This window comes from Vulpes vulpes, chromosome 2, assembly GCF_048418805.1.
Source record: "Vulpes vulpes isolate BD-2025 chromosome 2, VulVul3, whole genome shotgun sequence".
Taxonomy (NCBI): Eukaryota; Metazoa; Chordata; class Mammalia; order Carnivora; family Canidae; genus Vulpes; species Vulpes vulpes.
The window spans coordinates 6,272,623-6,529,218 of NC_132781.1; the positions used below are offsets into that span (position 1 = coordinate 6,272,623).

Here is a 256,596-nt window from a genome sequence, read left to right on the forward strand (position 1 = left end):
GGGCTGTGGGTGTCCCGCCTTGCCAGGGGCCCCCCGGGAGCCTGACAGCTCACTGGTGGAAATGCAGAGGGAGGTCTGCTGGGGCGGGGGGGGGGGGAGCCCCCGGGGCTCTCCTGGGCCCTGGCATATTCTCTCTGTGGGGACTGCGTGGGGCTCCAGACGCCTGGCACAGGCAGCTTCTGAGACCAGACGCCGCTCAGCCTTGCTGGTGCCCGGACTCATGAGGGTCAGAGCCCCAGGTCAGAGAATCTGCCGGTGAGCTCAGGCCTTCACCCTCCCTTGGGGCTCCCCCCCCCCCAGCTCCTTTCTCTGTCACATGTCCAGGACCATCTAGAAGGATGGCCCTTGCTTAGGATTTTCAGTGCTGTCACATCCGTGGTTGCATGCAGCAAGCACTCGTGCTCCCACCCACTCCACAAGCGGTACGATTGGTGCCGTCAGACCTCGTCTAGGTGTCCTTGACAAGTTGGGTGAGGCAGGGCAGAAGCGACCTCCACGTAACAGGGAGGAGCCGGGGAGGCCAGTGCTGAAGGTCAGCACCCCAGCCCTTGCCCACACAGCTCCGGCTGGGCCTGCCTTGGGGCACTCTGCTACTGGGGTGGAGCCATGAAAACTGGAAGTTTTTTTGTTTTGTTTTAGGGGTGAGAGCAGCTGCAATGGTGGAGAGGGAGGAAATCCTTTTTTTTTTTTTTTAAAGATTTTATTTATTCATTTGAGAGAGAGAGAGAGAGAGAGATAACCCGAGCAGGAAAGAGAGGGAGGAAACAGACTCCCTGCTGAGCCAGGAGCCCAACACAGGTTTTGATTCCGGGACATGGAGATCATGACCTGAGTTGAAGGCAGACACTTAGCCATCTGAGCAAGGCAGGTGCCCCAGAACTTTTTTTTTTTTTTTTTTTTTTTTAAGATTTATTAGTTAGAGAGAGAGATCAGAGAGAGGCAGAGAGAGAGAAACTTTAGCAGACTCTTCCCTGAGTGCAGAGCCTGATGCGGGGCTCGATCCCCCGACCCTGAGATGACCTGAGCTGAAACCAAGACTGAGAGGCTTAACCAACTGTGCCACCCAGGCGCCCCTGGAGTGGGGGGAACTTCTAACACTGCTCTGTGCCTGACTGGAGAGCTGGACTATGCCAGGAATGCGTGGCCCCAGCCCATTACAGTCAATGTCATGTCCTCTGCCCTATGGATTTTCACGGAGCCAGGTCTCAGCCACAGGTGGTTAACGTGGGTCTAGGTGAGTGCACGAGGCCAGTGCCCTGGGAGGGAGTTGACCTTGACAACAACCACAGGTGGTGAGAGAGTTAACTGTTGGCCGCCAGCCCCTGCACCTGACCCCTCCTGCTCCCCGAATCTGAGCTTAGCTCTGCAGCAGGTAAGCTGGGAGGAGTCTTGAGGTCCAGGCTGCTCTCCGCTCTCTGCCCAAGATCATTAATAACCAAGAACTGGAAAGATAATTAAAAGCCAAATGTGGAGCTGAGCCTGCTGCTGACTGGCTCCGAGGAGGGGCCAATCCTGCTCCTGGAGCCAGGCTCTTGGCTGCCTCGTCCCTGCTCTAGGAATGTGTTCTGGGGAGAGGTGAGCCCCGTGGGAAGTGGAGGCAGGGAGGACGCCTCTTGCAGGTTCAGAGCTTGCTTGGCCTGGCTCCCCAGCCTCCTGCTCAGAGCCCTGGCGCCCCCTGCGCCATCCAGGAGGAGGGCAGAAAGCCTGGCAGGGGGGGAGGAGGGAGCCTTGTCGCAGGGCCGCAGATCAGTCATGAACAGGGCCCGACTGCGGAGCAGAGAGCCAGCTGAATCCACCCAGACACCAGACACCCAGACGTGGCTGCTGCTTTTGGTGAGATGCCTTCAGGAAAAGGGAGGCTCTCGGTCACCTGTCTCAGCAGCAGGAACTTTGTCTTACCCTGCTGCTGCGTGGCTGTTTCCTCGACTGGCTTCACTGAGCGGCTCATCGTCCACACCACCTCTTTCCAGGGGCTGCTAGCGGGCAAGGGGCACGGAGCTGAGCCACGGGCGGGCATGATAGCCTCGGTCAGCATACCTGGGCTTCCGTCCCGGCTCCAGGACTCTCCAGCCACGCCTCAGTTTGGCTCTTTGAAAGGGTCCTTAAGTTCCCTGGAGCAGGGACAGACCACTTTCGCCCTCTAGACCCTGAAGAATTCAGCCCAGTTTCCCGTCTCTGAATTGTAGCAGGCAGTTGACCCAAGACAATGCATCGGGAGGCTAGGAAGCCAGCAGGTGCCTGGGGACCCATCCCGGGGTCTTCGGTGAATCCGGGGTCTGTGGCTATGAGCGCAGCTATATGGCCGGCAAGTGACGAGACAGCCGAGCATCCGTACGTATTAGCTTTATTGAGCACTTCTGTGCCAGGCACTAAGCTCAGCACTGAAGGTCCCACAACCGGTCAGCGGTGCAGGCACTATCACCTCCACGTTACGAATGACGGGGAGGAGCGTGGAGGCTCACCGCCCGCAAGGGGCAGGTCCGACGTCTCGGTCCACGTTCCCAATCCCCAAATGATGCCGAGGTTCATGCGGACAGCAGCCAGCACCGTGTCCAGCACAGACCAGGCACTCGGGGGGCTGCTATTCTTTTCTTTCTCCCACCAACACTGTGAACCCCAGCCCCGTGGGAGAAGGTGTGCAAAGCTCTCTCCTGCAGTCCCGGATCTCGCTTTCAGAAGAACAGCTTTGCAGCGGCTGTGAGCATGGCCAGGCTGGGGTCAGCCCTTCCCCGGGGAATCTGTGGGCACACGGCCCGAGGGCCTGGCCCTGCCGGGCTCATCCCCACTGTGACTTCAGCCTGCTTGAGGCCCAGGCTGCTCCCGGCCCCCAGGTGGTGAGAACAGCTGTGTAGCTAAGGGCCTGGCGAGGTGCCCGCTGCCCACCTTCCACCACTCAGCAGTGCCTCGCAGCCCTGTCACCCGCCATCTGCCCCATCCATAAGCCCGCAGCCGTCTCTCTGGCCATAGGGGCAGGAGCCGGTGGCACCACGGCCGGAGGGAACGCGACTCCCACCGTGGCCTAGCCTGCCCTTGGGGCCAGGCTGGGTGAAAGGCATGGGTGGAGGCTGTTGAGTTTATGTGCTCCTCCACAGTGACACCTGTATGAGGGCCAGGTCGGGCTGGCGGTCTCCTCTGCCCTCCCTGCCATTGACCCTGGGAGGCCCAGATATAAAACAGGAATCAAGATCCAACTCGCCCACCTCACCACACTGGTGTAAGCACTTGCAGCCAAGCCTGGTCGATGCACTTGGTGAACAAGCATCATTGGGGGTCTGTCTAGCTGTCGGCAGCCCCCCCCCCTTGCCCTGAGCCCCCCTGGCTATCAGCAGGAGAGCGGAACATGACCCATCCGACCTCCAGCAGGTCAGACAGCAGGTGAACACTGAGGAGCAAAGGAGCCCAGACAGTGGCAGTGGGGAGTGGCCTGGCTCACCGTCGCCATCAGCGAAGCGGCCACCTGGGGCCAATTCCCTCCCTCCAGGCCCTGGGCTGCCTGGCTCGACCGGAGGAGAGGAACGGAGCCACCCGACTGCACTGCCATGTGGCTCCAGATTGTCACATAAATCAACCTGGGCTTTATGATGCTAATAAATTCGCGGCCAATATTTGGTTTGGAGCTTGGGGCAGCAAGATGATTTAATTTGCTTTGTCCTTAAGCAAGAGGGGATGTAACTAGAGGAGGGTAAGTACAGATGTTTTGAGTTTTCAGCAAACAGCTGGGCAGCTCCAGGTAGGGCTGGAGCCACGGAGTGTCTGCTATCGAGGAGCTCTCCCTGCTCTGCCCACCGGGGTGGGGTCTCCTGGGAAGAAGCCGTGGTGGCAGATGAGGAGGGGTGGTCTATTTTTCACATGGATGGAAAAATCACAATATTTGGGGACGGATAAAGAGATGTGTGACAGCAGTGAGAAAGCAGACCACGGCCAATCACGTACGACCTGGGGTTCTCACAGGCCGGGGCAGCAAGGGCCAGGGGTGGCACCGCCTGTGGACTGCCCAGTTCCTACAAATCCCAGGCCTTCCTCCCACTCCCTCCGAGACCATCAGGGGCCCCAGGAGAGCCAGCGTGGTTGCTCTGTCCAAGGTACGAATACCAGGCCATGCAGGGGAGGCTGGAAGTTTCCCAAACGTGGGCTGAGCAAGGCACTGAAATCAAAGTGGGGGGGGGGGTTGGGGACCTGAGACCCCACCCCAGACAGGCAGCTCTGGGTCAAGCTGCTCTGGGCTCCAGGACAGGTGGGCCAGGCCCAGGGCTGTGGGCACGCCAGGAAGGGTCAGGAAGGACCCCCAGGTCCTGAAGCAGAAGGCACATTGAAAATGCAGAGTTCCCCAGTCACCTGTGTTTCCAAAGAAGGTTGGCCCAGCAGACGCATGCATGATTGTGACAGGGATGGGACGACGGAATTGCTGGTGAGGGCCCCAGAAACCCTCGCCTCCTTCCATGAGAATGGTGGCTGGTGCCCCATCTCGCTCCACAGCACCCAAGGGTCATGGAAAGTATGAACAGAGCACCCACAGCCTGGCTCAAATGGAGCCACCCTTAGTACTGGAGCGGGAGCAGGGTCAGCCAAGCCTGCTGCCGCCCCACAGGCCTGACCTCTTATAGGGTTGGAAGCAGAGCCTGCCCACCACTACATGTCTGTGGTGCTCTCAGGCCACCGCGATGGTGGCTCGGGGTGGCTCCCTTTAGTGGTCCTTATACACCACCCCCCATCACGCAGGAGCCCCTGTGCGCCCCAGTGGGGCAGTCAGGAGAGCAGAGGATCCCTCTGACGGGTCACAGGCTCTAGGCTTTAAATGATCTCCCGGGCTGCTGTACGCCAAGGAAGGAGTGCTCCTGCCTGTGGCTCCCAGTCATCACGGGCTCAGGAGCTCAGGACGGGCGCTGGCAGCCACAGCCAAGGGCCCCATTCAGCTATAGTCCGGGGAACCTGGTGCCGATTAGCACTTCCTGTTCTTGTTGTGGGGGCTGGAAACACACCCGTCCCCCTGGGCGTGGCACCTGGCCACTCCAGGCCTTAGGGGAAGGTGGGACCTGCCTGTCACTGGCAAGCCCCAGGGGAGGAGGGTTAGGGCCTGGGACTCGCCCTGAGGCAGCAGCTACTAGTGGAGCAGATTCCCCAGACACAGATGCAGGAGGGACTGGGACAAAGGAGGAGGGGACATGGTGTCTGGTATAAATAGTGGCAGTGCCAGCACTGCGTCCCCACCGTGCGGGGGAGGAGCCTGCCCCCATGGTTGTCATGGTGGGGCCTGCGCGTCAAGCAGAAGCCGAGCCTGGAATCCAGGCAGCTGTGTGCCCGGGTCGTGCAGCCTGGCTGGCCAGGGGCAGCCCCACGCAGGAGGGCTTGGGAGGAGGGCCACCCGGCGAGGGAGGTGCAGTGCGGAATCCTGGCCGGGGAGAAGACCTCCAGCTGGAGGTGTGGAGGGCCTCCTCCCAGAGTCCGGTCTCGCCTGCCCCCAGGAACCCTGGGAAGGAACTAGATCTTGGCTCTGCAGGCGGGAAGGTGAATCGGGGGGCCAGAGTGCAGCCGCCACCTCTCTTAACACCAGACATGTTCCGCCATCAGACCTTGGTCTCGCTGAGGACAATGTTGGCGGTGACGAAGAAGAAGCAGGAGAAAGCCCAGAGCAGCACGAAGCCCACCCAGAAGGTGTGGCGGAAAGGGGACCTGTGCTTGTTGACGGTCCCGTAGCCCAAGGTCAACTGGGTGTCCTTGCGGCAGTGGTACACCAGGAAGGCGGGGATGACGTACTGGATGCCCGTGCCTGCGTAGGCCCCCGTGATGCCCACCAGGGACTCCAGGTCATGGGTGCAGAAGGCCACCAGCACGGGGGGCAGCAGGGTGATGGTGGGGAACACCACGCGGTCCACCACCCAGGGGTACGTGCCCCCCTCGCGGTGGAAGAGCGTCTTCCAGTTGTTGCGCAGGGTCACGGCGATGATGGGGAAGTTGGTGCTGATGGTGAAGACGGGGAAGAGGCCCAGGAAGAAGCGCACGGCGGCCACGCTCACGACGTCACAGCGCGCGAAGTTGAGGGTGTACATGTCCATGAGGCTGTCGCCGCGGAAGCAGAAGATGGCGGTGAAGCACAGGAGGCCGTAGAAGGAGAGGATCAGCACGTAGTCCAGGAAGACCAGGCGCGTGAGGTGGCGCTTGGAGGAGACAGGGGTGATGAGGGACGGCAGGGAGTGCTGGCACATGAAGGAGTAGACGCACACGCCGAACAGGTTCCGGACCCCGGAGAGGTCGGCCAGGGGCGGGTGGCCCTCCCTGTGCCCGTGCCCGATGCGGACCAGGGCCAGCACGATCATGATGGCGAAAGCTGGAAGACAAGAGGGCGTCGGCCAGCTGAGCGGGAACCGGCCCTTGGCTGGTGGGTTGTTGGGTGGCGCCCGTCCAGGGGCCCCTGAGGCCCTCGTGGTGGGGCAGGTCGGCAGTGGCTGCTGCCGGGGCTCCCTCTCCCCCGGGGGTGAGGGTACATGTCTCGGGGGCGCCCGGGCATGGGAAGGGGCTGCGCTGGGGCGGTGGGCAGGGCAGCCCCACGCTGTCTTCTCCGAGGAGTGCGTGCTCCCGGCCAGGCGCTGCCCGGCTCCCTCATGGGGCTTCTCGGGGCCTCTGCCTCTCCCTGGCAGGTCTGGGTCGGAACCCACGTTCGCCCTCCCTCCCTCGGCTTAAAGAACCTATGTGTGGGGAGCTGGGGGCAGTGGAGGGGTCAGGGGTGCCGAGCATCCGGGAGGATTTGTCCTCTGGGGCCACGGGCACCTGCTTAGAGGCATCTGAGGGGGGTGGGAAAGAGAGTCGGTGGCTCTGAACAGAGGTGGGCGCCCAGGGGCCTACAGCAGGCAGGAGGGTCCCCGTGGCTGCTCAAGAGAAGAAATGGCATCAAGACCAACACTGGGAAGAGCGGAGCCCTCTGAGCTGCTGGCTTCAAGGCTGGAGGCAAATGGCACATGGCCCTGTTCTCCTGGACCTGGTGGCAGAGGCAGGGGACGAGGGAGTGACCGTGACCTGGGTTTGCTATAGGGCAGAAGGGGACCTAGGGCTGTTCGGAGCGAACAGATTCCAGCAGGTTTTACAAGAGACCCTCGTAAGGGTCTCACACCCGGAGCCGCACTCATCAGCTGGGGCTCCCGGAGGCAGACACACTGCGAGGTCCAGCTGACGCCCCCGTGTCTCTGGCTTCTCACATCTGCTACCCAGACTGCCCAGGACAGCCTTCGCCGTCAGCCACTTGATACACACAGGACCCCTGGTGTCCCTGTCCTGTTTTGGAGTTCATAAACCCGTCTGTTCAGGCCAGACCTGACAGCCCCCCCTAGCCTGTGCTCCGGGACACCTGACATCTGTTGCTGGGCCACACAGGTGAGCATGAAGGGGCAGCGGGGCTGAAGGAGGCCAGCCTGTCTGAGGCACAGGGCCCCACCTTGTGTGGGAGGCTGGGGGTGTCCCCGCTGTCCCCTCAGGCCATGTCACAGCCCCTGGTACCCTGGAAAGCAGTGGCCTTTTTCCTGGGACTCACAAAAAGCCAGACCAGTGTGTTCCCACAATGACACTCGGGAGTGGGATCGACAGAAATGTCATCTATTCCTTTTAATCAGAGCTGTCTGACACGGGGGACAGGAGCAGGGAGGGAGCACGGGAACAGGCCTGTGCAAACTGCCAATATAGAAGATGATCTGTTCCTTCCTCAGCCTGCCCCAGTCCCTGCCGCTCCCGACTCTGGACAACTCTGAGGGCGCCATGACCCTTGCTGCTCCAGAGACGCTGCTTGTCTTCCTTCCGCGCTCCCGCAGGTCAAGAGGAAAGTGGGGAGCCAGCTCCTCCATGGGGTCTTAGCCTAGGGGGCTGTCTCTGGATTAGCCCCTGGAGGATGGTCAGGGGCCGACAGGACAGCCCGGGACCCTGGCAGCCTGGCTCATTGGATCTCTGGGGGTGAGTGCAGAGCAGAGATCCTGGGGTGGAAGTGCACTGGGCCAGGGTGGAGGTGGAGTCCCCTGTGTGCCAGGCAGTCTGTCTTGGGGCCAGAAAGGGTCACAGCACAGAACTGAGCAGTCAGGTGGCTACAGCTGGCAGACAGGGTGCATTGGCGGGGGGTGGGGTGGGGTGGGGGGCGGGGTGCCTGGAGCTTAGCTACAAGAGGCCGCTGCTGACCGTCCTGCGGAAGGCAGCCGCTCTAAGGCAAGATTCCAACCCGACTCTGCCACCACCATCTCAGGTGTCACCTCGTGACCTGGTGCCACTCGCAGCCTGGAAAGAGGCGCGTGGAGAAAGCTGTCCCTGTGGCTCGGCCTCAGGGTGCCGTGGGAGAAGACAGAAAGCCAGCAACTCCGAGTCACTGAGTCACGGCTGCCTCTAGCCCTGGATGCTGGCCAGTGCCTCTCCGCCCACCTTCCTCCTCAACGCTACATCTCCAGGAAGCTGTGGGACACCAGGCTTGCTGACTTCCAGGTGAGCTGTCTGGGCGGCCCTGGGCTTTCCTTACTGCAAAAACGCCGATTTACAGAGGCTTCCAAAGACAGGAGACTGAGTTTTTATGCTTTTTTATGCATTAAAGCATACAGAGATATGGGCAACCTCTATCCCGAACCTATGGCTACTGACCAGTGTCTCCTGGAGTCACCGTCTCGGGAACTGTGTCTTTATGTCAATGATGACATGCGACATTTTCTAGAACTTTCAGGGTGGCTGATAAAAAGCATGGCTATGGGAGATAAGAAAGCTTATCTCACAATCTTCTAGCTATAATTAGGCTTACCTCACAATGCTATGACCTCGATTCGTCACCCATCTTGTTCTCTTACTCAAGTCTATTTCCAAAAACCAGATCTACCCCCAAGGGCTAGATGTTGGATCCTATCCAGGAATGAAGATGCCAGAGACTCTTGGGAGGTGATTCTAACATCAAAAAAAGTAGCAGCTCCTGGAGAAGGGCCTGGAGGGAGACAGTCTCATCTGGGGGCCATCCCCGGCGAGCCCCGCTCTCGTCACCCACATGCTGTACTGCTTTGTCACATGACCTTGCAGCACAGGGAAGCAGAGGTGCTTCATTTGCCCCCTGGATCCTGACCCAGTACCCACTGGGTGCCAGGCCCCACCCTGCTCCTGGGACACTTAATGCTCCAGTCAGGGGGAAGAGGGACATTCGCTGGAGCAGCGTGTGATGTTCATCACATGAGCACACGGCTCCAAGCTGAGAAGCTCTTCCGAGGAAGGGCACACGATGCCCCCGGAGCAGACGCCTGAGGAGCACTGCCTGGGCTTGGAAAGCGCTGAGGACTGGCTCTGTGCCCATGAGCCCCAGCAAGCCTTGGGAAGGGGCAGTGGAAGTCTGAGGCACCGGAGCCCTTCGGGTCCCCCCAACCCGCCCCACCCCCGTCACTGCGAGGTCACAGGGTGGGTGCTGGCCTATGTTCTCAGGAGTGGGAGGCAAGGCCAAATGTTCCAGCCTGGTCTCCAAGTGGGTAAGTTCAAAAGAAAGCAGGGATACCCCCAACTTCATGTTGTAATGGAGGGACAGAGAAGGAGAGGACAGGAAGGAGGCAGGAGGGCCAGGTCCTGGACTAGATGCACCAGGACTCACCCCTGAGCGGCTCTCCGTCCCCTGTCCTTGTGGCCACACCCCCTAGTCCATGGCTCCTACCCCCGTGGCTGCGCGAGGAGCAGAGTTCAACAGCCTTCTCCTAGATGGATGGTCCCATCCCTGGGAGACAGCTGCTCCCCAAACTCATTAGACCTGCTAATAAATCAAGATGAAAGAGGGTGACAGGCTGTGAGTGACAGACTGTCAGGAAGCATGACAGACAGCAGGGCTCTAGGTGTCCACACCGACGCCGAAGACTCAGCCGGCTACCGCCAGAGACGCTTGGCCCTGGCCGGGGCTGTGGGGCGGACACTAAGGGCAGAGTGGTGAGTGCTCCTTGACACCTTGCTGCCCAGGCCCTGACTTCTCTCTGACCCTCACAGGCCACGCTCAGAGACCCCAGGCAATAGGATGAGGGTCCTGGCCCACATCCACCCGCATCGGCGCTGGAACTCACACTCCAAGGGGTAACGAGATGTAGTGAGTTGCCGGGGAGGATTCTGTGGTGGGGAAGGAGGTGAGGGCCTGGCACATGTCACGTGAGGAGTGGCTGTCGGCCTTGGGAGGCACAGCTGCCAGGTGATGAGGCAGGACAAGAGACTTCTCTTTAAATAGCTGAAATAACAGCCCATGTGAAAAATTTGCACTTGTTTTGTGTAACTCATGGCTCTGCTGGGACTGACCACCCACCTGGTGAAGCCGCGAGGACTGCTTACGTGTTCTGGGCACCTGAGGACAGTGCACTGAGCAAATATAATCCCTGTCCTTCGGGAGCCCACTGTCCAGGGGAACTGACAGACGTTGCAGAGACAAATTACAAGAAAGAACTGGTAACAGCCACATTAGCTGCAGGGTAGGTGATGAGATCCCCGCTGTGGGAGGTATCCAAGTCCTATCCAAGCCCACAGGCAAAAGACAAGTTGGGGGTCGCAGAGAAGCAGGGGTCCTGGTTCTGGCAGCCAGAGGAGGAGGGGCTGGAGGTAGAGCCCTCCACGAGCATCGCAGTTTCCAGGCTCCCACCCTAGTGACTTGGCCTGGAGAGGTGTGCTACCCTCACACGCTTACTCTGGCAGCTGCTCTGAGGCCAGCGTCCTCCGGCCTCACCACATCCACTGGCCTTGGGCCACAGCCTGCGCCCGGCTCCCACACATTCAGTCCTCTGGAGGCCTGGGCAGATGGCCTAGTAAAGACACTTCCCTTCTCTATCTGAGGAAGCATAGTTCAAAGTAAATTTTACACCAGGAACATCCTGCACGACAACACCAGGGTCCCATCACGGGGATGGCGGCGACTTCGACCATGGCGGGCGGTCAGGGTGGTACTGCGTATCAGGTGCCCTCTCATCTACCCAGGCACTAACTGGGCTCTCAAAGTCGTCGGAAGAGAAATACGGCTTTCCAGAGGCAGTCTCCTGCTCTCCCTCTCTTGCCAGCAAGAGCCAGAGAAGCAGCCTGGCCAGGAGCTGCGGGGCCTCCTGCTGTCTTTCTGTCCTCACAGCCACACTCCTTTCAGAGAGTAGGACAGGTGGGCCAACACCCTTCTGAACTCCTGCCAAGGGGCAAAGATGGTCCCAGTTTGCAGGGGGAGGAGTGAGAGACAAAGGCAGCAGCACTCGGCCTCCCCGGCTCCTCCCTCCTGAGTCCCTCTCTCCCAGGCCCTCCGCCCACAGATGGGTCAAGGCTTCCCCGGAGGGACAGACTTGCTCTTGGGACAGAATGAGAGCTGAGCAGGGGTCTGAGGGCCCAGGGCTCGGGTGTGTGCTTCTGGAGAGCGCAACCAGCAACTGCAGTTTACTTCTATCCTCCACGCGCCAAAACCCATGCCTGGGTGAGTAAGGGCCAGCCTGTGCGGCAGGGGTGGGGAGGGAGGAGCTCCTTCCGGGGCCTCCAGCAGCCGTGGCTGGCACTGATCTGGCCTCTGGGCCGTGGGGAGGCTCTGCCCACTACTCCTGCAGCGTGGGCGAGGCCTGGGCAGGGCTCCACTTTCCTTACAGAATTCCAGGGTTTGCGTGGTGCTGGCATGAGCTGGACCACTTGCCCTGGCACCACTGGAGTTGAGGAGCCTGGGGCAGAGCTCTCCTTGCCCCCACTACCCTCAGGACTTCCCCTAGGGGTGCTGCAGGCACCCAGGCCATTCCGGCAACTGGCTGTGGTACCCTGCCTGGTCTCTGCAGGGCTGCTTCCTGGAAAGCTGCTCTCAAGTCTCCGACCTCTGAACCTGGCCCCAGAAGCCCCGGGGCTGTGGTAGGCCCCAGCCTGGGCTGCCCCAGATACCTCGCTGTTCTCTGAGCCCCGTAAGCAGCTTTAGCTCTGACACATAGGAGGCAGAGGCCATCCGTCAAGGCGGCTGTCACGAGGATGGCACCCTCTTCTCCAAGCAGAGAATCAACATGCCAGGGCTAATGATAATGAATGGCCGTGCTGTGCCCATCATCAGAGCTGGATCCGGGGAGGATGTGGCACCAGCTTCCTCCTCCACAGTGCTGCCCTTGGAGAAGGCTGGGGCACAGATGTGCCTCCCTTAGGCTGGTCAGAGGTTGGCCTGGGCTTCCTGAGATTCAGGAGGGCTGGGGGGAGCAGATGGGGTAACACCCGGCTGAGCTGAGAGAAGCTGAAGACCAGGTTTCAGAGCCCTTAAGCAGGAGCAGGTGACTGGGCATTTGTTCCTTAGGTAACAGGACCGGCTGTGAACAGAGAGCCCACAGGGCCCGGGGTGTGCGTGGGGGCTCACTTCTGGAAGCTCTAAGGCCTCAGAAACCACCAGGGGGAGGGTGGGAGCCCACTGCTCTTCCTCTCAGCAAGTTCAGCTTCTCAAGTTACTCTGGATTCAATCAGATCCTGCCACCGAACTGTGTCATCTTGGGTGGTCCTGTCACTCGACACTGCCTCCATTTTACCACCTTTAAAAATGGAGGTGATCACGGCACCTCGTGGAGGATGGGACAAGACGGTGCAGCGAAGCACCTGGGCGGAGCCTGGCCCAAGCCATCCCTTAGGAATGAGTCATTGTGGAAACCTTATCTCCCATCCCGAAAACCCTGGTCCTGCACAGGTAGGAACCTGCCAACCCTCAGTTTTCACCTGACTCCTTTTGCTCCAAGGAGGGGAACTGGGATCATACTAGGGGCCCCAGCTGCCCTGGCTAGGTCAGGTGCAGTCATCACCCTTCCAGGAATGCCCCTTGTCCTGGTCCTGGCATCAGACCTGGGCTGCTCACACCTGCTGTGAACGAAGCAGCTCCCTCTTGCTCCACCTAGGGCCACACAAGGACAATGTGTTCCCACCACTCTGTCATTTGGGGGGGACCCTGGATGTGGGCTCTCTCCAAATGGGGCTGAGTGAAAAGGAGTTATGCTTGGATTTTGGGGGCTCACATTGGCCCACCCTTCTTTGATCATCACCCTCCCACCTGAGCACAGGCTATGGATTGGGTGGGGGCTCCTTTCACACCCCGAGAAGACAGGACATACTGGCCTGTCATGCTGGAAGGAGTCCCCTTGGGGAAAAATGAGAAGTTCCCTCACAGATGTGCTTGTCTGCAAATGCATCTCGGGCCTGGGTTAGGTTTCATCTCAGGCCATAAGACATTCTGTGATTGCCGGCCTTGCCTGGACAAATTCACGAGAAGTCACCTGTGTTTCTACTGAAGGGAGGGGATTCAAAGCCAATCTAACTACGTTGCCACGCTGACTCAGCCCCTGTGGTTTCTGGAGGACTCCAGCCCCGTTGTCCTCATGGTCACTGTCATCGTCATCACGGGACCAGAAGAGAAGGACGCCTGGATAATTAACTTATGGGGTCACACTCTGTGGCTAAATATTTACCTCCAAAGGCATACAGGCTCCTCAACTCCAGTGGTGCCAGGGCAGGTGGCTGGCTCAGTCAGTAGAGCATGTGACTCTTGATCTCAGGGTTGTGAGTTTGATCCCATGTTAGGCGTAGAGATTACTTAAGAAATATTTCTGAGAACTCAGAGCAAAGCTCCTTTTTCCAAGTGTGCTGGAAAGAGGGGGCCGTGGGCAAAGAGCAGGTATTTGAGTCTCTAAAGCTATCAAATCTCAAGTAGGAAGTCAAGAGTTCTGGCTTTTCCATCGCTCCCCTTTCTACTCCCTCCAAGCACGGCAAGTGGCGCCTGGGAGGCAAGTGTCTCAATTTTTCATTCTTACGCTGTCAGAGCAAGCTCAGTTTGTAATGGCCGGAACCGTGAAGCCGTGGGGCCTCTGGCTAGTAGCCGACTAATCTCCTTCCAAAATTGCAAACATAAAACTTCGGCTCTGTCACCCTTCCTGAATGCTGCTCAGTCCTCTCCTCTTGTTGCGGACTGAATTATCTCTCTCTCTAATTCCTACGCGGAAGCCCTGACGCCCCTTGAGACTGCTTGGAGATGGAGCCTCTAAGGAAGTGACAAAGGTTCAGTGAGGTCATGAGAGCCCTAATCTGACGGGATCCGCGTTCTCCTAAGAGGAGTGAGAGGTGCCAGAGCTCTTGCCCCCCACACACAGAGAAGAGCCTCTGTGAGGAAGAGCAAGAAGGTGGCCGTCTACAAGACAGGAAGAGAGGCCTCTCCAGAAACCAACCCTGACCTTGGGTTTCTAATCTCCGGAACCGAGAAGATAAATCTCTACTGTTTAACCACCCAGCCCGCAGTATTCCGTAATGCGGCCTGAGCCCACTGAGGCACCTCTTCTGCGTAGCTAGACGCACAGAAAAACCAGGATGGAGAAAATGAGGAGAAGTAGTACTACGGCACCGGCGCTCGGCTTCCCCTGGTCAGCTGGGGCCCCACCAGCTCTGAGACATCTAGGGGGTGCTTCTGACGCACGGCTGAGGTCACCCCAGCCCATACGAGGCCCAGTCTGCGCAGGAACACACCTGCAGCCACTGCCACTGGTCCAAGACCTCATCTTGCTGATCACAAGCTGAGCCTTACCTCCCTCCCCTTGCCAGTGTCCAGGCGGCTGGCCCACGACCCCCTGGGGTTGTCTGATGGACCGGCCAGCACGCATCTCAGCCACATGCAGAGCAGAGCTGCTGACCACAAAGGCTGTTCACAGAAGCAGGGTGGCCGTGGGGTGGCCTTTACTTGGGGCCCAGCACGGCTCCTGGGTCAGTCCCGTGAATGAGATGGGTAATCTGGCGGCACGGGGCTGGCTTTCCAGCAAACTTTACCTGGGTGCCCACTCTGCCCTGAGAGCAGTAAGAGAGAAACTACATCCTCCCTTCCATTAAACTGTGTTAGCAGAAAGAACTTTTAGGAAACCAAGGATAAAGTCCAAAATGAAATATACACAGAAAGGTTTTCTTGGATTCCCTCCACTGGCTGAGGAATGAGGGGAAGCCACACACTCGATGGCCCAGGAGAGCCCTGGACAGGGGCCCAGAGGGAGGGTGGGTGGGGAGCGGGTGCTGACAGCGGGGTGGGGTAATGCTGAAGGTCGATGCTGGCTGGCTGGCTGCTCAGAGGGGGCCACAGGACCCACTTCCCAGCCCTCCAAGAAGCACCAGTGGAGAGGACAGCAGTGAGTGGTTGTGCAGGAATTCATGCACCAAAGCTGGCATGTGGAGCCGACAGGATGTGGGGAACAGATGGCCCAGACAGAGACGACCCCTGGCTGCTGGTGGTGACAGATAGAGCAGTCCCACCAAGAGACACTCAGCTGAAACAGTCATGGATCTGCAGGGGAGTCAGCCAAGCGGCCGCAGATAATCCTGGGGACAGGTATAAGCAGAGCCCTTATGTTCCCAGGTGACGGTCTCCTCCTGGGGACCTTCTGCTTCTCGGGCCACCACCGCCGAGTCCCACCTCTCCCTGCTGGGTAGGTCTGGAAGACAAATCTGGGGCACTTGCTGGGGGGAGGAAGGGAAGGCTGGGCCGAGGAGCTTCATGAGGTTCAAGTTTGCCCACGGACGCTCGGAGAGGCTGGCGCCTGACCCACTTTGAGGGGAGCACAGAGAACGGGCGTGATGTGCGCCGCGCTGCTCTGAATACACAATCAGAGGAAGGAGCCCTGTGGGTCCTCGCCAGCCCAGACCGAGGAAGGCTGCCGTGCTCCAGAGCAGTCTTTATTAGAAAGAATCGGGTTTTTAATAACACCAAATGGGGCACCCCGAGCCGAGCCAGCTGTGTGTGTCCCCAACTGGGAGGTGTGTGCGGCGGAAGCTGGTAACGGGGGTGAAGTAATGACGCGGTTTCAGCCCCTCCTGTCGAAGGGCTCCCTGTGAGGCAGCCCAGGTGGGGGCAGTCTACAGTTGTTTGCTTAGTGGTCTGAGGCTCAGGCTCTGTGGCCACAGCTACGGGGCCTGTGTCTCTCCTGAGTGTCCCCGGCCTATTGACCACTTACGGAATGAGAACCAGGAACTAAAGAGGAAGCCCCAGGCCGTTCTGCGAGATGCACCTGCTTCTCATTTCTCTTTGGCTCAAGCTTCCTGGAAGGTGGTGAGGGTGGAGGCTGCTGGGGGCGCCGGGTGCCCTGGGGACCAGCCCTGGGAGGTGGGGCAGAGAGAAGGCTGACAGAGCCAACTGGCGATGCTTCAAGATCTCACTGCCAGAGCCATAGCTCCTTCTGGAGGTGGCCTGGGCCACCTCCCTCGCAAACGTCCCTGATCTCACGGCCAGCCCCAAGGGGGGCTCCTGCTGAGGCCACCCCCAGGACGTACCGGCCAACAGAGATGATGATGGCGGGGCTGCACATTGTGGCTACTACCTGAATGCTGACCCAGGGCCAGGTACAGTGCTAACAGCCCTTGCCACACGGTCTCGGATCCCATTTTAACTTCAGGGTTGCTCTGTGGTGAGGAGTCTTGCCTTGGCTGCTGCCGGATAAGGAACCTGGTTGAGGCAGGCTCAGGCCGCTGGTGAACCCAGTGAGACCGCGTGGAAGGGAACACTGGGAGGAGGGGCCAGAACCAAAAGCCCTGGGCTCAGGAGCCTGCCACTAGCCCAGGGGTGAGTGATGGGACAGAAAGGACGGCTGCTCAGGAAGTCTGCTAAAGTCTCAACAATGGTCTCACCTGCTGACGGCACCTGGAACCCACCGTGTACTTGTCAACTCAGAGGCACCTGGTGTCCGGGTCTCCCAAGCTGACCAGCCTGGTCTGCCCAGAATTTATTTGGGGACCAAGAGAGATACATTAACACCGGCACTTGTCATACACGTTTCGACATTTTCCTGGACAGGTGGCTATTTGCAAAGGCCCATTCTGGCAGCATGAGGCGCTAGTAACCGAAGGAGCGCACCGAGGTGGCCACGAGCACCGGCCTAAAGGCTGCTTGGTGAGTCCCGAGCTCCGGGGCCCTGCTCGGGGAGGGGCTCCCGCAGCCTTCCCCAGCCTCATTTCAACAGATGGCAGAACAAATTCCTAATTAAGCACAAGAAAGTTTCCGGCTCAGCACATTTATTTATGATTTTCCGGTCCCTTTGGTGCTCATTCTTCCCTTTTGTCTTCCTAGAACCCAAGTCGGCTTATTGCCACCCTGCGCTCCCGCTCGGCTCTCTTGGACAGTCTGGGCCCTAATCTGGGGAGAAGGAAGGGGTAGGGTGTGCGGGAGTGTGGGAAAGGAGGGAGGGTCAGGGGGGGACACGGCCACACAGCTGCTTCTCAGAAGCAAGATGAAAAGGAGTTTGTTGCAAATTGACAACTTGGCGCAGACTTGAGAGGACAAACGGGCTTTGGTGTTCGCTGCTTTGGAAGGTTCTAGAAGAACCTCTCTGGGGAGAGACCTCCCTTGCAAATGTACTGTGGGCAGACCCTGGTCCTTCCTGCAGCAGGGCTGCCTGTTGGCTGGTGCTTGGCAGCTCCCTGGGACTCCTCCATCCCTGTCCCCTGGCCCCATCCTTGGCTCCCAGTGCTGTGTAGCTGCTCAGGCTACGTGGGGCCAGGATGAGGGAAATCCCTCCCACCAGACCCAAGGAGGAAACGGCCCAGGTGGCTCTGATGCCCCTGGCTGGGAACTGAACCCTAGGCTTACCTACAGTCCAGAGTTTATTTAATTGGGCATTTTTTCTTTTGCTTCAGAGGGCTTTGTGTCACAGAGAGGTTAGCTTTCCAAGGGCAGGGTCTGAACCTGTCTGGGGGAAGAATGACTACAGCTGCATGGTCACCCAGAACACTCTGGAGAACAGGTGTGTGGAGAGGCCAGTGTCATTTGATTCTCTCTCAGACCGAAGGGAGAAATGAGGCAGACGACTTGCAGTGACAACAGTGTCACCATGTGAAAACATGCGCGTGGGTGACCTTCACGTGCTGTTCTCTCCTCAGGCCCTTGCTGCTGTCAAGCACCCCTCTCAAGGCCACTGCCACCTCGCTCTGCTGCACTGCAAGGGGCTACCTCACAGGTCCTAAGCGCCTCAGGGAGGTAGACATAGTCCACACTGCAGTCCCCGGGGCTAACTAGCCTTGCTGGCCTGCACAAGGGGACTCTGGTTGGGAAAAGGGGAGGCAATATGGGGTCACAAGGGAGCAGGATGGTACTACTCTGAGAGGGGGCAAGGGGTGCTCTGAGATGCTCTTGAGGCCCCCGGGGGCCTGCCCGCTGGAAGCTCAGTGCCTTCTCTGCAGGTGGGAGCTGAGTCTGGGGGCATCTCCAGATGCCCTGTCCTGAGACAATCACTCTTTATTTACCACCAGCCTCCTCCCCCCCCTTAACAATCGCCCCCTTTTAATGAATATACTGCTCACCCAACGCGAGGACTCGGTCACGCTCCACCTCAACAAGCTCAGAGATTCACAGAAACTATTAACCGTCATGATCTGGGCAGCCCTCTCGTGGGCTGACGAGGGGATCCATCATGCTGGCTAACGCACAGGAGCCCTCCACCTCTCCCCACCCTGCTCCTGCCCTCCCCGTGAGGACTTCTGATGTGGCAGGTCAAGGACAGCTGTCCCAAGTGGGGGAGGGGCAAGGGGACTGGCTGTTGGGAGCAGAGGAATAGTGACAAGAGGGGGGCCAGGAGGAGACGAGGGAGTGTATTTTTCTCTGAGTGCTGCTTTACTGAAAAAACTTTTACTTCTGAAGGTCACAAGGGCTTTCACCTACTTCTTATAAGCAGACTTATAAGGAGAAGGATGGACAGCAGGGATTGTGAGCCCTGCTGATCCCAACCTGGGGATGTAAGTCATCCTGGCACCCAAAGGGGCTCCACTGCACCTTTTCTGTTGATGCCAGTGTGATCTTCGTGTTCTAAGTAATGAGTTCTCATTTTTTCCCAGGTGGTCGTATTACTTTAACCTGGGGCTTTGATACATGTGAATAAAATTTCCAAACAGCACCACGTAGGTGCATATAGGATTGGACCAGCTGAGTGGGGTAGACCAGGAATCCTGCTCCATCCGGGCATTGGACAAGTGACCTCCTGCTCCCTCGACTTGGCTGGGTGAGGAAGGACAGGTTTATCATGTTACAGAGGCCCCAAAAGCTAACTAAGCAGATGACTCAGTTTTGCTCTTAATTCCTTGCAAGGAAGGACCAAGGTGGAAAGAAGTCACAGGCTGCCAAGTCGGGCTCAAGACAAGACAGGACTTCCAGTGCCGACAACATCCCTTCAGAGCGGAGCAGGGGCCACCCCGTGGGCGTGCCCGTGGAGCCTGCCCTTGTGGGGTGAGGACTACACTGGATGGCCGCCATGATCCCTCCCGACTGAAGATGCCAGGAACCCCATGATGCAGCGGCTCCTTATACTGGGCTTCTGTAATCCTGAGCAGGATGTGCCAGAAAAGCCGGAAATCATTTTTATCAGAAGCTGTGCTCGTCATGATCTAGTGCTGAGTGCTGGCGTGGAGGAGCAAGGTGCGCGCTGAATCCTGATGAGGGGCGATGATGGGGCAGATGCAAAGGCAAAGGGAGGTAGAGAAGAGGGCCAGGAGGGAGGCGTCCCAACCCCGGGCTCCTCAGGAACCTCTGTGCTGGGGCCGGCGAGGGGCTGGAAACTGGGCAGACTCCCTCTGCCAGCCTCTCAACCAGAACAGCAATGGTATTCTTTGCTTTTAGACCCAAACACGGAATACAAATGATCCCAGAGCATGTGCTGGCCAATAGAGACCCTGCACCCTCCTGCCCTGGGCCTAGGGGTCTCAGCAGCCAGAACCTTCTGGGACAGTGCGGCAGAATGAATGGGCTCCCTACCACAAACCTGCTTTAGGTGGAGACACCACCCCAAAGACCCCTGAGGATGACGGTGCTCTGGCTCAGTAGGGCATCAGGCAGTCAGAAGGCATTGCGGAGAGTGTGTCTCTTCATGCCCCACCGGCCAGGAACGCGGAGGCGGTTGCCACAGCCCGCTGGGTTTTATGGCTGTGCCACACAGGGCACCCACAAGAAGGCAGAGCAGAGCCCGACCCGGGCCTTCAGGGGTCAGCTGGCCCAGCGGGGGCGGGTAGGGGCGTGTGAAGACAGTTGGGCCTAGCTCTGGCTCCATGCACACTACGTGATCTTCACTGCAGTAAAAAAGCAGACAGAGCCCCTGCCCCTCTTGGCTTTCGGGAATCCACGGAACCCCTGCCACATTCTAGCTACGCCGTGAGCGCACACAGCCGTCTTGGAAAAGGTGAGGAAGGGACCAGGGGACAAAGGGCAGACTCGAGACATCTCTCACTCACCAACCCATCTCATCAGGGAGGTCAGGATCTGCAGGTACTTGGTCTTCTGGACGTCAAAGAAGGTGAAGGGTCCAAGGAGAAGAGTGAAGACAGCCTGGGTGACAGAAACAAGGGTGAGGGGGTGCCGGGGCTGGGCGTACACAGCACACACCGCGTGTGTGGGGAGAACACGCCATTCACGCAGCCTTTGCCGCGGCAGCCGGTCCTAACTGTGCTGTGCACCTTGACTGGCAGAGGCTCCCCAGGGGCAAACAACATCATGTGGGGAGCTCCCTGGGGTGCAGGAGAAATCCAAAGCCGTGCTTCGTAGCTGCTCCTCATGCCCCTGGTCCTGAGACAACTTTCTGGGCCAGCCCCAGTCAACACCCCAGGGACATCGCCTGCTACTTCTCTTCACCAAATGCTGAGGGTTCCCGGGCCCGGCACAGAGCTGGTCATGAGCCCCAATTAGGAGGTAATCAGCAGGAAGATGAGGATCTAAGAGGAACCCAGGTGCGCCCAGCGCCCCGACGACACAGAGCAGTGGAGAGATCACTGCTGTGCTCCAGCGTTCAGAGAGGATCGGTCGGGATGTCATTAATCAGCAATGTTTAGGACTTGAGGAGGGTAGGCCTGGAGAGCCAGTGGCTCTAGGCTTCCAGGGCAAACCTCTCAGAGGACTATCCTGAACCAAGAAGAGAAGGGGCTGCAGCCAGGAAAAGTGGGAGCTGAGTTTGGGGCTCAGTGCTCTTCCCTTTGGAGAACAGGAAAAACTAAGTGTTTATTTAGGGAAAATAAAGATTCAAACCCTATCTTAGAAAACCCGTCCGTGGGGAGTCTGAACCCTCTCTGCAAAGGAATATGGGGGTGAACCTGGCACAGCAGAGCTGGGCTGGGGGCTAAGGGGAGGTTAGGATTTCCATGCCAAATTGGCTGCTCAGGGAGCAGAGGAATTAAAAGCTGCTGGTTGGCGTTACGATGATGGTACCATTTCCAATCTGCCACTCGGAAGCAGCAGAGGCAACAGACCTTATTAACATTTACACTGCGCCATTTTATCACGTTAATGCTGATGACACTCGCCAGAGGTGCAGCAGGCGGCGGAGGCCTGAATGTGGGGAGCAGGGCCCACTATGGGGAGTCGGGCTCTGGCCCTGTGATCTGGGGAGGAGGCATCACAGCTGCTCAGCTTGGCGGCCAGTCCCCCGCTCTCTGGCTCCCCCGTGATAGGGTGACAGGCAGGCTGTGCCCATCCCTCCCCTGCCCCCATCCGCAAGGAGAGTGGGAAGTGGGAGAAGCTGTGATCTCTTATCCAAGTCCATTATCACTGTGAGGATGACACCAAAGACTAAAGCACCGCTTAAGGAGAAGGCTCTAATTAGCTGGGGGCCAAGGCCTCCAGGCAGGCTCCAGGGCTGGGAGGCTTCTGGAAACGGCTTTCTGCTGGGGGCCTGGAACCAGCAATCCTTTAATCAGGAGGGGAAGCGCCATTAAGCTAGGGGTGCTGGGGGCAGTGTGTGTGTGTGTAGAGAAGAGGGGCAGGGGAGACCGTATCCCCTGCAGGCCAGACTCAGTGAGGCAGAGTCAGCAGCTCCATACAGCAAGCCAGCACGTAGCACCATCAGCCTGTCCTTTAGGAAAAGAACCACTTTAGGGAAACTTCGACAGATTTCTTTCTTGAACGGTTAGAGAGGAAGAGGTCTTAAGGGAAGAATACATACACAGCCACTTGCCACAGATGTTTCCAAATTACCGTGGCTTGCTCGAAACTGGACTTTTTTTTTTTTTTAATTTTTATTTATTTATGATAGGAACACAGTGAGAGAGAGAGAGAGGCAGAGACACAGGCAGAGGGAGAAGCAGGCTCCATGCACCGGGAGCCCGATGTGGGATTCGATCCCGGATCTCCAGGATCGCGCCCTGGGCCAAAGGCAGGCGCCAAACCGCTGCGCCACCCAGGGATCCCTCGAAACTGGACTCCTGATGTGTGGGCAAGTGTGGGTGCTTCCCCTCCAATCTGCATGCCCACCGCGCACGCTGGATGGTTTCTTAGGGGCAGCGTATGTGGGAGGCTGGAGCTCATCTTTAAAGCCTAAAGACGGTTTTCAGAAGGTTCTACTATGTAAAACCAAGGCTGGGGGTTGGGGGGGTGGGTGGTGATACAGCAGAATCAGCCCTGAAGGGAGGCAGGGAATTCTGCTACTCTAGTAGCCTGCCAGGTCCTTTTCCAGATGCCAGATCCATCTTCATCCTCCTCCCCAGCAGCTGTTTACCAAGATCTTTCACACAAGAGGACACATTTTATAAAACCCTGTAGCGGTGGGATCCCAACCCCCCAAGAACTTCCCTCTTTTTAAAGACACTAACCATACAAGCACATCTGAGAAAGGTCAAGTAAGAAGTGTATGTGAGATGCCCTCGGAGTGGTGGGGAACAGGAGTGGAGAGGGGCTTAGGAGTCTCCACACCTGCTTGGCCCAACCATGTCCTGTTCTAGGGACGGCAGTGGGGACTGGCAGCGGAGGGCTCTTTTGGAATATTCAGGCAACAGCTATGACACCCACAGCGGGACGGTGGCCGGAATATAGTTTTAATGCTCAGGAGTGCAGACTGACCACATCACTCCAGAAGCGGGGAGTGCAGGGCCTGCCTGGTCAGAGCAAACGCGCACACACTGCCAAACAGCAGCCCTTGCACGGCTGCTAGCTCACACGCTGGAGGGAGCCCAGACCAAGACACACAGCACAGGCTGGGGCTAATTAAGGAACAGGTGTCCTCTGCAAATTAGTTAGAGCCAGACTCGGCGCCCGCAGGGGCCAGCATCCAGAGCCGGAAAGGACGCTGTGGTGCGGCTGCCAGGTCTCTGGGAAGAAAGGGGGCATGGGAGGAGAAACAGCCCCCATGTTCCCATGGTCTAACGGGGATGGAGTTCATCTTTGAATGCTGAACAGCCAAGCGTGGCACCTTCTGTTTTCCCTTTCCTTTTTCAAAAAGAAGAGATAAAAAGCCAAGAGACAGCCTATCCTCTTGGGTCTTCTCGTCTAGCCTATATGACATTATAAATTAGCTGGCTCCTGAGCAATGGTCTAACCCCCAAATGCCATTGATCAGTTCAGACTCAGCCTCTGTTCAAGGACTCTTGGAGCCCAACTCATTACAGGAGACAGGGACAGCAACTGTGCAGCCAAACGGGTTCCGGAAAAAAAAAAAGAGAAAGAAGTAAGGAACGATTCTTTGGTTTCTAATGCAATCTTCAAATTGGTCACTGGGAATGAATGATGTCTGAGACAGACCCGGGAGGGTGCAAATGGGGCCGCTCAGGTCTCTTCTCGGGTCAGTGAGTTTAAATGTGCACCAAAGGCCCCATGGCAACCTTGCCATGGTGGACACAAGGCAGCTCACATTGCTAAGGCACTGCCAGCAAGGCCTGGGCACAGCTTTTACGGCGTCCTGGTGGCACTCCGAACTTAACGTGGCGTCTACAGTGCCATCCAGCTGCTTCTCTCCTGTATCCCAGGCAGGTTAGGCACACTGCTCACCTCCAGCTGCTCTGGCTCTGAGCTCCCAACCACCTCGGACTCCTTTCTCACTCTCTGTACTAGTATCTGTGACTGCAGTAACCTGGTGGCTTAAAACCACAGAAATATATTTCTCACGGTGCTGGAGGGGAAATGGAGCACACAGCATGGGCTCCTGACCTTGCCTGGCTGGGGCTGTGCTGGGGTCACTCAGGGGAACATCACAGAGAAAGAGATACCTCAGGTGAGAGCCATCAGGTAGGCCAAGAGCTGGGGAGGGCTCAGGACTGCCCCATGGGGGCTCTGTCCTGCTCTCTTTGCCTCTGTCCTCTCTTTCCTGGGCCCAGAGCCAGCTGGTCCCAGTGTTGTTTCCCACACACCGCCCCAGCCTCCAACCTGTGTCTTTCTTGTTCAATTCTCAAAGGCTTGTCACTTCAGAAATGACAAAGTCCACTGGCCCATGACCTGGTTCCAGCCACCTTTTTCAACCCTGCCCTTGAAGACAGCACCCCCCAGAACCTACTCTCCAGCAGCCCTGGCCTGTGAGTTCCTGACATTGCCCAAAGCCTTCTTACCACTGGGCCTTTGCTTGGCAAGCTCTATTTCTGTTGGCTGAAGTTCTGCTACCAATCCCACTCCCAATCTCCTGTACCCAATTGTTCTCTTCCACTTCTCCCTGGAATCATTCGTGCTTCTTCTAGGAGCCCTCACTGGCTCCGCATGGGCAGCGGCTGCAGCTCCCGCCCATCCGTGTACCCACAGTGCCGGGCACAGTGCCCCCCCCCGACTGTAGGGCTGTCCCAACCCCACACGCCCCGGAGGATAGGAGGAGGCACATTTCTGCCAGAAATGAGACCCAAGGACAAGGGAATAGGGTCCCAGCCCTCTGCCTGCCTGAGGCAGGAAGGGAATCCCCTCCTCAAAATCAGTCTGAGATATGTGGGAAACGGGGGTGAGGGCTGTATGTGGGCATTCCCGGGATAGAATGGTGGCTTTGCTGAGATCCCCAAGGGCAGAGGTGCGTGTCCACACCGTGGCTGGCATTGGGAAGCCGAAGGCTTACCCCCTAACTCAAGCTGCCACTTGACTCTTGGGTGCTGTGTGAGCAGCCAGTCACCAACTGCGGAATGGGAGAAACACCTGCTACTTAAGAGAATGGAACTTTCCCCCAGAAAGTCTTGAGTCTGGGCTGCTGAGGGGGAGCCACACTCACTACCTGCCTCCATCTTCTCGAGCTTTAAGCCCATAGCCCACCACGCTCACAGAGCAAAGGTTCCCTCCAATGCCACTCCACCTTGCTTCAGCCACAAAACGAGCCCAGGCTTGGCTGCAGGCTACGCCCTGCGTCGAGGGTACAGAATGGGGAAGCAGGAGCCCGTGGGTCGACATGGGAGCACAAAAACGCTCAACGCCCATCTTCCCATTTCCCAAATTTCTCTGCAAGGTTAGCTGGTCAGAGAAACAACATGGAAACTTAAAGCTGCTGCTTAGCTAAACTAAACTCCAGCGGGACAACAGGTCACAGAGTCTCTGGGTCCCACCCCTTGCCCTCCTTGGCTCAGCGAGCTTGTCACTCCCCTTCCTGCTGTCGATCCCTCCTGCACGTGGCTGTCTTCTGTTCCGTCACATCCACCCCAACCCTGTCTTCCTGCTGCTGGTCCTGTCAACCACGGCCTCATGTCCTCGCTGTCCTGGGGGAACATCACCGACCAATGCTGCAGGACCCCATGTTCACAAGTGCAGTTTTGTGTCATGTTCTTGGCCATCTGTGAGGCCACCAGGCAGGTGACGATGCCTCATTTTAGTGATGCGGGGCTCAGGGACCAGGGAGGTGTGTAAGAAAGTGGCGGAGGGGGAGTAGGAGTCTCCTGACCCCATCCTTCTGACCACAGCGATCTCTGCACGCTGCATCCTGTTAGCTGTCTCCCCAACACCTCCTCTCTCCACATCACACTGCTGCTCAGCCTCATGCCTTTACCCTTGTGATTCCACCTGCTGGCACAGAGTTTCGCTCTCTACCTCCCTTACTCCGGTCCCCTTCGAAGCTCTGCTCCGGTAAAGTCTCTGCACAGTGCTCCTTCCTGGGGCTCTTGATTGGATCACCAAATACAGCTGGTACCATGTTACCTAATCCTGGTAGGTTCTGAGTTGCTCCTTTCTCATGGGTTGATTTTGTACATGCCCCCTCACCCCGTGAAGTATGAGCTGCATGATGGCAGGGATTGCATTCTTGTTCGCCACAACACCCAGGAAGGCTTGGCGCATGTGAGATGCTCAATGAGCACCTGCAGAATACAGTGAATTTGGTGGAGGAAGGGTGGGGCGACCCCAGTCTTGCTGACTTGCCTTGTACCCTCTACCTGTCCCTCCTGCCGTGGGCAGCGTCTGAGCTGGCAAAGCGCACAGGTAGGCAAGTCACCCGCTCTGCCCGAGAGCGGTTCACTGTGTCAGGAAAAAGCCTTTCTTCCTCAAACTGTTGTGAAATCAACATGCTTTGGTTTAGAAAGAGCAAATTGAAATAGCATTTGCTCTGAGCGGACCCCCTGGTTTCAGGAGACAATGATATTCGGCTCTAATAAGGAGAAAAGGCCCCTCTGTGAAGAGCCCAGGGCTCTTGGCTGCCTTCCATCAGCCTCGTCTCCCGGGACCCCCAGCAAGGAAGGGGCCTGGACCACTGTGAAGGGGCTGTGACCACTCCGTGTACCTGCCTGGCCCCCAGGAGGGGTGATGTCTTAGAAGAAACCTAATATCAAGTACATAAAGGTCAAAGAAAAAAAAAAAACCTAAAGGTCTTCAAAGAAGTGACTCTTCCCATGTCTCCCTCTGGGAGACCGTGGGTCCACAGTTCCCAGTCATAAACTAGCCACTCCACCAGTTCTTCTCTCACAAAACAAAATTAAAGCCCCAAATCCTGTTTGCTGTCATCTCTTCTGCTGGGAAGAGGTGCAGTGGACTGCAGCTTCTAATTAGAACTTAAACTTGGGGGAAATGCAACAAGACCCCTAGTCCATCTCACCCTCCTCAAAAAGGAGCAAGAGCAGGGTAGGGTGGAGGGGGAGGGAGGGAAGGGGGAGAGAGAGAGAGAGAGAGAACACATGCCTGCTGTTCATGGAGGAAAGGGACAGCCACCTTACAGAACAAATGTCCTAAGAACCTCTGAGCCAGTCCACGGGACAAAGACTGATACACCAATTACCTCCTGCAACCAGGCACAGTGAGGAAAACTAGCAGAGAAGCAGAGAGCCAGGTGACTGTCCACCCAGCCAGGAAGGCTCTCTCGAGGCTCTGTCCCCCAACCTAGACAGAAGCCAAGGGGCAGCATCCCGGGGGGGAAGAAGGCCAAACAGTCCAGGAAGCCAGCAGTGGCCAGCGAAAGCACAAAGGTGATGCTTCTGTGGTGTTCTCTGGCTCCTGAGGCTGGAGAAAGAAGGAAGTGACACTCTGCTTGGCTGGCGCTACTATGAATATGGACGAGGTGGGGGGCCAGGGGACCTGCTAGATGGCTAGTTCCTAGAATGCCTGATTTATTTAGTTCCTCTAAAAATGAGGGCTTTGGGCTCATCTGTTTGTGGTTCCCACAGCGCAGCAAGATGGAGCTTCCAAGAGACCAGGATCCAGCCATTAGCAGCTGCCTCTGCATGCCACCCATCAGCTGCCAGTGTCAACACAAAAGGCAAGCGGATCCACTCAGAGCCTTCCTGTTCTAGGGTTTGGGGTAGGGTAGGGGGCTTGATTTCCCTATTAACTTAGCAGGAATGACGAAGTAACAAGTCTCAGGAAGTGGAATGGTGACATACTATCTGATCTATCGTAAACACGCAGGGGTCCCCAGGGGCCGACTATGGAATATGAGGTCCTGGCCATTGCAGGGCTCAGGGCTGCTGGTTCAGGCAAAGGTGGGGATGTGCGGATGGTGTAGCTGAGCTCTGGACAGATCTGGAGGCTATCTCAAGTGACAAAGACAATGAGCGCCTAGATTACAGGGCTGTCCTCATTCCAGGGTGCCAGGGGTTAAGAGTTAATTGGGGTTAATGACAACCCAGCATGAACCCATCCCTAAACGGGAACTGAACTTTCAAGGCGTCCTTGAAGTGCAGCGAAGAAGTGTTCAAGGATTCTATTTTTATTTCTCAAGTGTCTGTGTACATTTCGGTTTGGGAGTTTTTATTTTCCCAACTTGAATGACAATGTCTGGGATTCATCCACAAAAAAGGAGAGGAGCTCGGAGTTTGTGAGGGACCGTGGAGGGACCACAGGCTTTAGGGCCACGTGTGCAGGGCCGGGGTTTGTCTCTTGGTGCCGCTAACCATGAGACCCTCAGGCTGGAATGAATCTCTCAGAGCACATCATGTGTGCACAGGTGGCCAACAAACATCAGCCCCCAACAGTATCAGCACGCACCCACATTCTCACACCTCATCAGTCCTCCAGACACCCCAAGTCAGGGAATGCAAATACTGGAGGCCCAGTGAGGACTTCCAGCCAAACAACATCAGGTTGCTCCTATTCTCAATGGACTTCCACCACCTGCATCCAAGCTCAATAATGGCCCAAATGCTCTTGGGCAGGGGTAGGGGGTGGAGTTTAAGTTCTTCCCAACTAGACAGACAGGAACAGCTGTCACGCAGAGGATGGTGAGATCCCAACAGCATGAATAGGTCTGAACCTGGGGCAGCAGCCTCTGTACACCAAGCCTAGTGAACCATTATCACAGCTCATTTGCCAAAATCCTACAATAGGGTGCATCATGCTATTTAGAGGTGGAGATTCCGTAGAATCTAGATCCACAGAGACTGGTGCTTTCATATGAAACTTCATGAGAATGGGGTTTTCCCACAGGGCAGAGCCGAGCAGCCTCCTTCTGAAGGCCCAGCCCAGTGTGAGGCTGGCCTGGAGAAGGTGCAGAGCCTGCCGTGGGAGGGAGCTCTGCGAGGACAGGCTGCTGGGCCTCAGACACCAGCCCAACCATGATGGAGCTGCGGCTGGCCCTTCACCCATCCATCCTTTGAGTTTCCTTTCCCTGGTGGAGGAAGAGTAATGGAGACAGAGAAGGCCGGGGTGCCTCTTTCAGCACACCTACCCATCCGCAGCACAGATGAGCATCACCCCTCAGCTCTCTACCCCTACCCAAGAATGTGCTGCTGAGGGCAAGTTACTGCATCTTATTGTCTCTGTGCACCACCACCACCCTCACCTAGAAGGGATTGGGAAATGCTTACTGAATGGATGGAGAGATGGAAGATTCAGGGAATGCCTGAAACTAAAAACAGAGAGTTTATGCCCAGATATTCTGAAGAAGCATGTGTTCCTGGAGCACATACCCTTCTTGAGCTATGGGCTCACGATGACCTATAGCCAAAAACCAAGTCTGTTCACAGCAAACGATTCAGCCCCACTTGGAATGCAGGAGTGTGGACACATGTCCTATTTGCAAAAAGCAAGTGTGTACTTGCTGGAAGAGGCTGAGCCAGAGATGAGAGGGTGCTGGGCTCCAACAAAGGCAACAGTGAGCCCCAAAGGCAGACTCCGAAGGACACTCTTAGTGGCCCCTGAGCTACAGAACAGAGAGGCAGGAAACCAAACCCGCACAGCAGCCAGTTAGACCAGGATCAAGAGGCTGGCCAGGAGGAGAGACTAGTCCCAGCACTTGATTAACTGGGAAGAGGATGAAGCTCTGGGGTGCGTTCCCTGTGGAGCTGAACGCTGGCCAGTGAGGTCATGCCCAAACAAGTTCTGCTGAACTATGAGTGCAAACATTGTTTGTCTTGATTTCAGGGAGAGGCCATGGCTGGGGTGGCTGCTCCCAACCTTGTACATGCAGATAGCTCCAGCTGTCACAAGCCCAGAATGCCCCCTCCTGGAGGCTGGGAAGGGGTTAGATGTAAGAGTACAGTTAAGAATCTCCTGGACAGAGCTGAGGGAACTGCTCCCGGGAGGCTGGAAGATGAGTGGCAACCATGACATAGGCCGTGTGGGGTGAGCACTCCCAGACCATCCGCACCAGCTGAGGGGGAGGAGGGCCGGACACAGGGCCGTCCCGGCTCCTGGAGCGCCACTGGCCAATACTGGAGGAGCCTGGGTGACACTGATCCCAGCCCTGTCAGTCTGGAGACAGCCAGGGCTCTCACAAGGCACTTCCTGGGCTCAGTTATTCCCCAAATACACCAACTGGAACACCGCCTGTGACTATCTGACAGCTGAAAGCATCCCTAGGTCCCTTCCTCCAAATTTTCTGCCTCTTTTTTCTCAAGGCAATTGGAAACAAAGCAGACCTACGAAAAGACCCAAATAACCTCCTCCTCTGAATCTACTGCTCTAAACATCCCCTGCTCTACTTAGATGAAATAGAAATCTTCTGTAGGGACCTGAGGTTTATAACCTATCTTTATGGTTTTTCCTCTAAGAGGGAAGAAAAAAAAAAAAAAAAAAGCATGTCTCCTAAACCTACAGATGGCAAAAAAGAAAGATCAGGAAATTCATCCCAAATTTCTATCATCAAGGAGCATGATGTCTTACTGGGGGGCCTGGCTGCTAAACTCGGTGTTAAAGATGTGTGGAACAAGGAGCTACCTATGAGGGAGTGACAGGTTATGACCCACGGCAGGGCACCCTCAGTACCCGGAGGCCTGGCTGTGTACTGCCAGGAAACAGCTCAGGTGTCGTGACCGCCACCGGATGCAGCCTGTGTCCTTCCAGAATGCATGCCGTGGCTCCCAGTCAACTGTTTCCACTATCAAGTCACAATCCCTGGCCCCAGCCTGTGGGATAGGAACAAGTCCCACACACCTGGTCCAGGTATCCCCCTACCCAATCATCTCCAAGCTCCCAACCGGGAAATGGTTGGGGTTACATTTGGAGGGATGCTGTCGGCAGAGGGAAGAACTATGCCCACTGTCTCGCCCCAGAACCTCCCCTTGCCTCTGATCCATCACCCAGAGAAGGCTTGGCCTTCGAGACAAGGGAACCCACACCAGTAACATGACCTGAGCACCCACACACAGTACCTTCCATTGAAGACCCCGACACCCTGGGAATTGGTTACTAGCTCCACTTTAGAAAGTTGAGGTAAAGTGGATAAAATAACTTGTCAAGACCGTAATGACGGAGACAGCTGAGATCAGAAATTAGGCTGTGTGTATTCAAGGCTGGCCCCCTTCTTAGGGCATTTACTGCTTCCCTTGATTATGCCCTAGAGAACGTCTCACCACCACCTCTAACCTCAGCAAAGCTGCCTCCCTTGGGGCAGGGGTGGAGGGGTGGGCCGGCTGGGTGGCATTAGCCTGGCATGGCTGCTGTCCCCCTCACCTCCTACTGGAGGACAGGCCTGCGTGCCTGTGTTGTCTCTTTCTCAGCTGAAAAGCCAGATGGTGCCCGGTGGTGGGCAGAGTTCCAAGGATTTGGTGCCAGAGCCGCAACCCTTGTGGTTTGGAGGGGGGGGGGGGAGATAAATATTGTGGAAAACCCACATAGTCACTCACTTAATGATTATATGCCATCTAGGCTAATTATTAAGGGCAGCCTGGCTCCTCACAATCATGAGAGAGAGAGAGAGAGATGGAGATGGGTCTGCATCTACCTGCCCAGGTGAGAACACAGGCTTGATCTTGAGCAAGGAGGGCTTTAAGGGGCAGTGATGACAGGGGGCTGGTGGGACAGAGAGGGTGTGTGCCTGAGGAAGGCTGGGGGCCCCGCCTGGAAAAACAGATCTGCCTTTAGACCTGGCACCTGTCTTAGCACTTCACTGCTTGCATTTTAGGCGCCAAAGAGGAGGTGGCAGAGAGATGGGTGAGCCACCCTAGACTTCCTGGCATGTGGTCAGCGCCTGACTGCTCCTCTCTGCCCTCAGCCTACAAAGACAGGGTGCTCCTAAGGCCATGCTGAGGGGTTGCTTTTCCAGCCAGCGCAGTACAGAAGATGGCTCGTGCCTTTGGGAAAAGTAAAGCCAGCTGGATGTGGATTTTTTCTGGCTGGCGGGAGCAGCAGTTGCTAGCCATGATGAGCCATGGGCATCGACAACCCTGAGACCTTATAGACGGACTGGACCAGTGCTGGCCACGGACCCAGCAGTGACAGCACACCTGAGTGCTCTCGGTTATTTAAATGTTCATGGAGCAACTGCCCTCTGTGAGGCCCATGCTAATTCCAGATGTGTAGGTCAGGCACAGCCCTGACTTCAAGATGCTCATGGGGAGTCCACGTAATTAGACACCAAAGTGCAATTATTGGTGGGGGGAGGGTAATGGCTGCAGGTGTCTTTAAAGGAGGCACCTGAATTCAGTTCTGGATGAGTGCTCGTCAGACTCTGAAGCAATGGAAAGGTATTGAATGGGCACAGAGTCCTGAAAGCACCCAGAGTCTTTGGAGGACAGTGGCCAGTGAGTGGGGGGGCAGTGGTGAGAGAGAAGGATCCAGAAGGATATTGGAGCAGACCATACCACGTGAAGGAATGTAAATGTTCCTTTATGGAGAACTTCTAAAGGGGTTTTAAGGCAGGGAAATGACAGTCACATTTGCCTAAAACCAATGTTGAAAGGATAAAGTAAGAAAAGCTCTGTAGCCTTGGGGCAATCCTCGTGCCTGGACTACAGGGATGGGGGCTGGGCAGGTGGATGAGCACACCAGTCGCCCTGGCCTCAGGCTCTCCTGAGTCCTCTGTGCTAATGGGACAAGGCTTAAAAACGACTGTACTAGTTTGAACTGTAAGTTCTGGGGGGCAAAAGAGAAAAGGCACACCAGGGGTGTCCTGGCTAGTGGGCCACAGCAATAAATGGGTGAAAAGTGCCACCTTGGTGCTTGCAGTGAGCCCCACGGGAGCCAGAGTGAGTAAGCACACGCCAAGATGTTAACTTCTCCTGCACTGCACGCTTGGTTTACTGGTTCCCACTTTTTTCACTGGTTCCTGAAATCTCTTCACGGAGAACCAAAACCAGCTCTGTATCTTGGTCTATTTATGCTGGATGTCAAGGAAGGGGAGACGGAGGGTAGACAGCACTACTTCCCCCAGGGCTGTGCTTTGCCCCACACACGGAAAAGCTGGAGGTACTCTTCTGGCTTGGCCACATGACCCAGGGCCTGGGGAGAGTTGTGGGGCCAGGCTATGGGTCAACTTGTCCTCAGAGGTCCTAAGAACAAGGGGCCTTGAGGGGAACCGGTGGACTCTGCTGTGAGTGATGGGGGGTGGGGAGCCTCTGAACCATCCATCCAGCCCCTCAGCTGCTCCCTTGGAGAAAAGCAACTCCCCTCACCCCCACCACCTGATTCTGTTAGGAGGTAAGCTGAGATACTTTCAGTGGCTGGTGCATGGGCCTCCTGGACCTTAGAACGTGCAAAGATATTAGCATCTCCAGTAATCAGCTGGAATCTGATTGCGTTTAGTGTCCCTGTCCCGGGGATGTGAGGAGGGTGAGCCATCGCTCTCCATCACCTCAACTACTTGGTGTTTGTGCAGCACTTGACGAGAGGTGCCAGGTGATGGCTGCAGGTGTTCTGGAGCCTTCCCTTCCTCATTCTACTCTTCCCGCTCTCGCTTCTGCGCAGGAAGAGTGGATGGTGGTGGGAGTGCTCTGCGCTGGAGCTGGAGGGGAGGGAGGGAAGGAAGTCAGGTGCCCAGAACACGGGAGCCCTGCAGAGAGGAGCACAGGCCAGACTGGCTCCACCCCTTCCCTGCTGACGTCAGACCTCGAAATAGACAGATTGGGGAGCAGGATTCTTTGCCGACACTGAGTAACCTTGGAGGTGGGGAAGGAGGGAAGACAGGGCATCAAGCTGGCTGATTAACAAGCTCTGTCCAACTGGGTATAAGAAATTGCACTACCATCCCCACGCTTCCTCCCTAGTTGATGGTCAGAGTAAAAGGCCTCTCCATGGGGCTGGCATACTGTGGGCTCTAAGAGGAAGCCAAGAGCACCACCCGTGGAGACCCAGTAGGGACCTGTTGGTCCTGGCTTAACAAAGAAGGCACTAGCAGAAGGATGTCACTGGAGCCCCTTTCCTCCCAGGGACACACAGAGTCTGAAAACAGTCTGATCAGAGGAGCGATGCTCTTCTTCAATCTGCACTGAAGGGCATGAGGCATTAACTCCAGTAGGTTACTTGTGACACCAGACTGGACACCAGTGGATGTGTGGCCATCGTCCTCCCCTGGAAGAGGCAAGGCACAGAAGTCCCCGACTGCGGCCTCCACGGCTGCAGCCCGGAGATCAGAGCAGGCCTCTGCCTAAGAGATGGGGTGCCAGCAAAGCCGTCTACCACTGTGACAGGTCCTCAGTCAGCAGGATTTCTCAAAGGGGAAAGTACACAGATTTCTCCTCAGAACTGGTTGAAAGTGCAGATTCCTAGGCCTCACAGCCTTGGAGCTGCTACACGGGGCTGAGGCTGGGACCCAGGAATGTGTATTTTTAACGAGTACCTCAAGTTGGTTCCTGGAACCAAACCCTGAGATATAGTTGAGGCTCGTACTCTGGACCTGGGGGAAGGAAGAGAGCTGGACAGTGTTCCCAGGGCCATGTGCCTGTCTTGTGGGTAGAGCACAGCCTCCCTACAGTGGTGAGGGGTACGCATCACAGACCGGTTGGCACCCAGCACCTGGCCCGGCCGTCTCTTCCCTCCTGTCAAGGTGTTCAGGGAACGTCTCAATCTGAGGCTAGAGAAGTTCTTCCCGGAGCCAAACTCACTGGGCCCTGCTGTGCTCTGTGACCCTTCCTTCCAGATTCACGCTCACCACGAAGCATCTGCTCAGCAATGCGCTCTGCAGCACCTCCCTTTGCACTTGAAGGCTTATTAAAATGTACCTTGGTCTGCTCTCAGCTAATCCACGAGACAGCCCGAGCTCATGCTAATTAATCAGATGTCATCATTAATATGCACCCTAATTGTTCAGCTCCCCTGATGCCCATCACGCTCGGGTCGGCATCTCTGCTGGCTGCAAACCCTTTGGACTTCCTCGGCTCCTGCTTTTTCCTCTGGGCTGGCCTGCAGTCCGGAGGACGTGCCCAAAGACACTTTTATTCTCAGCACAGTTTGCACAGCCAGCGCCGCTGGCTAGGATGCCAGCAACACAGAGGAGCGCAGTTATTACTTTAGAATGAGTGCTTTATTTAATTAAACAATTATTGCCGAGGCCCTGGGGCGCTATTTAGAAAGACACTGGATTCGGCTCACAATAGACACCTTGTAACAGAGAGTGAGCATCGCTCAGGGGGCAAGCACAGCCCCACAAACTCAGCAGGGCCCTCACAAGTACCATGGGTCCTCTGTGCAATGAAAGCATCAGACGGACACAGGGCAGGAGGGAAAAAATGGGCTGGCGTGCACGGTTTCCATCCTAGTTAACACAAAATATTTAAGAACATTCCACCTTCTTCTAAAACCACTAGCAGGCTGCTGGGTTCTAGATGATTTTTTTTTTCCCCTGCACTTTTGGGGGAAATGAAACCAAGTGGGGAGGAGGGGAGCGAAATGTGAAATCAATCAGGACACTTCCTTAAAGGAAACAAAGTCACTTTTAGCTCCTTACCCAGAAAAGGAAGGCTGGAAGCAGAGGGGATGTGGAGCATGGAGATGGCCTGGGTTGAACCGTTTGGGGTCAGCCCAGAGCAGCTTGAGGGGAATGCTGAAAACACACACAGGTCAGTGGCAGGGTCGGCCTAGGACGCTTGTGAAGCGAGGAGCGTCAGGCATTTATCCCTACTCGTGCCACTCACAGAGAAGGCGTGCTTAAGCCTCAAGCTCAGGCTGCCTGGGATGAGTGTGGATAAAACGGTCCTGAAAAAGCACAGTGCAGAAGGTCCCCAGCAGGGATGAGCACTCCCCATGGAGACCTATTTGGAAGTTTCCCAACCAGATTGGCCCGTGCAGGAGTGTGGGCCGTGGGCATGCACTTAACAAGCTCCATGAAGCTTCCCAGCCTGTGTGTGCGTACAAGGGTGTGTGCATCCCTGGCTCTCTTGTAGGTGGGCTGCTCACCGCTGTTCATCCCTGTTTCCACACGAACCAGGCTTTGGATTGCTGCCCCAATGCACGTATATAGGTGGATACTTCCTTTCTGCCCCAGTGCACGTGAATAGGTGGTACTTCCTTTACAAGAAACAGGCGTCTAAAAGTTCTATTTATAAATCCTCAGTTTTCACGGAATAACATTTTACACCCATTAGGAAAACCAAGTACTCAAGAGAAACCTGCAGCCAGTCCTTTTATGAACTAATGAAGTACTCTGTAACTATCAATTACCTCCCCTGTTTGTTTTATGTATTTAGGCTTCCATACAGTGAGGTTTCTTAAGAGCTAAGCATGCTGGGTGGGTGATGGCACACAAGATAATTCCCCCCATCTCAAGGCACCTACCTGGCTGAATTGAGGATGGGGGCAGGGCGGAAGGATGAGAATCCAGGTCAGTTTACCTGACATCTGCCCATGGGCCCAGGAGTCCAAACAGTTTGCCCTGGGCAAATGGCGTTTGTAAGCAGGTACTCATGACTTGCCAGACAATGGATATAGGGGTAGAGACCTGGGACGTTCTAAGAGGGCAGAGAGATGCTCAAACTGCCAGCGCTTGACAAGGGGGTCTGGGCAGTTCACCTGGCTCAGGAGCTAGGATATAAGTTCCCTCCATCCACCAGGACAGAGTAGAGCATGCAGGACCCCAACCAATGGCAACGAACAGCTTCTGAGATTTGGGGAAGGGACAGTGGGGACTGTTCAGGAGAAGCGAGGACCACCAGCTTGAGATCCAAATTCCCATCACCTGGTATCTTGACTGGGAGCAGAGAGGCGGCGGCACTGGGGATTAAGTGTCACCTTCTAAGCCAGTGTGTCAGGTGTCTGCCATGGCAGGGACAGGATGTGAGGGTGATGGATGGCGGGCTTAACGCCAGCCGACAGAACCCATGTCCCTGAGAGGCACATTAAAAATAAAAACAGCAATCCTCTCACGGAGCTGAAGAAGGAAGCTCAGCCCCAACACCCAAAGGTGCTGGGGGGTGGGGCAGGGGGCAGCGGTCCCCATGGCCCAGGGAGGTGCTACCCAGTTTTGCATGGAAAGGTGAGGGCTGGTCTGGAGCATGCTGGGCAGCAGCCGGACAGACTCTCGGGATGTGTGGGAGGCTGTGCCCAGGCAGCGGTAGCCATGGGTGATGGGCAGGGTGCTGGAGGCTCATGAGGTCCTTCGCAGGAGTTCGAGAGACAAACCACAGTGTTGGAATGAGTGACAGAGCAATCTGAATTTCATTTAGAAAGGGCTGGGCGGGGGCGGGGGGTGGTGGAAAGCACACCAAAAACAAGAGGCCATTCCCAGGATGAAATATATAGACAGCTCCCTTGAAAAAAGAGAGAGAGAAAGAAAAACAAAGACCTGTCCCTGTATTATTGATTTCCTTGAGAAAGAGAGACAAGCTAATCCTTTAAAGTCAGTCACTTCAAGGTAAGCACGAGCATTCCCCCCACATTAAAGATCCAGCTCTTGTTTGGGTTGCGGGCCCACGCATTTTTGGGGCATAGGGCAGAAATTTCATTCATGGAGACCTGGCATTGTGGGTTGAAAGTGGAGGTTTGGCACATGGGGGAGAGGCTCACGAGGACATGCTGCTGCACAGCTGGCTGAAGACGCCGCAGGCCACCATCAAGCCGAAGCCCCCGGTGTCTGCCAGGCACAGGGCATTAGGGCTGCCCCGCTCATCCCACCTGCGGTGACCAGCCGGTATGACAGCTATCTTCCCATGAGTGAGTGGGGAGAAAGAGAGACGAAGCGAAATGGACATTATTGAACATCCAGATGGAGTGAAAGGGAGTTGACAAGTAGCACATCGTGGGGAGAAAGGAAAAAAAGAAAGATGGGCTTCCCTGGTAGTCCTGGTAGGTGGCCATCCTACAAAGGACGCACTTTGATATTCTAGACCCCATAAGCAACCCATGTGCACCAGACAGGAGAGCAGTGTGTCCTGGAGAAGGGAAGCTGCCATCAGGCCACTTGTGGGCTTAGGGCACTGCTCTCTGCACCCAGACAGAGCCACCCCATGAGCCCTCCACAAAGACAGCTCATTTGCCCTGTCAGTTCCCACCAGCCCTCTGGGGCCTCCCTTCCCAGCTTACTGTCACCTTCCACTCTAAGTTCCCAATTTCCCCCTGGCAAATCCAGGGGCAGCGTCCATGCCATGACCTACTGGGGCACACGGAGGTGCCTCTAGAGGTATGCAGCAGTGTTCCCGAGAGCCCCCACATCCTGTCATGTCACTGTGGCTGCTAAACCTTGTTGTGCCGTGCTTTCCCCCCTCACTGGTCCTGAAGGCCTCTAGGCCACCTCTTGCCCCAGAATTGGTAAGAATAAATATTCAAGTGATGGCAGCGGTGACCCACTTATTAGCAGATGCCACAGCCCCAGGGCACCGTGGCTGATGCTGAAAGAACACAGAAAGGGACCGTGGCAGGGACAAGAAACGTCCTTGGGAAGATGTGTCCAATGCTGGTGCTCCTTGAGCGAATGTGAGAAGTCTGCTCCACTATCTAGGAGTGAGGGGCAGCAAGAAAGACAGCAAATCCATCAAGCAGATGAGCAGGGTGAGCAGACACGGATCACTGAACAGATCCCATCCTGGGCAGCGCCACCCCACCCCTCTGCAAACATTAAGCTCCAAGGGCTGATGACCGGGTGAGACCTGCCCCTTCTCTCGGGCCTCGCCAGCAGGGCAGCCCGCAAGTCCAGCAAGGCTGTGACCAGGGCCAGAGGATGGGAGTGGGAACCCCAGGAGCTGGGCTTCTGTCTCTGCCTTGGCCCTGGGGAAGACAGTCCCAAAGTCTCAGTTTTCTCTGCTGTAAAGTGGGATGATGCCATGAGCCTTACTGTGCAGCTGGAAGGGCCAAATGAGAAATGAGAAAGTGAGTGGCAAGAGGCTACACCCACGCAAAGCTGCAGTAGGAAGGGCCAGTCAAGGCTTGGCATGGCCATGCAGGCACATGTGGCCCCTCTCCATCTCCATCTCCTTACAAAAAGGACGTTCACTCCTTGAGTGGTACTGTCTTAGGAAAAGACTCCTGGGTTTTAAAAAGGGGACTACATGGTATTCTAAATGTTGCAGATGACAGACAAGTACTGCTGCATCATGCTGAGGCAAGATGGAATCAGAAAACACGACTTCCTGGCAGACGGAGAAACCGGGACTCTCGTGAAAGCCTAGGAAGCCCCTTCCCATGTTAACCTGAGCCCGAATCGGATTGCCCTACACCCCTTGGAAGAGCCCAGCAGATAGAACTTCCTAAACTCCCCCACAGCTCCCAATACACACCCCGCTTCTTCAAGGGGGTGACCAGGCACCTGCAGGCTGTCATCTCTCTCCCGGGCCACCTCCTGTATCAAGGTAGGATGGCAAGCCAGGGTGACCTTGTCCTGTCCCAAGGCAGCCGCGAGGGCCCCCACTCCATACCATTGGTTTGTAGCTGAGCCTCCAGCCAGGATGAGCTCCGTTGTGCCATCTGCGCTCCCGGCTCTGCTTGGCCGGTGCCTGCTGGGCTGCCGGTGACCCAGCAGCATCTGTCCACCTGTAAGAGGCAGAGGCCACTCCTGCGAACCGGCAGGAGTGCTCGGTGCCCAGGAAGTCCCACTGTGGCCTCAGGGCTTCCCTCTGACACTCTAGAGGCAGGGGCAACATCAGGGCTAGGCCCTGGGCTGGGGGTGTGGGGGACGGGCTGGGAAGCGCTGCAGGGACAAGAAAGTGAAATGAGCAACTCGTAGTGCCCTCGACTCCATGGAACAGCGGCACGCATCCTGCTTCCCAGACACTCGGGAAGGTTGGGTTCCTGGAGAGAACTGATTTATGCACAACCACACCACTTCACCACTGGTCCTTGGTTCCTCCTCACCGCACAGGGGAGAGGGAAGCGCTCACTTCTCACTATTTCCTAGCAAAGCCAGAGAAGCTCCGCACAAAGAATCCCAAGATATTCCCCAGCCTGGAGGCGAGGTTACTAGTTTGAAAGAGGTGGGGCACCTGACACTTTCTCACTGATCCTTCAAAGGAGCAGAAGGGGCATGTGTGGGGTTCTGAGAATCCAAGGCCAGCTGACAGCAGGTCCCGATGGTTAATTCTCATGGGCTCTTGCCAGGGCCCAGGTCACTGCTGGCTCCAGCTGCAGCAGCCTGTGGGGACGGCCCTGGCAAGCACGTGTGACTCATGGGACCCCCGCCTCCCAGTGCCCTGTTCTGTGGCTACTCCAAGGAAGGAGAGGGAGAGACTGACTCATATCAGCTGCACTGGCAATCACAGAATGTGGACGGAGGTCGCAGGGTGGAGGGGAGGAGAAATTTTCCATTCGTATGGTCAAGGGCTTTGGGAGGCGACTGGTAGCTGCTGATGGAGAAAGCTCCCTTCTTATCATGATGCTACGCACAGGCTGGCCTCTGGGTAGAGTTAATACCCCAAATATTCTCATTCTATGTGTGCATTTCAATAGCATTCCTGGGAAGACACGGAAAAGATTGTTTCCAAAGGACCTTCTGGAAATTAAACTACAAAATAAAAGCCTGTATCTTTATTCCCCAGAATGTACTGTCCCAAAATAGCAATGAAGAGATGGTTATTACAAGGCCCTTACAAAACACGCAGGCTGGGCAGGTGCATCACCTACCTAATACCTGAGACAAGGAGAGGATTGTGCATGGGGTGGGGGTGCTTTAAAGCTGCCTGCCGTCTCACCCCACATCGTGGTGAAGTCTGGCTGCCGGCAAAAATCAGAAACCATGGGTAGAGAGAGGTACTGGGAGTCTCCAGAAGGGACAATTTCCTGAATGTGAATAACTAAAGCAGTATGGGGAGAAGTACGAGCCTCCTCCTTTACATCTGCAGAGGCCACCTGATGGAATGAAGACACCCGGAGGAGCCCCATGGGTCAGGTTTGGGAAGGGAAGGTACCCCTGCCACCCCCAACAGAGAGCTCAGGACCAAGGAAGGAAACCTCTGTGTTTGCTGATCCCTTCCAGGTCACTGACGGGGTGAGGTTTGTGGGCGCACGCCCAGTGTGGCGAGGCAGGAACCACTGTTCTTCAGAAGCCACAGACCCCGGGAGCTGGACACAAAGTTCTAACTCCTGAGACGATGTGGAGATCTGGCTGCCTTGAACTTCTCCAAACCAGGGAGGAAGCACATTTGGACACACATCTGAGCAAAGCAAGGCCCCCAGCAGTGGACGGGGAGGAGGAGGAATGGAACAACAACCCGGCGGGATAGGCTCTATTCCCTTGGGCCCTTCCCACCCCTGCAGCTTTTGCGGGTTGGGTGGCAATCAGCCCTGGGAGTTATAAGCACAATATCTGAAAGATGAAGGTCGTAATTAATGCCTGTCTGCTTTCCTGAATGGCTCCTTCTTCCCCATCAGGGGGTTATTGAGATTCAGGGAGGGAGGCTCCCATGACATGGAAGGTTTACGGGAATAAGTGAGGGAACATTTTAATAAAGCAATAATAACGCTTCTAAATAATTTACCAGGCAAATGGCAGCAGCCAATATTCCCAGTACTTGTATCTATTTTGCTGGGGAGGGGATGTGCCAGGCAGATTCAGCACAGATTCTTTTTTTTTTTCTTTAATATTTTATTTGAGAGAGCAAGCGAGCACATGCACGAGCAGAGGGAAGAAGAGGGAGAAGCAGATTCCCTGTTAAGCAGGGAGCCTGATGCGGAACTCGATCTCAGGACCGTAGGATCACGACATGAGCCGAAGGCAGACGCTTAACTGACTGAGCCACCCAGGAGCCCGATTTAGCACAGATTCTATCAGCTTCTCCTAGAAAGACACACCTGAGATCGGGTCCCTCTGCAGGTCCCTCTGCCCTGATGTGCTCCAGTGTCTGTGTTGAGCCTCTTGGACCCCTTCCTCCACCTTCTCCTGCTTCCTCCTTCCTCTAGTTAGAGATCTAGGCAGGTCGTTTTACTCACTGATACCTTTGCTAATATCATCAATGATGGCTTGTTGAAATGCTAAGAGGCTAACGGGTCTGAGCTGTGCTGCCCTCCTGACAGTGACCCCTGTCCCTCAACAAGGCTGGGCAAGTAGGAAACGGTGCCAGGGAATTAACTTGCTTCCAAATTCCCACCACATGTAGGGGGATTTGAAATATGATTCTATTAAAAGACAAATTTCTAGTCCTAGGTGACCGTGCAAGCCAAAAACCAGACCATCCGATCGCTCCAGCAATGCAGAAGAGGAAAACCAACCTCTCCCTATGCGTGGGCCACAGGTTGCCTTCAGTAGGTCCACAGGGTGGGACTGGGAAGGCAAAACCGGCACTCAGTGGTCCAGTAACTCAGAACCAGGTAACCGCTGGAAGCACCTGCAGGAACCTCTGCCAGGACACGGACAGGTAAGTCAAGAGGCCAACTCCCCGAAAGGCTTGCCTCTTTCCTGAACCCTACCTCCTTCCCTGAATCAGTGAAGTGGCCACGTGTCAAACTCTGTGTCACCTCACACACCTAAATCTGTGTCAGGGTTGAGGAGGACCAAGAGGAGGCAGAGAATATTAATAGATCCTGCAAAAGGGGGAGGGAATCATTTCTGAGTCCTGCCCACAAAGTAGGCAGAGATAAATAATGGCCTCTGGTTTCATGTCTGGCATGGCATCCAGTTCCAGCCCACGTCCCCCCTGCCCATGGCACAGAAGAGTCGAGAGCAACCTGGAGATTCATCTTCCTCCCTCACCTGCAGGGAGGAGGGGAGAAAGGGAGAGAGCTGGGCTGATCCTTCCCTATTTGGAGAGCTTGTTTGTGGTCAGGGCCAACCGCTAAGATGGTTCAGTCCTGCCTGCCCAGTTGGGAAGCCCGGCACCTACCATATGCTCTTGGGCTGGCCAGGAGTTAAGTCAAAATGTGGCAAGTCTCCAGGAAATTAGCCCTGACACACTTAAAGAGCTATGCTGAGGGTGCCCCTCAAACCCTGAGCTCAGTTTATGAGTTCACAGCCAGGAGCTGGCAATGACCCGAATGCCAACTCCGAGGCACGTGTGACAGGACACGCAGGCTAGGTTCTTAGTAACCTGGTGTGTTTTCTGCCCAGGACCATTGCCCCAGTAACTAGCCAGTGTGGAGCTGTGTAGACCCTCCTCTCTGGGAAAAGAGCTTGATCAAAGAGTAAAGTTCAAATGCCCCCAGCCACCCAGGCTGGGAGGAGGTGAGGCCACTCACCAGGTAGATGCGGTAGGCGTCCACACGGCGCAGGGGCCCCCAGCAGGGGTCGGTGTCGTTGTGCTTGGTGTCGGCCTCCACACCGCAGGACTCGTTGCCAGTGGCGCTGCTGATAAAGAGAAGAGTGGCTCAGTGTGGCCTCCACTTGGCTGGGAGCAGACAGGATGTAACGTTACTAATTATTAGCCACCACTGCGCCTCTACTCCCGCTGCAGCTGCTTCTAGACCAACCTCACTCAACATGAATCACAATCCTCAATCTCTTTGGGCAGGTGCTACTTGTCCCTTTGGTGCCATTCCCCAGTGACCCAGGAGCCCCTGGTGGGAATCCTAGTCATCTTCCAGGGAGGGGGCAGTAGAGTGTGTTTCCCAGGGACAGAGTGAATAGCCAGCTGTGGTGCCCATAGAATGAGGCCTTGACCTCTCCAATCTTTAGATGCTGACAAATTTGCTGGGTGTTGTGCTTCTACCAAATACTCTGCCCTGACTGGATGAGGAAGCCTGTTTGGCTATAGCCCAGGTGGCGAGGGGGGGAGAGGGGAGAGACACTCACCAGGTCACCTGCATGAGGGAGAAGGGGACAGCGGCAGCGTAGATGGCCAAATCCCCGTACAGGTAAATGATGATGCAGAAATAGAACAAGTTGACCCCCACTGGAAGGAACAGAGTCACTGTCAGGGAGCCACGCAGGCGCCTGTGTTCTTTCCTGACCATGAGGTCTCCACTCTCCCACAGCTTTCCTTTCTCCAGAAAGAAAGCAACTAAGTCCCGTGGCTTGTTTTGGCTGGCTGCACTGTGTGGCGGCAGGAGCCACGGCCGCCCGTGACCTCCACCTCAGCGAGGCTAGGCGAGGCTGGGGGCCCAAGACACTCCACATCCAGGCAGGTGCAGGGCAGTGTGAGGTGGGGGCTGCCCAGGGAGGATCAGAGGGGTCTCCTTGCTTGGGACAGACTGTCTGGGCAGGAGGAGTAGAGAGGCCCTGGGTCAGGAGCCTGAGTGTGCCTGGATTGGGGCCCCTCACAGCCTAACACAGGACTCTATGACAAAGGCTGGTACTAAGGACTGGAAAGCAAAGAGAACTGAAAATGGCCCAGGTTCTGAAGCTGCAAGAAGGTGAAACGCCCTGATGTCCAAAGCCTCATTCTGGTGACGGATCACCAAGGCTCAGATGGGAAGGGGGGGCGCTGGGCTGCTGCCGACACAGGGGGCCATGGGAGGGGCAGCTCAAGACGCGCTTGAGGTCAGAACATTTGCCAGGGAGAATGCTGCCTTCTGAAGGTGCCCGTGGAAGCTCCCTCCACAGAGGCAAACCTTGCCCCCTTCCCCCTCCAGCGCGGCATGAACCAGGAGGGAACGTGGGCTCTAGACCCAGCGCCACGGATCTCACTTCCTGACCCGTGACGGAGGTAAGTCCCTGACCACCTCCCATCCTGCACAGCGAGAATTATTCCACCTGTGCTAAATTCCCTATGTGATTCCAGCTTTACAGACCAGGTGTAAAAGCTCTGAAAAAAGTATCCGGGCCCTACAACCTCGAGGTCACAGCCCCAGACAGCCAGTCTCAAACTGCCTTTCAGACCGACTGCTCATTTTTGATGTCATGGGTCTCAGGCTGCCAGCTTCTCCAAGAACAGAAAGAAAAATGAAGTGACAGTTCCCTTCTAATCCTGGTGGCTCAGAAGAGCCTCTAGGGTCCCCAAGGGGAAAACCAGGGACATGTTCCTCCTGGCCTATTTGAGGTTAGCTCTGCTCCTAGGAGTCTGGGGGAGAAAGACCAGGAACACAGTTCTTGCGAGGACCCCGGAGGCCTCAGGTAGTGTCCGTGTCCAAGCTCAGTCAGTGGCCCCTGGGGTCTGGCAGCTACTCGCACCCCAGGCCCCAGATTGTCTTTCTGCTCTGACACAAATGCTCTCTGCAGAGAGGTACTGTCCCCTCCCCACTCAACCTCTCCTCTTGCCTGTGAACTGCGGTGTCAGCTCTGTTTATAAACTGCCATTGGCCCTCCCTGATCAATAAATCTCATTACTAGACACAAAATGGGAGGACCGACGAGCTTCCTGAGAAGACGGCAATGACGAGGCCTGGCACTGCCAGTCACAGGAGTGAGCCTGGAGCCCGAAGGGTCTTGTCGTGGAGGGTGGCAGGTCCTTCCCAGGGGAAGAAAACTACCCCTGGATGAAGGACAGAGCAGTGGGTTTCGCCTGGGGGTGATTTTGCCTCACAACCCCCACGAGGGACCTTTGACAACGTCTGAAGACGTTTTGGTTGTCACGACTGGGAGGTGCTACTGGCATCTAGTGGGTGGGGGCCAAGGATGCTGCTTAATATCCCACAATGCACAGGTCAGGCCCCACGACAAAGAATGACCCAGCTCAAATGTCATCACTGCTGAGTGTGGCAAACTCGTAGCAGAGAAGGCGTCCCCTGAGTGGGAGGCTGCTCTTGTATGAGTGAGCTCCTTTTCTATTAGAGTGGGGGGGAACCAGAAGTCTGGTCTGTAAGGGAAGAAAAAAAATAAAACCATTGGTTCCCAGAATTGTTAAAGAAACTGGGGCGGACTGTAAAACATGCTGATCAGAAAGGAGGTTTCAAAGGTATATGTCCTCCCTCCAACATGCGGCTGCCAGGAGGAAATGTTCACACTCTTATCTTCATCTAACGAGATGGGGAGAGATAGAAACGGAACAGAGGAACAGAGTGGGTTGGACATGACCAGTCTGGTTTTCATGAATTCTGGAACCCTCTGTGAGGCTGGTAGGGAGGGCGGGACCCAAACCCTCCGGCAACCTTTGGCTGATGATCATCATGCTCTGGACTGTCAAATTGCAGCACCAGTGATAAACCGAATGCTTAATGTCCTGAAAAGCAGTCAAGAAGACTCTGGCTTCTCTGATCCCGCAGGCTCTGAGTTACTGCAGTCACATTTAAGACTAGAAAGAACCAGTAGAGAGGACGCCCCTGGAAACGGGCGGCTGTGACAAAGGGGCAGGAAATCTCCCAAAGAGAAAATTTTCACAAAGACAAGGGTTTATTGAGATGCGTCTGACTGTCCATGGAGGGGAAACCAGCAGGTCTGGGCACTAAAAAACTAAGCTCTTAAGCAGATCATCTTTCAAAAGAACAACATTTGCTGTGGAGATACATGGTGTTGTCACTGAACACCCGGCAACCTAGCCTCTGAGCTGGGTCAGGGGATCCTCTGAGCTGCAGGCAATCCCACCAAGGAGCAGGTCATGAATAGACACTGAGATTCCCAGACAGCAACCCTGTGCATGGACTCCTTGCGCCCTCTGCTGGCCACCAGGGTGGGGGGGGGCACACAGAAAATGAGGTAGACGCGTACACACACACACACACACACACACACACACACACACACACACAGAGGTATGTGCACAGTGTATCCATCACAGGTCTCTGCCCTGCGTTGTCCTAGACTGAGCAGTCCAGAAGAAAAGGAGACACGTCAGGAGCAATCAGGCAAGAGGCACAAAACTACCAGCTGGCTCCAGCTTCCTTCCTTGGAAAGCTGCTTAGGATTCCTGACCTCTACAAACAGTAAGAACCAAGTAGCTGCTTCTTTCTTCCTAGTGCTGATGATGAACGGGGAGGGATCAAGGAAGACAACACGAGCGGTTCAGTCCTCTCGGCAAGGTGGCTGCTCAAGTGCACTCGCAGGCCTGCTGACAGTCTGCTCATCTGTGTCTGCATTGCCGGCCCCATCCCTAGCGGTCAAGGTCTGTTGGAAAGCACCACCTCTCTTTGCCCTCACCCCACCTTGGGAAAGAGCTTATACCTTTATTGAAGAACATACAGGCCATCTGTCCCATTTCCACCCGGTCTGTGATTTCAAAAAGGTTCAGAGATCCACGTCTCTCTGTGGAGGTAATGGACAAGGAAGAGGAAGCGGTTTTCATTTTGGAAAAGCTCTCAGAGGGGGTGCTGAGCTCACAGAATTCTCCAGAATAAGGAAATCCTAGAGCACTTCAAATTCTTCTGAAAACTTCTACTGTTTCCTACCTGTAATACGTTTTAAAACAGTACAGGAAAGGATCCTAGGGTGCTCACTATGGATGGGCAGGGGGCGAGGGGTGGGTAGCTAGGACACCTGGCCCTGGCTCGCTCTGCTGGACCGGGGATGGGACCTGTCAGGCATCGTGCATGGTGGGACAGGAGGACATCCCACATTTATTGGAGCGTCCAGTGTGCCCTGGGCACTGAGGTGGGTAACCTGCCCAAGTTACAAACATTAGCAAGCGGGGGAGCCAGCAGGGTGAAGCCTGGGCCTGGGGCTTGTGCTCTGGCCAGAGGGTCTGTGCAGAGACTCCTGGTCCTCTTTACAAGGAAAGGGAACCCTATGGACCAGAAGGAGATGCTGGCCAGCTCAGAACCCCAAGACTTACGCACTGACAGGATGGGCCGTTTCTCTGCCCGCTCATAGTTGTCCTGGACAAGGACATCACTGTCAGAGGCTGTGGAGGAGTCGTCATCTTCTTCCTCCTAGGAGGGGTGGGGTGGGGGAAGGGGAGCAAACAAGAAAGAACAAATGCTACAGAAAACCCACGGAAAACTGAAGAACCCCATTTCTTCTGTTACTTCTTTCCAGAATGTGTCTGATCAGGGGCACCTCTCAGCACCACTGTGGTCCCACATTAGGTGCAGACACTGGGATGTCAGATCTGAAGCTGTACTACAGGTCCTGGGAACGGAGGCTCAGAATGACAGGTGAGCTCAAAGTAGGGGGTTCAAGGGACCCATCATGACATGATGTTAAGACAGCAGAGGCCTGGGGCACCTGAGTGGCTCAGGTGGTTAAACGTCTGCCTTCAGCTCAGGTCATGTGGGATCGAGTTCCACATCAGGCTCCTTGTTCAGTGGGGAGTCTGCTTCTCCCTCTCCCTCTGTCCTTCCCCTCACTCGTGAGGGCATGCTCTCTCTCTTAAATAAATAAATTTTAAAAATCTTTTTTTTTTTTTTAAAGAGAGCAGAGGCAAAAAAAAAAAAAAAAAAAAGAGCAGAGGCTGCACCTGTTCGCTAAGCTTATGTGGCCGTCAAACCCGAGCTCTAGGACAAAGGCACAGAGTAGTGCTATGGACACAAGCCTACCATACATGGGGAAGGAAAGAACCAGCCCCTGAGGGCTGCCTCACGGCATAGGACTGGACACAGGCACTGCCCGGAGACAAGGGCGACACACACACCTGGTGGTTTTCCATCCTCTTCCAGTGGAGCTGAGCATTGGCTGCTGCCATGGCCTCTACCACGAAGGTAGTTGTCACAAAGCTGCAGGAAGGCCACAAGGTAATTGCCAAAGGCAGTAGGAGGTTAGAAGTGGTACAATGAAAAAGGAAAACCCACTTTAGGACCTGACCGAACCAGCAAGCCCAAAGCATTCTTTTTTTTTTTTTTTTTTTTTGCATTCTCTCTTCTGAGAACTGTTCCCTAGGAACTTTCGAGTTGCATCTGACTTGATAAAATGTATGTGTGTAGGTGCATGCTTGCCTTGATTGCCCTGTCTATGTTTAGGATGCGATTTGATGCACAGGAGAGGGGTGTGCAATAAGCTGCCGGTAGCATGGGGTAGAGCATAAGCCCTGGGGAAGAGGGGATGTGGGGCGATATGACAGCGAACACTGAGAAGGGTCCGCTGGGGGCAGGGTGCAGAGGAGGTGAATTCACAAGGGACCTTCTGAAAGCTTCAGGGAAGAGCAGTGGCAGCTCTCACCTCTCCTTGACGGGACACAGTAAGTGGTCAGCTCCCAATTACACACGCTAATGGACAGAGTGCCAGCGTGGATAATTGTAAAGGGTGTTTGGCTCCAGAATGTGTTTGCATGTTTCCTTCCTTCCTTTTTCGGAAGGACCTTCACTTTCCCAATAATCTAGGTGATGTAAAAATAAGCTTGCGTTTTTATGCCTCAAATCAAAAGGGACACTGGGAGGTGGCAGCAGACGTCTGCTGAGGAGTCAGACTAGAGTGAAAAGCCATCTTGGCTCTTCCTCTTAGCAAAGCTGGAGAGGCCCAGACTTCAGCTGGAGCACAGGGGGAGCATCTGTCAGCAGAGCTGTGGGGAAGGCCACATCCCCCCTGCTGAGCGCTGGACAGCACAGTCACCTACCTCCTCCCCAAGGCTTCACCCCAGCCCTCCTCAAGGGCCCTCACCCACCACAGGCTGCTGTCTCAGCCCTTCGGGGAAGGTGTTCAACCCCCACCCACTCCCTCTTGGTGGGTGGAGGGCAGCTGGCTCCGAGGCTCCCATTCCGGTGCCTCAGCACCTCCTGGAAAGGTTTCTCGTTATCTTGCTTAAGTGACCATTTTAAGGACTTTAGATTTTCCCTTCTTTTTGCAAGTAAAACCAGAATCAATCTTAGTTAAGGCATGAAGAGGCTTCTCATGGCTGCACAAGGGCCAACGCATCGATCATGTTCAAATATAAATGGGCTGAGCAGGGAGGGGACATGGCAGTCCCTACCTGGGGGCCCCCAATAATCACTTCCCATTCAGACGGCTGCCCATGCTGAAGGTCCTTTAAAGGGGACAGCAGAGTCAGGGGAGGACAAGGACTTCTAGGGCTCTTGGCTGCCAGGACTCGCAGTATGCAATGAGCGAACGGTACCCCAAGGATGGCCACAAAACCCCCAAAAGAAAGTGGGTGAAGGAACAGAGAAATGTTTTCCTATTCCATTCAGCCTCTCTGAGGTCCTCACTGGCTTCAACTGTAGCCCATGTCATCCTTCCAAGGGCACCCACTCCTCCCTCCTTCCCATCTGCCAAACCGCCACCCTCCGTGACCACTGACTACCTGCCGAAAGCTGCCATCGCCCCCACCTTCCCTGTGCCTCACCCTGCGAGGCTTTGTCGGTTTTTTTCCACATTACTCATCACCTTCCAACCTACCCTACAATTCTCTTATCACCTTCACTCTTTATGTCTCCCCACTGAGAGAGAAGTCTTGAGGGCAGTGATCTTTGTTCTGTTCACCCAAAAAAAGTGCCCGGTGTCATCTCTCCCGTGGAAGGGACCCCTGGGAGGTGTTTCCAAGTGCTCCCTTACCTTTTTTGGGCAGCTGTGGATTCCTACCTGGAAATGCATAGTCCTAAATCCCTTATGAGCCTGGGGTACTGGCTGAATGACTCCCCACCTGCTCGCAGAATCCCTGAGAAGAGCCTCAGGTACGATCTCCCCTCTGTGAAGCACCAGCTTCACAGTGGTGAATCCCACCCCCATGGCTCAAGGACAGGAGCCCCTGAAAATGTGGGCAGTGGCCATCGTTTGCTGCCAGGCACCAGGTGAGGTGAACACTTTATTAGGTGCGTACCTGTGTGTTCGTCACTTTGTGAACTACCTTAAGCAAATTCTAAATTCCAAACTGACTTCTTATCACTGCAGATGTTTGTCCAGTTCTTTTTCTGTGACTAGGTGGTGTTTTCTCAGAGAAAAACAGTACCATGTATCAGTATATAAGAGAGTAAATCAAGCAGCCGGGGAAGCAATGTGAGTACCACATGAAACATTCCAAAGCCTGATCAGATGTCTTGATTCTTAACTGATCAGGCTGTATGACTGGTCTGTTAGCATGAGACCTGGAGACCTTTGTGCCTCCTTTCCTGTTGCTGGGCCACCCTGGCTAGGATTCACCGTGGACATCTTCCTGTCACCTCCACCCTCCGCCACTCCCCTGCCCTAGCACCATTCCTCATGTTAATGAAAAGAGGTCAGGGCTCCCCAGGCAGGCTCCTTCCGGCCACCCCCATGTGCCAGCCTCTTACCTCATGAAGCCCAGGAACACCAGCAGGACCAAGCTGACGAGCCACCCCGCGGTGGCAAAAGCCTTGGGCATGGTGAGCGCACCTGTGCCCACGATGAGGTTAAACATGTACACCAGCCCCACCTGGAAGTGACAGAAGTGACATTCAAGCCCCGAAATTAATTAACCTCTCCTTCCAGTGGCTCCCAAAGAGGACCCTGGGCAACAGCCACACTGGAGGCAGAGAGGCCAGCCTTGAGCTAGGGAAGCAGGTCAGAAGGGAGAATGTGGCAGAGGTTTGAAGGAGGCGCGCTCTGCAACCAGCTGCCAGGGAAGCAGATGCCAACACTTGGAAGGCTCAAGGCCCACGTTCTATGGGTCTTTCCAAGATGTCTCTACTGATCGGGTTCCTCCTCCGCTTCTGCGGTCACCATCCTACCACCTTGTCATTTCCTTATATTTAGAGCTGCACTTCAGATGTTAGCTCCCTGCTCAACCAGGCTGTAGGCTTCCCGAGGACAGAGCACCATGTCCGGGGACCAGGCACAAGGATGAACCTAGGGCTGACCTAAAAAAGACCTGGACTCTTCCAAGACTTCTGAGCATGTGATCCAACCCTGCTCCCCACCCATTCTTGCCATTGTCTTTGGGATGCTGCCATTCAGGCTGCTTCCTTCTCCCCTCTGTCCTCCCCACACTAACTTCAAGGATGTTTATGAAACTTGAGATGCAATTTACGTACCATAAAATTCACTCTTAAGATATTTACAAATGACATATCCAGTAAAAGTATCCAAGATATATAAAGAACTTACACAACTCAACAGCCAAAAAAAAAAAAAAGCAATCCACTAAGAAATGGACATAAGTCATGAATAGACATTTCTCCAAAGACATATAGATGACCACCAGACATGAGATGCTCAACATCACTCATCATTAGGGAAATGCAAATCAAAACCACAATGAGCTGTCAGCTCACACCTGTCATAATGGCTAAACTCAACAACACAGGAAATGACAGGTGTTGGCAAGAATGTGGAGAAAGGGGAGCCCTTGTGCACAGTTGGTGGAGATGCAAAGTGGTGCAGCCACTGCGAAAAACAGTACAGAGGTGCCTCAAAAAGTTAAAAAAAGAACTACCCTATGATCCAGTAATCACACTGCTGGGTATTTAACCCCCCAAATACAAAAACACTAATTCAAAGGCATACATGCACCCCTATGTTTATAGCACCATTATCTACAACACCAATTATGGAAGCAGCCCAAACATCCATTGCGTGATGAATGGATAAAGAAGAGGTGATATGTACGTACAACGAAATAGTACTCAGCCATAAAAAAAATGAAATCTTGCTATTTGCAACAATGTGGATGGAACTAGAGAGTATAATGCTAAGCAACAGAAGTCAGGGAAAGACAAATACCCTGTGATTTCACTCGTGTGGAATTTAAGAAACAAATGAGCAAAGGCAAAAAAAAGAGAGAGAGAAAGACCAAACGCAAGAGACTCTTGGCTATAGAGAACCCACTGCTGGTCACTAGAGGAGCAGTGGGTAGGAGGCTGGATGAGACAGGTGAAGGGGATGAAGAGCATGCTGGTCATGATGAGCGCCGAGTGACGTACAGAATCGCCAAGTCACTACGCTGTACACTGAAACTAATTCAGCACTGTATGTTAACTACGCCGGAATTAAAAACTTAATAAAAAAATTTACCCCTTTGAAGGACACAGTTTGGTGGCTTCAGGCACAGTCATAGGGCTGTGCAACCACCACCACCATCTGATTCCATTTCATCACCCCAGAGAGCAAGCAGGTACCCCCAGGAGCAGCACCGCTTGGCCCCTGACAACCAGCCTCTGAGTAGAATTGCTGGGTCACTGAGAATGAGGTTGCAAACTCACGTTCTCGCCAACCTGACTTTGGCTATTAACTATCATTTTCCTTTTTTGAGGTCTCAACCAGGAAAGTCCTTTCTTCTGCAGCCCTTCCCATTCCTGCTGACAGCTGCGGTCGCTCCACCCACCCGATCCAGGCCACTGTCTCCCCATCATTTACCACAGGCTAGCTTGCTGAGCACAGTCCACCCAGGCCTCACGCGGCCTCCCCTGTGCTGCCCCTCCCGACCCCAGCCTTGGATGGACTAAGCGCCTGCTTCCTCTGCTCCCTATACAACAAGCCTGCTAAAAGTTCCACGGTATTTTCTTTGTCTCCCTTCCTTCCTTCCAGTTATAATTATTGGTTCCACAGCAAAAAGCAGTTCCTTCACCTGTGCTCTGAGAGCATCACACCGGTTTTATTCCACCATGGACTTCTTGGCGTTTCCCACAGGAAACCATCGAACCTCACTCTTGGCGCCCCAGCCCCCACCCTTCTCAGCTGAAGGCTGCGTCCTCTGTTCTGGAGGTGCCCAAGGCCATGTGACATGCCCTCCCCAAGCCACACTCCCTCCAAGCTCAAAAATCAGTGTCTGCATCCTCCCAACCCCCTCCCTGCCTGTGGGGAATGTGTGTCTTTCCCCCTGGGGGACGCTAAGCCCTGCACCCAACCTTCTGGGCTCAGTCCTTTCAGGAATCTTCCTTCCACCAGCTCTTCCCCCCTGCCTACACAGGTCCTCGGCAACTTTGAAACACAATTCTCTTACTTCTCTTAACCAAACTCAGTGAAGCAGCTACCTATTTCCTCTGCCTTCGCTTCCAAGTTTCTGTACTTTGTGGTTTCCATCCCTAGAGCTTTTTTGAAACTACATTCTTCAAAATCACCAATTACCTCCTTCCTATTTGCCTAACCCAACGGCTTTCTTAGTCTCTATTCCTTCTTACGCTCTGATGTAAGTGGTCTCTTTTCCTACTTGCTTTTCCCTCAGCAACTTCACTCAGTCCTGCAGCTTTAACTACCACAGCCAGACAGGGAAGGATGGACCTTTCTCCGCATCAGCCTTCCTGCAGACCTCAACTCCACTGTCTGCCGGTCACCCCCCCTCCCTCCTCCCTTCTGTGTACCCCAGCTCCAGCCATTCTACTTCTGAAGTCTTTTGTGGCTACCTCTGGTCCTATTCCCCTTTACCACCTAATTGCTTCCAGCCTGGACTGTGACAGCCACTTCCTAACTGGGCTTCCTGTGACACAGGCTTAGTTTGCTTTACCACCTATTCCTGTTAAAAACAACAATGAAGGGAGCCTGAGTGGCTTGGTGGTTGAGCGCCTGCCTTTGGCTCAGGGCATGATCCCAGAGTCCCGGGATGGAGTTCCACACCGGGCTCCCTGCATGGAGCCTGCTTCTCCCTCTGCCTGTGTCTCTGCCTCTGTCTCTCTCATGAATAAATGAAATCTTTAAAAATAAATAAATAAATAAATAAATAAATAAATACAACACAAACAATTCATCTCTGGGAATACCTACCCATCTCTCATTTATACTTCCCTATTCTTACAAATATGTTCTCTTCTATATTTTAAAATTTTTCCTAAAATAACCATGTACTGAATTAAAATTTGTTTTATATAAATTCAATTTGCCAACATACAGTATAACACCCAGTGCTCATCTTATGTGCCATCCTTTATGTCCATCACCCCGTTACCCCATTCCCCCACTCTCCTCCCCTTCTGCAACCCTATGTTTGTTTCCCAGAGTTAGGAGTCTCTCATGGCTTGTCTTCCTAATTCATGTACTGAATTTTTTTTTTTTTTTTGAATTTTCTTTTTATCAGAAACCTACAAATTGGGGCCCATTTTCCTAACGTCACTCAGAAGTTTTTTTTTTTTTTTTTAACTGAAATGTGGGGAGAGGGAGCTGGGCAGTGGTTAGGGAGAGACAAGCTTCCAGGCAGGTGTTGACTGTACATCTGAGTGAAGGACAGGAAGGCACCCTGTGGACAGAAAAGAGCTCTACCCACAGTCCATTTACATTTGGCATAGGGCACCACCCCCCCATGCCTCCTGGCCAGCCCCTCAAATCCCACCCAGCACTCAAATGCATTCAAATGTTACTTCCACCACAAAGCCCTCCCAGTCGTGCACTTTTGAACCCCCAGGGCAAGAATACTTCTTATGTCCTAGTTTGGGTTTTCAATGTTGTCTTTTCCCCATTGTTAAATGTGAGGCTCACTGTGGCCTCTGTGTCACTTCTCAGGGTGCCTGCCACACAGTCTCCAGCTAGGAATCCTCAGCTGAGCTGACTGGACCTGGCTAGGTCCTCTGACGTAGGTCTCACAGTCTTTGTCCTGTTTTAAACATCACAGTCTCTGTTTGATCCCACAGACAGATCTCAGAAGGATTAAAACAAGTTTGAACCGTGTTCCTACAGCTCCCTGCAGCTCTGTTCTCTATATGCTGCTTTTCTGAGCAGTAACATTTAAGAAGGGTGGACCCTTTTTCTTTATGGAAAATGGCCCCGGTGAAGGTTCGATGGAAGTAGAGAAAGTGCTAGTTCTTAGCCAAAAGTTTTACAAGGAAATGAAACAGTACAAGAGGCATTTGTGAATTTGGTGATACCTAAAGGTCATGAGATATAAAGGTCAAGGGTCTGCTGTAGCGCAGGGACTTTCAGCCTGAGCACTGTTGACATTTGGGGCCGATTCTTCTTTATTGTGGGTTGTCCTGTGGACTGCAGGATGTTTAGCAACATCCTGGCCTCTACCGACGAGGCTCCAGTAGCCCCCAACCTTGCACCTGTGGACCTGTGTTGTGATGATCACAAATGTCCCCAGGCACTGGCAGGTGTCCTGGGATGGCGTGTGTGTGGGTAAGATGGGCAAGACTGCCACCGCTGAGAACCACTGCCGATAAACACAATAAAATAAACACACTCCCAATGGAAACTTCAAATAAATCTCGGTGAAAAAGATCCTTGAAGAACTTTACAAGAAGCTAACTAGGGACAGACTGTTAGCAGTTGGAAGCAGAAATGAGTAATCACATTTGTCTTATGCTGTCTCTATTTTTTAGCTTCAAAGCAAGAACTCTGGGCATCCTGTAGAATAATATGAAACTTCTTCACCTCCCTGGCGAGAGTTAAAGCCTCTCAACCTTCAGTAAAGGTGCCAGTGAGGCCCAATTACAAGGACTATGGAGCAGGAAGCAAATCTGAGCTGAGCCATGGGCCAGGTCAAAGGCAGTTGTGGGAGGAGGAGGAAGGAGACATTCTCTTCTGCTCCTGGCCTGACAGTTGTGGTGGGATAGCCTCCTGGAAGGTGTCGCCGAAAGCAGAAGCAAGCCCTGCTACAGGCTAAACAGTCTCTTCCCGTTCTCCATCATTCCTTGGGATGGAGTACTGGCTCCCTTACAACCTGGGAAGTTGAGCGCAGTGTTCCTGCTCTCTTATCTCCCACCCAGCAGCCTCACCCACAGATGTGCATGAGGCAGTAGTCATGGCGGTTTTTGTCCACTTCCCCAGGGACAGCTGTTAAAGGAAACAGAAGCCAGTAGAGATGCGGAAGCAATGACTAGAATTTAAGGCTGTGAAACGAGTAACCTTTCCTTCGAAAGCAACGCAGTGGTCTTTGGCAAAACTGGCTGGCAGGGCCCTCAGCGGCTGGGCCTTGTGTGGGTGGTGGTCTGCTTCATCCTCTATTTGGATCACATAGTCCCTGTAGCCCTGAGCCACTCGTGGTCCCCGTACACAGGAAACCAGACACGCCCGTTCCGAGATCACTTCTGGGCAAAAGTGCTGGCTGGAACCAGGTTCTGAATCCAGCATTATCCTTGAGAGGGCCTGTCACATGAGTCCCCTGTGAGGCTAGTCTGTCCACTACACATATTTTATGCAGAATAATGCAAGCTAAGGCAAACACCCCTGACACCCACAAAGGGGAAAAGAACTGGCAACAGAGCAAACACAGAGGCAGGGAGAGGCTCTGTGTTGGGAATACCCCAGGTTATGGGCTGATGCACCTTCATGAACCAAACAGGTTTCCCAAGACATAGAGAGCAGGTCTTGCCTGTACTGGGCCGGGCAGGGGATTCAAAGCAGCGTCTACGGTGAAGCAGTTCCACTGCTTTTCTGGGCTCGGCGGATGGTGAACCTATGCCCTTTGCCAGGTCTCACAAGGGATCAAGAACCACTCTCTCTGGATGGCAGAGTTAGCGAAAACTCAGGAAGAAAGCACGGTGTCTTCTCAAACCCTAACTGGTAACTTCCCACTAATGCCAGCTCACCTTCAACATCACCCATCTCTTCTCTCCACCTCTCTCCACTGGTAAGATAAGAGAATACAAGTTGTTAATGGCAAATACCCAGAGTATGCCCTTAAACACAGGCCTCAAACAAAACCAAACACACAGGAAAGTTGGGGGGTGGGGAGCAGAACCCACTGAGGCTTTTCGGCCTCACTGCCTGAATTCCTGTGGGTACACGCTGACACGTGAAATGATGATGTGAATAACTGGAAACACAAGAAAAGTGAGCCTATCAAAGTTTTTTTCTTTCCTAAAACTCAGTTACAGAAATAACTCATTTTCTCATCTCTAAATGTATAGATGCTCTGAGAAGCAGCAGGAAGCTTGGCAACTTTTATGGACAGTGGGAACATTTCACTGCTGATACCAAGAAGAGACTGTGAGCCGTTACACAATTCCTCAGATGAGAACAACACTATTAGACTCGGTCCAAAGTTCAAGAAAGACTACCCCCCGATAAATTATGGAGAGAAAGGAGGCTCCTTTAGTGCTACACACAAAAGGCACAGACCCAGTAGGAAGACCCTGGTGTGAGAAAGGCTTTTTGCCAGCTATTTTCTGAGACACTTTCATATCTATCACACCACAGCCCTAGAGTCTGTGAAGCAAAGCCGGGATCCTCAGGCTAGGAAATAAGTGGAAAGCGGGGCAGCTGCTTAAAGTTAGGTAAGTTCTAGAAAGAGGACTTTTGTTACTTAAGGCAGTGCCGCTTTTCCTTGGAATACTTAGTAGCACCATGAGTCAATCATTTGATTATTCCAATCCTCCAGCTAGGTATCCAGGCAAGAGGACTCTGTGATGTAACCAGGACCAATCTTTCATGACTCAAAGATAAACTGAATGCACCTGTGGGAGGTGGGGGTGTGTGTGATGCAGACCCAATACAGTAAGAAATCAATCCTTCTAATTGTTCTAATTACAGACTCCTGCAAACTGCACTTGGAAGTCTCTGCATGCTTTCTCTGCCTCTTACACCATCCAAGACTATAAAAGTTGTGCAACTTACAATTCAGCGGGCAACCAAAGCGCTTTCAAACTGCTGAGATGAGCAAACCCAGAGTCAACAGCTGTCAATCATCATCCCCGGACAGCAGCTCGGTTTGCAAGTGCTAGTGGCCAGGACACTGAGATCGCAAGGAATTCTCAAGTCAGCTTTGTTTCCTTGCCCACTCTCTGACCAGCATCGAACACGTGCACAAACTCTCATCACATGCTCTGGGCCGGGGCGGCAGCAATATGCCTGCTGCTGAATGGAGTTCCCCAGCCTGGCTTTCGCCAGGGTCTACAAGCAGGTGTCCTCACTAGGCTCGTACAGTCCAGGAAGCATTGTGCTTCTCTAGGAGCCCGCAGCAACGATGTGGGTAAAACAGGTTCTAAAAAAGTAAAACTCACATAAGGAGAATAGAGCTCTCCGGTCTCTGTGATTTCACCCGCCATTTCCAAAAGTGAGGAAGGGTCAGTGGGCCGAGATTCCTTAGGTTTCTTCCTTGCTTGGGCGGCGGCTGCTGCGGCTCCCTAAAGGGGAAAGAGCAGACTTCACCTTTCTGATAGAGGTCGCTGGCATCTGGGGGACAGTTCTGGAGAACACCCCTCGGGGGCCCTGTACTTTGACTACAGACACAGCCTCAGTATCCACCAGGAGGATACTGAAAGAGTGACACCTGCGTGCTTTCCTCTAACTTTTTCCTACGAAGGTATTCAAGGCCGTTCAGACTCCAAGTGACAGAGGGAGCCCCACAAGCCACTAAGTCTCCCTCACCACAAGCGCCCCCCTTTGCACACTGTGCACACTTAATGCCAGCCAGGAACGGCGAGCTCACTACCACACAGGGCACTCGAGATCAAGGCAACAAACTGGGGGCTTGCCCAGGTCGCTGCCCACCCCCACCCAACTGCAGGTCCCCAAACCTCTCCTTTGTAACGGGGCCTCCATTCCCCGCCCCCCCCCAACCTGTTTTCTGCCCTGCTTCGGGCTCCCCAGCCCCAAGCCTCCCCCTCGTCTCAAGGGCCTCCCCCCGACTTCTTCCTCCGTCCTGGAGCAGCCCCGAGCCTGGCGCCGCCCCGGCCCGTCCCCCCAGCCCGGCCGGACACCTGCACCCCGGCTCGCTCCGGGCCGCCGCGGCCGCCGCCTCCGACCCCTCCGCCGCCGCCGGCGCCAGCTGTCCCGCACCAGCGCCCGCAGCGCGCATGCGCCCGCGCCCGGCGGCCACTTTGGCCGTGCGCGCCCCGGGCGGGGCGCAGCGCGCTGATTGGACGCCTCGAGGAGGCGGGACCGGGATTGGGCCCCGGCGGCCGCCGTCTGCGGGGCGGAAGCGGGGGAGGGGCACTTCCGCCCGCGTGCGGGGAGGAGGGGCCGCGGGGCTGGGGACGCGTCCGTCCGCCGGGAGTGGGTGTGAGCGGAGCCGCCCCGGGCCCTCGGCGGTCGGGGTGACCGAGGAGCGTGGCCCACGGGTCCGCACACAGGGGAGGGCGGCCTGCTCGGACCTGGCTGGGGGCGGGAGGCGGGGAGAGGGCCCGGGGGCTGGGGCGGGGGGGGGGTGTCGCCGGGAAGAGGGGCTGGACGTAGGCGTCCGCCAGCGAGGCTGCAAGTTGATGGTGGGGCGGAGTCTCCGGCCCGGGGCACGTGATGGGAGCTTCGGGGTTAAGCCTGGGCGCTTGGGTCGGAGGCCTCGCGGGTCAGCGAGGTGGGAGGGAAGGGGCGCGCCGAAGCGGCAGCTCGCGCTTAGCCCCGTGGAGCTGCGATGCGAGGATCTTGTAGTCCCCTTTACCCGGCCCACTTCCCCTTGTCGCGAGGGGTCCAGAGTCCGTGTCCCCTGAAAGGTTTCGAGAGAAAGAAGGAACCAAGGCTCTCCTGACCACTGAGCTCCGGGAGGCATTTAGCAAACTCGAGGCCCGGGGCTCCCACCCCGAGTGGGAGGAGACGCAGGGTCCTGGAGTATTTGCCCTCCCCTCCTACAGGCCGGCGCCATGAGGTTAAATGAGAACGTCTTGCTGCTGGGGAAGAAGGTGGTGCTGGTACCCTACACCTCAGAGCACGTGCCTAGGTAACAGTCCACCTAACGCGAGGTGCAGGCCAGCCCTCCCAAGATGCAGCAAGGAGGGTCAGCCTGCCTTAGTCCGAATCTCAGAGGCTGTTTCCCCTAAGAAGGAGAAACATTGCGGTGAGAAGTCGTTACAGAAAGAAGTGAGCGCTGAAGCAATGAGGACACCCCTGGAAGAAGTTACCCCCCCCACCCCTCCCATCCCCCGCCTTTCCGTTTCAGTCTTCTCTGCTTCCTTTTTGGACGCTCAGCAGGGAATTATTTTATGTAAACTAGATGTGTGTAAGAAAGATCGCCTGATTGTAAATTAGTGACATTCCTCTGTTGTCAGCGAGCATGCTTAGTTTTTTTCTTTTTTTTTTTTTTTAATATTTATTTATTTACAGGCGCCTGGGTGGCTCAGTCAGTTAAGTGTCTGCCTGCCTTTGGCTCAGGTCATGATCTCAGGGTCCTGGGATCAAGCCTGGCAGGGAGCCTGCTTCTCCCTCTGCCTCTGCCCTTCCCCCTGAGCATGCTGTTTCTCTCTCAAATGAGTAAGTTAAGTCTGGGGGGAAAAAAGATTTATTTATGTAAAGGGGGGGCGGGAAGGGCAGAGGGAGAGAGAGCATCCTGAAGTAGGCTCTCCTCTGAGCGTGGAGGCCTGACACAGGGCTCCATCCCAGGACCCTAAGATCAGGACCTGAGCTGAAACTTGTAGCCTGCCAGGCATGGGTGCGAGCTATGCAGGCACCCCAAATATGCTCAGTCTTGAAGACTTAACGTTAGTTTGTCAGAAAACTGAGTTGATGGGTTGTTCTGATGTCTACTGTTTTGAAAAGCCAGAACTGAGTGCCAGCGTGGGACTCTTCCTGGGGCAATTGGCTAAGGTCTGGTAGGCTGGGATGGTGGTGATGTAGGAGTGTATTCTCTTTTTTTTTTTTTTTTAATTTTATTTACTTATTTGAGTGAGAGGGAGCGAGAACGCACATGGGGAGCGGGGAGAGGGAGAAGCAGGTTCTCCACTGAGCAGGGAGCCCTACTCAGGGCTTGATTGGACTTGATCCCAGGATCCTGGAATCATGACCTGAGCTCCAGGCAGATGCCTAACTGACTGAGCCACCCAGGCACCCCTGTAGTTTTTGGGTGTTCCTGTGTCTGGCCTTTGTGGAGATATGTCCAGCCTTCCTTAAGGAGGTCAGATTGCCATATACTTCCGCTCAGGAATTTGAGGAATGTTTGACTTCAGACTGCGCCCCAGCACTGACCCCGGAGACAGGATGGGAAGCTGGATAGTTCTCTTGTAAGACCAGCCTGCTTCTAGGTCTTGTGCTTGTGTCCCTCTGCCTTAGGAGCTATTATAACCCTTTCCTTAGATTTTTTTTTTTCTTCCCAAAGAGGGGAGAAAGCGTGCTCACACAAGAGCAGGGGGAGGGGCCGAGGGAGAGAATACCCAGCTGGGAGGGGTGTGTCCAGCTGGGGGGAGGAGGCACGTTGCAGGGCTCTAGCTCACAACCTGGAGATCGTGACCTGAGCCAAAATCAAGAGATAGATGCTAAACTGACTGAGCCACCCAGGAGCCCCTCCTTAGATCTTTTAGAGCTCTGTATTAGCCTTGTGGGGTTCTCCTATCTACCATCCACTTCTTCATCTCATAAAATGTCAGACCTGTACTCCCGAATCAGTCCTGCATGCCAAAGGCCATCCTCCTGTCCCTGCAGGTACCACGAGTGGATGAAATCAGAGGAGCTGCAGCGTCTGACAGCCTCTGAACCGCTGACCCTGGAGCAAGAGTATTCGATGCAGCAGAGCTGGCGGGAAGATGCAGACAGTGAGAAGCAGAGGCCCTGGGCTGGGCTGGCAGTGGGAGGGGTGGCTCCAGAGGCAGTCTCCAGGATCCCTCCCTTTCTCATTCCCGCCGTAGCCCTTCTGGGCCCCAGAAACTTTGTGAAAATCCTTCGTGAGAGGTCTGGAAGTTTCCTGAAACCATCATACTCTGATGCCCACTGAGGCCAGTCTCTGTGACTGGTGCTTTTGTGTTTGTCCACACTCACTGCATTGGGCTTAGAAGGATTTAGAGAAAGTAAAGCATTTAGGGCTCTGGCTGTAAATGGAGGCCCTGCCTCTCACATCTCTTGCTCAAACCCAGTTGTGGTTACTGCTTTCTGAGAATAGAGCTGCTGTTTGGAGTCCCATCTTTTCTTGCATGAGGCAAATTTAGGGCTTTGTAATCAGCTAAAGGAAGCTCTGAGCCCAATTTCCTCATGGCAGACAGAGGCAATGGTGTCATACTACAGTTCTCTGGTTTGGGTCAGAAGACTGTTGTCACTTCGCTTCTATGGGAAGTGTAAGTGAGAACCCTGTTGCCTCCCTCCTTAGAGTGTACATTCATTGTGCTGGATGCAGAGAAGTGGCAGGCCCAGCCAAGCACCACGGAAGAGAGCTGCATGGCGGGAGATGTAAACCTCTTTCTCACAAATGTAGGGGACCCCTCCTTGGGGGAGATTGAGGTCATGATTGCAGGTTTGTTCCACTCGGCCCTCCCTTCCCTCCCTTCTAAACTTCAAGCCAGCTGAGGCTGCATAGGGCACTGGGCTCAATGGGAGGTTCCCAGTGGTGAGCCCAGCACCTACCTGGGGCACACTGCCCCCTGCCACTCCATTAGCCTGCTGCTCCACCCGTGGTGGTTTACTTTATTCCTGTCTTCTGCTTAGGTGTGAATTAATTAATTAATTAATTAATTTATTTATTTTTAAAGATTTTATTTATTTATTCATGAGAAACACAGGGAGAGAGAGAGAGGCGGAGACACAGCAGAGGGAGAAGCAGGCTCCATGCAGGGAGCATGATTTGGGACTCGATCCCGGGTCTCTAGGATCACACCCTGGGCTGCAGGCGGCGCTAAACCGCTGTGCTACCGGGGCTGCCCTTAGGTGTGAATTTAACCTTGAGTTTGAGGGTCTTCAGACTTCATTCTGCTCCATTCCTGCTGGGGGGCTGGGCGCTGGGGACCCTCCCAAAATAAAAGACCTTTCCTGGAGCATCCTTCCCGTGCTGTGGAAGGAGCCCCTCTAGTTTGTGTCCTTCATGGTCCACAGCCTTCCCCTAAGACTTCCCGATGAGGCAGCATGCTGAAGGTAAGGGGTCAGCTTTGGGGTCAGGTTGCTGGGTGTGTCTAAGCTGGGAACCCCTGTGCAAATTATTTCAACTGCTATGTGTCTGTTTTCCTGTCTGCATAATGGCAATGATAGTACCAACTGTTGAGTTGAGGCTGAAATGAAGTTGCAGCTGCATTACTGCTGTGCCTGCTGCGGAGCCTGGCACACGGTGCCAGTGATTGCCATTATTCCTCCTAGAGCCCAGCTGCAGAGGCAAAGGCTTTGGCACCGAGTCTGTTCTCATGATGATGTCTTATGGTAAGGAAGTCTGAGCAGATGGTAGAGAAGTGGCCAGGCCCCAGATGAGGACATGGGCATGTTGGGAAGTATCTTCTTCAGGCCTGAGGTTGGGGGGCAGGTAACAGGTGCTTCCACTGCCAAACGGGAGAGGAAGGGTAGGGGATAAGAGGGGGGTGCTTCATCCTGTGTCCCATCCCTCTCTCTCTCATTTTCTCTGGGAGGGGTGACCAAACTAGGTCTGACCAAGTTTGAGGCTAAAATTGGGCAAGGAAATGAGCCAAGTATCCGGATGTTTCAGAAACTTCACTTTGAGCAGGTAAGGATATCTCTCATGGGAGGGCGAGGCCTGGGCTGGGTGATGGGGCCCAGTGGTGCTAGAGCTTGTGACTGTAACTTAGCTGCCCCTGCTCTCTCTGGCTTATACAGGTGGCAGTGAGCAGCGTCTTCCAAGAGGTGACACTTAGGCTGACAATGAATGAACATGAGCGGCAGTGGCTTCTAGAGCAGACCAGCCATGTAGAAGAGAAGTGCTATAGAGATGGGTCGTCGGAGTCTCATTGACAGCCAGCTGGCCTTCCGGGCAGGGCAGCCACCTTCTGTGAAGTGGAGTGTTGGAACCATGCAATCCAAAACACCAGAGCCCTGTAACAGAAACTGAACTTTTGGGGCATTTGGGACATAATGCCCCTAGCCCCTCTCTGGCCTGGGAATCTCCTTTAGGGGCCCTTCAGACTCTGGGCCAGACTTGCGTTGGCCTTCCTCAGGCTGGCAGTGTGGATAAGTGATTCCAGGTCCAGGCTGTCCTCCTGACCAGACCTGGATTCTTGGAACCTGGAGCGGATAGCACGAATCCACAGGGAGCAGGGTGGGTGGAGGTGGGAGCAGAGGCGAGTGGGCCTGGTGAATGGAAGGCCAGAGGCGCCACCCTGGGGTAGAGGCCTGCCTAAGAGTAAAGTATACTGCACAGCACCTTTCCTGGCTTTTCCTTAGGCCTGTTTGCAGATGAGCCACCAGAAGGCCCAGCCTACAGCATCCAGTCCAGGGCAGGAGCTCAGTCTGCTTTTGGCCTGCAGAAGCAGGGGGTGTGTGACCCCCAAGAAGTTTGGAAATGAACGAGCAAGGCCCTGAATGACAGGTGGCTTGGAAAGTGGACAAGTATCCTGTGCTTGCTCCTTTCTCCTCTCTGGATCCAGGAGTTTTGGATGCAAGCTCCTTGTGACTGGAGCCTCTGCTCAGTTGCAAGGGCTGCAGGAGGAAGTAGAAGCCACTCAGCGGTATCTTCCTGAAGGGACCTGTCCCCTCCTGCTCTACTCACTTCTTGGGTCTCTGGGAGCCGTGGCACCTGACGGCCACAAGGAGGCGTCGGAGGCACAGCCTCAGGATGTCTCCAGGGCCTGGCAGCTGGTGCTTCAGAGGCAGAGCTGGAGCGGGAAGGGGGGGGAGATGCTCCTCTGTTCCCAGGTGTCCTGTCCTAATCTGGGGTGGCCGTTGAGAGGCCGGACAGGTTTCAGGGCAGGTCGTGGAAGAGACCCTCAAAGGCAGTCCGTATTCTCAAGGGGAGGAAACCTTGATGTGAGTTGCTGTGCCTGGCTCAAGGTAGCAGAGCCAGAACTCTTGCTGGTCCCCCCCAGTCCCCCACTCCTCCCCAGTCCTGGCATATTCCAGCGCTACTATGAAGGTAAAAAACTGGAATCTACCTTTGCTTGCAGTGTACCAAAGGGTTTGTAGTGTGTCTGGTCCCTCAGCGATCAAGGAGTTTCAACCTTGAGCTTCATCAGAGGCCCCACCCAACAGGTGAGGTAGGGAGGGATCTCCCCCCACCCCACTGTCTTGTGGAGTCCTCTCCAGGCCTTGCTTACAGGTGAGAGGTCACAAGGTAGAGGCAAGGTTGCGAGCAGGAGGGCCGAGCCCAAGGTGCTGTGGCAGGGTTTTGAATAGTATAAGGTTGGTCGGAATCCAAGCTCCAACAAGAGGCCAAATGGCCAGACAGTGACCGACCCCTCTCTTAACCCTAGAGGCCCCCGGGTCCTCTGTGATGAGTGCTTTCCATTAGAATCCACTTCCCATCCTTCTCCCAAGCACCTCTGGGCCTGGCAGCCTCAGCCCTTGCGGGCCACCCTGGCCGCTCCCAGGGTGTGGCCTCAGGTGCCAGAGGTGGAAGAGACCTGGATCTCTTGAGGTGGCTTAGGGTATTTTGCCCTTGGAAAGTCCGCTCCGCCCCACCTGCCCCAGAGCATGTCCAGGGCCAGATAAGATAATCTGGTGCTAGCGCAGGCCACTCCTGGGAAGCCTACACCCCACTGGCTGTGAGGGGTTAGATGAAAGCCCAGTCTTTGCATTAAATGAGGCTCGATGCAGGATTCACCATTTCAGTGCTCCAGAATTAGAAACCACATAAAGACCTCTGAGCATGTGGATCTTCCCTCCTACTTCCTACAATAAAGGTTTCTCTGGGGCAGCCGGTTTCATGCATTCAGGAGCTGGGCAGGTCTCACTCCCATAAGACTTGTGCAAAGCCTGGGCAGCTACAGGACCCAAGGCCCTCTGATCACAGCCGCCCACGTTCTACTCCCCCGCCTGGAGTCCGAGAACCTTGGACTGACCTCCCCTCCAGGCTGTACCCCAATCTCTCAGCCAGAGGCTCCCCTGGGAACACCTAGGGCTCTAAAGGAAGACACAGAGGCTGAGGCAGTTTGGAAGCCAGTTGAATTTCTGATGGAGTTTCCTTGACAGCGGGGCTGGGCAGGGGTGGCCAGACCCTCCCCATGCCCCAGGGGCTCTGGGATAGGAGCAGAAACAAAGTTTAAGGCTGTTGCCACTATATCCTGGACGCAACAACCTGGAAAATCATATTAATCAAGGAGACAAAAATCCCTCTAAACTCTGATACTGCACTCAAAATCAAATGAACAAAAATAAGATGCCCAAGCCACAGCTCTAAGGATGACAGACCCCTGTCCCTTCCACAATGTTGTTGCTGTCATCAGGAGTCCTCAGTCAACCCTGGACTCAGTCATCACTTGGAGTCATGAGGGTGTAGGACTCTTGCTTGGTCCCTCCATCCTTGCTTGGTGTGGGTTCCAGTGATCTCCCAGGGGAGTGTCAGAGGGGCTGAAGCACTCAGTAGGAACAGGGGGAGTCTGCTTCCTGATTGGGGCAGGATGGAAACCCATTCACCTTCCCCGAGGTAAGGGAAGAGCACAGTTCTCTAGAAAAATCATTCACCGATAGAGGGGGATGCTGGTGCTGATTTGTATGTCGATTGGGGGTAGGGGGGTGGGACAAGTGAGTGGGGAGGAAGACGAGGGAACTGAGGGAGATGGGTCCGAGGGCGGTGGGGCCTGGGGGCTGGCCGGCCCTCCCAGCTCTCCTGGGAGCCTGTGGGAGGATGCTCAGAGGTTGCTGAAGAGTTCGTTTTTCTTGCTCCAGTCCATCTGCGGGGCCCGCTTGCTGCTGCGCTTCTGGTGGGCCCGCTCTTTGGCCACGGCCAGGGAGATGTTGAAGTCCAAGATGGGGTCAGAGGAGGAGGAGGTAGACGAGGGTGCCGTGGAGTCCTGTTTCCTGGGGCTGTCTTGGGAATTCAGCTGCAAAGAGGGGGAGGCGGTGGCAGAGAGCGGGAGTCAGTGCCTGGCGAGGCGTCCCGGTCCTCAGCCTCGGCAAGGTGGCTCCCTTGGGGCAGTGCCCAGGGGAGCCAGGTCACAAGAACAGAACGTGGCATAGCATGTGACCTGCAAGGCAGCCTGGTGTGCCAGGAATGAGAGTGTGGCTTGGGAATGGGCTTCCTGTAACCCAGGGCCACCCTCTGCCCGCCCAGCCAGCAGCCTACCTCCTCACTGGTATCACTGGAGGTGGATCTTGCCAGGGCTGATCTGGGGCTCTCAGAGGCTACCTCGGCCAGAGGTTCACGACTGTTCTCCTGGCACAGAGAGGAGGGATGTGGGTTGGCAAGGGATGGGGTGGGGAAATCCTGAATACGGAAGGGTGTTCCCAGGGAAGACAGGTGCCTCTGAGAAGCTCCACTCAAGCTTTTCCCATCCACCCCGAAGCCCTGCTGCCTGGGCCTGATGAGAGTGGAAGGTGGGGGGTTGGGGCCTTGGGGATTGACATTTTACATTCCTCTAAGGATCAGAGGGCAGCCTGGTTCCACCGCGCGTAGGTGGGAGGGACCATTGTGGGATTAGTGGAATTGCTTACACACACACACCCCACCTCCCCAGCCCTCCAAAAGTAGCCTTCAGTCTTGACCAGCATTTTGGGCCAGTGACCATGGAGGGGCTATGTGGAGTGTGGGGAGAACATGTGTGATATTCCCTGAATTTCTTGCTGCCCACTGGTTTACTTGGCCCTGACCCTAGGAATCTTGACGTCTAACCCCAAAGCAGCCGAAGGCTTTGAAGGAATAATGGGGATGAGTGTTCTGGGCCCACAGATGGAGTGACAGAAGGTTCAGGTGGTCCAGGGCCACCTCCCTTTGCAAGAACCTCTGGCAGGATCCCCGGGCGGGGTGGGGGCGGGGGAACCTTTCAGCAGACCCTGCAGAGAGCTCCGGCTCTGTGGTCTGACTCTGAGTCAGCCTGTCTTAGAGTGAAGGTCTTGGCCAAGGCTTCAGCTTGGTGCTCAGCCTCTGCCTGGGTTCCTCTGTGGCCTCAGCTGGCACCAGGCCCCGCCATCTCTTCCCCAGCCTCCACTGCCTTCTCTTCCCTTCTGCCCAGGGAGGAGGGGAGGAGGGGCTTTGTTCTTCCAACCCAGACTGGAAGTAGCAGGGCCCAGGCAGCGTGCGTCCAGACACTGAAGCTCTGTTCTTGGGGGGAAGAATGGCCCCTTCTGTATGGTGGGGAGTTGAAGGCGGGGCCTGTCACCAGGATGGCGGGCTGCAGAGGGGCCCCGACCGGGCCTCTGCCTCCCGACCGCCTTGGCTCTACACAGGGGTTGAGGGGTGCACGGGCAGTTATATAGCTTGGAGCTCAGGAGGGAGCAGCTTGGCAACAGGAGTTTCAAGCTGAGCCAGACAGCCGTCCTTGGCCCAACCGCGCCACCTTCCACCCTCCTCCTGCAGCCTCTGGCGTGAGAGCCAGAGAAGCATTAGAGGGTCTGCCTTTACCTTCCGGATCTCCCCATTGGTAAAGGGCTCAGGCAAGGGACCTAGAAAAGGGAAAAGCAAAACAGAGGTGAGTCCAGGAGCTCTGCGGAATGTGGATGGAGTGGCGCCCCAAGAGGAGGGAGAGCTGCGGGGTTTGGGCCATAGTTAGACCTTGCGCCCTCCATCCGTGTCTAAGTCTCTGGCCCGCAACCCTCTGGATGTCCGTCTGACATCCTGATGATCCAGCACACACACAGATGCGCAAAATAACATTTACCCTTGCTACATCGTAACGCTCTCCAATATTTTCAAAGCAACTTAAAAGTACACTTGTCTCTGGCTACTAAGTTGATCTTGGGAACCAGGGATGGATCATGAGCAATTTGGAGAAACTGTTGGCCCAGAGAGGGAGGAAATTCCAGGCTGGCTGAATTCCAGGAGAATCTCCTGGGACGCTTGTTAGAAATGCAGATCCCCAGGCCTGGGCACCAGAGCCTGCGGTTTCCTAGGAGAAGACGCTGTCACCAGAGTTGGAACCACACCCCAGATTCTGGTTAGTACCTGCCTCTGTTCAAAGAAAAAAAAAATCCTGGCTCCTGCTTGCCAATGTGAGGGTGAGGGTGCTCAGAAAATAAGAACACCAGCCTGGGGTCCCCCTTGCTGTGCTCGCTCAGGTGGGGGCTCCACCTGACTGTAAGGGGGACTGGTCAGCCTGGGTGGGTTTTTTCTGAACTCTTAGTTTAAGTGCGTGTTTCCTCTGGCCTGGACGTCGGGCATACCTAACCCTCACCATTTCGTCCCAGCTGGGCAGGGGATCACTGGGATGCAGGGACTCTCACCCATGCCCTCCCCCCCAGGCGGTCTCATGTGGTCTGGAGGCAGCTGCTGGGGGGAGGGCATTCCTCTCTGTGGGGGCAGTAACACTCAGCTGGCCTGGAGGACCCGCCCCCCCTTTCGCCCAGGGATACCTGGGGAAGAGACTTGCCCTCAGGCCCCTCCCTATACAGCTCCTCCGGCCAGAGGCTACAATTACTGGAGTTCTCAGGGCCCTTCCCACCTAGCCAGAGAGATAAGAGGAAGGAATGTCTGAGGGCTGATTTCTGGGGGTGGGGGTGGGTGGCGGGGGGGGGGGGGGGGCGGTGCTGGAGGCCTCAGGAGAAGGTATTTGAGAAACTGTGTGAAATCTAGATCTTTGCTGTCTTCCCCACACCATATTGCCAAGGGGCTTCTCGGGGCCTCAGTTTCTCCCTCACTGAAGAAGGCCACTAAGTTATCTGGTTTCTGTGAACTTGGGAAACAAGGGTAGGGTGGTGCCCCACTGCCCATGCTCGGAGTCCGCTGGGGACTTCCACGGACCCATCCCTGCTTCCAGGAACCTCCAGGACCCACCTGGCCCCTCCACCTAGGGATTTAAATCTATGGCAGGACCTTTGGGTGGATCATCCCCCTATAAATAAAACTCTGACACCCTTAGGGAGGCCCCACCCACTGCAAAGTCCAAAGAGGTCCCCCCACCCCTACTCCTCCAGGAGCCATCTTTCCAGGGAGAAAGTCCAGACCAGAGAGCAGAGCTTTGCTTTAACACCTCCCTGCCCTGGGGCAGCAGCCTTGCCCTGTTTGGCTTGCACTTGGGCAGAAGGAGGTGCCAGGCTTGGCAGCGTCATATGGGGGATGGGGAGGGCAGGGGCCCAGGGACCAAGGAGGGACCCACTGCTCTCTAGAGCCAGTGAGCCTGGGTTTCCAAGACAACCTGAGAGAAGGGAGGGGAGGCACTGGGCCCCTGTCGCTGGACTCTGATCTGACCAAGCAAAGCTGGAGTTAACCCTTCCCTTGCATGAGTGCTGCCTGGAAAACCTGCTGGGGGTGCAGGGGTTGGGAGCTGAGGCCTCCCTTTGGTGCTACAGCTTTGGTCTGGAATATAAGTAGCTCCATCCTGCCTCCCCATCCATCCCGCCTCCCCATCCCTCGTGCCAGCCTGACCCTATCACATAAAGCGTCCTCAGAAATCCACTGCCATCCCCGCTTCTTCTCCTGACATCAGGCACCTCTTTGCCAACCTACACTTCTGACCTCCCCTAAAGGGGACGGAGGAAGTTCTTAAGTGGGAAGCTGCCCACCCCTTGCCTGGGACACAGTCAAATCTAGAGCACTGACCCCCATTCCTGACTTGGGGGCTTCCAGCTGCCCCACCCTGCTCACCAGTCAGATGCTCCTGAGACGGGATCACTTTGCATTTCTTGAAGAACTCATCAGTCTCCTTGTCTACCACCAGCAGCTTGGTCTCGTCCCCACCAGCCTTGATGGCAGATACCACATCCCCATGCTGCTTGCCCTCCACGCAGACCCCATTCACCTGTGGGCGGGGGCAGGGGTTATGGCACAGTTTTTTTTTTTTTGGAGAGGGGAGGCAGAGGGGATACAAATGGTCCTCTTCGTCCTTGGCCAGTTGGTAGTCTGGGGACACTAAGTCCTCCTTGCCTGTGGAGTCTTAAATTAAGCCAAGTGGTCCTCCCACTTGACAATCAAATGAGGAGTTAGGACACATGAGAAAAGCCAAAGAAAATACAGAGAAAAGACTAAACAAACACAGCTGGGACAGACAGGGCAGGAAAGATCAGGGAGGCCTGGGATGGGCCCTCGCGTTTCTATGTGTCTGTGTCCGACTTCCCGCTCAGGGCTGTGGTTTGCTCACATGTAAAATGAGAAGTCTTGGGAGAGCTGATCTAGCTCTGAGGCTCTAAGACTGAGATTCTGGGGCCTGCCCAAGGCACGGGGTTCATGTTTCCTTTCCTCCTGAGCACCTCCCAAGAGTGTCTGAGTGCACCTGCCAGCATGGAGCCCTCAGGCAGTAGGAAACTCCTTGGGTGGCCCCACACATCTCCTGGGATGGATGGGCGACTCCTGGGCCACTGAGTGTGTCTCTGGGTGAATAAGAACCCAGAGAAGGTGAGGGCAGGAAGGGAGTCCACCATCCACCACCCTCCCTCCTGCCCACCGTTCTTCCCCTCTCTCTGGCTCCCTCACTCCCTCTATTGACCTGGCACCTATGGGCTGCCCAGAACCCCTGGGCTAAGCTAGGAGCAGATGGTGTGATGGCTGCTGCCCCAGGGGCTGCTCATAGGTGGGGAGGTTAGTCAGGAAGGCAGGGCCTGGAGAGCGTGAGAAGCATTACCTCCACAATGCGGTCCTGAGCCCGGAGCCCCGAGGCCTCAGCAGGTGAGTCTGGGTCCACCGCCCGGATGAACTGGCCTGGCTTGGACTTGTCGCTGTGCAAGTTGAAACCGTAGCCGTTGGCGCCTTTCTTCATGGCGCAGAGCCGAGGCCGGAGCTCACGCTGTGGGGGTAAAGGAGGGGCCGTGGCCATTCTCCATCATCCTAGGTCCCGCCCTCCCTGCCCTGCACCTGACCCCTCCTTGCTCCACCCTCCTCAGCACTTGGGAATAAGGCAAGTTTGCTGAGATCCCACACAGCAGGTTGAGAGAATGCTGGGCTGGGACCCAGAAGACCTGGCATTGTAGCCAACTGCCCAGGTGCCTCATCCAAGCCAGTTACCTCTTCTGGCAAATGGGAGGTGGGGTCAGATTAGCTCAAGCCCCCTCCTCTTGTGCCATCCTAAGATATAATTGTGTTATTTTGGTTGCTACCTTATCCCTCCCCTCTAAAAACTTCAGTCTGGCCCTCCTGGGGGTGAGGGCCACGCCACTGCCAGCCTGACTGGATGACCGGGGATCCTGGGCCCCTTGGTACCCCGTTCTTTGCAGCAGGGGACACAGGGGAGGTGTTTACTGAAAGCTGGTCAGAGTGTTTATAGTAAAGCCTTTCCCCATCCAAGCCAAATGGCCCAGCCAAAAGGAAGCAGGAGGCCAGATAACCACAGAGCTGGGGGGGAAGCATAGCAGAGTCCTGGACAGGATAGGGACCCCCACAGTAGAACCTCAAAGACTCTGTTGGGAAAGCCTGACTGGGGAAAGGACCATGAGAAGCAGGGCAGGGCTGCAGGGAGCCCAACGTGGCTGTGGCTGTGGCTGTGGCCATGGCTCAGGGTGGGGACCTAGTGAAAGGGCTCAAGCAGGTTTCTCTCCAGCACTCGGACACTCAGCTGAAAATGGTTTTCACCATCCTTTGTCCAACTTAAGCAGCTTAGCTTAGATGCTGCAGCCCTAGGACACATGTACACGATGGAGGGAATCTGGGTATGCATGGGCCAAGCAACCTGAAACCTTGGCCAGAAGCCTGAGCCCAAGGCCTAACTCAGGGGTTCCTCTCCCCTTCCTCCCAGGCCTGGGCAGGGCTGTAGCAGCCAGCCTGCTAGCTCCGGGTGATCTCCCAGGCCACCAGGCAATGAGCAAAGGCCAGAATCAAGGCCCTGGCCCCCACACCAGCTTCCCTACTTATTAGCTATGTGACCTGAGGCAAGTCATTTCCTTCTAGTGCTTCAGGTTCCTCATTTATAGACCATTCTTCGTGCCACTTGCCTCCTAGGGTCCCAAGGGCACTGTGAGGCCAAGTGAGATAATTCATACAGGTGGGGACACTTCACAACTTCAAAATCCTCCTGCACATATAGACTTTTCCCAGTGCTGAGAACACTACCGAATAGTCCATAAAGCTGAGAAGGGAGATTCTGGGGAATAGGGTGGGGACCAGGTTGCTCTGAAACACCAGTCCCCAGCTGGGAGTAGAGCTGGCCAGGAGGCAGGGAAGGAGAGGAGGGCTTATAGGCCTCCTGCCCCAACTTGCCAGTCCCATCTGGGGCTCCCCACCCCTCCACTCTCACGGGGGGGTTGGGGGGGGCGGTGGCCAAAGGATGACTTTGCCTTCCTTTAACTGCCCGGGCAAGTCTCTGTGTTTCAGGATGTTGGTGGGGGGGCGGGGTGTGTGTGGAGAGGAAGATAGGAAGGAGGTGTGATGGTTGGACCTGCAGTCACCCTGATCTGGGCCACAGGCCCTGGGCCCTTCCCTAGTTTCTCCTTCAGTAGGCTTCCCTCACCCCATACAATAGCAAAGACAGAGAGGCAAGCAATAAAAAAGTGGGGGAGGGGCAGAGGGGGACCCCAGTGGCTGTGAAACATCCCCTTCTCTCAAACTCCCTGTTGGCGGGGTGCAGTGGGGCCAGGGTGCAATCCTAGGAGCCCCTCCCCCGGCTCCCCACCCCCCACCTGCGCTGCTTATCCCCTGGCAGCCCCCACGGGATATTGTTCAGGAGTAAGTGAGGCTCTTCTCCCCTCCAGCTAATCCCTCCACAAAGCTGCCAGCCCAGCCCTCCCCCAGGCCGAGGTGAGCAGGAACAGGTCTGACCAGTTGCCACCACCTTGCAGGCTCAGCTTTCTGCCCCAGCCAGCAGAGCCCGCAATCACCCTGAGAAAGTGGGGAGGATCGCACCAGGGGCTGGGTGGGGGGTGGGGGGGCCAGTGGTGCGAGCAGCTCTGACGTCCCCGCTCCCCTCCACCTCCCTTCATTCCAAAGAGCCTTCCCATAGCCACCTTGCTGGGGCTGGTCACCCCATTTTCAAAACGGGGAAACAGAGTCCAGATATTAAGCCCACGGCCTAATGTCCCATGGCTTCACAGTGGAGGAGCCAGAGCTCCAGCAAGGTCTCTGAGTTGGACCCCGTGTTCTTTCCACCATCCACGGGCTGGCCCCAAAGGACCCGAGTCCAGACTGGGAGGAGAACCCAGCAGGAGTCGTAAACATGGGTTGCTCCCCCGCAGTGGCTGCAGTCTCTGCTGGGAGGCAGCTGGTGGCTGATGAAACCACAGCCTTCCTTCCGGGTGTTCAAGGCCTCTTGCGGCCAGAGCTCCAGCCTGACTTGGGATAAGCAGGGCTGCGGTGGGCAGGCCCGGGCTGGGGCAGCCCAGTGGTTCGGGGAGTGCTGCTCCTGGCCAGCAGGGCCATCGGGCCTGGGTCCCAGTGCTGGGGGCATGCTTCCCGATCCTCCATGCTTCCCTGCACCTTCTGGTGCCCTATCATCAAAGCCGGAGGGCCTGCTTTGAACCTTGCTCCCCTCTGCCAGTCCCAAGCCATGAGGATTGGAGGAAATGGGGCTCAGCTCCCCCACTGCTCCCTTCCCCCTTTACTGGGACCTGCTCCACTGCCCTCTGGGGGTGGCTGAGCTTGGGGACAAGCAGCAGCAGGTGGTTTTCTGAAGTGTTCAGACACCGACACAGGCTCCATCTTAGCGCCCTCCTTCCCAAGGCCCCGGAGGCTCCCTCGCTCCCTCGCTCCCTCCTTCCCCTCCCTTCTCATGGGAGGGGTGGGGGCTTCTCATTCTTCCAGGGAGACCAGCCAGTTTTACTCCACCCCTCCCCCAGCTGTCTCTAGGAGGTGTCACTGCCAGCTGCTGAGTCAGCCCATCAAAGGAGCCCATCCCAGCCAGGGTGGAGGTTGGTGCTTGCAGGAGGAGTCCCTGGGGGCAGCCTCCCTGGGGATCTGATGGGGAGGGGTCAGGTGCCTGGGTAGAGCCTGGCCACTGTTGCTCCTGGGCCCCAACCCCCAACCCCCAACGCTGAAGCAGGACTGGGTTCTGGCTCCGGGGAAATCGGGTAGATGGAAAGTCCAGGCCATCTTGGTCCTGGTGTGCGGCCCCCAGGAGCTCAGGAGGGGGTGGGGGGGGGCGGGAATTTCAAGGGGAACCCGGCCTCAGAGTGGCCAGAGTGCCAGGTGGGGCTCCCAGTGACGATGATGGCTCAGAAGGAGAAGTCAGGATCTGCTCAGTGAGGAGCCTGGTGGAGACCCGGAAGCAAGAGGAAGGGGCAAGAGGCAATGGTGGCCAAAGGACGGAGCAAATGAGCTGGGGTGACTGGGGTGCTGGGTGGGCCTGAGTCTCACTTCTAGGCAACATCAGACAAGCTTTCCAAAAGATCTTGCCGGCAGAGCCGCCTCCAGACTCTTCTCCCAGAGCCTTCTCCCACCCTCAGGTTGTCAGGCTGTCCCAAACCCTGTCACAGGCCCACAGGACCATCCCTTCCCTCTTCTCTCCCAGGGAGCTCAGCCCAGCCTGAGTGGCCGCCCAGTCACCTCCACCCACGCAGTCCAAGCGGACTGCGGGTGCGGAATTCAATAGGCGCCACCAGCAGCCACCTGGAAAGCCGAGGAAAGTCGATACCCTAATCCTAGTGCCCGTCTCTGGGGAGCAGGCCCAGGGCCGCTCCCTGTTCCTCTTCGGGGAGGGCTACTGGGGGCCAACGCCCCATTGGGCCCAGCCCCTCCCTGGCAGGTGTCATGGTGATGGGCCCTACAGAACATAGCCAGGCTGCTTCCAGAAGGCCAGGCAGCTCTGGGCCCCACAAGGAATGGGCTGGAAGAGCTAAAAGACCACCAGGGTGGCTGGGGGAACAATAGAGGTGACCCTCACCTCCCAAGTCTGCCCTTTCCTCAACCCAGCCAAGGCCTCTTGTTTATGCAGATAAGACCAATGCCTGCTGTCCCAGGGAGATCAGCCCCAACAATGGGGTGGGAGACAAGGGGACAGGGCAGTGCGTAGGAGCCCTGGCTGTGCTGGTGGAGGTTGGATAAGAGGTACCCTGGGCAGGAGGAACGGTGGCTGCTCTGCGACGCAGCTCATTGTCTCACGGAACACTAGAGACACAGCTTGGGTCTGGTGCCAGCTCTTCAAGGAAGCCACGATGGACGGTGAGAGCTGGCCTGGCCTAAGGGTGACATGTGACCGGGCAGCAAGGGGGCACTGTCCTCAGGCAGGTTGGGAGGTGACCAGGAGCTCTGACCACTGGCCAGTGAGCGTCCAGAGCTGTAGGCTAAAGGTATCCTCTCTTCACTTGGGTACAAAATGCTTGGCGGCCACTAACCCATACTCACTCCATCACCCTGGTGTGGCTTCACTTCACCCTACAGACCTCCCCCGCCCAGGTCTGTGCAGGGAAGGTGGGCACCTTAATGTGCAAAAAAAGGAGCTACTCTAGCTTTTGATCTTGTCCTTCCTGTTTCTTAGTTGGAAGGCCCTGCTCTGGAACTCAGCTGGTTAGATCCAGGTGGGATCCATATGCTAAAGAGGGAGCTACTTCTCCAAGGTCCCAGGAAGGGGTCCTGAGCCAGCTTTTCCCTCTGGTTCTTTTCTGCTGGTGTCGGCCAGAGACCCACCCGAAAGAGTTTGGCTCAGGTCTGCCTAGGGCTGGGCAAGCCTGGGATGGAGCAGGCTGGTACGTGGGCTGCTGCCTGGCTGGACACCATCCAGGCTGGCCGCCCCATGCCCGCCTGCTCCACAGCCACTGCATCCTCATCCAGCCTTATCCTCACCCTCCTTCCAGGACTCACTGGATTTAACTCCTGCAGCTACAGACCTTCAGAGAGCTTGTGGAATCGGGGCTATATTAACAAACAGAAGCTACCGTTTACTGAGCACTTACTGTGTGCCAAGGACTGCTAAGGACTGCACTAGGATTTTATGGGTATTTTCTCATTCAATCCTGTGAGGAAGGTATCACTCAGGTTCAAAAAGATCACATAAACTGCTCAAGTGTGCAGTGGAGGGGAGGAGGAGGTAGGCTCTGAACTCAGATGTGGAGCTGCACTGTCTGATGGGAACAGAATGCCAGTCAGGTAGGCAATTTAAAATTTCCCAGGAGTCACGTCAAAGTAAAAAAGAAATGAGAAATTAATCATAATTATCTCATTTCATATAATAAACCCAAACTGTTACCATTTCAATATGGAATCCACTTAAAAATGATTAATGGCATGTTTTACATCTTTTTGTTTGTATGAAGTCTTCAAAATCTGGCGTGCATTTCATACTTCCAGCACATCTCAATTGGGATGAGCACACCTGAAGTACTAAGAGCCACATGTGGCCAGTGGCTGCCACAATGGCCTGCTGATATCCTAGAGGCCTCACTCTCAACCATTAGGCTGTCAGCTCCAAATAGTTTCCTTTTCTTAAAAAAAAAAAAAAGACTTATTTATTTGAGAGAGGGAGAGTGTGCGTCAGTGCCTGCCCAAAGGGCGTTGGGGGGGTGGGCAGAGAGATGGAATCTCAAGGCCCCCGCCCAGAGCAGAGTCCTACCACAGGTGCTCGATCCACGACTCTGAGATCATGATCTGATCTGAAATCACACAGGGGACACAACTGACTGAGCCACCCAGATGACCCCCCAAACAGTTTTATAAATCATCCCCCCTCAACACACACACTTGAATTGGGCACCATGACCTTATAACACACCCAGGAAGAGGTGAGAGCCTTGAATTCTAGAAGTCAGAGCTCTAGCCTCAGACAACACAGCAATGAGTGAGCAGCACTTCAACCCCAGTTTTAGGGAATCTGTGCCACTCATCATTTTCCAGGACACAGGAAACTAAACAATACCCAGAGGGCTGGGGACGTGGTGAGTTGTCCTATTCCAGGGGTGAAGTAAAGCCAAGGCCAACAGTAGAGGTTGGCCTTCAGGAGGTGCCCTATGTGCAAGGATCCAGGGGGTCAGGTTAAGGAGAGACTTGGTGGCCAGACTCCTGGTCCCAGCCCATCAAGGCAGAAGCTGGGGCCAGAGCCAGGCCACTTCTGGGCTGAGGGCTTCCATCAGGGCTGATACATTCTCCTGATGGTGCCAAAGGACACCCCCTAGGGAAGGAAGCTACCTGGACCCCTCCTCGCAAGGAGCCTGAATTTATTCCAACGTGATGGCTCTTATGTGGCCCAGGATGTGATGGGCAGAGACACCAGCTGGACAGTCAGGCCCTCAGGTACAAGTCAAATGTGTGGCTGAATAAATAGATGTGTAGGTACTGGAGTCAGCGAGAGCTGGGTTCCAGGATACACCCCCCTCCACGTGGTAAGGGCTCACTAGCTGACAGCCTGGGGCAGCCCACCTGGACCGACCAAGGCTCAGTTTCCATGTAGACCATGGGGGCTAATATCTGCCTCATGGGGCTGTTTTATAGATTGAATGACATCAGGCATATTATTATTTTTTTAAGAGATTTATTTGAGAGAGTGAGCACACACATTTGAACGAAAGAGCAGACTCCCCCACTGAGCACATCTCATGACCCTGAGATCAGGACCTGAGCTGAAATCAAGAGTTGGATGCTGAGGCACCTGTGGGGCTCAGTGGTTGAGGGCCTGCCTTCGGCTTAGGGTGTGTCCCTGGGGTCCTGGGATCTAGTCCCGCATCAGGCTCTCCGTGGGGAGCCTCCTTCTCCATCTGCCTATGTCTCTGCCTCTCTGTGTGTCTCTCATGAATAAATAAATAAAATCTTATAAAAAAAAAAAAAGACTTGGATGCTTTAATGGACTGGGCCGCTCAGGCGCCCCGATAGAGGGCATGTTTAGTGCACAGCACATTTGCCGGACACAAATAATAGCTATCATTTACTGAAATGATTACTCTCGGCTCACAAAATGGAAAAACTGCTACCTAATTTGCAGGGCTGTCCTGTCCTAGGGGAATCCATGAAATGAACATCAGTATCTCTGTGGCACAAGGCTGCACTAGAACTTTTGAGTTTCCTTCCTCGCTATGGCTGCTCCATCTCAGAGCAGCAACACGCAGAGGAGCATCTAGTAGTATTAGGGTCGAGAACTCTGGCTTCTCTCTGTAAAAGGCCTGCAGCACTAATTCCTAAATGCTCCCCCACCTCCCTGGCGCCCCATGGGATGGGAGGCTGGAGAGGGAGAGAAAGTGAGAAAGGCCTGCATCTAGACACATGGAGAAGGATGCCCCATTCTGTCTCCAAGAGAATCACCCCCAGATTTACTGACTTAACTTTATAGGAGCCTGAAGGTAAGAACCAGAAGAGAAAGAGATCCCAAATATGCAGCTTATGAGAAGGAACCAACAACACTCAAACTATCACATACCCCGTTGATTTAAAATCCAAACATCCTGCAGCTCAGATTCTGTTGTGCCCTTCCAAACACCAACTGGGACAGTGTGGAATGGCCTGTCCCGGGAAGGAAGTTGGTAGTCCGCCAGTTAATTGTGTCCACCCACCACCTTGCTGCCTGGGGTGCCCCGCACTGTTTCTTTCTTTTTTAACATTTGAAAATTTTTTTAAAGGTATTTTTTAATTTATTTATGATAGTCACAGAGAGAGAGAGAGAGGCAGAGACATAGGCAGAGGGAGAAGCAGGCTCCATGCACCGGGAGCCCGATGTGGGATTCGATCCCGGGTCTCCAGGATCGCGCCCTGGGCCAAAGGCAGGCGCCAAACCGCTGCGCCACCCAGGGATCCCTCATTTGAAATTTTTAAGTAGGTTCCACATCCAATATGGGAAATCAAACTCAAGACCCTGAGACCAAGAGTCCCACTCTCCACCGATTGAGAGAGCCAGGTACCCCTGTGCTGTTTCTGCCTCTGGGATCAGAGTCAGGTCTGGCAAGAACACATTCCAAGCTGGGCACCGACACATACACACACCCCTATCATTTCATCAAATCTCCCCCAGCCCCCCCAAAAAAGTCTCCCCAAAATCCTGCATGGTGGGTTCTGGTGTTCCCACTTTCCAGAGGAAGAAGCTGAGGTTTGCAGCCAACAATGGACAATTAGGGTGGCAGAGCCAGCTGACCATGACGTCCAGAATTTTAGCTTTCTAGTCCATAGATGGAAGCTGCTAGCAGGCAAGAAAAAGGAGTGGGTAGGTTCTGTCTGGAATTCTGATCTCTGGGCACAAATAGGTCCAGGTGTGCTGGACTGAGATGAATTAGGATAAAGGTGCCTGATGGCTGTTCGACATTCATTCATTCAAAAATTATGTGGGCCCCTCCCTACTCAGGGCCAGGCACAGCTATGGGGATGTAAGTACAAAGAAGCCTCAGCCTTTGACCTCCTCACCATCGCAGTGGGTCAAGATCATGAACAACTGACTCAAATACTGTGTGTTCAGAGCAAGAAAAGATGTATGGGACAGGGAGGAGGAGGAGAGCAAAGGAAAATCTCATTCTGCTAGTGGGCTCTAGGAAAGGCTCCGAGGGCCGTGAGTAGTTTTGCAGAGTGTGCCTTGTGGAGAAGGGGACTGACAGGTTCCCAGGCTGAAGGGTAGTTATCCTCCGGCTGCTGGATTGGGAAGGGCTGCAGAACACTTTTCGATTATTCAAGAACAGCAGCCTCTAATTGAGCACTCATTGAGCGCCAGGCTTGGATATGGCTGCACTTGCCCAATGAGGGGTAGATCCAGGGCTGGCTGCCCCAGGGGTGGGCATGTAACGATCACCGTGAAATACTTATCAGTTCCAATACCAAGAGTGACGTTTGCTGAGCACTTACTTAGTGCCAGGCACAGAGCTACTGACCACCCCCTATTATCCCACCCATCTGGCAGCTGCTGTGATCCCAACATACACCAGAAGGCACAGGGAGGTTAAGACACTTGGCTTGAGGCGGCCCAGCTAGTACAGCTGAGGTGGCTCAGGCCTGCTGCCCATCCACCACTGTGACTGCAGGGGTGGGGGTGGGGACTGGGGGGAGGTAAGCTGGGGTGTTGTTTTGTTACTCCTCTCTCAGTGGGGGTGGGGAAACCACCAACAGAGCAGGTGGGCACAATTGGAAGTCCCCTTCCCCCCACTCAAGAGGTTCTACAGGGACCCCACACCCTCTGCCCTGTATGATTCTCGACCCAGGCCGGTCCTCCCAATGAAATATCATCTGCCGCCCACTCTCTGTGTGGAAATTTTCCACTTAACACCTTTCTCACTTGTGAGAACCAATAAAGATACGATAAGAGTCCCCACTTTGCAAACAAATTCAGGCTACAGCAAATTAGTAAAACTCAAATTCTTTATAGGAGATGCTTTTTAGGGAAAAAGTAAGTCTTACTGTGTTTATTAGCTTTTTCCCTCTTTTCCCAATGACAGAGTGGTGGTCCCTTGCATGGCCACCATACCAGATTTCATGGGAATTTCCTACCAAAGGGACTGGCTTTGCATGAGAATGAAGGAATCCTCGCTCAAATGCCTGTACAGAGAAGTGCTCAATTCAGCATCCACTTGGGACTCACATACTTCCCACTATTTGTAAAATCCTGGAGGAGGCAGGTGTCACTGTATTACAACACTCTCCATTTTACAGATGGGAGAACCAAGGCTCAGGGAAGTTCCGTGACTTGCCTGTTGACCTGAAAGGGCCCAAGAGGTCTGGTGATGGTGTCCGCAGGACTGGCTGGAGGGTACTAGACTTTCCTCTCCTGGCCTAACATAACAAAGTATGCACAAATGCAGATGTCATGTCACTATCTGGAGGAATCCGATTCTCAGAAAGCAGGAAGGCAAGCTCCGCTGCTTTTTCAGATGGCATGGTGGGCGTGCATAAGCTAGGTCAAGCCTCCACGCCCCTGGCATCCTCCACCTCTCCCCGGATCCTCCCGCACGCAGCAGAAAAAAAAAAAAAAAAGATAAAGAAAAAAAAAAAAACCCGAAAGGGCAAGGGGAGGAGCTGAACATAACAGCATCTTGGCGGGGGATGGGGAGTGGGGTGGTGGTTATTGGTGCCAGTGCCAAAGTCCAAAAAAAAAGCAAGCAAGGAAAAAGGGAATGGCAAATTGATACACTCAGCTCAGCACGAAGTTCAAACTGGATTTCTGCCTGGGATCAGAGGTCATGGGTTCCAACTCCCTAGTGTAAAACCCTTGCCAGGGATGCTCCGACCCCTCCCCCGCCATTGCCAATGCCAGCTTGGCAGCGGCAGGAAGTGGGAGCCTGGCGGCCCTAGTATTCCCAGCACCCAGCTCCGGCTGGATGGGGCTCCTGGTGACCTCACTTCCACCAAACCAGCTGGTCCTCTCGGGCTCCACCTTCTACCTTAAGGCTGAAGGGTGCCCTTTCTATGTCCAGGAGGCTTCTGTTGGCACCATGGACACTCCTGCCACACGCTGCCACCAGGTGGAGAGCTGGTGCAAGCCAAATGGGCCCTGAGAGGCCCAGGCTGTGCTCCACTCCCCCCTCCGCCCCCAGTCTGTACCCTAAGCCTTCCCCCTTCACTCTCTGGGGACAAGAGGCTCTCATCCCAACTCCTGTTTTGCTACTGCCCCACCTGTAGCTGATCCAAACTGAGATCGTTTGGTGAGAAACCCCAAACATGGGTAAAAGGCAACCAGCCTGCTTGCTGTCCGGGGACTGGAGTGAGACAGACAACGACAGGGCAAGACCACCTGCCTGGGGCTGAGTCCCGCTGGCTTGTGCATCGCCCAGCAACAGGCACCACTCAGTCCCCTCCTTCCTCCCAGCCGCTGCTCTTCCTCCAAGGTCCTCCCCTCCCGTTCCCAGATACGAGCTAGCGCTTACTCCTCACATTCCTGAGACTCATAAATCCTCCTGGGTGGCAGGGCCGCCACCCCCGTCCCCAGACGCCTCTGCACCTCCTCCCCACCCCCCACCCCCACCCCCACACTTCGCCCAGAGGTGGTGGGGCTTCCTCTCTTGTTAAAAGTCACACTGTACTTCAGGAGGATGAAGTCCAGGCGGGATGAAGTTAATGATACACGCACCGGCCGGCGGGGGTGCGGGGTGCGGGGGTGCGGGGTGCCAGGGTGCGGGGGGGACCCCGTCGGCGACCCCTCCCTCCCCTCGTGCTGGGGCTCCGCACCGAAAGGGGGCTGTCATTCCTCTAGCTTTCGGGAGTCGGGGTGGGGGTCGCTCACCCCAGCTTCATCTACCACCCGCAGGCGCCGTGGAGGAAACTGGCACCTCCGCGGCGGCTGGGAAGGGGGTGGCCCAGGAGGGCCTGGATTGGGGGGTTCCGAAGAGCGGGAGCAGACGCCGCCAGCAGGGCCGGGGAAAGACGCCTGGGCTCCCTCGAGCTGCCCTCCCTCCCTGCTACTCCCAAAGGCCAAGGGACGAGAAGCGCAGGTGGCCAGGCGCCCCGCGGCCCAGTCTGGGCAGGCGCGTGGGGGTAACGGGACGCAGCCCCAGGCCAGCAACCTCCAGCGCGACCTGTCGGCCGGCGGAAGCAACCTCCCCCCCGGGGATCTGGTTTCAGAAGGAGCAGGCGGGCGCGGGGTCGGCCGTCCGGGGGCGCCTGGCTCTGTCTCTTCCCGATCCCCCGTCCCACCCCGTCCCACCCCGTCCCGGTCGCCGCGGGCTCGGGGCCGCACACTCACCCGCTCCGGGCCGCTCCTCTCGGCTTCGCGCGGCTCCTGCGCGGCGGCCTGCGGCTCGCTTTCGGCGCCAGCCCCCCGCGCCTCGGGGGCGGCCGGCGGCTCGGCCTGCCCGGGCCCGTCCTGGGCGCGCAGCAGCTCCTCCCGCACCGGGACGCCCAGCTTCTGCAGCCGCTCGTCGGCGTCGGGGTCCACCACCAGCAGGCGCACGGCGTTGAGCGCGGCGCGGATGCGGCTCACCACCTGCTGGTGGGTCTCCTTCTCTACGTTCTCGCCGTTCACCTCCACCAGCCGGTCTCCGGCCAGCAGCCCCGCCTTCTCGGCCGGAGAACCGGGCTCCACCAGCCGGATGAACTGGCCCACCTTGCCCTTCTCCCCGTGCAGGTGGAAGCCGTAGCCGTTCGGGCCCTTCTCCAGACAGCAGAGCCGGGGCAGGGGCGCCCCGGCCGCCGCGTCCGCGCTCATCTCGCCCCGCGACGGCTCAGCGGTGCGACGTGGGGTCCCGTTGGGGGCCGGTGCCGCCCTTCTCCCCGCCCCGGCGGACCCGCAGGCGGAAGGGGGGGCGCGCTGCAGAGAACCGCCGCGCCGCGCCGCGGGACGCGCTGAGCCAACAGGTGGGAGACGAGCGGCGGCTGCGGGCTGCGAGGAGCCGGAGCAGGAGCGCGTGGGCCAATCCGCACCCCGCGCGGCGTCTGAGCGCCCGCGAAGCTGCTCCAGCCCCTTATCCCGGGGGCGGGGCCGGCCCGAGGGTGTGGACACCGCGGCCCAATCAGAGGCCTCGGGCAGGGGCGCTCGGGCCGGGTGAACGACGCCGACCAATGGGAGCGCGCGGGGGGCGTGGCCCCGCGCGGGGGGCGTGGCCCGTGCTCGGCGCGGCGCCCCGCGGCGCGAGAAGAAAGAGGGCTCAGGAAGTGGAAGTGTTTGTTAGCGAGCGGCCGGAGTCGGGGCGGGGGGCGGGGCGAGTTCCCGGTACTGGGCGGAGAGGCCCGTAGGCTCCCGGTTCTCCCTACCCTTGGCGGGGATCGAGGAGAGCCAACCCACGGATTAGGGACTCTGACGCTTTAACAACCTTTAGCTAAATTCTCGTGTGCACTTCTGTGCAGGGGGGTGGGGGTGGGGGGCGGGGGGAGTGGGAGCGTCCGTTGCCAGGGCAACCACTCCAGCTCCGGGGCTGCAGGGTCCCAGAACCCTTACCCATAAGAACTAGGTCCCCCTCCTCCGGAACCTAACACAGTTGTTTGAGTAACGATACTTTCCCGTTCGTGGACTTTGCGTTGCTCAAGGACACGCTATCGGGGTGCGGACTCTCATCCTCCCTGGGACAGTGTGAGGGCTCCCCAGGGAGCCCCAGCTTCCCGGGGCTGCCCACTGCACACAGGCCACCTAGGACAAGGGTGTGAGCAGAGGTGTCAGCGTTCAGCTGGGGCATTGGAGGCGGGGGAGGCGGAGCAGAGTCAGGTCACCAACCTCTGGGTACAGGGCAGAGTCCTGGATATTTTCTTTTCTTTTCTTTTTTTGAGCCCTGGATATTTTCAGTAGAAACCAACAAACCCGGAATGAGACCTTAAGACAAACCTTTCAGCTCCTTGGAGATGAGAAAGGCTGGTCACCAGAAGTTGGGGAGCAGTTGGGGGCATTGAAAGATAAAGGTCAATGATTTGGGCAGTCATTGATGGTTCTCCCAACATGCAATAACAATCCTTTCAACGTGGTCTCCCCTGTCCCCTCTCCAGGCGGGCGGGCGCACCTCAGAGAAGCAGTCGATTTTACTTTCCATATTCCGCAATTTACTTTGCAAATTCCGCAATTTAATTCTGAAAACACCACGGGCTAGAGGCCCAGAGCTGCCCACGTGATTGGATTGCCTGCGACTTGCCTTGGGCCCCAAAAGAGCCCAGCAAGGTCAGGCTCCTCCCTGCTCCTCCTGGGAGAACCCTCTGAGAGCTTCCTTATCAGGCTCAAGTTGGAGCTGCTGACTCTGCTCAGAGGGCAAGATTTCTGCCTTGAAAGCATATGCAGTGGCCTTAGAAATGTGCAGTGTGTACTTCTTTCTCTCCTTCAGGTCATGACCCACATGTCTCCTGTTCACCTTCATTCGCCGGGGTCAGGGTTCTGTGAGACAGGTGACCTTGGCCCCACAGAAACTTCTTGGTGTCTCTCTCTTCACCTGGTCTTACCTACATGACCTTGTTTTGGACACGTTGTATTGCTTTATCCAGAAATGGGTGACCTCTCGCTCCCTAACCTGGCTCAGTGGGAGGGGACATAAAGCAGTTTTGGTCTCCGCGTCTGTCTGAAGGGAAACGGCAGGAGTGGTCAGGAAGTAGGCAGCGCTTGGGTTTGGGGGGGGGTATGTGCGGGATGAGGTTTGCTGGGTTCCGCCTCCCACCTGTTCCAGGAGTCAGGGGTTTCTCCTTATCTGATTCTTAACTCAGTAGAAGCACTACAGCTATTTGAAGTAGCCTGTGGGGCTGCATATCTGCCAAAGTGTTGGGGCAGAAGAAAAAAAGAAGAAAAAAATCTTTCCCTAGCTGTGACCTTAGGTGCCCAGGGGCACAAGCCAAAAGATAGAGAAGACTAGGGATTTGGGGGGGTATGGGGGGTTCCCTGGGGGGGTTCCCCTGGGACCTGAGGTCCAAAGAACAGGAACCAAATGCTTTCAGTTTGTGGGTACACCTTCCAGAGTGGGGCTAGCCAGGCTAGAGGCAGCCAAACCGATAGACCTAGCCTGTGCTACTCCTCTCTCCTCTACCCACAGAGCCGGGTCACTGTCCAATCTCCACATCGCTTATCTTCCCTGGGCGTTGGTCTGGCTCCCAGCACAAGGGCCCATCTTACCGGGGAAGACTGTTCCCTGGGTGCAGGAGGAAATAAAGCTGGAGTCTGCCTCTCCTGTCCAGCTGAGGTGAGGGTGGCATGGGGTCACTTCCTGCCCTCCCGCTGTAGAAGTGCATCACTGCCCTCTGGCGCTGAGCTGGAGAATGCCACCCTTGTCATGGCTAGGAGGGAGCCTCGGCCCCCAAGTCCTAGTGCCAAAGGCAAAAGGGCCACCAGGTCCCAGTCTTCCCTTTTTGCATTACATTATGTATCATTAAAATGAAATAAATACTTTACCCTCCCCCAGGATACAGGGAAGCTACAGGAAGTAGGGTAAGAGTGGGAATACAGCTCCCTCTTGGGAAGGGGCTGTGCCCTGGATCCCCCAACTCCCAGCTGCTTCAAAATACACCAGATCTGGAGGAGGAGGGTGCATCCGTGGGGGCCTCTGGAGCATCCTTTCAGCCCCTAGGGATTCATGAGAAGGAGCAGCAGCTGGGCTGTTTCTTCTGGGATTCCACAAAGTCCCGGATCTGGAAGCGGGGCCCATCAGGGTGCCACAAGGCTCTGTACTTCAGCTCCCTTGAAGAGGAAGAAGCAGTGGGCTGGGCAAGGAGTGAGGAACCACCCCCTGCCCACTCCCACAGCCTGGGGCTACTGGACCTAGAATGCACCATGCATTGGGGCAGGGGCTGGGCTAGGGGCCAGGCCCTACTGGATTCCCAGATGGTGCCACCCTGCCCTGCACGGTTCCCTTCCTTGCTCAGCTCTTACTTGGCAATGGCCAGAAAGGCTAACTCCACATTCATGCCCGTCTTGGCGCTGGTCTCCATGAAGGGAACGCCGTACTCCTGCCAGGAGACAATGTCCTCAGGGCCAGCCTCTGGCTGTCCCCACCCCTCGTCCTGCTCGGGGCCGTCACTTACCCTGGCTAGTGTCTCTCCATCCTCGGAACGGATCACCCTTTCATTGCTCACGTCCGCCTGTCAAGCCCAGGTGGGTCACTCTGGGGAAGGAGACCTCCACCCCAGCTGGTCCCTCTCCTGCCTGGGCGGGCGCCCCAATCTGGCCTCAAGAGCAGCCCCTGCCTGCCCTCTGCTGGTGGCCTGTGGGACTGCGGGTGGTATCATTGGCTTGGAGCCTGGTTTGTGCCTTGTTCTGGCTGATTTCCCCAAACCCACAGCCAGAGGGGATCTCACTGCCACTTGGGGAGATGGGAAACGTGGTGACCAGCCTCAGAGAGGTGACAGGAGCTGGGACTAACCCTTGCTAGTTTTAGCTCCTCCTTTGTGACCCTACTTACTATGATCTGATGGGGGCTGTGCAGCTGGGCATCCCTGGATCTCCCAGATGGCAGCTTGGGCTCTCCCTGGAGGGAGCCTTTTCCAAAACTTTAAGAGGGCAGATGAGATGGGTCGAAGCAGCCAAATAGGCCTGACCCTTGAACTGGAGTCTGGAAAGAATCCTTTGCTGGAAGGACATGCAGCTAACCCTCTGGGGCAGCTGTGGGGGCTTGCTTAGAGCTAGTGAGAGAGGAGGCGCAGGGATGGGCTCACTCACCTTGTTGCCGAGCAGCATGATCACTACATCCCTCTGGGCGTACTCATGAATCTCAGTGAGCCAGGCCTGTGGGAGAGGGTGAGCCGAGCCAGGTGGCACCTGAGAACCAGCCCTACCCTCCCTCCTTCTCCCTTGTCCTTCTTTTGCCTGTCTGGTTTTCCTGGGCTACTGCCTGTACCCCTGCATTCTGTTATCTGCCTATCGGGTCTTGATCAGTCTTCCTTACCAAACCCCAAGCACTGTAACTCCTCATTCTCTGGAAGATGGAGATGGCAAGAACAGAAAGGTTCACTGTCTGCTAGAATCACTTTCTTTGCCACCTGGGGCGGGATGTATGGCTAGACTCCCCTGCTTGGGTTCTCCCCTTGGCCTCTGTGGGTGGGTAATTGTCACGAATTGCACTCAGGGATCACAGGGCTAAGCAGGTGGCACAGGCGCCCAGCAGCCTGCCTGGCCTTCATGTCCACGTGCCGACCAAATGCCCAGCAACAGCTTATTACATCTGAGTCATAGCTCAGGTGTTTTCAAATAGGCGGCAGAGGTCCACGCTCCACCCCCTCCCACAAAGCAGGAAGCAGTCCTAGCCTGCGGAGGCCCCGCCTTGGCTGCTTCTGGGTGGCATGTGAAGGGGACCTACCCGGATGTTGTCGAAGGAAGACTTGTTGGTGATGTCATAGAGCAGGAGCAAGGCTGTAGGGAGAGAGAGAGATCACACAGGGAACATGGAGCTGGGGCTGGGAAGGGTGGGTATCACAGGTGGGCTGGGGGCGGGGGGACTTACCCTGGGCATCTCGGTAATAAGCATGTGTGACACTGCGGAATCGCTCCTGCCCGGCTGTATCCCAGATCTGAGAAGGGACAGACAGATGGTCAGAAGGAGGCTGTGGGCCCGAGCCATGCTGGGCGGAGGGAACCCACGTTGGAATAGGAGAGATGTGTGGGAAGGTACCCAGGGGCTTCTGAACATCTGATGTCCTAGACAGTGGTGCTCTTGAGTTCACCAGCTCATCCAGGCTGCAGTGTCCTCCCTAGCCCGGGTTGGGGGCATCCGGTCTCCCAGAGCAGATGAGGCCTGGGAAACTGCAGAGGAGCTGGAGCAAGCCTAAGCTTCTCTGAAGGCCGTGGAGCTGCCTTTGCTAGAAGAGAGGGTGGCTGGGGAATTGCTTTTTCTACAGACTTCAAAAGCCATTTCCTCTGGGCCCCACAGGAAATTGCCCCAGGCTGAGGGCAGGGCTGCAGGCCTCCTGCGGTTTGGGTGCAGAACAAGGGCAGCCACCTCCATCTTCCCCCCCCTCCCCTGTGGTTCTGGTCTCACCTGCAGCTTCACCCTCACACCATCCACGGTCACCACCTTGTTCTGAAAGAGACAAGGGAGGAGGGAGGGAGGATTTGGAAGGCAGGGGAGGCTTGGATTCTTGACATCCTACCGAGAAGCAGACATTCTGTCCTGGTGGCTGCCCTGGGTTAAAGGGGGTGCAATGAGCCCCAGAGACATCTCCAGCCGGATCACTCCTTCAGGGCAGCAGGACCCTGTCTCCAGAGACCCCTGATTGCAGAGTTCTTAGAGGGACTTCTGTGCTTTTCTTACAACATGCTGGGGCCAGAGGAGCCTGAGAACCCACCTGGCTCTCCCCAGACCTCAGCACAGGGCTGGTTCCTGGGGGCCCCTTGCCTGTTTCCCCACTTCCATCCATCTTCCCTGGAGCTCAGCCCCACCCTGCAGAACCCAGCCCTTAGAGGTAAGATGCCCCCCAGCATCCTGGGCACGGCAGAGGCTGGATCTGCAGGGTGGTCTTTCCTCTGGATGCTCACTAGTTCTCCTAAGTGAAGCTTCAGTTCCCTTCCTGTTGGGAGAGAGGCACCCAGCCTCTACATAGCCTCTGTCCCCCCACCCCCCCACCTGGGTGAGACCTTATTCTCCTGGACCTGTTGGGTAGAGAGTGGCAGAGTGCTACATCCCTGACGCAGATTGGTAAAGATGGGTTCCTCAAGATGACAGGGAGCCTGGTGAACCTGGCTCTTCAACCTAGTGCAGTGCTGTGCTTCCAGGAACTCCAGAAAGACCTGCGGGCCTCTGAGGCCTTGCCAAACGGGTCCAGCTCAGAGGGCAAAGAGCAAGGGTGCCCTAGGCCAGGAAACTCAGCTCACACCGTGGGATGTGTCTGCCCTGCTGTGGGGCAGACTTTTAAGACTCAATGTCTCATTGCTCATCTTATAGGTGGGCAGAGAGCCCCCCACCATGCCCAGACTCCTTGAACCTGGCCACCTCTGTGGTCCCAAGGGGAGCACCCCTGGTGCCCTCTGGGCAGTGAGCCACAGCAACTCTGAGGAGCCAGGGCGGGCAAGGAGAGGACAGCACACACTGTGCCCAAGCTCTGGCCCCTCTGGCTTGCAGCTGGGAGCAGGAGCCTGCGGCCACCTCACCCTGAAGTCTATGCCGACGGTGGCTATGAAGTTTCCGGACAGGAAGGCCCCATCTTTGAATTGGATCAGGAAACAGGTTTTGCCAACACCTGAGTCTCCCAGAAGCATCACCTAGGAGATGGGGGCAGAGGCAGTTAATGGGGAGTTGGGGCAAATTTCTGGGTTTCCAGGGAGAGAGACCCTGAAAAGAGGGGCAGAGGAGCAGAGGGCCAGGGAAGGATGCTGTCAGTACCGAGGGCTACCTGCTTCTGGAAAGTTCACCGTTCCCTTCACCTGCCTCTCCTCTCCACTCCATGGCTCAGCTTATTTCTCAGGCCCTCCCTCTGGCCCTCCCTCTGACTCTTCTGTCCTCACCCAATATCCTGGAAGCCTGTGTTCAGACCTCAGCACTCACAGGTCAGCAAATGGACTCAGTGGCCTCAAAGAACCACCCCTTCCAGAAGGGAAGTGTTAATACCATGGACAGGGATCACCACCCAAGGGAGGCTACAGGATCTGATAGGGGCGGGCACTGTTGTGTGCAAAGGCATATTCTAAAATTACCTCTGCTCTTGTTTTCCTTTCTTTTCTTGGTCACAACATTTATCTGGAAGTTTCTAATGACATTTTATGTTTATAAAAGGGTTGCATGAGGGGCACCTGGGTGGCTCAGTGGTTGAGTATCTGCTTTCAGCTCAGGTCATGATCTGGGGTCCTGGGATCAAGTCCCACATCAGGCTCCCCACGGGAGCCTGCTTCTCCCTCTGCCTATGTCTCTGCCTCTCTCACTGTGTCTCTCATGAATAAATAAATAACAGTTTTAAAAAAAGGGTTGAATGAACTAGGGAGGGTTGAAATTTATACTGAAATTAGGAGACCACAAGTCTGATGTTCCTTCTGTAGAAAACTCCCAAGTGGGATGGATGGCTGCAAATTAGCATCCTTGGGCCACTGTAGAGGAATCTGGCCCAAGGAGCTCTTGCCAGGCTCCTCCCAGACTGGCCTGGACTCAGTCTCCTGCAGCTAAGCCAGGGGCCCCCCTCCACAGATGCTGCTTGACCCAGGGGAGATGGAGGGCTGGAGGCTGGGGAGCCCTCTGGAGCCTGCACTGCTCCCTGGCTCCTGGGTCCTAGCCCTGGAGGGGAAGGGGGGAGAGAAGGGGGGGAGGGAGGGAGGGTGAGCTCCTGCATACTTTACAGATCACAGCTGCCTGGAACAAGATGCTCACCACCCATCCAGCCAGGCAATTCCACCAAACACAAACACCCGCCCAGCCTTGCCACCTCCTAGGCAAACAGCCCAGCTGGCTTGTCAGGCCAGGAGGTCAGGCGGTCTCCACCAGCCTGGGGGCTGGCCCTTAGCAGCTCCCCCTCCCCTGAAAGCATAGGGGCCCATTTCCTGCCACCAGCCCACACAGGACGCCTATCTCAACGGCTCTGGGTGGGTGACTTGCAGAGTAGCTTCCCCTGAAACAATGAGGGTGGAGGCCTCAGATCCTAGTGAGAGTGAACCTGGGGTGGGGGTGGGGGAGGACACCAAGGCACAGGAAGAGGCAGGTCCTCCAAGGCGACGCAGCACAAGACAGGGCAGCCCCTCACTCATCCCCAGCGTTACAGAGGAAGAGTGGAAGCTCCCTCAAGGCCTCTTTCAGAGTTCCTGGTCCCAGCCTCCTCCGTGGGCCCAGAGGGGGGGCAGACAGACCAGCGTCCATCACTTTCCCTCACCTGCTTCTGTACAGGGTGGCCCTGCAGAGGAAATGGGCCCCAGAGAACTGACTTAAGCTCACCCACGGGGGACTTGTGACTAAGTCACAAGAATCTTAGGTTCAAAAAATTCTCAGGTGGGCCTGCACTTTGGTTAGCAACATCCTCCTGGAAGAAGGTGGGAGGCGATGGCTGCGAGGGCGGAAAGGAGAGGGGGTAGGGCTTGGGGGCAGCTGGGGACCTACAGAGCTCCAGGCCCCACCGAGAACTTAGGGGGGGGGGGCATGAGCCCCGCAACTGCGCTGCCGCCAGGGGGTGTCCTCTCCTTAAGGAGAGGAGGTCGCCGGGTGTCCTTACAGCCTAGCTTTTGGAGGTGCCTGTGCCCAATGGGGTTGGATGCTCAACCCATATGGAGAAACGCGGGCTTCCCGGGAGATCGTAGCAGCAGGGTGGGTTGGGGTCCGCCGTGTGGGGAGTCACTCGTCCTTCCGACCTTCCTCTCCCCACCCTTGCTGAGCCAGCCCAGCTCTCGGACGTGGGCATGGAGCCAGGCGCAGTCTCCACCCTTCCTCCCTGCTCTGGGAGCCCCGGCTCCTTGCAGACGCAGCCAGAAAGGGGCTCGGGGGGGGGGGGGGGGTGTCGGGGCAAAGGGTGCGCGGGAGGGGAGGCCCTCAGAGCCGGCTGGGGAGTGCCCACCCACCTTGCCCGTGACATCGTAGCTCGGACTGCAGGGCGGGGAGTGCTCGGGGGCCTCTCCATCCCGGGTGGCAGCGGCGCCAGACATGCCCGTCATGTCCCCTGGACCAGAGGTGAACTAGGGCTGGTGGCGGGCGAGGGACAGCGCAGGGACCGCCCCGCTCTAGGCTCCACCCAATCCTCCCACCCTCCACTGCCCCGGCCCGGACCCCGACAGGCTCCTCCCTCCGTCCCGCCGCCCCGACGGCACCTGCCGGGACAGGCTGCCTCGCGGGGGCGCGCGCAGCTGCAGAGACCCGGGCTGGGTCCCCCGGAGGAGCAGGTCCTGGAAATGCGGTCGGGCGCCCGGTTCAGGCTGCCGCTGCGCAGCGCGGTCCGCAGGCGGCGCCCCAGCCCCGGCCCGCGGCGCCCGACAGGTGTCCCCGCCCCCCCCTCCCACGCGTGGCTGTGGGCTGGGGACGCCCCTGGGCAGTCCGGCGCTGTTTTTTTTTTTTTAATTTTTATTTATTTATGATAGTCACACACACACACACAGAGAGAGAGAGAGAGAGGCAGAGACACAGGGAGAAGCAGGCTCCATGCAGGGAGCCCGACGTGGGATTCGATCCCGGGTCTCCAGGATCGCGCCCTGGGCCAAAGGCAGGCGCTAAACCGCTGCGCCACCCAGGGATCCCCCGGGCGCTGTTTTTGAGACCAGGTTTGCAGCGTGAGGAAGGCGCTCAGGCACTTTTGCTTATGCTAATCACCCCAGCACGACCTCATCTGAATATCATTTTATTTACCCACCAGAATTCGCCTCGTCCATAGACACTGCGGGTTTTCACGGGCCCCTGGCGGGTGCTAGGACTTTGACCCTTTCTAGTGGAGATCAGCTCTCATTTCTCCCCGACCTGTTGGGCCGCGCCCAGAATGACCCATCCTGGGAAAGCCTTGTCCCCCCAGCTCCCCACTCCCCAATCTAGGCGCTCCTGAAGGCAAGGCTGACCCTATTCACACGTGGCCCTGGGCTCCTGGCACTGAGCAGGCCTTAAATGTTTGCTATTAAATGAATTCATGAAGTGGCGCATCATTTTGAGCAGACTCTCCAGGACATCCCAGGTGACATCCCAGGTGACAGAGTGGGCGTGTGTCCTGGGTTGTCCCTATTAGGCTTCAGGGGCTCTGTTGCGAGGGCCAACCATTCACTTACTGCCGTCCCAGCATTCTATACAAGCACACACAGCAGACAGTGGCATTACAAAGGAATGGATAAAGGGCGTGTAGGCCAAGAGGGGCATCTGCACCTCTTTACTTAGGTGTTGGGGGGTAACGGGCAAGGGACAGGTGTGGCTTATAGGAGGTATAGGCCTGTTGGGGACTGTGTGTACACCTGCCTCTAGCCCTGTGATTTTGGCATCAGCTGGAGCTATTTTCTGGCACTGGGCCTGCCGTAGCCTTGTCTGTACGTAGGGTGGGCCTCAGAGAGCCATCTATGGGAGCGGAGAAGCTGTACAGTACTCTGCAGATGTGCACTGTTGCCTGCTATTTAGAGGCCAGGGTCTCTTGCTGCAAATAACGCCCCAGCCCAGTGTCCCAGGCACTGAGCTCCTGAGTGCTTACATTGGAACCCTGCAGGGGCAACAGTTTTTAGAACAAGAGGCTGAGGAGCAATGAGAGAGAGGAGGTGACATGGCCCTTGACCCCTTTCCACTGCAAAGCACACTGTTATGGGTTACATTATGTCCCTCAAAACATCTGTTGAAATCCTAGCTCCTAGTTCCTCAGAATGTGACTTTATTTGGAAGTGGCGTTGCTCATGGGACTAGTTAAGGTGAAGTCATACAAGAGTAGGGTAAGCCCTTAATCCAATATGACTGGTGTCCTCAGAGGAGGAGGAGCAGACACACAGGGAGAAGATGGCCCTGTGAAGACAGAGTCAGAGATTGGGGTGGTGCATCAACAAACCAAGGATTACTGGGAGCCACCAAAAGCTGGGAGAGGCAAGGAAGGAGCCCCTCCTAGAGCCTGCAGAGGGAAGTGTGGGCTTCTAACTTTCAGCTGGAGTTTGTGTTGTCGGCTCAATCAAGACCCTCCTTTGTCCTGTGGTAGGTTTGGGAGAACCAGGCCTGTCCTGTGTCAGCCTGCTTCAGGCTCTCAGTTTGACTACATAACTTTCTTCCTTCTTATTTTTTTTCTTTTCTTTTTTTTAATTTTTTTATTTATGATAGTCACACACAGAGAGAGAGAGAGAGAGAGAGAGAGAGAGACAAGCAGAGACACAGGCAGAGGGAGAAGCAGGCTCCATGCACCGGGAGCCCGGAGCCCGACGTGGGATTCGATCCCGGGTCTCCAGGATCGCGCCCTGGGCCAAAGGCAGGCACCAAACTGCTGCGCCACCCAGGGATCCCTTTCTTCCTTCTTAGAGGCAAGATGCCTCACTTTTCTTACCAGGCTAGTGGCAAAATTTGGAGGTCCCACCCCTATGCATCTGGGGAGTATGAATCAGAGCTTTCTCACTCACATCCACCCCACTGTCTTCCCTCTGAGTTTGACTGGTGGAAGGATGGGCATGGAATGGCTGGAGGGAGAAGGCTGGTAGCTGTAAGGGCCCCCTATGACCTCATATGCTGAGGGGCAGACTGGGTATGGGCTCATGGTGGGGGATGCCTGGCATGGCAGCCTCGTTCAAGGCCTCAGGAATTGTCTGGGCAGCTGTGCTCTCCTGGGACTCAGTCCTGCCTTTCCCAGCATTCTGTTGGCCCGTCATGGGAGAACCCTGGGCACCAGTGTCTCAGCTTGGATTCTAGGCCCTGGGATACACGCTTTCATTTCTGCTTTATCTGAATCTCTGTCCATCACGAGTCATTGCCTTCCTTGCTGTGACCCAACAGGCAAGCCCAGTTTCTGGGGTTCCCCTGTCTCTTCCCACCAGTATGGTGCTGCTGCATCCCAGCCCTGGGTCTGGTCCCACAGACCTTGTGCTCTGAGGAGATCCAGAGTGCTTTAACCCTTGACCTGCAGCTCCCTAGGAACCACACAACGGTGTTAAATTTGAACTGTGCTTAGCATTTCAAGCTATTCTTTTGCCTTTCCACATTCTTCTTGCCTTGGAAGGTGGACCTGAGCAATACGTATCAAAATATTCTTTCTAGTTTCAGTTGTGTTCAGCCAATGGGGAGTCCTGGGAGGAGATATGGGAGCATGAGGAGAGTAAGGAAGGAGGGAGCTGACTTGCTGGGTCAGCTAGCTCCCAGGAGGATTACTATGAGTTGTTGTGTTTCTCCTCTGAGGGTCACAGCCTCTGCCAGCCAGCCCTCCCCATGCAGCCTTTTGTCCCTGGGCTCTGGCAGTGGTTCCTTCCTCTCATTTATTTTTTTTTAATTTTTTTTTTTTAGGGCTAAAGCTGGAATGGAGGGTCTGTGCTATGCATGGGCACTGCCTCATATCCCCTGGTTCTCTAACACCCTGCCTCCACCTTGGTAAGTAGTCTTCTTATTAAACTTTCTTGAATGATCCAATGTGGACATCCACCTGTTTTACCTCTTTCCTGCTGGGACCCTGACAGAGACACACCAGGGCTCCAAATCTGGAGGTACTTACTGTGAATCCAATGCCCACGGTGGCCGAGAAGGAGCCTGGGATGAACTTGCCCTGGTCGAACTGAACCAGCAGAGATGTCTTCCCCACGCCACTGTCACCCACCAGGATGGTCTGCAATGGAGCAAGAAAGGGTCTGTGGTTTGAACTGGGCTTCTGAGATGTGGTTGTGGCTGTGGGAGTGGGCTCCTTCTAAACACACACGTGCGCACACACACAGAAGTGCACACATGCGTGCACACTAAAGTCACTAAAGAGGCATGAAAGCATAGAAGGTACCTTGTTTTGCCTTATGTTTTTTGTTTTGTTTTTAAGATTTTATTTATTAATTCACAAGAGACACACAGAGAGGCAGAGACACAAGCAGAGGGAGATGCAGGTTCCCTGCAGGGGCCTGATGTGGGACTTGATCCCTGGATCCTGGAATCACGACCCAAGCTGAAGGCAGACGCTAAACCACTGAGCCACCCAGGCATCCCGTTTCACCCCATGTTAATGGACATCTGAGGTGACCATGAGAACTTGCCTCTTAGACTTCCAATCACAGGGTCATAACTGACTGAAGCCCCTCTGTGTGCTCTGAGTCCTCCAATAGGTATGTTTGCACCCAGGCCATCCTTCTCATGGGCAGTTTCCAGCCAAAGGCAGAGTGTGGCAGGGACACTGAGGAAGGCCTGTTTCAGGCTCAAGGACTCCCTCATAATTTTACAGATCCTTCCAGAGATTGTACAGCTGTCTCCTTCACTTGGGGGACAGACCTGCATCATGGTCTGTGGGCTTTCCCTGACTCTCCCCACTTCTACTTGATTTTTTTTTCTTTTTTAATATTTTATTTATTTATTTGAGAGAGAGAGAGAGACAGAGATAGCAACAGAGAGCACGAATGGGGAGGAGAGGGAGAAGCAGGCTCCTGCTGAGCAGGGAGCCCAATGCCAAGCTTTATCCTAGGACCCTGGGATCATGACCTGAGCCGAAGGCAGATGCCTAACTGACTGAGCCACCCAGGTGTCCCTACACTACTTTTTTCATGGATATTTCCCTTAATAAATTCCCTGCACTTTTAATTCCCTTTGGCACCAGCTTCTAGGGAGAATAACACAATGGGTCTCCCTTACAGGAAAGTCTAAAAAAATCATTGTCTATAGAATAAAAAAAATAAAAATGTCTGGATATTTGCCTTGGGAAGCGTTTGCACTTGGTCCTGGAGCATTGGAGGGGATAACATTTCAATAGAAGCAGAGCTTGGGAAAGAAGGGAATGGTTACTTCTGTACCTGGACGAAGTAGTGGGGGAGGGTTAGCCTAGAAGGTCAGGTGCTATATTTCTAAGAAAATCATAAGCACCTGGAGGCTGGTACTCAGCAGCCTCTCAATGAATGAATGAATGAATGAATGAGTGGATGGATAAATAAATGAATTGTAAATGCCTTAGTTTCAAAAGAGACAATAGCTACTTTCCAAAGACAAGCATTCAAGGTCATTAGAAAGGCTCAAGAGGTGCCAACTTTAGCTGGACTTGCAAAACCATAAAGATGTAAAAAACCAAAAATATAAAAACATAATGATTGATAGGGTCTCTTGGAATTGGACCCATGGCCCCAGTGGTGGCTCTGACAGTGGCATTGAATTGGCAGCAGGGTAAACACGAGATTGTGATGTTGACTTTGGATGTCTCCTGACTGTGGCCCCCCACTCCCACTTCCCAAACCAAATTTTATTCAGGTTTTATTTCCTCCTGGGTTAAAGGGCTCCATTTGTTTGTCGTGTGCCAGTGGCTTTAATAATTTACATCTCAAATCCAACTTCCTCAGGCTTCCCAGAGAAACTATTCCAGAAGGTGAAGGGTCAGAGTCTCCATGTACACCTTCTTCATTCACTAAATGATATAACACATTGGCATTCTTTTCCCTTTTATTCTTTTCCTTTTCAGAGTGAAGGATTCACATTCTTCTTTCATTGTATTAAAACAGTTCCATCTTCTTGGGACCTTTTCTGGTTTAGTGGGGACACAGTCCAGGGTGACAGAGTTCAGCATTTCAGATCCTGCTGAATCTTGCCTGGGGGCAGGAGCAGGATGTGGCTGCCACGTTTTGGTGCAGAGCTTCTGAAAACCCTATATTCAGATGTATCTTCCTGGTTAGTAGGAAGATATATTTGTCAAGGTAGGAAGATAGGACACATTTGATTTGATAGTTTTCTTTTTTAAAAGATTTGTTTTTTTACTAGAGAGAGAGAGCTTGTGCATGAGAGAGAGACAATGAAAGCAAGCACACAGAGGGAGAGGGAGAAGCAGACTCTCTGCTGAGCAGAAAACCCAATGTGGGGCTTGATCCCAGGACCCTGAGATCATGACCTGAGCTGAAGGCAGACACTTAACTGCCTGAGCCATTCAGGCACCCCGATTTGAGGCTTTTAAAGCTTGATTTAGAACATTAGAATATTGAGACATATGGTATATGGGTCTCCATTTGTATTCTAGCCCTAGTCCCCCAAATGTTAAGGATGAGCTTGCCTCAGTCCATTAGCTTAGATATACAATAGAGTTATTCTCTCCGCAATAGCTGCCAGGATTTTCCTGAAGTTTTTCCAGGTTGGCTCCAAATTTCACTGCTTGGAGAAGCTGAATGTCAACCTCAAATCCAGATTATCCACTGTACCTTCCCTCCTCTGGAGCATTCGTGAAAATGTTAATTAATCATGGTTCTAATAGGAAATTTTGTGCCAACTTTGCCACCATTCAGACAAGTATTTTTGTTTTGTCTTTTTAAAAAAATTTTAAATTATTTTTTAAATTTCAATTTAGTTAACATATTATTAGTTACCGGGGTAGAATTTAGTGATTCATCAGTTGCTTATAATACCCAGTGTCATTAAATCAAGTGTCCTTCTTAATGCCCATCACCCAATTGCCCCATCTCTCCATCCCTCTTCCCTCCAACAACCCTGTTTGTTTTGAGGAAGCGCCATACTGTTCTCCAGTGTGGCTGCACCAGTTTGCCTTCCCACCAACAGTGTAAGAAGGTTCCCCTTTCTCCACATCCTCACCAACATCTGTTGTTTCCTGAGTTGTTAATTTTAGCCATTCTGATTGATGTGAGGTGGTATTTCATTGTAGTTTTTGATTTGTATTTCCCTGATAATGAGTGATGTTGAGCATGTTTTCATGTATCAGCCACCTGGATGTCTTCTTTGGAAAAAATGTATATTAATGTCTTCTGCCTGTCTCCTAACTGGATTATTTGGTTTTTGGGTGTTGAGTTTAATAAGTTCTTTATATTCTCTGGCTTTTCTATTGGTCCTTGCTAAAAGCCAGGGCCTGATATTAAATTGTTCTTCAGCAAACACCTGTCAATGGGAGCTGGGCTAAGATTGCCTCGGCACCCTACTTTCCTGTGACTTTGTGATTCAGGGGGAACATTTAGAAAGCTTAGGTGAATGGGGTAGTTACCATGGCTCCTAAAGTGGCCCTGAGCAACCTTCTTAATAAGACAGAAATTCAGATACCATAAAGAAAAAGATGGATAGATCTGAATGCACAGAAATAAAAATGTTCTGGTTGGCAGGAGATACTGAAATCAAATGAGAAATGGTAGAGAGGAAATATTTTCAAGACAGACAAAAAGTTAGTATATGTAGTAATATAAAGATCTCTCAAAAGAAAATCTCAATAGTAAAGTGAACAAAGAATAAGAACAGGTATATTTTGTGAGTGTGTAAATGTGGTTAGTTCTGTGTGTCAACTTGGCCGGGTGATAGTATCCAGTTACTTTTTTAAAAAGATTTTTTATTTTTATTTAAGATTTTATTTATTTATGAGAGACAGAGAGAATGAGAGAGAGAGAGAGAGGCAGAGACACAGGCAGAGGGAGAAGCAGGCTCCATACAGGGAGCCTGACGTGGGACTCGATCCCAGGTCTCTAGGATCACACCCTGGGCTGCAGGCGGTGCTAAACTGCTGCACCACTGGGGCTGCCCAGCATCCAGTTACTTAATTAAACATTAGTCTATTATGTTGCTGTGAGGGTATAATATGGATGCATAGGTTTTAAAATTTTTATTTTTATTTTTTTGGGGATGCATAGATTTTATATTACAGATATCATTAATAGATTTGCAATCAGTTGACTTGTAAGTCTTCAGAAATCTCTGTGAGCCTCATCCAATTAATTGAAAGACCTTAGAGCAAAACTGAGGCTTACCTGAGGAAGAAGAAATTCTGTTCAAAATTGCAGCATCAAACTTCTGCCTGAGAATTTCCAGCCTGCCACTCTGTTCTACAGAATTTAGATTTGTCACCCCCCCATAGTCATGTAAGGCAATTCCTTGAACTAAATCTTTCTCAATATATTTTGTACTGGCTCTGTTTGTCTGATACAATATTACATATAACACTTTGATAAAAGTATGATAATGGTCAATATTGGTTGAGATTTGGGGAAACAGGCACTCACATATACACCATTGGTGGGAGCATCCTTTGGGGGCATTTTGAAGAACAATTGACAGCATCTATCAAAGTTACAAATGCAAATTCCTCTGACTCAGCAGTTCTATGGTTTTACTTACAAAATTTTACCAAAATATGTGTACAAGGATGTTCAAGGTCATATGTATAAGAGCAAATAATTCAGCCATTGGGACTGCTTAAATAAGCTGTAGAATATCCATGCAATGCAATACTATGGGAACCCATAAAAGAATGAGGTAGGCTTGCCTGGCTGGCTCAGTCTGTGGAGCATGCAACTCTTGATCTCAGGGTTGTGAGTTCAAGCCCCACATGGAGTGTAGAGATAAATTTCTTTTTTTTTTTTTAAAGAATGAGACAGATCTCTATGTGATGTTTGGGAAAAATGATATTATGGAGTAAAAGAAGGGGCAGAGAGGTACGTTTGTGTGCTGAATTATGTTGACTTCACTTGGGTGTATATGCTGATGATGCATATACTTTTTCTTTCTTTCTTTTTTTTTTTTAGAGAGGCAGCAGAGGCTGACTGTGGCTACCTTTGGGGTTCGGGAATGAAGAGAAGACTTTTACTTTTCTCTTTATCTCTTTTTATCCTTCCTTCCTTCTCTTCTTCCTCCTCCTCCTTCTCCTCCTGCTCTCCTTCTTTATAAAAACATTGCTTGCATTACTTTTTTAAAAAAGTGTTAACTGGAAGTATTGCAGAGTGGACGTCATCGGCCAGGCTTTCTTTTTGTACTTTTCTGTATTAAAAATAAGTGTAATAAACTGGTTGATGAAGTAAATTCATACTTGAGTTGATCCTTTACTTAACCTGAAATAAAGTGCTTTTCTACAGAAAAGAACAAAACATTGGTTTTGGAGACAGCTTCATATATCAAAGAACAGTTGTCTCTGCATGGGGCGGGGGATCAAGAGTAATTTAAAATGCATTCTTTATGTTTATTTATGTTCCATTCTCTTTCTGTTATGAACACACATTCCTTTGTAATTGGACGCACAGAAGTACGTCTGTGTATGTGTTAGGGGGGCACCCTGTGCTGGGTGACTCAGGTAAAAGCAAAGAGGTATGCACAGAATCTAGCCTAACTGTTGCTGAACAAATGCTTGATTTTACTTCTTCCAAATAAAGATGGCCCACTAAACAGTGCTTAAAAAAAAGTCAGGTTCTCTGGGCAGAGGGAGCCTGAATGGCAGCAGTTTCACTTTGCGGATTTCAGTGAGTGTTGCCTTAGATTTCTGAGGGGCAATGGCAAAGCAGCCCACACTCTGGCCTGAAAATTGCAGAGCTCTTTCACCTCATCTTTCCGGAGGGTTAACCCACTCTTTGGAGACCTTTGTTTTTCTAAAAAATAAGCTTTGCCTCTGCCTGAGTGCCTGGATTTAAGAACTTGGTTGAGACTCAGTTTCCCGTTCCATAGACTGCAGAAAAACGGCATTAGATCTGGAAAATGTTAAGGTTAGTGTTATCAGTGACTTGCTTTTTTTTTTTTTTTTAAAGATTTTATTTATTTACTCATGAGACACAGAGAGAGAGAGAGAGAGAGAGAGAGAGAGAGAGAGGCAGAGACGCAGGCAGAGGGAGGAGCAGGCTCCATGCAGGGAGCCTGACATGGGACTCGATCCTGGGTCTCCAGGATCACACCCTGGGCCCAAGGCAGCGCCAAACCGCTGAGCCACCTGGGCTGCCCAGTGACTTGCTTTGTTAAATCGACTTCCAGGTTATGATAATACATTCTTGCGTTTTGGAGGAGCCTGTTTTAGAAATAGCCGTGGAGTAGATACTCTGCTGCCAGCCAGCTCAAGGATGTGCTGTCTTACTAACTCTTGGCTATCAGGTTCAATCTTCATTGTGAGCACTGAACAGGACCAGAGGGCAGCTGGCTTCTGTCTCAGCCTCTCAAGCAGGAGACAGGATGGTAGTTCTTTACAAGCCAGACCCAATCGATGCATCGACACACACTTGTAATATACGTGCACATACGCTACATGTGTGCACACAAATTGCCATGGCACGCGTAGCATGTGTACACACACAACATACATGTGAGGACACATAGTGCTAGCCATGCAATGTACATATGTGTACACAGCTCCCACACATGCCTATGCACAAACAAGAAAACACCACACACGTGTTCATCCACACATGCACACACATCCACAAGCACTCATATTCATGCTTGTGCGTGTGTGTGTGCACGTACACACACATCCACAGGTGCTTTAGGAGAGGGGAACCTCAGAAGAGCCGCCCAATCCTTTCTTCCACAGATGGGGACATGGGAGCCTAGGGAGGGAGCTGACTTATGCAGGAGTTAATGACCAAGCCAGGACTAGGGCCTCCAGTAGGTTTTTGAGGATGCAAAGCTCCAGAACAGCCTGACTTCCCTGTAGTCCCCAGAGGTGCTTGTTTAGAGGAGCAACCTTACCTCCATTCAGAGACACTCAGATAATTATGTTCTTGACTCAAAGGGAATCCTTGGGACGCCTGGGTGGCTCAGTGGTTGAGTGTCTGCCTTTAACTCGGGTCATGATCCTGGGGTCTTGGGATCGAGTCCTGCATTGGGCTCCCTCCCAAGAGAGGGAAGGGACCCGAGAGGGTTGCCGTTTTGGTGTTCAAATCTAGGGTTTTTTTATATGCACTTTCGAGGAACTATCTTGAGCATCCTGAGTGTGGGCCTCCTGTGGATTGGCCACTGAGGTGTGCCCATCAGGGCTCTGATCATGCACCCGCCTACCTATTGGGTTATTGTTCATGTGTTGATGGTCTTTTGGGCTGACATCTGGAGACTAAACTGCCTCAACTTGTGATAGTGACCCATATTTTATGGTGAATTTTTTTTGCCTCAGAATTTTTTATAAAGGTCACTCCTGTAGAGGCTGCTAAACAGGATGCTGTTGTGGTCCTGTCTAAGCTGTAAAACAGGATGCTGGTGTGATCTTGTCTTAGGTATCCTGGCTCCCTATTTTCTTGTTGGGGACCCTGGCCCTGACTACCTAACTGACTGCCTAACTCCTAACACTTGGGTAAGCTGGCCCAGGAACAGAGGGCCAGGCCACAGGCAGGGCTTTGAGCAGCTCAGACGCTGGTAATTCTTTACCCTATATGACCAAGAAAGGAATGTTTACCCACAACTCAAAACATTTGTCCCTTCGTTTTTCAGGGATGTCCCAACTTGTTCAATTCCTCAGTCATTTCCGCTGGAAGCCAAATAGTGTTCCTGTTGCAAAGGCTGATGTCTCTCTTCTCTTCCCTTTCACTATTATTTATATTCCCCAAATGAATGAAGGGAAGGGAGAAGAAATGGGTAGGAAATATCAGAAAGGGAGACAGAACATGAAGACTCCTAACTCTGGGAAACGAACTAGGGGTGGTAGAAGGGGAGGAGGGTGGGGGGTGTGGGTGAATGGGTGACGGGCACTGAGGGGGGCACTTGACGGGATGAGCACTGCGTGTTATTCTGTATGTTGGCAAGTTGAACACCAATAAAAAATAAATTTATTGGGATCCCTGGGTGGCGTAGCGGTTTGGCGCCTGCCTTTGGCCCAGGGCGCGATCCTGGAGACCCGGGATCGAATCCCACGTCGGGCTCCCGGTGCATGGAGCCTGCTTCTCCTCCCTCTACCTGTGTCTCTGCCTCTCTCTCTCTCTCTCTCTCTCTCTGTGACTATCATAAATAAATTAAAATAAAATTCTTAAAAAAAATAAATTTATTATTAAAAAAATGCCATTAAAAAAAAAGGCTGATGTCTCACAGCCTAACTATACAGTACAGAGGATAGGCTTATTGAGCAGTGAGGACCAAGGGCTGACCGAGGCCTCACCCCAAATTGTTGATCTTACTTTATGGTCTGGAGATATGTAAAGTGGAAAGCCGTCTTTGGCCACATCCTGGAAACACTTGGCTTATCAACTGTTGTGTTTTTGTGTGTGTGTGCAAATAAGCCTCCTACACACCTACTCATTTCTGATTAGAATGTGAGGAGCTTATGCCCCTCCTTGGGACTCACTCGCTTCTCAAGATGGCATGTGACACTTAAGTGTGTGTGACACTTAGCAAAAGTGGCTCCAGGGGCAAAATCTGAGAAAGGGTCCTATCTTTCCCTAGTTTCTGTGCTCCACCTTGGGGCTTGCTGGGATCCTGATGGGGCAGGTAGGGGATGGACACAAAGTTGTCAGAAAGAAGGAGTAAGACAGACAAAGCTGGCACTGACCTTCTTCCTACTTCCATAGGTAGTTATTATAAGGTGGGGAGTGGGGAGAGAGGGGATAATAGCTATGAGCAATGAGCAGTTTTCTTTAGGAAGGAGCCCCTTATATAACTGAAAAGTTTCTGGAGGCTGGTATCAATAGCCACAGGTTCTTACTCGGTGGTCTGGGGCACCGCAACGAGAGTTTCTAGTATGTTCTGAGGACAGAGGCCCCTCTTGCCCATTGGACCAGTAGGTCCCTACTCACATACCCCTACTCTTTGACTCCTTTCTTTGCCATCTGGGATTTGATACTGTCTACCTCTTCATTCCACTTTCTGGTCTAGAATCTCTCCTCTGGCTTCTGGGCTTTGGCCCAAGTTCCCCAACAGGTGAACTCCTGATGTTCTTGGCTCCCAAAGCTACACCTGAAATTCCATGTTTCTGTCATTGTCCCTCAGCCTCGGCTCTCCAGGACCTCTGTGATATAACTGGGTTCTCTCTGCCTAGTCTTCCCAACAGAGGAAGGATTGGGTAAGCGCCAGCCCCATCCATTGGGTCTATGTCTGCAAATTTCCTCAAGGCCTGGAAGGAGTGGCAAAGTCCTCTTTTTTAGATAATCCTTTGTGGCTGAAGACAGGAAGGTATTTCTCAAAAGCTTATTCACAATCACTGAGACTTGTTGCATTGCTTGTTGCCTTGAGATTTCACCTTTTCTATCTCCTTCCTCTTTTTGCTTACTCATCAGTGAGAAGTGGCTGAAGGAGGAAGTGCAAAAGTGGGGAAAGCAGAAGGGTTGGATGATACAGGAGCTGAGTCGGAGTTGACTAGCTTCACCAAGCAGGACTTGTGAGAAGAGAGAATGTACCTGCTACTGCTCTTTCTCCCTTTCTTCCGAGTTGCAGGTGAGTGAGTCCTGGGTCTGTGCTAGAGAAGAGCCTTGGGGGCAGGATGAAGTGGCTGGTGGAGGGAGGACTAGGGGCCCAGCAAGGGGTCCTGCTGAGAAGGAGGGTCCTCCGTTTCTTTCTTTCTTTTTTTTTTAATTGGAGTTCAATTTGCCAACATATAGCATAACACCCAGTGCTCATCCCATCAAGTGCCCCCCTCAGTGCCCGTCACCCAGTCACCCCCACCCCCTGCCCACTTCCCTCTCCACCACCCCTTGTTCGTTTTCCAGAGTTAGGATTCTCTCATGTTCTGTCTCCCTTTCTGGCAGGGTCCGTTTCTAAGCAGTTTCTCTAAGTAGTGGATCTGTGTGTGTCATCCACCCCATTCCTCATCCTGCAAAAGACTGGGTAGTATTATCAGGGGCTGATAATTCCAAACGTACAGACTGATGGGACCCCCTTGTCTAGAGGAGCCTCAGGAGAGCTGGTGAACACTTGCTCCTGCACTGTCACCCTTTGAGAATGCCGTATGAGGAATGGAAGGAGGGAAGATAGAGGCGGCTTTGGAGGAAGGAAACCAAGGAGTTTGCCAGACAGTGAGGGAGATGTGGTTCTACGTCTTTGGGGTAGAAGGAATAATAGAAGTTGCTGAGGGGTTGAGATGAGGGTGCAGGGTGGTGAAAGGAAATTGTAAGTTGATGGATACCATTTTGATTAAAAATTAAGGGGGTTTTCTTGACCTGGAAATGCTGAGGGCCACGGGACTCGATTTGGGCTTCTCTTTCTAGAGCCATTCTCTTCTTGATCTTTTCTCCTCTCTTGGCTTAAATATCAGCTCTATCCAGATGACGCCCGATGTATCACTAGCCTGGATATCACCCTGGACCCCAGAATCTTTGAGTCAACTGCCCATTCAACTCTTCGCTAAGATGCTGACAATTCAAATGTGACCTGAGCATATCTTCTACTTCAAATTCCTTTCTTTCACATCTTTGTGTTGGGCAGCTCCATCTTTTCTAGGTGCTCAGGCAAAACCTGGGGTCATTCATCTCTTCTCTCATATTCCGTAATGGTCCTTGGGAAATGCAAGCCAGATCTTGTCTTTCCTCTGGTCAAAATCCTCCAATGACCTCTGATTATGCTTACAGTAAAAACACAGAGTCCTTACAGAAGCTAAAAGGTGCATCACCTGATTCTCTCACCTCATCACCTCCCAATTGCCTCTTCTACTCTACTCTCTCGGCTCAGCCTACTGCAGTGAAAACGGTCTCTTAGATGTTCTTTGACCATGTTAAGTATATTCCTGCCTCAGGGCCTTTGTACTTGCTATTCTCTCTGCCCAGAATGCCATTTTTCATATAGCCACAGGTTGCAGTCCTTCACATTCTGCACGTCTTTGATTCTCACTGAGGCCTTTATAGGTAAGAAATCTCATTAAAATTGCATTTCTCTTGCATTATTTTTCTTTACTGTCTGATTCCTCCCTTCCCCCCACCTTGAGAGAATGTAAGCTTAGGTAGGCAGGGATTTTCGCACCTGCAAAATATACTATTTGTCTATAGATTAAACAAATAGTATTAGCTGAATGAGTGAATGTATCTCATGGAGAAGAAAAAATATGATTGCTATACTCCCCATCTTTCTTTGTCATAGAACTGAACACTGAGACTCTTGACATTATTTGGAGAGGACATCCATTGCTCATGAGAATGTAAAATGGTGGGGACGCCTGGGTGGCTCAGTGGTTGGGCGCCTGCCTTTGGCTCAGGGTGCAACCCTGGAATCCGGGATCAAGTCCTGCATTGGTCTCCCTGCATGGAGCCTGCTTCTTCCTCTGCCTGTGTCTCTGCCTCTCTCTCTTTGTGTCTCTCATGAATAAATAAATATTAAAAGAAGAGAGAGAGAGAGAGAGAGAGAGAGAATGTAAAATGGTGCAGCTACTTCAGAAAACAATTTGACATTCCTCAAAATGTTAAACATGTGGTCACCACATGATCCAGCAATTCCACTCCCAGATGTATACACAAGAGAATTGAAAACATATGTCTATGTAAAAACCTGTATGCAAATGATCATGGCAACATTATTCATAATCATTAAAAACTGGAAACAACCTAAATATACATCAACTGGTGGATAAATAAATAAAATGTGGCATACTCGTACAATGGAATATTAGTCAGCCATAAAAACAAATGAATATTGACACATGCTACTACGCAGACCAACCTTGGAAACATTATGCTAAGTGAAAGGATCTAGACACAAAAGGCCATATATCCTATGATCCTACGCCTATGAAATATCTGAAATACCTAAATTCATAGAAACAAAAGGTAGATTAGTGGTTGCCAGTGGCTTGGGGGAAGGAGTAAGGGAGAGTGACTGCTAATTGAGTGAGGCATTTCTTTTGGGGGTGATAAAAATATTCTGGAATTAGGTGTAGTGAACGTTGAGCAGCTTCGTGAAAGCCCTAAGAACCATTGAGCTGTACACTTTGAAAGAGCGAATTGTATGGTATGGGAATCACATGTCAATAAGAACATAACCAAGGGTCAGAGGGAAGCCTCAGGAGCAGTAGAATTCTCCTGAGAAAAATCTCCCAGTAGCATTTGGCATTGTGAGACTCTGAGACTCTGGAAGAAGGTGTTCACGGCAAGGGGGCAGCCCTTTATGATTTGTGAGTTTTTTGCATGGTTCAATTTGGTCATCCACCCCATTGGTCGGAGAAATGAAAATGATACCTCCAAGAAGTGGTGCATGCTGTGAGGAGAGCCGAGCTAGGTGACCAGACACAGTGAGCCTCAGGGGGCAGGGGCTGGTGCTTGTAGATGGGGTGGGCCGTAAGGAGCCTCTGAGAGGAGGCATCTGAGCAGAGGCCTGTAGGATGAGAAGGAGCAGGCCTTAGGATTGGGGGCAACTTTTTGGGCACAGGAAGGAAACAGTGAGCAGGAAGGCTGTGATAGGGCCACGAGTCTGGCCTGGACAGGCCCAAAGAATGGACGGGCTATGGCGCTTTGTGGCATGCTTCAGAACAGCCTGGTGGGGGCAAATTGGGTGGATAAATCTCAGGGGAAGAAAGTGACATGTCCAGGACCAGCTTCTTTTTCATCTAGGATTGCTCTCCATCAACTAGTCTGTGAGTAACCATGCCTGCCTGCAGAGGATGCTGCTCTTTGGGGCTCAGGGCTGCCTTCTGTGTCAGGAGGGTGCAGACAGCAGGAGCGGTACTCTGCCAAGGTTGGTGGGAAGGGGCCTCTGGACAGATGGTTCTAGGAAGCCAGTGGAGCAGATAGTTCCAGAGTTGGGCCCAGTGCCAGTGCTCAGGTGAGATGGGTTAATGCTACCTTATGAGTTTCCTAAGGCTGCTGGGACAAGTTATTGCACACTTAGTGCTTTAAAACAACACAAATTTATAATGTTGCAGTCTGGAAGTCGGAGTCCAAAAGGGTCACCAGGGCTGCATTTCTTCTGGTGGCTTTGGGGGACAAACAGATTCCTTGACTTTTCCATGGTCCAGAGGCTGCTGCATTCTTTGTGTGTGGCCTCACCTCATCCTCAATGTCCCTTCTCCTTCTCTGTGACCCTCTATGCTATGGAACAGTCTGTATTTTTTTCCCTATCATTTTGATAGGACACAGTCTGGACACAGTCTGTATTTTTTTCCCTATCATTTTGAAAGTAATAAATGCTCATTGTTGATACTTAGGAGGGTACAGAAAAGAAATGAAGAGTTAGGAATAATAAAATACCCTTATGTCCCTGATTTTAATGCCCAAGACAACCTAATGTTAATTTAATATTTTTACTTATTTCCTTTTAATCTTTTTTTCTATGCCTATTTTATTTTATTTTTTAAAAATATTTTATTTATTTATTAATGAAAGAAACAGAGAGAGAGGCAGAGATGCAGGGAGAGGGAGAAGCAGGTGCCTTGAGGGGAGCCCGATGTGGGACTCGATCCTGGAACCCCAGGATCATGCCCTGAGCCAAAGGCAGACACTCAACCACTGAGCCATCCAGGAACCCCTCTATGCTTATTTTAAAAGTTAGTTGAGATTATGTGGTATATTATATTTAAAATTTTTAAAAATTTATATTATATTTAATTTATATTATATTTAATTTATATTATATATTATAATATATATAATATAAATATATTTATATTAAATATATATAAATATATATATAAATATATATATATTTATATTATATATATTATATAAAATTTATATTATATTTAAAATTTTTTTCACTTCATATGAGGATTTTCTGCATAATTAACAGTATTTCTAAGCATAATTATCAGTGTCTGCATTATATCTCATTGTCTGTTTATTTCCCTAATTGATGGCTGTTGACTTTGTTTCCTTTATCTTCCTCTTTAAATAATTATGTAATGAGCCTTGGTGCATATGTTTTTGTTAGCTTCTCTGATCATTTCCTGAGGACTAAATCCAAGACATATAATCATTGGAGCAAGGGGAATGATTATTTTGAAATATAATTGCTACATTGCTTTTGGTAGTGGTTGGAACTGTTATGTCTCTACTAGTAGCTCCTCTGAGTGTCTGTGCCATGTCACCCATGTCAGCAATATAGTAGTCACAAAACTTGGTTGGCTTAATATGTGAAAATGGCACCACTTTAAAATATTTTCATTTACTAGATTATTTAAATGGAACACTTCCAATTTTATTATCTACCTGAATTTCCTCATTGTGACTTGCCTTTTCTTGCCTCTTCCCAATTTTCTAAATGGAGTCTTAGTGTTTATCTTTACACTCTTTCATAAAAATGACTATTAATCCTTTCCTACATTATTCTAAATATTTCTTGCAGTCTGTTCTTTGCCTCCATTCAGTCTTTTTTTGCAGTATGTCTGAGTGTTACATTTTTTATTACATATGGTTGAATTTACTGACTCTTGTGTGATGTCTTCCATGAATTTTTAAACCTCGAAAGTGCTCCCTTTCATTCAGAGATTTTATAAAGACTCTTCTACTTTCTTGTAGCTTAAGAAGTGATCTGTTTTTTTATGTTGTTTTCTTCATCTCCCTGCATTTACCTGAGTGGAGCTGGTGGAGAGGTGACAGGATCCAGCAATGCTTCTGGAAACCCTTCCCCTCCCCACTTATCTTTTTAGTGTCCTATGGTATGCTGTACTCCAGAGAATTGACAAACATCTCCATGCAAATACCAGTAGTACCTAAATGTTCACAGCAGCATTATTCACAATAGCCAAAAAGTGAAAATAACCCATATATCATCCACTGATGAATGGATAAACAAAATGTGGCCTGTCCCTACCATGGACTGCAGTGCCCACACATGCTACAATGTGGATGAATCTTAAAAACATTACACTAAGTGAATGAAGCCAGATACAAAAGGCCACACATTGTATGACTATGTCTGCATGAAACATAGATTTCAGAATAGAGAAATCTATAGACAAAATCCAGATTCATGGCTGTTCTAGAAAAATGAAAAGATCTTATACCACAGAGCCCACACCTTGCATGAGGACAATGGGCTGAAGTGGACTGGGGCCATGCCTTTGCCTGGGTCATTTGCTCTCCAGGTGACATTGGCCATGGGGGGCGGGAGGAGTATATTATAGGAAACTGTCATTCCTCAATGTGGACATTTTTGTTTCTTTGAGATGTATAGTTGTGCTTTTAGGGGATTTTTGTGATGGCTTTCACCCAGTGGAGTTTTGAAGGACAAAGTTCTGTCTTGTGGAAGGTATATTCCCACTTAGACTGTTACTCAACGTATTAAGCACTTAGGTTTATTGGAGCTATTTCTGATGCATGAGGCTGTGGCTCTGCCCTTAGGGGGTGGGGTGGTAACAGGCACCTGGGTTTGTGTTTTCCAGGTTCATATGAAATCACAGGTCCAAATGCTGTCAGAGGCTTGGTTGGGGGCTCATTGACTGTGGAGTGTCGCTATGCACCAACTTGGAAGACCTATAGTAAGTGGTGGTGTCGAGGACCTATTTGGCGAAAGTGCAATATCCTTGTTCAAACGAAAGGATCAGAGCAGAAGGTAAAGAAAAACAAGGTGTCAATTAGAGACAATCAGAAAAACTTCACCTTCTCTGTGACCATGGAGGAGCTCATGCAAACTGATACAGACACCTACTGGTGTGGGATTGAGAGATCTGGAACTGACCTTGGGGTTGAAGTTAAAGTGACCATTGACCCAGGTAAGAGACAGAGAGAGAGAGAGAGAGAGAGAGAGAGAGAGAAGGGAGAGAGAGAGAATGTGTGTGTCTTCAGAGCCTCCTCTGTCCTGGTCCCTGAGGTTCCTCTCCAGTGACTTAAGTGTCATTCGGAGCGGACTGTCACACAGGGTGGTTGAGTCCTGAGTTCTCTTAGAAACCTAACTGACCCCTTGTTGGGAAGGCCAGGGCTTCTCTTAGATGCTCTCATGGCTGCTGTCATGTCCTCCAGGACAGGATCAAGCCTTTCTGGGCAGGTGGTCTCTGCACAGTGTAGTGCCTGAGTCTGTTGCTCACAGAGATCAAGGTGGAGGTCCCAGTTTCAGCCCATGGGCCAAAGGGACTTTCTTCTGTGGGTCTCAGAGACTCCAGCTCCTGCCAATGACTTCCTGGATCTCTGGTGCCCACGTGTCCCTGCTCTTTCTAGAGTTTGGGCTGGGACTTCATAGTGGCTCTTCCTAGCCCCTGTTCCATACACAGTCTGAGAGGGAAGAGGCCCAGCACAGTGGGGGAGCTGTGGTTGATTCCTAAAGTCCAAGAAGGCCTTCTCAGTCAAAGGGCTGCATTTCTGGTGCCTGAAATCTCATCACAAGCCATATACGCATTTGGGCTTGATGATGTGCTCTTCCTAAATACTTCTAGAATGCACATGCTCCTGGGAGGGGCAGCTCAAAAATCTTGGTGCCTTGGTTTGAATGAGTTGGGTCTGTTGGGCTCTGCTTCTCTGAACTTTGGACAAGCAGCACCAGCTCACAGGGCACTTGTGGTAAGGGGACAGCATGGAGTCCACAGAGCCCTGATCCTACCTGAACCTGTGAGGTATGTTACCATTGCAAAGCACAGCACATTCACTGTCTCATCGAATCCAGAAAATGGTCCTGAGAAGTGATTCTCCTTGCTGTAGAAGATTAATAAATTTTTAAAAATAAATTTATTTTTTATTGGTGTTCAATTTACCAACATACAGAATAACACACAGTGCTCATCCTGTCAAGTGCCCCCCTCAGTGCCCATCACCCATTTACCCCCACCCCCCGCCCTCCTCCCCTTCCACCACCCCTAGTTCATTTCCCAGAGTTAGGAGTCTTTATGTTCCGTCTCCCTTTCTGATATTTCCCACACATTTCTTCTCCCTTCCCTTATATTCCCTTTCACTATTATTTATATTCCCCAAATGAATGAGAACATAAAATGTTTGTACTTCTCCGATTGACTTACTTCACTCAGCATAATACCCTCCAGTTTCATCCACGTTGAAACAAATGGTGGGTATTTGTCACTTCTAATGGCTGAGTAATATTCCATTGTATACATAAACCACATGTTCTTTATCCATTCATCTTTCGATGGACACCGAGGCTCCTTCCACAGTTTGGCTATTGTGAAGATTAATAATTTGCCCAAAGCAAAGGCTCTTACAGAACATTATGAGTTTGTTCAGGGGTAGCCCTGACCTTAGAAGTCACAGATTTTGGGAGTGTTAGCCATGGGGCCTGCTTGTCCTCTCTGGATGCGTAAGATTGGCAGATCATTGGCAGAGGCCTTGACATAAGCAGTGAGTATTTCAAGTCCAGCTGAACTCCAGCTGCCTTTGCCCTGAGGTAACACTAGGCACCCTCTAATCCTTTCAGGGCCTGCTCAACATCCTCCCTGGACCTGTACCCAGTCCTTCTTGCCTCTGAGGCTGAGTCTCCTAGTGGCCAGGGAGATATAAGCAGTCCAGGTGATAGGCCCTTCCCACGGCCCAGCTCCAGGTTAGCTCCAGGCTCCCTGCAAGCTCAGCCACATGCAGGGCTGAGGGCAGGTTAGCAGGCTGAATAGTGTATAATCTGGTCTGTATGCCTAGCACCAACTACAGTATCAACCTACACCACCACCACCACCACCACCACCTCTAAAGCCAACATGTCCACAGCGCCAGCGGAGACCAAAGACCCCCTGACTGTGACCAGCTCCCACTCCAATGACAGGTAAGCCAGCTCCAGTATGCTGTTTCCTGTGGCCTACTTAGCCCAAACTCCTCCAATGGTAGAATGCTTTGTACTCCCAAGTGCCAGCCAGAGCTTGTCCCCAGACCCTTAGCCTCCACAGAGAGGGCAAGAATGCCAGGGGCTCTTCCCACTTGCTATCAAGCCCCACAGTGTCCTTTGGAGCCTACCCAGATCATTCCTCCTGTAACCCAGTACAGTTTGTACATGTATTGGCACATTCACTCTTCTATCTCATTTCTACTGAGTTAACATCTGCATAGCCAGCCCCTTGTTGAGCTCAGGAGGTATAGACATGGAGTTTCCCCCTGGAACTCGGAGTGCAGGGTAGGAGCCTGGTGAGCAGACAATCAGTGTGGATGGCATGGACAGGGTGTGTAGGGGCATGGGTGTCGTAGGGCCTCAGGGATGGCTCTTGGTCCAAATACCAGAAGAACAGGGAGAGCTTGGGGACATCCTATTTCCCTTAATTATTGTTATGACAGGAACAGTACTGATGGTTTGTCCCATCTTGAGAACACCTGACAGGTCACACAGGGCTTCTCTGTCCATTGGCTGTTAATCCTTGGACCTTGCTTCATGAGGATGAGTAAGCAGGTACAAATGCCTATTTTATAGAGGAAGAAACTGAGCCTCTCTTAGACTCCTGCCCAGCCAATGCAGCCGAAGTGGCTTTTTGAACCTGGGAGGCCTCTTTCCATCTCCTTCTTGGTACTCTTGACTGCTGTCATCTCCTTCTGCTGGGCCTTCCTGCAGAATCCCAATGGGAGCTCCCCCATTGAGACTGGGGCCCTCACCCAGGACCCCCTCTCTATCCCTCTTCCCTTTGTCCTCTGTTTCAAAAGTTTCTTTCTACTAATCTGCTTTTAATAAGTAATAGTTAAGGAATTTCCTCATTTTATGAATCAAAGCCGTATATAAGTACCAATTAAGGTCTTTGATCAGCATGAGATGGATTCATTCATTCATTCAGCAAATAATTATTGAGCCCCCACTCAAGCCTATCACTGTTTTGGGGGTTTTAAGAGAATACCAGGATGAACAGAATAAATCAAGCTGTTTGTCCTCCAGGTACTTATAGTGGAGAGATAATTAATGGGTCAGATGGAGTTAATTAATTCATTGATTGATGAGTTTATTCTATAAATTCGGTGACTAGTGATGAATAAGAGATAGTCTTTGCTTTAGTCTGCTCAGGTTGCCTTGACAAAGCACCACATCTCAGGCCACTTCAACAACAGTTGTTTATTTACATATAGTCTAGAGGCCAGAAGTCTGAGATCAAGATGTCAGCACGGTTGGTTCCGTCTTGGGGCTCAAAGGGAGAATGTGGTGGCTGCCGGGCATCCTTGGCACTCCTTGTCTTGTGGCACTATGACCCCTATTTCTGCCTCTGTTGTCACATGGCCTTCATCCTGCACGTATCTGTGTGTGGCTAAATTTCCCTTTTGTAAGGACACCAGCCATTGGGTTAGGACCCCTCTCAATCTAGTAGGGCCTCATCTTAACTTGATTACATTTGCAAATATCTTATTTCCAAATAGGTCACCTTCACAGGTTCTGAATGAGCATGAATTATGGGGATGGGGGACACTTTTTAATCCAGTACAGCAGGGGCAAGTGTACAAGCAGAGAGACCTTCCCAGAGCCTGTCGCCATACAATTTCTGTCAGGTGTCTACACCCGCAGAAACCTGTGGAATCTTCCTCTTCTTTAATTTTTTTTTTACCATCTCTGAGCGTACCCAGGAGTGGGGTTCCCAGGCTAGAAACCACAGGCTTGCAGGTCAAAAGGTATGTGGCCCTCTCTGCTACCAGGTGCCTGGGGTGTGGCCCAGAAGCAAGAGGTGGGCCAGGGTGCATGGTGTTCTTTTATTGTTTCCAGGGATAACGCCATGACGCTCAGCATCCTGATTCCTACCATCTTGGCTGTGTTGCTGCTTCTCCTGGTGGCAGCCTCACTCTTGACTTTGAGAATCATGAAGCAGCAGAAGAAAGGTGATCAAATATGGCTGACCTGCACTGAGGCTGGGTTGGGTGGGAGTATGGGGCTGTTGGCTGGTTCTGTTTCCACATTCTCATGGTAAGTGCACCCATGCCACAGCATGGTCAAAGAGGAGGGGCAGCCCACTCTTGCTCATCACATCTCCTCCCCCGTGTCTATCTGCAAGCTAAGTTCTTAGAACTTAGCTCTGCAGTCCTCAGTAGCTAGGCTTTTGAAACTAAAAATCAGGAGAAAAGAACTTCTTGTTTCTTTGTTCTCTCTAAAGTGGAAGGTGGGCGGGCAGGGAGAAACAGGAACCAGAAGCCCTTGAAAGCTGGTCCACGAGGCGAGGCGCTGACCCAGCTGGTGTACCCCACTCAGAGAGCAATCTGGATGGGGCACTCATGTGCTGGGCATGACCAAGCACCAGCGATGCAAGGAGGGGCCTGGCTCAGCTTCCCAGCAGACCATAGTCCACCTGAAGCGAAATTCAGTGGGACAAAGACGACCAGACAGACATAAATCAAGTGCCATGGAGCTGGGGAGGGAGGGATTCAGCACCCTGGGAAGCTGGGAAGGCAAGTGTGACTTTGAGTTGACTCTTGAATGACCAATCCAGTAGAGAAATGGGGGGATTCCAGGCAGGACTTCTGGCAGAAGTTAGTCTAGCCAGCAATTGCACAGCAGGGAAATTATCCTTGGGGGGTGCTGATTGGTGGCAGGGCCCTGATTGCTGTTTATGATGTGGGGGAGATGGGCGAGGTCTTCTTATTTCTCAGGTGGAGAAGTGGAAGCTCAGAGAGTTCGTGAAGTACCAGTGTGACAGAGCATGTCATTTGAGGAGTCAGATTTAGAACCAGGTCAAGTCACCTGGAGCCTAAGTCACCTCTTTTTCCAGATTTCTCTTCCCCAGACCTGGGGGCCCTGCAAGTCTAGGGACAGGCTTTCTCATTCTGATTGTTTTTGTCTTTTAGCTGCTGAGATGTCCCCAGAGCAGGTAAGAGAGTCCCCAAGGTTGGACCAGCAACCCCAGACAGCTCCTTTCTCTTCATCCTCATTTCCTTCTCTGAAGAGCACTGAGGTCCAGATGTATAAACAAACTATGTGCCCAAGTGTCTGTGTGCTCATAGCCCACCTGTAGGGCCTGGGAGGATGGGGAGTGGATGCTGGAAACAGCCTGAAGTGGGGAGGGCTGGAAGGGAGCAGGTGTGGAGGTTGCAGAGCAAGCTGAGAGAGGGAAACCCAGGGAAGCACAGAGTCTGTGTCCCTCCAGGGAAGAGGACCTGGGCTTTCTTTCCAAGGTGCTCCAGCCCCAGGAGGGGGACCTCTGCTATGCAAACCTGACCCTGCAGCCAACCCAAACCTCCCGCAACTCTTCCAAGAAGAAGGCCTGTGCAAAGCCCTCCCTCTCTGTCCTGGATGATCAGCTGGAAGTGGAATATGTCACCATGGTGTGTACTTGGTGGAGCTATGGGGCTTGGAGCCAGATCTGCCATTGCCCCCGCTTTGAGAATGGGCTTTCTCCTGCTCCTGGGGATGTGGAGGAGGAGGGGCAGGTGCTGGGCCAAGCCACAGCCATGGAAAGACTTGCCTGTCCAGCTCCCCCAGACTTTCAGCTTTTGGAAGTGTCTTCATAGCAGGCCTGAGCCCTGGGGACTCAGAGTCCCACCAGACATGACCCTCATGCTTGGCAGCAGAGACCTGGACAGGCCGAATGATCTGGAATTCCATGTGAACTGTGATCCCCTGGTATGGAATTGAGGGAGGGTCTTCAGCTGTGGCTGGAGCTCAGGGAGCTGGCAGGGTGAAGGGAGAGAGACTGGAGGGTATAGGAGTAGCATTCAGAAGCCCTGAGGGCTCTGTGCCCCCACCTCACCCAGGGCCTCCTCCGTCCATGGCCAAAGCCTCTTGCCTGCCTCTCTGACCCCTTGTGCATCTTTATTACAGGCCCCTCTTTCGAAGGAGGACATTTCCTACGCAGCTCTGTCTTGGGAGCTTTCGAATCAGGAGCCAACCTACTGCAACATGGGTCGCCCTGATACCCACGTTCCCAGCAGGAGCCAGCAAGAGCCTATGGAATACAGCACCATTAAGAGACCTTAGTCTGAGCTCGGGGCCCCCTTCTTTAACCCACACGAGGCCTGTGAGCATATTCCTGCTTTTGTCTGTTTTCTGCCCCCAGTCACTTCATGGGAGTCAACTGGTGACTGGAGCCTCGGCCTGGTCCAGCTAGCATCACCCCCAGCCCCACCTGGGCTTGGGGCCTGGTCTCAGGGGGCTTTCAGCCTTCAGGAGGTAGATGGGGGTCTCTCTCCATCCCTTTTTCTCCCATACAGCTGGGAAGGGGGTTGGGGATGTGCTCTGGAGCCGCCAAGAGAGTAAGAATGATAATAACAATAATTGACCTTTATTTATTGCTTATCATGTGTGGTGGGCTGAATAATGGCCCCCAAAGTTATCTGTGTCTCAATCCCCAGAATCTGTGAACACTGCAAAAGGAGCTCTGTGGATGTATGAAGCTGAGGATTTTGATATGGGGAGAGTATTCTGAATTATCCAGGTGGGCCCTAAATATAATCATAAGGGCCCATGTGCAAGAGAGAGGCAAGAAGTTCACAAGAGGTGAAGGCGGCCGATGACAGGGGCAGAGGCTGGAGTGATGTGGCCAGGAAAGGCAAGCAATGGGCTGTCTCCTGGAGCCTCTAGAAGGAACCACCCTGGCTGACACCCCGACTTTAGTCCAGTCAAATGGATTTTGTCCTTCTGACTTCCAGAACTGTAGGAGAATAAATCGATGTATTAATGAAGCCAGTAAACATGTGGTAATTTGCTCCGGCAGCAACAGGAAGCAGACCCTCTAGGTGGCAGGAGCCTTCCCTAAATGCTCTACCCTTAGTAGCTAGCTGAATCCTCACGACAACCCCATGAGGCATCTTTATCATTGCCCCCATTTTACAGATGAGGAATGAGGTCCAGGGAGGTTCAATAACTTACCAAGTTTTATCGCAAGTGGATGAGTTGAGATTTGAACTTGGGTGTTTGGGCTCCAGAGTCTGGAGTCTGGGCCGCTGTCCTGCACAGCATGTGTCAGGACGAGGGTGTGTGCGTGTACGCTTAGGGACAGTTAGCAAGTATTCACAGGTGCCAGACTTCCCACCTCTGTTCTAGAGCCCTAGGAGCCCTCCCTCCAGAGTATGTCCTGAATCTTGGCATGGCTCATTGTCTCCGTGGTTACCAGCTAAGTCTACACAGCCAACCCTCTTACCTTTTCGGCCCCAGAGTCCATTCTCCTTCCAGCAGCCAGTGAACTTCCTAAAGAAGAGACCTGGTCACTTGCTGCTTATCACCGTCTGGGGCTTCCTCTGCAGCCCAGGAGGTCCTGGGGATGCATGGGGCCCTGCCTGCCTCTATGACCCCGGCTCTAACCACTCTCTCTCTGACAGGATGAAGCTTACTCTTTTCTCAGGGCATTGACATTTGCTGTGTTTACTTTCTAGAACGTTCTCCGCACAGATGTGTGACTAGTTCGCTCCTTTTTATCATCACATCTTAGCTCAAATGTCCCCTCCTTGAGCAGACTTCCCTGAACACCGTGATGGCTGTAGCCCCTGCCACCACTTCCGATTTCTCTCTGCCCTGTTACCCTGTTCCACTTCCTTCATAGCAGGCACTGCTTTATGAACTTATCTATCGGCATGTGGGTTTATTGTTTCCCCCTCTCTGCTAGGCTGTAGGCTGCCTGAAGGTGAGTGCTCAGTCTCATTCACTTCTGGATCTCCCGGCCTTGTTTTAAGGTCTCGTACACTGTGGGCTTTTGAATGTTAATATGTTGCTTTGAATGAATAAATAACACAATGGTCCAGATGTGAGGACACAGGGCAGACTTTCAGGAGCAAGGACACCTATGTCTGTTGTTCTAGGAAGGGGATCCTAGGCCACCTAGGGCATCTAAGGAATTTCAGCCTCAAACTCCCAAAAAAGTGAAGTGAAGAAATTTCTTTCTGCCCTCCTGAAGCCAGGGGAAAGAGAAGGAGTCATGCTTCCTCCTGCCTAGAGGACAAAGGTCTATTATACTTCACTTAGGTCTCTTTCGCTGGGGGTTGGGGTGAAGCAGCAGGGAAAGGAATCACGGTTTGGGAAGACATGACGAGCTAGCCTTGGGCTACAGGCAGGTGCCTCAGTGGTACAGGGGCCATAGGTATGGTCATGGGCTGCTGTTAGTGTGTCCTCCCCAGGGTTGCCTGACTTGTCACAGCTACAGACACCCCAGGTGACCTGGGGGTGGCGGCCTTGGTGGATGTCCACTGCTCTCTGCTTCTGTTCTCCACTCCCTGAAAGATGATTTCCTAGAATCTCTCTCTCTGTCTTTTTTTTTTTTTTTAAAGATTTATCTATTTATTCATGAGAGAGGCAGAGACATAGGCAGAGAGAGAAGCAGGCTCCACTCAGGGAGCCCGATGTGGGACTCGATACCTGGACCCGGGATCATGCCGAGCCAAAGGCAGACACTCAACCTCTGAGCCACCCAAGTGTCCCGATTCCCTAGAATGGCAAGAGCTGTACCACCCTGCAGAAATTACGGAGCCTAGGCAAACTTAAATATTATTGGGCTGCTCATTTAAGCTGGTTGGGTCTGTGAGACTGCTTTCAACCCAGAGCAAGAAGTAGCTACAGAAGGATCTTTAAGTGAAAAAGCTCAAAGCAGGGATCCCTGGGTGGCGCAGCGGTTTGGCGCCTGCCTTTGGCCCAGGGCGCGATCCTGGAGACCCGGGATTGAATCCCGCGTTGGGCTCCCGGTGCATGGAGCCTGCTTCTCCCTCTGCCTGTGTCTCTGCCTCTCTCTCTCTCTCTCTCTCTGTGACTATCATAAAATTAAAAAAAAAAAAAAAAAAAAAGCTCAAAGCAGAGCAAACCTAGGGTGAGTCAAAGTGTTAGAGTAACAGAAAACACTGGGCCAGTGCATTGCTGTGACATTTTGCTATTGTGCATAAAGTGGCTTTATTGCTGAGTTTTTAAGCAGCCAGCCACCAAATCGAACCTGTAAGTACATGGTTATTCTGGATAGTAAGGAATTCATCTATCACAGAAACTACTGAAGTTTAGTGCCTTGACAGTTCTGATGTAAATCTAGAAACACAGGGAAGACTAGAATTTAGCTCAGTTTGGTTTGACTGGAGGAGTCCAGTCGCTTCTGCTTTTATCCATTTGTCTGCACAGTCGATATGGGCTGGAGGTGGAAGGTTCTGGCAGCCTAGCTGAGCTGAGGAAAGGTAAATACACTTAGAAAGACAGATCCGTTCTGATCACTTTTAATTGCCTTATTCAAGCTTCTAAAAAATTTTTGCCGGATATATCAGTGGCAATAATGTTTTTATCCAAATTTCCAGCTGTCTGGATTGGTGGCTATCTGAAAAGGGACTTTTTCATGTCCTGAGCGGTGAGGTTGACTAGCTCATGACACTTGTGAAAGCTGTCCAGTCCGTTCTACAGTCTGCAGCTGGACGGAGCAGATTTCTGATTGGTGGTCCTCCCGGGAAGCATTCGGGTTCTTCAGGTTTGGGTCATGACTGCAGGGATCTGCCCAGCATCCAGTCCAATTTGTTCAAGCTTCAACTGAAGTTTAGAGAGTGCTGGGGGGAAGTAGTCAGGGCCAGGGGAAGGGAGGGAAACATATGCAAGCAGCTTAGCTTGAAAGGAAACTGTTTCATAATGTTTATAGATTGGTATCATGCGGTTGTCTCAGCCATATCCGGCTGCTCCATAAAGATTTTGCTAAGGCAGGGGTACCTGGGTGGCTCAGTCTGTGAAGTATCTGCCTTTGGCTCAGGTCATGATCTGGGGGTCGTGGAGTCAAGCCCCATGTCAAGCAGGGAGCCTGCTTCTCCCTCTCCCTCTGCCTGCTGCTCTATTGCTTGAGCGTTCTCTCTCTCTCTCTCTCTCATTCTGTCAAATAAATAGAATCTTAAAAAAAGAAGATTTTGCTAAGGCAGATTTTGGGTGCTGGACTAGCACCTTTACTGTAAGAGTGAGGAAGTTCAAATGTGGTTGCTGTGGTCTGAATTGAGTGACATGTGCCATTTTGCTGTTTGGTTCTAGGAAAGCACATTCGGTTAAGACAAATCCCAGATATTTAACCACTCAGCTCCGACTGAGTGCCTAATTATTTATAGCCTGTCTAAAGTTGCTGGGGTTTCCCTCCTTTGGTTTTTAAGTTATTAATATTTAAAGATCCTACTTTTGGAAATTGTAGTGTTGGGACAGTATCCTTTTGACAACTGTATGCATGTTACTGGCTTCCAGAAGATGGAGCCTTCTTAGGGTCAGTTGAGGGAGAAAAATATACTGGGCTGGTAATCTTCAAAATACATGATTCAGATAAATGTTGGATTGAAGTGAGGCTGAAAGCCTACCTTTGCCTGACATCTTGGAGATAGAGTTTATAGCCACTAAGCCTTGGAAAGGCCAGACTGCTGGAATCAGTTGATATCATGTATAAAATTTATTTTTAGATTGGGAGGGATTGCTGTTGTGGCCAGCCTTCTCTTCTACCAGGTAAGTGCATTCTTTTCCAATGTAAATGGAATTGAGAATTGGTCAGATCACTGAAAAAGTTGGCTAAATCAGGGAGTTGTAAAAGAAGCATATTCTTTCTTTAAGTGACTTCAAAAAAAAAGATTTTTATTCATCCATCCATGAGAGACACACAGAGAGGCAGAGACAGGCAGAGGGAGGAGCAGGCTCCATGCAGGGAGCCTGATGTAGGACCCGATCCGGGGACTCTGGGATCACCCTGAGTCAAAGACAGACGCTCAAGCGCTGAGCCACTCAGGTGTCCCTAAGTGACTTCTTTCTACTCAAAATATCCAAATGTGTGGTAATTTGCTAGTGTTTTGATGTAGACCTAAGTCTTATCTTTGCGTATGGGTCTACTGAAGGAAGAGCTCATTGCTGTTTCTGCACAAACCGCCCATGTTGTATTGTCCTAGAACACTTGTTCCAGTTTCCCTGACATGGAGCAAGACATTCTAGACACTTATGAAGCAATCAGATTGTAAAATGTTTCTTTGTTGGTATGTTTTTCCTCCCAATATTTCATGAGTGAGTTCTTTCACTAATTCCTAATTTGGTTAGCCTTTTCCTTTTTGACAGAATTTTTAAAAATCATATGCTTTTATTGTGTCTTTCCAAAGTATTCAATCTAGTTTTTTCAGAAATGTCTGTTCTCTTTTTGTTTACACATTATGTCATTGGTCAATATCCTTTTTGTTTGCATTTTTAATTGATTAGTTTATAAATGGATTAACTGACATAATTATAATCAGTGCGTGTAGTTGTCCAGGGATAAAAGAGTGTTGGCTAATCTAGTACGTGGATTAAGAGAGGGTTTGGTTAAGAAAGTTTCTACTAAGCTATCTGTTATGACCCTAATTTCATAAAAGAAAGGACATTTGAGCGGGCGGGCGCGGGGGGAGGGTATTAAAAAAAAAAAGAAAAAGAAAGGACATTTGAGCACCCTTAAGCCATAATAGTAGACAGGTTTCCTAAGAAAGGACAATTGATAGCTTTCTGCTGATATGGTTTGGGCTGTGTGTGTGTGTGTGTGTATAATCTCCTACAAATTGATTGATGCTTTGTTCAGGTCTGGTAGTCACATGTGGACTAAGGACTGGCTGCTACTGTACTGATCTTGTTCACACTGTTCTCTGGACATGGATACTCTCTGCTACATCCCAGCTGATGTGGTCCCCAAAGGCCTCCAGTAATCATATTCGTTGAGACACTAAGGTTGTGTTCATGGAGGCCTCACAGCCCTACATCAATTGGGAAAAGTGACCCTTCAATAAAATTCCCCCTGCCCAGCAGCTTTTCCTTAAACTAGCCCACTGTGATCACAAACTCACATGACCCTGTTTTGAGGGTGTGTAGTTCTTGCATCCAGAACGGGTGATAGACTCAGTTCTGCTGACGGAATCTCTGAGGACAAGTTCAGAACTAAAACAGTAAGAGTGCTGGTTTCGGCAGCACATGTAACAAAGAAGGGGTAAGACTTTGTTCCTAAGAACAAAGGGACAAATGGAGAAGAGACGTTCTAAACCTTTGTGTTGTAGAGATTCTACTTCAGTAGAGAGGAGGTATTTACTATGGGTTCCAGAATAAAAATTCCATCCTGGGGAGTTTCTGAAGCCTCCCACATCCCTTCCCATCAGCTTCCTATCTTCTGTGTTGCAAGCCCAGATGTCCTCCATCTGGTCTTTTTTTAGTTTACTGTTTCAAGTTACAAAATATTTGATATGTCTATATAACATATATACACATGTTATAAAAGATAATGAAACAAACACCCATGTACCTGCCACCTTCCTGAAGCAATGGAGTATTACTAATGCCACCAAGGCTACACAGCTCATTATTTGCCATTTTTCTCCTAAGGAGGAATATACTTGCATAACATGGCTTAGGGGTTCCTAACAGCCCTTGACATACTTTCCTTGCCTTCATGTTAATAAGCCAGGTCATCAGGCGAACTGGTGTGCATTATGTAGCATTCTATACTAAACTGACAAATCTATGCATCTCTTTTTATTTTAATATTCTTTTTCTCCCCCAATAAAACCAATGCACAATTGTGCCTTTGTGTTATTTAAGGATATGGCCATTGGTTTGCCATTGGAAAAGTAGCCACAAAGAGCTTCCTTCTGGTATTCCCATGCAGAGTGCTGTCCTCTGCCAAGGATAGTGAGGGTTTCTGTGACAAGGAAGCAAAAGGTCATAGCTCCTGGTCTCAGACATACAGCCTGGTGCCAGCCCTCTGGTTATTGGAAATATTGCAAAGTTCAGACGATGACCTCATTTCAAAATTTCACACTGCCTTTGCAAGATTAATAATAAAGCCAGAAAAGCAGAAGGACGAAACCTAAGAGACCTCGTGATCTTCCACTGAAACCCCTGGCAAGTGAAAGTAGGAACCATGGAGAGGTAAAGTATTTTCTCTTAAAACGCAGTGAGACATGAGGACAAAAGAGAGAGAAAGTAGAGGTAAAGTAAGGAGGAGTCTTCCCCAGAGTGGTGTTGGTGGCAGTTAAGTTTAGGCTTTCTTTCCTGGAGTTGCTATCCTGCAGTTGGGTTTCATGGAAGCAAATCCCTAGGAGGTAATGTTGCTTGGCTCCTCTGCCCTTGAGACCCAATTAGCGGTGACTCACTGCAGTAAGCTAACTTTCCAGTGGCATCTGGACAGCTCAGAAGGCAGAGTCTTGAATCTGCATTGAGAATGAATGTCCCCCACTGGCATGGATTCTGCTTTACTGTTTGTCCTGGGCCAGGCTGAAATTGTCACCAAGGCTGCACTAGAATTGTGGGAAGTCACCATCAGAAGGGACGGCCTCCAGTTAAAGCCTTGCTTTTTCTGAGAACCCGGGGGTCAAGGGAGGGCCATGCCCCCATAATGCAGAAGCATTCAGGGCCTTGGGTCAGATGCCCTGGGGTGGAGTTCTGTCTTTTTTTTACTTGATGAGTGGCCTTGGACTGTTACAAAATGTCTCTCAGGGTCCACTGACTCTTCTACATAATGGAGTTTCACCAAAGTGCCACACTGTCTGGCCTGTGATTTCAAAACACCCACGATAACCTTCAGGTTCCCAATGTGTAATAGCATGGGTCTGCACCCATATCTCTCCAGCAGATACCATCTATCTCTGAGAGGTCCCTTGGAATTACCACTCACATGCCCCAGAGAAGGCTCCTTCAAGACATTTTTTTAAAAAGCAAAATGCTTTTTTGTATGTATTTTTTGTTATGGTATTCTCTGTGCCTTTTAATAAGCTTCAACATTTCAGAATTACCATGAATTTTCATGTTCATACAATGGGATACTATACAGTCATTACAAATAATGAGGGTGAGGGACACCTGGGTGCTTCAGTGATTGAGCATCTGCCTTTGGCTCAGGGCATGATCCCAGGGTCCCAGGATGGAGTCCTGTATTGAGCTCCCTGTGAGGAGCCTGCATCTCCCTCTGTGTATGTCTCTGCCTCTCTCTCTGTGTGTCTCTCATGAATAAATAAATAAAATATATTTTTAAAATGAGGGTGAAATGTGAATGACAAAGTGCCTGTGAGGTAGCTATGAATATTTACAGCCTATCCTGAACAGTGGCGGGAGGTGGGGTTAGGAGTGCTGACCCCAGCACAATTGAAAATCCACATATAACTTTCGACTTCCCTCAAAACTTAACATCCTAGTGTACTGTTGACTGGAAGCCTTATTGATAGCACTGTTGATTAACACATATTTTGCATCCTGTATGTATTACACACTGTATTCTTCCAATAAAGTAAGCTAGAGAAAAGAAAATGTTATTAGGAAAAATCATAGGGAAATGCCATACTGTACTATATGGTATTTACTGAAAAAAAAATCTACATATAAGTGGATATGTGCAGTTGAAAGCCATATTGTTCAAAGGTCAACTGTATATATATATTTTTTCAGAGAGTAATTCCATTTTTATTTAAGATATGGGTTATGAAACAGTAGCATCACAAGTAATTTTTGTTCTGCATTTCCCACATTTTATAATTAGATATTAATAATAATGACTCCTATGATTAACCAATAACCAACAAAAGCTGACTGTCCAACACAGTGCTTAAGTGACAAATGCAAGTCTCATTTACTTCTTCCCCAGTTCTATGTAGCAGGCACCTGCCCCTGAGGCTGGGGCCTCCCCTGTCCACTTTTGGGTGTTCTGATTTGCCTTCCATGACATGCTTCCTGCTGCCTATGACCCTTGCAGATTGTTCTTGCCAGTGAATGCCACTGGTGACACAGTGACAGCTCTGTGGCAGGGGTGGGGATACTGATCACCTCTTTGCCATTCTGCCCAGAGCATGAGACAACTTTTCTCTATCTCCTCATGGCTCATCTGAAATCAGGCATGAGGTGAGATCAAAAGAAGGGGATGTGCCCAAAAGAATAGCTCAGAACTGTTGCCCAGACCTGGGTTCAGACCCTCCAGGGGTGGTGGTGGTTCTTCTTCTTCTTCTTCTTCTTCTTCTTCTTCTTCTTCTTCTTCTTCTTCTTCTTCTTCTTCTTCTTCTTCTTCTTTCTTCTTCTCCTTCTCCTTCTCCTTCTCCTTCTTCTTTCTTCTTTCTTCTTTCTTCTTTCTTCTTTCTTCTTCTTTTTTAAGTAGGTTCTATGGACAGCATGGAGCCCAACTTGGGGCTCAAACTCACGAGCCTGAGATGGAGACCTGAGCTGAAATCAAGAGTTGGACACTCAACTGACTGAGCCACTCAGGCACCAGGATGCTCCAGGGGTTCTTATTTGACAGCAGCAACAGTTACATAATTTGGGGTCCAGCACAAAATGAAAATATGGGTCTCCTTGTACAAAATATTGAGATCTCAAGATAGTGACAATAGGGCATTAAACCAATCATAGGGCCCTTCCCAACGTGGAGCCCCATGTGACTGCCCAGGTGGCACACTCATGAAGCTGGACTTGGGAGGCTCTTGTCTCAATTCTCATCTGTCCTTGTGTGGCCATAGACTGCTCATGCCTTACTCCCACTGGAAAAATTCAGGTGTCTTCACACCAACTGACCCTGGTCCCAAAACCAGGGGGAAAAACTTCCCTTCATTCCAACCTTAGCCTTGCATTCTGTGTCCTCATCCGCTGCCCCCACTCTGACCTCCTCCAGGGGTGGCTGAAAGTTGGGTCATCTGTTTCCCCTACAGGAAAGTCTATTCCCACCCATAGGGTGAGGTTTGGCTCGACAGCCCCAATAAGCTTTATAGGGTGACATCAGTTCATTACCTAAGTATGGCAATTAATAATCTAAGTCTGGGTATCCAGTCTTAAATGACACCATGTATGGGACACAAGTAGCCCAGTTTCAGTGGGGGAGTGACAAGTTCAGTTCAGCTCTTTCAGTTTCTTCTCATTAAAGATTTAAAAATACTGGAAAAAGAAACAAAGGGGGTGCCTGGGTGGCTCAGTTGGTTGAGTGATCGACTCTTGATCTCAGCCCAGGTCTCAATCCACACTGGGTGGGGAGCCTCCTTAAAAAAATTGGGACCCAGATTTCCCCAGAATTACCATGGGGTCCTCTTGTTTTTGCATGACTAGCCTACAGCTAACACACCCTCATTTTCTTTGGAAACCACTTTCTTCCACTCATGGCTGATAAGGCTTGGGTGGGACTAACTCCTCCTCCAGGGGTGGGCGCATGACTCATTTCAGTCCAATAAGTATTGGATCTAGGACTTTAGTGGAAACTATCAGCCCTGATGCTGTGACTTGGAGCTGCTGGCCATCAGGTGACCCCATGAGGAGAACCCTACCTGTGAATAAAGAGGAGTTAGAGGGAAGAATGTTGAGAGACAGAGACAGATGGCATTGTTTGAATCCCTGGATCCAACTGAGCAGCATCTCCAGGTTTCTCAGTTACATGAGCCAGTGGATTTTCTTTATGTTTATGATGGTTTGACTTGGGTTTTGTCATTGGCAACCAAAAGGGCCCTGACCAAGAAAGTTCCCCCTTGACAGGCAACAATGATACCTGGGCCACTTATGCCATGCTTTGGAAATCAGACGAGACAGCTTATATGCAAGTGCTCTGCAAACTGTAAAGGGCTGTTTGAATGGAATGACCAAGGAAATACAGTTGGCAAAAGGCATAGCTATGATATAAGCCTTTTTTTTTTTTTTGACATCTCAGGTCCCTTCTCTTCTTTGACTAATGATCTGCCTCTAAGCAAATCACTGAACAGGCAGGTGGTGAACAGGGCAGGGGATAGACAAGGGAGGGGGTAGATAGGTCAGGGGAAGGGCCAGACAAGTGGTGGTCAGAGACTACTCTGTGTGGCCTTCTCATGTGTTTGTGGTGCTGCACTATGATGTCTGGAGGAGACTGGGCTCTTTGGGCACGGGGGAGTGAGAGTTCTTGAGGGCATGACTGCAGAGCTCACCTGGTCCCTGCCTCTGTCTTTTCCAAGCCTCTCTTCATCAGCCAGCCTGTCATCCCCCAGGGTCAGAATCCTGGCGTTTTTTAGTTTGGATGTTTATCATCTCAGATCTTTGGAGATGTTCAGGGAAGGGTTCCCAGCTTTGCTTCTCCTTATCCAACTCTGCCAAGCTTAGGCCATAGATCTTTACTCCAGGCACTTCTCAGAAATACACTGGTGAACTCCTTACTGTCTTGGATATGGACTTGAAGGAATTCCTGTCTTGGGGGCCCAGAGCCTTTCTGACCTTCAGTGCTGGCACTTCCTCCTGGAGCTGTGGATTTTGTAGCCCTTCAGATCAGTCCCTGAGTCAGGACTCAGAACGTGGTAGCTAGAGGGAGCTGTAAACATTTGACCTTGTCCCCAAGGGCCCACTTCTCACTTCCCATGATCTTTAAGATGTCTTCATAGACACTGAAGCTCATGTGTCATATTGAGCTGAAGTCAAATGTGGCCTGAGTCATCTCCATGCCAGCCTAGTGACCCGCCCAGCCTGCCACACTCAGTTTCTTGGGGGGTAGTGAATGGGTTCCCAGGGGCTCAGAAACACATGGTGCCCAGCAGAAGTTTGTTAAATTCATTCTCAAGATTCTCAACCAGTGACATCTGATTTCAAAGGGTGCATGTGGGCTGGGGTGGTGGTGGAATATGAGGAAATGGCCCCAATCACTTTTTTTCTTTCATGATTCTTTCCCCTAATACCAAATCCCTAAGGCCCTGACAAGGGCACTAAGAGAAATGAAGGCAGAGAATAAGGTGACAAATGTTGGTATGTCTGATGGAGGCTCCTGAAAAGGGAGCATTCCCACCCTCTTGCCTCCAACCAGGTTGAGTCCTGGGCATTCTCAAGCCCAAAAGCATGTGGTTCCTAAAGGAGCACAGGAAATGAGAGAGAATAGCACACCCCTTTCCCCTGGCACTAGGGTTAAATACAGCTGGGGGTGGTGGTGGGGCAGGGTAGAGAGGCTCCAAGGTAAAGGGCTGCAGGAGTTGTACATCCGGGCTGTACTCACACTGTAGCCAACCATTATACTATATCAGCCTGGTTTCATTAAACGTATGAATCCTCCAAGTCTTTTCCAGGATTTCGTGCTTAGCAAACAATCCCCTGATTATAATGTGGTTTGACATCTAGCACAATACATCAGTCTTGTGAGTTTGATTAACAGGAGCATGCCTGGAGTGATGGGTCTACTCTTGTGTGAGTGAGCAAAACCAGGCTCTAGTCCTACAGAGCTGGGGGCTACACACTGGACTGCTGTTGACACCCTACATTCAACTGCTGTGACCCCTTCCTCAGCAATGTGACACCCTTGGCAAAGATCTTTACCCTCTCCTGACCCTATCTGCTTGGATCTCTAACTGTTGAGGTTAGAGTCTGGGCTCTGTCACTTATTAGCTGGGTGACCTCAGACAGGTTTCTTAATGTTTCTGTGGCTTGTTTACTCATCTTTTTTCTTTTATTTTTAAAGACTTTATTTATTTATTTATTTAGGGGGGAGAGAGAGAGAGAGAGAGAGAGAGAGAGAGAGAGAGAGAGAGAGAGAACCTCAAGCAGACTCCATGCTGAGCATGGAGCCCAACACAGGGCTTCATCTCATGACCCTGAGATCATGACCTGAGTAGAAATTAAGAGTTAGATGGTTAACTGACTGAGCCACCCAGGCACCCCTCATTTACTCATCTTCAAAATGAGATTAAAATCAGGTTGTTGTAGGATTGAATGTAAAGGGCTCAGAATAGTGCCTGGCACATAAGTGCTTTTAGGGATTTGCTGCTCTTATTGAAATTCCCACAATACTTCCCTGCTGTGACTTTGAGCAAGTAACTTAATTTTTTTTTATCTGGCCTCCACTCTCTATTTACAATATGAAATTAGTAATAACATCTCCTGGAAAAAGCATGGAGTATTAAGTGTTATAGTATATATTAAAGTATTTCATAACTTTAAAATGCTCCACTGATGAACCACTGTTAATTTTTATCACTTGTTACTAACAACTACTAGTCTCACTGGGTCCCTCTAGATTATAGCACAGAGATGATTTTATACTTTTTTCCTAATATTTTATTTATTTATTCATGGGAGACACACACAGAGAGAGGCAGAGACACAGGCAGAGGGAGAAGCAGGCTCCCTATGGGGAGCCCAATGAGGGACTGGATCCCAGGACCCTGGGATCATGAACTGAGTCAAAGGCAGACGCCCAACCACTGAGTCATCCAGGCGGCCCGATGATTTTATACTTCTTAGTTCACAATTTGTGAAACCTGAGAAGAGGACTAGAAGAAGAATCTGGGTGAAGATTGTGGCTCCCCCCCTGCCCCGCCCCTGCCAGCAGAAGGAGGAGGATCCTGAGGGTCTGGAGGGGGTCTCTCCCCGTCTGAGCTGAGTCTACCAGCAATGTCATTCCTTCTGAAGGTTGAGGCCTTTTTAATGTGAAGTTGGAAGGGGCTGGAAAAAGCTGAGTCTACCAGTTCCTGACGGTCCTCTGGGGGTATTTCTCTGACACATGGCAGATCTGCTTTTTAGTAAGCAGACTTCCTGGGAGTGGTATGGATGCAAAATTCAAAAGGCAGAGGGAGGAGAAGGAGGAGGGGAAAGGTTTGCTTTGCCTTTAAAAGGCCCTTAATAGGGCAGCCTGGGTGGCTCAGCGGTTTAGTAACGCCTTCAGCCGAGGGTGTGATCCTGGAGTCCTGGGATCAAGTCTCCTATGTCGGGCTCCCTTCATGGAGCCTGCTTCTCCCTCTGCCTGTGTCTCTGCCTCTCTCTCTGTGTCTCTCATGAATAAATAAATAAAATCTTAAAAAAAAAGGCCCTTGACAGGGCATTGATGACTCAGTCAGTTAAGCACCTGACTCTTGGTTTCAGCTTAGGGCATGATCTCAGGGGCTTGGGATTGAGTTCTGCATCATGCTCCACACTCAGCGAGGAATCTGCTTGAGATTCTCTCTCTCCTTCTGCTTCTTCCCCCTTCTTTCTCTCTCAAATAAATAAATAATTTTTTAAAGTATGCTGTTTGCATAAGCACAAAGTATTAAATAACACCTTCATGTGGATGTGTCAAAACTGTCTTCTAATAAGCAGAAATACAAATAAGAAAGGAAGGAGCAGACTTTGGCATCAAGGTCAGTGAAACAGGAATCGTCTACTAGGGGATTCTTGAGCTCTGTCTCTTTTAACAATTATTTTCATAGGACCTTGCTACTTTGAGGAGCGGGGTGAGGTCTGGGGAGCTTTTTTTTTTTTAAGATTTTATTTATTTATTCATGAGAGACAGAGAGAGAGAGAGGCAGAGACACAGGCAGAGGGAGAAGCAGGCTCCATGCAGGGAGCCTGACATGGGACTCGATCCTGGGTCTCCAGGATTGTGCCCTGGGCTGAAGGCAGTGCTAAACCGCTGAGCCACCAGGGCTGCCCGGTCTGGGGAGCTTTTGACTGGCAGGGTCAGGTAGGGGTTAACACATCCAGAGCTATTGTTTACTACTGGCTTGGAGCTCTCTCACTTGGCTTGGGAAAACCTACTCTGGTTGGCTGGTGGGAAAATGGTCCAGGGCTGCTCCCAACTGGGGAAGTGCATTGCCTGAGTGCTTTGCAAGTTGGCAAAGCAGCTGTGAGCTCCATTCTCACTCGCCATCTCCAGAGACTGCTTCTCTTGCTTGAGAAGGGGAGGCCGGAAGCAAGGAGCACACTGGGATAAGTTTAGAGCGACTTCAAATTTCCCGTTTAACAGTTCCCTGGCCTGGTGCTGGCCTCTGGGTGTTTACTTCCAGCAAAGGCGGGTTTCCTGCCCTCAAACTGAAGGAAGTCAAAGCCACTCCCCAGAACAGCTTATAGGAGGGAATATTTATTAGTGAACCAACACTAGGAAGTCTCAGATATTTTCTCCCCAAAGACCTAGGAACTCCAAATTAGAGAGACAAGTGCTTGGGGAGGAAAGCTTGAAGAGTTTGTATGTTAGACAGATTCAACTTCATTTCCTGCTGGGTTACCCAAGAGAACCAGTCAGCACCACTCCCCAAGCCAGCTGCCTGCCTGGGATCTGGCAGGATGGACAGATCAGTCAAAGGAGTCCAAGATGGCTGGAGATCCTCAGTGACGTAACACACACTTCATTTATTTATCTGAAAGCCTCCAGAGCAAGCAAGAAAGGAAAACAAGCAAATGGAAACATTTGACAGCGAGCAGCTAACTTTTCCTAGCTTTTTTTATTTGTTTCTGAGCTGAGGACGGAAATCTCGCAATACTGGAGCTAGTGCTCTCACTCTGGTTTTACACATTTCTTCTTAAAAACAAAACAAAACAAAGGCAAAACCCAAACCCTGACACTGCTTTTTTGAGGTACAATGAACTCACCTGAAAGTAAAATCTCAGGATGCCTGGGTGGCTCAGCCTGACCCCAGAGTCCCCAGATAGAGTCCCATATCAGGATCCCTGCATGGAGCCCACTTCTCCCTCTGCCTATGTCTCTGCCTTTCTCTTGACTAAATAAATAAAATCTTTGAAAAAAAAAAGAAAGTAAAATCTCTTCACCTATAGGGTACAGGTTTTCCTGTGGAATTGGATTCCTTTACTACAAATTTGTGTTCCATGAGCATTGTTTAATTGAAAAAAAAAAAAAGTCCCTGAGGGATAAAGAATGATAGAGGGAGACAGAATAGTGGGTATGGCCTTTTGCAGGGATGGCTCTTTCCATGGTAACATTTTCTGGCAGGGAAATAAAATGCTGCTGAAACCAGAACTTTCTCCAGGATCAGCAGGCGATGGATGACCCATTGGGAGAGCAAGGCTGGCTGGTGTGTGGAACTCTGGCTCTCTTAGATATTAATTCTTGATCAGAGGCCATTTCAAATTGAGGTTAGAAGTAACCCTTTCTTCCTGGGTTATCCCACTGTACCTTCCTATACCTTTCTTAGGGCATATCTGAGACTCTACACAGTATTATAGTAATTTATGTGCATGTCTTATAGCCACAAGCTTATTGAAAGTGGGAACAATTTGTGTGTGTGTTTTCTTTATAATACCCAGCATAGGATCTCACACTTGGGGCATGCTCAGTACATGGTTGCTGAATGAATAGGTAAAGTGTGTGGACCACTGAGGGGTGTGGAAATCACAAGATGTGCAGTAAACAAGGGACAGTGCAAGTGAAGAGGGGGCTACTAGAGATGATCTCTTGCCTATCTTACTCAGGGATAGAAGATATATTAGAGCAGAGTCAGAGGGAACAGAAATCCCTTGTAGCACAGAGGTCTTCAAAATTCAATTTTTTCCAACAAGGACCAAGCCCTGGATGAATGGATAAGCAGTCCACATCTTTCTGCCCCCTGGTCAATGGTCTTTCTGAGATACTACAGAGGAGAGAGACTTTGGTTTAGTAATTAGTTTCTCCTCTTGGAAAAACGGTGGCATGTAGGTGTGTATCAGAGCACTGGTGATGGTGAATTAGGAAGTAAGCTCTTGAACTGAAGTCTCTGTGTCCTGATTCACTAGCATCTAGGGCAAAGCTCTGTGATTCACTTTTCCTAGAGTTTACAGTCAGACCCTGGCACAGCAAGAATCAAATCTGTGGGCTGTTCCAGAGCTTTCAAGTCACACCATTACCCTTGATGGTTCTCAAGACTATACTGGTAGCAAGAGAAGGCTAGGAGTTCTCTTGGCAAAAGAGCAGCAAGGTTGTTCACATGTTTTAAATTATTTAGTTGCATCAAATATTCAGTTTTGTGAGAACAACAGCAACTCTATTTAAAAACTCCAAGCATGTGATGGATGAACTCAATGTTTCCAAGCAGTTCCCAGCTTCCAGCCCACACTCCAGGAATATCTTAGGAGTTACTCAGGCTCCTCTGGGTCACCCTCTAACTCTTGGGACTAGCTCAAGTGCAAGTGCCTTTGAAGGCTGATGATATGTGGCATTTTTTTTTTTTATATAAGCGAATTTTAAGGAGAGGTTTTATTGTGCCCCATGCTTCACCTTCCAGAGAAAGGAAATATTCAATTTAGGAAGTCAGGGTTAGGATGTTCACATGGGAATCTTTTTTTTAAAATTTTTTATTTATTTATTTATGATAGTCACAGAGAGAGAGAGAGAGAGAGAGAGGCAGAGACATAGGCAGAGGGAGAAGCAGGCTCCATGCACCGGGAGCCCGACGTGGGATTCGATCCCGAGTCTCCAGGATCGTGCCCTGGGCCAAAGGCAGGCGCTAAACCGCTGCACCACCCAGGGATCCCTCACATGGGAATCTTGATGGTGGGTGTGTGAGAATAATTCCATAGGATTTTGCTCCTGAAGAATGTGTATGTGTGTGTGTGTGTTAAGATTTTACCTATTTATTCATGAGACACACACACACACACACACACACACAGAAAGGCAGAGACACAGGCAGAGGGAGAAGCAGTCTTCATGTAGGGAGCCCGACGTGAAACTCGGTCCCGGGTCTCCAGGATCAGGCCCTGGGCCAAAGGTGACGTTAAACCACTGAGCCACCAGGGCTGCCCTGTGTATGTGTTTCTGTGTATCTGCAGCTCTTTTCACAAAGATTCATTATTTTATTTTATTTATTTATTTTTAAAGATTTTATTTATTTATTTATTTGAGAGACACAGAGAGATAATAAGAGAGAGCACAAGTGGGGAAGGGGGGCAGAGGGAGAGGAAGCAGGCCCCCTTCTGTTGAGCGGAGAGCCCAATGTAGGGTTCCATCCCAGGACCCTAGGATCATGACCTGAGTCGAAGGCAGATGCTCAACCAACTGAACCACCCAGGTGCCCAGAAAATTCATTAGTTTAGGTGACACTCAATGTGACACCTATTGAAGTTGCTCTGAAGCCTGAGATATGTGCCCTAATAATAACCACCATTTATCAAAGGCTTCCTATATGCCAGAGAAATATCTATATTTATATCTACATATTTACACTATATTATCTAGCATTTTTCCTCAAAGACAATAAGCTAGGTAATATTACTTCTACCATATAGATAAGAAAAGAAGGCTCATAGATGTCATTCAAAGTCATATCAAGGTCTGTCTGATTCCAAGCCTAGAGTTTTTATTCACCATACAGCAATGTCTCTTCCCTGTGAGTTTCTAAAACTATCCCTACATAAAATATGCCATCCCTGATAAAACATTGAATGATACTTCCCCTCTATAAAGGTAACTTCTGGGGAGGAGAAGGGGGAGTATGAGGAAGGTGTGTGTATATGGGGTTCCTGGGAAGCTGGCAAGATTCTATCTCTTTATTTTTGGAGTGGTTGCACAGAGGTGCTTACTTTATGATAATCCATCAGAGTAAACACATATGATTTGGGATTTTCTTGTGTTTACATCAATAAAAAGTTTATCTAAAAAAATCATTCTTCCTAGCAGCTAATTTGGAGGGTTGTCCTGCTTTTCCCATGGCCAATATGTTCAAATGAATCAACAAGAATTTCTTGGATTCTATTATATGGCAAACTTAAAAATAATATAAATATATTGATACCTTACCCCTTTACATAAAGGTAGGTGGATCTTACGTGGATCACATTAAAAAGTCATTCAGAATAATAAAATCATATTAGGAGGAGGTGATCAACATAACATGAAAGGACAATTTTCTACATGCATGTTACTTTGTCGGGCACCACAGAAGGTGTAAGTCCAGCTTCTTCTCTCAAGATGCTCACAACCAAGCTGAAGAAAACAAACATTCACTAGTAGTAAGTAGACACTTGTCTTCGAATATATTGGAAGTTGTCGGAACAGGCTGTCTCCCACTTCGGTGATAAATAAACCCAAAGGCAGTGAAGTTCTTTTGGGGGGTACATCCTATATTTCATATGTGGGTAATTGAGGTGGTAAAGACCACACTTATCAATAATTTGAAAACTTTGACATCCAAATCTTAAAGTGCCAAAATGAATGTTTACATCTTTATAAGATGGGGTTTTATTTATTTATTTATTTAAAGATTTTATTTATTTATTCATGAGAGACCCAGAGAGAGAGAGAGAGAGAGAGAGAGAGAGTCAGAGGCACAGGCAGAAGAAGAAGCAGGCTCCATGCAGGGAGCCTGACGACGTGGGACTCGATCCTGTGTCTCCAGGATCAGGCCCTGGGCTGAAGGCGGTGCTAACCGCTGAGCCACCCGGCTGCCCAAGATGGGGTTTTAAAAAAGATTTTATTTATTTAGTCATGAAAGACATTCACAGAGAGAGAGAGGCAGAGACATAGGCAGAAGGAGAAGCATGCTCCATGCAGGGAGACCAATGTGGGACTGGATCACGGGACTCCAGGATCACACCCTGAGCCAAACGCAGATACTCAACCCAGGCATCCCTGTAAGATGGTTTAACTTGGAAAGACCCATATATCTAATTACTAGGGTGTTTTGTAACTGCTTTGTAATTATGTCCCTTTGCTTGCATGCACTTTCTACTGGGTCTAGGTTCACAACCTCAAAGAACACAGATCCTACTCTAGTTTATTTCAAACTGCACCATTTTAAAACTTCCTGGCTGGGACAGTTTTTATAATTTCTCTCTTTCTTTATACCTTAGGGGTTCAGGGACCTGGTGGGGGAAGTCACATGGACTATTCAAATTTACAGATGTTAGTAGTTGATTTTCCTTCATTTGTGTCGGAAATAGCCAGGCCCATGCATCTGAAATTTTATTGTGCATATTTATTTTCTAGAGGTCATTTTAAAATACAAAATTAGATTCAGTGGGTCTGGAATGGGACCTGAGCTTTCACATTTTTTTAAAGAAAGATTTTATCTATTCATTCATGAGAGACACAGGCAGAGGGAGAAGCAGACTCCTCGCAGGGAGCCTGATGCAGGACTCAATCCCTGGACCTGGAATCATGCCCTGAGCCGAAGGCAGATGCTCAACCACTGAGCCACCCAGACATCCCGAGATTTCATCTTTTTAAAAAAAGATTTATTTGTTTACTTTAGAGAGAATGTGCGAAAGAGAGCACAAATGGGAGAGAGAGGGAGAAAGAATCTCAAGCCGACTCCTCACTCAGCATCCACCGTAGAGGGGCTCCATTTCATGACCCTGAGATCACTACCTGAGCCTAATGAAACCAAGAGTCAGAAGCTTAACTGACTGTACTACCGAGGTGCCCCTCACATTTTTAACAATCTCTCAGGTAATGCCAGTGCTGCTGGCCTGTGGATCATACTTGTATAGAGAAAAAAAAGGTATTAGATTTGGAGTCAGAATTTCAGGCTTTTAGTACCAGCTCTGCCATTTACTATCTTCTTGGACAAGATACTTTGCCTCTCCGGACTTTGGTTTCCTCAAATATAAACTTGTGTTATAGGGGAAAAGTGTGAATCAGCTTATTTAAAAGCTTGCATTCATGGGATTTTTATTATTTATTTGTTTAAAATTTCTTTGTTTATTTAAGTAATCTCTATGCTTAACATAGGGTTCTAATTCAGGACCCCGAGATCAAGAGTCACATGCTTTTCTGATTGAGCCAGTCAGGTGACCCACATTCATGGAATTTTTAGAGTGACATTTTGATTTAAATAATCTCCAAACATAGAACCATATACAGCTTTTCAGGGGTCTAACAGATAAATTGATATTAGCAAAGTAGGATAAATAAGGACTCAATGAAGAGGGCGAGCAAGGTGTGAGGAGCAATCCATGACTTCTCATGACAAATATAAGGCTCTGATTCTTTTGAAGTGATGGATTTTGCATTAAAAAAAAAAACTTGCCTAGAGAGAGGCTGCTACTTTTCCCTAACAACCACTTCAAGACAAAACCTACATTGAGAATTGGGTTGCATAAGAAATTTGAATTAGAGAAGCAAGGGATGAGTTAGAGCTTTTAAATAAGCGAACACTTTCAGTAGGCTGAATAGTGGCTGGAAGGCAGCTTTTTGGAGCCGGGAGGCAGTCTAATTTAAAAATAGCAGTTTGTTTCTGCTGTAGATCATTTCTGCGATCATTTCACCCAGGAATTCAGGTCTTTGGCCACAACGGCCAGATCTGACAGGGTCAGAGCTTGGGAGGCAAGGTTGGGAGGACAGACAGCCTCCCAGAAGGGTCAAGGACGGCCAGGGTGCTCAGAGAACACGGGAGTTCAAATGGATGAGAGGCAGGAACGAAGTGAGTGAGAAAGGGACATAGGTGAGTTACATGAATTGAACGGAGCTCCTGATAATCTGAGCCTCTGAAGTAGACCCCTCCCCCAGTGTTTACGCATATCTGTTTTGAGCTGCAAACAGGATCAGACAGAAAGCGTTCCCAGGCTCGCAGATCAGGGCTGGTTTCTCTTTAAGTCCCAAAGCCAAGTCAGGGGAGCGGAGAGAACTCTTGCTGAGCACCCTCTCCCAGCTTTGGGATGGGGGCGGGGGGGCTGCCGGAGATTCTTACCTTATGCAGGACGTGCTCATTGAAGTCACGGCTAGTTCCCCGCTGGTAGGAGTCCAGTCTTTGCTGGTCCATGCCCGGCGTGGAGCCCAGGGCTTCTCGCCTTCCCTGTGTTCTGCGTCAGCGCTCCCAGGCTGGGCTGGGTGCTGCAGGCTCGGGTCTAGCCCCGCGGGCCGGGCCGCACCCGGGTTCAGCACTGGACAGCTCCCGCGGCGGCGGCGGGAGTGGAGGGTCGGGTCGGGGGCGGGCAGGCCCCTCCCCTCCGCAACGTTTCAGCACCAGGAACAGCGACACGTCCCTCTGCGCCTGGGACCCGAGTTCCGAGATCCCGTCCGCTCAGAATCCCCTGTCTTGTGACTCCAGGTTGCTGGCAGACAAGCACGATTGCGGTGTAGCTCAGTGGTCCGCGCTTATCTGGTTCAGCTACCGCACTTCGGAGGCTCAGAGCCCGGCTGCGTTCCCAGGGCATTGCGGTCCCGGGAGCTCACCCTTCCTGATTCTCAGAGAACGAGCATCCCGCTCATACCACGCAGCTCAGCTCTCCCTCCGCATTTGCAGAGGTGAAGTCCTGAGGCTCTGGCGCAGCTTCTCTTTTGGTCCCTGGACAGCTCCCTCCAGTATGTATGAGGTTCACAGATGATGGGGCTTGCGAGTCCTTGAAGCCCTGAATTACTTTGCAAAAATTCTGCTTAACCGCCTTTTCCCTTTTCTAGAGCTTAATTACACTCTCCAGGGTGCTCCTGACCCACAAAAGTAAGGAACAATTGGCTCCGGAGAGGCAGAATGGTGGTGTGATTAAGAGTACAGGCTCCGAGTTCAAATGTGAGCTCTGAAAATGATTGGTTGTGTAATCTTGGGCAAGTTACTTCACCGTCCCTAGGTGTCCACAAAATAGAGATAATAATTATACCTACACTCTGGTGTTGTTCTGAGGATTTAGTAAGTTAATTCACATAAATAGCCTAGGTGGATGCCTGGCATATATGAAGAACACAAAGAATGTTTGGTATAATGCTCTTGGGACAGGGAGATGGGAAGCTCTGCCTATCTCTTCTATTTTATTTTTATTTTTATTTTTGCCTATCTCTTCTAAACACCAAGGAAGTCCTTCGGCTGGGACCTCCCATTTGCAGTTACATCACTATGTGGAACAGAAGAGCATGGGACTGACCACCCTGGAAATTGGGGGCTGAGATTTTGGCCTTGGGGGTTATCCTTATATGATGACCCTGGTGTTCAGCAGGCCGTTCCATCACTAGGCACAAGTCCTATTACCACTGGCACTGGTCAATATGGAGGGGAAGGGCCAGGCCTAAGGTTAAAGAGTGTGTATTACTCCTGGATTTCAGCTCCTTTTTGACTAGTGGCCTTAGCCAAATCACTTACGTCTTTGGGATTATGTTTTTTTCATTTGTAAAATGGGTAGGGCAATGTGTGCCTATCTTATTGTTTTTTTTTTTTTTTTGTGAAGAGTAAATGAGAAAATGTATGAGAAAATCTTTCTTTTCTTTTAAACAGTAGATCAGATTTCACTTATAAAGTGTTAGTCTTACTGGAATCTCTACACTGTAGATATTCAGTGAGTAGTGATTACATCAACAAAGCCAGATAACCAATGTGTTTATGTGTATGAGATTCTCACTAGGCCTACAATTGGGGTTCTTTTTTTTTTAAAGAGAGATTTTTATTTATTTATTCATGAGATATACACAGAGAGAGGCCGAGACATAGACAGAGGGAGAAGCAGGCTCTCCACAGAGAGCCCAATGTGAACTCGATCCTCAGACCCAGGATCATACCCTGAGCTGAAGACAGATGCTCAACTGCTGAGCCACCCAGGCGTACCACAATTGGGGTTCTTAACCTGAGGTAAATAAATGGACTTTAAGGAATTGTGAACCATGAAAACATTATCAAAAGTTTTCCTTATGTGCATTTTTCTGGTGAGGAGTCCCGTAGATTTCATTAGGTTCCCAAAGTTGACATGAAGAGCAATATCAATCAACTTGATCTGATTGATATTTATAAAATACTCCATCCAACAAAAAAATGCACATTCTTCTGAAGCTCACCTGAAACATTCACCAAAATAAATCACAAAACCCACCTTAGCAAACACACCTTTTCTAAAACAAACAAACAAACAAACAAACAAACAAACCACCTTAGGACTAATAGCTTGGAGAAGTTCTCATCATAACTTTTGCCTAGGCTTCTTCACCATCCATGGCTGTTGTAGATAAAAAGGTTCCAGAAGAAGCCAATGGTTGCTTTGTTCCGAGCCTCATACCTAGGAAGGGTCACCCTTCTCAGAGTATGGTTCTGAGCTCTGAGGATTCAGAAAGATGATTTCATCTGTTTGCTATGGGCTATGAGGAGTACATACCATAGAGGATCCAAAATAATATGGAATTGATGACAGAAGACTTCCATGAGAAATGATATTAAAGCTGAGATCTGAAGAGAGAGCTGGTGGAGGAAAGAGAGTGGTGGAGGGAGTGGTGGTGTGACTCTAGGAAAAGTGATCAGCATGTGCAAAAATCTTACTTTATCAAGGAGCCAAAAAAAGACCAGCCTGAGTGGAGTACAGGGAGGGAGAGGTGAGGGATGATGGGAGAAGGGTCTAGAAAGGTGGGTGAGGACCAGATCATGTGGACTATGTTAAGGGTTTTGGATTCTGTCCTAAGAGTGATGAGAAGCCATTGAAGAACTTTAAGTAGGGGGGTGACGCAGCCAAATTTGAGATTTAAAGATACTGTTCTTGTTGCTGTGTGACTTAAGAGCCAAGAGTAAATTTGCTCATTTTTTCTTATTTACTTATAAAATCTCTTTATATATTGAGGGCAGCAATCCTGTATGTCACAAATATTTTGTTATGTTCTGTGGATTTTTCAATTACTTTGTTTATACTTTTGTTATAAAAGTTATTAAAGTTTTTAATTTTTAAGTTTGGACTGAGCATGAGTAGGCATTAACCAGGCAGAGAATATCAGAAGGTATATTGTTGAGCAAGCAATAAAAGCAAAGGAAAATAACCACCTTATTGTACACCTGAAATGAATATAACACTGTTTTTTTAATTAATTAATTTATTTATGATAGTCACAGAGAGAGAGGCAGAGACACAGGCAGAGGGAGAGAAGCAGGCTCCCTGCGGGAAGCCTGATGCGGGACTTGATCCCAGGATTCCAGGATCACAACCTGAGCCAAAGGCAGAGGCTCAACTACTAAGTCACCCAGGTGTCCCTATTCCTTTACTTACTTTTAACCTGTTGGTGTCTTTATTTTTAGTTTGGTTTTTGCAGACAATATATAGTTGTCTTTTTAAAGACAATCTCTCTTTTAATTGGCTTATTAAACCATTCACAGTTAGAATGATTATTGATATACTTGGATTAATGTTAACTGCGTTTATAGTTATTTTCTATTCATTGCCAAATGTTTCTTCCTTCTGAATTCTCCAGTCTTATTTATTTTAAAGATTTTATTTATTTATTCATGAGAGACACACAGAGAGAGGCAGAGACACAGGCAGAGGGAGAAGCAGGCTCCCTGTGGGGAGCCCCATGTGGGACTCGATCCCTGGACCGGGATCATGCCCTGAGCCGAAGGCAGATGCTCAACCACAGAGCCACCCAGGTGTCCCGTATTCTCCAGTTTTATTTTTTTTAATTAATTAATTTATTTATTTATGATAGTCACACACAGAGAGAGAGAGAGAGAGGCAGAGACATAGGCAGAGGGAGAAGCAGGCTCCATGTACCGGGAACCCGACGTGGGATTCGATCCCGGGTCTTCAGGATCGCGCCCTGGGCCAAAGGCAGGAGCTAAACCGCTGCGCCACCCAGGGATCCCTATTCTCCAGTTTTAAATGAACAATTTGTATGATTCCATTTTATCTCCTTTCTTAGTACATCAATAAAAAATTCTTACAATTCTTTTCAGTGGTTGTCCTAGAGTTAACAGTATATATTTTTAGCTAAACTAAATCCACATTCAAATGATGCTATTCCTGCTTCGCTTGTAATGTATGTACCTTAAAAGCAGTATTCCCGAGACACCTGCATGGCTTGGTGGTTGAACATCTGCCTTTGGCTCAGGTTGTGATCCTGGGGTCCTGGGATTGAGTCCTGCATCAGGCTCCCCGCAGGGAGCCTGCTTCTCCCTTTGCCTATGACTCTGCCTCTCTCTCTCCGTGTCTGTCATGAATAAATAAGTAAAATCTTCAAAAAAAAAAAAAACAACAACCCAAAACCCAGTATTCCCAATTCCTCCCTCTCACCACTTGTGACATTACTGTCATTCATTCCACTTATTCATATGCAATAATCATTAAATACGTTGTTGCTATTGTTATTTCAAGGTTATTTTTTAGAAGTATTAAGAATGAGAAAAATAAGATTTTTATCTTACCCTCATTTATTAGCACCCCTTTCTCCCTTTCACTTCTTTCCCTCCTTTATCTTCCAACCTCTGTCAGATATGCATTTTAAAAATAAACACTGTGTTTTATAATTAATTTATGCTTTCAGAGGAGTTGCATGAATACTATAGGGAATTCTTGGATACCCCACACCCCGTATCCCCTTCTATTAAGATTTTTACATTTGTCACAACTATGAACCAATCTGATACAGTATTATCAACTGAAATCCATACTTTATCTGTATTTCCCTAGTGTTTTGTTTTGTTTTTATTGAAGTTCGATTTGCCAACATATAGTATAACACCCAGTGCTCATCCTATCAAGTGCCCTCCTCAGTGCCCGTCACCCAGTTACCCCAACTTCCCGCCCCCTTCCCCTTCAGCAACCCTTTGTTCATTTCCCGGAGTTAGTAGTCTTTCATGGCATATTTCCCTAGTTTTTACCTAATATTTCTATCCTGTTTCAGGACCCCATCCAGGATACAACATTGCTTTTAAGTGTTATGTTTCCTTAAGCTTCTTAAGACTATGAAAATGTCTCAGACTTTGTTTTTGATTGTCTTGATAGTTTTAGGAAGTACTGGTTGGGAGCAACCTGGGTGGCTTAGTGGTTAAGCGCCGCCTTCATCCCAGGGTGTGATCTTGGAGACCAGGGATTGAATCCTACGTTGGGCTCCCTGCGTGGAGCCTGCTTTTCCCTCTGCCTCTCTCTGTGTCTCTCATGAATACATAAATAAAATCTTAAAAAAAAAAAAAGAAGTACTGGTCAGGCATTTAGTAAAATATCCTTCAGTTTGGATTTGTCTGATGTTTTTCTCATGGTTATACTGAGGTTATGTGTTTTTCGCGAGGAAGACCACAGAGGTAAAATTTCATTATCATATAAAGAGTATGTGTTATAAGTACAACGTATCACTGATGATGTTAACCTGGATCACTTCACTGAGGTAATGTTTGTTGGGTTTATCCACTGACATTAATCCCCTCTTTGACATCCTTTAATTGTTTTGTTTTATTTTCTAAGTTTTTTTTTTTTTTTAAAGTACGCTCCATGGTGGGCTTGAACTCACAACCCTGAGATCTTGAACTCACCCTGAGATCAAGACCTGAGCTGAGATCAAGCGTTGTACATTTAACTGACTGAGCCACTCAGGTCCCCATTAAAGTTTTATTTACTTAAGTAATCTCTACATCCAGTGTGGAGCTCAAACTCATGATCCTCAGATCAAGAGTAACATGCTCCTCCAACTGAGCCAGCCAGGTACCTCTTGTTTTGTCTGGAACACTTCTTTCTTTCTAGAACTAGGATCACAGGGTTCTAGCTCTAGGAGTATCTTGTATGTTCTTGCCCCAACCTTAGAATCAGTCATTTCTTTAAGGATCCCTGGTTCCTTTTATTGGAAAATAGTATTTGGAACCAAGATCTGGATGCTTTATATGGTCATTGCTACTAGGGTATTGTCAGGTGTACTTTTACTTTCCAAGTTTTTCACCTGATAGAAATCACATTTTAAATGTTATCTTAGTTATAAAATATGTAACTATCATTTTCTGTAATGTCTTTTTAAAAAGATTTAATTTATTTACCTGAGAGAGAGAGAGACAGAGGGAACACAAGCAGGGGGAGGAGTAGAGGGAAAGGGAGAAACAGACTCCTTGTTGAATGGGGAGCCCCACGTGGGGCTCAATCCCAGGACCCCGAGATTGCCACCTGAGCCGAAGTCAGCCACCTGGGTGCCCCATATCTTCTGTAATTTTTATAGGTTTATTCTAAAATGTGAACCTCTTCCCAAACCTCCAGTATTTAAACTGCTATCATTAGGCAAACATAGTTTACTTACATGGCCAAATAGCACATTATGTTTGCTTGCATTTCATTTTCAACAGCTTATATCATCAAGCTAAAAACTATTATTCTTTTTTAAAATTAAAACCCCATTGCTAAAATCATGCATTGTTTTATTTATTTATTTTTTTCATGCATTGTTTTAATCTGTACTCTGCCATTTTACATATTTCTTGTTTATCCAAAGTTTCTGATTGCCTTTCTATTTGTTGGGAGAGGAGATACCTACCTTCTTCATTGTATTTTTTTTTTTAACACTTAACTCTTTTTTTAATTTTAAGATTTTATTTATTTATTTGACAGAGAGAGTGTGAGCACAAGCGGGGGAAGTGGCAGCAGAGGCAGAGGGAGGAGCAGATTTCCCACCAAGCAGAGAGCCAGACATGGGCTCCATCCCAGGACCCTATGATCATGACCTGAGCTAAAGGCAGACCCTTAACCGACTGAGCCACCCAGGCACCACCTTCATTGTATCTTTTATCTTGCATCTCTTCCATCTCTTTAACTTTCCTTTTCCCTTGGCAAACACTTAATTCCTTTTTTGGATCTCAGTCACTTTCTGTTCTGATAAGAACTGTTTTTTTTTTTTAACTTTTTTTTTTTTAATTTTTATTCATTTATGATAGGCACACAGTGAGAGAGAGAGAGAGAGGCAGAGACACAGGCAGAGGGAGAAGCAGGCTCCATGCACCGGGAGCCTGACGTGGGATTCGATCCTGGGTCTCCAGGATCGCGCCCCGGGCCAAAGGCAGGCGCCAAACCGCTGCGCCACCCAGGGATCCCCTTTTTTTTTTTAACTTTTTTTTAAGATTTTATTTTAAAATAATCTCTACACCTAACATGGGGCTCAAACATACAACCCTGAGATCAAGAGTCACATACTCTACTGACTGAACCAGCCAGGCATCCATGAACTGTGTTTTGTTTCTTTTGTTTTTGTACTTAGATAATGACTTTCTCATATTTCCTTTCTCACTGAATTTCTAATTGCTTTTAAAGATTGAATTCTGGGGCTTCATCATATGCTTAAGGCTTATTTTCCAAGTTTTCTTCTATATGGCCTCATAAACCTCTCTGCTGTAGGACTTTATTTTCTTTTCCAATCTGAGCTGGTTGCTTTCTGGACCTGCTGCACAGCCATAACCCTGACATTTCCCTTTATTTAGCCTTATTTCTATATGGATTAAGTATTCCCTGTGGCCCATACCTTCCTTTTTCTTGGTTTACTCCCTCAGGAGTTTGGTGTACTTTTCTTGGTTTACTCCTCATGGAAAGTATTTGAGGAAGTTACTTGAGAATGTACCCAAATACTTCTTTTTTTTAAAAAAATTTATTCTTATGTAATCTTTACACCCAATGTAGGCCTTGAACCCTGGGATCAAGTCACATGGTCTACTGACTGCGCCAGCCAGGCAGCCTCAGATAATCTTTTTAAAAAGGGGGCATGGGAGTCTTTGCATATCTGAAAATGTGCTTGTTCTATCCTTATTCAATTTCAGCTGGATTTGGGATTCACAATGAAGACAATTTCCTGCAAGCTTGAAGATATTACTGAATTGCCCTCTGCTATGCTAACAGGAGGTAGTACTGCTAATTGAAAGTGTTGCTAACAGAAGATCTGTTGCCAGACTAATTCCTCAGATTCGGGAATGGACTGAATTATTATTTATTTTTCTTGGGCAGCTTTTAAGATCTTGTCTTGATCCATGGTTTGCCGAAGTTTTATGTTAATTTATCTAATTGTGTGCTTTTTTATGTCTTTGTGCTAGGCACTCAGTAGACCTTTTTATTTATTAATTTATTTTTAAATATTTTGTTTATTTATTTGAGAGACAGCACGAGAGAGCACAAGCAGAGGGAACAGCAAAGGAGAGGGAGAAGCAGCCCCCCACCCCTCTGCTGAGCAGGGAGCCTAACATGAGGTTTGGTCCAGAATCCTGGGACCATGACCTGAGCAGAAGGCAAACTCTAAACCGACTGAGTCGCCCAGGTGTCCCGCTCAGTAGACCCCTTTAGTCTGAAGATGTGTGTCGCTTTTCCTCCCTGGGAAATTCTCTTGATTTAACCCTTTTTCTCTCCTTAATTATTATTATTATTATCTTCTGACATTCCCAAGGAATAAGATGTTGCATGTTCTGGATTGTTACTTTGTGTGTGAGAGATTATTTATTTATTAAATAGGCTCCATGTCCAACATGGGGCTTGAACTAATGACCCTGAGATCAAGAGTCACATGCTTTAAGATCTGAACCAGCCAAGCACCCCTGTTCCTTTTGCTCTTTTAAAAAAATCTCATACTTTACCTCATCGTCTTTTTGTTCTAAAACTAAGACATTTCCTCAACTTCATCTTTAAGTCCTCACATTGCATTTAAAGGTTTTAGCAACATTCCCTTCGATTTTGAAGAATTACTTCTTTTGTTCTCGACTAAGATGCTTAAATTGTGATAAAATACACACAATATAAAATTTACCACCTTAACCATTTTTAAGTGTGTAATTTGGTAGCATTAAGTGTATTCACATTGTTATGAACCCAATCTCCAGAAGTCTTTTTATCTTCAAAAAGGAGACTGTAGGGATGCCTGGGTGGCTCAGCAGTTGAGTGTCTGCCTTTGGCTCAGGGCCTGAACCCGGAGTACCGAGATCGAGTCCCACATTGGGCTCTCTGCATGAAGCCTGCTTCTCCCTCTGCCTCTCTGTGTGTGTGTGTGTGTGTGTCTCTCATGAATAAATAAATAAAATCTTTAACAACCCCCCCAAAACAAAAAAAAAAAAAACAAAAAGGAAACTGTACCCATGAAACAATAATCTCTTATTCACAGCCACCCCATCCACTAGCTACTACTATTCTAAGTTCAGTGTCTGATTTTGACTATTTTAGGTAGATCATTGGAATGGAATCATAGAGTATTTGTCTTTTTGTTACTGGCTTATTTTACTTAGCATAATATCTACAAGGCTTATCCATGTTGTAGCATATGTCAGAATTTCCTTCCTTTTAAAGGCTGAGTAATATTCCATTGTATGTACATGCCACATTTTCTATTTTCCTCTGCAATTTTTTTGTTCATCTTTTTTTTAAATTAAGTTTTTAAAAAAATAAATAAAATTAAGTTTTTAATTTTAATTCCAATATAGTTGACATACAGTGTTATATTAGTTTCAGGAGTACAATATAGTGATTCAACAATTATGTACATTACTCAGTGCTCATTGGGATAAGTGTATTCTTTAATCCTCATCACCTATGCTACTCATCCCCTCCCCTCTGGTAACCATTACTTGTTCTCTGTAATTCAGAATCTGTTTTTTGGTTTCTTTCTCTTTTTCTTTGCTTGTGTGTTTTGTTTCTTAAATTCCACATATGAGAGAAATCATATGGTATTTGTCTTTCTTTGACTGACATTTCACTTAGCATTATACTGTCTAACTTTATCCAAGTTGTTGCAAATGTCAGGATGTCATTCTTTTTTTAAATGGCTAAATTATATATATATTTCACATCTTCTCTATCCATTCATCTTTTGATGGACATTTGGGCTGCTTCCATAATTTGGCTATTGTAAATAATGCTGCAATAAACATAGGAGTGCAGATCACATTTCCTAAATCCATTGATGGACACTTGGCTAGCTTCCACCTTTGGTTATTGTGAACAATGCTGCTATGAACATCAGTGTACAAATATCTCTTAGAGACCCTATTTTCAATTCTTTTGGGTGTATACCCAGAAGTGAAATTGCTTAATCATGTGGTAATTCTATTTTTAATTTTTTGATGAACCGCTATGCTCAATTCCTTTTTATACCTTTGTATTATGGATGCAGTATCTTCTCAAATCTCTCTGAGTTTTAAAAAAATTTCTCTCTTGGGACACCTGGGTGGTTCAGTGGTTGAGTGTCTGCCTTCGGCTTAGGGCGTGATCCCAGAGTTCTGGAATCGAGTCCCACATTGGGGTCCCCATGGGGAACCTGCTTCTCCCTCTGCCTATGTCTCTGCCTCTCTCTGTGTCTCTCATGAATAAATAAATAAAATCTTTAAAAAAATAAAATTTCTCTCTTGTTCCTTAAATTTTGTCTGCTTTGTTAGGTCAGTTTTGCTATTTATTTTGGTTTTTCTCTTTTATGTTTTTTTTTATTTTTTTATGTTTTTTTAAAATTTATTAATGAGATCTGTCATCTTTCTCTTTATTTTTTTATAAACTTATTTTTTATTGGTGTTCAATTTGCCAACATATAGAATAATACCCAGTGCTCATCCCGTCAAGTGCCCACCTCAGTGCCCATCATTGCAGATTTCTAAAAAACAATGCCTAAGGATTCTTAATTACCTTCATGTTTAAGAATGAGGCATTGGAATGGCTCTAAGATTTCTTTGTGTGGGCGGGATTCATAGCAGGTTAAACTTTTAGATGAGTTGTAAGGGAGTTTGTGGTAATCTGAGGAAATCTGAGGAAACCCTAAAGTTAGAGTGAGCTGGACTCTATCCTAGGAGTACCAGCACCTGTGTAATCACCTTAGATGTCCCTGTACTAGACTCAGCTTAAAAATTTTTTTAAGGGATCCCTGGGTGGCACAGCGGTTTAGCGCCTGCCTTTGGCCCAGGGTGTGATCCTGGAGACCCGAGATCGAGTCCCACATCGGGCTCCCGGTGCATGGAGCCTGCTTCTCGCTCTGCCTGTGTCTCTGCCTCTCTCTCTCTCTCTCTGTGACTATCATAAAATTTTTTTTAAATTAAATTCAATTTAATTAACATATAGTGTATTCTTGGTTTCAGAGGTAGAATTTAATGATTTGTCAGTTGCATATAACATCCAGTGCTCATTCCACCAAATACCCTTCTTAATGCCCATCACTCAGGTACCAAATCCCTCCACCTACTTCCCCTCCAGCAATCCTCAGTTTGTTTCCTATAGTTAAGGGTATCTTATGGTTTGTCAACCTCATTGTTTTCATCTTATTTTATTTTTCCTTCCCTTTCCCTATGTTCATCTGTTTTGTTTCTTAAATTCCATATATAAGTGAAAACATATGATATTTGTCTTTCTCCGGTTAACTTATTTCACTTAGCATAATATCCTTTAGTTTCACCCACATCATTGCAAATCACAAGATTCCATTTTTTTGAATGGCTGAGTAATATTCCAATATATATATATATATATATATATATATATATATATATATCACATCTTCTTTATCCATTCATCTGTCAATGGATATCTGGGCTCTTCCCATATTTTGGCTATTGTGGACATTGCTGCTATAAACACTGGGGTGCTTGTACCCCGTTAAATTGCTATGTTTGTATCCTTTGGATAAATAGTAGTGCAATTGCTGGGTTTTAGGATAGCTCTATTTTTAAGTTTTTGAGGAACCTGCATACTATCTTCCAGAGTGGCTGCACCAGTTTGCATTCTCATCAACAGTGTAAGAGGGTTTCCCTTTCTCTACATCCTTGCCAACATCTGCTGTTTCCCACGTTGTTAATTTTAGCCATTCTGACTGGTGTGAGGTGGTATCTCATTTTGGTTTTGATTTGTATTTCCTTTATGCCAAGTGATGTTGAGCATTTTTTCGTGTGTCTATTGGCTCTTTGTATTAGACCCAACTTTTAAAAATTAACATTTATTAAGCATTTATTATGTGCCAGGCACTATACTAAATGTTTTATGCACTATCTCACTTAATCTGACTGATAATTCTATGAGATGCTTACTATTGTATCCATTTTACAGAAGTAAAAACATGATCAGAGAGTTTTAAAAAGCTTACATAGCAGGTTGGAATTTGAACCTAGGAATATGTGACTTCAGATTCTGTACTCTCAACCAATATACTACTTTGATTCTGAAATTTTGAGCTGAACCTCATGTGGGAATTAAGTGGCAGTTTCATTTGGGGTCCCTAAGGAAATAATCTGTAAACTGTAGTTATGAATATAAAACAAGAGAGTGGCTAAGTTCAGTGGATTTGAAGAAAATATCCAGAATGAATTCTATGAGGATTTAATATTGCAAAAAGTTGTGGAATGGAGAGATGGGATGGCTTTTCTAGCATTAAAGATCCAGCAAACATCTCTTCTAGTGAAGTGCTTGGCACTGCTCCTGTGGCTAAGCTCTGCGCTCTTAATATGAGTGAGGAGTGTGCTTCAGGGAAGGTGCAGCCTGTACATGCAGCTAGCTGCTCTCTCCTCATCTTGCAAAGCTTGGATGGGAATAGAGGTTATGAGTCATAGAGACTTAGGAGGAACAATGGTGCTGTCTCCTTCCTTGGTACTTTGGAGAAGATGGTTCCTTCCTTCCTTCATTTATTCATTCATTCTTAGCCAGGCACTGTGCTAAGTGCTAGGGATAAACAGATAAAAGAGCCACAGTTCCTGCCTCTGAGGAGCTGACACCTACAAGGTATGACTAACACAGCTATATATACCATGTGATAAAGGCCATGACAGGATGTAAGGGAGACAGACAGTATGGTACAGTGGTTAAAAACACTGGAGCCAGCAGACATGGGTCTGAATTCTAGCTCTGCCATTTTTTGTCTTTGCAACTTGATATATTATTCACTTTGGTAACCTTCACTTTCCTCCTTCATAGGGTTATTGTGAGGATTAAATGACATAAGGCATAGGAAGTGCTCATCCCAGTGCCTGGTATGTACTGTGTGCTCAATATGGGGAGTTGTTACTGTGGATAATATGGACTGAGCATGATCCAAGTCTGGAGAAGGGGGTGACCAAATCTGTCCACCTGGAGGTGAAGAGTAAGGTGGGAAGCAGGGAAGGTTTTACTCAGGAAAAGTCCTCCAAGAACCAACTCTTCTTTCCCGAGAAAGGCCCCTATCTGGTGTCTTCCCATGTCCCAGCACCCCAAAGGGTAACATTGTTGACAGTTGATAAACAGCTTGCATTAAGGGAGATTGTAAGGCCAAATGGGAACTCTCTATGATAGCAGATTTCTTGCTACCTTGTCTTCTCCCAGCTTCTTTATTGAATGCTTTCTGGGAGACACAAGAATGAATAATGAATGAATGAACTTCTACTATGACCACCATGTGCCAGACTCTTTCGCATATATTATCTAATTTAACCTTACCAATAATCCCCTGGAGAAGGCTACTCTTCTCCCCATTGTATGGATGGTGGGAGTGAGGTTCAGGGACATTAAATTAATCACCAAGGTCATGCAGATGGCAGACAGAGCTGAGATTCAGTCCCCATCAGTGTGGCTCCAAGTTGATATGCTTTCCACATCCTGCAGCTGCCTTGTTCATGTGGACTTCTCAACCAGAAATCGTGGTTCAGGAAGGGACTGTGAAGATTCATTCAGTATTTTTAGCTCCATAGATGGAAAAACTCCTTGGTATATAGGGTTTTTTTGTACTCTAAATTTCATCCTTCCCTGCCATTCCTTCAGCGTTGGAGGGAAGAGACACAGAAGAAAGTCTTCCTCTCTAGAGGTACAGAAGTGCCTAGTGGTATCTGTGCCAACACTTCTATTACTGGTACATAATGGAAATGCCACAAAGCACAGAGCAGTGTTCCAGTACCTCTCTTACCAGGAATCTGGGGAAGTAGGACAACCCCCATGGGTTAGACTAGTGGTCCTTGTAATTGTCATTAGTACTGAGCTCTCTCCTGCCTCATATACAGGCCAGCAACTGCTAACCATGGGACCAACTGAACATCCAGGCAGGCGCACCGCCCCTCTACAGAGCTCAAATCTCTTTGCAGCTCACATTCTCTTCCTTGTGGACATTCATCCGTGGCAGGGTCTCAGAAGTTAGCAACTGTGCATTGGAGAACTGCTAAGCTCATGGCCCAGGGAGATTAACTTCTTTTGCTCAATAGGCAAGGAAGGCCAGACAAAATGGGAAAATCAGCAAAGTTTACTTGTACTCTTCTCAGCCACCCCATTCTGCTCTATCTCCTCTCTGTGTAGCTTAACTCCTTTTCCACATAAATGATTTTTCTTATAGTCAGCAGCAGGTGTGTGTGTGTGTGTGTGTGTGTGTGTGCGTGTACTGCGTGTGTACATGCATCTCTGTGTGGGAGGCATCATATTTTTGAGGATTTGTCTTTGCTGGAATCACACTTGGCCATGATCTTATTCTGGCAGACCCTCTTACGCAGCCTGCCACCTGCTTGCAGAGATCAGTGTATTCAATTTCACATATTTTCCAGGAGAAGCAGAAGGTGCTCTGAGCTCCTTTGTGCTAACCTTTGTGATTTTCTCCTCAAGGCATACAACTGAGCATCGAAACTGGGGAAAGAGAATTCAATCTCTCCTTCTAAGAGCTGATAATGCAAGGATACAAACCATTTATGCATCTATTAGCCATTTTTTTCCTTTAAATTGGACCGCAGGGTGCATAGAATTGGGATAATCAAAATAATTGAATTCTGACATACTTCATTACTCATCCATGAATGGTCCTTCCTTCTTTCCTTCCTTCCTCCCTCCCCTTGCCTCCTTTCTTTCCTTATAATGTAATAAGAACCTAGGGGATCCCTGGGTGGCTCGGGGTTTAGTGCCTGCCTTTGGCCCAGGGTATGATCCTGGGGATCCTGGTGATCGAGTCCCATATCAGACTCCCTGCATGGAGCCTGCTTCTCCCTCTGCCTGTGTCTCTGCCTCTCTCTCTCTCTCATGAATAAATAAATAAAATCTTTAAAAATAATGTAATAAGAACCTAAATCAAAAGCTAAAGTCTTGACAATAATCTACATTTAACTATATTTCTACCCTCCACGTCTTCCATTCCTTCATCTGAGTTTGTGATCGTTATGATTCCTGTCCATCACTTCCATCTTTTTAGGTAGTTTTGTTGCATTTGTATGCATTTCTAAAAATATATCTTTTATTTTAGGTGGGTTTTTTTGTTGTTGTTGTTTTTCCTCCAATGCAGGGCTTGAACTCACAACCTGAGATCATAACCTGAGCTGAAATTAGCTCAGTTGGATGGTTGACCAACTGAGCCACCTAGGCCCCCTTACTTTAGTGTTTTGACTTAAGATTATATTAATAAGACTCTTCGTTATTTTTGATTGTTGCTACAGGTTGTTGTTTTGAGTGCTATGTGTGTTTGCTTGAGTAAATAGATTACATTTTTTCATTTCTTCTCCCATGGCAGGGAGCCTGGGCTGTTCCCGGTTTTTATCTGTTGTGAACAGCACTGTTGTGAGCTTTCCCCTACATGTCTTTTGTACATGTGCAAACGTTTGTCTTTATTTCTTCGTCTTGGGAGCATTTATTCAAACCCACTGCATGTGCTGCCTTGGTCTTGGTGGGGAGTGTGGCATTCCTCAAGTCTGGGGAAATCTGTACTTTTGATAAGGGCACCTAGCCATGACCATGACATGTTGTGGGGTGGGGTGCTTGTGCCTGGCTGGCTCAGTTGGTACAGCCTGCAAATCTTCATCTTGGGTTGATGAATTCAAGCCTCATTTTGGGCATAGATATTGCTTTTAAAAAACCCAAAATACTGAAAACAATAAATCTTTCTTTAAAAAAACCCCAAAACCATGTTGGAAAGGAGCATGACATATTGAAACAAACCTGGGATTTTGATTCAGACATACCTGATCCAAGGTCCACTTGGGCCATTTACCAGATCTGTGAATTGGACTATTTCTTGACACCTTTGAGTTTCAGTTTTTTCTCATTTTTAAAATGGGGAGCAATAACTCCTCCTCATAGAGTTGTGAGGAATAAATGGGCAAAAGCTTGCCTACCATACAGTTGGTCCTCTCTGTATGCTCATTTTTGCATTCTTCATTTTTGTTGATCCCCACATGCTATCATTACTCTACAATACCATATGTATTACACATATTGTATTAAATTATTATGCCTGGTAATAAAGAAATAAAGCATGCAATTCTCACTGTAGAGGAATTTAAAATGTAATTGGAAACGAAGAGTAACTTAGAAGAAATAATAGACATCAAAGCATAGCTGGAGATTCAGAGCTGCATGACAGTAAGTGTGCCCCCCTGAGTCAGCACATTGGGGTTCACGCTGACTAGAACACTCTACTTACTAGCTTATAACTTCAGGTACCATACTTGACTTAGAGTCTCTGTTTCCCTTTGGAGGTTAGTAATTATACTGAGCCCAGAGGCTTCTGTATGGATTAAATGAGATAATCCATAATTCCTGTGCCTGGCTCCCAGTGGGTGCTCAATCACTGGGAACTACTGTTATTAACCTGGAACATAATGTGAGCTCCTTGTATAGGCTGAGTGTCCATTAGGCAAGAACACTGTGGAAGAGACTCAAATAATGGATTTGGGGGGAAGGGATTTACAAATATTTCCCAACACACTTCAGATGAGTTCTCATGGGACTGAGGAGGTTGGGTGCCCTTATCAAAAATAGGGATTTCCCCCAGACTTTATGAATAAGACTCTCTTGTGGTGACACTTGGGAATTTGCATGATTACAAAGTTTTGTGGGTGAGTCTGACATGAAGACAAGTTTAGGAACTACTGGATTAATGACTTCTAACATTCCTTTCAACTCTTGTGCTTTGGGAAACCATTCAAAAAGGGCTTCACTTCCCCAAGAGAGTTTAGGAGAACTTCTGTGGAGCAGGAGGAAGAGACGGGGTGGAATTAGAAGAACATCTAGATTTCTTAGGAGAGGAAAGAAGACATAACCCCAGATGGCCACCTGAGGCCACTTTAGGGAGCACATTTTTTATGGAATACAGCGGGAATGATCCTTAGTTCCCCAGAGCCCAGGATTGTGCTCTATAAGATGAGTCCTCCTGAAAGAGTGCAACACATTCATATACTTCTACTTAGGAATAACATCTATTTATATTATTTTTTCTCTAGAGCCAGACCAACTGTCATTGAATCTGGATCCATCCCTTACTGTTGTTGTGTGACTTTGGGCATGTCATTACAACCTCTCTGTGGCTCATTTACCTCATCTGTAAGACAGGGATGATAATAATATATACCACATAGGGCTGTTGTAAACGAGTTAATATATAAGACTTAATAAAAAGGCAGAGGTAGGTAGTGTCTTGTGCTTAGAAAGTGATATGCTGGGCAGCCCGGGTGGGTCAGTGGTTTAGCACCGCCTTCAGTCCAGAGTATGATCCTGGAGACCCAGGATTGAGTCCAGTGTCAGGCTCCCTGCATGGAGCCTGCTTCTCCCTCTGCCTGTGTCTCTGCCCGCCCCTCTCATGAATAAATAAAAAAATAAAAAGAAAGTGATATGCTGGTGTTATTTTCGTCATCATCATCATCATCATCATCATCACCATTCTGCCATAAATCCCACTTATAAGATTCTGTGAATGATCACCTAAAATACAACTAGTCCTGTTTAGAAAAGAATAGAAGAAGGATAGCTATTATTTTCCTTTCCCTACTATTTTGGGCAAGAAAAATAATATTTCTAAAAATATAAATGTAGAAAAGATTGCTAGCTAATCCCCAAATATCTGCTCTTTGGTTTTACAGTGACAGAAATTTTATCTAGATATATGACTGGGGGATAAAAAAATCACATTTGCCAGCTTCCCTGCAGGTAAATGAAGTGACATTCCTAAGCTCTGGCCAAGAAGATGTGTGAGTGGAAGCCATATCTACAACTTCTGAGTCATGCCCTTAAGAAGAAAAGAGTAAACACTCTCCTTCCCTTCTTTTCTTCTTCCTGAAGAATGGCAGTGGTAGAGGAAGCTGAAGTAGCCACCTTTGATCTTGAGATGGAAGCCAAGTCCTGAGGATCACAAAGCCATGGGCTCGTAGGAGCTACCATGTGAGCTCCTTGACTGTTGATCCTTAGAGAAAAGATAAGTCTATTTATGTCTTGTGTATGCTATCCTTACATTGGCCTTTTTATAAAACTGTGAATTTCTTTTTAAAAAAATTTATTTATTTATTTGAGAGAGAGCGAGAGAGTGAGAGCACACACATGAGCAGAAGGAGGGGCAGAAGGAGAGGAAGAGGGAGAGAAGCAGACTCCTCACTGAGAGTGGAGCCTGACATGGAGCTGGATCTCAGGAACCTGAGATCATGACCTGAGCCAAAACCAAGATCTGAGATACTTAACTGACTGAGCCACCCAGGCGCCCCTTACATTGGCTTTTAACACAAGAGCTGAATTGGTATTGTACATAATTTAGTTATTATGTATGTAAACATTCTACCAGCTGGTCAAAAGAGCAAAGGAGTAGATAAGGATGGGAGAAAAATACTTGTTTGAGTGATATAAAGATAGAAATATGGGAATGGAAGTAAAGAATGGGAACAGGTCTAGGGTGAGGCAAGGGAGGTAGCTATGGACAGTCACTGCCAGGGTTGTTTAAACTTTGTGCTCTGGGTACCTCTCCTGTGGTCTTGACCATGGAAAGAAAGAAGATGGGATTGGAACTGAGAATAGGGATGGTGGTAACATGGAAAGAGAGGAGAGAGTAGGGTGGGCTGGGCTGAGAGGAATCACAGGAGAAGGAAGTTAGAAAGAAAAGGGAAAAAGAAAGGAATAAGGGTAACCTTCAAGTTAATAGTTCAACATGGAAAGTTTTTAATTCAGGGAGAATATTCCTTTACGCCTGATAATTTATTAGAGGGAACAGATGGAAGGTCTTATTTTATCTACCTGCTCTAAAAATCAGGGATAGACAGGGAGAAAAACAACGTTGAAAAAACTCAAGAGAGAGGATGTGACAAAGGACAAGGATGTGTGAGAGTCAGGTGAGTGTCACCAACCCGACACCTCACAGTGGTACTTGAAGTGAGGTCACAGGCATTGGCTGTGGCTGAACTAGAGGGGAACCTATTTTTATGAGAGATCAGAGGAGGGGACTTTGATCCCACATTCTTCCCATTTGCAGGAGGCCAATGCAAGTGTCAGAGCTATTTTGTTTGGTCCTATCTTCGATGGCACCACAGTCTGCCAGGTGATCAGTGGCTGTGAGACACACAAAATAAAGTCAGTCTGGAAAAATCCCCAGAGTCTAGCCCTGCCTTGTCTGATGTATAATTCAGGCTTCACATGACCTCTTTGTCTGCCCTGAAGATTTCCATGGCTCAAGGCACGGAGAAGGGGAGATCCGGACTTCAGGGAGGAGTCACGAGGATAGGGGGCAGTCCACTGGATCTTGCAGTTGTCTGGAATTGCTGTTAGGTCCACAATTAACAGTTGTGCCTAAAAATATAATTTAAATAGGGCTTTGTTTCCTTCAGAGATATGGGAGAGAGTCTTGGTAGGAATAGAAGTAGAAGGTAGTAGACATAGGAGAAGAGATCATTTTTTCCTTAGGGAAAGGCCCTAAGAAAGGGGCTTGCTGAGAGAGACTTATCTCCATTTCTCTGTTGTCTCCTTCTGGATAATTTACACCTTGATATTCCATCCACCAGTGGAGAGATAGTAGGAAGAATGGGTGAGATATGAGCTTTGAGTCAGACCTGTGTGATTTATGACAAAAGTAGCTATTATTATTAGCAATAATAATAAGAAAGTTTCTTATGTTGCTCAGCATGAACATTTGATGTGATGTTTGATTGCCTAATGGGGAGTTGTATGCAAAGGGTTTAGTTCTAGGAATATCTGCTCCATAAATCTATGTGTTAAGATACTCTTGAAATCTCATCCCCCTACTCCCTCCACCAGGGTTATGTCCTCCCTTTTCTTTTTTCTTTCTAAACACTCACTAGGTGATCTCAGCCATTTTAATGCCTACAATTCCCCTTGTTCTCAGTGGGAATCACCATTGATTTCAGCCTCAGATATCCCCAGCCACATGTCTATAATGGAGAGGGATGTGGCACCATTTTAAATGACGCTGCCCACTTGGCCATAATTGAATGGTCCGTGAATGGGCACCAGATGAAACCCAAGATAATCTTAGTTCCTCCCAAGACCTCCTTTTTCTTTTAATCAAGACTCAGGAAGGAAGTAGGGTTTTCCCTGGGAGAGAAACCCATAAGCTTGTAGACTTGAGAGATGTCAGTGGCCATATGTCCTTCCTCCTGGAGGAAGCTGTAACTAAAGAGATATAATAGAGGCTGTAGAGGAGCAGAGAGAGAGAGTCCAGGGCATGTTCAATTGTTTGGTTCCAGTCATCCCCAAGATTGAGTTATATCCTTGCCTTCCCCATGGATTGCATTTGGGTTATATACAATATCCTAGTAACTTTCTGATACACGCCCTCTTTTGCCTAAGCTGTTCTAGGTCAGTTTCTGAGATCTGAAACTGAAATAGATTCCGCCTGAGGTAGGTTCTAAGGAAACAGAGACCCCAACTAGGGGTTGGGAGGATTGGATTTATATTGACTCTGATACTCACTTGCAATGAGGCCTTGAGCAAGTCCCAGACCCCTGAGAGTCAGTTTCTTCTGACTTCCTTCCATTTATAAAATGAAGAACAACAAAATCTATCTGCTGGTACACATGGTCCTAGGGGGATTAACCACTGAAATCATACAACACCTAGAAATCTAAAAGTTCACAAACTGCATAACTTATTTGAAACATTTTAGAAAACATTTGTATTTATTTTTATTTTTTGACAGAGAGAGAGAAAGAGGCAGAGGGAAAGGGAGAAAGACAATTTTTTTTTTTTTTTGAGAAAGACAACCTTAAGCAGGCTCCAAGCCCAGTGTGGAGGGTCGACCTCACTACCCTGAGATCATGACCTGAGCTGAAACAAAGAGTCAGGAACTTAATACACTGAGCTACCTCGGCACCCCACTATTTGTATTTTTAGCACGGATTTCTATTTTCTTTCCAGCAGCTCAGTTACAGCTGGATGTGTACCCCGGACAGGAAGGTGTGTGCTGACAGCATCACCCCCAGGGTTGAGTGTTCATAGTCCATGGGGTCAGGTATAGCAGAATATGCAGTGAACGTTTAGAAGCCATGGAGGCAGTGGGAGGCCCAGAATCCAAAGCTCCTTTATGAAAGCACTTCCTGACCCTGCTTTGGGATTTTATTCAGGTTTCCATGGGACAATAGCCAATCCAAAGGGCCATGAGCAAGACCCTTAGGAAACAGTGGAAAGAGGAAACACCTTAATCTGGGATAGGTTAGGAAGGAGCTGAGGGTCACCTACTGCTCTTAGCAAGCACACTCAATGTTTCATGTGAGACTTGAGGTCCAGAGCTCACAATTCCAGCCCTCACTTTGTTTCTAACTTACTGGGCAAGACATGTTATTTCTCTTCTGAGTCTCAGTTTCCCTGTGTCTCAAATTGGAAATGGGATGGGGTGAGAAGGATATTCATAATTATACCTTACATTTGTAACATTTTTAGAGTTTATGTTTACTGTCACTTCACTTTTCATAAAATCAAGGGAGACACATATTATTATTGGTCCCATTATATAGACAGCTGGTAAAAGTAAGAGATAACGCTTGTTCTGAGGTCTCTTTCTGCTCTAAGATCCTTCCAGTAGTAAAGCTCTGTGATTCTCTTATCACTGTGTTCTTTTTTTTTTTTTTTAATTCATTTATGATAGTCACAGAGAGAGAGACAGAGACACAGGCTGAGGAAGAAGCAGGCTCCATGCACCGGGAGCCCGACGTGGGATTCGATCCCGGGTCTCCAGGATCGCGCCCTGGGCCAAAGGCAGGCGCCAAACCGTTGCGCCACCCAGGGATCCCCTATCACTGTGTTCTTGAATACTTACTGTACTCAGGTAGCTACCTGGTATAGAGTCATTCATCTGCATTCCCTACCTGCCCCACTAGATTGTTGACTCCTTGAGAACAATACCCATGCTGGCTTCTTCATTGCCTTCATCAAAGCACTCAGAACAGTGGGCTTTATCCTCTGGATAAATAATGTTAAATAAGATGCATTGATAAGGCACAGGCAATAAGTACTCTTGGTATGTATTGAGAATCTGTCTTGGACTCAAATTTGGTTTGGTCTATAAAGAAGGCTTCTTGGGTATTTTTGCTTATCATGGAAGTGCTAGCTTTTGTTTTCCTTCTTATCTCCAGAGATGCTTTCAGCCTCATGAGACTCAATCATCAATCAGTATTTACTCTCCAGATACCACCCTGTGCCAGACACACAGGATGCACTTTATCAACCTCTTAATTTAGTTTATGTTTCAGGTAGAAGCCAGACAAGAAAGCTTTTCTCCATCTATCAATTCCTGCTTCTGGTTCTTTTTGGCAAAACAACTCTCAGTTCAAAAGTATGCATATTTAGGGATTGTTTTCTTGGAATTTGGGGGATGAAATGATAGTAAGAAATTAGCCGTTCTAAGAAAAATGGTCATGATGGAAAAAAGGAGAGAATTTATATATTAGGATCTCAACTTCAGAAAAATAATATACACCCAGAATAAATAGGGAAGCATTGGTACTAGAATATTGGTGGTAAGGTAATGGGATTGTGGTGATTTTTGTTTTCTACCTTCTGGATCTTGCAAAACTTATATAGTGAATATATGTTACATTTAAATCAGGAAACAGGAGTTTAAAAAAACTTAAAAAATTCTCTTTCATAAACTGGGGGGCACACATGTGTGTATTTTATTTTATTTTATTTATTTTTTATTTTATTTATTTTTTAAAAAAATTTTATTTATTTATTTGAGAGGGAAAGAGAGCAAAGTGCAGAGGGAGCAGCAGAGGGAGAGGGAGAGGCAGGCTCCGCAATAAGCAGGGAGTCCAATGCAGGGCTCAATCCCAGGACCCTGGGATCATGAGCTGAGCAGAAGGCAGACGTTCAACCAACTGAGTCACCCAGTCACCCTACAAGTGTATATTTTATTCGTCTTCTCTTTTACTTACAGATTGTACATACTCTTTGTATAAAATATTTAACAGCCCAACCTTTTTCAGTTGCTAAATCTCTTGTTTAAATGAAATTTAGTCTGGAAGCTGTCTTAATTGAAGCAAGGGGTTCCCGGGAGGCTAGCCTAACATATGATCTATCCTGGAAAATTGTCCATGTGTACTTGAGAAGAATGTGTATTCTGCTGCTGTTGGATGGAATGTTCTGCATGTCGTTAGGTCCATTTGGTTCAAGTCCAACATTTCCTTATTGACTTTCTGTCTAGATGATCTATCTACTGTTGGAAGTGAGGTATCAAAGTCCTCTCCTATTATTGAAGTCTCTACCATGTTGTCTATATCTCCCTTTATATCTTTTAGTATTTGCTTAATATATTTAAGTGCTCTGATGTTGGGTGCATATATATTTATGATTGTTGTATCTGCTTGATGAATGAATCATTTATAATTATGGAATAACTTTCTTTATCTCTTGTTACCATTTTTGGCAGAAAGTCTATTTTGTCTGATATAAGTATAGCTACCCCTGCTTTCTTTTGGTTTCCACTTGCATGGAATATCCTTTTCCAATCCTTCACTTTTGAACCTGTGTGTGTACTTAAAACTGAGATGAATCTCTTTTAGGTAGCATTTAGTTGGGTCTTATTTTTATCTATCCAGCTAATCTGTGACTTTGATTGGAGGATTCAATCCATTTACATTTAGAATAACTGTTGATATCTAAGGACTTAATAATGTCATGTTATTAATTGTTTTCTGGGTGTTTTATAGTAACTTTATTCTATTTTTCTTCTTTTTTGGCCTATTTTTCATGAATTGGTGATTCTCCACGGTAGTATGCTCTAATTCCCTTTTCTTTATCTTTTGTGAACCTACCAGAGTTTTTGCTTTGTGGTTACCACGAGACCTTCATAAAACATAGATAAAAAAATCAATTTTAAGCTGATGGCAACTTAGCTTTGACCACATACAAAAGCTTCCCCTTTTAGACATTTGATGTTATGTTTTCTTTGAATGTATCTGTTAACAAATTATAGTAATTATGGTTTTTTTTTTGAGAGAGTGTGTGAGTGGCAGTGGGGGAGGGGTAGAAGGAGAGGGAGAAAATCCCAAGCAGACTCCATGCCCAGCACTCAGAGCTTGACATGGGGCTCAATTCCACAACTCTGAGATTATTACCTGAGCCAAAATCAAGAGTTGGACACTTAAATGACTGAGCCATCATTTTGGGTCCCCGTGTCTGTTAGGTCCATATCTGTTAGGTCCATTTGGTTCAAGTCCAACATTTCCTTATTGACTTTCTGTCTAGATGATCTATCTACTGTTGGAAGTGGGGTATCAAAGTCCTCTCCTAATATTGAAGTCTTTACCATGTTGTCTATATCTCCCTTTATATCTTTTAGTATTTGCTTAATATATTTAAGTGCTCTGATGTTATGGTAATTTTTTAAAAAAGATTTTATTTATTTATTCATGAGAGACACAGAAAGAGAGAGAGAGGCAGAGACACAGGTAGAGGGAGAAGCAGGCTCCGTGCAGGGAGCCCGATGTGGGACTGGATCCTAGGTCTCCAGGATCAGGTCCTGGACTGAAGGTGGCACTAAACTGCTGAGCAGCACCCCCAGCTCCCTTGCTCCCCACCCCCGGCCTCCCCAATGTGGGTTACTTTGTAGGTTACAATAGATTTTTCTCTCACTGCTTCTTGGAATTCTCTCTGTCCTTGAATTTTGACAGTTTTATTATAATGGGTTTTGGAGAAGGTCATTTTGCATTGATAAAATGATCTATTAGTTTCCTGAACTTGCATATCTAAGTTTCTCCTCAGGTTTGGGGAGTTTTTACCTATTATTTCTTTAAATAAACTTTCTGCCTCAGTCTATCTCTCTTCTTTTTATGCAACTCTAACTATTCTGATGTTTATACTTCTGATGGGGTCTCACAGGTCATGTAGACTTTCTTTGCTCTTTTTCATTCTTACCTCTTTGGTCTTTTCTGAGATTATTTCAAAATTCCTAGCCTGTACATCACTGATTTTATATTCTGTTTGGTCTATTCTGCTGTGATGCTCTCTTATTACATTTTAAAATTTCACTCATTGAATTCTTCAGCTCCAGAATTTCTATTTGATTCTTTTTTTTTTTATCATTTCTATCTCTTCTTTAAATTTCTTATTTTGTGCATATATTGTTTTTCTGTTCAATTATTTTTCTGTATTCTCTTGTTTGAGACCTCAAAGGAACGACTGCGAATTCTTTATCAGGTAAAACACAGAATTTTGCATCTTTGAGTTTGGTTACTTGAGGATTATTGTTTTCTTTTGATGAGGTCATGAGTCCTTGATTCTTCGTGGTCCTTAGAGATTTGTGTTGCCATTTTCACATTTGAAGTAGCAATCATGTCCTCTAATCTTTACTAGTTGGCTTCAGGTAGGAGATATATTTCACTGGTCCTGCTTTTATCTGGAACTTCTCCAACCTAGTCCAGATACACCTACTCCTTGCTACTTGCTCCCTTTTGTGGCAGAATTCTTAGGTTTGTATGTCTTCTAACTCACTGGCTGTTGGAACCCTCTCTTCTTTTCCAGAAGGTGGTGTTACAGCTCAAGTTTGTAATTTTCAGTTCCCATAGAGGCTGGCCTGATTTGGGCACTGCGCTCCTCTGTCTACCAGAGCTTGCTCTTGCCACTACAATTGGGAGTGTGCCCAGGGAGCTGGCTGCAGAGTGGACAAGGAAATGTGGGATTAACACTTAGGGCCTTTAAGGTTCCCACAGTCCAAGCTGGTGGATCCTAAGGTGAGGTTTTCTCATCAGCTCATGGGCAGAGTTTCCTGCTGGAGTCCTGAATGCAGTCAAGAACCACATCCATTTCATACCCTTTGATAGTCTTATCTGCTTCTTCCCTGGTTTCTTCTCTCACTCCTGTCATGGAAAACCTGCTTCAATAGTCTGGTTGCTGCCAGAGGAAAATGGGTTTTTCCAGTAGTGTCTCACACAGCTGGGAAAGCCAGGCACTCACTCACCCTCTCCCTTTTCCCCTCGAGAGAGGTCACTGCAGGCTACTTCAACCTAACAGCTGTGCCTGCCTTGGGGGAGGGGTTATGCAGGCAAAGTTTCTTTTATCCTCTGTAATGGGTCCAAACTTGTATTTTTTTTTCTCCAGTGGAGGGCTGGCCTCTCTCCTTGGGAAGATTGGACTTCTACAAAGGCTCTCTCATCTGTGGGTATCCACCTGCTAGCACCAACCCCAGCTGGGGAAGGTGGGGGCCAGCTCATTGGCTACTGCTAGTTCTGCAGCCCTTACCAATGTCTGTCTGCCTATTACCCATTGCACAAGTGTGCAAGAGTCCTCCCAGGTCTCTTGGTGTATGGTACTGGGTTGCGTAACTTCCACAGAGGCACTATTGTTTTTGGAAACATGCCAATTTTTAGTTGTTAAAAGGGGGGATAAAGAGGTGTCCAGGTGTCTCAGTTGGTTGAGCATCTGACTTTGGCTCAGGTCATGATCTTGGGGTCCTGGGACTCCCCACGCAGTGGGGAGTCTGCTTCTCCCTCTTTCTCTCCTTCTGCCCCTATCCCCACTTGGGCTCTTTCTCTCTCAAATGGATAAATAAAATGTTTAAAAATAAAAGGGGGGGTCGTGGAGATAGAAAGGGGGGTGTCATATGTCACAATGATGCTCTGTCTCATTTCTTTTAATCACTGAATGATATTCCTTTGTATGATAGACCACAGGTTGTTTACCCATTCACCTACTGAAGGACATCTTGATTGCCTCCAAGTTTTGGCAATTATGAATGAAACTGCTATAAACATTTGTGTTCAAAGGTGTTCTTTTAACACTCCAAGGAGACCCTACAACCAGTACCAAGGCCTGTGGCACACTGATTTCCTCTCCATGGCCACAGTGCTGTTGGGGGTTTTTCAGGCTACGAGAACAGAAGGAGATTGCCATATAATTGTGTTCTAGCACTTGCTTGCCTAACACTTGTTTTTCAGTTTTTTCCTTAAAAAAAAAAAAAAAGGAAAGGCAGCAGAATAAAAAATGATTGGGACTGTGAATGGAAGCCACAATGATTAGAGAAAGGCATGAAAGCAGAAGTAAGAGAATGTAGTCCTTGGTCTCTGTGGGGTTGGCCCAGATAGAGTCTGAAATGGCTGGACTGTGTAGAGGGAAGAAATGAGTTTTGTGGCCAGAACCATGAACCTACTTGTGGTCACCTTCCTTCTCTCTCTTCCAAGTGCCTGGGGCAAAAGTGTTGATGGAGAAGTGAATAAAAATATTGAATATCACAAATGTTGGTGGAGAAGTGAGTAAAAATGCCAACTGAAATGGCAAAGACTTTGTTTATTTCTGCAGCCATTCATATATGCCTAGTAGAGAAACTGATAAAATCACCTGTGCTATTTCAGGGATTATTAATTCCAACTATCTTCACCTGCATATAGCATTTTTAAAAGTTTTATGTTGAAATTTTAGATAATACAACATTTTGTAGTTTGTAAAGAACTTTCCATTCATCAACTCATTTAATTCTCGTAGCCACTATAGATGAGAAAACTGAGGCTCAAAATTTATTTGGCCTGCCCAACATCATTTGGCATGTGAATGGCAGAGCTGAGACTAGAACACAGGGGGTATTAACTCCCAATCCAGTGCTCTTCCCAACTAGCTGAGGCCAGGGGCAAGTGAGAAAAGTGAAGGGACCAGTGGAGGTGAGTGGGTGGTGAGGACAGCATCTAGGGGAGCACGCACAGAGAAAGGTACTCAGGTGGTAGTGGCAGGTGATAGACAAGGATGGGCAAGAGCCAACTTGCTTTTAGGTGGGGCTTGGTGGAGTGGTCTCAGTTCAATGGATATCACCATGCTTCCGGGCAGAACTTGGCTTTGATGGAAGAGAAATCAAATTTGTTTTTCCTTTCAGCAAATTTCTGCTCACCTAAGTCTTCAGTCCCATGCTGGAGAAAAGGAGATAAGATTTACTCTCATAATGAGAAGAGTTGATCGATGGCAGGATGAGAATATTTCACCTCATCTACATCCCCTGAGACACTGATTTATAAGCCAGTTTCTAATTTATTTATTTGCAATGGAAAACATTCTTAGCATGATAACTGGTGATTTTTATTTACTAGGTGGAAGTTCTACTCAGGAAACCAAATCATCAATCTGAATATTGCTTGATGAAAATAGAATTAGCAACCAGGAGGGGTACCATCAAAAGTCACCTATGTCAAGCTGATTCAATCTGCTTTGTGTTTTTACGGTGTGCTATGTTTGTCTCAGTAATAGGCTTGTCACTGTCTACTGGAGAGACACTCATATGTCATTACTCCCAATTATTTTTTCCTGGATTATTTTGGTTATTAGATAACCAAATAATCTGCTTTGTCCAACCTCATGGCTTGGAGACAGTGCCTGGGGATGAGAAGGATGTGCGTTCTGGGATCTGGTGGCCCACATTTGAATCCCGACCCTGTCACTCATTATGACTCATACAGACACTTAACCTCTGCTTCTTCTTCTGTAACTGGGGCTGAGACTGTTTTTGGGGAAGGTCCCAGTTGGCTCTAGGCAGACACATGCTGAGATGAATGAAGATCCCCACCCTCCAGCATGGACTATGATGGCAACTAGTCAGGAATGTGTGTTACTAGAGAAAGAATGGATAAAATAAAGGATCTGGGATGATAGAAAAGTCCACATCAGTCAGGAGGAATGATCTTCAACTTCCTGAAAGAAGCTTAGAATTTTGATGGTTAGCTGAAAAAGCCACTATGATGCTGACCAATTTAACATTTTTGTAAAATAAGTATTAAAGACAGCATTTGTATGAGTGAGAGGAAGGGGAAGTGAGGTTAGAGGAAAGACAGAAAACAAAGTAAAAAATTTTAAAAAGCCAAAGCCAGAGTCACAGGCTTGAGGTTTGCGATGGATTCAGTTCTGCGCATTTGAGTCCAGTGTAAGTGAGTGTCATGAAAGGAGAGGGCTCCATAGGGCGGATGTGAGGACTGAGTAAGAGAGTGTGTAAGCCCAGGTCAGGCCTCCTGTAGACACTTGGGCCCCATTACAGCTCTTGCTTCTTTATCTTTCCTGATAATTATGTTTGCTCTCGCTTCACTACTTCCTGGCGACAGGAAGGCAACTGAACTTCACGGATCATGGCGTGGGACGGTGAGTTGTGGGCCTCACTGCTTGGGTATTGATTTCTATGGCCATTAGTTTTGATGATGTAGGAGTTCATGGGACAGGATTTTGCAGCAGTGAGATCAGGGTCCCTCCACTTTATAAATGACAACATGGGGAGTCTGAGTTTTTTTGTTTTTATCATTCTAGTAGCTGTGAAATGGTATTTCATTGAGGGGTTTTGTGTGGGGGGTACATTTAAAATTTTTACTGAAAAAAAAATAAAATTTTTACTGAAATTAGAGACAGATGCCTGTGTGGCTCAGTGGTTGGACATCTGTCTTTCGCTCAAGGCATGATCCCAGGGTCCCCGCAGGGAGCCTGCTTCTCCTTCTGCCTCTCTGTGTCTCTCATGAACAAAGAAAGAAAGAAAGAAAGAAAGAAAGAAAGAAAGAAAGAAATCTTTAAAAAAATAAAAAATAAAATTTTTATTGAAATTAATATTAATATCTGTTAAAACCTTATTTATGTTTCTACCTTGTCTGTGAAATAAATACATAAAATTCTTGAAGTTAGTGATGACACCAAAGATCTACTTGTTGGAAAGAAAGATAGGAGGAGTAGGTTGTATGCATGTTTAACCAAATCATTTTTCTGAAGATTATGGTTTTTCTTTTTTTTTTTTTTTAATTTTTATTTATTTATGATAATCACAGAGAGAGAGAGGCAGAGACACAGACAGAGGGAGAAGCAGGCTCCAAGCACCGGAAGCCCGACATGGGATTCGATCCCGGGACTCCAGGATCGCGCCCTGGGCCAAAGGCAGGCGCCAAACCGCTGCGCCACCCAGGGATCCCAGATTATGGTTTTTCAAACAGAGGTAACCTCCTAAGCACCTATGTGTCCATTTCCTGTCCTTTTTTTTAAGCTGTGGTAAGATATATATAACATAACACTTACCATTTTAACCATTTTATTTATTTATTTATTAAAAAGATTTAATTTATTTGAAAGAGCGAACACCAGCAGTGGGGAGAGGGGAGGGGGAGAGGGAGAAGGAGAAGCAGTCTCCGTGATGAGCAGGTTGCTCAATGACTTGGGGCTTGATCCCACCAGGACCCTGAGATCATGACTTGAGCCGAAGGCAGATGCTTAACTGACTGAACCAACCAAGTGCCCTCATTTTAATTATTTTAAAGTGTACATTTCTGTGGCATTAAGTACATGCACGTTTTTTGTACAGTCACCAATGCCATTCTTATTGTGGCTTTATTTTATCTTATTTTATTTTATTTAAAGTAGGCTCCATGACCCTAAGATCAAGACCTGAGCTGAGATCAAGAGTCTAATGCTTAACCCACCCACGTGCCCCTCCCAATGTGGCTTTAAATCCAATTTCTCTGTTGACTAATGAGGCTTCACACCTTTTCATATGCTCATTAGCCATTCATATATATTCCTTAGTGAAACATCTGTTTCAATCTTTGCCCTATTTTAAAAAACTTGAGTTGCTTCCCTTTATTATCAGTGATTTATGAATTCTTTATATATTCTTGATGTTCAATGTCTATAGTTCCTGGCAAGACACATGTTTTGTGTATATTCTTCCCCTGCCTCTTCATCTTCTAAATGATGTCACTTAATGAACAGAAAATTTTAGTTTGAATGAAATCCAATCTGTAATTTATGGTGGTGCTTTTTGTGTCCTAAGATAATAATTGCCTACTTCAAGGTTGTAAAGATATTCTTTTATGCTTTTTTCCCCCTAAAAGTCTTATGGGTCTGGCTTTTAGGTTTAGGTCTGTGATAATTTTTAAAATTAATTAATGAATTAATTCTAATTAATTCATGTGTATGGAGTGAGTAGCAGTCAAGGTTTATTTTTTCCCACGTGGATATTCAATCATTCTAGCACTTTTTCCTTTTGCATGGAATTGCAAATCAATTAGCTGTGTATATGTGAGTTTGTTTCAAGAGTCTCTGTACAGCTCCATGGATCTATTAGTATGACCTTGCCTGGAGATTTAGGGTGAGAGATTTAGCTTTTGTGGCTGCATCTCACCATTATTTACATCCTTTAATTTCCCCAGGACACTCCCTCTGTCTCTTTCCTCTGCTCCCTCAAACTGAACTCAAACTCAAACTACATATCTTATGAATATGAGCTGAAGCCCATGGTGAGAAGGAAGAAAGTAGCAGGGAAACCTTATTCTGATATTCATCTCCATCTTTCTTCTCTTGTCTTGACCTCTGGCTGAAAAGCTCTCCAGTGAAATCCTCCTGCTAGACCTGAAGGTCAACTTTCCCATCTATCCCATTTGATATTGTTGACCTCTCCCTTTGGGAAACTGTCTTATCACATCTCCTGGGCCTCCTATTTCTCTGAATTTAAAATTTTCAGTTTTCTTCATTGGCTTCTCTTCCTCAGTCAACTCTTTAAATCCCAAGGTCCTTCAGTATCCCTGCCTTCTTCTTTGTCTGCAGTAGAGGTTCTCTTGGACATCCTTGTGGTTCTGACACACGCTTCAGTGGGAGATAGTACTTTTCCAATCTTGGATGGATTCTCATCCATTCTGATAGTCTCAGTAAGTCCCTCTGTCAGACTCTCCAGTCAGCATATCTACCTTCCACCTCCCTCTTGAACATCCACCTGGACTTCCTCTCATTGCTATACCTGAAACCCCTCCAACTCCTCATGCCCCAGGTCACACTTCCCGCTTCCCTCTCAGTCTCCTCTCCATGGCTTCCCTGACTCAGTTCATGGTGTCCTCAACCCCATCTTTACCAAATCTAGACACCCTACATTCTTTTTTGGCTCCTTATCCTTTACCTCCACTGGGTCACAAGTCTTGTCAATTCTACCTTTATTTAATAAATCATTTTTTTCTTATTTTCAATTCTCATAGCAACTCTTGTGATTGGGATTTTTATTACCAGCCTCTCCTTTTTCCAGTCCACTCCACATATCTCTGCAGGAGAGGTCTCTTTCTAAACCTCACCTTGATCAACATTCCTTTGCTCAACATTCCTAACTTTCAGGGGCTACTTGTCACCTCTAGTTTGCAGTTCAAGGCGCCCCATGACCAATTCCTCTCCTAACCTCTGTTAGCTTTATCATTCCCCACTCCCACAACATTCCATGCTCTAGTCACAATGGATTGACCCACCTCTCATCTTTTCCTTCTGGTTTCTTCTAAGTGCTTGCTCTAGCTCTTTTTTTTTTTTTTTAAGATTTTATTTACTTATTCATGAGAGACACACAAAGAGAGGCAGAAACATAGGCAGAGGGAGAAGCAGGCTCCCTGAAGGGAGTCTGATGTGAGACTCTATCCAAGGACCCTGGGATCACACCCCGAGCCGAAGGCAGACACTCAACAACTGGACTACCCAGGCTTCCCTGCTCTGGCCCTTCTGACTGTAAAAATCTTTTCCTAAGACCTAGTCAGCATCACCTCCTCTGGGAAGCCTCCCTTGACCTGTCCAGCCATAGCTGGCAGTGCCCATCGTCTGGGTTTTTCTTAGCACATTGTGTTATGGTTGGTTGCCTGCTGGGCTCTCAGTCCCACTGGGGCTGAGAGCTGCCCTGTTCATCTTTGTATTCTCCCATTCTTGGTATTGGGCCTGCCCTAGCGTAGATACTTTGTAAAGGTTGGTTGTTGCTGAGCAGAGCACACTGTAAGACTAGGTACTTCTATAGGCATTTCTTTGTTGCATCTTTGCTATGCAAATCAAAGCCCAGTCTCTTGGTAATCTGTTGGTAATATAACAACAGTGGTATATAACAACACACATTAATATTGGTCTGCTTTTGATAAACTTCATTCCTTGGACCTTGAAATGAGTTGTTCAATGAATTACAACATCAAAAGAAAACATTCTCATCCAAATGAAGGAAGAAGAGACCTTCACTGGGAAAGTTACCACAAATGACACAAAAACAGATGTTAGATGGAAAAGCAGCTTCAAAATAAATTTCCAGGGGAGACCAAAAGCTTAGAGGTGGTGATTTTTGAGAAGCTTATATCCTGGAGCCTGTCAGCACTAACCAAATGGTTTATGGGATTATTGAGAGGAGAATCGGGTAACAGGCAGAAGTGTTTGAAAAGTCAAAGGTGCCATTCTAATGAAACTCATTATCCAATGAGTGGTTGGTTTGTAGACTGTTTTTCCAGAATCTGGTGTAGGCTCAGTTACTTTGTGGCCTTCAGTTGGCAGAGACAGGTGGAAAAGTGTTTCTGAAATGGATATTTCATATCCCTCGTCTACTTTTAGTATCTTTCACACCTGGTAGACCTCCTTTGTGGCTCTACATGGGCCTGTTATTAAAATGGGTGTGGCTTTGGGACCCATAGTGGGCCCTGGGGAAGAAACAAAGGAACAGATTAGCCACTCATCACCTGTCTCCATGTCTCTCCCACAGGTTTCTGCTCAACAGCCTTTCCTCCCTGCTTCTGTTCCTGCTGAAAGTGTCCCTAATCCTGAACCTCTCTGTGTTGTGATCTGGGTGAAGCGGTTTTGGAAAAGTGGCTGAGGGGAGTCAGAGCAAAGACCTTAGTTTCCGTCTACAACTGCCTCTGATACCAGTCATTTAGAGGAGCCAAAGTTTTGACTCTTAGCCCTCATCCCTTTCTGATGGGTTTAAGAGGATAATCAGAGCTAATGGCCTATCTAAACCTGTGGGCTGTGATGAGTGGCCAAGATCAAACCACCACCAGATTGTTCTTGGGACAGTGATACCATGGCTACTCCCCAAATGGACAATGATATGGGATAATTCTGGTGTAAGACTCTGAAGCTCTGGGGAACCTGGGTTGCTCAGTTGTTGAGTGTCTGCCTTTGGCTCATGTCATGATCCCAGGATCCCGGTTTTGAATCCTGAATCAAGTTCCCTCCAGGAGCCTACTTCTCTCTCTGCCTATGTCTCTGCCTCTCTCTCTCTCTCTCTCTCTCTCTGTATCTCTCATGAATATAAATAAAATCTTTAAAAAAAAGACTCCAAGGCTCTGCTTGATCAAACCAATATAGACTCTAAACTGAAAATTGCCCTTTATCTCCCCAGAGTTCAAGATCTGGAACTATTTCCTAATCCAGGATGCTGCCTGGGGCAGTAGTCCTGCATACCCCATCTGTCTTTGTATTTTTTATGTATTTATCAGTTGGTCTCTATTTTCTGTATCTGCCCTCACCTCTTGGGTGTTTCTATTTTTTAAAGATTTATTTATTTATTCATTCAGAGAGAGCGAGAGAGAGGCAGAGTCACAGGCAGAGGGAGAAGCAGGCTCCATGCAGGAAGCCTGACGTGGGACTCGATCCCGGATCTCCAGGGTCACACCTGGGGCTACAGGCGGCGCTAAACCGCTGCGCCACCAGGGCTGCCCTCTTGGGTGTTTCTAAATGTTGGTAGAATATATGTGCTGTCGAAGCGAGCACATAAATGTTGGTAGAATTAACTCACAAGAACGCTGTCATACTTCTGAAACCCTAGAACCTACCTAGTACCTGGACCATGGCAGGCAATGAAAGAATGAATATTTGTTCAATGACGGGATAAGCGAATCATGCTGTTGCTCTTTCCCAAAGGCTGTAGACATAGGAAGGAGGTGATCAGAGATCCATGATTGGCACTGAATCTCCCACTTACTGTAGGCGTTGAAGGTGTAGATGCATGAGTACTGAATGTGAACCATGGGGTCAGTCTTACAGAAGAATTAGCCGCCATGCGTTCTTAATAAAGACTAAAGTCTTTATCAAGATCTATGAATCTATGCCTCTCCCTTGCCCTTTACTAGGTATGGGAATGATGGCAGTGAGAGTCCATTTACACTTTATTCTTGGCACTAGACTCCTATCCCCATCAAAGTTTCTGTCCGTCCAGCAGTGCCCTGGGGATGTCTCAGGGATGGTTAGCACGGAGCCTGGGCCATCTTCTCCTCCTGCTTACTGAAGCCACCTGAGTGAAACACCACTGCCATGGCAGCTGGCATGTCCCTGCCATGTCCCTGGACACATGTCACAGTCTCCAGATGAGCTCAGATCTGCTAGCCCCTGGGACCCCAGAGTGGCCCTGCTATGTCCATCTTCTTGTCTTTGGATCACACTTTGTCATGAACCCCTGAGGCAATGTTATTTGTCCCTCCATATATCACAGAGGGCTGATGAGGACAACTCTATCAGCTGCTACCTGTAGCCATTCTCCGCACAGGCTAAGTCCAAGCTCAGGTGCAGGAAGAAGGGCTTTGAGAGACGCCTGGCTGCCGTCCCCCTCCCCTGCTTCTTCTGATCTCAAGCTCCTTTCTCCAATATAGATGGACCCCTGGAGTCCACCTGGAGCCTGCCTGCTTTCTGGTTCATCAGACGTGGCTGGGTGTGTCTCTGGACACCTGTTATGTTCATATGAAGTGATCTGGTGACTAATGTCAGAATGACCAGTTTCTATAGGGCAACTAATGTCTCAAACTAATTCCATGGGCATGTTTGGGGGGCATTGTACCATTTCACATGGTTTTGGAAGGCAGTAATCATCTGGATGCCATGCCCTGCCTCTGGTTGCCAGGTAGACGGACATTCATTCATTCATTCATATATTCACAAAGCACATGTTTTCTGAGTGCCTGTTATGAGCTAGTCATTATACTAAATGCTGGGGTTCTTAGTCTTCCTGGAGAGGGGACATAACCTCGCCTTCTGGCTTCTGGTGGGGATCAGCTAATGGACAGTGGGAGGTGGAAGGACATAAAGAAAGGTGTTTCTCTGTTGGATTGGGAGTGTCTGTGCCCCTCCACCAAGGGCCTCAGCCTCTGCCAGGTGGTCCTTACCCTCAATCTGCTGAGAGGTGTCTCCAAGGGCTCTGTTGTGTTCTGGTTTTTACCCCTCTCTTCCCTTCTTTAGTCTTAGGGGTGGTAAGAGCTCTCTGCTGTTGCTGCTAGCCCTGGGTTTATTCTCTATTTTTTTGTTGATTTCCCCTAACTCACTGCTGTACAATCATAAACATTCCCCTCATTAAATTATCCTTAATTATACTTTCTTGCATATGCCATCTACCTGCTACCAGGATCCTGGCTGATGTGCCATTTCTTATTTATCTGTATACCCACAGGGGCTGGTACCTAGCAGATGCTCATTAAATGATTGTCAAATTAATAATAACATAATGTTTTAAGGCCCATGTCAGCAGATTTTATGACTTGCTCTGGGAGCGAACATGCAGATTTTTCTGGAGTCAGGGCTAGAAGTTGGACTTTCACAGAACAAGTCTTATTTTGATGTGATGAGAAAACAAACTGAAGTGTAGAAAAAAGGGACATAAGGAAACAGTAAGAAAAATGGAAGGTATTTCAGTCTAGCTGCCATAGACGTTCCCTAAATTTTGGCCGCTGAGCAGAGAGAACAGTGAAACTCTGCAATGCTCCCGGTCCTAGCTCTACTCCTGGGTGTCCCAGGTCATTGGTGGGAGGCTGGTTGCAGTATGAGGAGCAGGCCTAGTGCGCTAGAGTCGGGGAAGTGGAGGAAGTACAGCCTCACTAGGGAGAGAACAAGGGAATCAGAGAAATGCCCAGCATTCAGGCTCCAATTCCAGATGACTGGTGATCCTGCTGATGGTGATTCGGAGACCCAAGCAAAGTCAAAGTTCTCTTCCATCCTGGTCTGGAAAGTGTCTAGCTTTGCCCTTTGGGGGAAAAAAATCCTTAATCTTACTGCTCTTCTCTCCACTTTCTCACCTGTAAAGTGGGTACTCAAGGGTGTGAACCTTCAACACTGTGTCTAGGACCCCTGAGCTGGTCTTGCTCACCCGGTGGTTGAGAGGAGGGCAGGAGTGACAGAGAGCTTTTGCCTTCATGCCAAGCTGTGGAACCTCTGGAAGAAGTCCTGACAGTGATTCTAGCAGGGGACAGAGTTCTGATTCCCAACCCCCATTTTAAAAAAAATGTATCATTTTTTATTCTGATGCAAAGACACATGAAACACAGCTTCCACCTGTGCTGAGGTCCAGTTGGTTTTAACTTTGGTCTATGTGCAGCCAGGTTTCTCCCTTATCAAGTGACAGAGAAAGGTATAACCGAGGAAGCAGGGTAGGGCTTCCTAAGCCCATGATGTAGCTGAGCCAATGTGAGTTAGCTTCTTGAGTGAGTCAGAAATTGCACCAGATTGATTTGTTGCGCAAAGAAAGCTTTTATTTGCAGCAAATAAGCAAATTTGCACAGGAAATGGCATCCAAAGCCACGACTTCCCAAGAGAAGCTTAATGTATTCCTTTAGTTCAAGGTTAGAATGACTATTTAGATAGGGAAGGCTTGCCATCCTAGTACAGGTGGGCATGCGACAAGGAAAGATGCTTATGCATACAGTCTGTTATGTAAATGAGACTGAGGCTCCTCCCTGGGTGGAGATTTTAGAATTATAATGAGTTAAAGGTAATGGCAGGTCATCCTACGGGGTCACTCCATGGTCCATGAGTTGGGGGAGGGGAGCGGTTAGCTCAAAAAGTCTAGGTCGTCTGGGCCTGCGGAGGGAGGTCTTGCCAGGGCAGTGGCTGTCACCTGAAGGGTAGTTTCAGGTTTTCTTTGCCTGAGTTAAGAAGAAATCCAGAAAGAAGAGCTCAAGGAACAATGTAAGACAAAGGTTAGTGAATACAAGCAGGTGGGCAGTAAAAGTCAGGTCTTGACTTGGGGGGTATCTAACTGGTGATAAAGGGGCTCTAAATCAGGGTCATTACAGGCTCTTCCTTCTCCCTCAAGCAGACTTGTGTGTCTCTTACAGGAAACAGGTGGCCTCAGTCTTCCCTGCTTGAGAGCAGTGGCCATAGTCCAAGTTTCATCTGCTTGTCAAAAGGAAACAACTCAAAAAAAAAAAAAAAAAAAAAAGGAAACAACTCTACTTGGCACTGCTGGCAGCTGATTTTCCAGGAGTCCCCTGTCACCCAGCCTCTTAACTTGACAGAAGCACCACATCTGCTGTGGCATGGCTCACTTCCCCATTGGTGGCACGCAACAAATTTTCCTGTCCTTGTATCCTGAGGACAAGGCAGGAGGGTGTGTGGGTGGGTGGGGAGGGGTGTGGAGGGCCAGGTGTCAGGCCACCTGGGCTGATAGTTCAATCTAGAGCACAATGTGCTCCCTCCACCTTGTATGTGGCTGTGTGTCTCAGTGAGTTCAGGCAGCATAACAAAACTTCACAGAGTAGGTGGCTTATGAACAAACAGCTATTCCTCTTAGTTCTGGAAGCTGGAGGTCTGAGATCAAGGTGTCCACAGGGTTGGATTCTCCTGAGGCCTCGGTCCTTGGCTTGTAGACACCATCTTTTACCCTGTGTCTTCACATGTCTTCCCTTGCTGTGTATTGGTGTCCTGATCTCTTCTTACAATGACATCCATTACATTGGATTTGAGCCCACTCTGTTGACTTCATTTTACCCCAATCATCTCTCTCTCTCTTTTTTTTAAAGATTTATTTATTTATTTTAATGAGAAAATGAGAGCAGGGGAGGGGCAGAGGGAGAGGGAGAGAGAGAGAGAATCTCAAGTAGGCTGAGCCTAGAGCTTGACACGGGTGCTTGATCTTACAACCCTGAGATCACAATCTGAGCTGAAACCAAGAGCCACACGCTTTACTCACTGAGCCACCCAGAGGCCCCCTTCACCCCCATCACCTCTTTAAAGACTAATCTCCAAACACAGTCACATTCTGATGCCTTGGGGGTTAAGACATCCCATTTCCTGTTTTGTCTGAAGAGACCCTAAGCGATGAGGGTAAGCACATATCCCCCCTTTTTTATGCCTATTAAGGTGCTATGATGGCGACTAGTCTCCCCTTCAACCTTCAATGACTTGACTCTAGACAACAGACAGCAGTGCAAAGACATGGTTCCCCTCCCGGCTCTGCAGTCTTACAGCCGTGGGATCGGGGACACATCTCTAGTCTGGTCCCCCTGTAAACCAGCAGGTCAGCTTCCATGAGCCTCTCATTGTGATTCACGTTGTGTCATAGCAAGAAAGAAGTAACTTTGATATTTATCGAATGGATTTCTTTGAATACAGATGAAGTTTTACGTAAAAAGTGGGGCAGCATCTAAACTGATATTACATTACTAGAAGGGCAAATTTATGTAGAAAAGTGAATTTTTGTGATCCTCTAAAATGAATACCTTCCCAAGAAAGCCTGGGAAAGAGGGTGCTGAGTATGTCTATTCGCACACCTGGAATCAGCCCAGAGTTCTTGGGGGAGCTAAGTTTGCAAGTCAGAAGAGGGCAGAGAGGTCTTTTTCCAGGAATTCATGGTTTGAGGCTGGAAATTGGGCTTTGATCCCTGTTTTCAGTCCCTTTAATTTCAGTGTGTTGCTTATGTTGTAAAGAAACAGACCCCACATGGAGTCTTATTTTAAGACCCCCGGCCAAAACCTAATAGCTAACCTAACAGCAGCAGCTGGCTCTCCCAGGAAGGGAATTCTAAGCCAAGGGAATTCTTGCCTGCGAGGGAATCTGCCTCATAAACTCCCTCGGCTCTTCCCCCCAAGGGAAGGTGACCTTCTCTGGGACAATCCTTATTTTCTTTTGCTAATAGCTTCCTTGCCCACCCTCCTTCCTCTAAAAACCTGTTTTGTACAGCTCTCAGGAGAATCTCTCTACTTGCTGGATGGGATGCTACATGATGTGTAGAGGCTGCTTTTAGGCAACTGGCTTGAGCCCTGGAAACTTAGCAAGGCAGGAGGGCCCTCAGTGACCTGACACAAACAGGCTCGGTAAGTGACCCACCTCCAAATAGCCGTGGGCACTCGCCCACCACTTACAACCGGGCACATTCCTAAGATCACCCAAAAAGGGGGGAGATTCCATACGTTCCATAACTTCACACTCCACCCTGCACCTGTGGCTGCTCACTCCTACCTTGTGACAGACGGCCTCTCCCAGGCTGGCCTGCCTGCTGGCCCCTGGCAGTGTGTTCAATAAACTTTCCCCTTCATTCTGCCTTGGGGGAATTCTTTTACCTGGCGCCGCCAGCCCCCATCCCATGGCTACGCCCCCCATGATTCATGATAATAATGATTTGGGGCCGGAGCTTGCAGTGGTGAAAGAATTCTTGAGATGTTTTTGGTGCCGAAAAGTGGTTTTATTATAGCATGAGAACAGGACTCGTGGGCAGAGATAGCTGGCCTGGGCTTGCGAGGAGTGACTGGTTATATACTGGTCCTTATGGGGATTAGGGATAGCGCAGGTCTCTAAGGAATGTGTGCATGTTTAGAAGCAAGGTCTCGAGGACCTTGGGAGGCTGGCTGCTGTTAAGATAAGGTTATTTACCACTGTCCCATAAACATCAGTCATGAGAGCCTTCAGATGTACATCACTGGGCCACATGCTTGAAAGGTGACTGCTAATTCTTGTCTTGCAGCGGGTGTTTTGGGGTATCAGAGGGAAGCGACACTAACCAGAGCAAAGCTATAAAACATGAAAGGAGACCATATAATGTTTGTTCTTCTCCGATTGACTTACTTGAGCACTGGGTGATATGTCAAATGTTGCCAAATTGAACTCCAATAAAAAAAATAAATTAAACAAAACAAAACCCTGAAAGGAAGTCCCTGCGGGAGATATAGGACTGTTACAGTCTCCATGCCTCAGGCAACCTGCCTGGAGGGTGTGAGCTACTGCAAAGTCCAGCATTTGCTCTTTTTTCTCCCACCACTAATAGTAATAATAAAGCCTCTTAGATCTTCAAATGTACTCCGTTGAATTTTTGTTTTTTTCTGCACTCGATTAATGCAAAATAATCTTATCCCATGGGCAGAGCATTATTTAGTCTCTCCCAAATCATTTCCAGGCTGTTCTCTTCCCTCCCTTTCTGCCTTCAGCTCATGCTCATTAAACCCCTCGTAAGCAGCAGATGTACCAGGCCACTTGCAATGACAGTACCCCTGAATATGCGCAGGACTATGGAGGTACGCAGAGGGTGATCAGAGTCGGCTTTGAGAGGCACTCCCAGGAGGCTGTCTGAGGCCTGATGGGTGAGGCTGTGTGTTCTGGCTCTCCCCTGGGCCTTCAGGGCTTAGATCCCCACCTCGGAGGGGCTCAGTGCCTAGCAGCTATTCCTCCCACGCTGCCCATGCTGCCCCACTTTCTCTGTGGTTTGGCTGGAGGTAGAGAAGTTACTGTCTAAGCCTCTGTTTGCTAGGCTGCCCCTTTCCTGGTTCTTTGGCAAGAGAGATGGCTTTTGTGGAGATCGCCCCCCCCACCCCCCCCACCCCCGCCCCCTGGGCGCCTGTTAATGTTTCCTGTTAGCATTTCCTGATGGCTGGTTTTTCCAGTTGGGGTATTTCCAACTTTGGGATATATGAAGCAAAAAGAAAATCCTGACTCCTCCCAAGGGCTCTTGCCAGTCTACTTCCTCTCCACCCTTAAGAACTTTTTGTTTTATGTGTCAACTCCAGGGTTTAGTTGTCCTTAGTGGGAGGGATAGAGAAAAAGACTCTTCCTGGAAGTAGAAATGCATTTTAAAAATCTTTTTTATTTTTAGAGAGGGCGAAATGGGAGGAGAGGGAGAGAGAGATCCTAAGCAGGCTCCATGCCCAGTGTGGAGCCCGACTTTGGGCTCCATCTCATGGTGCTGAGATCACGACCTGAGTCAATATCAAGAGTCAGATGCTTTAACCGACTGAGCCATTCAGGCACCCCGAAATGCATGTTATAAGGGCCCAGTGTAGAAATGGCTTACTTTGTTTCTAATGACATCGCATTACAGAGCCTCTGTCTCATGGTTCCTCTGGATATGGGTGGAAGTGAGTCTCTCCACTTCTGGGGCTGGCCATAAGACCTCTATGCAATACCCCTGCTTCCCACCACTGACTACATGGTGAAAATAGGAACCAATATTGAAGCTGTTGGCATCATATGCTGGAATGAGTCCAGATCCTTCCACTTAGAGATCTCCTTGACTTTCCTTAGAGTGTGAAAAGTGAATAAATAAACTTTTAGTGTTCTGAGCTGTTGAGACATTAGGGCTGTTTGTTACAGCAGCTCACATTACTTATCCAGACCAGTACATCATGCCTCTTCCCTTTTCTTCACTTTCTTCCCCTAACCAAGGTTCACCATCGGAACTCTGCTCTATGCAATGTTTATCAGGTTCCCCCCTTGTCCTTCTGTTGCACTTATCTCCAACTGTTCATTCTCCATCACTTCAGCCACATACTTTCTTTGTCTTATTCTTGGGCAACTGAGTGATGCCAGGTAAAATTCAGTGATGGTGCCAGTTAGTGCCACCCCATCAATGTCAATTCTCTGAGCTCTCAGCAATTCTTAGACATGCCCCCTCGTCAGTCCCCTCTCCTGTTCTCTCTAGCCACTATCTCAAAAATTTTACTCATTCCCTATTCCCCATTTCAACTCTTTGCTTTGCCTTAGAGTGGAAAAATCTTCAGAGAGGTATAAGCTTCCTCAGCCTTCTGTCCTTTCATTTAGAAGCTTCTCTATATGCTTTCTGTATTTTCTATATCCCCTTCTTTAGTCTGGAGAGAGATTACCTTTCTATCTCTTGAAGCATGTGAGTTTCCTAGGGCTGCCATAATAAAGTACCTTGAACTGAGTGGCTTACACAGCTGAAATCCATTGTCTTACAGTTCTGGAGGACAGAGGTCCAAGATCCAGGTGTCAGCAGGGTTGGTTCTTTCTGAGGGTTGCTTGTGGTTTGCTGTCAATTGTAGGCATTCCCGATCTCTGCTTTATCTTCTTATGTTCTCCCTAGGTGCATCTCAGAGTCCAGATACCCCCTCAGCTCTTTTCTCCAACACTTGCTTCTCCATCTGTGTCTGTAGCCTGATGAATTGCACCAGCCTCCACCAAAGACAGAAGAATATTATCAATTGCATTTGAGAAGCACCCAGTGATCAAGTACTGAGGATTCTGCTCCATGTCTGCCAGCTGTGTCCTCCACACTACACCAAGTATAGTCATGATCTGCTTAGGAAATTGAAAGGGGTCCTAATGGTCTTGCTGCTTCCACTCTAATTGTCTTCTACTCCATCTTCCATGCCCTCCTTCCCAGATGCAGCTCTTGTTTTTTTTTTTTTTAATGTACAGTTCCTTTGTGTGTGTGTGTGTGTGTGGTAAAATATACATGTAATATTTATCATCTTTACAATTTTAAGTGTACAGTTCAGTGACATTAAACAATTCACATTGCTGTGTAGCCCTCATCACAGTCCACCACCAGAACTCTTTTCGTCTTGTTTCATCCGGTTTCATCTTGTGAAACTGGAACTCTGTCCTTGTTAAACATTAGGTCCCCATTCTCCTTCTCCCCCAGCCCCTGGTACCTATTATTCTGCTTTCTGTCTCTATGATTGTGACTATTCTAAGTACTTTGTGTAAGTGGAACAATATAGTATTTGTCTTTTGGTGACTGACTTCTTTCATATATCACAATGTTGCCAAGATTCATCCATGTTGAGCCATCAGAAAGGACAAATACCCACCCTTTGCTTTGATGTCGATGGAACTGGAGGGTATTATGCTGAGTGAAATTAGTCAATCGGTGAAAGATAATCATCATATGGTTTCACTCATACATGGAGTTAAGAAATAGTGAAAGGGACCATAAGGGAAAGGAGGGGAACTGAGTGGAAAAAATTAGAGAGGGACACAAACCATGAGAGACTCCAAACTCTGGGAAACAAACAAAAGGTTGCAGAAGGGAAGGTGGGAGGGAGGATGGGATAACTGGGTGACGGGCACTGAGGAGGGCACTTGGGGGGATAAGCACTGGGTGTTATACTATATGTTGGCAAATCAAACTTAAATAAAAACAAATGCAAAAACAAAGATTCATCTGTGTTGTAACACATTGCAGTACTTCTTCCATTTCAAACAGTGGATAATTCCATTATTTGTATATGCTGCATTTTGCTTATCCATTCATCTGTCAATGGACACTTGGGTTGCCTACATGTTTTATCTATTGCCAGGAATGCTACTGTAAACACGGGTGTACAAATACCTCTCTGAGACTCTTTTCAATTCTCTTGGAATTGTTGAATCATATGGTTGTTCTATTTTTGATTTTTTGAGGAATCACCAAACTGCTTTCTGCAGTGATTGTATCATTTTGCATTCCCACCAATAGTGCACCAGGGTTCCACCTTCTCCACATCCTCGCCAATACTTGTTTCCTGTTTTTTTGGATAGTAGCCATCCTACTGGGCATGAGGTTGTGTCTTACAGTTTTGATTTGCATTTCCCTAATGATTCATGATTTTACATGCTATTGGTCAATTGAATATCATTGGAAAAATGTTTATTTAAGTACTCTGCTCATTTTTTGAGCCAAGTTGTTTATTTTTTTGTTGAGCTATACGAGTTCTTTATATATTCTGGATATTAATCCCTTAACAGACATATAATTCACAAATATTTGTTCCTTGTGTCTCTTTTTTTTGCTACAGCTTTGCTGAAACACTGGACCCTTGCTAAGTGTGCCTATTGGGTAATCCTAGCTGAGTGTGAGGGTGGATGTGGACTGTGCTGGAACCACCACAGCCCGTAGCACTCCACCTTCTGCCCATAGCACCCCACCCTTTGCTGATGCTCAACAAGTCCCCAGACTGGGCAGAGCTGACAATGCAAGCTGGTGACTCAGGGGTGGAGTATGGCATTGGGGCCAGCAGCCTTGGGTCCTGTGCTCTGTAATGCACTGCAGATGTGGACTTGAGAAGGATGAAGACAGAACCACCTGCTCAAACACAGGAGAGGGGAAGAAAGGAGTGGAGGGAGGGAAGGAAGAAGGAGTAGGGAGAAAGGAGGTAAAGCAGGCTACTGCTGGCTCTTCTGTCCTTGTAAGATGATAATTTTACATTCAAATAGGGGTTGCCCAGCACTCTCCCTTGCTCTCCCACGAGCTGAGAATTTTCCTGACCTCAGGGAATGCTTGAGATAGCAGCAATTACTTTGGACTTTCATCACCTACAGCCCTAAGATCTACCTTAAGCTGACTGGCTAGAGGCCTTGTAAGAAGGAGTGACTCAGGGAAAATGAGTGGGAAAAATTAGAGAGGGTGACAAAACATGAGAGACTCCTAACTCTGGGAAATGAACAAAGGGTAGTGGAAGGGGAGGCGGACGGGGAGATGGGCTGACTGGGTGATGGGCACTGAGGAGGGCACTTGACGGGATGAGCATTGGGTGTTGTACTATATGTTGGCAAATCAAATTTCAATTAAAAAAATATATGTATGAGTGACACAATTCAGTCAGAGGTGAGGGGGTGGTTCTTTCAACAAACTAAATATGTGTTTTGTATCATTGAGGTAATACTAGCTGAGAGAAAGAGCCCTGGATCAGAATCGTGGGGTTCTGGATTCTGGTCTGGCTTTGCATCTGACCAAATAGGCTGGCCTTGTTTGAGTCTCTTAACTTTTGGGCTTTGGTTTCTCCAACCCTAACTTGAAAGGATTGGCCTAGGTCAGTAGGCCATGATGAACTCTTACACCATACACAAAGATAAATTCAAAATGGATGAAAGATCTAAATGTGAGACAAGAATCCATCAAAATCCTAGAGGAGAATACAGGCAACACCCTTTTTTAACTTGGCCACAGCAACTTCTTGCAAGATACATCCATGAAGGCAAGGGAAACAAAAGCAAAAATGAATTATTGGGGCTTAATCAAGATAAAAAGCTTCTGCACAGCAAAAGAAACAGTCAACAAAACTAAAAGACAACCTACAGAATGGGAGAACATATTTGCAAATCACATATCAGATAAATGGCTAGTATCCAAGATCTATAAAGAACTTATTAAACTCAACAGCAAAGAAACAAACAATCCAGTCATGAAATGGACAAAAGACATGAACAGAAATTTCACCAAAGAAGACATACACATGGCCAACAAGCACATGAGAAAATGCTCCACACTACTTGCCATCAGGGAAATACAAATCACAGCCACAATGAGATCCCACCTCACACCAGTGAAAATGGTGAAAATTAACAAGACAGGAAACAACAAATGTTGGAAAGGATGTGGAGAAAGGAGAACCCTCTTGCACTGTTGGTGGGAATGTGAACTCATACAGCCACTCTGGAAAACTGTGTGGAGGTTCCTCAAAGAATTAAAAATAGAGGCAGCCCGGGTGGCTCAGTGGTTTAGCGCCACCTTCAGCCCAGGGTGGGATCCTGGAGACCCAGGATCGAGTCCCATGTTGGGTTTCCTGATGGAGCCTGCTTCTCCCTCTGTCTGTGTCTCTGCCTCTCTCTCTCTCTCTCTCTCTCTCTGTGTGTGTGTGTGTCTATCATGAATAAATAAATAAATCTTTAAAAAAAAGAATTAAAAATAGAACTGCCCGACGACCCAGCAATTGCCCTGCTGGGGATTTACCCCAAAGATATAGATGCAGTGAAATGCCTGCACCCCAATGTTTATAGCAGCAATGTCCACAATAGCCAAACTGTGGAAGGAGCCTCGGTGTCCATCGAAAGATGAATGGATGAAGAAGATGTGGTCGATATATACAATGGAATATTCCTCAGCCATTAGAAACAACAAATACCATTTGCTTTGATGTGGATGGAACTAGAGGGTATTGCTGAGTGAAATAAGTCAATCAGAAAAGGACAAACATTATATGGTTTCATTCATTTGGGGAATATAAAAAATAGTGAAAGGGAATAAAGGGGAAAGGAGAGAAAATGAGTGGGAAATATCAGTGAGGGAGACAGAACATGAGAGACTCCTAACTCTGGTAAATGAACAAGGGGTGGTGGAAAGGGAGGTGGGCGGGGGGATGGGGTGACTGGGTGATGGGCACTGAGGGGGGGCACTTGACGGGATGAGCACTGGGTGATATGCTATATGTTGGCAAATTGAACTCCAATGAAAAAAAATAATTATTAGGTTATAAAATCAACATGAAGAGTTGCAACCAGCATTTTTAAAAAAAGGATTAGAATAGAAAACATCCTCATGCACAGTATTATTTTATGAGATTTTTGCTTCAGACATAAATATAGGTGGTAATTCTGGGCTGAAATGTAAAATGTATTTTTTTTTTAAAGATTTTATTTATTTGAGAGTATGAGAGAAAGCATGAGCAGGGGAGGGGCAAAGGGAGAGGAAGAAGCAGACTCCCCACTGAGCAGGGAGTCCAGTGAGGCCCAACCCTAGGACCCTGGAATCATAACTGAAGCCAAAGGCAGATGTTTAACTGGCCGAGCCACCCAGGTGCCCCATGAAATGTAAAATGTATTTCTTACTCTAGGTTTCAGATGAAAACTTTTAAGAACACCAGAATGGTAGATGAAGTTCTTTCCAGCAAATACATTTTATATTTCTAGGTTAGTTATCAAATACCCCAAGTAAATAATATTTTTAAAACCACTTTCCTAAACAAACAAAGAAACAAAGAAACAAACAAACAAACAAAACAACTTTCCTCTCCTCACCTGCATGCATACATATACACACACACACACACATAAAAATTTTCCCAGGGATCTTCCTTTATTTATTCATTCTGAGAAATCAACAAGCGATGGGATTGCAGGAAGAAAGAACACACAAAGAGAAGCAAGGACTTGGTTTTGGGTTTCTGAAAGACATGGGGCCCAGGATGCTATTCCTCCTGTACATATGGTGGAGGAGTGATCCATCGAGGCCAGAAGATGTGTCTTCCCAGGACCTTCCTGCTCCTCTGCCTCCCTGGTGACTGTTACTTGGGACCAGAGCCTATCTAGTCTGTGGAGCTGATGGGGAGGAAAAGAATCTATAGGGAGATATCCATATAGGAGGTTGTGGAAGGCTGGGAAAATCTTCCAGAAATATTTGAAGTACTTTTCTACTTACTTGATTCTCCCAACTATCCTCCCTTGTGAATGGAGAAGGGAAAAATTATCCTCAGGAAAATCACCCACCTGACTTTTCCTGACTTGGGGCATTGCCAGTGGGGCTTCTATGTGTAGAATCCTTGTTAGGGAGCAAAAGGGATTAACTGAAGGCTAGCCTCTCTCAGCTCTTATCCTTTTCCGCTGTGTCTTTTGTCCCACCTAACTCCCTGGCTGGAGGGGTAGCATCCTCTACCCCTCACCACCCCCACCCCCACCAATCCAGTGAACAGCAGATTTCCCATTGCAGAGTCCTCACTCAGAAGCAGGGAGGGTATTCCAGCTTCTGTCCCACAGCTTGAGAGAAACTCCCTCTCTCCCTTCCGTCTACTATGTTCCAATTCCAAACCCCACCCCTGGCAATGTTGTGTTAACATGGGGATTAATGAAGCCCAGGCATGATGGGATAGTCAGAGATGAGTCCTGAACAGGGCTGCTTTAAGGATTAAACCCACTGACACGTGTGAAGAGCATCAAACAGTGCTGGCTTCCTCCTAAACCCTGAATCAGTGTTTGCTAGTACAATAAAGATGATGCGGATCCTTGCTCAATTTTCTCTCATGCCCCCTCTTAATGGAGGAGGACCAAGTTGGATCTGTAATGGAGTGAAAATTGCTCAGGAGAGGTGATTCACAGCAATATCACCTCCAGAGATCCAGGATGGTCAAAATGGCTTGGGAGGGGAGAGGTGAGTGTGGAGGGAGGGTTTGAGAGATGATTATATGTGTTCTGAGGAGGGCAGTTCATTTGCCACAGAGGGAGGGTTTTTCTAGTCTCCTAGAGAAGCAGCAGAAAATTCATCTTGATCACAGATCTGAAGGGAACATAGCTGCCCATGTAGGCATGTGTTTGTGCGGCTAGGTGTATTTCCTGTAGAGGGATGAGCATGTGAGGATGTGAGGGGACATGCAAGGATTAGAGATGGAGCAGGGATTGGAGATGGTGTCTCTGTTCATTGAAGGTTATTGCAAGCCCTTGAGGGGGACGGGCAAGAGCCCCAGGATGCACTGGCTAATGGTGTGTGGGTTTGTGTTTTTCAGGTTATTTCACCTTGAGCATTTGCAGGATCTTGACAGGCACAGTGGGAGGAATGATGGTGATGGAGTGCCAGTACAATGTGAGAGAGGAGGGTCACAGGAAGTTCTGGTGCTGAGGGCTCCCCTGGAAAGACTGTCTCTGAGTTATTGAAATGACACAAGCAATGGGGCAGGAGGCGAACCGTGGCCAAGTGACTCTTTGAGACAACCCCAGAGAGCACCTTTCCCATGTCATCATGGAGGAACTGGAGGAGGGAGATGCAGATACTTACTGGCATGGGCTGAACAGGGCCACAAGTGTCCCCCTCTCACTCTGTTTAGATGGTGACAGGTTCAGTGTAAGTGTGTGATGAGGGGTGGTGAGGTAGAGATTAAATGGTGTTTGAAGGGGGAGGGGCTGCCCTGAGTACAGGGCACCCAGGAGAGTCCCTTCAAGGAGGTGGTATGTGAGCTATGTCACTGCCCCCTGTCCTATGGCTCCCTCAGGGCTCCAGCCATGCTCTTCTGTTCCTTCTTAGTCCAGCATGAATGCAACTATGTAGTTACAGCTCCCTCACTTGGGCCCCCACTCAGAGGGAGCATGGGCAAATCCACCAGTGTTTTTCCCATGCTTCTGTTTTATGCCATGTGCCTGATCTGTGTATAGGGGTGAGGGAGAGCAAGAAGATCTGGTTGCCTACTGTGGTGGGAATGTGCTAGAGTCTCACCTAAAGGCCTCGTGAGGCTTCCTGGAGGACTGGCTGAGGCCCCTGAAAAACCTCTCCTTCCAGTGTCCCCTGTCTCTTCCAGGGGTGTTCTGCTGTGGGACAGGGCTGGGGGCCTGCAGAGAAGTAATAGGGGGTCCTCCTCCCTAGCCTTGGTACTTCTGCCAGGGAAAGTTCTCCTCTCTGTGTAATCCCAGGGTCCCTGGAAGAAGGGGAGATGTGCAGTTTCATGATGACTGTGGCCCCTGAGCCATTGGGAGGTTGAGGCAGAGAGTGACTTGGGACCTGCTCTGTAGGCTCAGCTATAGTAGCAATAAGGACCACTGAGACATTGGCCAGCATGGGAGCCCCGGCTCTGACCGGTCACATGGCCAGCCCTGCCTTCTTGCCTGGTAAGAAAAGCCAAATCCCTGCAGGAGGTTCCCACTGTCCTGGCTTTATAGTCTTCTGGTGGGGATGCCTGGCAGGGGCACCGCTGGCTTTGGTGTGACACTTTAGTACTTGCTGCAGGTCCCAAGTAGAGCCAGGGCTCCTGTACCCAGCCTCTGCCTTGGTTCTCTGCTCTTTTTCCCCATCTCAAAGTGTTAGCGGCCAGTGTTTGGTTTCCAATTGTCACTCTACTTTTAACTAGCAGGGTAATGAAACTGGGAAAGTCACTTAACCTCTGTGTGCCTCAGTTGCCTCATCAATAAAATGAGGATGATTCTAGCAACTATGACTGTTTTAACTTCTTGTGGTTGTTTTTTGCCAAAAATTAGTGACATAATGTAATCATTTATCATGTTCATGGATTCTGTGGGTCAAGCATCTGGACAGGGCATAGTAAAGAAATTTGTCTGAACCTCAGCTGGAAGGCTCAAATGCTGGGGGCTGCAATCCCTCAAAAGCTCTTTCACTTACATGCTGTTCACTCACCTGGCATTAGCCAAGGTTATTGATCAGAATCCGACGTGTGGCCTCACATATGGTCTGGACTTCCTCACTATATGGCAGCTGGGTTCATGAGCAAGTGTCCTGTGAGAACCAGGTGGGTGCTGTCTCCTCCTGACCTGTTCTCAGAAGCCACACATCACTTCCACCATGTTCTATAGTCAGAACAGTCACAAGCCCACCCAGCTTCAAGGTAAATAGATTCCACCTTTGGATACAGATGGGTCAGGCTTCTGGAAGAGCACATGGGACTAGAAATATTGGTGTGGTCATTTTTGGAAAATACAACCTGCTGCAGGCATGATAGCAGAACAGCCTTATGTTGTGAAGAAACATGAGATGAACAGGGTGAAGTATGGAACCCAGTGCTCCTGACATAGTGAGCCATTCTCCCTTCTACTCTCTCTTGTCTCTCTGTGGCTCTGAGGAACAAATGGTCAGAACCAGCATGAGGGGCTGATGATGGTCCATGATGGTCACATGATGGCCGTGTGCTGGGATCAGGGTCCAAAGGTGGGGGACAGAATGGCCTCTTTCACAGGTGTGCTGTAACTACTTTCTCTGACTCCATTGCCTTGACCAGGTCCTTCCTGCTCTTTGTCACCTTCTTCTTCCTGGTCTTGCTGAAGGCCATCCTCTTCCTGAACTGCTATTTGGTTGGCCTGGTTTCAACATCATCTCTGATGGCGAAGGTCTGCCTGGCCCAGTGAAACTGCAGCTCCTACACCAGGGGCTTCCTGTCTGGTGACACAGCTTCTGGCCTCTCTACTCCAAATTCAGCCCAGACCCCCTACCTGGGATGTGAAGTCGGAAATGAGTCAGTCCTACCAGAAGCTTTTATACTTGGGTGTTGAGTCATCTTTGTCAGATCCTTTCCTAAGGCTGACCTGGCAGCAGACAGCAGGACATGGTGCAAGGACGTGGGCTCTGGACTGAGAGAGATGTGTGTTCAAGCTCCAGTGCTGCCTCTTACCATGTGACCCAGGAGAGGTTATTGATGGCTTGCATCATCTGTTTCTTGGATTTGCATATTATTGAGATAATACACGGAAGACATTGGCCATGTAGGAGAAGCTCCCACATGGAGCTGCCATGGGGTGCAGGGAAGAGGATGGGCCAATAAAGGACTTGGGAGGAGTGAGCCAGGCCTCCTGGGACTCCTGCTTGACTATGGGTACGATGAGGGAAGGTAGTGAGCCCCCAGAGACCCCACCCACATCTGTCTGTGCCAAACATGCATTTGGGGGGGGATGAAGGGGATGAAGTAAGGGGGGGTGTCTTGCTTTAAAGTAGAGCTGAGAGTGCCACCCCTATGTGCAGTAGGTGCTGGGAAGAGAGTTTCTTTGTGATAAGCTGCAAACAGAGTTGCTAGAGGGTCAGTGAGTGGTTAGGCATGAGGGAGCCTGAACCAGCTCCAGACTGAACCCCTCCCCCTCCTTCTCTCTCTTTGTGCCTCGGTCCTGTGTCCTCAGTTACCTCTGTCCTGGGAAAGAGTTCTTTCTCCTTTCTTAAGATTCAGCTCTTAATGCCCTGGGTACAGAAATCACATGTTATCTGTTATTTTTTTTGATGCTTCCCTCTCCTGGATTTGTGTGATCTCCAGAAGAATCCCACATGCCTTCTATGCCTTCGTCCAAGGTGTTGCTAAAAATATTGAACAGGTGAGCCTCCAGATAGAGCCTTTGGGCATCTGATTGCAGACCACCTACTAGGTGACTTGGCTTCTTTCCTGCAGGATGAGGAATGTGGCAGGCACCCTGGCACTGTCCCTCTAGACAGGTGTGACAACAGGCTGTGAGTTGGTAGTGCATCACTTCTAGTTGAAAAAATATATCCTGGGCATCCCCCGTGGCCCAGCGGTTTGGCGCTGCCTTTGGCCCGGGGTGTGATCCTGGAGACCCAGGATTGAATCCCACGTCAGGCTCCCTGCATGGAGCCTGCTTCTCCCTCTGCCTGTGTCTCTGCCTCTCTCTCAATCTCTCTCTGTGTGTCTGTCATGAATAAATAAAAATTAAAATCTTAAAAAAAAGAAATATATCCTCACACCTTTTCATGAGTTAGTTAGGAAGACAATAGGCCTCTTAACTCCTAGCACCCTAAGTAAGTGGCTTTCTTTATACTGAGGGGCTTACAAAGGGGGCCTACTTAGAGCAGAGGGGAAATGAATACGGGCTGGACCCACTCACTTCTAATGAATAGAATATGGCAAAATAATAGGATGCCGCTCTGCCATTAGGTTACAAAAAGACTCTGGTTTCTGTTTTGCTGGCTTTCACTTCTTTGCTGTGATGGAAGCCAGATGCCATGTTGTGAGATGTTGGAGAGGCCCATATGGCAAGGAACTCAGGGGGCTTCTGACCAATAGCCAGAACAGCCCTGAGTTCCATGGTCTGTGAGCAACTGGGAATCCTGCCAGCTACCACATGAGCAAACTTAGAAACTGACCCACCCTCATTTGAGTCTTCAGATGAGAGTGCAGTCCCAGTCGATACTGCCTGCAGGTTTGTGAGAAATCTGTAGACAAAGCCATGCATGATTCCTATGAGATAGTATATATTATTGGTTTTTAAAAAAATGTTTAATTATATTTATTCATGAGAGACACAGAGGCAGAGACATAGGCAGAGGGAGGAGCAGGCTCTCTGTAAGTACCCTGATGTGGGACTCGATCCCAGGACCCTGGGATCACCACCTGAGCCAAAGGCAGACGCTCAACCACTGAGCCACCCAGGCGCCTTATATGTTATTGTTTTAAGCTAAGTTTGAGGTTATTTGTTGTGCAGCCATAGGTAACTACGATCCCATGAGCTGCCTGAGAGTAGAACGAGGAATGAAGGTTTATCTCTCTGCCACCTCAGGATCTAGTATGGCGTTGACACACAGAAAGTGCACAGAAATGTTGGTTGCAGTGTTGGTAAGTCACAGGTGAATGCAGGATTACCCCATCAAGGCAGAAATGGAGGCAGAAATGGGTAGGGCATGCTCATGCTCCATTTGAAGCGTGTGTGAAGAAAGATTTAATGCAGTTCGTCTCTTTCATTTAGTTCTTATTTCTTTCCAGGAACGTCCAGAGCCATGACAGTGACTCTTGGTCAGTTTGAGGACTAAACATTTGGAATGTTCACATAATCACTGATAAGTGAGGTTATTCTGTACACCTGAGACTGTGGATCAGGCTAGAGCAGGTGGTCAGTGTTGTTCTGTGTCAGCAGGAAGATTCATGCTATACATCTGGGGGGCGACATCGCACACACATCTCTAGTTTGCAGCCAGAGAGAAATGCATGTTCTCAAGGCACTTGCAGAGAGGGGTGACTTGCACCCCACCTCTCTAGTGTTTGCCCATGGATACCCTTCCTGCTACTCTTGCACTGTATCCTTCACTGCAACAAACCTTAGCCATGACCATAACTTGTCAAGTTGTATGAGTCCTTCCAGTGAATCACCAAACTAGTGGGAGATCATGGGACCCTTGGAGCAGAGTGAAATGATGTTTAGGGGGTAAAAGAGGAGCTTGTTGCTATAAGAGGAAGGGAATGGGCTCTATTCATCCCTCCCTAAGCTCCATTATTTGGCAGAATTGTGGTCCCCCCCCCAAAGATGTCCACATTATAATCCCCAGAACCTATGAATATTTTACCTTTTACAGCAAAAGGAAGTTTACAGATGTGATTAAATTAAAGATCTTGAGATGGAGCGATTATCCTGGATCACCCAGTGGGTCCAATGTTATCATAAGGGTTCCTATAAAACAGAAGCTGGAGGGTCAGAGTCAGAAAAACAGATGTGATGATGGAAATTGGGGGTGAGGTGATGTGGGGCCACAGGAGGTAGAAGAAGGCAAGGAGCCTTCCCTGGAGCTTCCAGAAGGGGTGAAGCCCTGCTGATGCCTTGACCTTGGCCCAGTGAAACTAATTTCAGATTTCCAACCTCTAGAACTATAAGACTGGAGTATGTCCCTACTCTTCTGTATGACACTAAGAAGAGCATCCAGGTCGAAGAAGCTTTGAATTGTGTAGGACGTAAACCTTGGTCACAGCTAGACCAGAAACCGTCCCCCAAGAGGACCCATGCTGCGATCTCAGTGGGCAGGCACTTCCCGCAGACAGGGCTAGAGCAGTGGAGCTGTGGGGCTGAGAGCCAAGGACAGCCTGGCATCCAGCTGGGTGGGCCCTGCTGTGGCTCGGTGGACTCTCAGCAGGTTGGGGGACAAGGTGCCATCAAGCTCCCCTTGCAGTTCTGGTTTTGGGTCAATCTCTTTTTCGGCAGGTTCTTCCCCTTTCCCAATCACTCTGCAACTTAAAATGAAGAAGCAGCAGAGGAAGGAAGCAGATAACAAAATAGGGACAGGAAGTGACAGTATTGAGGGCTGGAACTCCTAGGCCAGATGTCGGAAGACAAGGATCTGGATGTTCTGGGGCCAGGGAGACAGGTTCATCGGTCTGTTTGTCACTCAACCCCTTCTCTGCCTCCAGGTGAGTGGGGCTGGGACTAGTCACTTACTGAATCTTCCCTGGGTGGGGGAAAGAGGAGTACTTTTGTCTAGGAGAGCAATTTCAGGAGAGCAGGTAACATACAGGTTCCATGAAACTGCTACTACCTACCCTGGGCGGGAGGATATCGGGACTGTGGCTGGATATCGGCACTGCCAGGCACAGGGGTGGGGGACATTTTGTTAGCCCACTGTGTGTGTGTGTGTGTGTGTGTGTGTGTGTGTGTGTGTGTGTGGCATCAATTGCTAACATTATGCCAGGGTCTGTGCCTAGTACTTGACATCAGTGATCTCATTTATTCCTCACAACAGTCCTTAGGAGGCAGATGCCACCATCCTGATGGAGGAACTGGGAATTAGAGAGATGCCAGGTAGGGAGAGGTGTACTCTCCAAAGGAATGGGAGGTGAGGGGTAAGGGGACAACAGCCCAGCTTCCTACGAGAAGCAGAGTGAGGACAAGCCAGAGGCCAGGTGTTTGAGTGTGCAGGGCCTCAGAGGAGCAGACCCCAGATTCCCAAGAGGCCTGATGAGCTGGCACAACCTGTCATGGGGTTGGGGAGGGTGACTGGGGCAGCAGTAATGTGAGTGGCCAGGAGAATGAGCCACTGTAGGCAGAATTAGGGATGGCTTGGGTGTGCAGCCACCAATCACCTAGAATCCACCTTGGCATGTGCAGGCCAGAAGTGATTGTTGACAACCCACCAGAAGTTCCTGGCAGGTAGTCCTAGCTTTTGGCCTCGAGGAGCCAAACAAGGATGCCGAATTGGTCTTAAGCTGCACTGGAGAGCCTAGAATGAGGGATTTCAGTAAGATTTGAGGAACTATTATCTTTTTATATTTTTACCCAACTGAATAAATCCATGTTTTTTATCTTTTTACCCAACTGAATAAATCCATGCCAAACTGTTGGGGGAAGTCACATTGTAGAATTTGTGAAGACTCAGGGCTACTTAGTGAAACAGGTTCTGGTTGTAGACTTTGGCATCAAGGAATGAGACTCGACTGCCAAGTATGGCCATTCTGAGCAGCAATCTGTCTGGTTAAGGGGATGTTTACCCTGGAACCTGGAAATCCTGCTTTAGGAGCCACTTAGGCATCCAACACGGGGCCCTGATGAATGGCCTTGGGCGCCTGCTATGGAATACAAACTGAAGTTGGAAACTGCAAACTGGACACATAGTGACACGGATGAGGCTTAAGAATCCGGTGCTGAGTGAAAAAAGCAAAACCGGTATGAGACGGATGGCCCGAAACCCTGTGGTTTTAAACATATGCATACAGAGCAAGCATATGCACCTTATTGATCACACGAGGCAATGATGTCCACTGAAGGGCTGTCTTTGAGGAGTGTGAACAGGGGATGGAACTGAACACACCAAACAAAGAAGTGACAAGTTTGGTGGGTGGAGACGGGGGGGCACTTTCCTGGACCAATGAAGTCAACACACAGGACCTGAGGGAAACTCCAAGGACGAAACAAAGGTTTTCTGAAGACAGAAAACCCGACAAAGCATGTTGGGGCAGGGTTAGGAGAGAATGGTGTACACAGGTGTGGCGGTGGCTCAGAGGCAGGGGGCAAGTCTGCCAGTGCCAGGGTTGGGAGGGAAGGCTTTTTCCATGTCTTGAAGGAAGCTGAGGGGGTGTAGGTGCCCCCGCAGGTGGATGGGAGGCTGGATGGGCCTGAGATCACCGTGTGCACCAGCTGAGGCTGGAGGGAGCACTTGCAGTTTGGGTTCTGGAAGGCGTTTGCAATGGCTGGGGCACAGAATATGAGCTGTGGAGCACAGGGAGGGGCTGGAGGCCAGCCAGGAGCTGGGTCTGGTGTATCGCACTAGGATCTGGATTTGACCGTAGTTAAAGGGGAGATGGCGAAAGTTTGAAAGGAGGGAAACCACTGAATCAGATTTCAAAGCTTCCTCCTTTTCTTTCAAAAGCACCAGCAAAGTGTGTGTTCTTCACACGCTGGGCCTCCAGATTTGACACCCTTCAAGGACATCACACCTCTCTACTCCAAAGGCTCTATTTCTATGGTAGTTGGTTATTAGTGCTGGTGTTGGGGGGCCTTCCAGAGTTGGACAGGCCCCAGAAAAAATTTTCCTCAATTATTTAGGTTTTGACTCATATTATTCTTCATCTCCATGTTTTTATTTAGAGTTCACCTATTTTTCTTAGTTTTCAAAATGCATTTGTCATATGGTTATTTTATTTTTATTTTTTATTTTTTTCCAAGAAAACTCAGAATTTTCGTTTTCTTTTCTTTTTACTGATAATACCATCATATTTTTATTTTTTATTTATTTTTTAAATAAATTTATTTTTTATTGGTGTTCAATTTACCAACATACAGAATAACACCCAGTGCTCATCCCGTCAAGTGCCCCCCTCAGTGCCCGTCACCCATTCACTCCCACCCCCCGCCCTCCTCCCCTTCCACCACCCCTAGTTCGTTTCCCAGAGTTAGGAGTCTTTATGTTCTGTCTCCCTTTCTGATATTTCCCACACATTTCTTCTCCCTTCCCTTATATTCCCTTTCACTATTATTTATATTCCCCAAATGAATGAGAAGATATAATGTTTGTCTTTCTCCGATTGACTTACTTCACTCAGCATCATATGGTTATTTTATTTCCTAGAACTCTATATTGAGTGCCTCTCAAGAGGTGTGTGGATTTTTAAAAATAAAGTGAATCTTAGTAGAAGTAATTACGGGTAGCTTGTGCTCATTACTGCTTCATCCTTCCTTTGCTCAGGGCTGCCTATACAGGCAGGTGTCTAATTTTCTTTTCTCCTAGTTTTGGAGCTGAGCTTTCTGACTTTTCTCCTACATATGGGTCACTCATTGCTGAGAGCAGGGGAGAGGTCCAGACACCTGTCTCTAGGAGGCGACTCTCTTGCGTGGCACCATCTCCCCTGCCCGGGTCCCTTCATTTCCTGCTGCTAATGCTCTGAAAAGCCTGGTCTTCCCAGGCCCATGTGCTGTGCTCTGGATAAAGAATAAAGACATAGAACAGGGTGTAGGACAGAGGAGAGTAGCATTCTGAGACCCATCTCCCATCCGTATCCCTCACTTCCCACCCAGCCAGGTAGCCTCCTGCTTCTCTGTGTTCTCATTAAACAGCAATGACAACAACACAACAACAACAAAAAAGATCTTTCTTGGGATATAGTTTACATACCATGCAACTCTCCCATTTAAAGTATGCAATTCGATGTCTTTTGGCATACTCATCACTGCGCTTGATCTTAGAGCATCTTCATCATCTTCAAAAGGAAACCCTATACTTTCTAGCTATCATCTCTCCCTGCATCTCCCCAAGTGCTAAGCAACCACTACATACTTCTGTATTTATAGGTTTCCTTATTCTGGACTTTCCTATGAATGGGATCACATACTGTGTGGTCTTCAGTGACTGACTCCCTTCACTTTGCATAATGTTTTCAGATTCACCTTGCAGCAGGTTTCATTCTTTTTAATGGCTGAGTAATATTTCATTGTAAGGTTAGGTCACATTTTGTTTGTCCATTCATCTGTTGATAGGCCCTTGGGTTATTTCTACCTTTTGACTATTTTGAATAATGTTACTAGAAACCTTTGTGTCCCAGTTTTTGTGTGGACATACGTTTTCATTTCTCTTGGGTGTACACCTAGGAGTGGAATCACTGGGTCAGATGGTAACTCTATGTGGGATCCTTTGACGAATTTGTAGACTGTTTTCCAAAGTGGTTGCCCCATTTTCCTTTCCCACGAATGGGTGTATGGGTATTGTGACTTCTCGACATCCTTGCCAAGACTTACTATCTGACTTTTTGGTGCTAGCCATTCTAGTGGGTGTAAAGTAGTGACTCACCATGGTTTTGATTTGTATTCCTTGATGGCTGCATTTCCCTAATAATGTTGTCTGCGCTTGTCTTTGGACTGCCCCAGCTTCTACCCTAGAGTGGTGGAGCAGACAGTGATAAGATGAGCCTTGTCTTCTAGGAGCTCAGCTTCTTCCCCAAATGTACGTTGTTCCAGGTGCTCCTGACAATTGCTGGTGGGGCTGGGCAGGCCAGAGCCCTATGGGCCTCCTGTTGTCCCTAAGGAGAATGGCTCTGGGCATTGGGTTGACACCAGATGGTGGTTCCTATTTGTATAAGCCATGCTGTGGATTGTGCAGCCTGTGGCTCCGGGCATTGGTAAGAGGTTGGGGTGATGAAGGTGGGGAGGAAGCTGTGTTTCCTTTGGGAAGATGATCTTTGACTTCACAGCCACTAAGCTATTTGTCAGTTTCCTCCCTCCCCAAATCCCAAGGGATAACAAACCACACTGGGATTTGTGGACTTGATTTGATGATGTCTAGTTTCAGGACCTCTCTGTGCCTCCGTCTTCTTATATATAAAGTGGGGATAATGGTACCTGCCTTATAGCTTTGTTGTGAACTTGAATAATTTGGGTGAAGCTGATATCTATGTCTTTGAATATATGATTCTGATGTGTAAGTTGAATTGGAGGCAATATATAGCTGGTGGACAGACCAGATGAGAAGCTAGTCCTGGCCCAGGACTGTTCTAAAGATGTTTAACATTTACTGAGCAGTTGCTGCATTACAGGCACTGGGGCAAGTTCTTTACATTTGTTCACTCCTTTGTTTCCTATGAGGTAAGAATGGTTACTATTACTCTATTTTACAGATGGAGAAGCTGGGGATGAGAGTGATTTAGCAACATGCCCAAGGGCACATGGTTAGTATATAATGGAGATGGGACTCGAATCTGTGTGACTCCAGAACCTATGCTCTTCACCAACATTCTTATATTGAATTAGGTTAATGGTATACAAGCAGGTGGAGCTTCCTCATAGGAAGTTAGAAAGTTGGGTCTGGAGCTCAGGAGAGAGATGAGGTTAGAGGAAGAGATATGAGGTCAACCACATGGAAGTAGTGGTTGAGAGAGTTATGGGGAATCCTCATACCAGATCTTTAAGTAACCCAAAAGGGATAGCTGGTTAGGTCAAGCAAGCAGCCTTGGACAGGAAGAAGCATGAGAGACAGGGACAAAGTTTCTCTTCTGTTGAAGGTTTCATATTTTGGGATTGACTTTCATGAAGCCTTCAGGTATGATCCAAACATTATATTGCCATTAAATGAAGGAAAAATCGGCAGATTTCTCTAATTGTTCTTAGTCCATTCTCTAAAGTATCTGTTGCCACTCTTCCCCTTTTCCTAAGTAGTGCTTCAAATTAGGAAGTGGATAGGAGATGAAAAAGGAGGAAGGGAGAGACACAAAGGAGACTTGAGTAATTAGAAAGTGGATGCCCCAGGCTCTGTCACAAACACCTGGATTCCAGCTGGAACCTGGATTTGCTGGGGACACCAGCCAGAGAGACAGGACCATGTGGCTGTCCCTAGTTCTGCTCCTTCTCTACCTCTCAGGTGAGTGGGGCTGGGGCTTTGGGCACCTGGTATTGGAGAGGGTGGCATAGTGGGTAGGTCCGTCCTGGTTTCAAACCAGAGGTGAAGTCTCAGCAGAACCTGGAAAGGCACATCCATTCACCCATCTTTATATCCTTCTATCCAGTCAGACATTCATCTACAGATCTGATATATGCTTATTGAGCACCAGCTGTGTGCCAGGACCATTCTGGGTGCTATGTTTAAGAGCAACTTCTGCACTCAGGGACTCATGGCTGAATGAAGGAGTCAAGTCACTGTGATACAACATAGAACTTGCTGTAGAAGAGATTTATTCACACGATGTGGAAATGTACAACAGGTGCCCATAACACTGCTCTTGATCTGATACAAGTCCTCACTGAGGCTCTGCTGGATGTTGGTCTTGAAGGATGAATGAGTTGGCTGAGTGGAAAGTGGGAATAGCTTTTGCAAAAGTATGGATCTCTTCAAAGGTCATGGAAAGTTCAGGAATTAGCAATAGTTCTGTTCTGTTAGAGCTTAGTTTTAAAGGGGTTGGAAAGGTTTGTTAGAAGGAATTAATGAGAGGTCTAAGAAGACATCCTCATCATCCCCCTTAAGCCCTACCAGAACAAGGTGTGGTGCAGTCAGGCAAATAAAATTGTCCATTGAAGGTTGGAGTTTCAGAAGAGAAAGTCTTAAAAAAAAAAAAAGACATTAAACATGCATGAGAGCCCATTCTCTGAAGGAAGTAAGGTTAGGGTAAAAATTAGAGGGTATTCTTTATGTTTGTAGAATAATTTTTATGTTGGGCAAGACATAGAACATGCCCAACATAATGATAGACTGTTCCAGTATAGTGGTGTAAAGGCAGAGGTTTAAAGAAAGATGACCCCCTGGGTGACCCTGGCCAAAGCGTGATTTTATTCTCAGTAAAACAGAAGAATGGACAGGATGACCTTCAAGGTCCCGCAGGGCTCTCATAACTGAAATCTTAGAAGAACATCTAAAAGAGATGCATCTCATTACACATGACAGGTGCTCAAAATGTCTTAAATGAGAATGACCATGATAATGGGGATTTTCTCCCCCCCCCCCCTTTTTTTGGATAATGGGCTTTTTTCTGAATCACCATAATTAATGAAATGGGAACCCAAAGCAGTAGTGGCTAAAGCCAGCTTGTACCTGCTTACAAGAGCTGATTATGGCCTTATTTTTCCAACCCCATATCCAGTGACAGCATGTTGTTAGCCTGAAATCAGTCATAGTTAGAGTTTCTACAGCACAGAAACCGGGGAACACTACAACCTTGGCTTCTCCTTGACTTCTCTGCACTCCGCCTTGCTCCCTTCCCAAAGCCGGTTTTCTAGCACATCGCTGCTTCCTCACATCTGTTTGCTTAAATCTGATAAAATTGCCTAGCTTGGGTACAGTTAAACTGCAGCTGGAAACTTCTTCCCACCCCCTTCCAGTCCCACGGGGACTGGCTGATCTCTCCAGCCCTACAGGTTCACCTTTCCATCCATTCACAGCTAGGGTTCCTCTTGGGTCCAGATGAAAGCTTAGGAGTCACTTGTAAAGACTGAAAATTTTTTTTTCCATCCCAGCTCCTGGCTTAGCTCCTTCCTCTCTGTCCCAGCATTCTCCCACTCACCACACCCATCAGAATTCCAAACACCATTTGGAAAAATGTGATCACTTTACATTTATGGAGGGTTGTATGGCTAACCTGAGAAGGGAAGGGGGAAAGTTTGTAGAGAAAGAAGGTAAGGCCCCGGGATGATGATGGGGCTGGTGGTGGTCAGTTCATGCTCCAAACATGTGTCAAGAGGCCTGTAAGGGTCTCCTTGGGACCCAACCCTTCCCAGCAGTGTATTGCTCCTCCCTTGAGAGTGATTTGAATGAGAGCCAGGGGTTTACTTTTCCTCTTTTGAGAAAATGTGGAGAGCGGAGGATGCAAGAAGTGCTCAGAACAAGTTTGAGTTGCAGAAAACCTGAACGTAGAGCCTCGTTCCAAAGGAAAGTGGTTTTGAACATGAGCTAATCTCATGCCTGGCAAAGGCTAAGGACAGGGCAGGACAGCCAGCTCCCTCTGCTCCCTCTCCAGCTTTGTTCTGATTCTCCCTGTCTCCAAGGGCTGGGATCCCCATGTGGTTATTCAGTGTTTCTGGGCTCATAGGGAACAGGTCTCTATTCTTCTTGTTGGCCCTAGTCTCCAGACCCTCTGGTTTGGTCCTAAGCTCAGGTGTCCCTCCAAGTCCCCATCCCTGAGCCTGGGATCGTCCATACCTCCCTAGCAACTTTCCACTTGGGCTTCAGGCAGACAGCCCCTAAGGGGTTCCATTAAGAAGGAGTCCTGGGATGTGGCTTATGTTTTCCAGGCTCTTTGTCCTTGACGGGCCCCGACTCTGTGATGGGCACCTTGGGTGGCTCTCTGAGTGTGCAGTGTCGGTACGAAAAGAAATACCAGGAGTATAACAAATACTGGTGCCGAGGAAATTATGACATAACATGTGAGAATATTGTGGAGACCAAGGGAAAAGAGAAAGAAGAGAGGAGTGGCCGCGTGACCATCAGAGACCATGCAGATAACCTCACCTTTATAGTGACCATGGAGAACCTCACTGCAGATGATGCTGGATCCTACTGGTGTAAAATTCAGAAAATATGGCTCCTGGACATGTGGTCATATGACCCTTCAGTTCAGGTTAAGGTATCTGTTTTTGAAGGTAAGAGATCTTTTTACTCCATCAGTGGAGCTTACGGGATATGATTGAACGTGGGGACAAGGATGAGTGCCATGCTGAAGAGTGTCTCTGGGTCTTGTCTAGTCCTCAGGCCCAGTGGTGTTGGGAAGAGTCTGTGTTGAGGGCAGGGAGAGAGGCAGATGACTCTTCAGACTTGGCATGGGTGGGGGTGTGTAGTGGAAGGTACTCTCACTCTCATAGGGCCAGGGCCTCACTCTATTGCCTGGGAGGCCCCTCCATGCCAGACCAAGACTTTCCACTACGCTCTTTGAAAATCCGTACCAAAAGAGATAAACTCTTCATATATACGTCTTCAGCTTGCTCACAGAACATTCCCTCTACTATACTGTCCTGAAATTGGCCTCGCTTCCCTCATTTCAAGATATAGCCTTCTTGAGTGGAAGCGCTTTCTCCTACACCAATGTGCCATAGGGTGGTGAAGCCACGTCCAAATTCTCCCAGCCCTCTATCACAACTTCCAGCCTATCACTTCCCACCTGCTTCCTTTAACTTCTGTGTCACATGGCCACATGCATTCTCTACTTCTCCTTCCATTGGCGTCTAGGTTATTCCTTGACATCTCTAATCCCTGTCATCATTTTGGGAGTTTTTTAATGAGTAACTTGTCTCAGCTTCCAGGACCTTCTCAACTGCAGTGGCCTACATTTCCACTCTCCAGAATCTCACTCCATGGCAACATTGCACATCTTGCTGTCACCTCAAACTGGTCCACGTCCCGAACCCTACACTCAGACGTTATACTTTCAGACAACTTTCTGTGCATCAGCCTTCTCACATCCTCAGCCCTATTGGCCCTATTCTCAACCTCACATATGCCCCCAGTCCTTGGATCTCTCTTTCCATTCTCTCCCCATTTTTTGCCTAACCCACTTCTGCCCTGATGTCACTTCTTTCCTAAGCCAGGCCCCACTCTCATGCAAGACTACATTTTCTTCACTTACCATGCACTATTTCCCTACCCACGTCTCAAGACCTTCATCCCTGAATCCATCTTAAAATTAGGGTGAGCAACCATTGGGGTTTTCCTAGGACTGACAAGTTTCATGGGATGCAGTGCCTTCCATGCTAAAACTGGAAAAATCTCGGGCAACCTAGGGCAAATTGATCTCCTACCTAAAATCTATCTGCTGCGTTAACTGCTAAAGAAGACACAGATGGCGCCTATGGGTGTCAATACAAGTTCATGGTTTCTGATATGACTCTCCTGGTCTTTTACTTTACCAAGGGCGCACAGGATATCAGACATGAACTCTCTATTTCTTTTCTTCTCCCTCTACAAACTTCTGTGATGCCTGACCCATTCTTCCCCCTTTCCCTTCTAGGTTGAGGGCCCTTTCCCTCCACCTATTCAAGAACAATCATCCTGAGGTTGGCTCCTCACTCTGTAGCTCCTTGCTTCCCCATCCCCTTGAGCCACATTCCCTCATTGCTCTTCCTCCGTCAATTTCTTCACTCTCTCACCCCAGCCACGGAAAACACATTTTCTTGCATCCTAAAAATATCTTGTAATCCCCATGGCTTCCTCTAGGTGCCACCATTCTTCATCTCTCTCCTTTCTACTTGCCTGGAAGGTAGCTGAGGTCCAAGTCCTCTGCTCCTGCTCTACTTGATGGGGATCCCCCCTGTGCCCACTCTCTATCAACTTGAGTCCATCTACTTAGTTGCCTCTGTCCTGTGTGAGGGCAGGGATGGTGCCACAATCATCAGTGAATTCCCAACGGCAAAGACATCAAGAGCTGTGGTTGGATGAAATGTAGCCTGTCCTGGGAGTGCCAGGAAGGGCTAAGCCTCTGGGAGGCTTGATTTTTTGAGGAGATTATGAGGTTGGGGCAGATTGGACATGGGGACACAGATTGTATCAATAGTCTGGACATCTGAGATTTAGCCCCTCTTCAGCAGGGAGTTAAAATGGCCTTAGTTTCCATTTGAAGGGTGCTGTGAACCCCCTCCCACAGTCTCTTTGAGGCTTCTGGGCCACAGGCAGAGCCATCTTTTCCAGACTTGCCCCTGCCCCTTCTCCCTCTGGGGCTCCTCAGCTGGAGAAACCTATAAGAGACCCCTGCTCTCACTCTGGGTGGAGTCAGACTTGGAATGGAAAGAAAGATCTGGAGCTTATTAGAGGTGGCTCTTATGATCAATTCTGAAAAGTCTCATTTGGTCCCTGAGGAGCTCACTCCAGCCAGGAAGTGGCCTGGGGCTAGTTGCAGAGCATCTTTTGAGTCCCTTCTGCAAGTGGGCAGTTGTGTGTAGCACTGGATCCAAACAGGCACTTAGTGCATGGCTGGGGAGAGAGCGGCATCTGATGTGTGATTTGTCTCCAGCACCAAGTAAAACCACAGAGAGGACCACATGTGGAGCTGCATCTGCTGGCTTTCTGGGACCGAACACCAAGCAGAACCTCAGCACCGAGGAGGTGTTGACCTGCTCCGGGTAAGAAAAGGACTCAAAGCCTAGAGACCACAGACGAGGGGGTTCAGCAGCCTTATGGGACTTTGGTCGGGGCTGGCAACACACCATGACCACTTACCACTCTTACCTCACTGCTGGGTTTTCTTCCAGTTCTGGTCCCGATTTTTACATTCTCTGTGGCTGCATGGGGATTCCATGTGGAATGTATCACTTGTTTTGTGAACGCTCTCCCCCATGGGGCAGCTGCAGGGGAACAGGAGGCTGGTTCAGGTGGACATGTAGCCCCTCCCATGCCCACCGCTCCCCCTCTCCTTTCCCACCTGGTTCTGGACTCTGGGTGCTGGTTCTGTGACCCCAACTTGACCTTGCCTCCAAAGGTCTTTACTGTATCAGAGGAGCTGCTTGTAGGGAGTGGGGGAGTTGGGCTAGCTCTAGGCTATTCTCCTCCCAAAGATACCCAGAAAAGGCCCTGCAGGGCAGAGGACAAAAGTCAGGGCTTTATTTTTTATTTTTTTTTACAAGATTTTATTTATTTATTTATTTATTTATTTATTTATTTATTAAATTTTTTAAATTTATTTATGATAGTCACAGAGAGAGAGAGAGAGAGGCAGAGACACAGGCGGAGGGAGAAGCAGGCTCCATGCACTGGGAGCCCGATGTGGGATTCAATCCCGGGTCTCCAGGATCGCGCCCTGAGCCAAAGGCAGGCGCCAAACCGCTGCGCCACCCAGGGATCCCGATTTTATTTATTTATTCATGAAAGACACAAAGAGAGAGAGAGAGCTAGAGACACAGGCAAAGGGAGAAGCAGGCTCCATGCAGGGAGCCTGACATGGGACTCGATCCTGGGACTCCAGGATCACGCCCTGGACCAAAGGCAGGCGCTAAACTGCTGAGCCACCCAGGGATCCCCGAGTCAGGGCTTTAAAGTGAGAGTGGGGCTTTCAAGAAGTGAGTTGATAAGGAAAAATGTGAGAGGAAAGGACAGAGAGGAAGCTTCTGGAAAGCAGGCACTGCTTTCTCTTTGCCCTGTCACCTCTCCTTGGCAGGATTCTCATGATCAAGGGAGGGGAGGTGATGGGGCCCCAGAGAGGGGCTGCCTTGGCATGTATCCTTTCCAGGTTTGATGCAGAAACCTGGAAATAATATAGCTCTAGAGTCAAGGCACAGGTGGTGAAAGAAGGGTCCTGGGTTTCCCCCTGAGGCGCCAGTCATTTCCTGTCCCTATATCCCCCCACAGGTCCTTGCTCAGCAGTGTCCACTTCTTGCTCTTGGTCTTCCTGAAGCTGCCCCTGTTCTTGACATTGGTGGGTGCCGTCCTCTGGGTGAACAGGCCTCAGAAGGGCTGTGGAGGAAGTCAGCCTGATGAGAAAACCCCACAACATAGTGCATCGCTCCCAGGAATATAACCCTTCAGAGTGGACAAGAGAGACCTTCAGAATTCAGACTCCAGGGCAGGGGGGTAGCAGTGCCTGGATTCTGGAGACACCCAGGTCTTCTGGGAGTATGGTTCCCATGTTTCGAGGGAGAATCCTGGGTCTTAGAGGACACTTGCTCTGAGTCCTCAGATACAGGGAGGATGAGTCTCCTGGGCTCATGCTTGGGGTCCTTCTCTGCCCCAGATCCTGTAGGTCCTTGCCCTCATGCCTACTTCCCAAGGGCAAGAATTCTCTGGAAGTTGCTGGAAATCCTGACCCTTTATGCTTCTCCTTGCCACAAAAGCTTCTCAGCTAAGTGCTCTCCTGGACAATAACCACCTCCTTCCTGCAGCTCCAGAGGCTCCTTGAAGATTCACCCTTCACAGCCTCAGTCCTTGGGCTCACAGGGCTTCAAGCTCACGTATGTCCCTGTGATCAGGGAGTGTATGGCTGGGCTCAGCACATCTCTGCCTGAGCCAACCATGACTGAGAAACTTTAGGTTAAACTTCTGGGGCTGATTGGAACAGTAGTGGGAAGAGGCAATAGGTGCCCCTAACATCACTCCTGAAATTCCCCAATCTGGAGGGCCTCCTGTCCACAGAGTTGATGGACGGTCCACTTTAGTAGAAGTCTGGCTGAAGCCACATGCCAAGCTGGTGTTTTCCACAGGAGAAGCAGACATGGTTTTCCAAAGACAGGGTACAGGACACGGAAGTGAGGAGATACTTCCCCACATTGGAATGTCATGATGCCACAGCCACCATGAGGCACACCAGCCCCGGAAAGGGCTTGGTTGGTTTTGAATGCTTGTCAATGGCTCCTTAGCTTCCAGAAAACACTCTGAGCTCCTGAGCCCTGTGTCCATAGGCAGGGCTGCCACACATGGAACCTGAGCCCTGGCATGGCTTCCACAAGGGCAGGGCCACTCATGGCAGAGGAGAGCTGCAAGTGGCCCAGGACTCCACCGAAGAAGAAGTTCAACCAAAGAGGCATATATGGACCAAATAATAAAACAAAGACAGGCCGATGTAGGAAACACAATGGTGGGCAAGAGAGAAGCTTGTGATGCACTTTATTTTTTTTAAATTATTTTTAAGTATTTCAGTTTCTTCATCTTTCCATATAAATTTTAGAATAAGCTTGTCTTTATCTACCAAAACGATCTTGGAATTTTGATAGGAATTGTGTTAAACTTATAGATTTATATTGGGGGAATTGGCATTTTTACAATGTTGATTCTTCCAGTCCAAAAACATGGTACCTCTTGCAATTTATTTAAATATTCTTTGGCTTTGGTCACCAGTGTTGTATAAATTTAGTGTGTGGATGCTGCACATGTTCTGTTAGATTTATACCCAGGTGTATCTTGTCAAGCAAGTGTGACTAGCACTGTGTGTTTCAATTCGCTTTCTACATGCTTGTTGCTAATATAGAAATAGGATTGTGTGAGTCTTTATGTGTGTGTATATGTGTGTTGTGTTTGCGTGTGTGTGTGTGTGTGTGTGTGTGTGTGTGTGTATTGATCTTTTATCCTGTGACTTGTTAAACTCATTTATTAGTTCTAGCAGTTTGGCATTTTTTCCATAGATTCCTTGGGGTTTTCTACACAATTATGTCATCTGCACAGAGGGACAATTTTATTTCTTCCTTTCTAACCTGTGTGCTTTAATGGTGTCCTGGAAGCCCTAGGGAGCTGCTGGAAGATCTTACCTACTCTGGTGGCCATGTAGGACCTGCTGTTTTCTGGCATTTCTGTTTTTGAAAGAGAAACCAAAAGTGAAATTGTTCATGTTTACGTGTAAGCAACAAACTCCATTTAAAAAATATTCTAAAACAAGATATTGTGATCAAAACAAACATATTTGTAACTTCATGCAATTCATGCCTGCACTCTGTAATCTGTGAGTAAAGCAGAGAAATTGCAGAACTCCGTTGTGTCTGTCTGGTATTTACACTTGGGGCCATATGGTGCCCCCACCAGGCCTAGGAACTGACCTTTCAAGCACACAGATGGATTTGCAGGGACGCCATGGGGGCTGGCTCTGGGGCAGATCCACGTCTGTTCCCTGGCCTTCTGACTTGGGCCGGGTGCCTCAGACCATCCAGGCACCTTGTTCTATAATGTGAAGTGAAAGCACTAGATCAAGATTCTTCCATGTGGCAATTTTAACATGGGACTGCAAATTTCTTGACAGTCTTTATAAAGAGCTGGCGTTATGTCCCCTCCCCCTTGGGTCTAGGTAGGCTGTGGCTGCTGCAGCCAGTAGCCCAGAGCAGAGCTTTGCCAACTTTTTTTCCCTTATAATTATCCTCCTAACAAGCCTATTTACTCATTTTCTTTTCTTAGAAACGCCCCTCCCCATGCTATGGAATTTTAATACCAAAGATATACTTATATGCTTATGTTCTATCTATCAATTGATCCATCTATCAATTGATCATCTTGTATATATATCATTTTGTATATTAAAAAAGTATCATTTTTTCACCTTCCAAGAACCAGTGTTTGTCCCCATTGGAAGGCATGGATAGAGCATAGTGACAGAGACCCTGTGTGACTTCCAAGACCAGGCCAGAAGGAACCCTGTAGCTTCTTCTTCAGACTTTTGAAATGCTGGCTCTGGGAAGTCCCCCACTCAGAACCTGGTGGCCACATGGAGAAGTTACCTGTAAGGTCTCGGATCAAAGATCAGGACTGAGTACAGTCAGGGCTGTGACTCAGGGTCACCTGGGCTCATGATCCAGGTGCATAGGTGACAAGCTTCCAGATGACAGCAGCACTCAGCCATTTGAGTCCCCCCACCCCACCCATTAAGTCTTCTAAACTGAGGCCTCAGACGTGACGGGGCAGGGATAGGCCATCTCTATCTCAATCCACTGGGATTCCTGACCACAAAATCTGTGACATGACAAAGTGATCACTGTTTTATTCTATAAGGAAAATCTAAGCATAGATAACTGGACCGTTTGGGCTCTATCCGTTCTAGGGTCAAGCAAGATGGTAAGAGAAATGTGCTGCCTCTCCCGTGGGCCTCTCCCGGTGGGCTGTGAGGAGTTGCTGGCTGCTGCCAAGGGCCCCTGTGTGACTCAGCTCTGTGGCGGGGACAGCTGGGCAGGAGCTCCCACGTGGTAATATGCAGGCTGCTGGGCTTGAGGTCTTGCCCTTTCCTAACGGGCGACCCAGAACCATGTGGGCTGCAAGTGTCAGCATGTGGCAGAGCTGTTCCCCACCGGAAGTTCCCCACTGCAGCAGAACACCTCCCTGCCTCCCCACATCCACTTCTGCAATGCCCCCACCTCGTCAAAGGAAAGCTCTGGTCTAAAACCCACCAGCGCCTTTCCTAACAAATGGGCTCAAGGAGAGGAACAGAGCACCAGCAAAAGGCAGCCGGAGAACTTGCTTCAGAGGAAATAGTCCAAGACACAGAGCAGGGGGTCAGACAAGTCTACTTAGTCACAGAGGAATTATAGACAACACGACCTCACCAGGAAAGAGATATAGTTCCTCAAAAATGGCTCAAAATAAAATGTGGATACAAAAAAGAGCATCCAGAGCTCAGGAAGGATGTGAAGTGGAAGAGAAAAAAAAAAAAAACACCAAAGAACCAAAACCTTTATTGAGAAAAAAATATGTATACTTTTGATAATTAAAAAAGAAAAAGGCTTGTGTCATTTTTTTTTTTTTTAATGTGTGAGCGGGAGGAAGTTACAGGAAGGGCTGAGCATCCCTGGCTTCCTCTTGCTCAGCTTGGGGGCGGGGTAGGGAGCAGTAGAAGGAGTGGAAAGGCCAAACCCAGGAGTGGGTAATGCTGGGTCAGAGCTGGCTGTGGGGTAGACAGCATCACAAGCATGAAGGGGACAGTCTGAGCCCCTCGTTTGTCCTGTCTGGATGGAGAAGTCCAAACTGGCCCTGGAGCCCTGTGCCTGAAGGACCAGGGAGGCTAAGGGACCAACGGAGGGACAGAAATGAACTGTTTTTGTGACCACTGGGTGAGTCCCCTGTCCTTGGAGGCCACCGATGTAGAGGGAGATGGGGATACTGATACTGTTTCAATGCCCCTCTCCCCCAAATACTTATTACTTAAACAGGAAAAAGAGTAACTTCAATCAGTTTTGACAAATTTATAGTCATATATCTATACCTCTATTAAGATATTGATGCTATATGTTGGCAAACTGAACTCCAATTAAAAAAAAAGGGAAGGATAAAAAAAAAGTCTTGATGCAATGACAGTAACCCAGGTATTCCTGCTTATGAAGGTTCATTCAACTGTACTCCTACCATGTGAAGGCTTTCTAATATACAATTCACATACACACACACACACACACACACAAACACACACACCACAATACACTTTTTTTTTTAAGATTTTATTTATTTATTCATGAGAGAGACACACACACACACACACACAGAGAGAGAGAGAGAGAGAGAGAGGCAAAGACACAGGCAGAGGGAGAAGCAGGCTCCATGCAGGGAGCCCGACGTGGGACTCGATTCCGGGTCTCCAGGGTCACACCCTGGGCTGAAGGCAGGCACCAAACCACTGAGCCACCCAGGCGTCCCCACAGTACACTTTTTAACAAATACAGAAAATAGGGGTGACTGGGTGGCTCAGATGATTAAATGTCAGATTCTTGATTTCAACTCAGTTTGTGGTCCTAAGATCATGAGATTGGGACCTGCATCAGGCTCCATGCTGGGCATGGGGTCTGTTTGGGATTATCATCCTCCATCAGCCTTTCCCCCTCCTGCTCATATGCTCCTTCTCTAATAAATTTTTTTTTAAAAAAATGCAAAGAATTAACTTTCAAACACAAGTCCCTATGCTTTTCTTTATCCATTCTTGGCCATCAATGAAATTTTACACCTACATAAGGGAAGTCCTCCTTGGGACCTCTCTGAGGGGTAAGAAGGCATCATCCAGGCCTCTCCCTTCTATTGTCTCCCATCCCCCCAGTTAGTGTTGGATTTAAAGTCACTTCAAACCCTCTAGAGTGGCCGGGTTATCTTCTATATATAATATATATATATATATTGAAATAGTGTCCAAAAAATAATCTCAAGAGGCCAGAAAAACCATAGATTTAATAGGAAATGTACGGAGCAAACAGATGGAATTTGAGTCAGGGATGGTCCAACCTTGTCTGCAATCTTACATTCAAGTGATTCATATTTTAAGAGGCACTGAATCAGCAGTGGGTGGAATGGATAGACCTGTGTACACCTGGCCCATCAAGGATCTTTGTCCTTGGAACACTTGAAAGCTTTTGGGTTTAATTCTGGTTTTATGGTTCCTGGTTGGTCTGGAATTGTAAAATCCATCATTGGCCAGAGTCCTAAATGATATAAGAGGCCATTATCTTTGGCAGAATCACTGCAGGGTCCCAAGGAAAGGAGGTACCAGAAGATTCACACAGGTGAGAGAACAGGTACCCCTGAAGACTGAGGATGGAAAGAGGATGTATCCTTTCCTTTCTAGGCTGCTACAGAGGAGGCCAGAATCCTGCCGATTAAGAGTTCATTATCCTTGGCAGAGCCACTGCAGGGTCCCAAGGAAAGGAGGCACCAGGAAGATCCATACAGGAAGATTCTTGGCTGTTACAGAGGAGGCCAGGGTCCCTGACCTGTGCAGAGCAGAGAGGGGAAACAGGGTTTATTCCGGGGTCAAGACAAGGAGAGTCCCTACCTAACAGGGACCCTCATTTCTCTTGGAAATGCAACCACTGCCCGTTCCCTGCTCAGAAGTCAGAGGGTGTGGGAGTATCGTGAGTGGGAGCTGTGGTTCTCCTGCTCAGGCTGACTCTATTCTCTCCCTGGGTCCCCTGACACCACATCAGAGTGCACAGCAGGAGTCCAAGTAGGGACCCCTTCATAGAGGTCAAGAGCGCAAAGCAGAGGTTGCAGAGCAGGACCTGTGCAGGTGGCACCGTGACAGGCATGAGCTCCCTCTTCAGGGGCAGCCCAGCCCTTTCCTTCCTGACCTGACTCCTGAGCCCAGAGCTGCAGGCAGGCAGCCTTGGTTCCTGCCAGGGAAGCCCCTCTGAGGGCACAGACCTGCTGCCCAAGGCTCAATCTATAGGGGCCTCCCTGCAGACTTAGCCTGGGGTCCAGCACCCATGGCCCCTGATTTCATCCTGCTTTATGGCTGCTCCCCCACAATTCCCCTCCACCTCACCTGCAGGCCAGCCAAGCCCAAGGCTTTTCCTGGTCTGTCTTTCTCATCCTACTACTGTCCCACCTTGTGTCAGTTCTGCTCAACTTTGAAGCTCAAAACTAATATTCCCAATTTGAAGAGAAGAAATTTCCCGACCCCTGTTCATCTGGATACTTACCTTCTGGGTTCTCCTGGTAGGGGCCTCTCTCAGCTCTGACCCCCGTGGGGTAGCGCATATGAGGTGTACTCTCTCTTACATCCTGTTTAGTGGACACGGGATCTAGGAGGACAATGGCCCTTGCTTACATGTGTCCCCCTGGTGGTTCCTCTCGGTGTCCAAGAGTCTGCCCCCCTCACCTCGGCCTCATCCCCTCCTCCCCCAGCAGGGCCAGGACCTGTGTAGGCCACCTTGCTCTGTCCTTCTACCTGCCTTGAGCGTGACGGGCCATGTGGATTTCACAGGTGGTGTTCTGGAGAGGGTGCACGCTGCTTTGCACTTCCTCAAAATATCCTTTAAGTCACTGTGCTCTTTTCACAAATTCTACTCCCTGTGGAGCTGCTGTCCCATCTCTCCACCCCACAGGCTTCTGTGCTCTCTGGTCTCCTAAAGTCCTGTGTTCTCCACTCCTCACTCAACAGAACAACTGGTCTCCAAATATAGCCAGCAGGACAGAGTTGGTTGTGAAGCATGAGCCAAGTGCATCATCTCATTCAGAGGCAGGACTGAACACACCACACCGCCTGGTGGGGCCAGGCTCCAAGGAATAGGGGACTTACGATGGGGAGGAAGTAGACTGCAACTGGATGGGAGCTGATGGAGGGAGATCCGGAAGGTGGGACCCAGGGAGGGGTGCACCTTCACCCAGCCTCTGATGGGGTGAAACTGGGGCAGTGTTTGCCCTTTGATGAATGAATGAATTGATTGTTTATTGGATGACTCTTGGTGGGGAAGGCTTCAGGTCGATGGCCCAGCCTCTCTCCCATGTTGGGAATATGAGAAAGCAGGAATCCCAGCTTCCCACTCCTTCCCAGCATTTCCCTAGCACTTGGGGAGGGGAGGGCTGGAACCATAGAGCAGATACCCACCCTTGACTGTCTGTGAGTGGAGTAACATGCCCCTCAGAGATGTCCTAACCCCCAGAGCTGTGAATGTGGTAGGTTACATGGCAAGGGGGAATGCATGATGAGATGCAGTTAAGATTCCCAACCAGCTGACCTAGAGATGGGGAGATTATCCTGGGCTATCCAGGTGGACCTTATGTGTCACCAGCTGTGTGTGTATAAGTGATGGAGCAGGGGAGGGCCAGTGTCACAGTAATGTGGTGTGAGGAGGACTCGACCACCACTGCTGGCTGTGAGGACAGAAGGTGCCCCGAGCCGGGGGGCCCAGGGGTCTCTAGAGGCTGGAAAAGACAAGGAAGTGCTTCTCCCTTAGAGCCTCCAGAAGAGCCAGCCCTGCCAGCACCTTGACTTTAGCCCAGGGAGCCTCATGTCAGACCTCTGCTCTCTAGAACCTTACGTCATCAAACTGGTTTGTCTTAAGCCACCAGGTTGGTGGTGATTTGTTTCAGCAGCCACAGGAAAGGAACACAGAGCAGTTCCCTTCTGGTGTAGTTGAGGCTGGAACCACCTACACTTCTTTGGGGTTCCTGTGAGTTGGGAGGCAGGTCAGAAGGAGACCAGAGCCTTCTCTCCTGCTGCCCAGCTGAAGAACTTTGTTAGGTTCCTCCTGGGGAGTGGGGAGCTCTTTAAGTACTCAGAGGCATAAAGGAGGGGGCTCAGGGCAGACGATGCTGATTCTTCCCTGCCAGGAAACCTCAGTGTCCAAGGGGGTCCCTGACAGAGTGCCCCGAGGGGAGTGGTCACAGGGGCAGCAGTGGGAAAGGTCTGCTGGGGTCCAGCTCTGCTCACCTGCTGCTGGGGGTGATCACAGCCACGGGCTGACTGCAGGTGAAGCCCTGGGTAGACAGAAGCAAGGAAGTCCAACTGGCCAGTATGGGTCTTGGTACAGTTTTGGGAAAGTCTGTTGGATCTGGTGCTAAACACACAGAGCAGAGCATGGTGTGAGAGTGATGCAGGTGGCTCCCCATGGCCGCCTCCTCTCTCCACCCCTAAGGATGAAGAAACTTCTGCCTTAGTGTCACTGCTCAGCCTCGTTGGTTTGCTCTTGCATCTTTTTGGTTTCTCATCCCAAACATACTATTACTTCACTTGCAGAAAAACATCAGTTCACCACCATGGGAAGCATTTGGAGTGGGGAGCTCTGTAGGAATTTCATTCTGCTTGGCACAGCTGAGGACGTCAGAACCATGTTCCCACGCCTGGAGCTTCCATCAGCCAGGCCAGCTCCTTTCTGAGTCTCAGCCTTGCCTGAGGCAGGCTGTGTGCCACCTGGCCTGAAGTGATGTGACCCAGACAGGGTTCCCCTGTCTCCTGCAGCCACCCAGTACCCACAGCCTCTATGTCCCCTTGGGTCCTCGCTGCCTCCCCAGGGCCTGCTTCCTTATTTCACCAGTCCTGTCGGCAAAGGCTGTCTTGTTGGAGGGTCCAGACTCCAAATATCTGACATGTTCCTCCTTCCCTCTTGCGCATCCATCACCTTTGTTGTCTTTTTCAGTTAATCTCTGGAATATTCTATACCAGCGTTCTCTCTCCACTGCAGACATTTGCACACCATATTTGGATATGCTAAGTGAAGAAACTGTTCTCTGTTTTATTAAATGAGCTAATGAATGAGTAGCAGATGTATTACCTCTGTAATGATGGAAAATGTTGGAGAGAAGACTGCAGGACCCAGAGGCAGAGCTGTGGGGTGGGAGCTACAGCCTGACCCCCTTTCCAGGCCTGTCTCTGGAGGGCCCTTAGTGCCTCTGGGGCAGCTACAGTGGAGCACAGTGTCTCCTCCAAGGCTTGTAGGAAGCCAGAGAGGAGGTCCCCACATCTGGAGGAGCCTGGCTTTCCTCTCCCAGAAATGAGTTCAGAGTCCCTCCCCTGCTGCTTTGTGCTTATGTGGCCAGAGGAGAGAGGGGAAGCTGGAGGGGACAGGGAGAAGGTCTCTTGGCCTGTAGCTGAGACTATCAGGACCAGAGCTTTCTAGCACCCCACTCCCCTCTCCCCCCTGGCAAGGTCCCACACAGTCTGGGGCTACAAGAGGGTCGATGAGACTGGGAAAGAGAAGCTGCCTTCCCTGGACAAGCCTGTCCTAGCTGAGTCTGTCCTTTATCAGTGCCTGTGGGAGAGCAGATGGAGATGTGCAGATGCAGGGGCTCGCTCTTTCTTCCATCTTTCCCAGTATCGTGGTGCCCCCAATACATGTTCATACATGTGCGCACACAACCCCCCCACAGACACACAGAGTCTCAGGCAAGTTTAGAGATCACTCTCTATTAATCAGGGAAGAGAGAGGTACAGTCTTGATTCCTCCATGGTTGGGTACCAGGGCCCCAGAGCACAGGAGGGAGCAGTGCCTACTTGGGTCAAGAACCACGGATAATTTCAGTCGGATGTTATTTCCTAATTTCTCTATCCCACACCAGTAGGTGTTTGTGTCGTCCTGCTGTAGATTCTCCAAGACCATGGTAATGTGCATTGGCTGTGATTGTCCTGGATGGACACTTGGCCCGTCTTCACCAGTTTCTCTGACCCAGTGGTTTTTACAAGGATTTTACAGGAATCCCAGTCATAATCACGGCACCACCACTTCTTGTAGGATTCCCACCCTTGGCCATAGGAACATTTTGTGATCAGTGTGCCCATCAGTGTGCCTCTCACTGTTCTCTCCTGTCAGATGGAGAAGTGGCCTAGAAAACAGAAACCCAACATTCACCTCCTTCTCCCTTAATACCTGGGCTGGTCCTGGTGCTGCTGAGGTGCCTGGCACTGCCCTGGAGACCAGCCAGGAGCCTCTGCCCTCTGTGTAATCGCCCCATCCCACCTGTCCCTTAATTCCCTATAGTATGTCTTTTGCTGTCCCCTCTCTCTGATGTCCCCTTGCCCAATACAGGGTCCTGTGCTCACTCCTCATCCTACTGACCACCCTCCTCTCCTTTGCCTGCTGCCGACACCTCTTCCCAGCACCACAGAATGCCCACTGCTGCCCCATGTGTATATCTGAATTCCAGCTCTGGATATACACTGAATATACACTGAATATACAGATATACACTGTCTCTGGTGAGACAGCAGAGTCCCCTCCCCACCCACCCCATGAAACTCTCACCCCCATTCACCTAAAATACCTCACCCTCTGAATTCACACATGGCTCGGAACTAAACACACACTCTCACACAATAAATACGCACACACTTACTCACACAGGTGATTGCTGGTTATTTTACCGGCGCACCTTGCTCCTCTGAATCGCCATACCTTTGCACAAGCTGATCCCTCTGCCTGGATATGTTCTCTCTTCTCTGCTTGAAGGAATCAAATATTTATATTCATCTCTCCAGTTTTGACTCAGTGTCTCTTCTAGGTGCTTCCAGTTTGTAGCCACTTGGTCTTTACTGGTGCCACCAGAGGACTTTGTCCCTCTCTTCATTGTTGTGTTATGACACCAGATCGTGGTCTAGTCTTTGGTCATTCAGAGCAGAGACTTTGGCAGCCTGATGAGTGGGGTTGAGCAACTCTCCAGAGAGCCTATCACACACTGTTTCTGCTGTCTTTCTTCCTCCCTCTAGTCTGAGCTCTTTAGAAGAGAAGATCCCAGCTATAGCTATAAGTCAAGACCAGTTGTGCAGGGTTTTAAATGATCCTGAAGCCTGAACCCCACCTTGACTGAGTAGGTCTCTGGTGGAGGCTGAGCATCTGTGCTCCTTCAACGTTCCTCAGGAATTCATGCATATATATATATATTTGTGCATGGATGTGCTTATCATTCATCTATCTATATATCCATCCATCCATCCGTCCATCCATGCATCCATTTATTCGTTCATCCATCCATGCATCTATTGATCCATCATCTGTCTCTCCATCTCCTTGGGAGGGATGACAAACAGTGCCCTAGAAAACAGACACCGTTTGTGTTATTTATTTTTATTTTCTTTCTCAAACACTAACTTAGTACCTGTCAGATTACAAAACTTTAAAAAATGTTTTTTTAATGAATGAGTGTCTGGATGAATGAAAGGCCCTGCCATTTCCCCTGGGACAGACCCCAGCCCTGCAGGTGCCTCGTCCTGAAGCCCCTGCCTCACTCACCTTGGGTGACAAGAAGGAGCAGAACCCAGAGCAGCTTCATGTCCTGCCTGCCTAGGTTTTTTCCCTGGTGCTCAGCTAACGCTCCCTGCCCTCTGGGACTGGAACTGAGCTCAGAGGCTAACAGCCTTCTATTTTTCGAAATTAATCTTTTTTAGTTTCTCCATCTACTTCCCTTAATTTTTTTTCCCAGTTACTTCCTGATTTCATTAATTAGAAGAAAAGGAGTACTGTCCTTTGGAGCATATGGCTGATATGATGAGGTATCCCCTCTCTTTGCTCTGGTCCCTTACCTCAGCATCCCCTGGAGTCTGGCCCTGATGAGCTTCTCTCCGGGGAGGGCCCCTGCTCCCCTCTCTAGCACCACCTCCAGTCTCTGCACACCTACTTCCTGCTACCCCCATCCCCCAACTCAGTTCTGGACCTCCATTGGCTACTGGAACCTTTGTAGAGCTGTCTACCCTGTGAGCTCAGATGTGCTCAAAATGCAATTTCTGGTAATCTCCATTCCTCAAGTAAATCTGTCCCAACATCTGGTCCATGGGCCCAGGGCCACCCTCTCCACCGGCGCACACCAGACTAGCCTTCCTAAGATAAAGCCCATGGGGCCTTATTCCGGCCACCTACCACTTCAGAAGGCCTTGTTGGTATAGTGGAGTAGGAGGTGGAGTGGCCAAGGGCTTTGCCAGCAGGAGGAGGAAAGGGTGCTATGGGCCAGTCCCCAGAGTTCCTGTCCCCTTCAAGGTCCTTCTAGCTGCACCAAGAATCAAATTGACACGAGACAGATGAACAGGAGAAACTCAAAGTTAATAGCATACATGCAAGGAATCCACATAGACATAACAGTCAGGCATAATGGGCTCTGAATGTCATCCTGAATTAAGAGAAGGGGGTGGGGAGTTCGAGACTTCAAAGGGAAGGAATACAATTCATAGGAAAATGAAAACCAGGGGATCCCTGGGTGGCGCAGCGGTTTGGCGCCTGCCTTTGGCCCAGGGCGCGATCCTGGAGACCCGGGATCGAATCCCACATCAGGCTCCCAGTGCATGGAGCCTGCTTCTCCCTCTGCCTGTGTCTCTGCCTCTCTCTCTCTCTCTCTCTGTGACTATCATAAATAAATAAAAATTAAAAAAAAAAAAGAAAAGAAAATGAAAACCAGTAAGCATCTGGTAGGCAAACATTTGCTTGCCATGTAGTTGGGTTAGTCACAGAAAATTTAAATTTATTTTATTTATTTCTTTATTTTATTTTTTAGATTAAAAAAATTATTTAGGGCAGCCCCGGTGGCTCAGCGGTTTAGCACCTGCCTTCGGTCCAGGGCTTGATCCAGGAGTCCCAGGATCAAGTCCCATGTCAGGCTCCCAGCATATTAAGACTCAGGGTTCTCAGGTAATCGAAGAACTGATGAACACAGGGAATTACTTTGGCAACCAGAGTCATAATTTCTTAGGCAGATACCTTAAAAGATAAAGAAATAGTTTTACTTACAATCTCTTATGGAGAGCAGATCAATAGTTCAAGAAAACTCTCTACTTTTAACAAAGAGAAAACAAAAACTTTGCACCAGTGCACTTTTGATGTTAAAATTCATTTCCTACATTAATTTATCGCAATCTTAGCCAGTATTGGCCACATATAAAATTTCTTTCTAAAGATCTTTTCTTCATAAACCTTCTTGCTCTTTCTGTTTTGCATTTAGATTTTGTCCTAAATGTTTCCTCTTGAAGTAACTGGTCTCATGTTAGGACAAAATTATTTTCTTTTCCCTTGACAAATCTGTCTTTTTATTCTTCATAATTTTTCTCACCAACAGCACATATCCTACTTTCTTCATGTACAGAGGCGTTTCCCTTGTCATTTCCAGTAGTCTTAGTTATGTTTATCAGAAATCTTAATGCTTTGGAACCTTAATGTCCAGTGAAAACCAAGTTGCAAGCAAATGTGAATTCAGTTACATCAATCTTTAAATTGGCAAATTGAAGAATATATTTTATAATTTAGAAATGTGTTGTTTTCACAATACAATCTTTCAATAAAGATTGAAACCTGTTCATTAAGCAGATAAACCTTTGTTCATTATTTTATCTTGCTTACATCTGTTTAACTGTTTAATTTACTTGTTTTTAACAATTATGCCCAGACTGCCCCTAAAACTTTATGAGGCGTTAAGTAAAAATCAATGGTTATTTTCAGGTTTTTTTTCTCCTAGTCACTTCGCAAGAGAGATGCCATGAACTTGTTGGACTCTTAGTAAACACAAGCCAAGTAAAAGTTTTATATTTAATGCTAGTAACTCTAAAGACATATCTATTTTAAATAAACCAAAACCTTAAATTATCTTTAGTGCTGTATATTTTCCCAGATGGTATGAGCCTGAAAAACATTTGGGTGAGTTTTACCTTTGTGAGTTTAGAATGCCCAATGCTTAGGGTTGCTTCCCTTCAAAGTAACTAAATTGAGCTCTTTTGCAAATTAATTTTAACAATACCTCCCTTTGGGAGAGAAAACATCTCACATATATAATATACATGGACACACACAAAATACACATAAAGATGCACAGAAAATCTTAATTTTGTTTTGACTAATATTTGTGAAGAGGACATTATGGGCCCAATTTTAAAATACTTCCTGTTTGTTCTTTAGTGTATGTTTATGAAAAACTTTCCACTAAGTTTTCATTTCCCTCTTTTCCTTCTTGTTTTTTTCTTCTTTAGTCTCAGAGATTGTAGGCTGTGTTTAAATTTCAAAGATATGAGAAGCTTTATGATTTCAAGGAACAGAGAAAGAATGTAAAATTTTTTTTCTTGAAATTCAGGGTAATTGCTATATAAAATTTACCATTTGAAAAAATTAAAGAACATTTTTGTTCAAATATCCTGATCTTTTATAAATTTTACAAACATCTTGAGAGGAATAGGCAAGGCTTGGAGATTGATAGAGCTAGGTGGGCTTTAGCTTGTTTCTACAGTTGTAATTCTGGTTTTGTAGAAATTTCTACAAAAAAAGAGCAGTTGTTCCTCATTCCCAAAAGACCTGGATTACACCCTGAATATCAAGTCACTGCTCCAACTTGTTAGCTAAATTTGCTTTTTTATATCAGAGAGAACTTTAACTAAAAATGGAAACCAAATTATTTATGACTTTGTATAGCCTGTCTAAAGCTTTTAATAAAGGTAAAAGCATTTTTTTTGGTGGATATGCAATGTAACTTTGACTTCTATTACCCCTGAATACTGTCCTCCTTCAAATGATAATTTATAGGAGGACATAGGAGAAATTTTGGTCATTCGTCTCCTCTGTGAACAGAGGGTTGTAAATATGGTCAAATAATATTTGTAATTCCTCTCTAAATGCGGTTGAAGTGTCTGAAAGTAGAGGTAAAAGGACGTTATAATTTAAAAGCTCTGTTACTGTCCAGAGGACATGAATTTTTTGTGGTGAGGTGTCCAGGATACACCTGCAAACATATTGTATAAGAATTCTTGAGGAGGGCAGAGCCTGAGTACAGGGCCCTGGAAGGTAGGAGCAAAGGAAGCCTTGTTGCCAGTCCCAGGCACTGTTGTCAAAATCACTTTTGGGCTTTCAGCATTTATAGGAGCAACCTGGGTACTTTGAACCTAGAGGTCAGGCCAGAGTGATCTTTGTGAGTTTTGTAGGGAAAGGGAAGTTAATACAGGCATTGAAGCCAGAGTTTAAGGGGAAACACAACAAACACAGAATAAAGAGACAAACCAGAAACCAGACTCTTAACTCCAAAGAACAAAGGGATGCTTCCTAGAGAGGACGTGGGTAGGGGGTCGTGTAGAATAGAGGAAGGGCATGAAGAGTCCACTTAGTGTGAAGAATACTGACTAATGTATAGAGGTAAACAAACAAACAAACAAACAAACAAAAACCAAGACTAATGCCAGTGAAAAACTCAATGAAACTAAAACAAACAAGGAAGAGACAAAGGGGAATTTACACAGATGTGGATGTTTATACTTGTCCTAAAGTTGAACTTCTTCTATCTTGTCAAGGGAATCTTTAAGGCTAGCCATGATACTAACAGGACAATTGAGAGCTCTTTAATATATATATATATATTTTTTTTTTTCAAAATACAGCCAATTGAAAGGATCCATCATCTGGCCATTGATGGGCAGGATCTATTACTAGCAACTCAAACCAATAAGCCTTTTTGTAGCTTAACCCAGGACACAAGAGGTGTCCAGAGAGGGCATAGTTCGTGCAGTCTCCATGATCCAGAAGATTACTCCCAAAATTCTGTTAAGAAAGCAAAGGCCTTTAGTACACAGGCAGTAAAGGCAGTATAGTGGAAAGAGTGTTCGCAGTCTCCCATGAAAATACGAGACTCCTCCCCTCACAGATCTCTAATCTGTGACATCACATGGGTGCTTCTGGAATGGGACTTTCCAGCACTAACAAGCAATGAGGTTTGAGACCACAAAGGTTCTCATGGGCTGGAACCTCTCATGACAAAGACCGCTGAGAACTGGCACAACCTGACAGAGAGAAAGAGACTTGGGTGCCCACTCTAGCCCACTGGCACCAAGTTGTCTCCCGGTGAGTGCACCCTCTAGATGGTGGAGATCAAAGAAAATATTGTCACTGGTCGTGAAGCCAAACTCTTAGGACATAGAAGAAAACCAGAGGAAAAATCTACCAGGTTGATCTAAGCCTTGGGTATCTTGGAACCAAAATAGCATCTAGGAGGAATGTGTCATGGGGTTGAGTACTGTGTGTTGTGTGTCCACCAGTTTTGCTGCTTTGGCTTCCATAGTGGAACTCAGCAACAGATAACAAACAACATAAATGACAGACCAAGGAAAACAGAGACCACCTCTGGGATGAAATGATCAGTAACTAAAGAGTACTCAACCGACCTGAACCAAACAGTCCCTGAGCCCAAGGAACTGGTTCCACAATATTTTCTTTTGCTGATCTAAATTGAGAAAGAGAGGAAAAGGACTCTGATCACTCTTACTCCCTCTGCCTGAGCAGATAGCAATTCCAGGAGGCTGACATGGGGAGCAATCTTACCTGCCACAGGCTCTCTGTTGGATGTCCCAAGGATGTCTCACCTGCAGCGCCATCGGGGGTGGGTGGTGTTCTTCTAGTTAAAGAATCCTACTGACTACACCAAGTATCTGAGAGCGGGAATGTCACACCCCATTCTTGGGGGGTAAGAGTACTTGTCCCATTCAAGGTCCTTCTGGCTAGACCAACAATCAAATTGACGTGAGACATTATCAGGAGAAATCAAATTTAATAGTGCATGTGTGGGGAATCCACACACACATGGCAGTCAGGCATCATGGGGTACAGATGTCATCCTGAATTAAGAGAGCGGTTTGAGGTTTGAGACTCCAAAGAGAAGGAAAGCAATTCACAGGAAGAGGAAAACCAGTAAATGTTTGGTAAACAAATATTTGCCCTGCCGTGTAGTTGGGCTACTCAGATAAAATTTATCCCTGGCAATGACCCTTATTCTGCAAAGACTCTGCAACTGAGAATCCTCTGTGTAGATAAGGGAGGGGCAAGAGTTTCCCTGGAGCTGGCGGTGTCTTTGAGGGCCTTCAGCTCAGAGTAATCTTCATGCCAAAGTGGCCCATCTAGGGGCCTCCTGCCTTCAGCCCCTGGACCTGTTTGTGTCCACCTGTGAGGGCTGAGCCTTCTGCGATTGAGGGTCTCAGCGAACCCTGGGGTTTCCACCTGAGACAAAGAATTTATAAAGGTGTGGGGGGGGGCAGGAACATAGGCCTCCCTTCAAACTTTTCCCTCCCACCCTTTCTCAGGTTCTACTGCGGTGTCATTTGATAAAATAAACCGCACCCACTTAAAGTGCACAGTTTGAAACGTTTTTCTTCTTGTCTTTAGTACTTCTCAAATTTTACATGTGGTACAATTTTGTGGTGGATTTCAGTTCTACGTGTTAAACACACACACCATTTCAGGGAACTACCATCACAAACATACAAAGCAATGCTATCTCCTTGCCAGAAGGGTCTGTAACTAGGACTTCCGTTTCTCTGATGGCAGGCAGTCCAGCTGCTGAGGTTGGGACTTCAAGTGCTGATGTGGCTTCCGTGGGCTGTGCTGCCACGTGCGCTGGCTCAGCTTTCTGGAGCCCTGCAGGTGCTCCTCCGAAGTGCCCTGCGTGAGCCCTCCAGGGGTCAGCCTGTGACTGGCGGGGATCTTCCCCCAAAGCTCTCTAAGTGGGTGCTCCCTCAGGGGCTCTGGTCAGGTGTATACAGCTGGAGTGAGAGACTGGGAGGCCTATGAAGCTAAAGAGCCTCCTGGGGATTGAGAATAGTTCTTTCTTGATCTAGGTGCTGGTTTATAGGTGTGTTTTATTTGTGCAAATGTATTGGGTTGTGCATTTCTGATGTGTGCACTTTCTGTGTATCTTTTACACTCCAATACAAAGGTTTTAAATTTTACCGGGGGGATGCCTGAGTGGCTCAGCGGTTGAGCACTTCCCTTCAGCCCAGGTCATGATCCTGGAGTCACGAGATCGAGCCCCACATCAGGCTCCCTGCATGGAGCCTGCTTCTCCCTCTGCCTGTGTCTCTGCCTCTCTCTCTCTCTCTCTCTCTCTCTCTCTGTGTGTGTGTGTCTCATGAATAAATAAATAAATAAATAAAATCTTTAAAAAAATAAAATAATAAAATAAAATAAAATGAATTTTACTGGGAAACCTCTCCAAACCATTATACTCTGTTTACTTAATCCTTTAAATATAGCTTTCTTAATAGGGGGACACCCCAGTAGCTCAGTCCATTAAGCCAATTCTTGATTTCATTACAAGTCTATCCCCCAGGAGGGTCTTTAACTTCATAAAATATTTGGGGAATCCAAGGCAGCTAGAGAGGATGCTAGAGGCCACCTTCAGCCTTCTTCATTTAGAAGATCTCTCTCCTCTCTACCAAGAAGGCATAGGCTGTAGGTCAAGAAGGGATGGAAGGCTCAAAGAAACTGGCACACTATGACACCCCTATTTCTTTCTCTTTTTAAAAGATTTTATTTATTTATTCATGAGAGGCAAACAGAAAGCCAGAGACATAGGCAGAGGGAGAAGCTGGCTCCCTGTAGGGAGCCTGATGTGGGACTTGATCCCAAGACCCTGGGATCATGCCCTGAGCTGAAGGCACATACTCAACCACTGAGTTACTCAGCCGTCCCTGACACCCCTGTTTCACATGCTGTGTTGTCCCCACATGCTCAGAGCCCCAATCATCTATGTTCTGGCTCATTCTCCATAACAATCAGGTAACCAACAATGATCAGTCATTTGAGGTATGTGTGGGATATAAGAGAGAAGGACCAAACCAGACCAAATCAACATATTACCACAGAGTGAGGAGAGTTTAAAAACCTCAGCAAGCAGAGAACTAAAAAGGAGCTTTTGAAATGAAAATATAATTCCTAAACTAAACATTTCATGCAAGGATCGAAGAGATGTAAAAACACAAAACCAAACCGAATCTTCCCAAGAAGTAGAATTAACCTCTAACATAAAAGAAAAAGGAGACAGAGGAATTAATTCAGAGGGGAGAGGAAAGGAGGCAGAGGACAGAGGGAAGTGAGGACATGCGAAGGAAAAGGGGAGCCCTGTGGGCAAGTCACTTAGGAGGGCGTTAACATAAGCAGTTTGAGGGTGGGAAGTGGCCTTGGTCCACAACCAGCAGAAATACCCCAACAGATGGCAGAGGAAGCATGGAGGGCACAATGAAGCTGATAGGAAACAGTCACTTTTCCTTCCTTAAAATCTCCCTGTGGCATGTCTATGTCTGAGGAACTTAGAATCTCGAGGAGAAGACTGAGGGTCAGGTTCAGGATTGGACCAGGGGAAGGGCAGGAGTGGTGGTCTGGGATGCACTGAGGTGGGCTGCCTAGAAGGAGGGTTAGGATGGGGCTGTTTGTCCAGCAAGGCTGAGTGTGAGCCCTGAGCACTGCATTCTTCTCCATATGCAAATCCAATGTGTCCCTACCACTTCCTTGGACCGACACTCTGAGGGTCAGGTATCTGGGGCCTGTGGCACGGTGTCACTTAGATTGCTGGCAGCAGGCTTCCCAGCTCCTCGAGAACAGTGGCAAGTGGCACCCTGGCCAGTGGGACACTTTGTTTCCCTCATCATTGAGACAAATCATGCCAGTCATAGGCTCTCAAAATCTGGCACTGCCTTTCTCCTAATTATTGAAATTAGGAAATAACTGAAGAAAAAAAATAAGGGAAGTAGATGAGAGAAACTATAATAGAGAAATAGAAGGCATTTTTCCTCTGAGCTCAGTTTCAGTCCTGGAGGGCAGTGGGCATTATTAGCTGAGCACAAGGAAGACAACTCAGGCCGGCAGGACAGGACATGTGGCTTCTCTCAGTTCTGTTGCTTCCTGTCGTCCAAGGTGAGTGGGATGGGGGTTTCAGGATGGAGCATCTGCAGGGCGAGGGTTGGACATAGGGTCTCTCCTAGGGGAAATGGCAAGGCCTTTCACTCATTCAGACATTTTCTCATTAAAATTATATTTAAAAATTTTTTTGCTACCTGACAGGTACTAAGTTAGGTATTGGGGGAAAGAAAATAAAAATAAATAACACAAGTGGCTGTTTTCTATGGCACTGTTCTCCATCCCTGGCAGATAGATGGATAGACAGATGATGGATGAATGGATAGATGGATACATGGACGGATGGGCAGACGATAGGTAGATGCACACAGGCATACATATATACACATATACCAAACATTAATTCCTGAGAAATATTTAAGGAGCCAGATCTCAGGCTCTAGCTGACAACCACTCAGTCAAGTGGGGTTCAGACATCTGGATCATTTAAAAGCCTGCACAACTGGTCTTGACTTGTAGCTAGAGTCAAGATCATCTCTTCTTAAAAGCTCAGAGTAGAGGGAGGAAGACAGGCAGCAAAACCTGGGTGTGATAAGCTCTCTGGAGAGTTACTCAACACCACAATTCAGACTGTTTGAGTCTTTCTCTGGATAAGCCAAAGACCAGAGGCTCATCCAATTATTTCAGCTCAACAGCCAAGGCAGAATGAGCAATGTCACCAGGGAGGGAAGACCAGAGATGAAAAGATATCTATTTCTGGGTTGGATGTCAAATCCGTGGGGGCAGCTGACGCTTGATGCTCCAAGGAGGCAGGAGCAAGGTCCATGGCCCCCCAGCTCTGTTCTCTCTCCTTCTCCAGAAACACAGGGCTTAGGGCAGGCTGCAGAGAGTGTCTCCTCTGGGAAGGAAGTCATCATGGGAAAAGAAGTGAACCCATTTACTTATCCGTTGACCTCTAAGATACGTATAGAGGTAAAACATTCTGATGGGGAGAGTCTTATGGAGAACACCTATTGGGAAAATGGGTGTCTTACTATTTTCTTAACTTGGAAGTTCATGCGCATAAGAGGGTTGCATATGCATATGAGTCATAAGAGTAAAAGACCACAGGCTTAGTGACTTAAACTAGAGAAATTTCTTTTCTCACAGTTCTCAATGCTGGGCCATCCAAATTGAGGTGCAAGCAGATTCAATTAGTCATGAAAGCTCTCGTTCTGGGTTTCAGGCAGCCACCTTCTCACAGTGACCTTCACCTTGTGCCCAGGCAAAGAGAGACAGGGAGATCAGGAGACAGAGACAGAGAGAAAGAAGGAGAGAGAAGCTCTCGGGTGACTTTTCTTACAAGAGCACCGATCCCATCTTGACATCCCCGTCACAATCTCCTCTAGCCCAAATGACCTCCCAAAGGCCCCATCTTCCAATACCATCCCTTTGGAGCTTACAACTTCAATATAGGAATTTAGGGATAACACAAACATTGTCCTCGACAATCTAGAGGCAGAATTGATCAAGGGGTGAACAGCGCTAGCTCATCTGTTGTCACTTTGACATCACCACCACTCCCTCTAAGTCCTCTTCTGCATCACTGCCCCAAACCTGGGAATCACCTTTCCTCCATTCCTCTTCCTTCAATGGGTTGGAGTTTGTCCATGGAAGCAGGTGTCAGAGATTTAGAGGGCGGGAGAACAGCCTCACTCTCTGGAGGCAGCTAAAGTGGCTTGGGTAGATGAGAGATTCAGAGTGGCTTCCTGTCACATACCCAGGAACCTTTACTCTGCTGGTGGAGACTGAAGATAATTAGTGGCATTTTCTCAGAGAATTTTCAGAATCACAGCAGCTTCTTATGGACTCTTGAGAAAACCCATCCTGGGACTTTGGCTGCAAACACAGCATCACCTTCCCTCACCATGAGTCAATACAGATACTAGTATATGGCTACTCATAGCAAGATTTTCATTGGCCAAAAAGTCAAACAACCCATGATTCATCAGCTGGTAAACGGATAAGCTAAATGTGTCCAGACTCTACCATGGACTGCAGTGCCCACACATGCTACCACATGGATGAACCTTAACACACATTATACTAAGTGAATGAAGCCAGACAAAAAGGTCATAGATTGAAGGATTCCATGTATAAGAAGTGTCCAGAATAGAGAAATCTATAGACAGAACGTAGATCCGTGGTTGTGGAAGGCTTCAGGTAAGAGGGAAGTGGGGAACGACAAGGGGTACAGGGTTTCCTTCTGCAGTGACAAAATGTTCTGGAATTAGAGGTGATGGTGGCACAACTTTGTGAAAGTCCTAAAACCACCGAAAGCTACACTTAAAATTCGTGATATGTGAATTATATCTCAACCTATAAAGTCAACAAAAGTAAATTCTGAGCCTTAAAATGCTTTAATTCATTTTAGAAAGGGAGAAAATTCTCATTGTCTTTAACTTAACAGTTGGAAAAAGAGCACTAGTGGTATTCTTGAGAAAAGAAGATGAATAAAATTATACATATGAGAAAATAATGAGAGGAAACAAAAACAGTAACACAAACTAATCTCAAAGCTGGTTTAATGGAGAAAAAACATGGAGGAGAGGAGGAGAAACAGGAGGAGGACATCCCGCAGCAGGTGTAATCCACCCAAATCAGACGGCGCATGTGGTTTGAATGTGTAATTAAAACAGAGGCAAACATTTTAATTATTAAAGCATACTTGCTAAGTGTGGAGGTTTATGCTAATAATGCTCTGTGAAATAGATTAACTTTCTGGGAAAAGGAACCAAACCAATAGAACAGATTCAAGAACCATCAAAGAATTTGAATAGTCGATATTCAGGGGAAAACAATTTCATGTAATCAAGAATTTGTCCCAATAATGAATTTGCCAGATAGTTTTGTAGATAATTTTTAGGATTCTAAAGACATGGAAATTCCTTTGTTCTCTTTATGTGCTGATCACCAGTATTTTCAAGTTGAGAGTTTCTGAGCCAAATCCAGATACCTGGCTACTCAAGAATAATGAAAAGATTTAAAACCACAGAGTCCACATCTTGAATGAGGAGACTGGGCTGAAATGCACTGGGGCTGTGCTTTCCCCTGGGTCATTTGCTCTCCAGGTGACATTGGTCATGAGGGTTGGATTATAGGAAGTTGTCACTGCTCAGTGTGGACATTTTTGTTTCTGTGAGATGGATAGTTGTGCTCTTAGGGGATTTTTGTGATGGCTTTGATCCAGTGGAGTTTTGAAGGACAAAGGTCTGTCTTGTGGAAGGTGTATTCCCTCTTTGACTGTTACTCAACTCATCAGGCACTTGGGCTTATTGGAGTTATTTGTGATGCAGGAGGCTGGGGTCTGCCTTCAGGTGGTGGGGTGGGGTGGTGACAGGCACCTGGGTTTGTGTTTTTCAGGCTCACCTGCCCTCATGGCAGTGTCCGATGCAGTGAGTGGTCCAGTGCGGGGCTCACTGACCGTGCAGTGTCGCTATGAACCCGGATGGGAGACTTACAATAAGTGGTGGTGTCAAGGGGCCGAGTGGAAAAGCTGCCATATCCTAGTTCAAACTGACGGATCAGAGAAGGAAGCAAAGGGTGACCGAGTGTCTATCGAGGACAATCAGAAACTGCGTGTGTTCACCGTGACCATGGAGGAGCTCAGGTGGAACAATGCAGACACCTACTGGTGTGGGATTGAGAGATCTGGAACTGACCTTGGGGTTGAAGTTAAAGTGACCATTGACCCAGGTAAGAGTATGTGTGTGTGTGGATGAGTCTCTTCAGAACGTTCTCTGTCCTGGTCCCTGAGGTTCCTCTCCAGTGACTTAAGTGTCATTTGGAGAGAATTGTCACACAGGATGGTTGAGTCCTGAGTTCTCCAAGAATCCCAGGTGACCCCTTGGGTTGGGAGGGACAGAGCTTCTCTTAGATGCTCTCATGGCTGTATCCTCCAGGACAAGATCAAGCCTTTCTGGGCAGGTGTTTCTCTGCACAGTGCAGTGCATGAGTCTATTGCCCACAGAGATCAAGGTGATGGTCCCAGTTTCAGCCCATGGGCCAAAGGGACCATCTTCCATGGGACCCAGAGACCCCAATTCTTGCCAATGCCTTCCTGGACCTCTGGTGCCCACGTGTCCCTGCTCTTTCTGGAGTTTGGGGCCAGGGCTTCAGAGTGGCTCTTCCTACCCCCTGTTCCATACCCAGTCTGAGAGAGAAGAGGCCCAGCACAGTGCGTGAGCTGTGGTTGATTCCTGAGGTCCAGAAAGGCCTCCCCAGTCAAAAACCTGTTTAAATCTGTCAAATACTTTTTCTGCATCTATGAGATGACCATACAATTTTTTTCATTGACTCAATTAATGTGCATATTATACTTACTGTTTTTCTCATGTTCAAACCATTTTATGTTCTTGGGATAAAGTTGTCCTGCAGAAAATAGAATAGTACCATCTGCAATGTATTATTGTCGGTGATGATGTACTATCTTTCTTCTATATTCTTGGATTCAACTTGCTGTGTTTTTGTTGCAGACTTTTGCATTTGCGTTAAATAGTGATTTTTTTTAAACTTATAATATTTCTTTTTTGTACTGCCCTTGTCAGGTTTTGGCATCAAGAGTATGCTACTCTCATTAAGTGGATTTGGAATTGCATCCTGTTTTCCTATGTCCTGGAATTTTTTTTGTGTAAGACAGACACTGCTTTCTTAAATGTTAGTGGATATCTCCATTGAAGCTCTATGGGCCTGGAGGTTTTTTTGGACAGGCTTTATTTTATTCATACTTATTTATTTTAAGTAAGTTCTCTAGCCAACGTGGGGCTTGAACTCAAGACCTTGAGATTAAGAGTCACAAGCTGTGCCCACTGAGCCAACCAGGTGCCCCTTGGAGAAGTTTTTAATAATGGATGTGATTCTTTTAAATAGGCACAAGATGATTCTGGTTCTCTATTTCTTTTTGTACCTCTTTTATCATATCACTTTTTTTTTGCTAGAAATTGGCTTATTGCACCTAAAGTATCAAATTTATTGGCAAAAACTGGTTTAGATATCCTTTTATTATCCTTTCCCCTTATTAACTCTCCTTTTTTAATAGGCTCAGAATATTGTGTGATGTGTCTGTTTTCACTCCTGATATTGATTATGAAGACCTATCCTTTTATCACAAATATCTTGCTAGGATTTTTAAAATTTTTATTATTTTAAAAAAGATTTTGTTTACTTATTCATGAGAGACAGACAGAGATTGAGGCAGAGACATAGGCAGAGAGAGAAGCAGGCTGTCTTCAGGAAGCCTGATGTGGGACTCCATCCCAGGATTCTGGATCAAGACCTGAGTCAAAGGCAGATGCTCAACCAATGAGCCACCCAGGTGGCCCTAGGGTTTTGTTTATTTTTAAAGAACAATTGTTGGCTTTTTGGTCTTCTCTATTTTATAATAGAGAATAATTCATTATTCTAATTTCTAATTAGAAACTTTCTAATTCATTAACTTTTTCTTTTTTTCATTATTTCCTTGCTTCTACTTTCCTCTGCAAGTGATCGTGCAGTGTCACTATGGCCCAGGGTGGGAGACCTTCGTGAAGTCATGGTGTCCAGATGCTGATTTGAATAGTTGTGCCATCCTTGTTCAAACCACTGGATCACAGCTGAAGAAGAACCAGCTGTCCATCGATCAGAAAAGGCAAACATTCTCCATGGCCATATGGGGAGAGTAAAACAACTTTTGAGAACAAATCTGCTGTTGCTTTTCTGAGGTGCTGCCCAGGCGTTTTACAGTATGGCAACCCTGCTCACACCCAATATCTAGAAGTTTAAATAAGTCCCAAAGCTTAGAATTCCTCCCTGAGTTCTTGCTTTGTTCTTTGTTCTTCCTGGGGCACCATTTAAAATAACCACTTAGATTTGATTGCATGAAGAATGAATGGCCTCTGCCCTAACCACTGTATATACAAGAGGAGCTACTACCTTGCTCTTGGTCTCCAGCTTGCTCCCGGTCTGGGGTGGAGGACTGCCTTTCCCCAGGCTCATTGGGTGCCTCTCCCCTAGATCTGTAGACAATAAACTTTGTGCCTCTACTTCCTTTTGTCCCTTTCTTTGTTCCTCAAAGAGTTAAAAATAGAGCTACCTTATGACCCAGCAATTGCACTGCTGGGGATTTACCCCAAAGATACAGATGCAGTGAAATGCTGGAACACCTGCACCCCAATGTTTATAGCAGCAATGTCCACAATAGCCACACTGCAGAAGCAGCTTCGGTGTCCATCGAAAGATGAATAGATGAAGAAGCTGTGGTCTATGTATACAATGGAATATTCCTCAGCCATTAGAAACGACAAATACCCACCATTTGCTTAGAAGTGGATGGAACTGGAGGGTATTATGCTGAGTGAAGTAAGTCAATTGGAGAAGGACAAACATTATATGGTCTCATTCATTTGGGGAATATAAAAAATAGTGAAGGGAATAAAGGGGAAAGAAGAGAAAATGAGTGGGAAATATCAGGGAGGGAGACAGAACATGAGAGACTCCTAACTCTGGGAAACAAACAAGGGGTGGCAGGAAGGGAGGTGGGCGGGGGGTGGGGGTGACTGGGCGACGGGCACTGAGGAGGGCAGTTGACGGGATGAGCACTGGGTGTTATGCTATATGTTGGCAAATCGAACTCCAATAAAAATATACAAAAAGGAAAAAAAAAAGAAAAAGTCTTGTGATTTAGTTTTGAATGAGTGGATGGGAAGAAGTTAAACCCAAAGGGCTGGGCATCCTGGACTTGCTGTTGCACTGTTGGCGGGTGGGGTGGGGGGTGAGAGCAATCTTGGAAAGCCCCAAAATGAATCCAAACCCAGGAGTGGCTGATGATGGGTCAGAGCTGGAGTGTGGACAGCATCACAGGTGTGAAGAGGACAGATCTGAGTCCCTCATTTGTCCCGTCTGGATGGAGAAGTCCAAACGGTCCCTGAAGACCTGCGCCTGAAGGACCAGGGAAGCTAGGGGGCCAATGGAGGGACAGAAATGAACTGTTCTTGGGATCACTGGGTGAGTCCTCTGTCCTTGGAGGCCACCAAAGTAGATACAGGGACACGTGGCTATTTACATTGTCTCAAAGCTCCTCCCCACTAACCACTCATTACTTACACATTGAGAAGGAGTAACTTCAATGAGTTTTGACAGATTTATAGCCATAACCTCCCAATTGCCAGATATATTCTAAGTCTAGTGTTGGATTTAGTGTCACATGGGACCTTCTAGAATGCACAGGTCATCCTCTGACATAAAAAACATTGAAATAGTGTCCCAACAAAATAATCTCAAAAGAGCTCAGGAAAGCTACAGATTTAATAGGAAATGCATAGAACAAACAGATGGGATGTGGGGTGGGGATGGTTCACCTCTGTCTGCAATCTTTAACATTCAGGCATTCTTTCTGCAGGAGGCACTGGATCGGCAGCAGGTGGAATGGGCAACCTCTGTACTCTTGGCCCATCAGGGGTCTCTGGCCATTGGAACACTCGGGGGCTTTGGGATTTAATTCCAGTTTTATGGTTCCTGGTTGGTCTGGAATTGTAAAATTCATCATTGGCCAGAGTCTGGCCAATGATGGGTCAGAGCTGGAGTGTGGACAGCATCACAGGTGTGAAGAGGACACACCTCTTACATATGAGGTGTACTCTCTCTTACACAAGACTGGCCAGAATGATGTAAGAGGCCATTATCCTTGGCAGAGCCACTGCAGGGTCCCAAGGAAGAGTGGCACCAGGAGGATCCACGCCAGAGGATTCTGGGCTGCTACAGAGGAGGTCCCCGACCTGTGCAGAGCAGAGAGGGAACCAGTCTATTCCTGGGGTCAGGACAACGGGAGTCCCCACCTAACAAGGACTCTTGTTTTTCTTGGAAATGAAACCTCTGCCCATTCCTTGCTCAGAAGTCAGAGGGTGTGGGGGTGCCAATGGGACAGGAGTCATGGTTCTCCTGCTCAGCCTGACTCTATTCTTCCCCTGGGTCCCCTGACTCCAGCTTAGCGACATCACAGTACACAGCAGGAATCCAAGCAGGGACCCCTTCACAGAGGTCAAGAGCGCAAAGCTGAGGTTGCAGAGCAGGACCCTGTGCAGGCGACACGGTGACAGGTGTGAGCTCCCTCTTAAGGCGTGAGCTCCCTCTTCAGGGGCTGCCCAGCCCCTTCCTTCCTGACCTGATTCCTGAGCCCAGAGCTGCAGACAGGCAGCCTTGGTTCCTGCCAGGGAAGCCCCTCTGAGGGCACAGAACTGCTGCCCAAGGCTCAATCTATAGGGGCCTCCCTGCAGGCTTAGCCTGGGGTCCAGCACCCATGGCCCCTGATTTCATCCTGCTTTATGGCTGCTCCCCCACAATTCCCCTCCACCTCACCTGCAGGCCAGCCAAGCCCAAGGCTTTTCTTGGTCTGTCTTTCTCATCCTACTTCTGTCCCACCTTGTGTCAGTTCTGCTCAACTTTGAAGCTCAAAACTAATATTCCCAATTTGAAGAGAAGAAATTTCCCGACCCCTGTTCATCTGGATATTTAGCTTCTGGGTTCTCCTGGTAGGGGCCTCTCTCAGCTCTGACCCCCGTGGGGTAGAGCATATGAGGTGTACTCTCTCTTACATCCTGTTTAGTGGACACGGGATCTAGGAGGACAATGGCCCTTGCTTACATGTGTCCCCCTGGTGGTCCCTCTCAGTGTCCAAGAGTCTGACCCCCTCACCTCGGCCTCATCCCCTCCTCCCCCAGTAGGGCCAGGACCTGGGTAGGCCACCTTGCTCTGTCCTTCTACCTGCCTTGAGCGTGACGGGCCATGTGGATTTCACAGGTGGTGTTCTGGAGAGGGTGCACGCTGCTTTGCACTTTCTCAAAATATCCTTTAAGTCACTGTGCTCTTTTCACAAATTCCATTCCCTGTGGAGCTGCTGTCCCATCTCTCCACCCCACAGGCTTCTCCTATGCTCTTTGGTCTCCTAAAAGTTCTGCATCCTCCACTCCCCACTCAACAGAACAACTGGTCTCCAAACATCACCAGCAGGACACAGTTGGTTGTAAAGCATGAGCCAAGTGCCTCACCTCATTTGGGTCCAGACTCCAATCAAATCTCCAGGCCCTCATTCAGAGGGATACTGAACACACTGCCTGGTGGAGCCAGGCTCCAAGGAATAGGGGACTTGAGACAGGAAGAAAGTATGACTGGAACTGGATGGGAGCTGATGGAGGGAAATACGGAAGGTGGGACCCAGGGAGGGAATGCACTTTCACCCCGCCTCTGATGGGATGAAACTGGGGCAGAGGATTTGACCTTAGAAAGAACTAACTGATTCTTCTTTGGATGCCTCTTTGATGATGCTCTTTGATGAAACAGCTAATTGATTATCTTTGAATGTTTCTTAGGAGATCAGCTTCAGATTGATAGCCCAGACCTTTTACCATGTTGGGAATATGAGAAAGCAGGAATCCCAGCTTCCCACTTCTTCCCAGCATTGCACTAGCACTTGGGGATGGGAGGGCTGGAACCATAGAGCAGACACCCACCCTTGACTGTCTGAGAGTGGAATAACACCCTCCTCAGAGATGTCCTAACCCCCAGACCTGTGAATGTGGTAGGTTACATGGCAAGGGGGAGTGCATGATACAGATGCAGTTAAGATTCCCAACCAGCTGACCTAGAGATGGGGAGATTATCCTGGGCTATCCAGGTGGACCTTATGTGTCACCAGCTGTGTGTGTATAAGTGATGGAGCAGGGGAGGGCCAGTGTCACAGTAATGTGGTGTGAGGAGGACTCGACCACCACTGCTGGCTGTGAGGACAGAAGGTGCCCCGAGCCGGGGGGCCCAGGGGTCTCTAGAGGCTGGAAAAGACAAGGAAGTGCTTCTCCCTTAGAGCCTCCAGAAGAGCCAGCCCTGCCAGCACCTTGACTTTAGCCCAGGGAGCCTCATGTCAGACCTCTGCTCTCTAGAACCTTACATCATCAAACTGGTTTGTCTTAAGCCACCAGGTTGGTGGTGATTTGTTTCAGCAGCCACAGGAAAGGAACACAGAGCAGTTCCCTTCTGGTGTAGTTGAGGCTGGAACCAGCTACACCTTTTTGGGGTCGTTGTGAGTTGGGAGGCAGGTCAGAAGGAGACCAGAGCCTTCTCTCCTGCTGCCCAGCCGAAGAACTTTGTTAGGTTCTTCCTGGGGAGTGGGGAGCTCTTTAAGTACTCAGAGGCATAAAGGAGGGGGCCCAGGGCAGACGATGCTGATTCTTCCCTGCCAGGAAACCTCAGTGTCCAAGGGCGTCCCTGACAGAGTGCCCCGAGGGGAGTGGTCACAGGGGCAGCAGGGGGAAAGGTCTGCTGGGGTCCAGCTCTACTCACCTGCTGCCGGGGTTGATCTCGGGCTGACTGCTGGTGAGGCCCTGGGTAGACGGAAGCAAGGTATGACTTGCCATTGTGGGTCTTGGCACAGTTTTGGGAAAGTCTGTTGGATCTGGTGCTAAACACACAGAGGAGAGCGTGGTGTGAGAGTGATGCAGGTGGCTCCTCAGGGCCGTCACCTCTTCCCACCCCTAGGGATGCCGCTTTTGTTTTAATGCCACTGTTTAGCCACATTCGTCTGTTCTTACATCTTATTGGTTTAATAACATATTATGATTTCAGTGCAGTTCACCACCATGGGAGGCATTGGGGGGGGGGGAGCTCTGTGGCAATTGCACTCAGCTCAATCTCAGTGTCCTGTCTGGCACAGCTGAGCACGTCAGAACCATGTTCCCACGCTTGGAGTTTCCATCAGCCAGGCCAGCTCCTTTCTGAGTCTCAGCCTTGCCTGAAGCAGGCTGTGTGCCACCTGCCCTGAAATGATGTGACCCAGAGCGGCTGGCCCAGGGTTCCCCTGTCTCCCGCAGCTGCCCAGTACCCTCAGCCCATAATGTCTCCTCGGGTCCTCCCTGCCTCCCCAGGGCCTGCTTCCTTATTTCACCAGCCCTGCCAGCAAAGGCTGTCAGGTTGGAGGGTCCAGACTCCAAATCTTTGGCACCGTTCCTCCTGCCCTCCTGCACACATCCACCACCACGGTTGTCTTTTCAGTTAATATCAGCATATCTCTCCACTACACATTTGCACACCGTATTTGCATATACTAAGTGAAGAGGCTCTTCTCTGCTTTATAAATGAGCTAATGAACGAGTAGCAGATACATTACCTATATTGTCTGTGTGTCTGTATGTTGGAGAGAAGGCTGTCTCTGGGGGGGTTTGGGGGGAATGGTCCTAGTGACCCTGGGGCAGCTGGGGTGGAGTCCAGAATCATGGGAGCCCAGAATCCCCTCCAAGGCTTAGAGGCAGCAGAGAGAGGATCCCCACACTTGGTGGAGCCTGCCTTTCTTTCTCTAAAAAATGGGTTCAGAGTCTCTCCCCTGCTGCTTTGTGCTTATGTGTCCAGAGGAGGGAGGAGAAGCAGGAGGGGGCAAGGAGAGGGGCTTGTTCTGTAGTTGAAACCATCAGGACCACAGTTTTCCTTTTTTTTTTTTTTTTTGACTTTATTTATTTGAGAGAGAGAGAGAGAGAGAGAGAGAGAGAGAGAGAGAGAGAACAGGTAGGCAGATCAGCAGGCAGAGGGAGATGGAGAAGCAGGCCCTCAGCAGAGACTGATGCGGGACTCCATCCCAGAATCCAGAATCTGGGGTCCTGACCTGGGCTGAAAGCAGACGTTTAACCATTTAACTGACTAGGCCACCCAGGCTCCCCAGGACGACAGCTCTCTAGCACCCCACTCCTCCCTGCCTGCCTCTCAAGGCCCCACTCCACTTGGGTGTGGAAAAGGGTGGATGAGCCCGAGAAAATAGAAGTGCCCTTCCCTGTTTAAGACTGTCCTGGCCAAGTCTGTCCCTCATTGCTCCCTCTGGGGAGAGCAGATGGAGATATGCAGACATGCAAGAGCTCGCTCTTCCATCTTTCTAAGACTCACGGTGCCCCCCCATACACACTGGCAAATGCCAATCCCTCCCCCCCCCCAGGCACAGCTGTAGTCTCAGGCAAGTTTAGAGACTCCTCTCCATCCATTAGGGAAGAGAGAGGAACAGTCCTGACTCCTCCGTGGGTGAGTACCAGGGCCCCAGAGCACAGGAGGGAGTAGTGCCTACCTGGGTCGACAATCACGGAAAATTTGTACCCCAGATCTTTGCCAGTTCTTTCAATCCCACACCAGTAGGTGTCTGCATCATCCCGCCGCAGCTCCTCCAAGGTCAAGTTGATTGTGCGTATGCCATGGTCATCCTGGATGGACGCTCGGCCTTTCTTCACCAGTTTCTCTGACCCAGTGGTTTTTACAAGGATTCTACAGGAATTCCAGTGCTTTCCGCGGCACCACCACTTCTTGTAGGATTCCCATCCTGAGGTGTACTTACAGTACGCCGTCAATGTGCCTCCCTCTGGACCTCTCACCTCTGTTTTCTGGCAGATGAAGGAGTGGCCTAGAAAATAGAAACCCAACATTCATCTCCTTCTTACTTGAGCCCGTGGCCGGCCCTGGGCTCTGCTGGGGTACCTGGCTTTGCTCTGACGACCAGCCAGGAGCCTCTGCCCTCTGTGTAATCACCACATCCCACCTGTTCCTTTATTCCTTGCAGTATGTCTTGAGCTGTCCCCCTCTCTCTGCTGTCCCCCCTTGGGGCTCCTAGTTGCTCAGTGCAGGGTCCTGTGCTCATTCCTCATCCTACTGACCACCCACCCCTCCCTTGACCTCTGTTAACTCTTCCCGGCAACGCAGAACCCACCCTGCAGCCCCAGGTGTATTTCTAAATCCCAGAGCAGGTGAGACAGTGGCACCCCTTCCCCAGTCATCCCCTGTCACTCTAACCACCACCTACCTAAAATACCTCACCGTCTGAATCCACACATGACTCAGAAGTAAACACACACACACACACACACACACACACACACACAGGTGATTGCTTGTTATTTTACCTACACGTTTGCTCTTCTGTGTTTCCATATGTTTGCACAAGCTGATCCCTCTGCTTAAAATGTTCTCTCTTCTCTGACTGAAGGAACCAAACCCTTATATTCATCCCTCAAGGCTTGGCTCAAACCGTGTCTCTTCTAGGGTGTCTCTGCTTCCGCAGCCAAATGGGTTGTCCTGGTGCCACCAGAGCACTTTGTCCCTGTCTCAGATGTTGCGTTTATGACACTGAACAGTGGTCTGGTCTTTGGCTCATCCAGACCAGAGACTCAGGCAGCCTGATGTGTGGGGTTGAGCACCTCTCCAGAGATCCTGTCACACCTGGTTCTGCTGCCTGTCTTCCTCTCCATACTCTGAGCTTTTCAGCAGAGAGGATCTTGGTTCTAGCAAAAACTCAAGGTCAGCTGTGCAGGTTTATAAATGATCCAGATGTCTGACCTCCTACCTTGACTGGGTGGGTCTCAGCTGGAGCTGGAGCATCTAGGCTCCTTCAAAGCTCCTTAGGATTCATGCACTTATGTATGTATGTGTGTATATATGTGTGCATGTATGCACCTGTCACCCATCTATATATTCATCTGTCTATCTACCTATCTTCCACCCATCCATGCATCCATCCATCCATCCATCCATCACCTGTCTAGTGATCTATCTACCAGGAATGGCAAACAGTGTCCTAGAAAATAGACATCATTTTTATTATTTATTTTTATTCTCTTTCCCCAACACTAATATAGCACCTATCAGGTAACAAAAATATAAAAAATTTTTTTTAAATGAATAAGCATCTAGATGAGTGAAAGCCCCATTTCCCCCTGGACAGACCCTGTCTGTGTCCCACCACAGCCCTGCGGGTATTTCGACCTGAAGCCCCCGCCCTACTCACCTTGAATGACGAGAAGGAGCAGAATCCGGAGCAGCTTCATTTCTCCCCTGCCTGGGTTGTCTCCGTGGTGCTCAGCTAATGCTCCGGGCCCTCCGGGACTGGAACTGAGCTCAGAGGCAAACTACCTTGTATTTCTCCAAGTTAATCTTTTATAGTTTCTCTCATCTATGTTTTAATTTTTTTCTTCAATTCCTTCTAATTTCATTAATAAGAGAAAAGCAGTGACATCCTTTGGATCCTGTGACTGGGGTGTTGAGGTATCCCCTCTTCTTGCTCTGGCTTCTCACCTCAGCATCCCCTGGAGTCTGGCCCTGATGAGCTTCTCCCCGAAAAGGGTCCCTGCCCTCTTCTCTAGCACCACCTCCAGTCTCTGCACACCTACTTCCTGCTACCCCCATCCTCCAACCCAGATTTTGACTTCCATTGGGTATTGGTGCTTTTGTAGAGCTGTCTACCCTGTGAGTAGCTCAGATGTGCTCAAAATGCAATTTCTGGTCATCTCCATTCCTTAAGTCAATCTGTCCCAACATCTGGCCCATGCGCCCAGGGCCACCCTCTCCACCAGTGCACACCAGACTAGCCTTCCTAAGATAAAGCCCATGGGGCCTTCTTCCTGCCACCTACCACCCTCAGAATGCCTTGTTGGGATAGTGGGGTAGGAGGTGGAGTGGCCAAGGGCTTTGCCAGCAGGAGGAGGAGAGGGTGCTGTGGGCCAGTCCCCAGAGTTCCTGTCCCCTTCAAGGTCTTCTAGCTGCACCAAGAATCAAATTGACATGAGACAGATGAACAGGAGAAACTCAGAGTTAATAGCATACATACAGGGAATCCACATAGACATGGCAGTCAGGCATAATGGGGTCCGAATATTATCCTAATTAAGAGAAAGGGTGGGGGTTCGAGACTCCAAAGGGAAGGAACACAATTCACTGGAAGATGAAAACCAGTAAGTGTCTGGTAGGCAAACATTTGCTTGCCATGTAGTTGGGTTAGTCAGAGAAAATTTAAATTTAAACTTCTCTGAAGTTTCACACATTAAAAGTTGCACTGGTAGGGTGTTTCTTCCCATTGAAGTGGTCTATTCGTCTTGACATTAGGTCAGTTTAGGCAAATTCATTTCAGAAGGCAGCAATGCAGGTGCCTTCTCAACGTTAGGCCTATGGAGTAAGTCATCAGGTATTAAAACAGAAGCTTTTTTGGGGCGCCTGGATGGCTCAGTGGTTGAGTGTCTGCCTTTGGCTCAAGTCGTGATCCCGGGGTCCTGGGATTGAGTCCTGCGTTGGGTTCCCTGCAGGGAGCCTGCTTCTCCCTCTGCCTGTGTCTCTGCCTCTCTCTCTCTCTCTCTGTCTCTCATGAATAAATAAAAACTTAAAAAAAATAAGAAGCTTTTCTATGGAAATATTTCCCAGAAAAGTGGCCTAATTATTTATATAAGTACAGCAAGCATAGCGTTTGACATAGCGTTTCTGCTTTGCTAGAAATTTTCATAAGGAATCTCCAGATGAACTTCAACCGCCTCTCAATGCCAGAAGCCAAGCCAAATACTTGCCATCACACGTTGCTGTAATGCCTCTAGATTTGGATGAATTCCTCTCTCTGCCAAGTCCCTCAAACATCCTCCACCTGCCAGGAAGTGACCTTCTTTACTTACCTCGTAAGCCTGTTGGGAACTCTGTAAGGAAGGTAGCAGAAGTATTTCCAAGGGGCTTTATCAGGTCACACTTGATTCTATGCACGTCTCCCCCAAATATGACATGCCAGTCCAAGCCCGGGTAATATAACCAGTGTTTCCAACTGTGTCCTACTATAAAGAGGACAGATTCTTACTAAACTGAAGCAAATAAATAGATTGCCATAAAAATAGAAGAATATTCACTGACATTTTCTGAACTCTAGAGGGTTCAATTAAGGAGCAAAGGTAAATGTTTCCATTTGTTCAGAAAGGTATATTTTATCAAATTGTTAGCTTAAGAGACAACGTTTCCTTAAATCTGTAAAAACAAAATTAAATTAAATTAAATTTAAAAAAAACAAAACAAAAAAACAAACAAAACAAAACAAAAAATCTGTAAAAACAAAGCGTTAAAAAAGGAACAATGTTTCAAACAAAAAGTCATATAGAGTATAATTAATTATTCTCAAATTGTTCAGAATTGTGTTATTAATTTTGGTTCTGCTTGAATCCAGTTTTTGCACTAGTTCTGGAAATTTTCACTTTGTTCAGATTTATGGTCTTAAGCTTATCAGAAACCTGTACTCAGAGTTTTTCCTACGAATCTTGTTGAAAAGAAAGCATATTTTCACATATATAGAGGCACTTGAGTACAAGCGTAACTATCTCTAAATGATAAAAGACTTAGAAATGGCCAAGGTTGGAGATCTGCTTAGAGTTACTTCCAGTGCAGCGGACAAGAAAATCTGGTTATTTCTGTGACACACAACATTTTGAGATAATATCGCACACCAGGACATCAGACTTCTAGGAGTTCCATATAATTTTTAGGATACAAGTTTAATAACAGAAATTTGTGTCACTTATTTGGCAATGCTTCCCAGGGAAAAGTACCAAATAAGCCTCATTAGATTAATTGATCATAAAATCTCTGAAATGTTCCATGGGCTCTTTAGAACACCTTAGATTGTGATCAGAAGACTTTATTTTAAAATTTGATTTTGGAAAAAAATAAAATAAAATAAAATTTGATTTTGGGAAGGGTGTCATAAAATATCAAAAGGGTTTGAACTTCTGATTGAATAGGGTCACAAATTATTTTTTTAACTTTTATTTATTTATGATAGTCACACAGAGAGAGAGAGGCAGAGACATAGGCAGAGGGAGAAGCAGGCTCCATGCACCGGGTGCCCGACGTAGGATTCGATCCCAGGTCTCCAGGATCGCGCCCTGAGCCAAAGGCAGGCGCCAAACCACTGCGCCACCCAGGGATCCCTGGGTCACAAATTATTATGAAAAAATATTTTAAATTATTCTTTTAACCAAAGTGACAATAACAGAAACTCAAGGCAAGCACAGAAGGTTACATTGTTGTGAGCAAAATGTAATTCCTGTCATATTAAGACTCAGTATTCTTAGGTAATCAAAGACATGATAAGCAGAAGAAATTATTTTGGCAAACAGAATCATGGTTTTTTTGGCAGATAACTTAAGGGATAAAGTTTTGCTGACAATTTCTTATGGAGGGCAGACCAATAGTTCAAGAAAACTCTGTACTTTTAACGAAGAGAGAACTAAAACTTCGTACCCGTGCACTTTTGATGTGAAACTTATTTCCTTATTTACATTTATCACAATCTTAGCCAGTATTGGCCACATATAACATTTCTTTCCAAAGATCCTTTCTTCATAAACCTTCTTGAATTTCTTCCTTACATTCAGATTTTGTCTTAAATGTTTCCTCTTGAAATAACCAGTCTCACTTTAGGACAAAATCATTATCTTTTCCCTCAACAAATATGTCTTTCTAGTCTTCATACCTTTTTCTCACTAACAGCACATATCCTACTTTCTTAATATATAGAGTTGTTTCCCTTGTTATTTCTAGTAGTCTTAGTTATGTTTATCAGAATTTTAATGCTTCTAAACTTTAATGTCGGGATCCCTGGGTGGCGCAGCGGTTTGGCGCCTGCCTTTGGCCCAGGGCGCGATCCTGGAGACCCGGGATCTAATCCCACGTCGGGCTCCCGGCGCATGGAGCCTGCTTCTCCCTCTGCCTGTGTCTCTGCCTCTCTCTCTATCTCTCTGTGACTATCATAAATAAATAAAAATTAAAAAAAAATAAACTTTAATGTCTGGTGAAAAGTATATAATAGCAACTGTGAGCTTGGTTACAGCAGAATGCTTTAGATTGGCAAATTGATGAATATATTTTATAATTTAGAAATGTGTTGTTTTCATAATACAATCTTTCGACAAAGCTTGAAATTGGTTTATTAACAGACACAAATTTATCTTTAGTACAGCCAATTTAAAGGAGCCATCAACTGGCCATTGATGGGTAAGGTCTATTACTAGCAACTCAAACCAATAACCCTTTTTTGACTTAACCCAGGACACAAGAGGTGTCCAGAAAGGGCATAGTTGGTGCAGTCTCCATGATCCAGAAGTCTATGCTAAGAAAGCAAAGGCCTTCAGTGCACAGGCAGTGAAGGTGGTCTAGCAGAAAGAATGTCTCCAGTCTCCCATAAAAATGTGAGACTCCTCCCCTCACAGATCTCTAATTTGTGACATCACATGGGTGCTTCTGGAATGGGACTTTTCAGCACTAACAAGCAATGAGGGTTGAGACCGCAAAGGTTCTCATGGGCCGGAAACTTTTATGACAAAAACCCTTGAGAACTGGCACAACCTGACAGAGAGAAAGAGACTTGGATGCCCACTCTATTCTACTGGCACCAAGGTGTCTCCCAGTGAGTGCACCCTCTGGATGGTGGAAATCAAAGGAAATATTCTCACTGGTCATGAAACCAAACTCTTCAGACTTAGAAGAAAGCTAAAGGAAAAACCTACCAGGTCGACTAGGCCTTGAGTCTCTGGATCCAAATTAACACCTGGGAGGAATGTGTCATGGGGTTGGGGGACTGTGTACCTTATTGCATGGAGGTTTCCTTGAGGCGGCTGTATAACTAGGGTCCGTCTATTCTGTTCCATGACCAGCTAATCCTATCAGGGGAATCCTTTGGAGGTGGTGAGCACTCTAAGAGATTTCAAGTGATCCTCCTGTGTCCACCAATTTTGCAGCTTTGGCTTCCATAGTGGAACTCAGCAACAGATGACAAACAACATAAATGACAGAGACCAAGGAAAACAGAGACCATCTTGGGATGAAATGGATCAGTAACCAAAGAATAATTAATGGACTTGAACCAAACAGTCCCTGAGCCCAAGGAACTGGTTCCACAATATTTTCTCTTGCTGATCTAAATTGAGAAAGAGAGGAAAAGGACTCTGATCACTCTTGCTCCCTCTGCCTGAGCAGATAGCAATTCCAGGACGCTGACACGGGGAGCAATCACACCTGTCACAGGCTCTCTGTCGGATGTCCCAAGGATGTCTCACCTGCAGCGCCATCGGGGGTGGGTGGTGTTCTTCTAGTTAAAGAATCCTACTGACCACACCAAGTGTCTGAGAGCGGGAATGTCACACCCCATTCTTGGGGGGGCAAGAGCATTTATCCCATTCAAGGTCCTTCTAGCTGGACCAAGAATCAAATTGACATGAGACATTACCGGGAGAAATCAAATTTAATAGCACATGTGTGGGGAATCCACACACACATGGCAGTCAGGCATCATGGGGTACAGATGTAATCCTGAATTAAAAGAGCGGTTTGAGGTTTGAGACTCCAAAGAGAAGGAAAGCAATTCACAGGAAGAGGAAAACCAGTAAATGTTGATAAAATTTATCCCTGGCAATGACCCTTATTCTGCAAAGACTCTGCAACTGAGAATCCTCTGTGTAGATAAGGGAGGGGCAAGAGTTTCCCTGGAGCTGGCGGTGTCTTTGAGGGCCTTCAGCTCAGAGTAATCATCATGCCAAAGTGGCCCATCTAGGGGCCTCCTGCCTTCAGCCCCTGGACCTGTTTGTGTCCACCTGTGAGGGCTGAGCCTTCTGCGATTGGGGGTCTCAGCGAACCCTGGGGTTTCCACCTGAGACAAAGAATTTATGAAGGTGTGGGGGGGCAGGAACATAGGCCTCCCTTCAAACTTTTCCCTCCCACCCTTTCTCAGGTTCTGCTGCGGTGTCATTTGATAAAATAAACCTCACCCACTTAAAGTGCACAGTTTGAAACGTTTTTCTTGTCTTTAGCACTTCTCAAATTTTACACGTGGTACGATTTTGAGGTGGATTTCAGTTCTACGTGTTGAACACACACACGATTCACAGGGAACCACCCTTTGCAAACATGCAAAGCAATGCTATCTCCTTGCCAGAAGGGTCTGTAACTAGGACTTCCGTTTCTCTGATGGCAGGCAGTCCAGCTGCTGAGGTTGGGACTTCAGGTGCTGAGGTGGCTTCCCTGGGCTGTGCTGCCACGTGCGCTGGCTCAGCTCTCTGGAGCCCTGCAGGTGCTCCTCCAAAGTGCCCTGCGTGAGCCCTCCAGGGGTTGGCCTGTGACTGGTGGGGATCTTCCCCCAAAGCTCTCTAAGTGGGTGCTCCCTCAGGGGCTCCGGTCAGGTGCACACAGCTGGGGTGCGAGTCTCGGTGGTCTAGGGTGCGTTTCTCCAGGGGCTTCCGCTTGTCCATCCCCCCAAACATCGCCTCCCAGCTTTCAGAACCTCCACCCCCTCCCTTCCTGGTCCTTTGCCTGGGAAGCTTTGCAAGCTGAGGCTTTTCTCTCCCCAGTCTGCCGTGTACTTCCTGTGGTTGGGTTTGTTTCCAGGGCCAAGCAGAGAGAGGACAAAGAGAGAAGATGCAGTGATAGTCATCCGTTCCCCCGCCCACCTAACCCCCGAGGTCTGGGAACCCTGGAGGTTCCCCCAGGTCTGGGACCAGCTCTGGGACCCTAGCTCTGTAGGGCAGCAAGGACTCTCCTGAGTTGCCGCTGTCGGCCCCTGGCGGCTGCAGGTGGAATTGTAGCTTCTGTCCAGAGGCTTGTTGGGACCTGGTGGGAGGGAAAGAAAACACAACCGAGAAAAGTCCTGGAATCGGACCTCCCTCTTCCCTGAGGTCATCTTTTTTCTGTGCATCCTGAGCTCTTAGGGTCCCTGCTGAGCATATACTTTCAGGATATGAGCTGCATGGTTCACGCTCAGGCAGGAGAGTGGGGGTGACTGGGTGACGGGCACTGAGTGGGGCACTTGATGGGATGAGCACTGGGTGTTATTCTATATGTTGGCAAATTGAACACCAATAAAAAATAAATTTATTTTTAAAAAGGAGGATAAAGAAGGAAACATAAACAGAGAACTCACAGCGGCGTTGCTCCTATACCTGGTCTGGTTCCCTTCTCATCTCCTGCTGAGGTTCATTTTGCCGACTGCTCAGATGGCTGCTCCATGTACCCTGTCTGGGTTCTTAGCTGTAGTCGGGGGAGAGGTCTGTGGCATGTGACACTCTTCTCACCCGAACTGGAAGCCTGCAGCACAGATTTGCAAGAGCAGATCTGGGAATAGGGACAATGGCCAAGAATACAGGAATAGTTAAGCCTACTAAAGCCACATAATGAAACACCAAGGCTGCTAGTTAAAGGGTAAGTAAGCACAAGTGTAATGGCTTGGAGAGATTTCACAGTAATTTTAAATTCTTTGTATTGGGGGGATCCCTGGGTGGCTCAGTGGTTTGGCTCCTGCCTTCGGCCCAGGCCGTGTTCCTGGAGTCCTGGGATTGAGTCCCACATTAGGCACCCTGCATGGAGCCTGCTTCTCCCTCTGCCTGTGTCTCTGCCTCTCTCTCTCTCTCTCTATTATGAATAAATAAATAAAATCTTTTTTTAAAAAAAATAAAACCTTTGTGTTGGAGTATAAAATTCACACAGAAAGTGCACACATCAGAAGTGCACAGCTCAATCCATTTGCATAAAGAAAACACACCTATGAACCAGCACCTAGATCAAGAAAGAAACATTCTCATCCTCAGGGAGATTCTCTAACTTCATAAAATATGTGGGGAATCCAAGGCAGCTAGAGAGGATGCTGGGGCCACGTTCAGTCCTCTTCATTCTGGAATGTAGAAGACCATTCTTTCCCTCTACCAAGAAGGCACAGGCTGTAGGTCTAGAAGGCATGGGAGGCTCAAAGAACTTGGCACACTGCGACACCCCTGTTTCACACTCGAAGTTGTCCCCACATACTCAGAGCCCCAGTCAGCTATGTTCTGGCTCATTCTCCATCACGTTCAGGCGACCAACAATGATCAGTCATTTGAGGCACGTGGGGAGAAGGACCAGACCAGAGCAGACCAAACCAACACATGACCACAGAGTGAGGAGAGTTTCAAAAACTTCAGCAAGCAGAGAACAAAAAGGAGTTTTGAACCAAAAATATCATTCCTATACTAAATATTTCATCCAAAGATTGAGAGAGAAAGTAGAATCAGAAAATGAAACTGTCCCAAAAGTTAGAACAACCTCACAAACATGAGAAACAACAAAAAAAATTTTCCCCATTCTCACTGGTGTGAGGTGGTATCTCATTGTGGTTTTGATTTGTATTTCCCTGATGGCAAGTGATGCAGAGCATTTTCTCACGTGCGTGTTGGTCATGTCTAAGTCTTCCTCTGTGAGATTTCTGTCCATGTCTTTTGCCCATTTCATGATTGGATTGTTTGTTTCTTTGGTGTTGAGTTTAATAAGTTCTTTATAGATCTTGGAAACTAGCCCTTTATCTGATGCTTCATTTGCAAATATCTTCTCCCATTCTGTAGGTTCTCTTAGTTTTGTTGACTGTATCCTTTGCTGTGCAAAACCTTCTTATCTTGATGAAGTCCCAATAGTTCATTTTTGCTTTTGTTTCTTTTGCCTTCATGGATGTATCTTGCAAGAAGTTACTGTGGCCGAGTTCAAAAAGGGTGTTGCCTGTGTTCTCCTCTAGGATTTTGATGGATTCTTGTCTCACATTTAGATCTTTCATCCATTTTGAGTTTATCTTTGTGTCTGGTGAAAGAGAGTGGTCTAGTTTCATTCTTCTGCATGTGGATGTCCAATTTTCCCAGCACCATTTATTGGAAGAAAGACTGTCTTTCTTCCAGTGGATAGTCTTTCCTCCTTTATCGAATATTAGTTGACTATAAAGTTGAGGGTCCACTTCTGGATTCTCTATTCTGTTTCATTGATCTATGTGTCTGTTTTTGTGGGAAATCACAAATGTTGGAGAGGATGCGGAGAAAAGGGAACCCTCTTATACTGTTGGTGGGAATGTGAACTGGTGCAGCCACTCTGGAAAACTGTGTGGAGGTTCCTCAAAGAGTTAAAAATAGACCTGCTCTATGACCCAGCAATTGCACTGTTGGGGATTTACCCCAAAGATACAGATGCAATGAAACGCTGGGACACCTGCACCCCGATGTTTCTATCAGCAATGTCCACAATAGCCAAACTGTGGAAGGAGCCTCGGTGTCCACCGAAAGATGATGGATAAAGAAATGTGGTTTATGTATACAATGGAATATTCCTCAGCCATTAGAAATGACAAATACCCACCATTTGCTTCAACGTGGATGGAACTGGAGGGTATTATGCTGAGTGAAGTAAGTCAATCGGAGAAGGACAAACATTATATGTTCTCATTCATTTGGGGAATATAAATAATAGTGAAAGGGAATAGAGGGGAAGGGAGAAGAAATGGGTAGGAAATATCAGAAAGGGAGACAGAACATAAAGACTCCTAACTCTGGGAAACGAACTAGGAGTGGTGGAAGGGGAGGAGGGCGGGGGGTGCGGGTGAATGGGTGATGGACACTGAGGGGGGCACTTGATGGGATGAGCACTGGGTGTTATTCTGTATGTTGGTAAATTGAACACCAATAAAAAATAAATTTAGTATTAAAAAATGGGGGACAGAAGAATTAACTCAGAGTAGAGAGGGATAGGGAACAGAGGACAGAGGAGGAGATGACATGTGAAGGAAGAGGAGAGGCCTGTGGGAAAGTCACTTAGGAAGGCATTTGCATAAACATTCTGATCTGGGAAGCAGCATAGTCCACAGCCAGGGGAAACACTGCTAGAGGTGGCAGAGTAAGTGTCTAGGCCACAATGAAGCTGATGGGAAAAGGCTACTTCTCCTTCCTTTTAAAATCTCTCCTCTGTCTCAGAAGGGCAGAGAATCTCAGGGGGGAGCCTGAGATGAAGGGGCCTGCAGGTCAGGCTCAGGGCTGGTCCAGGGCCTAGGGCGGGAGGGGTGGACTGGGATGCATCAAGGTGAGTTGCCCAGAAGGAGGGTTAGGATGGGGCTGTTTGCAGCAATGCTGGGGTATGAGCCCTAAGCACTGCATTCCTCCCCACGTGCAGACCCAACATGCCTCCATCACTTCCTTGGACCAACACTCTGAGGGTCTAGTGTTTCTGCCTTGCTGCACTGTGTGCCCTGTTTTGCTGGCAGCAGGCTTCCCAGCTCCTTAGGCACACTGGCAAGTGGCACCCTGGCTAGTGTGACACTTTGCTTCCCCAAAGCATCAAAGACACATCATCACATCAGCCACAGGCTCCCAAAGGATGGCACTGCCTTTCTCCTAATTTTTGAAATTAGGAAGTAACTGAAGAAAAAAATTAAGGGAAGTAGATGAGAGAAACTATAAAAGAATAATTTAGAGAAATAGAATGCATTTTGCCTCTGAGCTCAGTTCCAGTCCCTGGAGAGCAGTGGGCATTAGCTGAGCACCAGGGAGACAACCCAGGCAGGCAGGATATGTGGCTGCTCTTGATTCTCTTCCTTCCTGTCGTCAGAGGTGAGTAGGGTGGGGGCTTCAGGGCGGAGCACCTGCAGTTCAGATATGGGATGTGGACAGGGTATGTTGTGGGGGAAATGGTAGGGCCTTTCATTCATATAGAGATTACTTATTTTTTAAAAAAAATCTTTAAAGTTTTTGCTACCAGACAGGTACTAAGTTAGGTTTTGGAGAAAAAAATAAAAATAAATAACACAAACAGTGTCTGCTTTCTAGAGTTCTGTTTGCCATCCCTGGCACATAGTGGATAGACAGATGATGAATGTATTGATGGGTCATGGATAGATAGATAGATAGATAGATAGATAGATAGATAGATAGATGATAGGAGGATTCACGCACATTTATACACACATACATAAATGCATGAATTCTTAGGAACTCTGAAGCAGCCTAGAAACTCAGCTCCAACTCAGAACCATTCAGTGAACATGAGGTTCAGGCATCTGTATGATTTAAAACCCTGCACACCTGGTCTTGACTTGTAGCTAGAGCCAAGATTCTCTCTTCTGAAGAGCTCAGGGAGAGGGAGGAAGACAAGCAGCAAAAGCAGGGTGTGATGGGCTCTTTGGACAGTTGCTCAGCCCCACACATCAGGCTGCCTGAGTCCCTGCTCCAGATGAGCCAAAGACCAGACACTCATCCAGTGTCATTAGCACAACCAGCGAGACTTATTGAGTGGCATCCCTGGGAAGGGAAGACCAGAGATTAGAAGGGCTGGATGGCAAATCTTTAGATGCAGCTGGTGTCTGATGCTCAGAGAAGACAAAAGCTAGTATGGAGGGACCATTTGGCTGCCCTAGCTCTGTTGCTTCTCAACTTCCAGAACCACAGGGCCTGGGGCAGGATCCAGACAGTGTCTCCTCTGGGAAGGAGGTCATCCTGGGACATAAAATGACCCCATTTACTCATCCATTGACTTTTCATCATAGAAGTGGAAGTAAAACAACTCTGAATGAGAGATTTGCATGCAGAACATTTAATGGTAAAATGTCCATGTCAATATATTCTTTTTCTTTTTTCTATAAATTATTTTAAATTTTAGACACAGAGAGAAAGACAGAAAGACACACACACACACACACACACACACACACACACACACAGGGTGAGTGGGAGGAGAGGCAGAGGGAGAGGATCTCAAGCAGACTCCGTGCTGAGTATGGAGCCCGGCATGGAGCTCAATCCCAGGATCCTGATATCATGACCTGAGTGAAAATCAAGAATCAGCCACAGAACGCACTGAGCCACTCAGGTGCCCCACATACTATGATTTTCTTAATTTGGAGGTTCATGTGGATAAAAGATTACATATGCATATGAGTCATAAGAGCAAAAACCACAGGCTTAAAGCTTAAACTAGAGAAATTTCTTTTCTCACAGTTCTCAATGCTGGGCCACCCAGATCAAAATGCAAGCAGATTCAGTTTGTGATGAAAGCTCTCATTCTGGGTTTCAGGCAGCCACCTTCTCACAGTGACCTTCACCTTGTGCCCAGGCAAGGAGAGACAGGGAGATCAGGAGACAGAGACAGAGAGGAAGAAGGAGAGAGAAGCTCTCGGGTGACTTTTCTTACAAGAGCACCGATCCTATCTTGACGTCCCCGTCACAATCTCCTCTAGCCCAAATGACCTCCCAAAGGCCCCATCTTCCAATACCATCCCTTTGGAGCTTACAACTTTAACATAGGAATTTAGGGATAACACAAACATTGTCCTCGACAATCTAGAGGCAGAATTGATCAAGGGGTGAACAGCGCTAGCTCATCTGTTGTCACTTTGACATCACCACCACCCCTTCTAAGTCCTCTTCTGCATCACTGCCCCAAACCTGGGAATCACCTTTCCTCCATTCCTTTTCCTTCAATGGGTTGGAGTTTGTCCATGGAAGCAGGTGTCAGAGATTTAGAGGGCGGGAGAACAGCCTCACTCTCTGGAGGCAGCTAAAGTGGCTTGGGTAGATGAGAGATTCAGAGTGGCTTCCTGTCACATACCCAGGAACACTTACTCTGCTGGTGGAGACTGAAGATAATTAGTGGCATTTTCTCAGAGAATTTTCAGAATCACAGCAGCTTCTTGTGGACTCTTGAGAAAACCCATCCTGGGACTTCGGCTGCAAACACAGCATCACCTTCCCTCACCATGAGTCAATATAGACACTAGTATATGGCTACCCATAGCAAGATTTTCATTGGCCAAAAAGTCAAACAACCCATGATTCATCAGCTGTTGAACGGATAAGCTAAATGTGTCCAGACTCTACCATGGACTGCAGTGCCCACACATGCTACCACATGGATGAGCCTTAACACACATTACACTAAGTGAATGAAGCCAGACAAAAAGGTCATAGATTGAAGGATTCCATGTATAAGAAGTGCCCAGAATAGAGAAATCTATAGACAGAACGTAGATCCGTGGTTGTGGAAGGCTTCAGGTAAGAGGGAAGTGGGGAACGACAAGGGGTACAGGGTTTCCTTCTGCAGTGACAAAATGTTCTGGAATTAGAGGTGATGGTGGCACAACTTTGTGAAAGTCCTAAAAACCACCAAAGGCTACACTTAAAATTCGTGATATGTGAATTATATCTCAACCTATAAAGTCAACAAAAGTAAATTCTGAGCCTTAAAATGCTTTAATTCGTTTTAGAAAGGGAGAAAGTCCTCATTGTCCTTAACAGTTGGAAAGAGACCACTAGTGGTATTCTTGAGAAAAGAAGATGAATAAAATTATACATATGAGAAAATAATGACAGGAAACAAAAACAGTAACACGAACTAATCTCAAAGCTGGTTTAATGGGGAAAAATCATGGAGGAGAGGAGGAGAAACAGGAGGCAGACATCCCGCAGCAGGTATAATCCACCCAAATCAGACGGCGCATGGGGTTTGAATGTGTAATTAAAACAGAAACAAACATTTGAATTATTAAAGGATACTTTCTAACTGCAGGACTTTGTGCAAATACAAACTTCATGAACTAGGACTTCCTAGAAAAAACAAACCAGAACAACAGAATGGATTCAAGAACCATCAAAGAACTTGAATCGTCAATATTCAGGGGAAAACAATTTCCAGGAACCAAAAGATTTGTCCCAGCAATTAATTTGTCATATGGTTTTGTAGATAGTTTCTTAGGATTCTAAAGACACAGATTTTTTTTTTTTCTCTATTGATGTGATGATCTCAGGAAATGAAAAAGATGGAAATCTGCCAGGATAATTTTGCGATAGGAGCATCTCTGATATCAAACCTCAGCAGACAGCACAAAGAAAATTATAGAGAAGAGCCTTCCTTAGGATTCTTGAGCTGGAGCTGAGCACTAATGGCCAGGGTCAGCTGGCAGGCAGGGTTTCTGGGGTCATCCTCTACTGAGAACTTAATAACATAGGAAATAAAAAGTTTTCTAATGAAACCAGTGCTTTAAAATTGAGAGGTTCCATACAAAATCTGGATTCCTGTCTACTCTAGAAAAATGAAAAGATCTGAAACCACAGAGCCTACATTTTGCATGAGGACAATGGGCTGAAGTGAACTGGAGCCGTGCTTTCCCAGGGGTCATTTGCTCTCCAGGTGACATTGGCCATGAGGGTTGGATTATAGGAAGTTGCCACTGCTCGGTGTGGACATTTTTGTTTCAGTGAGATGGATAGTTGTGCTCTTAGGGGATTTTTGTGATGGCTTTGACCCAGTGGAGTTTTGAAGGACAAAGGTCTGTCTTGTGGAAGGTGTATCCCCTCTTTGACTGTTACTCAACTCATCAGGCACTTGGGCTTATTGGAGTTATTTGTGATGCAGGAGGCTGGGGTCTGCCTTCAGGTGGTGGGGTGGGGTGGTGACAGGCACCTGGGTTTGTGTTTTTCAGGCTCACCTGCCCTCATGGCAGTGTCCGATGCAGTGAGTGGCCCAGTGCGGGGCTCACTGACCGTGCAGTGTCGCTATGAACCCGGATGGGAGACTTACAATAAGTGGTGGTGTCAAGGAGCCGAGTGGAAAAGCTGCCGTATCCTAGTTCAAACTGATGGATCAGAGAGGGAAGCAAAGGGTGACCGAGTGTCTATCAAGGACAATCAGAAACTGCGTGTGTTCACCGTGACCATGGAGGAGCTCAGGTGGAACAATGCAGATACCTACTGGTGTGGGATTGAGAGATATGGACCTGACCTTGGGGTTGAAGTTAAAGTGACCATTGACCCAGGTAAGAGTATGTGTGTGTGTGGATGAGTCTCTTCAGAACCTGAAGGATCCTCTCCAGTGCCTTAAGTGTCACTCAGAGAGAACTGTCACACAGGGTGGTTGAGTCCTGAGTTCTCCCAGAATCCCAGGTGACCCCTTGGGTTGGGAGGGACAGAGCTTCTCTCAAATGCTCTCATGGCTGCTGTCCTGTCCTCGAGGAAAAGATCAAGCCATTCTGGGCACGTGTTTCTCTGCACAGTGCAGTGCCTGAGTCTATTGCCCATAGAGATCAAGGTGATGGTTCCAGTTTCAGCCCATGGACCAAAGGGACCTTCTAGAAAATCCAGCGATCCCAATTCCTGCTAATGCCTTCCTGGACCTCTGGTGTCCATGTGTCCCTGCTCTTTCTGGAGTGTGGGGCCAGGACTTCATAGTGGCTCTTCCTACCCTCTGTTCCATATCCAGTCTGAGAGGGAAGAATCCCAGGACAATGTGGGAGCTGTGGTTGATTCCTGAGGTCCAGGAAGGCCTCCACAGTCAAAGGGCTGTTTAAATCCATCCAATAATTTTGTCTGCATCAATGAAATAGTCATACGATTTTTCTCCTTGATCCTGTAAGTATGGCATATAATGCTTACTGATTTTCTCACATTCAAACAATTTTGCATCCTTGGGATAAACCCAACCTAGTGAATATGTATTCTCTTGCTTTTATATCCTGGATTCAGCTTGCTGATTGTTACAGACTTTGGCATTTATGTTCATGGGTGATTTTGACTGTAAAATTTCTTTTTGCACTGCCCTTCTGTCAGGTTTTGGCATTAAGAGTATGCTAGTCCCATTAAATGGATTTGAGATTGCATCCTCTTTTCCTATATCCTGGAATTTTTTGTATAAGACAGACATTCTTTCTTCTTTAAATGATTAGTGGATATCTCATTTGAAGCTCTGCAGGTCTGGAGATTTCTTTGGATAGGCTTAATTATACCTATTCATTCATTCATTCATTCATTCATTTTAAGTAAACTCTACCCAAGGTAGAGCTTGAACTCCTGACCTCAAGATCAAGAGTTGCAAGCTCTGCTGAGTCAACCAGGAGCTCCTTGAAGAGGTTTTTAATAATGGCTTGGGTTCTTTTTAATAGTTGTAAGGTGATTCAGGTTTTCTTTTATAAAAAAGATTTTATTAATTTATTCATGAGAGATACAGAGAGAGAGGTAGAGACATAGGTAGAGGGAGAAGCAGGCTCCCTGTGAGGAGCCTGATATGGGACTCGATCCCAGGACCCTGGGATCATGACTTGAGCCAATGGCAGATGCTCAACCACTGAGCCCCGCAGGTGCCCATTTCTATTTCTTTTTGTTTCTCTTTTAGCATGTCACATTATTTTGCTAGAAATTTGTTTATTCCGCCTAAAATTTCAGATTTATTGGCATAAACTTGTTTGGATACACTTGGATAGTCTTCATTATTCTATCCCCTTATTACCTGTCCTTTCCAATATGCTCAGGATATTGTGTGATGTGCCTGTTTTCATTCTTAGTATCGATTATGCAGACCTCTCCTTTTATCATGAATATCTTGCTAGGATTTTGTTTTGTTTAAAAACAAATTGTTGGGTTTATTGGTCTTCTCTATTTTATATATCCTTTCTACTTCACTAATTTTTTTCCTTATTCATTATTTTCTTCTTTCTACTTCCATGTGCAAGTGACCGAGCAGTGTCATTATAGCCCAGGGTGGGAGACCTTCATGAAGTCATGGTGTCCAGATGCTGATTTGGATACCTGTACCATCTTTGTTGAAACTACTGGATCAGAATTGAAGGTGAAAATTTTGTCCATCAACAAGAAAAAGCACACATTCTCCATGATCACATTGGGAGAGTAAAAGAACTTATAAGAAAAATCAGCTGTTATTTTTCTGAGGTGCTCCCCAGGTGTTTTTACAGTATGGCAGCCCTGCTCACACCAGAAGTCTAGAAATTTAGATAAGGCCTCACCTTAGATTTCCTCCGTAAGATCCTACTTTGCTTTTCCTGGGACACCTTTTAAAATAAGCACTTGGAGTTAAGCCCATGAAGAATCAGTGGCCTCTTCCCTGACCACCTTATAAGTAACAGGTACTGCCA

General features: G+C 48.9%; 6 protein-coding genes and 2 long non-coding RNA genes across 21 annotated transcripts; 4 read left to right on the plus strand and 4 right to left on the minus strand.

Annotated features, from left to right (window-relative positions):
* Positions 1-2,327: 2,327 nt before the first annotated feature.
* TMEM104 (transmembrane protein 104) lies at positions 2,328-58,964 on the minus strand. Of its 4 annotated transcripts, none has more exons than XM_072746674.1 (10): positions 58,859-58,964; positions 58,160-58,282; positions 50,606-50,727; positions 48,037-48,118; positions 47,239-47,335; positions 46,632-46,712; positions 42,836-42,941; positions 39,088-39,202; positions 20,179-20,272; positions 2,328-6,325 (listed from the first exon to the last, which is right to left on the minus strand). In XM_072746674.1, exons 2-10 carry the CDS (start codon positions 58,202-58,204, stop codon positions 5,565-5,567), a joined length of 1,503 nt encoding a protein of 500 aa, XP_072602775.1. In that variant the 5' UTR covers positions 58,205-58,282; positions 58,859-58,964; the 3' UTR covers positions 2,328-5,564. The 4 variants fall into 4 exon arrangements, with proteins under 4 accessions (XP_072602775.1, XP_025855486.1, XP_025855488.1 ...); XM_025999701.2 differs by having other exon boundaries at positions 42,836-42,944; XM_025999703.2 differs by lacking the exon at positions 39,088-39,202 and adding an exon at positions 43,389-43,488.
* Positions 8,105-20,979, plus strand: LOC140597684 (uncharacterized). Of its 2 annotated transcripts, none has more exons than XR_011999527.1 (2): positions 8,105-9,464; positions 19,043-20,979. It is a non-coding gene; the product is annotated as an uncharacterized lncRNA (long non-coding RNA). The 2 variants fall into 2 exon arrangements; XR_011999528.1 differs by having other exon boundaries at positions 8,163-8,451.
* A 144-nt stretch (positions 58,965-59,108) lies between the features above and the next one.
* Positions 59,109-65,640, plus strand: NAT9 (N-acetyltransferase 9). Of its 5 annotated transcripts, none has more exons than XM_072746678.1 (7): positions 59,113-59,218; positions 59,726-59,811; positions 61,506-61,615; positions 62,164-62,307; positions 63,141-63,200; positions 63,404-63,498; positions 63,609-65,640. In XM_072746678.1, the coding sequence occupies exons 2-7, from the start codon at positions 59,735-59,737 to the stop codon at positions 63,741-63,743; spliced, it is 621 nt and encodes a 206-aa protein (XP_072602779.1). In that variant the 5' UTR covers positions 59,113-59,218; positions 59,726-59,734; the 3' UTR covers positions 63,744-65,640. The 5 variants fall into 5 exon arrangements, with proteins under 5 accessions (XP_072602782.1, XP_072602779.1, XP_072602780.1 ...); XM_072746679.1 differs by having other exon boundaries at positions 63,419-63,498; XM_072746681.1 differs by lacking the exon at positions 59,726-59,811 and having other exon boundaries at positions 59,109-59,218.
* Positions 65,641-65,866: 226 nt separating this feature from the next.
* On the minus strand, positions 65,867-84,007 carry NHERF1 (NHERF family PDZ scaffold protein 1). Its single transcript, XM_072746675.1, has 6 exons — positions 83,309-84,007; positions 71,435-71,596; positions 70,462-70,615; positions 68,284-68,324; positions 67,009-67,098; positions 65,867-66,766 (listed from the first exon to the last, which is right to left on the minus strand). Exons 1-6 carry the CDS (start codon positions 83,768-83,770, stop codon positions 66,575-66,577), a joined length of 1,101 nt encoding a protein of 366 aa, XP_072602776.1. The 5' UTR covers positions 83,771-84,007; the 3' UTR covers positions 65,867-66,574.
* Positions 84,008-85,069: 1,062 nt separating this feature from the next.
* RAB37 (RAB37, member RAS oncogene family) lies at positions 85,070-140,038 on the minus strand. Of its 4 annotated transcripts, XM_072746677.1 has the most exons (10): positions 139,193-140,013; positions 96,064-96,174; positions 90,107-90,217; positions 88,998-89,039; positions 88,464-88,530; positions 88,320-88,372; positions 87,683-87,748; positions 87,049-87,105; positions 86,897-86,973; positions 85,070-86,704 (listed from the first exon to the last, which is right to left on the minus strand). In XM_072746677.1, the coding sequence occupies exons 1-10, from the start codon at positions 139,262-139,264 to the stop codon at positions 86,599-86,601; spliced, it is 762 nt and encodes a 253-aa protein (XP_072602778.1). In that variant the 5' UTR covers positions 139,265-140,013; the 3' UTR covers positions 85,070-86,598. The 4 variants fall into 4 exon arrangements, with proteins under 4 accessions (XP_072602778.1, XP_025855477.1, XP_025855476.1 ...); XM_025999692.2 differs by lacking the exon at positions 90,107-90,217 and having other exon boundaries at positions 139,193-140,038; XM_025999691.2 differs by lacking the exons at positions 96,064-96,174; positions 139,193-140,013 and adding an exon at positions 92,489-92,620.
* CD300LF (CD300 molecule like family member f) lies at positions 105,390-118,618 on the plus strand. 2 transcript variants are annotated; one of them, XM_072746676.1, is made up of 7 exons: positions 105,390-105,620; positions 111,487-111,816; positions 113,678-113,801; positions 115,704-115,816; positions 116,777-116,799; positions 117,104-117,253; positions 117,750-118,618. In XM_072746676.1, the coding sequence occupies exons 1-7, from the start codon at positions 105,578-105,580 to the stop codon at positions 117,903-117,905; spliced, it is 939 nt and encodes a 312-aa protein (XP_072602777.1). In that variant the 5' UTR covers positions 105,390-105,577; the 3' UTR covers positions 117,906-118,618. The 2 variants fall into 2 exon arrangements, with proteins under 2 accessions (XP_072602777.1, XP_025855479.2); XM_025999694.2 differs by having other exon boundaries at positions 105,462-105,620; positions 113,747-113,801.
* Positions 140,039-193,969: 53,931 nt separating the features above from the next.
* On the plus strand, positions 193,970-208,293 carry CD300E (CD300e molecule). Of its 2 annotated transcripts, XM_072746682.1 has the most exons (5): positions 194,243-194,359; positions 199,049-199,788; positions 202,149-202,496; positions 204,857-204,965; positions 206,188-208,293. In XM_072746682.1, the coding sequence occupies exons 2-5, from the start codon at positions 199,668-199,670 to the stop codon at positions 206,354-206,356; spliced, it is 747 nt and encodes a 248-aa protein (XP_072602783.1). In that variant the 5' UTR covers positions 194,243-194,359; positions 199,049-199,667; the 3' UTR covers positions 206,357-208,293. The 2 variants fall into 2 exon arrangements, with proteins under 2 accessions (XP_025855475.2, XP_072602783.1); XM_025999690.2 differs by lacking the exon at positions 199,049-199,788 and having other exon boundaries at positions 193,970-194,359.
* A 2,431-nt stretch (positions 208,294-210,724) lies between these two features.
* Positions 210,725-217,865, minus strand: LOC140597685 (uncharacterized). Its single transcript, XR_011999529.1, has 4 exons — positions 217,731-217,865; positions 216,897-217,532; positions 214,439-214,565; positions 210,725-211,997 (listed from the first exon to the last, which is right to left on the minus strand). It is a non-coding gene; the product is annotated as an uncharacterized lncRNA (long non-coding RNA).
* Positions 217,866-256,596: the final 38,731 nt, after the last annotated feature.

What these genes read in the sequence shown, in the direction of transcription:
- TMEM104 (XM_025999701.2), bottom strand. Translation starts at nt 58,204, where the DNA reads ATGGCGGGTGAAATCACAGAGACCGGAGAGCTCTATTCTCCTTAT. An exon ending in GAGAGCTCTATTCTCCTTAT is followed by an intron (nt 50,728 to 58,159) that starts GTGAGTTTTACT and finishes TGTCACTTCCAG; the next exon opens with GTGGGGCTGGTGTACATGTT. An exon ending in ACGGCCCATCCTGTCAGTGC is followed by an intron (nt 46,713 to 47,238) that starts GTAAGTCTTGGG and finishes TTACCTCCACAG; the next exon opens with AGAGACGTGGATCTCTGAAC.
- NAT9 (XM_072746678.1), top strand. Translation starts at nt 59,735, where the DNA reads ATGAGGTTAAATGAGAACGTCTTGCTGCTGGGGAAGAAGGTGGTGCTG. An exon ending in CTGGCGGGAAGATGCAGACA is followed by an intron (nt 61,616 to 62,163) that starts GTGAGAAGCAGA and finishes CTCCCTCCTTAG; the next exon opens with AGTGTACATTCATTGTGCTG. An exon ending in GATTGAGGTCATGATTGCAG is followed by an intron (nt 62,308 to 63,140) that starts GTTTGTTCCACT and finishes TATTCCTCCTAG; the next exon opens with AGCCCAGCTGCAGAGGCAAA.
- NHERF1 (XM_072746675.1), bottom strand. Translation starts at nt 83,770, where the DNA reads ATGAGCGCGGACGCGGCGGCCGGGGCGCCCCTGCCCCGGCTCTGCTGT. An exon ending in CTCAGGACCGCATTGTGGAG is followed by an intron (nt 70,616 to 71,434) that starts GTAATGCTTCTC and finishes CCCCGCCCACAG; the next exon opens with GTGAATGGGGTCTGCGTGGA. An exon ending in CCAGTGATACCAGTGAGGAG is followed by an intron (nt 66,767 to 67,008) that starts GTAGGCTGCTGG and finishes CCCTCTTTGCAG; the next exon opens with CTGAATTCCCAAGACAGCCC.
- CD300LF (XM_072746676.1), top strand. Translation starts at nt 105,578, where the DNA reads ATGTACCTGCTACTGCTCTTTCTCCCTTTCTTCCGAGTTGCAG. An exon ending in CATGAAGCAGCAGAAGAAAG is followed by an intron (nt 115,817 to 116,776) that starts GTGATCAAATAT and finishes TTTGTCTTTTAG; the next exon opens with CTGCTGAGATGTCCCCAGAG. An exon ending in AAGTGGAATATGTCACCATG is followed by an intron (nt 117,254 to 117,749) that starts GTGTGTACTTGG and finishes TCTTTATTACAG; the next exon opens with GCCCCTCTTTCGAAGGAGGA.
- RAB37 (XM_072746677.1), bottom strand. Translation starts at nt 139,264, where the DNA reads ATGGACCAGCAAAGACTGGACTCCTACCAGCGGGGAACTAGCCGTGAC. An exon ending in GTGTGAGGGTGAAGCTGCAG is followed by an intron (nt 88,531 to 88,997) that starts GTGAGACCAGAA and finishes GTCCCTTCTCAG; the next exon opens with ATCTGGGATACAGCCGGGCA. An exon ending in GCCTTTCTGGCCATTGCCAA is followed by an intron (nt 86,705 to 86,896) that starts GTAAGAGCTGAG and finishes TTCCTCTTCAAG; the next exon opens with GGAGCTGAAGTACAGAGCCT.
- CD300E (XM_072746682.1), top strand. Translation starts at nt 199,668, where the DNA reads ATGCCCCAGGCTCTGTCACAAACACCTGGATTCCAGCTGGAACCTGGA. An exon ending in GCTCCTTCTCTACCTCTCAG is followed by an intron (nt 199,789 to 202,148) that starts GTGAGTGGGGCT and finishes TATGTTTTCCAG; the next exon opens with GCTCTTTGTCCTTGACGGGC. An exon ending in TAAGGTATCTGTTTTTGAAG is followed by an intron (nt 202,497 to 204,856) that starts GTAAGAGATCTT and finishes ATTTGTCTCCAG; the next exon opens with CACCAAGTAAAACCACAGAG.